At 38.0% G+C, this 288358-nt stretch overlaps 1 protein-coding gene across 1 annotated transcript; it reads right to left on the bottom strand.

Annotated features, from left to right (window-relative positions):
• Positions 1-86700: 86700 nt before the first annotated feature.
• On the bottom strand, positions 86701-90151 carry LOC149196917 (uncharacterized). The gene is made up of 2 exons (XM_089405679.1): positions 87310-90151; positions 86701-87201 (listed from the first exon to the last, which is right to left on the bottom strand). Exons 1-2 carry the CDS (start codon positions 90110-90112, stop codon positions 86741-86743), a joined length of 3264 nt encoding a protein of 1087 aa, XP_089261805.1. The 5' UTR covers positions 90113-90151; the 3' UTR covers positions 86701-86740.
• Positions 90152-288358: the final 198207 nt, after the last annotated feature.

Genomic DNA, 288358 nt, shown 5'->3' with positions numbered 1-288358 from the left:
ACTAAAACTGAGTTTAGCTCCCAGTTTCTTACAAAGAGTTCTCCATAAATGTCCCACAAACTTTGTATCTCTATTAGACACAATACTTACAGGTAACCCATGCAATCTTACAATTTCTGTAAAAAATAGATTAGCTATATGTGTTGCATCACTAGTTTTCTTACAAGCAATGAAATGTGCCATCTTGGAAAATCTATCTACTACAACATAAATGGAATCATTCCCTCTCTGTGTTTTTGGCAATTCCAAAACAAAATCCATGCTAACTACATACCAAGGTCAGTCTGGTATTGGTAATGGTTGATACAATCCTGTATTCTAACTCCTTCCTTTGGCATGCTGACATATCCTACATTTCTCAACAAATCTTTTAACATCAGTCTGCATTTTTGGCCAATAATAAAAAGCATTCACCTGAGAAAAGGTTTTATCTTGTCCAAAGTGAGCAGATAATCCTCCATTATGTTTCTTATTATGTTTTCCCTCATATAACAATCGGGAATACATAACTTGTTTCTTTTAAACAATAAGCCTCCTTGAATGAGATAATCTAACCACTAACTCCTGTTATGAACTATTGGATTTTGAACTGTTGCATAGATATCTTTGAAATCTACATCATCTTTGTACATTTCAATCATTTCCTCAAATCCTACAACACCCACCTTGAATTATTGCACAATAAAACTTACTCTGCTCAATGCATCAACAACATTATTAGACTTACCACTCTTGTGTTTTATCACAAAAGTAAAACTTTGCAAAAATTCTACCCACTTGGTATGTTTCTGGTTAAGCTTCGGCTGATTATTGATGAACTGTAAGGCATGATTATCTGAATATAATATGAATTCCTTGGGCAGAAAATAATGTCTCCATTTCTTCAAGGCTTTTACAATAGCATAAAACTCTTTGTCATAAGAAGAATATTTCCTTTTTGCTGCATTCAGTTTCTCACTGAAATACACTATCGATCTTTGTTCTTGGCTCAGAACTATGCCAACTGCAACTCCACTATCATCTGTTTCAACCTGAAATACTTTTTCAAAATTGGGCAAAGCTAAAATTGGTTCCTCCGTGATCTTCTTCTTCAGCAATTTAAAATTCCTATCTGCTACTTCCGTCCACTTAAACAACTGATTGATCTCCTTAATGGTTTCAAGAATAGGTGCCCAAATCTAACTAAAACCTCTTATAAACTTTCTGTAAAAACTTGCAAGTCCATGGAAACTTCTTACCTCAAATATATTTCTGGGAATAGGCCAATTCCAAATGGCTTGAACCTTTTCTGGATCCATTTTCAGTCCTTTAGAAACTACAAATCCCAAGTAAATCAACTCTTCCTTCATGAAACTGTACTTCTTTAGATTTATAAGTAGTTTCTCTTTCTGTAGATTTCTTAAAACTAATTTAAGATGCTCTAAATTTTCTTCCTTACTTTTACTAAAAACTAGAATATCTTCAAGGTATACAATAACAAACTTGCCTGCATACTCCTTTAAGACGTCATTCATTAATCTCATGAACGTGTTGGGTGCATTAGTGAGTCCAAGCAACATCACTAACCACTCATACAACCCACTATTTGTTTTAAAGGCAGTCTTCCATTCATTACCTTCTTGAATCCTTATTTGATGATACCCACTCTTCAAATCGATTTTAGTAAAGTATTTGAATCCACTTAAATAGTCCATTAAATCATCCATGTGTGGCAAAGGAAATCTATACCTGATAGTGATTTTATTTATAGCACTGGAATCTGTGCACATCCACCATTCTCCTCCTTTCTTCGGACTAAGTATTGTTGGTACAACACATGGACTAAGACTTTCTCTGATTAGCCCCTTATCCATCATCTCCTGCACTTGCTTTCTAACTTCTGCGTTTTCTTGAGGAGTTAGTCTATATGCAACTTTATTTTTTAAACTTGCCCCTAGTATTAGATCGATATGATGGCTAATACTCTTGATCGGTGGCAACGCATTTGGTAACACATCCACAATGATATCAGCAAAATCATCTAACAGAACTTTAACTTCTCCAGGAAAATCATCCAAATTTATGGAAGTTAAAATTATCGTTGTTCTGCCCATGATGCCAAAATGCAACTCCTCGCTTTTCACTACCTCCTGTAGCAACTCCTTCATGCTTATTAGCATAATACTACTTCCAAGTGTTCCTTTGTCAGCATCATTCTTCAATGGCAACAATGTATGCTTAGTTCCATATTTCTCCATGGTATAAGTGTTCCTCCTCCCATCATGAATCGCTTTCTGATCAAAATACCACGATCTTCCCAATAATATATGACATACATCCATGGGAATTACATCACATAAAATCACATCTTTATACGTACCAATTTGTATCTCAACATTACATTATTCTATCACAATGACTTGATGTCCCTTATGTAACCACAACACTCTGTAAGGAGTAGGATGTATTGTCTTTGCTAATCTAAGCTTAAACACCATCTCTGTAGAAACAAGATTGGTAGTGCTCCCACTGTCAATTATTACTTTACAGCACTTACCTTTTTATTTACAGGTAGTTTTGAATAAAATATTCCTCTGGGCTGGCTCTTCATTCTCCTTCTCTATCTTAAGAAAAGTCCTTCTTAATAATAGGGATTCTCCTTCTTCAAGGGGTTCTTCCTTCTCCATTTGTCGAGGTGGTTCTGGCTTTGCCTTAGCCACATTTGCATTCCTCTGACTTGCTGGTTTATTATGAGGATAGTCCCATGACATATGTTCCCATTCTCCACATGTGTAACACCGAACATCTCTTCCTTGACCTCTTCCTCTGGGTGCAAATCTTCCTCTGTTCCGCTCACCTCTCTATTGTGGTCTGCTACTTCAGCTTACTACTTCATGTTGATGTTGTTTTCCCCTTCATCTGGTAGTCCCTCTACCCCTGACTGTGCTTCTCCCTCTATTCTTCTGATTCTGTCTTCTCAATATCTTCTCCTCTGCCTTCAAACTTGCTTGATAGGCATCTTCAATAGTTTTCAGATTTAACAAGCTAATATCATCCTGTACATCATATCCTAAGCCATTTATGTATCTAGCTACTTTCTCCAGGTCATCTTTTACATGTCCTGCTCTAATACTTAATCTATAAAATTCTTCTATGTATTCCTTAACAGACATTCCCTTTTGCCTTAAATTTTGCATTTGTTTAAAAAGATTCAACTAATAATCTCTAGGCATGAATTTGGCTTTCATTTTACTTAGCATTTTGTCCCATTGCTTGATCTTAGGCTTTCCTTTCCTCGTCCTGGATGTTTGTAATTCATCCCACCAGATTGCTACATGACCCCTCAATCTAGTGACTGCAAACTTCACCATCTTCTTCTCATCGACCTCTTCATAATCAAAATACTTGTCTAAGGATCTGATCCAATCCATTAGCTCCTCTGCAATTAAACTTCCTTCATATGTAGGGATTTCCACTTTTGGCTTTCCTCCTACCTTGGCCAACATTTTGATGATTTTAGTAGCCTCATTTTCTTCTTCTTCTTCCTCCTCTACGGAAGATTCTTCTGCATCACTATCAATACCTTCATCAAGTGCTCTTCTCTGGGAAACCTCCATAGTATCCATCCTTGTCCGCAAAATTCGAATCTCCTCTAGCAAAACTGCATTTGCTTTAGGTCTCCCTTGACCAATTCCAGCTCCTCTCCATGGCGGCATTTTCAATTCAATTAACCTCAGCTTCTGCTCTGATACCACAAATTGACGCAGCAGAAACAATGGATTTATAAACCCAACCAAATCACCCCGATTAGCCCCTTTGTTTTTATTGAATCGAAACTATGTGTTATTGTCGCAGATCAAGGTCTGGCCGTTCGAACGGTCCAGATCAAATCACTTTATCGGCAATCAACAGTCACTAAGTCCTGATCCAGCGCTTTCCCTTTGTTAAAATCCCTGATGTGATTTATCACGCCGATCGCTATCGGTGACCACAACTTTCCCTGACTTAAGGTCCTTATCACTCCACTCCAATATGCTAGTGCAATATATTGTTAGTCGCACGTTGCAAGGGTTCAGATTTTAGGCCTTAAAACATGTCGATCCAATGGTGTGATGCGATAATGTGACTCGGACCTGATTAGACTCAAAATTCCTATGTATAATATTTCAGATCCGGTTTCCGGATTTGCTACATGTTTTTGCATTAAAATTTAATGTAAAAGGGATTTTCTGCTCGCGGCCTGAAACCACACAAACCAGCTTTATCGACCCAATATGGGTGATACGATACGGGGATTAAATCACTTCAAACAATGGCTTTTGTATGAAAACGTTAGAGTCTTGTTAACCCTGCGATTGATACCGTGAAACATAATGAACAATGAATTAACCAATTTGGCCGAATATAAAGAACAAAAACATAACACAAGGTTCCGGCAGGCTTTAATGAATTATACACACAACATGTTTTTATTCAAAATAAAGGAAGTTACAGAGTTTCAGCCTTGGGCCTGATTACAACAAAATAAAAGAACTCTGTTTCCTATGAAATCCGCACACAAATCTTGATTCTCGCTCTATAATCCTCTCCTCAATCGTCTCTTTCCTTGTTCATTACATTTTCCTTCCTTTTATACATTGATTAACACTCCAACCATATCTAACAACAAAATCTCTAGTTTTAATAGATCTAACAGCAAATCTCTAACTCATAGCTCTATGCTAACAAATCTATCTCTGAATATAAAATAAGACAGTTTCTAACTTATTACAATAATGAAATACAACTAATTTCTTGAGAGATCCAATCCTCTTAGTAAAATTGACTTTTTAACCACTTAGTCAATGAATTTCAACTCATTTAGCCACAACATGTGAACAAGCTTTCACATTGCTATCTAAGTCTAGATGCTCCTGCATCAGACTCTCAGGGAAGAAAAGAATTGTTCTTCAGACATTCAGGACTTACTCCATATTTCTGCAATTCTGCTGTAGTCAACCAACTGGAATCCTCCACTGGCTATCCTCTCCATTTCACTAGATATTGGAAATAAGTCTGCCCTCTGGTTCTCTTGGATACTCTTTGCTCCAAAATAGCGTCAACTTCTTTCTTGACTGCTTTTGGTACTTGTTCCTCCCAGCTCAAGGTTTCAACTTCATCTTCTGAAATTTCCTCCTTTAGCTTTGTATCCTCCTCTTCATATGAATACAAATCTGCAACATTGAAAATAGGAGATATTCCAATCCCTTCAAGCAATTCAATTTCATATGCATTAGCTGAAAACTTTCTTACAATTCTACATGGTCCTATCTTTTTCATTTTCAGTTTATTGTAAGATTTAGCAGGAAATCTTTCTTTCCTCAAATATGCCATTACTAAATCTCCCACTTGGAACTCCTTTTCTTTTCTTTTCATATCCACTCTCTGTTTGTATTTTTTACTGCTTTCCTCTAATTTGTCTTTGACATCTTCTTGTATTCTTTGCATCTGCTTCACGAACTCTTCAGTTGTTGCACTTCTTATCTCCTATTTACCCAAATATCTGAGCTCATACACACCTCTTGGATTCATTCCAAAAACAATATGAAATGGACTCATTCTAGTATTGTGGTTTGGAGTATCATTATAAGCAAATTCAGCTTGAGCTAGTGCTAAATCCCACTACTTAGAATTTTGGTACACCAGACTTCTCAATATGTTCCCCAAGCTCATGTTTACTACTTCTGTTTGTCCATTTGTTTGAGGATGATATGTTGAACTAAAAATGAGTTTAGCTCCCAGTTCCTTCCAAAGAGTTCTCCAGAAATGTCCCACAAACTTTCTATCTCAATCAAACACAATACTTACAGGTAACCCATGCAATATTACAATTTCTGAAAAAAAAAATAGATTAGCTATATGTGTTGCATCACTAGTTTTATTACAAGCAATGAAATGTGCCATCTTGGAAAATCTATCTACTACAACATAAATGGGATCATTCCCTCTCTGTGTTTTTGGCAATCCCAAAACAAAATCCATGCTAACTACATCCCAAGGTCAGTCTAGTATTGGTAATGGTTGATACAATCTTGTATTCTGAATCCTTCCTTTGGCATGCTGACATATCATGCATTTCTCAGCAAATATTTTAACATCAATCTGCATTTTTGGCCAATAATAAAAAGCATTCACCTGAGCAAAGGTTTGATCTCGTCCAAAGTGGCCAAATCCTCCACTATGTTTCTCCTTCATTATGTTTTCCCTCATAGAACAATTGAGAATACATAACTTGTTGCTTTTAAATAATAAGCCTCCTTGAATGAGATAAGCTAACCACAGAATCTTGTTATGAACTATTGGATTTTGAACTGTTGCATAGATATATTTGAAATCTACATCATCTTTTTACATTTCAATCATTTCCTCAATCCTAGAACACCCACCTTGGATTCTTGCACAATAAAACTTACTCTGCTCAATGCATCAAGAACTTTATTAGACTTACCACTCTTGTGTTTTATCACAAAAGTAAAACTTTGCAAAAATTCTACCCACTTGGTATGTTTCTGGTTCAGCTTCGGATGATTATTCATGAACTGTAAGGAATGATTATCTGAATATAATATGAATTCCTTGGGAAACAAATAATGTCTCCATTTCTTCAAGGCTTGTACAATAGCATAAAACTCTTTGTGATAAGAAGAATATTTCCTTTTCGCTTCATTCATTTTCTCACTGAAATATGCTATTGGTCTTTGTTCTTGGCTCATAACTGCGCCAACTACAACTCCACTAGCTTCTGTTTCAACCTGAAATACTTTTTCAAAATTGGGCAAAGCTAAAATTGGTTCCTTTGTGATCTTCTTCTTCAGCAATTTAAAATTCTTGTCTGTTGCTTCCATCCACTTAAATGACTAATTGATCTCCTTAATGGTTTCAAGAATAGGTGCACAAATCTGACTAAAACCTCTTATAAACTTTCTGTAAAAGCTTGCAAGTCCATGGAAACTTCTTACCTCAAATATATTTCTAGGAATAGGCCAATTCGAAATGGATTGAACCTTTTCTGGATCCATTTTCAGTCCTTCTTTGGAAACAACAAATCCCAAGTAAATCAACTCTTCCTTCATGAAACTGCACTTCTTTAGATTTATAAGTAGTTTCTCTTTCTGTAGAGTTCTTAAAACTAATTTAAGATGCTCTAAATGTTCTTCCTTACTTTTACTAAAAACTAGAATATCATCAAGCTACACAATAACAAACTTGCCCGCATACTCCTTTAAGACTTGATTCATTAATCTCATGAATGTGTTGGGTGCATTAGCGAGCCCAAAAGGCATCACTAACCACTCATACAACCCATTGTTTGTTTTAAAGGTAGTCTTTCATTCATCGCCTTCTCGAATACTTATTTGATGATACCCACTCTTCAAATCTATTTTAGTAAAGTATTTGGATCCACTTCAAGAGTCCATTAAATCATCCATGCGTGGCAAAGGAAATCTGTACCTGATAGGATTTTATTTATAGCTCTGGAATCTATGGACATCTGCCATTCTCCTCCTTTCGTCGGACTGAGTACTATTGGTACAACACATGGACTAAGACTTTCTTGTATTAGCCCCTTATCCATCAGTGCCTGCACTTGCTTTCCAACTTCTACGTTTTCTTGAGGAGTTAGTCTATATGCAGCTTTATTTGGTAAACTTGCCCCTGGTATTAGATCGATATGATGGCTAATACTCCTGATCAGTGGCAATGCATTTAGTAACTCATCCACAATGATATCAGTAAAATCGTCTAACAAAACTTTAACTTCTTCAAGAAAATCATCCAAATTTATGGAAGTTAAAATTACCTTTGGTCTACCCACAATGGAAAAAGGCAACTCCTCACTTTTCACTACCTCCTGTAGCAACTCCTTCTCGCTTATCAACATAATACTACTTCCAAGTGTTCCTTTGTCAACATCATTTTTCAATGGCAACAATGTATGCTTAGTTCCATCTTTCTCCATGGTATAAGTGTTCCTCCTCCCATCATGAATCGCTTTCTGATCAAACTGCCACAGTCTCCCCAATAATATATGACATACATCCATGGGCATTACATCACATAAAATCACATCTTGATACGTACCAATTTGTATCTCAACATTACATTGTTTTGTCACAATGACTTGACGTCCCTTATGTAACCTCGACACTCTGTAAGGAGTAGGATGTATTGTCTTTTCTAATATAAGCTTATACACCATCTCTGTAGAAACAATATTTTCAGCGCTCCCACTGCCAATTATTACTTTATAGCACTTACCTTTTGATTTACAGGTATTTTTGAAAAAATTCTTCCTCTGGGCTGGCTCTTCATTCTCCTTCTTTGTCTTAAGCAAAGTCCTTCTTAATAACAGGGATTCTCCTTCTTCAAGGGGTTCTTCCTTCTCCATTTCTCGAGGTGTTTCTGGCTTTGCCTCAACCACATTCACATTCCTCTCACCTGCTGGTTTATTATGAGGACAGTCCCGTGACATATGTCCCCATTCTCCACATGCGTAACACCGAACATCTCTTCCTCGGCCTCTTCCTCTAGGAACAAATCTTCCTGTGTTCCACTCACCTCTCTATGGTAGTCTGCTGCTTGAGCTTCCTACTTCATGTTGATGTTGTTTTCCCCTTGGTTCCCTCTACCCCTGACTATGCTTCTCCCTCTATTCTTATGATTTTGTTTTCTCAATATCTTCTCCTCTGCCTTCAAACTTGCTTGATATGCATCTTCAATAGTTTTCAGATTTAACAAGCTAATATCATCTTGTACATCATATATTAAGCCATTTATCTATCTAGCTACTTTCTCCAAGTCATATTCTACATGTCCTACTCTAATACTTAATCTATAAAATTCTTCTACGTATTCCTTAACAGACATTCCCTTTTGCCTTAAACTATGCATTTGTTTAAAAAAATTCAAGTGATAATATTTAGGCATGAATTTGGCTCTCATTTTACTTACCATTTTGTCCTATTGCTTTATCTTAGGCTTTCCTTTCCTCGTCCTGGATGTTTGTAATTCATCCCATCAGATTGCTGCATGACCCCTCAATCTGGTGACTGCAAACTTCACCATCTTCTTCTCATCGACCTCTTCATAATCAAAATACTTGTCTGAGGATCTGATCTAATCCATTAGCTCCTCTGCATTTAAACTTCCTTCATATGTAGGAATTTCCACTTTTGGCTTTCCTCCTACCTTGGCCAACATTTTGATGAGTTTATGAGCCTCATTTTCTTCTTCTTCTTCCTCCTCTATGGAAGATTCTTTTGTAGCACTATCATTACCTTCATCAGGTTCTCTTCTCTGGGCAACTTCCATAGTATCCATCCTCTTTTGCAAACTTCGGATCTCCTCTAGCAAAATTGTGTTTGCTTCAGGTCTCCCTCGACCAATTCTAGCTACTCTCCTTGGCGGCATTTTCGCTGAAATTAACCTTAGCTTATACTCTGATACCACAAATTGACGCAGGTTGAAACAATGGATTTATAAACCCAACCAAATCACCCCGCTTAGCCCCTTTTTTTATTGAATCGAAACTTTGTGTTATTGCTGCAGATCGGGGTCTAGCCATTCAAATGGTCAAGATCAAATCACTTTATCGATGATCGGCAGTCGCTAAGTCCTGATCCAGTGCTCTCCCTTTGTTAAAAGCCCCAGTGCAATTTATCGCGTTGATCGCTATCGGCGACCACAACTTTCCCCGACTTAAGTTCTTTATCGCTCCAATCCAATATGCTGATGCGATAGATCAGTAGCGGCACGTCGCAAGGGTTCAAATTTTAGGCCTCAACACATGTCGCTCCAATGATGTGATGCGATAATGTGACTCGGACCCAATTAGACTCAAAATTCCTGTGTATAATATTTTGGATCTGCTTTCCGGATCTGCTAAGTGTTTTTGTGTTAGAACTTATTGTAAATGGAACTTTTCGCTAGTGGCTCGAAACCACGCAAACCAGCTTTATCTACCCGATATGGGTGATCTGATACGGGGATTAAATCACTTCAAAGAATGGCTTTCGTATGAAAATGTCAGAGTCCTGGTAACCCTGCGATTGATACCGAGAAACATAACAAACAATGAATCAACCAATCCGGCTAAATATAAAGAACAAAAACATAACACAAGGTTCCCACGGGCTTTAATGAATTATACACACATCATCTTTTTATTCAAAATAAAGGAAGCTACAGAGTCTCGACCTTGGGCCTCATTACAACAAAAAAAAATACCTCTGTTTCCTAGGAAATCCGCACACAAATCTTGATTCTTGCTCTACAATCCTCTCCTCAATCCTCTCTCTCCTTGTTCATTACATTTTCCTTCCTTTTATACATTGATTAACACTCCAACCATATCTAACAACAAAATCTCTATTTTTAATAGATCTAACAGCAAATCTCTAACTCCTGGCTCTATGCTAACAAAACTATCTCTGAATATAAAATAAGACAGTTTCTAACTTATTACAATAATGAAATACAACTAATTTCTTGGGAGATCCAACCCTCTTAGTAAAGCTGACTTTTTAACCACTCAATCAATGAATTTAAACTCGTTTAGACACAACATGTGAACAAGCTTTCACATTGCTGGCTAAGTCCAGATGCTCCTGCATCAGACTCTTGGGGAAGAAAAGAATTGTTCTTCAGACTTTCAGGACTTACTCCATATTTCTGCAATTATGCTGTAGTCAACCAACTAGAATCCTCCACTGGTTGTCCTCTCCATTTGACTAGATATTGGAAATAAGTTTGTCCTCTAGTTCTCTTGGATACTCTTTGCTCCAAAACAACTTCAGCTTCTTTCTTGACTGCTTTTGGTACTTGTTTCTCCTAGTTCAAGGTTTGAACTTCATCTTCTGAAATTTCCTCCTTTAGCTTTGTCTCCTCCTCTTTGTATGAATACAAATCTGCAACATTGAAAATAGGCAATATTCCAATCCCTTCAAGCAATTCAATTTCATATGCATTAGCTGAAAACTTTCTTACAATTCTAGATGATCATATCTTTTTCATTTTCAGTTTATTGTAAGTTTTAGTAGGAAATCTTTCTTTCCTCAAATATGCCATTACTAAATCTACTACTTGGAACTCCTTTACTCTTCTTTTCATATCCACTCTCTATTTTTATTTGTTACTACTTTCTTGTAATCTATCTTTGACATTTTCTAGTATTCTTTGCATCTGCTTCTTGAACTCTTCAGCTGTTACACTTCTTATCTCCTGTTTACCCAAATCTCTGAGCTCATACGCACCTCTTGGATTCATTCCAAAAACAATCTGAAATGGACTCATTCTAGTACTCCGGTTTTGAGTATCATTATAAGCAAATTCAGCTTGAGCTAGTGCTAAATCCCACTGCTTAGGATTTTGGTACACCAGACTTCTTAATATGTTCCCCAAGCTCATGTTTACTACTTCTGTTTGTCCATCTGTTTTAGGATGATATGCTGAACTAAAACTGAGTTTAGCTCCCAGTTTCTTCCAAAGAGTTCTCCAGAAATGTCCCACAAACTTTGTATCTCGATCAGACACAATACTTACAGGTAACCCATGCAATATTACAATTTCTGAAAAAAACAGATTAGCTATATGTGTTGCATCACTAGTTTTCTTACAAGCAACAAAATGTGCCATCTTGGGAAATCTATCTACTACAACATAAATGGAATCATTCCCTCTCTGTGTTTTTGGCAATCCCAAAACAAAATCCATGCTAACTGCATCCCAAGGTTGGTCTGGTATTGGTAATGGTTGATACAATCCTGTATTCTGACTTCTTCCTTCAGCATGCTGACATATCCTGCATTTCTCAACAAATATTTTAACATCAGTCTGCATTTTTGGCCAATAATAAAAATCGTTCACCTGAGCAAAATTTTATCTTGTCCAAAGTGACTTGATAATCCTCCACTATGTTTCTCCTTTATTATGTTTTCCCTCATAGAACAATTTGGAATACATAACTTGTTTCTTTTAAATAATAAGCCTCCTTGAATGGGATAATCTAACCACTAACTCCTGTTATGAACTACTGGATTTTGAACTGTTGCATAGATATCTTTGAAATCTACATCATCTTTTTACATTTCAGTCATTCCCTCAAATCCTACAACACCCACCTTTAATTCTTGCAAAATAAATCTTACTCTACTCAATGCATCAACAACTTTATTAGACTTACCACTCTTTTGTTTTATCACAAAAGTAAAACTTTGCAAAAATTCTACCCACTTGGTATGTTTCTGGTTCAGCGTCGGCTAATTATTGATGAACTGTAAGGCATGATTATCTGAATATAATATGAATTCCTTGGGCAGCAAATAATGTTTCCATTTCTTCAAGGCTTGTACAATAGCATAAAACTCTTTTTCCTAAGAAGAATATTTCCTTTTCGCTTCATTCAGTTTCTCACTGAAATATGATATCGGTCTTTGTTCTTGGCTCAGAACTGTGCCAACTGCAACTCCACTAGCATTTGTTTCAACCTAGAATACTTTTTCAAAATCGGGCAAAGCTAAAATTGGTTCCTCCGTGATCTTCTTCTTCAGCAATTTAAAATTCCTTTTTGTTGCTTCCATCCACTTAAACGATTGATTGATCTCCTTAATGGTTTCAAGAATAGGTTCAAAAATCTGACTAAAACCTCTTATAAACTTTCTATAAAAACTTGCAAGTCCATGGAAACTTCTTACCTGAAATATATTTCTTGGAATAGGCCAATTCCAAATGGCTTGAACCTTTTCTGGATCCATTTTCAGTCCTTCTTTGGAAACTACAAATCCCAAGTAAATCAACTCTTCCTTCATGAAACTACACTTCTTCAGATTTATAATTAGTTTCTCTTTCTGTAGAGTTCTTAAAACTAATTTAATATGCTCTAAATGTTCTTCCTTACTTTTACTAAAAACTAGAATATCATCAAGGTACACAATAACAAACTTGCCTGCATACTCCTTTGAGACTTCATTCATTAATCTCATGAACGTGTTGGGTGCATTAGTGAGTCCAAGAGGCATCACTAACCACTCATACAACCCACTGTTTGTTTTAAAGGCAGTCTTCCATTCATCGCCTTCCCGAATCCTTATTTGATGATACCCACTGTTCAAATCTATTTTAGTAAAGTATTTGGATCCACTTATACAGTCCATTATATCATCCATACGTGGCAAAGGAAATATTTACCTGATAGTGATTTTATTTATAGCTCTGGAATCTGTGAACATCTGCCATTCTCCTCCTTTCTTCGAACTGAGTACTATTGGTACAACACATGGACTAAGACTTTCCCTGATTAGCCCCTTATCCATCAGCTCCTGCACTTGCTTTCCAACATCTGCATTTTCTTGAGGAGTTACTCTATATGAAGCTTTATTTGGTAAACTTGCCCCTGTTATTAGATCAATATGATGGCTAATACTCCTGATCAGTGGCAACGCATTTGGTAACTCATCCACAATGATATCAGCAAAATCATCTAACAGAACTTTAACTTCTTCAGGAAAATCATCCAAATTTATGGAAGTTAAAATTACCTTTGGTCTACCCACAATGGAAAAATGCAACTCCTCACTTTTCACTACCTCCTGTAGCAACTCCTTCTCGCTTATCAGCATAATACTACTTCCAAGTGTTCCTTTATCAGCATCATTCTTCAATGGCAACAATATATGCTTAGTTCCATATTTCTCCATGGTATAAGTGTTCCTCCTCCCATCATGAATTGCTTTCCGATAAAACTACCACGGTTTCCCCAATAATATATGACATACATCCATGGGCATTACATCACATAAAATCACATCTTTATACGCACCAATTTGTATCTCAACATTACATTGTTCTGTCACAATGACTTGATGTTAGCCACATTCGCATTCCTCTGACCTGCTAGTTTATTATGAGGATAGTCCCATGACATATGTCCCCATTCTCCACATGTGTAACACCGAACATCTCTTCCTCGACCTCTTCCTCTAGGCGCAAATCTTCCTCTGTTCCACTCACCTCTCTGTGGTGGTCTGCTGCTTGAGCTTCCTGCTTCATGCTGATGTTGTTGTCCCCTTGGTGTGGTAGTCCCTCTACCCCTGACTGTGCTTCTCCCTCTATTCTTCTGATTTTGTTTTCTCAATATCTTCTTCTCTGCCTTCAAACTTGCTTGATAGGCATCTTCAATAGTTTTTAGATTTAACAACCTAATATCATCTTGTACATCATATCTTAAGCCATTTATGTATCTAGCTACTTTCTCCAGGTCATCTTCTAAATGTCTTGCTCTAATACTTAATGATCCAGGATACTTTCGCTTATAGATGTATGGAAAGAATCACATGTAAAAATTGCATCTTAACACAAAATTATAATGTGCACACAACAAAAGAAGAAGAAACGCATAAAAAGCATGAAGGAAGACACAAAGACTTGATAACAGAGTTCGTCCAACTCGAACTACGTCTCTGGGCCCTGCTCTGTCAATGGGGAGGCCTTTATATTAAATGGCATAAAAAGAAGAGAATGCAATCATCTGATACATCAAAAGAGGGTTACACCTCCATTCTAAAAGATGGCTAAGAACATAAGAATTCAAATGGAGAAGTGGGCAGCACCAATGCGTCCGTGGCATTGAGAAGGGCTGAAAAAGATCTAAAACTTGTCCAAAACAGACAAAATGCACTATCGGCCACCTGACAGCTCTCCTACCTCGAACAACATGCTGAAATTCCTCTCCCCCTTTCTTTTTCCAAATCATCAGCCTTTATAGTGCCTTTGCTAGGAAAAATCCCTCTTAAATCGGGGTTGTTTGGCATAAAATTGAGGTCGTTTGAATGAAAGGGTCGGTGGGTGCAACGAAGCCTTCAAAATAGTATTTTTATCGTTGAAGTGACAATACACTAAAAACCTCGTAAAACACTAGAATTCGACCAAAAACTATTTACCCGGATTTCAAAAATTATCAAATCAGGCATATATACTTATCGGGTTCGAGCCCGATATCACAATCGCAAGTCACAGAGGTCCAAGGCCCTGTATATCAGGGAAATTTATCGACCGCCGATCGCCGATATTGGCGTCGGCCGATCGCACCCCTGATCACCGATGTCGATTACCCCGATATCGCCGACACCGCTTCCACTGACCTGATCGCCCTCCGATCGTTGATCTGATCTAATCGGAGATCGCTGATCGGGGGGTTCCGCTGCGCTCCTTAAGTCCACCCCTTTGGATGTGCCGATTGTGATTTTTCCTTTTAAAGCTTAAAAGTCCATTTTTAAAGGAAAATGCCTCATTTTCCTAGGGAACAAAGCAACCTTCTTTTCACGATAACTTCATCATCCGAACTCGGATTGAAGTGTCATTCACACCGTTGGAATCAGGATGATGAGATCTACGCTCTGGTCCTGGGTCAACTTCATTCTGAGCACTTTGATTTTTGAGGTTTTCCATGCCATAGTATCTAAATATCCACATGGATCAATCCTCCCCATTGAGGAGCTTTTGGACCGCCAAAAGCTTTCATTAGTCACTTGGCATGTGAGGGAATTGTTCCCTCACCTTTTCCTTCTCTAGCCATTTGGCCTTGCTGCGGTGCATTCCCTTAAAACCCACTCGAAGGTATTCCACATCTCCTCGCTATGAAGTCTTGGTCCTTTTGTCAAGGATGATGTCCTCAGGTAACTCATCGAGATATTCTAGTGCAAAATCATCGACTGTAGGAATTGTGCCCACCTCATCTACGTCCATGATAAAGGGTGGTTCATACAATTTTAGGTTATCTACATTCACTACTGAGTACATCTGCATATACACCGGCAAATCAAGATGAAAGGCATTGTTTCCAATCTTCTCTAATATTCTATATGAGTCATTAATCCATGTGAAATGTAGTATGATACTTGACAGGAACAAACTATATATATTTCAGGATTCCTGTACCAAGGTTAAATGTGTAGAATGTTGGATAGAAAGTCCAGCTACGAGACAACTGACAAGTCAAATAGGTTGTCAAATATTTTCTAGGATCATGATTGAAGACAAAGCATGCCTATCCTCCCTTGGCCTTCAACAAGGAACTCATAGTGCATAACCATTTTTTTAAAAGAAACCAACATGATGTGGAATAGAACTTAACAATCAACTGATAGTTTACCTGGAGTCAATTGTTAGGAGCTTGTTGTAACTAGTTTTTATTTTTCTTTGTGTAGTGAATGACTTGATTATAGTTAAAATATACAATGTAAAATATATATAATGTGAGCCATGGTAGGAAGTAAGTTAGCGATATTGTGGGTCAACGCATTGCTAGCTTGGGGATTTTGTATTGCTCGGATCAGTTTGGGGTTCAACTACTGAGCTCAAGATGTATTAAGGACTAATATTTTCTTAATAAAAAGAGAAAATTCCAGGTTCACCTTCTTTTATTTTTATATCTTGTCAATGGTTTTCATTGGTCTATATTTTAACTCATTTTTAAAGAGGGTATGAACTAGTTGGTTTGGGCCCAACCAATCCAACTCATTACTCCTCTATTAGATAGTACTATGTGGTTTTATTTTGAAATAGACCACCGTGGTATGCATATTAATTGGTCAAGCATTATATTCTATAATAAATTGTTCAATATTCTTTCAATTCTTTGTAAGTACTTTGTTCTTATGTGAAGATATGAACTGTATGTGGCTTGGGGATGTTTAAAGCCTAGATCTAAGAAGTAATTGTTTCATATATTCAAGATCCTCTTGTATTATTATTATTTGAGTCAAGTTATATGCAGATCGACTCCTGGAATCATTTATTCTTCTTTTTAAGATTTGATTATAGTGATATCATAGCTCATGTTTTCCTTCTGTACTTTGATAGGCCTAAGTCTAAGAGGATTTTCAAGAAAACTAGGATTTAACATTGATCTACGAAAGACTCTTTTCCTTGAAACCTTGTTCCATTATTATATATTTGGGGTTGTATGAGATCCACCTTAGTAGTAGTTACTCCTTCTTATGTATGATTAGGTGACTATAAAAACCTTCACTCAAAGTTATTTCTGTGGGTATTGATATCTTCAGTTTGAGGGATTTGAAAGATATCACTCTCTAATAATAATATTTAATAAGATCTCCCTATGAAATATTTGACTTGTTTTAAATCTAAACATTGAGGGCATCCTGATTATTTTCAAAGATATCATGATATAGGGTATGAATGAAGTAACAATAAAGTTAATAAACCATAATCCTTTCAAATCAAGTCATATTCAATGGTTATAGTGTATATTTAAATGCAAGCTTCATTTTAATTATTTTCATTTCTAGAGACTTGCTTACTATTACAATTTTGTTCTCTTGGTTTAATTAACAAATACATATTGAGGGCAAATGCTCATATAAACTAACCTTGCAGATTAATTGGTTTCCAATGATGTTTCTTTTGAATATAGTGTGACTAGTTAATGACTGCAATTGATTACATTTTGTGATTGATTTTTTTAGCTAGTACATGTGTGTAACATGTAAATTTGATGTTTCTATTAGCATCCATGGGAAGATTGTTGGAATTATGGTATGCATGGTCCATCTAGCTGATGTTGGCATTGGTTAATGAGGACAACTAGATCATGTTGGCATTGACGTTCACCACTTGTAGCCTAGATTAATTGTATATGCCATTCATTGTAGCATGGTTGCAGCTAGTTGTGTTGACATTGAGATGATTGTGTTGTTATTGATGTCAACCTTATGAGGTAATGCACTTATGTCAACCTCATGATGATGTATAATGATGGAGCAGTTGGTGTGTGTCAGTATGTGTTGGATGATATTGATCCTATGATGATGGCACACCCATGCTTGTTGATGATGCTGCTACATGTGGATGATAGATCTACATTGGTATGGTTGATGGTTGATGGAACACTATTTGAGTTGGAAACTAGCTCTTCATTAGGTCTTCATGTCTATGCTTATGAGGATGACTTGTTGTAGTGATGTGATAGCTTGATGAGGGTGCTACAAAGGTGTTTTCATATCTGTTCAGAGGTGTTGCATCTATGGAGATGACTGTTGGAGAGTGGAGGACTTGCTGGTACTCTTACCAATCTTGTTTTTTTGGCCTTCAAGTTCAATTTGACAGTGACACTTGGGAGACATGCTTGATCCACTTGCATATGTGCGAGAGGTTGTGTCAGAGGTTTGGAGGCTTTCATAGGAGTTGGAGAAGATGACCCAACAAATGACAGAGGTTTAGAGTTGAGAGGTTATGGTTTCCCCCTATGCTATGCCCCAATATCTCCCTTATAAGTTCATGAGAGTGTGAAAAGTCCTAGTCACATGGAGAGAGGCTTGTGAGAGTGACTACACTTTTTGGTCGATTTCATCCACTGTCAAGTGTGCGACCAAGGAATTTCACTGGATTTTCTTCACATTCCTCATGTTTTTCAAAAGTTAATTATTAAAGAAATTCTTAGAGGATTCCATAATTAGTGAAAAAGGTTGAAAATGGTTTGAAAAGGTCCTCTCATGATGTGAATGCATTTAGTGCATAAGTTGTGGTGTTAGTGGATTGATTTGGTCCAATTTATGCAGCTTTGATCCTAGCCCCAAGCTCAATTTCACCCTACATGTTTTATATTCTTTCCTTGTGAGATTTGTGGTTGTTGATTGTGAGTTGATGGTGTTAAATGTTGAGTGTATGAGTGGAAAGAAGGCTGAATAGTGAGATTATACTTTAGACCTATTAGAGAGCATAGATGCTTCAATGATTGAGTGTTAATGACTGAATAGTGAGTATATCTGAAGCATGTTGCATAAGAGATGAGAATTGAATCTATTGGAGTAGAGATTGATTGGAAAGTTTTGTATGTCGCTAGGTAAAGATTTTGTTGGTGATTCTCACACTTGTTTTCTATGGGAGTTCCTGATGCATTTGGCACATAACCATAATTTTTTTGTTTTTTAATTGTATTATGCAACATTATTTTGAATTGAGGATATGATTGTATTCAGATTTAGTGCGGCCACAATTTTTCCATTGGAGAGCCTATGTTGTGTGGAGTTTTTATTTGATTTGATGATGAGATATTTTCACTGAGAGCATGTATGTAGATATGAATTCTTGTTGAGTAGAGCACCTTGGATCCAATTTAAAAGAGATGAAAGGATGTTTGCATAGTGGTAGAGGAGCAGTGACTTCATGATAGAGGAGGAGTGATATCGAAGCTTCAACGAAAGGAACAATTTCTCATCCAATGGTATTTGGATAGTCAAATAAGAGTTGGGTGAGGATTTTTGATCATGGTGACTGATGAGCCCCAAATTTGGTAACATTTTGGGCTCATTTGGCCTAACTACCCTTGCTCAATTCTTAATTTTTCATAACTTATGCATCATTTTTTAGTATGTTTATGTCATTTGTACGAATAAGGGTAGTCACTATTCCTAGGTGGCTAACACGTGCTCATTTCAGGATTTTTTGCCACACGTTGGAGCAAAACCGAGCAGACAAGGGCTAGGAGATAGCCAAGTTTTGGTTGAGGATTCGTAGGGGGGTTGTCTATGGCATTAAATGGCCTCCCTCGGGATCTTCACCCCCAACTCCGAGCTCCAAAGTCCACCAAAATCGAATCAAGAAGGCAGCCAAATAGATTTTGTGGAAGCAGTTGTTCACTCCCAGTTTGGGCAGCCAAGTCCCATAGATTTAGGAGGCCAGCTAGGGCCTCATGGTGTATAAATGTGAAGGCTTCAGCCTTCAAAAGGGACTTTTGAAAAACTTTTGCATATTCTACACTACAAGATGCTAGCTCTGTTTTGTTCTTTTGTAGCCATTATTGGCATGACTCTTGACTTATGATTGTTTTTTGATAATGGGAAGCAGTCATATTTGATATCAGCTCTGAGTTTTTTAGAGGAGCCATAGCTCTCAGGGTTGGGCCCAACCTGAGAGCCTAGGGCCTCCTTCTTTGTATTGATATCTTTACTTTCAGCACTGTGATTTTCCTTGTATGCATTTGAAACGAAGTTTGTTGAGCTAGATTTCATTGTGTGGTTAAGTAGGTCATTGTTGTGGAATAGAGTTGCTTCAGATGTCTGAATAGATTAATAAGATAAGAATTGATAAAAGCTCCAAAAAAGGGTTGCATGCACTCTCAGTTTCACCTCTCCCTAGAGGCTGGAATTGCAGACAGTGCTGCCCAACAAAAACACTAATATGTTTGCCCATGCAATCTTTGGTGCAATATTCTCATTTGTAGGAGTTAGACATGTATTCAGATCTTTTGGAATGTTTCTTTGCTTAACTGTTGTACATGGTTCTCGTTAGGAATAAAGCCGATGTTCATGGGTTTCATTGACAGTTAGGATAGATTAGTTAATATTTTGATTGTGTGCAGGACGTGGTTGATTTGGTTAAGTATACACTGTGCGGTGCATCTCCATCACTCTCTCATCCATCTAAGCTTCGTCCAGGCCAACTACTCCCCCTCCAAGTTAGGTCCCTCATCCCACAACTACTTTTCTGCCCACGTAACCCTACCTTCTTGCTCTTCCATTGCCTCAGCCTTCTTTAAGACAAGTTAGCTTTCCACACCCTCTCATCACTTCATCCCTCAATCACTAAGTCATTTCAGACCCCTACCCTACCTCCCTATCCATTCATTCACCCTCTTTCACTCACCCATCATCCAAAATCCAATCTTAGAACATCCTGTAGAAATTTCTAAACATCCTGTAGAAATCCCTGAAACATCCTGTAGAACCCCTGCAGACTTCCTGTAGAAGCTCACAAATGAGGTTTCTTGGTAGCCAAACTTTGTGAAACTCTCTGGAAGGGTGTTATGGACTCCTTAGACCCCTGCTGAACCTTCCCAACCTTTTTCAAGCCTTTCTCCTCCTTGATCCACCCTTTCACAATAAAAAGCCAGTTAAAAGCACATGATAATTCAAAAACTTATTCAAAAATACAAAAAGATGTGTTCTTCAGATAGAGATAGCATAGGCATGTGCATTTTACCTTTGTAGAAGTAATGGCATCTTTTTCAATAGTTTGCATCCTCTCCTTTGCATCAGTAAGACTAGATGGTAGAATTAGGGTTTGCTATGGTTTTTGCTACTTTTTGGCTTTCAGTTCCTTTCTGCAAGTAGATCAGTTTCTTTTGAGTTAGCTTCCATCCATCGGTTAAAAAGCTTCTTCTGAGAGCCCATAGAAGTTCGCTTAAGCCCCTAGCAGACTTGTGCCAGCTGACCAAGTGACAGCGGCGGCAAGAGCTAGTACTTGTGCATACATCACCGTCGCTTCCAAGTTTGTTACGAACTACCGGGTTGATAATAGTAAAGAAGGGAGTCCCGGGAGTTGTAGCATTATTGCTGCAATACTGGAGCCCACCATCTTTTTGGCGCCGTTGCCAGGGAAGCGTCAGAGTATTGGTGATTGTTGCTTTTCTTCTATTTTCCTACTCTCGCCTTCTGCTAAATAGTTTATTTCATTTCCATTCTGCAATTTCATTTCCGCAAAAGTAAAGTAGACATTTCTTGCTTTCATAGATTAGACTTTCAATTCTGCAAGCGTAAAATAGAATTTCAATTTTGCAAGCGTAGATTAGCATTTCCTTCCTGCAATTTCATTTGAGCAACATAGCTTAGTCCTTTCCTGCTTTCATCTCATTTCAGCAAGATAGTTAGTTGCAGTTCAATCTATTTTAGTTTTGCAGGTACCAGAGAAAAAAACAAAAGCAATCAAAAGTATTTCCATTTCATGCCTCGTAGGAATAGAGATAAAACAGGCAAATTCTTACCCAACACCCCCACCACTTCACTGAGTCACCCTTCTCTCTTCTTTGGTGACAGTGATCCAGAAGAACCTATAGGCGAGCCTCCTGAGATATACGAAGATCCTATAACAGAAGAAGAGTTAGAGAACACTCCATCTGAAGCCATGGCTGAGAATAGAAGAGAAGATGAGAGAATAGAAGGTGCCTTTCCCATCCGAGAGACCAATGGAGACATGAAAATGAAAAACATAAGCCCCTCCGCTTTACCTCACTTCCATGGATTGACTACTGAAGACCTTGATACCTTCCTGTTTGAGTTTGTTGTCCTTTGTCAAACCTATGACTAAACCGAAGATGAGAAAAAACTGAAACTCTTTCCCTCTACCCTCAAGGATGCAGCATTACGCTGGTTCATGGACTTACCTAGGAACAGTATCACCACTTGGGCTCAGATGCAGCAAGCTTTCAATAACAAATACCAGGACTACTGTAGGTCCAAGGAATCCAAGGGAGAAATATTTCGGATGACCATGGGAAATGATGAGTCTTTAGAAGATTACGAGGAAAGGTTCCAACTTAGTTATAAACGGGTCAGGTGCACACTTGACCCTGAATCTCTCAAGTTGGTCCTGCTCCGAGGAGTCCCTGAAGACCTTCTAGACACCCTTCACATGCTAGTTGGAGGAGATATTTACCAACTACCTTATAAGGATATAAAGACTGTGTTTAGAAACCACTCTAGGGCAGCCCGGAAAAGAGGTAGGGGAAACCTCCTTTCAGCTAGTACTCCTTTCTCCAAACATGAGTTTGCAAATCAGTTAGAGGACCTCAAGAGTGAGGTGAGACAGACCATTGCCATGCAACTTGATACATTCCGAATCCAACAAAAGAAAGAGGAAGCTGAGAGGGCTTTGGCCATCTTCTGCCCTAGGTGTACAAGGAAGCACCCTAAGAATGAGTGCCCATTACATTCGGTAGAGTTATGTTTCGTTTGTGAGGAGGACCACCCCACAAACCAATGCCCAACCTTACCTAGGCTTAAAGCCATGTACCAAGGAACAGAGGCACCCACTGAACCTCTCTACTTCCTCAACCAAAGGAGGCCACATGGACCTAGACCTTACCAGCGGGGGATGCAAGGGACATCCCAAGCTTATTATAGCCCCAACCAATCTGCTCCTATGCCTTCCTGGGGTCCCCCTGCTCATCCTTCCTAGTCTGTGCCTCCTCCATGGTCTTACCCACCTCAATACCATACTCAGCCCACTACTCATTCATTTCACTCACATGTCCAACCACAGCCTCAGTGGAATGCACCTCAACTGGGGTGGAGGCCCCAGTACAACACTCCTCCTGCCATTTTGCCTCCACCACCAGCTCAGCCACAACCATTACCTCCTGCTCCTCGAAGACAACCCCAAATGCCTACTCAACCGAACCCGAATCCTAACAACCGATAGGCCCAACAGGTATATACTGGGGAAACAACATGCCCTACCTATGCTGTGGAGATCCAGGAGATCAACCTGCGATCCAGGAAGACTCTCCCAGATCGCCAACCTCCTCCCCCAGAGGACGAGGAAGACAAACAGGAAAGTGAACCAAAAGCCATTCCACCCTTTCCTGAGAGACTAACAGTAACCACACAACCCAACCCAGAAGATAATGAGCTTCTGGAAGAACTCAAGCAGTTGTGTGTGAAAATACCACTTCTCCAAGCCATCAAAGATGTACCGATATACAACAAACTGGTTAAGGAAAAGTGCTTCAGACACCCAGGTAGGCGAGAAAGATATGCCTCAACCATCAATGTCATCGGACAACTGTCTGATCTTATGTTGGGGCAAGTAATCTGTCCAAAGTATTTGGATCCTGGGAGTCCTGTAGTTGATTTCCACATCAATGGCACCATCATACCCCACACTTTGATTGATTTAGGGGCTGCCATTAATGTGATGACTAGGGATACCATGCTCAAGCTCAACCTTCAGGGTTCCTTAACGAAGACCTCGACAGTCCTGCATCTGGCAGATCGCTCCACCGTGACTCCCGAAGGGATTGTGGAGGATGTCTTGGTCTCCGTTGACTCTTGGGAGTATCCTGCGGACTTCCTGGTTCTTCAACCAAAGGCAAAGCTTACTGGATACCCCCTTATTTTGGGAAGGCCTTGGTTAGCCACTGCGGATGCTTAGATAAGCTGTCGAGCAAGAAACATGACCATCAAAAATGGTCCTATGTCCAAGCAACTAGTCCTATACCCTCCTGCCCAACCTCTCTTAGAGCATGACTTACCACTTTGGTTGGAAGAAGGAGAAGAGGATGAGGTGTACTCTGCACCCTTGTGCACCTTAGAAACCACCAGGGGAGGTCGCCAAACCGAGGACGATTTGATTGAGACCCTGATTCAAAATCCACCTCCCAGTGCATTGTCCTTAGAGAAACTGGTGGAGGATACCCAAGTCAGTGCCTTAGTGGACCTTTGTGTGACCGATCCAATCACTCCCAGAGTCAAGCATGTGGAGTTTGACCCCGAGAAAACGTTAAATATCAGCTCCTCCCTATCTCCTTCCCAGGAAAAGGAGCTGTGTAGTCTATTGGCCAGTCATCTAGATGCTTTTTCTTGGAGCTATAAGGAGATCAAAGGAGTCCATCCTTCAGTCTGTACCCATCACATCTATATCAAAGAAGATTGTAAACCGGTCAGGCAACCTCAGAGGAGAATGAACCCAGCCCTTAAGGACATTGTCAAAGAAGAATTGCAAAAACTGTTGGATGCAGGATTCATCTACCCCATCTCGGATAGCGAGTGGGTGTCCCCTCTGGTGTTGGTTCCCAAGAAAAATGGGAAGTGGAGAATCTGTGTGGACTACAGAGAACTAAACAAAGCCACCAAGAAAGACCACTTCCCTCTGCCCTTCATAGATCAAGTGTTGGATGGACTGGCAGGAAAGAAGTTTTTCTCTTTCCTAGATGGGTTTAGCGGGTATAATCAGATCCAAATCAGCCCAGAAAACCAAGATAAGACCACCTTCACTTGTCCTTGGGGTACCTTTGCTTACCGAGTTCTTCCCTTTGGGCTATGAAACGCTCCTGCCACCTTCCAGAGAGCCGTATTGAGCATCTCTTCTGAGTTGGTCCATGATTCGGTGGAGATCTATATGGATGACTTCACTCCTTATGGGTCCAACTTCCAGGAAGCATTGTCCAATCTGGGAAAAGTTCTAACCAAGTGCATTGAGATGAACCTGTCCCTCAGTCCTGAAAAATGTGAATTCCTAATGACTGAAGGGACCGTGCTAGGACATACCATTTCTCGCCAAGGGTTACAAGTGGATCCTAACAAAATTGCTCTCATCAAAAAGGTTCCACCTCCTCAGAAGGTAAGAGATGTTCGAAGCTTCTTAGGCTTAGCAGGGTATTATAGAAGATTCATTAAAGACTTCAGTAAGCTAGCCTCACCATTGTTTGGCCTCTTAGCAAAAGATGTTGAGTTTAAATGGACTGACGATTGTCAGAGGGCTCTGAATGAATTAAAGGATAAGTTGGTGTCTGCCCCAATCTTGAGAGGTCCAAATTGGGCCCTACCTTTCCACATCCACATTGATGCCTCGAACAAAGCCATAGGGGCAGCTTTAGGACAAGTAGAACAAAAACTTCCATACGCCATATACTTTGTCAGCAAAAACTTATCCAAGGCAGAACTGAATTATACTGTAACTGAGAAAGAATTCTTGGCCGTGGTCCATGCCCTGAACAAGTTCCGGCACTACATCACTGGCTATCAAACATTTGTACATACTGATCATGCTGCAATTAGATATTTAATGAATAAACCAGATGTGAATGCTCGTATTATTAGATGGTTACTTTTGTTGCAGCAGTTTGATCTGACTATCGTTTACAAACCAGGTAAAGAAAATGTTGTTGCTGACTTTTTGTCTAGATTGGATTTACCTGCAGGTGAAGATGGAACAGTGGATGACTAGATGCCAGATGAACATCTGTTTGCTATCTCAGTACTCTCTCCATGGTTTTCTGATATAGCAAACTATCTGGTCTCGGCATAGTTCCCTCTGCACCTATCCTCAAGAGAGAAGAGCAGAATCGTAAGGAAGAGTGCCTCATTCACTTGGATCGAGGGCAACCTGTTCAAGCTTGGCCCCGATCAGATCTTAAGGGGTTGTGTAAGGGAGGAGGAAGTCTTTGATATCCTCCTAACCTATCGTGACGGGCCTTGTGGAGGACATTTTGCAGCCAAGAGGACTACCTTTAAAATTCTACATGCAGGCTACTATTGGCCCACGTTTCATCAAGATGTCAAGAGATATATCAGCCAATGTGATCGATGCCAAAGGATGGGGAAGCCAACCCCAAGGGATGAAATGCCTCTCCAACCTCAAGTGACTCTTGAACCATTTGAGAAGTGGGGCATGGATTTTGTGGGTCCTATCAATCCTCCTTCAAAGCAAAGGTCTTACATCATTGTGTGCACATACTACCTGACAAAGTGGGCAGAGACTAAGGTGATCAAAGCAGCGACAAAAGAAAAGGTGGCTGAGTTTTTAAGAGAAAACATCTTCTATAAATTTGGCTACCCAAGAGAGTTAGTCACCGATCAAGGAAGCCAATTCACCTCCAACTTAATTGAAGATTTGCTTGCTCATCACAAGATCAAGCATAGGACTTCCACCCCCTATCATCCTCAAGAAAATGGGCAGGTGGAAGTCACCAATAGAGCATTAGAAGGGATTTTGACTAAGGTGGTGAGCAGCAGCAGAGAGGATTGGGCAGATTGCCTAGTTGAGGCCACTTGGGCTTACAACACCACTTGGAAGACCACCACCGGCTTCACACCTTATGAGCTGGTCTATGGGAAGAGAGCTTTGCTGTCAATTGAGTTCGAGTACTACACCTTGAGGATGGCAGCACAGCTGGACCTAGATCTCAGCCATGCCCAACAAGAAAGGTTATTGCAGCTGAATGGGCTGGATGAACACCGAATGCAGGCCCTTCGCCACTCAGAGGTGGCTCAACTCCAGAGGAAGATATGGCATGACCGGCACCTCAATGACAAGAAATTCCAGCCGGGAGATTGGGCGCTGATGTATGATTCCAGACATAAGGATTTTAAGGGGAAGCTGAGAACAAGATGGCTAGGACCATATGCAGTGTAGAAGTGTAATGACAGTGGGTCTGTTCCTATTCGGACCATTGATGAGGAAGCCATCCCCATGCTCGTCAATGGGCATCGACTAAAGATCTACAGGAAGCCTCTTTTGAGGCAAGAATTCATCAAAACTGTGGAAAAATCAGTGTTGGTCATAGAGAAGGGTTCTGCCTCTGTTCTGGGCATACCCTGAAAAAAAAAAAAAAAAAAGATCCTTGGGTGAAAACCTTTCTGAGGCTCCCAAGGCAGATGGTAGGGGTGACAACCTCATTGAGGCGCCCCTGCTGTCTCTCTGAAAAAATTGGAATAAAAACAAAAAGACCCTCGGGTGAAAACCTCTCTAAGGCACCCAAGGTAGATAGTAGGGGTGAAAACCTCATGGAGGCGCCCCTGCTATCTCCTAAAAAAAAAAAAGGGAGAGAACAAACCAAGAAAAGGAAAAAAGGAAGTGGAAACAGAAAAACAGGCTCAAGCTTTGAGAATTAATGCAGGTTGCAGATATTCCATGCAAAGAAGGAGGCCTCTCAACTAAAGGACAAGAGTCCCTACCATGCTACCAGGTGACCTCACTAGCACTCCCTCACTAAACACTCATCCCTTCCAAGGTTTGGGCACGATCTGGTCACAGTTTAGCCTTCTACAGGAAGCTACATGACTTTCTACAGGAAGTTCTGTATTTCTACAGGAAATTTCCTATAGAATCTTTGGACGGGCCGGGATCGATTGTGTAGAGGAATTTGAAGCCCGAAGTCCAATAAGGAGGCATGCAACCAATGTTTTTTTTCCAAGCACCCACTGCTGTCACCTCCTTTCACCACCATTGTTGCCATCTGATTGAAATCCCTGCACAGTCAAACCAGAACGTTGGATTTTCAGAAGCAATAATTTTCAAATGAAATAAAGCATGCAGAGGCCCAATGCGCTACCTATCAAGGCAATCCGAGGACCCTGCAACCGTGAACTTGATTCCACCGTTTCGGCATGCACCCTAGGAGGAGAAACGGCTACAGGATGTCCTACAGGAATCCTGTAGCAGTTGATGCGGCTAGAGCATACACCATGAAGGAACCTGCAACTCATAAAGTTGGCACATGCACCATCCACAGCTAGGCAACCGGTCTTGTAACCAGCAACAGTCAGCGAAAAGGAGCTCCCGTGCCTGTGCATGAAGCAGCAGAAAGCGGATCCATCACCCTCGTCCTGAAGCATGAAAATAACGTCACGGCCACACAGGTAAGTGCCTCACCTTGTTTCGTCAAATTACATGAACAATGCTCTAAAATGTGTGTAAATATGAAAATGAATGGGTTGAGCAAGTCGGGTAGCCATTCAAATGGCCACCACAACCAGCCCGATGGCCTCGTCCGATCCGAAAAGCTTTGGTTGTGTCAAACAAGACAGGAAATGGACACGTGGGAAGTGTCCAGTCGGAGAGAAGTGGCGATCTAGCAGAAATGGCGGCGGTAGATATGCAGGGAATGATTCGGCGGTCAGGCAGACTTACAGTGGAATGATAGCAGGTGACGTCGGCCAACGGGCCGGCGGGGACAACTCACCCCCGCTCCACGAATTCCTCAGGGATTCAAATCCACTAGCTGGATCGCGTATGGCACTCCACTCATTTATTCTCAACCGCTTTGCAGTCGAGTACGCATCCGAAATTTCCTGAAGGTTGTTACTCCGAGTCCTCGGCCTGTTCAAACGTCCTGTGGTTGCACAGAAGGCCCAGAACCACTGAAGCGCTCTCCAGAACCCGTGCACGACTTCTACAGGAAGCTGCGCTACAGGAAGCTCAACGCTACGGAGGGAATTAAACTATTCACGTCAAAGGTGGCAAGTCTGGAACGAGGTAAGCCTGAACACAGTCCTCCCATGCAATTGGTTCGAAAGGTGGTGAAGTTGACGTCTTAAAGGGGTAGAAAACCGTGAATTACAGTCTGTGCATGGATTTGCAAGCGTCGTCTTATTTCTGCATGAGAATTGTCGTCGTAGTGTGTATGCGGGGTTTTCTACAGGGTTTGGTTCATAATTGAGCCACTGTCAAGGCTCACTTGTAGACAGTCGTGAATTTACAAACTGTGTGCATGATAGAGGCGTAACTCTGCGCTCTGTCTAAGGAAATCCCAAAGATCCACCTTTTTATACGCACCAGCCAGCTCAGACCAACACAGCAAGCTTTTACCATGCCGGGTGGGTTCATTAGGAAAGAGCCTACAGACTCAAAGAAGCTATGGGAAACCCCTGAGGTGGTAGAACTGTTTTCTCGTGCATGGTGGATGTCATTCTGTGACAAACTTCAAGGTTACGATGACGAGGTTGCGGAAGAATTCCTGCGAGCTTTGCAGCCAAAGTCAAAAACGTTGGCCGTTTTCAATTTCAGAGGCTTGGCCCTCAGACTCACCCCACAATTCATCAGCAGGTTTACTGATCTCCCGATGGGGGTACCTTGGGATAAGGAGGAGAGAAAACTGGGCCAGAAGGCTAAGAAGGAGTTCTTTTTGCCGGAGGAGCAATTCTCAGAAGATAAGAATGGAGTTCGAAGAACCAGCCTACAGCCGTTCTGGAGTGAGGTTAGCCTCCAAATTATGAAATATATCACGTGCAAGGGGCGATTCAGCATCATGTATGGATACCATTTCCGGCTGCTCACAGAAATTCGGCACCAGATGGACCTACCCTCAGAAAACAAGTTGGGCATTCCTTACTTCCTCCTGCAGTCCATGACTGAATGTGCCACCAAATTAAGAGAGGGAATGCCAAACCAGATAGCCCATCATGGGCTCATTAAACTCCTCGTGGAAGATGCACTCCACACGTACACCGTCCCTATCTCCTGGGAAATCTTTCGAAACTTGACTAAGGATGATGACATCCGAGTGTTGGCTGAGGAGCTCACCTCCTCGAGCAGTGAGGAGAAGGAATCAATTCAAACAGAGAAGAAAGAAAAAGGCCAAGAAGCCATGGCCAAAGCACCAAAGAAAGAGCAAAAAGGGAAACAAGAGAAAAACCAGGCTGCCAAAACAGAGGGTGACATAACCACATTAACACCCAGGGAGAAAAGATTACAGAGCAGGGTGGAAAGGGCTGAAAAAGTCCATGTCAGTGAGGGCACCTCTAAGGCAGCCTCAGCAAAATTGAAGGAAAAAGCACCTCCAGCCAAGCAGGCTAAAACGGTGCCATCTGTTTCTACAGGAAGATTAAAAATAGCTTCTACAGGAAGCCAGAAATCAGCCGCTACAGGGCTTTCTACAGGAAGTCCTGAGAAAGGAAAACAACAGGAGAAAACAGCCGAAATTCTTGCTAGGGAGGCAGCCGCCGTACTGGCCACGCTAAGTACCTCTCCCAAGCCAAAGCGAAAATGAAAGAGGGAGACTCCTCTATATTTCAAAGCGAGGAGAAGTGTGAGAATCAAAACAGGCATGCCCCAACCTCCATCCAACGACCCAATTACCATTGAAGACACCCCTACCTCTCCAAGGGAGAGGTCCCCCTCAAAAATATCATTCACTTATGAGCGGGGGAGCCCGAAGACAACTGCCTGGAAGGAGAGAATGGAAGGGTTAGCTTCAAAAACCCCTCTACAGGATGCTGAGGCCGTTCTACAGGAGACATTGGCCAGGCTCAAGGAGACCGAAAGAATGGAGGGAGAGTCAGCCACATCACTGCCAAGGGAAGAAGAGGTAGAGCCACAGAGGGAAGAAGAGGTAGAGCACATTCCGGAACCTAGTCCCGAGCAGAGCTTGAGCTCTTATTATAACTTCTTGGAGGCTGGAAAAATTATTCCACAGAAATTCACAATGCCGCTCTTCTTCGCGTTGGAGGAAGAAAGAGTGAGAACCCACACGTGGATGAGGATAGCTAAATCTAAAGGAGTAGCAGATATAGGCCCCTTGGAGGAACAACTCAAGGAGTCAAGAAGAGATTTAGCTATGGAAAAACACGTGGGAAATTGCCAGCGGGTATTTGTACAAGAAGAGAATGAGAAACTCAAACTGCAGCTACAGGAACAAAGGAAAGAAAGGGGCACAGCATCAGAGGACACTACAGCAGAACCTCAAGGCAAAGAAGGCATGCCAGTTGGTCTTGGGGAACTAAACCAGCATCTGCAGGAAAGGGAATTGCAAGCACACATCGAGATACAAGCTCTCAAACAGCCGTTGCAACAAAAAGAGGCACAACTAGCCTGCATGTCCAGTTGGGCCATGGATGCTCTACAATGTAGACAGCCGGCCAAATCTTATGGCCTATACCTACGGGACCAGTGGCTGCAATTCCAAATTAATGCATTGGCACAGAGGGGTATCTCCCAAATCCAAGACCCCCAGCAATTCACAGATTTATGCAATAGCAGTTCAACAGAGGACAAGGCAAAGCTATCGGAGTTCTACCTCCATAATTTGGCCCTTCCTGATGTAACTTCATGGGATCCCAACACAGTCGTGGGAGATATGCAGCTGATGGCATTTACCTCATGGTTGAACCACGAATAAAAGAGAGCAGCAGAGGTCAAAGAGGTCATGAACCGAGAGTTACATGAACCACTGCTGATTAGAGCAGAGCCAGGGGACCCCACTGCATTGATATCAGCCCACCAACACCTAGAAACTGACTCTCAGGCTTTATTAAAATACATGGATCAACAGGCTCAGGCTATAGCACATTTCGAGGACATGGAACGGTTATTAGGGGACAATTATGTTCATGCTTGCACCTGAAGGTGGAACACATTGTCCCACAGCCTCAAGATCAGGGAGTATCACACTCCAACAAGAATGAGGGAGGCTCTAGTATGGGTGCCTCTCTACAAGAAGTCCATACAGAACCTCCAGGCCAGCTGGATTGGCCTCAAGCTAAGCCCACCTTTGCTTTTGGGATTGGTAGAAGGAAGCACAGAAAAAGAGGAGCATAAGCAATGGGAAGAGGTGGAAAGGAAGGCTGGGTTCCATGACAGTGAAGAGGATACTACTTCAGAAGCCTGGGATGTGAGAGTGGCGGTGAAAGCAATGAAGGACGAGGAGCTAGATTAGTTGCTCAGGGATGAGCAATCATTTTAGCAGGAGGGTGATGATGAGACCCAAATTTGGTAACATTTTGGGCTCATTTGGCCTAACTACCCTTGCTCAATTCTTCATTTTTCATAACTTATGCATCATATTTTAGTATGCTTATGTCATTTGTACAAATAAGGGTAGTCACTGTTCCTAGGTGGCTAACACGTGCTCATTTCAGGATTTTTTGCCACATGTTGGAGCAAAACCGAGCAGACAAGGGCTAGGAGACAGCCAAGTTTAGGTTGAGGATTCGTAGGGGGGTTGTCTATGGCATTAAATGGCCTCCCTTGGGATCTTCACCCCCAACTCCGAGCTCCAAAGGCCACCAAAATTGAATCAAGAATGCAGCCAAACAGATTTTGTGGAAGCAGCTGTTCACTCCCAGTTTGGGCAGTCAAGTCCCATAAATTTAGGAGGCCAGCTAGGGCCTCGTGGTGTATAAATGTGAAGGCTTCAGCCTTCGAAAGGGACTTTTGAAAAACTTTTGCATATTCTGCACTACAAGCTGCTAGCTCTGTTTTGTTCTTTTGTAGCCATTATTGGCATGACTCTTGACTTATGATTATTTTTTGATAATGGGAAGCAGTCAGATTTGATATCAGCTCTGAGTTTTTTAGAGGAGCCATAGCTCTCAGGGTTGGGCCCAACCTGAGAGCCTAGGGCCTCCTTCTTTGTATTGATATCTTTCCTTTCAGCACTGTGATTTTCCTTGTATGCATTTGAAACAAAGTTTGTTGAGCTAGATTTCGTTGTGTGGTTAAGTAGGTAATTGTTGTGGAATAGAGTTGCTTCAGATGTTTGAATAGATTAATAAGATAAGAATTGATAAAAGCTCTAGAAAAGGGTTGCATGCACTCTCAGTTTCACCTCTCCCTAGAGGCTGGAATTGCAGACAGTGCTGCCCAACAAAAACACTAATATGTTTGCCCATGCAATCCTTGGTGCAATATTTCCATTTGTAGGAGTTAGACATGTATTCAGATCTTTTGGAATTTTTCTTTGCTTAAGTGTTGTACATGGTTCTCGTTAGGAATAAAGCTGTTGTTCATGGGTTTCATTGACAGTTAGGATAGATTAGTTAATATTTTGATTGTGTGCAGGACGTGGCTGATTTTGTTAAGTATACATTGTGCGGTGCATCTCCATCACTCTCTTGTCCATCTAAGCTTCGTCCAGGCCAACTACTCCCCCTCCAAGTTAGGTCCCTCATCTCACAACTACTTTTCTGCCCACGTAACCCTACCTTCTTACTCTTCCATTGCCTCAGCCTTCTTTAAGACAAGTTAGCTTTCCACACCCTCTCATCACTTCATCCCTCAATCACTAAGTCATTTCAGACCCCTACCCTACCTCCCTATCCATTCATTCACCCTCTTTCACTCACCCATCATCCAAAATCCAATCTTAGAACATCCTGTAGAAATTTCTGAACATCCTGTAGAAATCCCTGAAACATCCTGTAGAACCCCTGCAGACTTCCTGTAGAAGCTCACAAATGAGGTTTCTTGGTAGAAAAACTTTGTGAAACTCTCTGGAAGGGTGTTAGGGACTCCTTAGACCCCTGCTGAACCTTCCCAACCTTTTCCAAGCCTTTCTCCTCCTTGATCCGCCCTTGCACAATAAACAGCCAGTGAAAAGCACATACATGATAATTCAAAAACTTATTCAAAAATACAAAAAGATGTGTTCTTCAGATAGAGATAGCATAGGCATGTGAATTTTACCTTTGTAGAAGTAATGGCATCTTTTTCAATTGTTTGCATCCTCTCCTTTGCATTAGTAAGACTAGCTAGTAGAATTAGGGTTTGCTAGGGTTTTTGCTACTTTTTGGCTTTCAATTCCTTTCTGCAAGTAGATCAGTTTCTTTTGAGTTAGATTCCATCCATCAGTTAAAAGGCTTCTTCTGAGAGCCCATAGAAGTTGGCTTAAGCCCCTAGCGGACTTGTGCCAGCTGACCAAGTGACAACTGCGGCAAGAGCTAGTACTTGTGCATACAGCACCATTGCTTCCAAGTTTGTTACGAACTACCGGGTTGATAATAGTAAAGAAGGGAGTCCCAGGAGTTGCAGCATTATTGCTGAAATACTGGAGCCCACCAGTGACCTTCAACAGATGGTAGTTTGTAGATCCGTAGAGAATAGAGTATTATGATCTAATCGATAGTATCAAGTCTCCTAGTCAATCGGTGTTGCCATTATGTATATGAGGTCGAGTCTCCATGCTAATGGGAGTCAGCTAACTATATAAAAGAACAAGGGTTGTTTTTCTCCCAAAAGGGTTTCCACCATAAATCTTGTGTCATATGTGTGATGATGTGATTGTGTACATTGTTTATTGTTTTTATTGTTGATTATGGTTTTTAGTTATTCTTATGTGATGCACATGTTTAATGAGTTGCTGCTAGCATATATGTGATTTTGTAAGTGAATTTAATAAAAGTAAAAATTCATATATAGATCAGACTACTAATTCATCCCACCCCCGCCCCCCAAAGTAGTGTTCAAAGGTTTCCAATAATTGGTGTCATAGCGGGGCTCTCGGTTGCAACTTGATCATTGGAGAGTAGATATGGGGTTTGTTGGCAAAATTTGATTTTTATTTTTTATTTTTCTTTCAGAATGGGCAAGAACAAAAGGAAAAAATTTCAAAAAAGGAATGGCCTTCAAAATAAGGAATCTCACCCACAAAAATATCATCTTCCTAGTGCAATAAGTTCAACAAAAAATGTGTAGAAATCAAAAGATCAAGAACCAATGGCATCGCAGTAAAATGAATCCAAATATATAACTATTAATGAATTCCTTTCGAGTCACAATTTTGAGGATTCATATTTTGATCACGCTGAATTGATTAGTGGAGATGAGAATTTTATTAAGGGTCTTAGAGTTGAGACTTCTATACTAACATCTACATGCAAGGTTCAAGAAAAATTATTGTAGATCTGTGATGATAAGGAGGCCAAGCTCAAGTAAGAGATTGAGAGCTTAAAAGTTAAATTATAAGAATTTGAAAAAGTTAAGGAAGGTATGAGGAAACAATATCAAGGGACGGTAGAAGAGTTTGAGAAATTAGAAGCTGAAGTGGTTTCCTTGAGAAAGAAACAAAAGATGGAGAAGAGTACCATTGCCTTCGATAATTTGTTTGAGATCAAAAGATCACCATTGGATAAATTTGGTCTTGGGTTTTAAAAGGGTGAGTATAGTTTGCATGCAGGTAAAAACACCGAAGAAGAACTCAAGAAACTTGTAGAAAAAAATACCAGCAACAAAAGTGAGATCCAAGGAATTAAGAAGCAGATTCAGCAGCTGGTTAGTAATCAAAAGAACTAGCAACATAAAAACAAGCAGAACTAGCAGTTGATCAAGTAGAAAAAAAAAAAGTAGAGAATAAAATATCAAGGATCTCTTACATTTAGAAAACCTTTTGCTCCTAGAGATGATTGTGACATATTTGTAAAGTTTCAAAGGAATCAATGTCCTTTTGTTCCTTTTGTGCATAATGTAGACTGTTACAATTGTCACAAGTTTGGGCATATTGCAGCTAATTGCTGGAACATAATGTATAGATCACATAAATAGATGTTCCAGCAATATCAAAAGCTAAGGAGAATGGCTAAAAGGTATAATTATTATTTTTATGGTTATTGTCATTCATGTCACCTATTTGTCCATAAGGAAATAGATTGCAGGTATAACCGTTAGAGGAGAGACACGTTTCAGTCAAGGTTTAGATCTAGCATGAGCAGAAGAAGAGTGGAGCCTCTTGGCCATGTGAAGTGCTATATTTGCCATAGATATGGCCATATGGAAAGAGATTGTTTTTCCCCATTGCTCAAGTCAAAAATATCAAAAGAAACAAAAACAAAGAGGATTGAGTACAAAACCAGTGAAGCAATAGAAGAAGCAAATGAAAGTGGATAAGAAGAAGTCCAAGACAATATGGATGAAGAAGGAGCTGCAACTCTTCAATTAGACAAGATCATTCCCTCTTAGAGTCCATGATCATTCATGTATATTTATAGAGGACTGCAAAATTCATGAGAGGTGCATCACCTTAGGGGGAGTGTATGATGAAGTTTGTAGTAGTATATGATGAGTTCTTTTCAGCCTCATGCACATTCAGGTCAACATGATCAACCAATTTTTTGGAGGCATATTGAGCTCAGGGGGAGCTATGCATGGTATGAGATTTACATTGATATTAGGATTTTCTTCATTACTTTTCACTCAGTCATTTGTGATAGATTTTTATGTGTTTTTATGAGTGAAAAAGAGCACATTTTTCAGCGATGTATATGTTTTTGGTTTCCACTAACAGTTGGTTGAAAATATGTGTAGCCATGCATAGTTGTGATCATTACTCTAATATATATTGTGATGACATGTGACATGGACCATCCATGTATGAGTTGTTATATGATGATTACTACAACTATGTAGTTTCTATTGTTTCATCATTGTGTATTGGTTGAGAGTCCAATCAATAGTTGTTGATTCATCATGGTAATACGCATCTTTTGGAGGAGTATCATGATTTTATTTTGCAGCCATGTGTATGGGATAATGATGATGTAATAATGATTATGTATAATGTTTCTGAGTCATTGGTCCATAGAATATGATTATAGGAGTGTTGAAAATGGCAACAAGAAATGATAAAAATAGAATCCAGAATATTCCAATTTTAATTTTTCCTTGAATTAACATTGTGAATTAAAATTCGAATTTAGTCTTTTTTTTTTTCCTGTGTGGTTCACGAGGCACTAGAGGTGGGCCGCTACGTCCACGTAGATAATCGGGGCAGCTCCACCCGAAGGGAACTGCCGGTCGGCCAGATCGGGCCTAACCCGGAGGGCGTCGAGGAGATTTGACCCCGTGACCTCCCAAACCGAGAGAGTACTATCAACGGGAACTCGACCATTTGAGCTATCCCTCGAGGCTTATTCGAATTTAGTCTTACTAGCTGCTTGAAAATAATTAATTAATCCATTATGGATTAATTAGTTCGAGAAATTTAAGTTAGAAGTCTTTATGAAGTCATGCAAGAGTTATCCCTTAAATTAAGGAGATTATCGCTTAATTAAGGAGATAAGATTGAGTTATATTTGAATGTAATTACTCAGTTTACTGAGTTAAGTCCAGTTAAATTAGTTCCAAATTGTTTGAGGAACTAATTGTGAATTATCAATTAGTTGATGCATGCATGCACTCAACAAGTGTACTCCAGATAACTGAAGATTCCCTCATCAAAAACTCATGCATGTCTATTCTGAGAAAGACCCAATTGAGCTAAATGTCAACGATAGTGTACTATTAGTTTCATTTTTTCTCCTATAAAGGAAACTCATGCATGCAGAAGGAACAAGGTTCCTTGAGGATTGCGTAGTTTTACAGGGTGTGAGATCAGTGTGACTGATTAGTGTTACACTTGGTAACGGGACGATCACCCAAGATAAAATGCACAAGGAAATAGGAGCTTGGAGGGTAGAGGAGAAGGTTTATGAGAAGCTTTGATTTCTTGTGAGCATCTAGGAGGATTGTACTAAGAGCTGGCTAGCTGTGAGAGCTAAGGCTTTGTGCAATTATGATATATTTCCACCTTGTATGATAATACATATAGTGGTGTTTTTAGCTAAGGCTTTCCCCTGAGTATTTTCTGTGGTTCATGTGCATTGATTCTTCTTCTTATGGTTATATGTGTTCAGCTCTGATTCAACTAGACCTTTAAGCTTCTGCAAAGCAAATTGATAGTAGAAGTAGATTATAGTATTTTGCTTTAGTTATATTGCATTATCAAGTTAACCTACATGCAGATTTTCTACATGGTAGTATAGAGATAGATCTATAGAGAAATTTCTACATGGTATCGGAGCCAGGTTTATCGGAGCAATGAATAGTATACGAAGAAGAGAATTTGAAGTTTGATGTTCAGGGTTGCAAGTGCAAATCGAATTCATATCATACTTCAGGTTGGTCAATGGCATTCTATGGCTTGAGACTCAAGTATTCCTTGGATAGCATCTCAAATTACATAGCATGGAGGTTTTATTAGAATACAATGGCTTGAAGGATTTCATTAATGAAGAAATCCCCAAGCCAAGTTCAACTAATGCACAAGAGTTGGTTGAGTGGAAGAAGTGTGTGGCGAGGATGAGATGGATCATCCTTGAGGGAGTTCGAGACCATATTGTCTTGAGTCTCCATGGGAAGGATACTCCATATTCAATGTGGAAGACATTGAAGGACCTCTACCAGAACAGTAGCAACCAGAGGAAATTGTCGCTCAAGGATAAGCTTCGAAGACTCAAGATGGAGAACGATGATACTATTTCCACATATCTGAACAAGCCCACCACTTGCAGAGATGAGCTTAGCAATGTGGGAATAACTAATTCTGATGATGATATGGTGAGCCTCGCTCTCCTCGGCCTTCTAAAGAGCTAGAATAGCTACCAGGACTCTGTGAATGGAAGGGAGAAACTGCTGGATTGGGAACGATTATGGTTGGATCTGATGCAGGAGGAGATCAGGAGGAGCACTCGAGATGGTTCTTCCTCCAAGGATGATGATGAAGAAAATCTAGCCTTAGCAAGTAAGGCAAGGAAAGGGAAGGAGAAGGATTCCCATTCCAAATCGAATTCTTCTCATGGAGGGAAGAAGGGTAACATGTCTAAAGTGAGATGCTTTAATTGTCACAAGATGGGACATTATGCGACTAATTTCCCATTGAAGAAGTCCAAGAAGAGATCCTCAGAAGGATCAGAAGGCGAGGCATTAGCCTCTCAGTTCGAGATGGACTTTACCCTCATCGCATGCATGGTATCATCGATGATGGGTTGTGTTTGGTATCTTTACAGTGGAGCCTCATTCCACATGACCCCTGATAAAAGTTTATTCAGTACCTTGGAGGAGAAAGACCTCAAGATGTGCATAGAGATGGGTGACGATGGAAAGTATAGTGTTTCAAGAGTGGGAATGGTTTCTTTTTAGAGGGAGCATGGACCTCCTATCATCTTGACAGTTGTAAAGTATGTGCCTTGATTGAAGAAGAACTTGGTATCCATCGCGATATTTGAAGACCGTGGATATGATATGTTCTTTAGTAAGGGAAAGGTTTCCTTAGACACATCACCACAAGACAGGTGAAACACATCGGTTCACGAGTTAAGAACCTGTATGCTCTTGAGGTTCAAGATGCATGAAAATCCTTGAGGAGCAAGGAAAATGTTAAAGACTTGGTGGTTGAGAAGGAGAGTAAATTACCTCTCAACATGCAGCCCCAAAAGAATTCTCAGACAATTGTGGAGGAGCCACAATTGGAGAAGTGGGTAGAGGGATCACATGCAGCCATACCTCCAGGTGTGAGGTGGGGCGATGTGAAGTGATAGTCCCAAGAAGGATGAAGTTGGGTAGGGTCCATTGAGAGGTTTTATCTCATGGATCATACCTTGCTATAGAAGCCCAAAGTACTTAGTAGTGGGAGGAATCAGTGAGATTGATGCAGTCAAAGATCAAAGTGATAGAGGCTAGAGCAGTCAGAAACTGAAGAAGCGCAGAGGAGGATTGACAACAGTCCAGAAAGGCGGAGTCAGCAAAAGCGCAAAGTTTTCAGTTGACAGAGGCAATAACAGTCAGAGACTTTGATGACAAATGAATCATACTGATTTAGGTTGGATGTGTGTGTTTTTTTTTTGTTTCTAGAGTTGATGGAGCTACAACACTAGACAGAAGTGTTGCATGCATAACATTCTAAAGGTTCACGATCCAGATCGAGTTGAATTCCTTTCTTGTTGAGAGGGAGTGCTGAAAATAGCAACAAGAAATGATAAAAATAGAATCCAGAATATTCCAATTTTAATTTGTCCTTGAATTAAAATTCGAATTTAGTCTTACTAGCTACTTGAAAATAATTAATTAATTCATTATGGATTAATTAGTTGGAGAAATTAAAGTTAGAAGTCTTTCTGAAGTCATGCAAGAGTTATCCCTTAAATTAAGGAGATTATCCCTTAGTTAAGGAGATAAGATTGAGTTATATCTGAGTTGTAATTAGTTAACTCAATTTACTGAGTTAAGTCTAGTTAAATTAGTTCCAAATTGTTTGAGGAACTAATTGTGAATCATCAGTCAGTTGATGCATGCATGCACTCAACAAGTGTACTCCAGATAATTGAAAATTCCCTCATCAGAAACTCATGCATGTCTATTATGAGAAAGACCCAGTTGAGCTAAATGTCAAGGACAATGTACTATCAGTTGCATGTTTTCTCCTATAAAGGAAATTCATGCATGCAGAAGGAATAAGGTTCCTTAACGATTGCACAGTTTTACAGGGTGTGAGATCAGTGTGAGTGATTAGTGTTACACTTGGTAACAGGAGGGTCACAGAGGAGAAATTGCGCAAGGAAATAGGAGCTTGGAGGGTAGAGGAGAAGGCTTGTGAGAAGCTTTGATTGCTTGTGAGCGTCCAGGAGGATTGTACAGAGTGCTGGCTAGCTGTGAGAGCTAAGGCTTTGTGTAATTCTAATATTTTTCTGCCTTGTATGATAATACAGATAGTGGTGTTTTAAGCTAAGGCTTTCCCCTCAGTATATTTTGTGTTTCATGTGCATTGATTCTTATTCTTATGGTTATGTGTTCAACTCTGATTCAGCTAGATATTTAAGCTTCTGCAAAGTAAATTGATAATAGAAGTAGATTATAGTATTTTGCTTTAGTTATATTGCATTATCAGGTTAACCTACATACAAATTTTCTACATGGTAGTAGAGAGATAGATCTGTAGAGACATTTCTACATGGTATCAGAGCCAGGTTTATCAGAGCAGTGAATAGTATATAGAGAAGAGAATTCAAAGTTTGAAGTTCAGGGTTGCAGGTGAAAATCGAATTCATATCATACTTTAGGTTGGTCAATGGCGTTCTATGGCTTGAGATTCGAGTATGCCTTGGATGGTAGCTCAAATTACATAGCATGGAAAGATAGCATGGAGGTTGTATTAGAAGACAATGGCTTGAACGATTTCAATGAATTCAAGAAATCCCAAAGCCAGGTTAAACTAATGAATAAGAGTTGGCTGAGTGCAAGAAGTGTGTGGCGAGGGAGAGATGTATCATCCTTGAGGGAATTCGAGACCATATTGTCTCAAGTCTCCATGGAAAGGATACTCCATATTCAATGTGGAAGACATTGAAGGACCCCTACCAGAACAGTAGCGACCAGAGGAAATTGGCGCTCAAGGATAAGCTTCGAAGAATGAAGATGGAGAACAACAATATTATTTCCACATATTTGAACAAGCTCACCACTTGCAGAGATGAGCTTAGCAGTGTGGGAATAACTACTACCAATGATGATATGGTGAGCCTCGCTCTCCTTGGCCTTCTAAAGAGCTGGAATAGCTACCAAGACTCTGTAAATGGAAGGGAGAAACTTCCAAATTGGGAATGACTGTGGTTAGATCTGATGCAGGAGGAGATTAGGAGGAGCACTCGAGATGGTTCTTCATCTAAGGATGATGATGAAGAAAATCTAGCCTTAGAAAGTAAGGCAAGGAAAGGGAAGGAGAAGGATTTTCATTCCAAATTGAATTCTTCTCATGGAGGGAAGAAGGGTGACATGTCTAAATTGAGATGCTTTAATTGTCACGAGATGGGACATTATGTGACTAATTTCCCATCGAAGAAGTCCAAGAAGAGATCCTCAGAAGGATCAGAAGGTGAGGCATTATCCTCTCAGTTTGAGATGGACTTTACCCTCATCGCATGCATGGTGTCATTGATGATGGGTTGTGTTTGGTATCTTGACAGTGGAGCCTCATTCCACATGACCGGTGATAAAAGTTTATTCAGTACCTTATAGGTGAAAGACCTCAAGATGCACATAGAGATGGGTGACGACGGAAAGTATAGTGTTTCAGGATTGGGCACGGTTGCGTTTCAAAGAGAGCATGGACCTCCTATCATCTTGACAGATGTGAAGTATGTGCCTGGACTAAAGAAGAACTTGGTATCGGTCACGATATTGGAAGACCGTGGATATGATGTGTTATTTAGTAAGGGAAAGGTTTTCCTTAGACACATCACCACGAGACAAGTGAAACACATCGGTTCACGAGTTAAGAACCTGTCTGCTCTTGAGGTTCAAGATGCATGAAAAGCCTTGAGGAGCAAGGAAAATGTTAGAGACTTGGTGGTTGAGAGGGAGAGTAAATTACCTCTCAACATGCAGCCCCAGAAGAAGTCTCAGACAATTGTGGAGGAGCCACGATTGGAGAAATGGGCAAATTGATCACATGTAGCCATACCTCCAGGTGTGAGGTGGGGTGATGTGAAGCGATAGTCCCAATAAGGATGAAATTGGGCAGGGTCCATTAAGAGGTTTTATCTCATGGATCGTACCTTGCTACGAGAGCCCAAAGTACATAGTAGCGGGAGGAATCAGTGGGATTGATCGAGTCAGAGATCAAAGTGACAGAGGCTAGAACAGTTAGATACTGAAGAAGAGAAAAGAAGGATTGACAATAGTGAAAAAAGGTAGAGTTAGCAGAAACACAAAGTTTTCAGTTGACAGAGGCAATAACAGTCAGAGACTTTGATGACAGATGCATCATAATAATTTAGGTTGGATTTTTTTTTTTGTTTCTAGAGTTGCTGGAGCTACAACACTAGAGAGAAGTGTTGCATGCATAACATTCGAAAGGTCCACGATCAGGATCGAGTTGAATTCCTTTCTTTTTGAGAGGGTGTGTTGAAAATAGCAATAAGAAATGATAAAAATAGATTCCAGAATATTCCAATTTTAATTTGTCCTTGAATTAAAATTGTGAATTAAAATTTGAATTTAGTCTTACCAGCTGCTTGAAAATAATTAATTAATTCATTATGGATTAATTAGTTGGATAAATTCAAGTTAGAAGTCTTTCTGAAGTCATGCAAGAGTTATCCCTTAAATTAAGGAGATTCCCTTAATTAAGGAGATAAGATTGAGTTATATTTGAGTTGTAATTATTTAACTTAGTTTACTGAGTTAAGTCCAATTAAATTAGTTCCAAACTGTTTGAGGAACTAATTGTGAGTTATTGGTCACTTGATGCATGCATGCACTCAACAAGTGTACTCCAGATAACTGAATATTCCCTCAACAGAAACTCATGCATGTCTATTCTGAGAAAGACCCAGTTGATCTAAATGTCAAGGACAGTGTACTATCAGTTGCATGTTTTCTCCTATAAAGGAAACTCATGCATGCATAAGGAATAAGGTTCCTTGAGGATTTCACAGTTTTACACCATGTGAGATCAGTGTGAGTGATCAGTGTTACACTTGGTAACAGGAGGATCACCTAGGAGAAACTGTGCAAGGAAATAGGAGCTTGGAGGGCAGAGGAGAAGGCTTGTGATAAGCTTTGATTGCCTGTGAGCATCTAAGAGGATTGTACTAAGAGCTGGCTAGCTGTGAAAGCTAAGGCTTTGTGTATTTTGATATATTTCCACTTTGTATGATAATACAGATAGTGGGGTTTTCAGCTGAGGCTTTCCCCTGAGTATTTTTTCTGTTTCATGTGCGTTGATTCTTCTTCTTATGGTTATATGTGTTCAGCTCTGATTCATCTAGATCTTTAAGCTTCCGCGAAGCAAATTGATAGTAGAAGTAGATTATAGTGTTTTGCTTTAGTTATATTGCATTATCGGGTTAACCTACTATTGTGGCCACAACTACCACCCTATTAAAACATGCTCTGATAGCAAATTTTGAATGGCCCCCCTATAAGTCTGATCTATCATCTCTCTGAATGATCCTTTTCACCCCAGTGATTTTAACTCTATGAAGAGTCGAATCTTCCATTCACAAATGGTGAAAGCCCCTTAAAAAATCCCTCACATATAACCTTGTTAAGCCCTTCATTCATATGCTCATCGGGGTTTGTCTAGCTTCCAAAACCCTTCATCACATCATTGTCCCGTTATAATCCCTTTACAAAGGAAACCCTTTGAAAAATACGTATATCCTCCCTCTTTCGCTTATCACATTCAATCTAGGCGCATAATGCATGCCATAAGGCCCCGGACCCAACGGCGTTATGAACCACAATATATATATTTTCAGGTCTGAAAGCCCGTCGCATATTGCAATTGACCTAAGTCCAAGGTTTATGTATATATGGCACGCCCCTGGCCTCCGGACCCGCCGGCACTATGAACCACATTGTATACATTGTCAGGTCCGGCCCCCAATCGCATATCACATATCGGTGGAGCCCAGGCCTTATACATAATACGCGCAGTGATATGGCAGACCCGCCGAGCTATCAAATATGATATATATATTTTCAAGCCGAAGCCCTATCGCATATCACGATCGACGGAGCCCCAGGCTTGTGCATATTATGATATGCGATAGGCCGGACCCGACGATATTTATAGACTCCAACATATAACATTTGAGGTTCGGCTTGAGCAATTAGGGTGGGATTTCCTATGTTTTCATGTGTTTTCCAAATTTTCCAAAATTACAAAGGGATCAGGTTTTTAGTGTAAAAGGCGGGCCTGTGGAGTCCCGATAGTGTAATTGCGCATCGAGGAAGTGGAAGGCATGGGTACTACGACCCACGAAGGGGCTGATACCCAATTGCGATTTAAAAGAAGCCCTCAAAAAATTGTGCCAAGCCTATGGGTTGAGCGGGAAATTGTATGTTGACTATGTATTAGGCATAAATCCTTTTCACACTTGTTCCGTAGTTTATAAAATGAATGAAGGCAGTGTTTACATTTGATTGAACATTTATGTTTTATTTTTCACAATCATCAAGCTAATGATAGCTATCCTTGCAAGTGAGAAGTAAAGGACACAGGAGGGGATTCGAAGAGCCATGTATGCAGAAGTGCTACATTTAAGGGTCTGGCCGCAAGCGTTCCAGGTCGGAACCCCACGCGTTGCCTGTACATTCCGTAAGAAGACCTGTCTCGGTTTTCATTACGGGAAGGCAACAGATAGTCACCCTCTTTACCAACATCTATTCACTTCTTCAGGAAAGGAATCGATCCGGCCGTTATGATTTCTATGTGCCAGCGGTTACGCTAACGATCCTATCTTTGTGTACCCGATTTTCATATCTGAAACAGTGGAAAGATGAAGAGGCAGGGTAGACCTAGAGTCAGGGGCATTTGCATAAGTATTACCTCCGAAGAGGAGAAAGGGCTTTTGATTTTCGAGAAGAACAGTTTCGCTTTATTGTGAATAAGGAGGACTATTTTGGGGGAAGAAGGAGCCTTTAGTTTCAGACTTATTTGATTGTTATTTTATATGTTTTAGATCAGAGTGTTGTTGCTGGCATGAATGTAAATTTGATTTGTATTTATGCATATTGATGACTTACAGTTCACTATTAGTCATGCTAAATTGAATGTGATTCAGTTTCATGGTTAACTTGTGAATGGTCTTCGATTTGAAACTAAGTTTAATTCCATAAAAGAATGTGGATTCCTATATGAGTGATTGGATTGCAACTTAGTTTTAATACATTCTTGTCTAGCTATGAATTCAGTGATTGATTCATTTGGACTTGAATCTATACATGATGTTTAATCTTCTTTATCATGCTCCTACCGAACATATATATGATGTTTAAACCTTCGTATTATGTTTCTGCAGGATAGACTAGGATAGCTAAGACTGGATTAGAGTAGTTAGAAGTAGTATAGATATGATTTAATACATAGAGGTTAGTTGTTTTATTTTGTTGATTTAATTGAAGTCTTCCTCCTGAAAGCAATGTTTCGACATGTTTAAACAGTTTATGGGGTCCCTTAAAACCTGTCGGAGCTAGCCATTCCAAACGAAAGTAGGTCTAATTGGGGCTTGTGATCGGGTTAGTTCCCCTTGTTGTCATAGCGCACATTAGCCATGTCAACAAATTGGCGCTAGAAGGAGGGCCTGAACCGTCACCCCCAGCTTTTCAAGATTTCATCTATAAGTGCCACACATGGATTCAAAAGGATTAATGTATGGATCATAAAGGTCAGAGAGATCCTACCACACATTTGAAAGAGCCTCATTTTGAAGAAACAGAGACCCCTCTAAGTCCTGTTTCCGGGTCACCCAAGGAAGAGAGACTGTGGGAGTATCCTGTCACTCAGGAACAACCAGTCAGAATGCTTACTCAGGCTTACGCTTGTTCCCTCTCTCAGCTTCCCATCTTTCACTCTTTACCTCCGAAAACTAAGAGAAAGCCAAGGATCTTTACCCTGAGCGAAGATACATCTGCAGCCACTTCTCTTGAAGATATTGTGCTAGAATCCTTGCAAAGTATCGACACCCCTTGGGAAGAAATTCCTGAGGATTCCCCTTCTAAAGGTAACTCCTCACTTGATTTTGAGAATCCTAATGGAGAAGCCTCCAACCAAAACTTCCCTGTCCATAATATGGCCAACGTTCCTCCTCCAGGTGGGAATCAGCCTCCACCTCCTCCTCCAGGTGGGAATCAACCCCCACCTCCTCCAGGAGCACTCCCTCCCTGGCTTGCACAGGATGCTGTAGTAGTACCTGGGCAGTAGCATCCCTTACCCAAAAATACAGAAAGAGTGTTACCCAATTTTGACCCTGAGCGGGGAGATACCGCTGATAACCATATTCGCTCTTTCTTCCTAGCCTTGCGCAGGTTGGGGGTCGTCAATGAAGATGTGGTGTGCCGCCTATTCTCTTTTACTTTGACTGGTGCAGCCTCCACATGGTATTTCAACTTGAGAATAGGGTCAATTACCTCTTGGGATGCTTTTCAGCAGGCCTTTTTAGACAAGTTTGGTGATGAAAAAACACCTGCGGCCTTAGTTTTAGAACTATCCCGTCTGAAAATGGAAACCAACGAGAAAGTCAAGGATTTCAACACCTTGTTCAATAGAATCCTAGTCACCACTAGACCTACTAAGGAAGTGCTCATGGAGTTCTATGTCTCTGCTCTCCCTGTCCCTACAGTGGGTTAAAAGGAGTAATGTGCAAACCTTACAAGGTGCTATCGATGAAGCGGTGAAAGTTGAAAATGAAATGATCAGCCTCACAACATGTCATTATACAACTGAAGTGAAGAAAGCCTCCCAATCATCCAAGAAGAGTAGTGGGAGTGGCAACAAAGTGGCTGAGACCAAAGAAAAGGATGCCACAGATGTGGAAGGTTTGCATCGAATCATTAAGAAACTAACAAACACAGTAATCAATATGAAAAGAAATGTTCGAGAGAGTACTAGTGGTAATGGAGGAGACTATAACAACAGAAATCCCTTCAAGCCTTTCTATCGTAAGAAAATAGAAGGTGGTCATGGTCAACTTGCATTGCCTGCTCCACCTAATGAAGGGGCTTTAAACACAGAAGAGTTGGCTCTTATTGGATCGCTCCTTAACAAAGAAGAACCTATACTGGAGCTCGAACCAGAACAAGGAGACGAGGAGGAATACCAAGTAGAAGAACCCTCAGATGAGGAAACCCAAATTAATGTGCTGTGGGATTTCCATAGTGATGAGAATGACGACGAGGGAGATAACACCGCAAAAATCAACGCTAATGAAATCCACACGCAAAGTAAAGGGCCGCTTCCAGGTGCAACAAAGCCCTTAGACCAAACAAAGCAAGATGTTCGCCCTATGAAAGCATCCGCTCCCAGAGTTCTTGTCGAGAAGAGTAGGCCTGGTGGTCAATCCAAGAATACCCCTGTTGCAAGTCACCCAAAGAAAGAAAATGCATCTCCCACTGCAACGAAGGCTACTCAAGATGGTAAACTCCCACCTAAGAATGGAAAAACAGGTATGTTTACTCTGCCCTATCCTATTTATAACATTGATTACAATATTGTGGATGATCTCAAGAAGTCTAGGGCTAATATCACATATTTTGACTTGTTAAAATTAACGCAGCAAAGAGATTTGCTGCTGAAAGCTATGAATGAGCGGAACTGCAAAACCCCCACCACCTCAAGCACCCAAACCAAGAAGCCAATGTCCAAACCTGTTAGTACCACTAGTGCAGCCCAAATACCATTAGCTATGGAGGCCGTTATCTAAAATGAATTGAAAAACCCAAGATGTCAGTGCAACCATGATAGGGAGGAAATCAAAATCTATGACTCCACCGTTCCTCATCACGTTTGAAATTTTCAACATGAATGTGCACAATTTCTTGGTAGACTCTGGCGCCTCATCCACTGTTATGCCTTATGTTGTTGCTAAGAGACTTCAGGCAATACCCAATAAAACTAAAACTCAAATTATGCAGTTGGACAGAATGAATGTGAGAGTTATTGGGGAGCTAAAACATGTGTTGATTCGGATGGGTGCCAAACCTCAATACACTCAAGTCATTGATATAGTGGTAGTGGATATACCTGAGGCTTATGGAATGCTACTTAGTAGGGACTAGTCATCAAATCTAAATGGATATTTCTCAACTGATTGGTCCCATCTTTTGTTGCCTCAGAGGGGAAAAAGTGATATGCTGAGAGTGGATCGGGAAAGATACATGAAGTACGTGGTAACAAAACCAAACCGCCCCAATGAACCTGTAATGTTCTATAACTCTATCTTTGGTAATTATAGTTTCGATGTTTATGCCACGGAAACCTGTTTTGGAGAATGCCATGCAGAAACAGTCAAGGAGGATTTAACAAACACACAGTTTGAAGAAAGAATTAAACACCCCCACAATCCAACTAATGAATTACCTTGTACTATAGTGGATGATAGGACTAATTGCATAGGAAGTAATTCTTTTAGCGTAACATTAGAGTTTATTTTTGGGACACTCCACTTCGATGACTCTAACTATCTTGAAAGTGCAGGTGCTGGGAGCATTTTCATTGACCCACCAAGGAACCAACGTCTAATGGCCATTCAGTTGGAATGAACGCGCACCAATGACACAGTAGAACATGAAGGCATGATGAAAGGCCTGAGAAGAGCCATTGAAAGGAATGTAAAAAATCTCAGAGTTTTTGATGACCCACAAATAATGGTGGACCAGGTAAAGAAAAAGATACACTGCAGTCTGCCACACCTGGTGAGGTACCAACATGAGGTATGGAGTTTAATTGACAATTTCGATTCTTTCAATGTCACATACATACCTCGAAAGTATAACCACGATGTTGATCTGATGGCTGCTATGGCTGCGAAACTTTTTCCTAATCTTAGATTAAACAAGAATAAATTTTATGTTGAATTGATTTTCAAATCATCCGTAACTGATAACATCCCAAATTGGCAGGTGTTCGAAGGTGATAATCAAATCCTTGAGTTCCTGCATTGCGAAAGAACACTCAGAAATGCAGCCATTAACAAAAAGGAGCATGACAAACTTATAAACGGAAGTGAAGACGAGGTGATATCTTTCATTGAGAAATTTATTTACTTTTCATCTCTCATGAGTGAGCCAACAGGTAAGCACACAAATTTACAACACTCATGGCTGAGCCCATTCCAAGTTGTGGAAAAAATTGGTCATGGAACTTACAGATTGAAAACCTTACAGGGAGAAACTGAAAAACTCCCTGTTAATGGCCAGCATCTGAAGAGATACTTCCAGTAACCACTGCATTGGTGGTTACCTCCTGAGTAGGTTAGAGTTCATTTCATTTTGCTGTTAGTTTAGTTGTATTTCTGTCCTTTCTTTTGTTTTCTACCAAGTCTATTTTTCTGCTGTTTTGAATTACATTCCTTTTCAGCCAGCTGATTGTAGTCCTCCAGTCTCGTTCTACCTTTCAGATTCGCCCTCATTCACTACTCTTGGCCTTTCCCTTCCTCATTAACTTGCTGATGATTATGTTGTTCCTGAATCCATCATTTCCCTGCAAATCAAACAAACTTTCTATCAGCCCATGAGCACTTGAGAATCAGCAGTGGAATGCAAACCGAAACCCCTCATTGGCATCTGTTGGGAACTGTGTGAGATCTGTTGATAACTTGGATATCTAGAGCATGTAGGGGCATCTTTATAAAACAAAAAATGTGTAACTACAGCTGGACTGGCATGGAGGAACGCTGCATTTAAATAAATCCCACTCAGACCTAGCCTATACTTGCTTGTAAGGTTTACAGTCATTCTCCATTGGTCCCATCCACCACACTAAATGGTCCAATACCTGTTACTCACAAGTAAACCTCCTTTCATGGGCTAAGCTCACTGTCTCATACCCTGTGGAAAATCTAATTGTGCTCTAGTCCTTGTGCCTGAAACTGGAAGGACTTATCTAAAAAGAAATGAAATGTCAAGTCCTTGTGCCAATCTGGAAGGACAAGTTGTTTGGGAAGCCAGTTAGAGTAAGGACTGTTGATGGGCTCAGAGTACCAGTTTACATAGCAAGCCCAACCTTGCTTAAGCAGTTTAAAAATATGGCATGATCCATGACTGCGCCCCATTCAATCAATAAAAATATAGCACTGAAATTCTCATATAAAGTGCAAGAAAAACATGTCTACATCAAGCTTGATGAGCAATAAAGAGCTGAGGTACACACCTAAACAGGTATGGACAGACCAGTGACAGCCCCAAAGGTATTTTTGAAAGTAGGAAACAGGTAAAGGAAGGTCAATAAACCCCATAATACTGTCATTGGAGAATGCCTGTCAAAATCATATCAGTAAGTAGAAGTTATTTGTCTCTATCCCTCCTGAAGCAGTTAATATTTAAGTGGAACCCATGCTTGTCCATCTATATAGTTTGCATTTCAAGTTTATCTTAACATCCTGATGTTTTATTGATCTGAAGGTTATTTGGAAACAGAGATAATTGGTTCACCCAGCGGTTCGCCATTTGTTGTGGCCACAACTACCACCCTATTAAAACATGCTCTGATAGAAAATTTTGAATGGGCCCCCTATAAGTCTGATCTATCATCTCTCTGAATGATCCTTTTCATCCCAGTGATTTTAACTCTATGAAGAGCCGAATCTTCCATTCACAAATGGTGAAAGCCCCTTAACAAATCCCTCACATATAACCTTGTTAAGCCCTTCATTCATATGCTCATCGGGGTTTGTCTAGCTTCCAAAACCCTTCATCGCATCATTGTCCCGTTATAATCCCTTTACAAAGGAAACCCTTCGCAAAATACGTATATCCTCCCTCTTTCGCTTATCGCATTCAATCTGGGTGCATAATGCATGCCATAAGGCCTCAGACCCAACAGTGTTATGAACCACAATATATATATATATATATATATATATATATATATATATATATATATATATATATATATATATATATATATATATATATATATATATATATATATTATATATATATGTATATATATATATATATATATATATATATATATATATATTTTCAGGTTCGAAAGCCTGTCACATATCGCAATCGGCCTAAGTCCAAGGTTTATGTATATATGGCACGCCCTGGCCTCCGGACCCGCCGGCACTATGAACTGCATTGTATACATTGTCGGGTTCGGCCCCCAATCGCATATCGCGTATCAGCGAAGCCCGGGCCTTATACATAATACGTGCAGTGATATGGCGGACCCGCCGAGCTATCAAATATGATATATATATATATATATATTTTCAGGTCCAAAGCCCTATCGCATATCGTGATCGGCGGAGCCCCAGGCTTGTGCATATTGTGATATGTGATAGGCCAGACCCGGCGATATTTATAGACTCCAACATATAACATTTGAGGTCCAGCTTGAGCGATCGGGGTGGGATTTCCTGTGTTTTCATGTGTTTTCCAAATTTTCCGAAATTACAAAGGGATCGGGTTTTCAGTGTAAAAGGTGGGCCTATGGAGTCCCGATAGTGTAATTGCGCATCAGGGAAGTGGAAGGCATGGGTACTGCGACCTGCGGAGGGGCCGATACCCGATTGCGATTTAAAAGAAGCCCTCAAAAAACTGTGCCAAGCCTATGGGTTGAGCGGGAAATTGTATGTTGACTATGTATCAAGCATAAATCCTTTTCACACTTGTTCCGTAGTTTATAAAATGAATGAAGGCAGCGTTTACGTTTGATTGAAAATTTATGTTTTATTGTTCACAATCATCAAGCTAATGATATCTATCCTTGCAGGTGAGAAGTAAAGGACGCAGGAGGGGATTCGAAGAGCCATGTATGCAAAAGTGTTGCGTTTAAGGGTCTGGCCGCAAGCGTTTCAGGTCGGAACCCCACACGTTGCCTGTACATTCCATAAGCAGAGCTGTCCCGGTCTTCATTATGGGAAGGCAACATACAGTCACCCTTTTTACCAACATCTATTCACTTCCTCAGGAAAGGAATCGATCTGGCTGTTATGCTTTCTACGTGTCAGTGGTCACACTGACGATCCTATCTCTGTGTACTCGATTTGCATATCTGAAACAATGGGAAGATGAAGAGGCAGGGTAGACCTAGAGTCAGGGGTGTTTGCATAAGTATTACCTCCGAAGAGGAGAAAGGGCTTTTGATTTTCGAGAAGAATAGTTTCGCTTTATTGTGAATAAGGAGGACTGTTTTGGGGGAAGAAGGAGCCTTTAGTTTCAAACTTATTTGATTGTTCTTTTATATGTTTTGGATCAGAGTGTTGTTGCTGGCATGAATGTAAATGTGATTTGAATTTATGCATATTGATGACCTACAGTTCACTATTAGTCCTGTTAAATTGAATGTGATTCAGTTTCATGGTTAACTTGTGAATGGTCTCTGATTTGAAACTAAGTTAAACATCAGTTGCAAGTTTAATTCCATAAAAGAATGTGGATTCCTATATGAGTGATTGGATTGCAATTTAGCTTTAATACAGCCTTGTCCAGCTGTGAATTCAGTGATTGATTCATTTGGACTTGAATCTATACATGATGGTTAATCTTCTTTATCACACTCCTATCGAACATATATATGATGTTTAAACCTCTGTATTATGTTTCTGCGGGATAGACTAGGATAGCTAAGACTAGATTACAGTAGTTAGAAGTAGTATAGATACAATTTAATACATAGAGGTTATATGTTTTATTTTGTTGATTTAATTGAAGTCTTCCTCCCGGAAGCAATCTTTCGACATGTTCAAACAGTTTACGGAGTCCCTTAAAACCCGTCGGAGCTAGCCATTCCAAACGAAATTAGGTCTAATTGGGGCATGCGATCGGGTTAGTTCCCCTTGTTGGCATAGCGCACATTAGCCATGTTAACACCTACATATAGATTTTCTACATGGTAGTAGAGAGATAGATCTGTAGAGAAATTTCTACAAGCAACTATGTATCTCATTGAAAATATATGTAAAATGCTCATGGAGCCATGTACTTGTATTGTAGTATCTTTTGGGTCATAATAACCATGAGTCACGAGGTCATGTAATAATCATATATGAGGTTTTATATCACTGCTACAAACATGTATTTATCATGTATATGTAGCTTGAGTCATGGTCATGTGGAGTCTCAGTCCATATGGTGCTTCTATTTGTCAAGGAAGCATTGTTTGTATCATAAGCGGTCATTGCAACCCAACAATTGGTATATATACAACTTGGAGATGGCATATGTTTAGGGGAGCATTATTTTCTCTTATTACTTCAACTGTATATTGTTGGCATTATGATATGCTTGGAGGTGTTCATGATGTGCCTCATGCTATGTTATAACAGTTGGGGTTTTTGACCTCGTGTGATGATATATTTTGGCAGTTGTTGCTATGTAGTTATGGGGGAGATTGTGTGTGATTTCCTCATGTGGATATTGGTACATATCATATGATGATGCTCATTTATGTTGATTATGGTTTCCTTATGTTTGCATGTTGTTTCTTGCTTCCAGTAGTTGTTGATTGGTATGCTGTTATGGATGATGATGGTATATTTGTTGCTTGCTACTTTTGATATGTGGAGAGATATACGATATTTCTTGCTGCTTGTATGGAGGAATGGATTATCTTTGATATGCGTTATATTTCAGCCATGTAGAGATGTATTACTCTAGTATTTTTTCTTCAGTTCTTGTTGCCTATTCATATGGAATTGGCCCCTTGCCATTGATGTCAAAGGGGGAGAAATAGAGGATGATGGTCTGGAGTTTGCATATGGTTTCCATCAATGCCAAAGGGGGATATTGTTGGAATCCATGGGGATATTGTTGGCATTATGGTGTGCATGGTTCAACTAGCTAATGTTAGCATTGGTTCATGTAGATTCCATTCATTGTAGCATGGTTGCAACTAGTTGTGTTGACATTGAGATGATTGTGTTGTTATTGATGTTAACCTTATGATGTCAACCTTATGAGATCATGCACTTATGTCAACCTCATGATGATATAGAATGATGGAGCAGTTGGTGTGTGTCGGTATGTGTTGGATGATATTGATCTTATGATGATGGCATACCTATGATGGTCAGATGATGGTTTATGATGTTGCTACAAGTGGATGATAGATCTGCATTGGTATGGTTGATGGTTGATGGCACACTAGTTGAGTTGGCACCTAACTCTTCATTAGGTCTTCATGTCTATGCTTATGAGGATGACTTTTTGTAGTGATGTGATGGCTTCATGAGGATACTACATAAGTGTTTGAAGATCTATTCGGAGGTGTTGAAAATATGGAGATGATTGTTGGAGACTAAAGGACTTGTTGGCACTCTTTCCAACCTTGTTTATTGGACTTCAAGGGAAATTTGGTAGTGACACTTGGGAGACATACTTAATCCACTTGCATATGTATCAGAGGATGTGTCAGAGGTTTGGAGGCTTTCATAGGAGATGGAGAAAATGACCCAACATATGGCATAGGTTTAGAGCTGAGAGGTTATGGTTTTCCCCTATGCTCTGCCCCAGTTGCTCCCTTACAGGCTCATGAGAGCAACTAAAAAGTCCTAGTCAGATGGAGAGAGGCTTGAGAGAGCAACTGCACTTTCTCGTTGATTTTAGCTAGTTTCAAGTGTGCGATTAAGGAATTTCATGGGATTTTATCTGCATTCCTCGTGCTATTTGAAAGTTAATTATCAAAGAAATTCCTAGAGGCTTACAAAATTAATGAAAAATTCCGCAAATGGTTTGAAAATTTCCTCCCATGATGTGAATGCATTTATTGCACAAGTTGTGGTGTTAGTGGATTGATTTGGTCCAACTTTTGCACCTTTGATCCTAGCCCCAAGCTCAATTTCAACCTACATGTTTTATATTCTTGTCTTGTGAGTTTTGTGGTTGTTGATTGTGAGTTGATGGTGTTATATGTTGAGTATATGAGTGGAAAGAAGGTTGAATAGTGATATTATTCTTTAGACCTATTGGAGAGCATAGATGCTTCAGTGAGTGAGTTTTAATGACTAAATAGTGAGCATATCCAAAGCATGTTGTAGAATAGATTAGAATTGAAGTTGTTGGAGAAGAGATTGATTAGAGAGTTTTGTATGTTGCTGGATAGCATTGTTGGTGATTGTCACATTTTTTTTCTGCAGGAGTTGTTGATGCATTTGGCATATAGCCATAGTGTCTGTTGTTTTTTATTGTATTATGAAACATTATTTTGTTGTGAGGATCTGATTGCATTCATATTTATTATGGCTACAATTTTTCTGTTGGAGAGCGTATGTTATGTGGAGTTTTTATTTTATTTGATGATGAGACATTGTTTTTGAGAGCATGTATGTAGAGCTGAATTATTGTTGAGCACAGCGTCTTCGATCTAATTTGAAAATAGATGAAGGGAGGTCCGCATAGTGGTAGAGAAGCAGTGACTTCATGAGAGAGGAGCAATGGTATTGAAGCTTTGACGAAATGAATAGTTTCTCATCCAACGATAGTTTGATAGGACAAATAGAGTTATGCAAGGATTGTTGATCATGACAACCTTCAGTGAATGGTAGTCCATAGATCCGTAGAGAACAGAATATTCCTGGTTGATTAGTAGTATCGAGGCTCCTAGCCGATTGGTGTTGGGATTCTATATATGAGGTTTAGTGTCCATGTTGATTGTAGTCAGCTAGCTATGTAAAAGACAATTGCTCGACATAATAGAAATTTAGAGCAAAGCAGCAGTAGCAAGGGTAGTTTTTCTCTCGGAAGGGTTTCCACTCGAAATCTGGTGTCATATGTGTGATGATCTGATTGTGTGCATTATTTATTGTTTATAATGTTTCTTATGGTTTCCAGTTATTCTTATGTGATGAACATGTTTAATGAGTTGCTGCTAACATATATGTGATTCAGTAAGTGAAGTTAATAAAAGGAAAAAAATGTATATAGATCACACTACTTATTCACCCCCTCCCTTAGTAGTGTTCAAGGGTTTCCAACAGTTTCAAGTGGAAAAATATAGAAGGGTTTGCTAAGAGTTGGTTTTTTGTTTTACCATTGTTCCTTCAAAATTTATTTCTTATTTCTAAGATTGGTTTTATTTTCTTCCTCTTGGAAATATTTCTCATAGGATCATTTTTAGATCTTTGATTTGGGATATCTCCTCACTTGAGAAAATATAACAAAATTTGAACTTTTTGTTATACTATTCTATGCACTTGATTAAGTACAACAAAAGTGCTACACATTACTTTTCAAAGCACAAAGAGTGAGGAGTTGAAGTAGTGTTGGAATTAAAAGCACAAGAGAGTGAGGAGTTGAAATAGTGCATAAATATTTTGAAGACCTGTGTGGTTTTCTCTAAGCACTCTTTCAAGATTGTTTTATTGAGGCTTGTTTTCTTTTCAAGTGTCTTGAACATTTATTCAACTTAAAGACTCAATTTTCTTGATCAGTTGATGTGTAGAGTAGCCAATACCTAAATTTATCAATGTATTTTATTTAATAAAATTTTCTTAGCATTAGTGCAGGAACTGAGAGTGGAGTTTTACATCTCGATCTCAGAACTTAGAAGATTGATAACATTGGTTTGGAGAGAGGAGTAACTTTTGTAGGGTTTCTGGAGTCTCTTGGAATTACCAATGTTGAGTCTTGAAGCTTACAAGCCTCAGATTGAAAAATAAGTGTTGAGTCATCTATATAGAGAATATTAACACACATTTAGCATCGTTTCCGAGGATGTGCTTAGAGAGATTATGGTAATTTCTGATTGAATTCTTTGTCAACAGTAGAGGTGAGTTCATTGTTATTCTTTTTTAGTAAGCGCGCTTCTATTGCTACTCTTTTTAGGAAGGTAAGATTTATTGATAGAAGGGTGAATTGTATTGTTGAAGGGATTGTTGTAGGTATACATTTTAAAATGACTACAACATTGATTTGATTGGAACTTTTATAGATCAGAAAGTAATTTTCACAGATCAGTTGATTTTCTGATTTTGGTTTTTTCTCTTTAAATATGGATGACTAAGAGGGGTAGGGGTCCTAAGGCTAGGAAAGGTAAAGGTAGGATTGATAATTTGGAAAGCTTAATTTCTTATAGTGGGCTTGCTGCAGGTAACATATCCAGGCATATATAAACAAATGAAGCTAGTACCCTACATCTGGTTTCTAGAAACAGTGATTCAAGAGTATCTCAACCAGCAGCATGGAAGAAGGTGACTTTTGTAGCTGGGAAATATGATTCAAAACATAATCAACCTTCACATATTGTAGAAAAGAAAATTCTCCGAGTAAGAAGATGGAAGAATACAAGGATGGCACTGATAAAGGGGTTGGAGAAAACAATGTGCAGAATAATCAGTAGGGAGAACTTACTTTTGTGTAGCCAATTATGGAACCTGATGCAATCATGCAAATGAAGAATATTCCACCATAGATACTCCGTCACTTTTATGGTAAGGTACATGAAGAACCTAATTCACTTATTTTTGAATTTGATATACTTTGTAGAAGTTATGACTATTGTTTGAATGCCCATAAGCTAAAGTTATTCCTCGCTACCCTTAAAGACTTCATCTTGCACTGGTTTATGGGGTTGGGGGGAAGAATGTACCCACCTGAGAACATATGAAAAGGATTTTTGTAGGTAAGTATCAAGAAAATTGTAAGACTCGTGAAATGTAGGATGAATTTTTTTCAATAACACAGTGAGAAGATGAAACTTTAGAAGATTATCTTGAAAGGTTCCTTTACATTCTCCAAAGATCCAATAATAAATTAGATAATAGTACTATCATAACCTTATTTCTGTGTGGGATTTTGGATGAATCAATGAACACTTTGAAATTATTAGGACAGGGAGATGTTTCTAAAATAATGTTTACGATTTCAACTATCAAGAATCAATGTCAAACAAAACATCCAAAATTAAACATGTATAGAAATGAAGTGTGGGATTTGGTAGATAACTTGTTTTATGATTTCAATATATAGTTTGTACCTAGGGAAGGTAACAGACTAGATGATTCATTGGCAGTTGCGGAGAGTACTTTTAAACCTCCTTTGAACCCAAGACTCAGATATGAAGTAGAAATAATAAGTAGACCTTCCATTCCCATTAATTTGAAGTATTTGCAGGCGTTCGAAGATGATGAACAAATCAAGAGATTTCTAGAAATGGTGGGTGAATTTTCAAATTTTGAAATTGATCAAGAGGATGAATCTGAAGAGCTACAAGAAGAACTATTAAACAGAAAATTTCCTTTGAAATATTCTATTCCAAATCAAAAAATTGTACAGTTGAAGAATAATGTGATTCCTAAGAGTTTGGTACCCTTGGAGAGATTATTTAATGCAAATGATGTTGTTGTCCATGAAAAGAAAATAGATTCAGAAGAAGACCTTGAAGATTGCAATCTTGGAACAAAGAAGTAACCTGAGATGGTGTGGTTGTCAAAGGATGTTCCAAAGGACTTTAACAAAGGTATGTAGAGATTTTCAATAAATATATTGATATATTTGCATGGTCTTATGAGTATTTGAAGACATGAGATACTAGCATCATTCAACATAAAATTCCTTTGAAGCCATGGATTAAACCATATAAGTAAAAATTAAGACAGATAAATCCTTTATTGCTGCCATCAATTGAGAAGGAAGTCAAGAAGTTGTTACAGGCTAAAATAATTGTTCCTCTGAGATATTCTGAGTGGGTGGCTAATTTAGTGCCTGTGAGCAAGAAGAATGGAGAGATTAGATTATGTATTGATTTTCAAAATTTAAACAGGGCATCATTGAAGGACAATTATCCACTTCCTAAAATGGATCATGTCTTACAGAAAGTAACGGGGTCTTCAAGATTTTCAATGATTGATGGATTCTCTAGTTATAATGAGATTTCTGTGCAGCCAGAAGATCAGAAGAAAACAATGTTTACTACTCCATGGGGCACTTTTATGTATGCTAAAATGCCTTTTGGATTAATGAATGATGGGGCTACTTTCTAGAGGGCTATGGATATAGCCTTTGTAGGTGAAAAGGAGAAATTTGTGGTAATTTATTTGGATGACATTGTGGTTTTCTCTAAGTTAGATGAGGAACACTTAAAGCATTTACAACAGGATTTTGAAAAATGCAGAAGGTATGGTTTATCCTTGAACCCAAAGAAATCTCATTTTGCTTTGAAAGAAGGTAAATTATTGGGCCATATTGTTTCTAAAGAAGGGGTTAGGATAGATCCAAAAAGGGTTGAAGCAATAAAAAATATACCCTTTCCAAGGAGTAAAAAGGAGATTCAAAGTTTTTTGGGAAGAATAAACTTTTTAAGAAGATTTATCCCGAATTATGCAAAAAATGTTAAGGAAATTACTAATATGTTGAAAAAGGATGCAGAAGTAAGGTGGACTACAACAACCAGGGAATCTTTTTCCCAGATCAAAGAAGCTTTTCAGGAGGCACCTGTGTTGGTAAGTCCTGACTATCAAAAGCCTTTTCAAATTATATTCTCTTTTTCTTCCCCTTTTACTCTGGCAACAATGCTTCTACAGAGAAATTAGGAGAACAGAGAGCAACCTGTAGCATTTTTTAGCAGAGTGTTAAGAGATGCAGAACAAAAATATAATATTCTGGAGAAGCAGGCTTAAGCTTTATTAAAAGAACTGAAATAATTTAGATTTTATATTCTGCAATCTCAAATTACTGCTTATGTTCCTAATTTTTTTGTTAAGGAGGTGTTGACTCAGAGTGACAGTGATGGAAAAAGAGGAAAATGGATTGCAAAAATCCAGGAATATGATATGGATATTAAACCAACGAAGCTGGTGAAAGGACAATGTCTAACAAAACTTTTAACAGAGGCTAATCATCAAGCCAAGGGAATAAATTTGTTGGTTGAAGATAGTGAATCCAAACCAAAAGTAGAACAAGGTACAAGCAAAGAACCTAGGTAACAAAATTAAGTTTAAATATCTTTGTTCTTAGTGGTATAAATATATTGTTCATTATCTTTGTTTCCTCAGATGTCCTTCTTCTTTAGACAGAACAAAATACAAATCTCTCCGAGTTAAGGCTCAAAAATATGTAATAATAGCTAGGAATTTATATTGGAGAGATCCAGCTGGTGTTTTGTTGCTCTACTTAACTGAAAAGAAGACTATAAAAATTGTAAATGAATACCATGGATGCCTCTGTGGACGTCACTATAGTTGGAAAGTCACAACCCATAAAATATTGAAGGTTGGTTTCTTTTGGCCCTCTCTATTTTCTAATATCTATAGATTTGTAAGAAGTTGTGAGAAATTTCAGATATTTTCTGATAAGAAAAAGTTAGCTCCATTACCCCTGATCCCTATATTTGTAGAAGGACCCTTTCGATAGTCGGGTTTGGACTTTTTAGGGGAGATAAATTCACCTTCTAGTCGATAGCATAGACTGATTTTAATAGGGATTGGCTATTTTACTAAATGGGTAGAAGTTGTTCCAATAAGGAGAGCTAATGATACAGTAGTTATAAAAATTTTAGAAGAAAATATTTTCAGCAGGTTTGGTTGTCCTAAGAAGCTGGTAACAGATAATGCACGGGTTTTTGTATCTGCAAAGTTGATTGATTTTTGCCAGAGATATAATGTGGTATTGGCTCATTCTACCACCTATCACCCACAAGGAAATGGGCTGGCAGAACCTTCCAACAAGGCCATGGTGAAGATCCTTAAAAAGACTATTGCAGAAAATAAAAAAAACTGGGATTCAAAATTGAAATTTGCCTTATGGGAAAATAGGGTTACTACTAGAAGGTGTACTGGGAAGTCACCTTTTGAGTTAGTATATGGAACAACTGCTTTATTTCCCAGCCAATTAGTAAAACCTGTTGTGGCACATATTTAAGATGTTCAGCAAGAACCAAATGCACTCACAAGGAGAATGAATCACTTGGTGTAATTGAATGAAAATAGAGAAAGGGTAATGTAAAAGAAGAGAAAGCAAGACAAATGTTTTATATTTTGATTGATCAACTTTAATCAAGTGTTGTGCAAGAATTAAAGAAACTAGGTGGGGCCCAAATCTAACATCACCACGTTGAATTTTAAAGGTCGGGAAAATTCAAATACGCGATGAAATAAAAGAGTAGGACCCTGAGGATGGAGCAAACTTGACAGCATTACATGCCCGACGGTTAGCTCTCCTCGTCCCCCTGTAAGACTTTTCAATGAAAATGTTGATCGGTAGATCTATGGCGAAGGATGGTTACAAGGGGAATCTATCAGGTTTCTCCCGTACTGGAGTCTTCCCCGTATGACATCACCAAGAGGAATGTGCTCCATCAGCAAGTGAGCGAGATGTGTCCATTAAGATTTTCCACTCCACTGTCATTATTCCAACTTTGCCACCTCATCCTCCACATCATCTACCCTGTCATCCATCACTTCACCAGCTCATTTTCCTTGATTTTCTCAAAATTAAAATTAATGTCATTTACCTACCCGTTACTCCGTTGCCCATAAAATCTTCTTTTTCATGCATTTCCCTCACTGTTATTTCCATTCCTACTGTAAAAAAATGAATTTTACCGGTTAAAATTTAGTTGTCAACACTAGCTATTGTTCTGTCATCTTCAGAGAGCCTCAGCATTTAGAATTTGGAGAAAATTTCGAAAAAATCTGCCATTACAGGTTTTACCTTTCATATTCCCTTGATGGAAACAAAAAGGGATGTTTTTAACCCAATTTAGTCACTTAATTATATAGAAATCTATCATCATTTTTTTCTCAAACAATTCGAATCCCTTGTGTATGATGGTGTTCTTAGGTCTGGTGTCCTAGCTGTCATAATTCCACAGACCTATAATTTTCCTGAATTTATATATTGGCTTATCTCTGCCCTTTACCCACAGAAATGTTTTGTCATGACTAAATTATGGGAAAATGTCTTTCAGGTGTCAACTTTGTTAATTCAGCAAGCCCTATGCTTCCCAGTTGAAAATTCTCACACTACATTCTCAGAAGAATCTTCGCTTTCCACATTTCAAGACTTGTATTCTTCTAACTATGCTCAGCTCGGTTTCTTTTTAATGCCTGCTGGAAAAAATTTGCCTATGGAACCTCCTCAATTTCCTCTAGATACTTTTGTTGAAGAAGTCAGACCTGTGCTGCAAATTCTGGAAAAAATCTTAGGAAAAGAAGACACCAACACTGTGGATAAGGCCATCTTAGGAATGTTCAGTCTAATGATGAACCCAGAAATAGTTTTTGATATACCTTCTTTCGAGGAAAAATGATAAATTCTCAATTATCAGATCTTCCTCTCACTCGTTGTTTTAGATTTCCATCTCTTGTCACATATCTCTTTTTATATATCCATGTGGAAAGGTTCATGCATTTAGGGATGAATATCGTGGACCCTAATAAAAACAAGCAATCAATAGTGTTTTGGACTGATGTGATAAGAGACATTGGTAATGGCTAGGGATTGATGTATTTTTCCTCTTCTTTCCTATTAGTTGTTTATTCAATTTTGAACAGTTCTTCTTCACCCTGTTTCTTGCCAAAGGCTCAGTCTATACTTCAACTCAGTAAAGATGTCAAAGTGGGTGCTTGGTTTCAATTTGAAGATTATTTAGAAATCAAATTATATGGAGCAGAAGTTTCCCCTTTTAGACTTCCATTTTTCGCACCTATGAGGTTTTTTTCACTGGAGTTCATCAGGCATAGCTTGAATGTAGATCAGATACACTTTGTGCCAACAAAGAAGGGGTATTTATTTAAATTTCCAAAGATAATGGGACCTTTCATTGTAAACAACAGACAAGCTATAGAAGAAGTACATAAAATACTTGAGGAGATGGATTTACAACTAGGTGAAAAATAGGCATATGACCCACATCACATTATTTCAAATAAAAGGGTGGAAAATTCTTATGATCCTTTTCTTCATGAAGCTAAACTAGAAATACATAAATTTTCTAATGGAGGCCAATCTAGCTTATCAAGAGATATGGCAATTAAGACTCCTCATCATAGTGAGAAAAAGTTTGAAAAGAGGCAGTGAGGATGTTATAGAATTAGAAGAAGAAACTAAGAGAATTTCAAAGAAGGCTAAGTTATCTGAAGGCGGTAGCTCATCATTATTTCATCTAGAATTAAGAAAAGTTGTCTGCACACCTTCTTCTACTGTTCTAGAATAAGCTAACAAAAGTTCAGTCTCCATGATCAAACAGATGTACTCCTAGATTGAAGAAAGAAACAAAAAATTCAAAGAAAATATGGATTCATAGGTGGAAGCACAATTTGTTTCCGACTATCAAACCAGATTGCTTTTAGCTATGGATTTGGAAAGAAACCAACTTAAGTTAGCTTTCTCTTACCCTTCTACTTTAAGTGTATCTTCTTCTTCTGGTTTCAATATTGTTAATTTGATAGTGGATGCTAGAGAAATTCCTTTGCCTGGTAAAATTAATCTACATAGTCAAACTGGGGAATTAATTTACAGTGAGTTGAAGAAAACATCCTTGGCTGTCAACAGAGCAGAAACTTTATTGGAAAAGGTGGTGACCCAATTAAAGTTGGAAAAGGATAATTCAAGAGCCTTAGTCACTCAAAATGAAGAATTGAAGAAGATGATCATTAAAATTGGGGTGAATCCAGAAGATAAAAGTGTTGTTCAGAAGTTGTTGCAGGGAGTAGAAACAGAGGTTCAGGTATTGAGAAAGAAATTGATGATGCCTGCAATAGAACACGTAATGGCACCAGAAGTAACACAGGTAGAAAAGGAGAAAGAAGCTTTGACTGAGGAGTTGATTAAAAGAAATGATGAAATTGCTAAGGTGAAATAAATACACATTGTTCTGCAACAAAAGATTGACTCACATGTTTGCACTAATGTAATACCAGCTGATTCGGAAGACCCAACTGATAAACTGACCAGGGTCATGACTGAAATGAATATTTCTGAGAATGAAATGAAAAAAGCATATAGACACTATGAAACTGCATTAAAAATCATTAAAGCTAATGAAAGGTAAATAGCCATGGCTAAGGAGACTGCAGAAAAATACATAGATGATTTTGAAGTTGCTTCTAAGGAGATTAAAGAATTGAAGGAGAAGGCAAAGGGAAACATTTCCCTTATTCAAGCTAGGGAGATTCTATGGAATGGCATCATTGATACTATTAGAGATATCTAGGAATCATTGTCCATAGTGGAAGAAGAAAAGATCATCATTAGGGATCTAGAAAATCTGATTGTTGCAAATAAACAAAAGTCACAACAAAGAGCTCATTTTGCAAAGAAAATGATAGATTTCCTTAATTCACGATCTTCTCAGTAGTTAAGGGAATTAGGAGTTCAAGATAGAACTAAATATGTATTAGAGATAAACAAAATGATTATGAAGAACCTCTATAGGAAAACAATAGAGACAAAGTTAACAGAGGTCAAGGCAACTGTAATGAAATTCAACACTGATTTTGATAAGATAACAAGAGCAGGTTTGCCTTCATATTGGGACTAGCAAGGTAATTTATTACCCTGGGAAACTTATGAGACTCTTCTGGTGGAGGCAAAAAGAAAAATTGGATCAACTCATGAAAGAACAACAATGCTAAAAGGAATAACTATTGTAAACTATTTGCACAGGGATTTTCAATTGTCGTGGTTGATGAGAATTACAAATTTCAGGATGGCACATTCAAAGCTTGACAAAACTCCCAGTCCTAATACAACCATATGGAGAAAGTGCAGGGAATGGATGTCACCATCAGCAACTACTATAGAAGTAGGACCTTCATCTGCAACCCAATCTCAAATCACCAAATAGAACAACACCACTTGTCATACAAGATCATGTCATACATTTTTCGATCATATTAATAATTTGTTTTTCCACTATTGTAATATTTTCGAAAGAACTATTTTAGAGTTCGAAAGAACTATTTTAGAGTTCAAAAGAACTATTTTAGAGTTCAAAAGAACTATTATATAATTTGAAAGAACTATTAGTTTTGAAGTAGTTAGGAAGTTATGAAATTTTGGGTAGTTGACAATTTTATAACTATCTTTTGAGATTTTGTATAAATCTTTTTCAGAAAGAGAAATGTGGGTTCTGAGTTCTGGACCTCAAAAGTAGAAAACACTTGTATATTTTCAACTTTATATTTTCATTTTTAGCGATTCCAGACACCTGTTGAGTACAAATGTATTTTCTCTTTGTTTCATTTAATGTTTTCTTCATGATAAAGAGTAATGAAGTGGCTGGTCTTTAATATTACAATTTTGAAAACCAATTCTATGTAATTTAAAGTTAAAATTCCTTAATAATGCACTCATCTTTCCTATTTTGTTAATTATATTTTCTTCCAGAATTGAAAACACAGATCCTGCATTAAGCAGCCTATGTTGGAGACTTTTAGTTATCTTTCTTCTTTCATTTAAGTTTTAACCAACATCAGAAGGCCACTTCAGACAAAGTATGTCTTTCCATTAAATATTAAGAAGCATTGCCTTTAAAATAATCTCTAAGGTTTGAACAATGGGACAACTAATCCATCTTTTCACCATTTTGAATAAATGTCTTGGGCACTGACCTCTCCTCAGTCGGAGGTTGTCTTCCAAGGTAAAACATCTCCAATCTAAGGGATTAGTTTCATCCTAACATGGGAAGGTTCCTCAACTTGACAAACTACTAATGGAACAATAGATTCATCAGTCCATAAGTATCCCACTAGTTTCATCAGTCCCAATATAAGCCACTCTTAGTCACATGAGGAGAGCCTTTATGCAAATATGGGAAGGTTCTTCAACTAGAAAAACTATTGATAGGATAGTAGATTCATCAGTCCATAACTTCCCAGTGGTTTCCTAAGGCAAGCTACACTTTATGGATTCTTCAGTCCTTAGGCAAACCATCACTCAGTCCCAAGACAAGCCACTCTTAGTCACATGAGGAGAGTCTTTATGAAAATATGGGAGGGTTTTTCAACTAGAAAAACTATTGATAGGATAGTAGATTCATCAGTCCATAACTTCCCAGTGGTTTCCTAAGGCAAGCCACACTTTATGGATTCTTCAATCCTTAGGCAAACCATCACTCAGTCACGGGAGGAGGAGAGCTCAATATGGGAAGGTTCTTCAGGTGGAAAAAGTATTATGGAAGCATATATATCATCCTTGTTGGAGACTTTCCACTATATTTCTTCTTTCATTTAATTTGTAACCAACATCAGAAGACCACTTCAGACAAAGTGTTTCTTTCCATTAAATATTAAGAAGCATTACCTTTAAAAATAATCTCTGTGGTTTGAACAACGGGACAACCAATCCATATTTTCATTATTTTGAATAAATGTCTTGGGAACTAACCTCTTCTCAATCAGAGGTTGTCTTCCAAGGTACAACATCTCCAATCTAAGGGATTAGTTTCATCCTAACATGGGAAGGCTCCTCAACTAGACAAACTACTAATAGAACAGTAGATTCATCAGTCCATAAGTATCCCACTAGTTTCGCTAGTTCCAAGACAAGCCACCCTTAGTCACATGAGGATAGCCTTTATGCAAATATGGGAAGTTTATTCAACTAGAAAACTATTGATAGGATAGTAGATTCATCAGTCCATAACTTCCTAGTGGTTTCCTAATGCAAGCCACACTTTATGGATTCTTTAGTCCTTAGGAAAACCATCACTCAGTCCCAAGACAAGCCACTCTTAGTCACATGAGGAGAGCCTTTATGCAAATATGGGAAGGTTCTTCAACTAGATAAACTATTGATAAGATAGTAGATTCATGAGTCCATAACTTCCCAGTGGTTTCCTAATGCAAGCCACACTTTATGGATTCTTTAGTCCTTTGGCAAACCATCACTCAGTCACAAGAGGAGGAGAGCTCAATATGGGAAGGTTCTTCATGTGGAAAAAGTATTATGGAAGCATATATATCATCCTTGTTACGTAGTTCTTTAGAGAAGTAAGCACTAGTGTTCCCAGCCCAGGGACACACTTAGTGTTTCCTTAGCCTCCAAGTACCTGAATATATCTTTCCCCTATCTAGTAGTTTCCTCAATCCACAAGCTTCCCAGTGGGTTCTTCAGTCCCTAGTCAAACCACTCTAGGTGACATCATTAGTTCATGGCAAGCCACTTCTCTCTATCCTTAGCCAACAAATGCTCTTGGGCTTCTTCAGCTGGTTTGTTACTGAGTGACTCCCTTTGTCCCAATTTTCTTTATTTTTTTTCCTTCCTCTTCATGAATAATTCTTGTTCCTTTCCCCTGGCTAACTCTAATCCTTCTTCATCCATATAATCCTCTTACATGAAAGCCCCTCATTCTTTTCCTTCTCCTTATCAATAAATCCCTTCACAACCTCCATTTCCATTGTCACAAATGTATGTTAGTTGTTGAATCGTTCACCCTGCACTCTTTGTCTTGTCTGTCAATCTCTAGCTAGTGGTTCTTTTGTGTTTGTGTGGTTTTGGGGATGTCCTTACAATAACTCCCTACATCAATCCTCAACCTATCATCCTCTGCTCGCTCTGCCCTTGCCAATGTAGCCCACTCTTGTATTTAATTTTGTCCTATTTTCCTTGTGGGTTCACCCAAGGAGGTATGGTGGTTGTCCTCTTCTCTTCCAACCTAATTAAAACATGTCATCCTATTAAAGGAAAATACTTCAGCCTGCATGTTGAAATTAAATATTCCAGCTTCCTCAAGCAATCTTCCTTCCCCAAGTTGTGGAATATGTGTCCCAATTTCTCAACCATTTTAATTTTAATAAAAATAATTAAAGTGTTTATGATAGGAGAATAAGCCATGGGTTGTCAAAAACCACACCCCTTTGGAGGAACACCATCCTTGGTGTTCTGAATCCTAAACACAAAAGAAAACATGCTTAATTACAATATAAATCACAATGAGATTTATATTTACAGCTCATTTATATTAAGCTTTCACATAGATAGTTTCTTGCCTAGCAACTCAATGGATATAGAATCCTTTAAATCAACCATCTTTCAATGTCTGTTTTTGCAATTTATAGTAGTTTTGTTGGACACTCTAATATCTTCAAGTTTTTATTGTTCATATTTTCAACGATATTTATTCACCCATGTTGGGTAGTTCCCATACATTCCTACATCATTCCATATAATCTTTCATGAGATTCATCACAAAGAAATTGAAATAATTTAAATCTTAGCTCTTTCCCTCCTTGTCTTTTAGGCCTAGCCCATTTGAATATCTTCTCATCCCCCAAGGTACTACATTCAACATCACTCCAATTTAACCACTTAGTGTGGTTTCCAACAATGAGTGTTTTCTTAGACCCAAGGCACAATACTTATTGTGGTTATCCCACTCCACATAGTATTTAGTCAACACCATCTTCACATCTAGTCCCGTGGATGGGTACTCAACCATTCACACACATGTTATTGTCAAATCCCACTTATCATTTGTTCTCAACATATTCTCATTGTTACACAAAATTATCTAGTGTAGGGATTCAGGTAGAGCACAAAGAGTCTTAATTCAACTTTTGGAGAGAGATGTATATGTCTATATATATATATGTGTGTGTATATATATATATATATATATATATATATATATATATATATATATAGATATATATATATATATATATAGATATATATATATATATATATAGATATATATATATATATATATATATATATATATCTATATATATATATATATATATATATATATATATCTATATATATATATATATATATATATATATATATATATATATATATATATATATATATATATATATATATATATATATGAGGTTTTTTAGTTATGTTTCCCTCTATTGGAATAAGAGTGAACTTTTCCAGAAACTTCTCGATGGTGCTTCCACCTATGTTCTTAGCCTTCCCCCTAGGTGACATCAGGTGTTATCAACCCACTAGCCCTAGGGTACCTTAACCTCTTAGAAGTACTCAACTGGCATAATCTCTAGTCGGTTTATTAGCCCCGAGTGCACAACTAGTGCTCTATGATTCTCAACCAACAAGCCTTCTAGGTTTCTCATCTTGACTGTCATCTGAGCATCTCTGCTCCACCAAACTCTCTTTTGACATGAGCACAACACTTAGTGAAGTACATGCCCAATCCTATGGTCAAGGACTTCAGTTAGTAGTTCATATACCTACTGCCACAACCATCAAAATTTCCTTGTCATTAATCACGATACAACATGGGCACATAAAATTCATAATCACATGATAATTAAAATCATAAATTAGCTCAGTCTTTCCCCTTCCCCATTGATTCCTCGCATAATTGGGAATATCATTAGACAACTTATTTATACTATCCCAATTTTAAACCGCCATTCTTCCTGACAAGAACCTGTCAGTGACAATGGGATATATATCTATATATATATATATATATATATATATATATATATATATATATATATTCACATATATCAGGTAAGATAAAGGTTTATAGAAGCTCCTTTGTGACATTTTCAGGGTTTCCATATCCCTGTCCATTATCCCATGGACTAAACCAACTCACTTGGCTACTCCAAGTTCCTTGAAACTCATTAGGTAGCCTTATCGGGTTACCCAAACATGCCAATTGCAATTCTTGTCACTTACATAGTCATACTTTTAAGGATAACTTGCTTATCCTACTACTATTATGGTTCTCTACTAAAATTGTGTCATACGAGGAAACATCAATGTTCCTTCACTGCATCCTAATACAAGAATGCATTTGCAAACACACACACACATAGATACCAGTGATACAATTTTAAAATTTAAAAAACTTCCTATATCATACAAGATATTTATAATATTGAGAACAACAATTCCATATATATATATATATATATATATGGAATTTTTGTTCTCAATATTATAATATCTTGTATGATATAGGAAGTTTTTTAAATTTTAAAATTGTTATATATATATATATATATATATATCCAATTAGAAATAGCTATACTATGCAATACAAGCAACACAAGGATTTCCCCAATCCCTCTTATGTTGAGAGCTTTCACATGCACATTCATCACAAGTGTGTAAGAACATACAACTTAGCCAATAGTGTTGGTATGCTATAACAATTATGCACCAAAATCATGGAAGAAGTTCTACAAAAATAAGGAAATAACAAGCATCCATGGTCACAACAATAGACTATCCACACCTTCAAAATCCTATTAGAAAACACATGCAATACCCTTTCATTTTTCAATAAAATTAATCATACCATAACATCCTTGTAGTAAGCATACAATCCAAAATCAAATGTTACAAGTAGTATACAATCATATTCCATTCTGTTGTTGCACCCAGAGCTAGAGCTCCACTCCATCTCCAATGATCCAAGCATTGGACCTACTACTCTGTTAATTATGTAAGAGGGCACCAACTTATTCTGAAAGGTCTAGCATTGAACATTTTCTCTGATATCACTTTGTAACATACCCCCTTACCAACCATAGCCCACATTAAGGCTAATAGGAGGGAGTTAATATGATGACTTGATCTCCAAATTCCTATTATGGAAATGGGGTCTAAATTTTTTGATCTTTTTTAAACTTCTCAAAGTACAAAATAAGCATCACCATCGTGTCTTTCTCATCAATACATTTTTGAAGATATAAATTTTACCCCAATCTGACTTATGGATTGAAATATATGGTTGATTAAACATTTACCTAGTGATCATTCACCATGTCACTTGGTTGTGCCACGTGGCACCCATGTGGACCCCATGTAGTGCCCATCTGGCAATCCATGACATGCCATGTATCACTCTCGGAAATTCCACATCATATGTCATCCTTGACTAGGTCATTCTTGAATGGGCCACATCACCCCCTTGTGGCCCCCATCAGACCCCCGCCCATGGGTTGCAATTTACCATTCCCCATTATAATGCATTTTCCGTCTAGACCCTATTAACAACCCAAGAATTATGGGACATTAAAATTCACATTACTTAATGGAGGGCTCTTCGTCTACCATAGACTATCAACACAGACTCTTCACCCCCCTTCACACTTAACCCCTACGCTCTAGGTCTGGTGCCCAATAATCTGGCATTGTGACATTCTCGTTTACTTCTGGTTACTCCCTCCATCTATTGGCATCCATCCATTTCCCTTCACAACACTTGGCACATATGTGCACTACCCGATGGCTGATGCTTGAGACAACAATTTTCCCGTAACCTGTTTTTACACTTTCCCTTCTAATAGCCTTTATTTGTTGGCCCACTTCACTATCACTTTTACGATGCCCTCCGACTTAACATCATGCTAACATCATAACCTCCACATGGCCTCCTATCGAAGTTCCATGCGTCACTCAATTTACTCCCACTTAGCCCTACCAAAAGGTCAATTTTGAGTGTCATCTGCCATGCCATGAAAGCACCATGTCAACCCCCTCTTTCCACATCACATGGCATGAATCCTTTGCCCCACTAGCATATCAGCCACTTGTAAATTTGAATTTCTCTATTTTAATAAAATTTGTTGTTGTTAGCATTCGCACAATTTATTGGCCCCGTGGCCTAAGCGATGCCTCGACCATCAATTGTCGAACCTACCATCCATCCTGGCCCCATCTCCCTAGGCCACATATGCACATTATTGAACCCTCCAGTGGCTTGGTGCCCCAAGGCCTTAGGATGATAACTCCTCCTATCACTTGAAAATTCCATGTCATGTTATATATATACACACACACACACACACACATGAGCGTGGCCATCAACAATTAGTCGGTTTTTTCTACCCTTCTTGAATTTACACCTACACATATAAATGTAGATACATCAGTATTGTTATGATTCCATGCATGAATCTATCGATCCCTCAACATAAAATCATGGTGTCTCTCCATTAGGGTGCTACAAGGCACAAGGCCTATCCCTCTTGATCTTAATACAAACTGAGTCCATCGCAACAGTGACCTCCTGAGTTTTCTGATACAAAAAACAAACTCTGATAACCAAGTTACTTCAATTCAAGCATTCAATTAAATTAATAGAGAGGGCCTCTCTCTCATTACTCATGCCATTTAGACCAAAATACATACATATAATGGTTCCCTATTTTATCAAGGAACCTCATGTTTTCATCTTAATGTAAACAATTTAAAATCTTAGTGGATGATATGTAGAAATTCAATACATGAAAGAATAATAAAACATTAACTTAATAGACATACAAGAATCATCCATTGCTCATCAATAGTAAAAAACTTGGCATTATTCATTTACAAAGGAATTTATGTTCCTCAGCTCAATAGAAGCATTAAACCAACACATTGAACCATCATTAAAAGAAGTCATCAAATCGACACAATAAGCATATGCATGACATTCAATGTGCAAGAGCTTGAGTAAACACTTATCTTATAAGAGAAGTCTTGAAACTGAGTTGGAGCTTCAACTCACCACCCAACCTCAAATGAGCTACAACCAATATTTATTGCAACTATCACCCCTGATTCAAATTCTAAATCTTAAGGAGGAGTTATTACCCATGTAAACTCAATGTTATCAGCCAAAACAATGTCCCTAAGGCTACACCACCTCCATCCACTAACTATTTAGGTAATCAAATACACGGGGAATTGTTTTCCTTCAAATGTTCTCCATAATCATGTCACAGAGCCTTAACTCATTTAAATACAACACAAGTATCCTTTGTAAGCACGGAGAATCACATCTCTAATCAAAGGGATAGTTTCATCATAACATGGGAAGGTCCCTTAGTTAAATAAACTACTCATAAAACAGTAGATTCATAAGTCCACATGTTTCCTAGTGATTTCTTCAGTCCCAAGACAAGCCACTCTTAGTCACATGAGGAGAGTCTTTATGCAAATATGGGAAGGTTCTTTAGCTGGAAAAACTATTGACAAGATAGTAGATTCATTAATCCACAACTTCCAAGTGGTTTCCTAAGGTAAGCCACACATAGTGGATTCTTCAATCCTTGGGAAAACCACCAATTAGTCACAAGAGGAGGAGAGCTTAATATGCGAAGGTTATTCAGCTAGATAAACTACCATGGAAGCACAAAGATCACCCTTGTTACATAGTTCTTCAGAGAAGAAAACACTAGTGTTCCTAGCTCAGGGCCACATCTGGTGTTTCCGCAACCTCCAAGTACCTGAGTATCTCTATCCCCTAGCTAGTAGGTTCCTCAATCCATAAGCTTACCAGTGGGTTCTTTAGTCCCAATGCAAACCACTATCAGTGGCTTTGCAAGTTCTTGGCAAGCCACTGCTCTTTATTTTCAACCATAAAACCCTCTTGGGCTTCTTCAACTGGTCTGCTACTGAGAAACTCGCTCTGCCCCAATTTTATTTCTTCATTATCCTTCCTCTTCATGAAAAATTCTCATTCTTTTACCTTGGTTGAATCTTGTACTTCTCTCTCCATGGAAGCCTCTCAAATGCATTCCCCCTATTATTTTCCTTATCCTTCTCAAGAAGTCCATTTGTGGCCTCCACTGCCACTATCACAACCATATGTCGATTGTTAAATCATGTGCCCTTCACTCTTCCTCTTGTTTTTGAGTTTATAGCTAGTGGTTCTTTTTTGTTTGCATGTTCATGGGGATGTTGTTACAACAATTCCCTATGCCACTCCTCAGCCTATTGACCTTGTCCCACTCTGCCCCTACTAGAACAACCCACTCTTGTATTTAATTTCGACCTCTTTACCTTGTGGGTTCACCCAAGGAGGTATGGTGTTTTTCCTCTTGTATTCTAGCCCAAATAAAACAAAATCAACCTATTAAAGGAAGATATTTCAACCTCCATGTTGAAATTGAATATCCCAGCTTCCTCTAGCAATCTCCCTTATAAGTAAGAAGGAAAACAACAAGTTAAACTAAAAATGTAAAGGAATTGGGTAAGAATTATTTTTAGTTGAATTTTATATCTCTTGCTTATTCAATTTAATACATGTATTGTGTGGATGCCCAAGAAGGGGTGCACTTAAGGAAAAAATTTGTGAGCACATAAATATTTAGTAAAATCATACAAATATGTGCATGCATTGAGTTTCCATGTTGAACAAAAATTAAATGAATGAACAATACACTCATGATATAAAATATGTTCGGTAATGCATTGAGAGATTACATGAAAATGTGGGAGGTATGAAGTAACTGTAGGGACTGCATTTTTTTCATGAGTTGATGAGTATTGGCACAATAGTTTCTAAGCTTAAGACAAGTGATTAAATCATATAATGTTAAGTTCGTCGATAAGGAACATGTGGTGGAAGGATTGTTTTTTCCTAGTCAATGTGAGAATTGTATGGAATTGTTGATATATGAAAGGAAGTTTTTCATTAATACCTAATGGGTTATGAAAATGGTAAGAAGCCTCCAGTTTGTCAATATTACTAGAATCTTTGTGATGCATATATGAATTACTATGATATGATTTGGTCATGACACTCGCATTATGAATCATGATGATACAAATGTTAGGTGCATTGAGTGCATGCTTGCTTGTATGGAAAAATCAATTGCATAATTGAATGCCATGAAAGGAAATAACCTAATAATATTAAGGAATTGTTGAGTAGTGAAATGAGGGGCATGAATAACTCATCCTGCAAAACAAAGTGGAAACTAATTACTCATGAATTTAGAGATATGTATCTTAATGGAGAAAGTGGTTATATAACTCTCAGTTTTGACCCTTTGGGTTGTTGGAATAAATGTTTGATTGCATTAACAAATGCTTAGAATGATTGTGATGAAAATATATAATGTAATTATAGTTCCATTTCAATCTATCTAAAATCAATTGAAAGTTATAGAATTATTATGTGCATAATAATTCTAAGATCACTTCAAGGGATGTTGTAAATTTTGCAATGAAATTCCTTTATGTATGAACACTTACCACTATTTGGCTAATTAAAAGTTCATATTGTAGGTATAGTGTTGGAATGGGGTGCGAGAAAGAAGCCACTATGACAAATAAAAATATCACCACCTACATTTAAGGAGCCCAACATCATAACTAAAAGTCTTGTGTTTGTGAGATCTAGTTTCTGAATGAAGCAAATTTGGGCAATTAAAATTTATAATTTGAAATTTTTGAGCATATCTCATGGGTATTGAATTTTGTGATATATGTAAAATAATGAAGCAAAGAGAATAGGAACAAGGCCATTGTGGTGACATCGCAACTTTGTGACAAACTTTGACTACCTCTCCTCATGGGAGCAAGTCATAAAGTGCACATTGATTATAAAACTCCATGAGAAATGTAGCGTAATTTATGTTAGAGCACACTAGAAGGGAACTTGACTATAATAATTTTAATAATATATTCAATCATCTCATATAGGAAATCCATAGGATATCCATATCACCCAAGGATGGGGGTTTCCTCGTCCTAGATGGGTGAGTAACTAGTGGGAGAATAAATTGGTCACATGCTTACTAGGATGTGAATATAAGAGGGCCTATCCAATGCAGAGAGTGAGATAAACTTGTTACTTGTGGAGGGAAAGGAGGCAAATAAAAACCATACCAAGTGTTGGTTTAAAACCTTATCTATTAGATATTCATCTTATTTTGGAGAAAATCAAATCTTCTTATAGAAGGATTACCGGCTAAATAAGAAAATTAATTGTAACACGTGAGAGATCTTGATATTTTATTGTAGGTACTAAATGGAACATTGTTGGAAGTATGCAGGTTGATATGCAAGATAAGAGAGGCATTGTGTAGCCTAAGACTATAAGTAATAGAACAATGGTTTTCACATATAAAACTTATGATTTTAGTGTGTAATACTGAATGTGGTATTATATTTTTTGTAAGAAATTTTGGTCTTATACAAGGAAATTATATAAGGTCCAAAGGTAGCCAAATTGAACATAACATACACAATGATAAAAGGAGAACAATTGAAGAGAACCAAATATTTGATTTAGTTAAGGAAAGGATGAAGACCATTGTTGCAATGAAAGACAACACCAAGGTTAGTGTTGCTACAACCAAAGAAGGTCCAATATTGATGAGAACACCAAGGATGGTGTTCCTTTGAGACATAGGGGATTATTACACCCCCTTTCCATTTCCCCAAAATTTGTGATATATTGAAATGATTGTAATGTTGGGTTACCAAAAAATATATTATGTACTTAACTTTATTATGTGATGTATTGTTCTATTTTATTAATAACAAATCTAGAGCTAAAGGAAGGGAGCATCCAACAAATCATGATGGCTTGGGGTGGGCGGGAACTTGACTAGGGAGAAAAATATCTAATGGGGGTGGGAGAAATCCTAGCCTTGCTTGAATAAATAATATTTTCCCTTGATGTGATGGTTGGTATTCCCAAGAAGCTTCTAGTTAAATATTGGGAAGATGGAGGGTCAAGGTGTGATTATAAAAATAGCGAGAAATAATCAAGGGGTTCATGGTTCTTATTTTTTCCTTAGCTTTTCTCTCATATTATCTCACTCATAAATTTTATTTGGAAAGAGAAATGGTGGCAGAACCCAAAGAGGTTTAGACCCTGTGACTGGTTAAGAGGTGTGAGTGACAGAGACTTAGGTTTTTCTATGTATGAAGGAGAGTGGCCATCACTTTTTGCATTAAATTTGTTCTATAAACTATGTGTTAAATCCCTGAGTTTATTTTTTCCCTCAAGGCATCAAGATTTGGCATTGGGGTGGCCAACTATGAGAAAAATTATAGCACAACTAACCCTAAGGTGAGGTGCAACATGGCTCACCCTACTTTTGTCCCAATCTTTTATGGTTATAATATATATGTTTATTTTTGTGTTATTGATATTTCTTACATGAATGATTTAGTGATATGAAAGAAACTTTTTCGTTTTTATATTATTTTATTCATGATTATAGTGTTGGTTGTGATAGTAAATTTCATAGCAGTGGGTTTAAATGAATCTGGATGCATGGGAAATACATGATAATTTTGGGTCATTGCATGTCTTCCCTGTTAATTGCATGATTTACTTGTTAACTACATGTTCTGTTTTCTTTAATTTCCTTTATAGGTTATAAGTGATTTCATGGAGTTTACTGGTGGAAACCCAAAATGTGATTTATAGGGTAAACAACTCATCTTGGAATTTTCACTATAACTTTTCTTCTGGGAAATTCCAATGGATGAAACTTGGATCATAGTGAGGGGATATCTTGTTGATTGACTAGTTCAATTTTCAGACCTTGGTTTGCCGTATTTTCAATGCATGATATGAGGAAGTGAGTTTCCTAAATGCTTCATCAAATAGGTCATCTTGGCATTTTTTTCATAAATTTTCTTTTGGGACATTCTAGAGACTAAAACTTGGATCATAGTTGAGGAGAAATACCACTAATCATCTGGTTCAATTTTCAAGTATTGATTCACCATATTTTCATAGTTAATTCTCTAGGAAAGTCAAACTTCATGAATGCTCCTAAAATAAGGCCAGTTTGACATTTTCTTGATAACTTTTCTTCTCGGTGGTTTCAAAGGCTAAAACTTGGATCATACTTAGGGTAAATCGTAAGGAAATTCTAATAGATGTTTTGTTGGATGTGGAGCTTGATTATCTTCCTGATTTAGAGGTCTTGTTTTAGCCGCATTTGGATCCCAATCCCCGGTAGGGGGGTGTTGGGGGGCTCTCCCCCCCACTATTGTTGCCTGGGGGGTCCAGGGGGGCGACTGCATGTTTGGAGCCCCCCTAGTGGGGGCTCATGGGAAGCACCCCCAAAGCTAAAAATAGATGAAAAATTGTCTTGCAAAATATTGTAATTTCGTAGTCAATCTAGGTCGTTCATTAGGGGGATGATTTTATGGTAGAAATTATGTTTCATTTAGGGTTTTTTCACCCTAGAAGGAAACCCCTTGGTTTATATGATGGAATTATATTGCGGATGTGTATTATTATTCTGAGTGAGACAAAGAGAGGACATTGTGTGAGAGGGAAGAGGAAATTACAGTAGATCTGTTTTAGGTTGTATCTCTTCATTTTGTTGGATAATATAAAAGGAAGGATTGGATATTTCTCAATGGATGTAGCCCAAATTGGGTGAACCATGTATATCTGTGTCTCTCTTGTTTTATGCACTTTTTTATTTTTTGTTTCCACAATATTTTGTGTATTTCATTGCTCCATTAATTAATTTCTAAAAATGGGTATCAAAGCCGAAGGTTTATTTGGATGACAAAATCGTAGGAGAGAAGGGTTGATGGTTCGAGTGGGAGCAATGGTGAAAGATGGTAGGTTTAGGGTCGAGAAATTTAATGGCCAAAACTACCATCTATGGAAGATTATCTTTATTAGAAAGATGTGTACCTACCATTGAGTGGAAAATCAAAGAAGCTGATGAGTATGGTAGAAGTAGAATGGGATATTCTCGACAAAAGGGTACTAGGAACAATACAGTTATGGTTGGCGGCGTCGGTGACATTCATTCAACATTTCGAAGGAAATGAAAACAAAAGGTTTAATGACGGAATTGGCCAAACTATATGAAAAAACCTCGGCCTCAAATAAGGTATTTCTTATGAAGCATATATTTAATATGAAGATGTCAGAAGGTGGATCTGTTGTTGATTATTTAAATGAATTTAACATGGTTACGAGTCAGTTAAGTTATCTAGTGGTAAATTTTGATGATGAAGTTAGGGATATTTTATTTTTGTGCTCATTTCCAAAAAGTTGGAATGGCCTGGTTATGACTATTAGTAACTTTGTCTCTGTATCTAGTACTTTAAAGTTTGATGATGTTGTTGGTGCCATCCTTAGCGAGGAAATGCGACAGAAAATCTCCTGTGAGACATCAGGTAATGCTTTGACTACAGAGACTAGGGGAAGAAAAATGGAAAGAGGAAGGAGTTCAGGAAATAGCAGTAAGTCAAGAAAAGGCAGATCCAAATCCAAATTAGAGATAGTGTGCTGTAAATGTGGGAAGAAAGGATGCCTAAAGAAAGACTATAAATCTCAGAAGGGAAAAGAAGGAGATGGACAACAAGAGAAAAATCATGAAGTGAATGTGACAGGTGATGTGTTGCAATATTCTTTGATTGTTTCATTAGAGAATATTTGATTCCTACCTATAGATTCAGGGGCCTCACTCCATGCCACACCTAATAGGAAACATTTTCATGACTCTGTTCAAGGAGATTTTGGACAAGTTCGTCTAGGTGATGATAAACACTGTAAAAATCGTTGGAATGAGTAAAGTTTTTATAAAAAAATAAAATGGAAACCAATGGCTATTGAAGAATATAAGGAATTTTCCATATCTAAAGAAAAATCTAATTTCAACAGGGCAGTTGGGAGGTGAAGGTTGTGTAATTACTTCACAGACAAAACCTGGAAGGTCACTAAAGGAGCCCTGGTAATAGCAAAAGGAGAAAAGGTTGGTACATTGTATTTATGCAATAGTATTTCTAATTTTGTTAATTCTTTAACCTCCACAGGAGCATATATGAGACACTAACATCATAGGCTCGGGCACATGAGTGAGAAGGGGATGCAAATTCTTCACTCAAGAAATTTGTTGCCAAGGAAGCATGTTGATTTCAATTTATGTGAAAATTGTGTTTATGGAAAATAGAAGAGAGTCATATTTATTAAAGTTGGGAAGGAAAATAAGAGAAACAAATTAGAACTTGTGCATATAGATGTATTGGAACCTGCTCAGATATCATCTCTCGGTGGCTCTCGCTATTTTGTTACTTTTATTGATGATGCAACTAGGAGAACCTAGATTTATTGTATTCGAAATAAATATGATGTATTTGATACTTTCAAGAAATGGAAATATTTAGTTGAGAATGAGTTAGGAAATAAGTTTAAGTTTCTTAGATTAGACAATGGAGGTGAATACTACAGCAAATAGTTTGATAACTATTGTTCGAAGCATGGAATTTGCATAGAGAAGACAGTTCCAGAAACACCACAGGAAAATGGTGTGTCATAAAGGATGAACAGGACAATCATGGAGTGTGCAAGGTGCATGATATTTCATGCAAGACTTCCCTTACAATTTTGGGCAGATGTTGTAGATATTGTTGTTTATCTAATAAACAGAGGGCCTTCAAGTTCCTTGGATGGTGGTATTCTAAAGGAGGCATGGATAGGTAAAAAGGTAAACTACTCATTTTTAAATATTTTCGGTTGTGAAGCCTTTGTCCACATCAATAAAGAAAATATAACAAAGCTTGAGGCAAAATCAAAGAAATCATACCTTTTATTGGATATGGTGTAGATGATTTTAGTTATGACTCTTATGATTATGAAAATCACAAAATCATTAGGAGCAGAGATGTCATATTCAATGAAAAGGTCTTGTATAAGGATTAAATGCAAAGAAAGAAATAGGAAAATGAAAACAAGGAATATGCAATGCTTGATGAGATCACACAAAAATTAAAGGTGCCTAAAAATCATAATGATCAACAACCACAACAATAACAGACACCTCAAACACCTGAAAGTGGTGTTAGAAGATATACCATGATATGTAGACCCACTGAACAATACTATCCTTCATTATATTGTGTACTGTTGACTGATTCTGGTGAACCAGAAAGATATGAAGAAGAAATGCAGGTAGAAACTAGGAAGAAGTGGGAGCAAGCCATGGAAGAAGATATGGACTCCTTGATTCATAACCAGACTTGGGACTTAGTCAAGTTTCCTTTGAGTAAAACAACATTGCAAAATAAATGGGCTTGCAAGTTGAAGGATGAAGATGGAGGTAAATAGAGGTATAAGGATAGACTTGTAGTGAAGGGGTTTGCGTAAAATAAATGTATAGAATTTGATGAGATTTTTTCTCCTGTTGTTAAAATGACTTCAATCAGAACTATTTTAAGTCTATTGGCAGCAGAAGATTTATATCTTGAGCAGTTAGATGAAAAGACAACCTTTATCTATGGGGATTTGGAGGAATAAATATACATGCATCAGCCACAAGGGTATGAGGTCAAATGGAAGGAGAAGTTAGTATGAAAATTGAAGAAGAGCTTGTATGGCTTAAAACAGGCTCCAAGGTAGTGGTATCTAAAATTTGAAAGGTTTATATTTGAACAAGGTTATACTATATTATATTTGTATTATATGTAGATGACATGCTTGGTGCAGGGTCTAACATGTAGGAAATAAATTTTCTCAAAGGAAAATTGGCAAATTCATTTGCAATGAAGGATTTGGGTGCTGCAAAACAAATCCTTGGTATGAGAATAACTAGAGATAGGAAAAATCGCAAATTAACATTGTCTCAGAGTGAGTACATAGAAAAGGTATTTGGAATATTTAATGTGCAGAATACAAAACTAGTTAGTACACATGTGGCTAGCCATTTCAAACTAAGGAGATGTGTTCCAAGACTAGGGAAGAGATGGATTATATGTGTCAAGCTCCATATGCATCAATAGTTGGAATATTAATGTATGAAATGGTTTGCATAAGGCCTGATATTGCACATGCAATGGGAGTTGTAAGAAGGTATATGAAAAATCCAGGAAAAGAGCATTAGCTGGTAGTAAAGTGGATTCTCAGGTATTGGAGAGGTACCACAAATCAGGCATTATGATTTGGTGGTTTAAACATTGCTCTACAAGGATATGTTGATGAAAATATGGTAGCTGATAGAGATAACAATAGGAGCACCATAAGGTATGTGTTTACTGTAGGTGGAATAACTATCAGTTGGGTTTGAAAATTGCAAAACATTGTTGCACATTCAACAACGGAAGCAAAGTACATTGTTGCTATAGAGGCTAGTAAATAAATTATTTGGTTACAAAGGTTTATGGATGAATTGGTAAAGAATATGGAGATGGGAAGGTTATACAGTGACAACCAGAGTGTCTTCATCTTGCAAAGAACTCAGGATTTCATTCCAAGACTAAACATATACAATTCAAGTACCATTTCATACGATCAGTGTTGGAAGATGGACAGTTGAAGTTGGAAATGATACACACTAGCCAGAATCCTTCAGATATGTTAACAAAAGTTGTAACTAGGGAGAAACTGAGATTCTACTCAGTTTCAATTGGTCTTCAAGTATGATGGTGAAGATGAGAAACAACCAGGTTGAAAGTGGAAGAATTGTCCAACAATTGAAGCATCGATGGAGTTGATATAATCAGTCTCCAAGTAGGAGATTGTTGGATGTGGAGCCTGATTATCTTCCTAATTCAGAGGTCATGTTTCAGCGACGTTTGGATCCCAATCCCTGACGGTGGGGTGTGGGGGCGTTTCCCCCCCCCCCCGCCCCACTATTGCTGCCTCGAGGGTCCATGGGGTGCGCCTACATATTTTGATCCCCCCCCCCTGGCGAGGGTTCAGGGGCAGCGCCCCTGAAGCTAAAAATAGATGAAAATTTTCCTTGTATAATATTGTAATTTCATAAGTCAATCTGGGTTGTTCATTAGGCAGATGATATGATGGTAGAAGTTATGTTTAATTTAGGGTTTTTTGTCCTAGAAGGAAACCCATTGGTTTATATGAAGGAATTGTATTGCAAATGTGTATTATTATTTTGATCGAGAAAGAGAGAGGATACTATGTGAGAGAAGAGGAAAATATAGTGTATCTTTTGTATATTGTATCTCTTCATTTTGCTGGATAATATAAAAGGAAGGACTGGTTGTTTCTCCTTTGACATAGCCCAAATTGGGTGAACTACCTATATCTATGTCTCTCTTGTTTTACGTGTTTCTGTATTTTGTGTTTCCACAATATTTTGTGTATTTCATTTCTCCGTTAATTAATTTCTAACATAATTCAGATCTTTTTTCTCTATATTTTCAAAGATATTCCTTGAGGAAGTTGGGTCTCTTGAATTCTCCTAAAATCAAACCTCAAAAATAGTCAATGTGTTATTATTGCCATAATTTTCTTTCTTGGATGTTCTAGACTATGAAACTTGGAGGATTTAGAGAAAATATCTCAAGGTATATGTGGTAGAAATTTTTGAATTTGGTCCTCTATAATTTACAAGATATACTATATGGAATATTTTGGTTTTAGAGAAATAAATAGTGCACATAAACTAATTAATGAAATGCCCCTTCAAAATGTGGTTTTTATCGATGGTGATTAGATAATGTGTGGGAATTGTTTGATAAAATTCTTAGAGAAAATGTGATACCCCATAGCCCTCATGTGGGATTAAGGGTTGGGTGTGTTACAAAGTGGTACTAGAGATAATTGTTAAGCCTGTGAAGAAGAAAACGTTTAAGGTACCACGTATGTTGCACTAAATTTTATTATGTTTATGAACCCAATTTTGTATTTAATCAATAGATATATTAACTTTGTTAGGAATTAAGTGTTGAGTGCTAGGTTTGCAGGAAAATAAATAAATTACATAGATATAAATACTAATAAAATTTTACATCAACAAGTATAAGCTAAATGGAAAATTCCATTGTATGAATAATAGCATGAAGAACTATGGTAACATAATTTTCATAAACTAAAATGTAGAAGAAATATGGGCATTTGATTCATGTGTATTACTCCTTATTCCATTTGTATTTCTAAGGAAATTAGATATGCTTTGTCTCAATCTCCTAGAAGCAACTACATATCCCCCCCAAATCATTTCTAAGGTTCTCCAATATCGTTACCACATCTTTCATAGTTGTTCATTCATTGGGTTAATGTTTTGAGAAAATCAAACTAACTCATAGCACATAAAGTAATTGTATACATTATTTTCTACAAATCCATCTCCATCCACCTCGCTAAAAATACTTAAGAGAAATACTTCCTTCACTATGTTTGGAAACACTAGCTTCACTCACTTGTGCAAGTTTACATCTCCAAAAAAACATGTCATCTCAAAAAAAATTGGTTGCTTCCTAATAAGCATTTCCACTAAAAAAAATGTCATAACTATATATATCTACTTTGGTAAACACTATCTCAATTAATCCATACACCATATTGAAGTCAACCTTCATTATATTTTACTTGACCACTGTGTACAAAAATTGTTGATGAGGAAAAACAAGTAAAATTAATGTTCTAAAATGTCATACTTGGGACAATTTATCCCATGGATTCTTTCAAACCAAATGTTGAAGTGAGTTAGTAGGGGTTGCATTCATTAATTTTTCGATACCAAAGTCCACTATATGGACCATCATGTCTTCATCCAAAAACACATTATCGGATTTCAAATAAAAAAGCACCACTTGAACAAAAGAAATGTGATGAAAGTACTCCATCACATGGGCCACATCTATGGCAATATCCAATTGTGTTTTCAATGCCAATTCACATACATCTTCACCATTATTGTCATCCCTACAAATGCTTCTCCAAGATTTTGTTAGACATATATTGGAACATTAATCCTTTAAAATGGAGGTTGGAACATGAAGTTATGATTCTCACCAGATTTCAATTTTGAACCTTTTGTAGAACATTACATTCTAATCTAGAACTCTTGAAAACCATGTCTTTTGAACTAGAAAACTTATGTAGCCACAACTGTGTCATCACTAAAATTCCTTTATAAATTAACCAAAAATCCTCATTACTAACAAGTTGGCTTTGGTAAATCTATTAATTACTATGTGAAGCTCATCATATGAGATCCTTTTCTACTCTAACCTTTAGACAATATGTTGCAAGGAATCAACATTTTGCATACACTTATTTCCTTTCCAAATGAATCCCAAAAGCAGACAACATAATATAACAACAATAACTACATTCATTAGCAATAATACTCTTTCACAAATGAAAAATGACCTCTTGTTGTTTGAGAGATAGGTAATTGGAATGCTTGTGGTTTGAAAAAGCTAGGGTTTCCAATGAAGGACATGACAATTGTTCTTTTTTGGATTAAAAAAAACCCTCCTTTTGGAATTTCCGCAATGAGATTGTTGAAAGATAATTTCAAATACTAAGTCATTTTCAAATGCTAGAGTAATTGGAATTTTCCATAATAGCAAGTTGGAAGAAAGATCTAAGTTCATAAGACTCTGTAAATTTGTAATTGAATTTGGAGTAGATCCTAATAAGGTATTTTGAGATAAATTCAATGAACATGCCACTTAGAAATTTGTGAAATGAAATCTATGTGATTTATGATTTTGAAATAATAACATATTTATACCATATTCAAGAAACCTCTATCCATTTGAAGCTAGAGAGGCCAACGTAGCATAAAACCTTAACTTTCATCACTCGCTACTTTATTAATAGGAGCATAGAGTAAAACATCTTCCATATCCCATTGTTTTGTCAATAGAATTAACTATCAAATTGAAGTATTCTCTAGAATATAAGAAGCCCTATTACAAGAAGCCAAATATCTACATGGTCAACAAGAGTCCTTTGAAGAAAAGAAGGGCTGAAAGGGTAGGGAAATCTCTCAGACATGTCTCCAACAATGTATGGGGATACAAAATTTATAGATGATATAATTATAATATAACTAAAAAAAGTTCTAAATTGTTAAAAATTATAATAAGTCATAGTTTTGTAACATAAATTTTAATGTATTTCAACTTGATTTTTAGATCAAAATTGTATACTTAAAGATCTGTGCATTGTATACAGTGCACCATCAAGTTCCATTAATGGATCACTAATCTCATTCATAAGAAAATTAAAAAATCATATTTAAGATTAGAATTTAACTTTTAAAATTTTATTGATAATATAAACAAATTATATATAACTGAAATTTAAATGGATCAAATTATATATTTAAAAGAATAGAACTATTATTGATGTTTCATCAATTTGATTTACATGAAAATTTAAAAAATCACGTCTAAATGGGAATTCAACATTTAAATTATTGTTAATGACATAAGAAAATTAGTTATGGTTGAATTGAATATATTAATCCATTAATTTGCACTCTAAAGATAGTACAATTAGCTTCATGTCACCTTTTGTGAGAGAGGTTCTTATTTTGTAGATATGAATATTGACATCATGGATAATAGTAATAAATCACATTAAGATATAATTTTTTCATTTGGTTAATAAAGTGTTATTAAAGCATTTAATTTTCACATTAATAATAATCATAAATAGATAGTAAATATGAACAAAAGTTTGGTCAAATAATTAAAAATAATATCAAAAGTGTAATTAAAATCCAATATAATTCATAAAATCAATTCACTGATCTAAAAAAGTGTGTTTATAAGTTATAGATGATTGTTATTTTTTAATTATATCTTTTCATTTATAGACAAATAAATAATGGAATTAATTTGAGACAATTAAAAACATTGTCATTATGAATGGCCAATAAAATAAACCAATGTATAGTTGCAATGTCACAAAAGCGTGTACTTTTTATTTTGATAATACTGACATATAAATATAAATACTAATAGAAGTTTACTTCAACGATTATAAATTTAAAAAAACAACAAGTGCCATTGTATGAACAATGGAAATATTGAAATCTTCTGGTATTGCAATTTTCACAAACTAAAATGAGGAAGAACTATGGGCATTTGATGCATGTGTATCACTCCTTGTTGCATTTGTATTGCTAAGCAAATTAGATATGCTTTGCCTTAATCTCCTAGAAGCAATTGCATTTGCCCCCAAATCATTTCTAAGGTTCTCCAATACCATTACCACATCTCTCATAGTTGGTCGTTCATTGGGTGAATCTTTCGAACAAACCAAACCAACCTGTATAAGAGAAGATATGCAATTGAATACATTGTTTTCTTCAAATTCATCTCCTTCCACCTCCCTAAGAAGGTTGTTGTCAATTACCTCCTTAACGCTGCTTGGAAAGGCTAGATTTACCCACTTGTGCAAGTTCAGGTCTCCAGAAAACATATCATTAGTTGGTCGTTTCCTCGTAAGCATTTCCAATAACAAAATGCCATAGCTGTAAATATCTCCTTTGGTAGACACTGGCTGACCAAATCCATACTCTGCATTTAAGATAACATTCATCAAATTTTACTCTATTGTTCCATACAAAAATGTTGGTGAGACATTTAGAAATGAAAAGCAAACATTTAACATTCTAAATGTCATACCTGGTGCAATATAGCCCACAGATCCTTTCAAAGAAAGTGTTGAAGTAAGTGACTCAGTAGAGGTTTCATCAATTAATCTTGCAATACCAAAATCTGTTACATGCCCTGACATGTCTTCATCAATAAGCACATTATTTGGTTTTAAATCACAATGCACTACCTGCACAAATGAATCATGATGAAGATATTCAATGGCATGGGCCACATCTATTGCAATGTCCAATCTTGTTTTTAGTCCCATTTCACATGCATCTTCACCATTGTTGTCATTTGTATTAGGATACAAATGCTTCTCCAGGCTTCCATTAGACATAAATTTGAACACTAATCCTTTGAAATCAATGTTGCAACATGAGGTTATGATTTTCACCAGATTTCGATGTCGAACCTTTTGCAAGACGCTACATTCCGCTTTAAAACTCTTTTCAGCCTTGTCCTTTAGCAAATGGAAAACTTTTACAGCAACAAGTGTGCCATCAATCAAAATTCCTTTATAAACTGAACCAAAATTCCCTGTTCCCAACAAGTTGGCCTCAGCAAATCCATTAGTTGCTATATGAAGCTCTTGATATGAGATCCTTTTGTGCTCCAACCTTTGCAAAATGGCTTGTGAGGAATCAAAGTTTTGCACAGGCATATTTCTGTTCCAAAAGAATCCCTTTCTTTTCCAAAGGAATCCCAAAAGTAAACAACATAATATAAAAGCAGCAACTCCACTCAATGGCAGTATCAATCTTTTCACAAGTGCAAAATGATGTCTTGGTGTTTGACATGCAGGCAGTTGAAATACTTGCGGTCCACAAAGGCCAGGATTTCCAATTAAGGACATGACAATTGTTCTATTTGCAAAAAACCCTCCTTCTGGAATTTCCCCAGTGAAATTGTTGAAAGACAAATTCAAGCTTTGAAGCATTTTCAAATTCTTGAGTGTGACCACTGGTATTATACCTGATAAGTTGTTCAAAGAGAGGTCTAGACTTGCAAGGCTTTGTAAATTTCCAAGTGACTCTGGAATAGACCCTTGGAAGGAATTGTGAGATAAGTTCAATAATTGTAGCTCATTGCAACTTCCAAGTGCAGGGGGGATTGCCCCAATCAATTGATTGACAGAGATGTCTATAGCTTGAGCCATTGCAATTTTACCAATCTCCATGGGCAAGGAACCTTCTAATAAATTCCATGACAAATTCAAATAGAATTGTAGATTAGAAAATTTCCCAATTTCATGTGGTATACTTCCAGAGAGGCTATTGTGAGATAGGTCAAGCAATTCCAAAATTATACAATCTCCTAAGCTGGAAGGTATGGTCCCTGATAAGTTATTGTGATGAAGATGGAGTCTTCTTAGTTGTTTAAGGAGTGAAAGGGAATTTGGAATCTTTCCAGAGAGACTATTTACACTAAGGTCCAAGAGACCAAGGTGTTGTAAGCCTTCAAAATCGTCAGGTATGTTTCCTTCTAAATTATTGTTACTTAAATACAATCTTTCTATTTTTACAAATTTTCCTAATGGTGGGACATTACCATTTAGAAAATTTTCACTTAAATTTAAAAGGGTTAGGCTACTAAGATTACCTATATGTGGAGGGATGTTTCCTTGTATTTTATTATTTGATAATGTTAACATAGATAAATTAGTAGAAAGTCCACCTATGACAAGTGGCAAAACACCACTTAATTTATTGTTGTGCAACCATACGGAGTTTAAGTGAGAACAATTAGTAAGAGCAGTAAGAAAAGGCATGTTTATAGCATTGCCACTATCTAGTTGATTGTTATTCAAAGCTAAGTCTTCTAGAAAAGATAACTTAGCCAACTCTATAGGCACGGTCCCACTCAGCTTGTTATGACTTAAACCGAGGAATACCAAGTTAGAGAAATTTCCAATAAACTTTGGGATCTCTCCACTAAGTTGATTTAACCCTAAATTGAGAACTTGCAAGTTTAACATATTTGAGAAAGATGCGGGAATGCTACCTGAAAAATCATTTGAGAAAAGAGAAAAATCTCGCAAACGGGTGAGGCGACCCAAGTAAGAGGGAATGTTCCCTGTCAGCTCGTTAACTCCCAAGAAAAGGGTTTGCAATTGCGGGAGGGAACCCAACTCCCTCGGGATATTTCCGGTCAGATAGTTGCCGGTGAGACCCAGAAAAGTCAAATTTTTGCAGCTGGAGAGTTGACTCGGAATAGGGCCGGTCAGACTATCGTATCGCAAACCTAATTCAAGCAGCGATGAAAGGTTTCCCAAGGAAGAGGGAATGGTACCTGTCAGCTCGTTCTCTCCCAAGTAAAGGCCTTGCAAAAGCGGAAGGGAACCCAACTCGCTCGGGATATTTCCGGTCAGGTAGTTGGAGGAGAGCGCCAGAAAAGTCAAATTTCTGCAACTGCAGAGTTGAGTTGGGATATTTCCCTCCAAGCCATTGTCGTCCAACCAGAGCTCCCTCAAACGAAAGAGGCGTCCCAATTGAGGCGGGATGTGACCAGTGAGCGCATTCTCTGAAAGATCGAGCGTGCGGAGAAACGACAAATTGCCGAGCGATGGAGAAATGGGACCGCGCAGATCCATGCCAGTGAGGTCGAGGGAGGCCACTCTGTTTGGATGGCGGCGGTTGCAGGTGACGCCGGTCCAGTTGCAGAAGGGGTTGGCGGGAGTCCAATCTGCGAGGGAATTGGTGGCAATGAGGTTCCTGAATTCCACCAGGGATTGGTGGTCATTGTGGAAAGAGTGGGATCCTTTCCCAGGGGTGAAGGAAAAGATGAGGAGAAGAAAGAGCAGATGAAAAGCAAAAGAAAGAGAGGGCATGGTGGCAAAATGGAACAGAGGAGAGGGGAGGGGAGAAATGTAGTGGGTTTATGTGTACGGGTGGAGAAGTGAGTGAGTATTTATAAGGAGAGAAACCGCGTGTTTGGGCGTCGTGAAGAAGACGTAGTACCGTGTGAACGTAGAAAGGGGGAAAACGTGAAGGACAAGGCATCAAAGAAGTCTTTCAAGAGTCTTCCACTGCTGAGAAAAGTTAAAACATATTCAACTTGATCGTAAAAAACAAACCTAAAAGCTTTGGGTAATTTGAAAACGGGTTAATATTAGTCCAAAACTAAAATCGATCACCTATAGAAGCACGAACTCTGATGTTCTCGTTAAAGTTTGGTGTGAATGGTTTCCCATTCAACTAGATTTTATAAAATGAAAAAAAAAAAACCTAAAATCGATTACCGATAGAAGCACGAACTCCGTAATCTCCCATGAGTAAAATATAAGTTGCTTTAATTTACTAATGATTTGATAAAACATTTTTAAATTTATTATTTAAGAAAGATGAGTATTGTAGAGTAGAGTTGGTTTTAGAGTTAGATGATTTAAAAGTTACACTATTAAAAGTTTTGTTTTTTACATTTTATTATTTTGTTTTTATTAAAAAAAAATCGCATATTCATAATTTAATATTATAAATTTAATTTTGTTATTTTTTAATAAGTTGCTTTAATTTACTAATGATTTGATAAAACATTTTTAAATTTATTATTTAAGAAAGATGAGTATTGTAGAGTAGAGTTGTTTTTAGAGTTAGATGATTTAAAAGTTACGTTATTAAAAGTTTTGTTTTTGAAATTGTATTATTTTGTTTTTATTAAAAAAAAATGGCTTATTCATAATTGTGAATTTAATTTTGTTATTTTTTATTATTATTTAAATTTATTTATTTATAAAGTGATTGATTGAGGTTTTATTACGGGTTGTTTAGTAACTTTTATTTTTTATTAATTTTTTTTGTTTTTATTTTATTTCATTTTTATTTAATTTTTCTTTTACCATTTTCATGAATTATAGTTTTTCCTCACAAATTTTAAAGAGGAAAAAATAATTAAAAAAAATCAATAATTTTTTTTTTTTAATTTTATTACTTTTTAATTTGACTTTATCTTTTCCCTTCACTTTTCTATAATTTTTTTTCCTCGAAGCATTGACAATTATACAATAAAACTTTCATTTCAATGAATATAATTAAATTACTAAAAATTAATTCTAAAAATAAGAAATTAATAAAGTTAAAAAATAATTTGAGTGTAATTTTCTCTGATTGTCTTATATATACACATCTCATTCTTAATTCTACTTAAAGCTTAAAGACCTTTTGTCATTATTGTCTGTACTTAAATATCAAAGATTTGGAAAATGACAATTTGTGAAGTTAAAATTGGCAATGTGATTCCTGTGATTATTGTGTTATTATTATTCAACATAGTTGTTATAGTTGTTATAACTGATACAGGTGAAAATTTTCATTTTTATTTAGAACTAAATATTTAATATATTCATATTTTTATTTATATCTCTATGTTGTATGTTTAAAAAAAATTAATATATTCATATTTTCATCTCTAATGATGAGGATTTAGTAGTGTCTTGGTGTGGTTATTTATATTTCAGCGGAAATGTCTCCCCATCTACAGTTGCAAAATTGTGAAGTAGTAAATTCCTGCAAAAATTGTCTCATAGGCACGTTGTGCATTACAAATCAATCTGATATCATTTTATACTGCACAAGTCAACCTCAACAAGCTCTCCTCTTAATATTATGCAAGCTACCCCTATGTATTGGGCATTAATATAAGTATTATTATTAATTTACATAATAATTATTTGTATAGTTATTTGTCTTCAAAGTAGTTTGTTTCATAGAAAAGTGTAGCTCTCATTTGAAAGATGGCAAATTTCATGGGACAACCATGGGTTGATTGCATATTTTTCAACTAGAAAATGTGTTTTAGTAGTTGGAAATTGTATGGTATAGCAGGGTTTTAATTGTAGAAATTCCAACCATCTATTTCTTCAAATATTTTTTATCTTTTGCATGTGCTTTTAGCTGGAAATCATATTGTTTATGTTGGAAATTGTATGGGGCAACATGTTGTAAATTGTGATGAGATTTTGTGAATTTCATTTGTTTTTTATCATTACTATAGTTGCACTATTTTCTTTTTCCATTGGGGTTAGTGTCTTATTTGGTGCATCAAATCACCCGCTAAGTATTGATTATCATAATGTTACTGTTGCAAAAAATGGACATTTCCAACTTATTTTTTACCAACTTTTCACTTTGGCAAATATAATTCGTTGAAAATTTAAAACGTTACAAAAATGGTGGTGCCATTTCTAGTTTATCCATCTATCCATCAACAAATTTTTATTGTTTTTACTTTAATTTGGCAATATTTAAAGTAAGTGGTAGGCACTAAAAATGTCACTTTGCATAATACAGATTGTGGTTATGTGTCTAGCCAAGTTGGTCGCGAAGTCCAATTTCACTCATTCACACCAATTGAGCTAGGTCCATCTCATTTCAATGCACAAATGCCACCATGAAAAAGTTCCTAATTGAAGAATCTTTTCATTGTAGCGTTTTTGCATCCAAATATGATGCACCATAAAAATAGTAATGGTAGCATTTTATCTAGAAGTGAGATTCAATTTCAGTCAGTAACGTCAAATGAGCTAGCAACCACTTCTTGTTGAAGAACCTTTCTGATACTTTCTAACTTATGCATGTTTACATTTTCTGCAGAGAATATCCTTTGGATAATACATTAGCTTTCAAGCACCAAGATAGCAATTACTTTGCACCCAACAAGTGATTGTATAAGTAACATGAGTAATTAATTGTTCTCAGATGTAGTATTAGGTTATTTTCTCATGCAAACAAGCATGATTATCTTATTGAGTATTGAAGCATTTTATGTTTTTCACTTGAACATATCGAACAATTTGATATTTCTTTCTTGAGAGTGTTGATATTAATAAAATAACTCCCATATGCATTGAGGATTCAAGCATCAAGATAACAGTTACTTTGCACCCAATAAGCGATTGTATAAGTAACATGAGTAATTAATTGTTCTTGGATGTAGTATTATGTTATTTTCTTATGCAAACAAGCATGATTATCTTATTGAGTATTGAAGCATTTTATATTTTTCACTTGAACATATTGAACAATTTTATATTTCTTTCTTGAAGGTGTTGATATTAGTAAAAGAGCTCTCATATGCATTGAGGATTCAACATTGAATTATATTATTTAAGTGCAGAAATTTTGGTGATAGAATTACAACTACTCAAGAAATTAAATCTAAATCAAGAGACACAATTCTACTCTACTTCTCTGCGAAAAGTAATTCATAATTTAGAACAACATGTGCAAACATGCATCATCAAATACACAGGTACACAGATGTTTCTAGGGGAAACCAATTGCTAAAAACCCCTTAAGCCCATTTTTCATTAATCAAGTGAATTGAGAAACAATTACGATTATGATCTCTTGCTCTGAGGACAAACTGCAAGAGTAAACGTATTCTCACTCTGCCTGCACTCACGTTGCCCACACTTGCATTGCCTGCACTCACGCTGCCCGCACTCTCTCTGCCTACAATCGCACTACCTGCACTCGCTCCTATTTCCTTGTGCAATTATTGAGGATTGATCACCTGACCAATACTCTAAACTGTACACTCAATCTAGTATATAATTAATTGTACACTAACTTGGAATCTACACCATAGCTGATCAATTCTAATTCCTTGCATGCATGATCTATTTTTTGGTTGATTGATCAGTTAACTGGATGATCTTTGAGTTAGACTATTGTCCCACTGCACAACTGATCTCCAATTGGCTCTAATAACTGTTAGAACTAGTTTAACTGAGTACAACTGAAAATAACTTGACTAGATTGTTATAATTTAGCAATCAACACATCCAAGCTAAATTCCAAGCCCACCAACTCAAATTTAGTGTTCTAACTGAGTAACAAGAGCCATGTCACCTCAGTGAACTTCCTCCAAGTTGTTTGCTAATGTGGAAATTCAATTTTTCTCAATTTGACTAAGGCTAAACTCAAATCGAACCTTTCTTTCTACACTTCTCAACACTCCCTCTTAGCAAGAAAGGAATTTTCCACCACCCCTATCCAACACCTGTGGAATGTACTATAGCACTACCTCTCACTTTTGTTGCTGCTACTGCAACAACTGAAACTAAGAAGCATCCAAAAATAACATTGAATCAACAGTGTCTCTGCAACTGTCTACTGGGAAGATTGTGTTGTTGTTGACTCTACTATTGAGCCTCCTGCTCTGTTGTCAAAATTTATCTGCACTCCTCAGTATCTGACCGACATTGATCCTCCTGCTACTGAATAATGTGGGCCCTTGTAGCAAGGTAATGATCCATGAGGAGAACACCTTAATGGACCTTGCCCAAATTTGTACAACTCTGGGACTAAGGATCTACATCGCCCCAACTCACTCTTGGAGATATAGTTGCATGGATGGTGAAATATGATCTACTGATATTGTTTCTATTGTTTCTCTATTTTTTATTCTGCATTGTTGTTACAACTACTAAAATAATGAGTCTGATCTCCCCATATCCTGAAGTCCTAGCTTCCATAGGGATTCTCACTCTAAAACTAGACTCCCTCTGAGTCTCGATTTCCCTGTGGGAAATATCTCTACTCCTCAATATGCCAATATCAATGGTTACATGTCCTTTTTGTGTCACTAAAGATTGGCTCAGTGATCTTCCACTAGCAACCTTTTAGCTCCATTAATAAGTCTGCACATAGGGTCTTCTAGATCTACCCTGAACTAGGGCTCCATAACTTTGCCTCCTAATAGCTCATTAGTTCTTCAATGATCACTGTACATGAGAACTTCAAGGAATAGTTCTAATGTGATTTCAGGGCTCTAATACCATGCAAAAATTTTAGTGATAGAATTGCAACTACTCAAGAAATTAAATCTAAATCAAGATACATAATTCTACTCTACTACTTTGCGGAAAGTAATTCACAATTTAGAACAACATGCATCATCAAATAAACAAGTACACAGATGTTTCTAGGGGAAATAAATTGCTAAAAAACCCTTAAGCCCAAGAACAATTACAATTGTGATCTCTCGCTAAGAGGGAAAACTCCAAGAGTAAACTTATTCTCACTCTATGTGCACTCGCGCTGCATGCACTCACTCTTCCTAGACTCACACTGCCCGCACTCGCTCCTATTTCCTTACGCAATTCCTGAGGATTGATCACCTGACCAATAATCTAAAATGTACACTCAATCTAGTATATAATTAATTGTACATTGCCTTGGAATCTACACCACAGCTGAGCAATTCGAATTCCTTACATGCATGAGCTATTTTTTGGTTGATTGATCAGTTAACTAGATGATCTCTGAGTTAGACTATTGTCCCACTACACAATTGATCTCTGTTAGAACTAGTTGAACTGAGTACAACTGAAAATAACTGGACTAGATTGCTATAATTTAGCAATCAACACATGCAAACTGAACTCCAAGCCCACTAACTCAAATTTAGTGTTCTAACTGAGTGACAAGAGCCATGTCACCTCAGTTAACTTCCTCCAAGTTGTCTTATGATGTGGAAATTCAAATTTTCTTAATTTGACTAAGGCTAAAGTCAAATTGAGCCTTTCTTGCTACACTTCTCAACACTCCCTCTTAGTAAGAAAGGGATTTTCCACCACCCCTTTCCATCACCTATGGAATGTACTGTAGCATCACCTCTCACTGTTGTTGTTACTAGTGCAACACCTACAACTAAGAAGCATCCAGAAAAACATTGAATCAACTGTGTCGCTGTAACTCTCTATTGGGAAAATTATGTTGTTGTTCACTCTGCTACTGAGCCTACTGCTCTGTTGTCAACACTTCTATGCACTCCTCGGTATATGAATGAAACTAATCCTCCTGCTACTGAATATTGTGAGCCTCTATAGCAATGTAATGATCCATGAGGAGAACACCTCAATGGACCCTACCCAAATTTTTGGAACTCTAAGACTAAGGATCTACATCACCATACCTCACTCTTGGAGGTATAGCCGCATGCATGGTGAAATATGATCTACTCATATTGTTGCTACTACTGATTTGTTGATGCTTTTGCACTGTTGCTGCAACTACTGTAATAATGTGTCTGATATCCCCATATCCTGAAGTACTAACTTCCATAGGGATGCTCCCTCTGAGTCTCGATCTCCCTGTGGGAAATATATATGCTCCTCAATCTACCAATATCAATTATCATAGGTACTTTTTGTGTCACTAAACATTGGCTCATTAATCTGCCCACTAGCCACCTTCTAGCTCCATTAAGAAGTCTACACATAGGGTCTTCTGGATCTACCGTGAACTAGGGCTCCATAACTCTGCCTCCTAACAACTCATTAATTATTCAATGATCAATATACATGAGGAATTCAAGGACTGGTTCTAATGTGATTTCAGGGCTCTAATACCATGTAGAAATTTTGGTGATAGAAATGCAACTGCTCAAGAAATTAAATCTAAATCAAGAGACACAATTCTACTCTACTGCTCTTGGGAAAGTAATTCACAATTTAGAACAACATGCACAAACAAACATCATCAAATACATAGGTACACAAATGTTTCTAAGGGAAAGAAATTGTTAAAAACCCCTTAAGCTCATTTTGCATTAATCAAGTGAATTGAGAAACAATTACAATTCAGATCTCTCGCTCTTAGGATAAACGACAAGAGTGAACTTGTTCTCACTCTGCGTGCACTCATTCTTCACGTATTCGCACTACCTGAAATCACGTTGTCTACACTTTCTCTACCTGCACTCGCACTACCCGCACTTGCTCCTATAACCGAGTGCAATTCTTGAGGATTGATCACCTGACCAATACTCTAAACTGTACACTCAATCTAGTATATAATTAATTGTACACTACCTTGGAATCTACACCATAACCGAGAAATTCGAATTCCTTGCATGCATGAGCTATTTTTTGGTTGATTGACCAGTTAACTGGATGATCCCTGAGTTAGACTATTATCCCACTTCACAATTGATCTCCAACTAGCTCTAATAACTGTTAGAACTAGTTTAACTGAGTACAACTAAAAATAACTGGACTAGATTGCTATAATTTAGCAATCAACACATGAAAACTGGACTCCAAGCCCACTAACTCAAATTTAGTGTTCTAACTGGAGTGAAAAGAGCCATGTCACCAAGGAAAATTTTAAGGATGGAAAATTTTCTTGAATTTTAAAAACATTGGTGAATCTCATTAATCTCTAATATGCAAACTATAAAAATTTTATTGATACATTTGTAAAATTATTCAAATTTATAATGATTTTTGTTGGGCATGGAATGCCCCCAAGGCATGTTTTGGGCCTTAAAGCCCAATTTTTGACCAAGTCTTTTGTAAAAGCTCTGCAAATTGCAGGTGCGGGGCGCGAAAGTATAATAGAGTCACAGGGTTGTCCGCCCTAGTTTTGTAATGTAATGTCAGCTGGATAGACCTACCCATGGTCCGTGGACCATGGGATTGTATAAATAGAGTGAGGCTCTAAGTGTAGAAGATAATAAAAAATAAAAGATGAAAAGTCTAAGTAATTGAGTCGAAGTGTAAAAGTGTGTCTGTGAGTTGTAGAGTAGGAGAAGGCTCTGCAGCTGAGTGTGCAGAGGCCTAGTAGTCCACAGCTGAGTGCGCGGACCCCTGCAGTTGAGTGCGCAGGGCAGGTCAAGTTTGTAACCGAAGGGAAAATCAATAAAGAGAAGTTTTACCATATTTCTGTGTATCTTTTCCTGCTTTATGTGTTATTGGGTATAATTTGTAAGTTTACTATTTATGTGTTGTGCGAACTTATATGAATGTGTTGTATAAATAAATATAATACAAGGCTTCTATTTATGCGAAGATAACTAACTGGTATAATAATATAAGCACGATCTCGGGTAATTGCGCAGAAGGTAGCACACAACCCTTGGGTAGGGTTGTGCGAAGGCAGTGTATCAGGTCGTGAGGAACAGGAAAGTGAGCGAAGCAAGCTGCATGCAGGAACAAACAACAAACCAGTCTAACTTCTCAGACATCTCCAAGGTGCGAAAACCTGGTTCTAGCACCCTCCCATACTACTTCGGGTGGGACCTCAGTCCGTGCTCTGCAGACTATTGCCAAAAGGGCCAGTAGTACAGGGATTTGTTTGGCTAATTAACTCCAAACCTGGGTCAGGCCCCTACAAGCCAAAAAATGGTTTTGTTTCTGGGACCAAGATCTGCATAAAGATGCCTGATGTCGTATCACTGGAATCCGACAAAGAAAGGAATTGGAGATTGGTTGGACTGAAAAACTCACGAGTTTGTGGTGGAGGAAAATAGGAACCAGTGACTATCAAAGGAAGAGTGGTTAGATTGCTACTTGTATACGAAGATCCATGAAATTTTCTTTGCATCCTTCCCCACTGAGTTGTATGAGTGGATCGGGAAGCTAGCAGATAGCCAAGGAAGGTGTAGACTCGACAAACCTATTGTGTGGACTCCAGAATTGGTGCACATACTGGAAGCATCAAAAGATAAGATCGTGCGCGCTATTTATCACTGGCTTGATAAAATTATAGGAGGATTCATCATTGATTTCGTAGATACTTCAGTCAACTATAGCGAGATAGAATGATGCTTCCTCAAAGGACCACAAGGTAAGTACGTTAAATATTTGAACACTTGGATTAAAATTCTACTGTGTGAAAAGTGGGTTATGCGAATAAATTGATGTTTGGGGCTATGCGAAGTGGGAGAATCTATAGAAACAAAGGTAGCACAGAACTAGAAACTAGCCCCTTGATTTCACCCTCACGAGGGAGCGAGGAAGAGCTCGCGAATGTCTCACCAAGAAGTGCGATCAATTTGATAAGGCAGAGAATTTCGCGCATACCACGCCCACCCACACCACCGCTAGTTTCACCATCTTCACCCCCATCTTCACCCCCATCTTCACGCCTATCTTCACCCATACCACCTCCGACACCATCGCAGTTCAATATGGCGAGCGCGATAAAGTTGCTAGTGTTCAAGGGAGTAGGGAATGAAGATACGGACCAATTTTGGTTCATACTAAAAGCTGTATGGGAAGCACAGGGAGTCACAGATGAAAATATAAAGAAAGCAACATTGTTCAGCACTCTACAGGATTGTGCACTGACTTGGTACATTAAGAATTCCAATGACAATCTGAATGAAGGGATCGTGGATATCCAAGCTGCGCTGAACAAAGAATTTAGCAAGCCAAATTCAGAGACGCAGACGATCATTGGGTTCAAGGAAATCACGATGCTTCCAGGAGAGACCCCTTGGGAGTTGGATCAGAGACTAAAATGTACAATTCGTGAAGCTAATATGACCTTGACAAATGGGCAACACCGCGCATGATTTGTAGCATCGCTAACACCACATCTAAGGAACGCGTTGTCACAACAGAGGCTAACCACTCAGGCCGAGGCCTTGGAGATCGCGATGAGGCTGCACGAGACCCCGATACAAGATCCTAACCTAGGAGTTCAGCAGATCCACGCACAGTTGAAAAAATTGTGCCTTGAGATGCAGAGTTTGAAACAAGATAGGACAACTCGCCCAGAAGTGCGCGAGGAGGTATGGTGCATAAAGTGCAAAGGTCAGGGACATGACAAGGACCACTGCCCAGTGTTTGCGAATTACCTTACAGGAGGAGGACCAATGCCATTGAGACCGGAGGCACAAGCAGGACCGAGCGCGGTGCTTGCACTATGGTGCGCAATTTGTCAGATAGGAGGAAAGCATGTTATAGATAACTGCCATCTACTACAGAAGTATATGCAGAATTCACAGCAGTTATTATGTAATTTCTGTATGTCAGTGGGACAGGACGAGCGTACCTGTAGAAGTTATGAGATGATGATGGATCAAACTCCTACCTACAGAGTTCATGCCGAAACCCAGTCCCTCGATGAAAATGCAGGAATGGCGCACACTGAATTTCAAGGGCGCGGACGAGGCCGAGGTGGAGGGGACGAGGAAGAGGTCGCGGACAATTGATATGTTACAATTACGGAGGGCCAGGGAATTATGCCCGTGATTGTAAAAATCCAACGTGACCATCATGCTTATATTGTATGTAGTTTGATCATGAGACAGAGGACTCTCCCACATTGATAGCAAGGTTGCACGATAAAGGAGCACTCTTACCTCCCCCGACTCAGAAATTGCAAATGATGAGGTATGAGCTGCACGAGGAAGTCCCTAATGTACATATCGTGCTCCGGATTGGTATTATGACAGGGGATGACAAAGGCGAGCAGCCTGAAGAGAGTACCTAGGTTTGCAAGGCTCCAACGAAGGAACCAGAATTTGATTTGGAGTGCGCTAAGGAGACCATCATGGAAGCTAAAAGGAGCTTCGTGGATGCCTCCACTTCAGGAAGTAAAGACAGACTAGAACCAGAAATGGACCCATCGATGCTCACTAAGTTCTTAGAGACATGCATGAAGCTGCTACGTGACATCAAGGCTATAAAAGGGCTGCAAGAACTCATAACTAGATGCGTTGGGACTGTGCCAAGAGAACCACTTGTAGTCCAGAAGCTCGGGAAGCAGACAACGTGAACAGGAAGGGAGAAGAGATTGAACGCACAGATCGAGGAATTTGAGATGGACCAAGTGATTCTAGATCTAGGATCGGACGTGAATGTCCTGCCAAAGTAGACATGGGAGCACATGGGAAGGCCTACCCTACAATGGTATCCAATCCAACTGTGGATGGCGAACTAGCAAAAGATCCTACCTGTGGGGAGACTGCAGGGAATCACAGTAGATATCAAAGGAGCAAGCGCACTAGCAGATTTCAAAGTGATAGAGACGGTTGATGATAGCAATCCCTACCCCGTGCTACTAGGAAGAGATTAGGCGATTGACATCAATGGAGTGATAAATCTGAAAAAGCGCAAGATTATTTTTTAGAAACAGTCACTCCGCGTAGTGGTACCCTTAGACCCTACAGAAGGATCGCGCTACACAGAGCCAGTTCGCGACTACGACAGCGACGACAATCTGGACTGCATCTACAAGATAACCATGCGTTCGCAAGACTAGGTAAATCCAACCGCGGATGGCTGAATCTCATGGGAGTGTGAAAGCTCCTATACCTCAGATTCTGACGAAGAGATAGAACGATAGCAAAACCGGTTACACGAGGTAACCACGATCAACTGTAACATGATGATGAGATCGTTGCGCTGTGTAACAACAGAGATAAGGGATCTTCCTATGTACATGGGTTAGGTGAAGTGGATGAGTTCCTAAACAAATATGAAAGAGAAGTGTCGGAACAACATCGCTTCGACGCTTTGGAATGGATACTACGCCTACACCCGCAAGATGGTGGGGTATGCACCAGAAAATTTTTGAGGACTGGCGCGACTGCCGAATGATGATGTGCATATGGTTTGGGAAGCCTTAGATGCGGTTAAAAGACAATTATGACAGATGAAACAGCCCATGCGCCCACCTTTCCAGGTAGATACAAGCATATGGTCTGAGACCTGTGGGAATGCACACAGTCCTCGCGGTAGGAGACATGATTAGTAAGCAGGTATGGGCAGGACAAGGGTGTGAACAACCCCTCCGGTTGAAACCACGGAGTACAGAAAGACCATCTGCGCAGAAGGATATCCACGTAGAAACCTTTAACAAAATACACAAAGAACTGAAAAAAGTCCATAATGTGAAGCAGACTGACTGGGATCTGCGCGTACCAACGGTTCTATGGCTTATAGGACGGCGTGCAAGACACTGACCACGCAAGCATATCTGAGGCTAGAATATGAAGCGAACGCTGTAATCCCCATGGAGCATGAAAGACCTAGTCCGCGCATAGCATCACTAGTAGATATGACAGTTTGCAAAGCCTTGAAAGAAGGGATCACACAGCCACAAGAAGCAGAATGCTTGGCACTTGAGGAAGAAATCCAATAGGGAAATTTTAGGCTCCAAGAATGTGAAAAAGAAAGGGTGCGATTAAGGAAGAAAAACACTCTGATAAAAGCGGAAGTTGAGAAGCTAGAGGACGAAATAAGGGACGATTTTCTCGATAAGAAGACCAGGGTGATAAAACAAGGTTCGTACAATCATGCTGACAAGTTTGAGGACTATCGCCATGAATTGATCAGTCTGGTGCCTTGGCTTGGACTACATATTACTGAGGGAATTAACCAGGGTGATGCACTGCAGATGATAAGGTGTGCGACACCACCAGTAACGGTAAAAGGTGGGTATTTCCCAGAAAGAATGATGGATGACAGGAGGAAACCGTACACAGGTGATGCGACCACTTGACTAGCCGAGGGAAGAACCTTCTTAGCGCTCCAGGTAGTTGAAAGGAAGCACGAGACTATAAACTATTCTTCCCAAAAACTTCACAATGTTGGAGCTGCGCACAGAAGCAAAAACTCACAAGGTCCACGACTGCGCACGGGGGTTAGCACTGCCTCACGGGTTGGCCAAAAAGTGTTAATTTTATGTATGTTCTATGCTACAGAAATTTATTTAAATTTTCACAGTTAGCAATCACATCAACATTAAGATAAACTGCAGATAGAACATAAATATAAATCGCAGAAGACAAGCCAAGACAATAGGACACAAGATGTGGCGCTAGCTAGGGACAAACCCCACAATGTGTGGGGAAACCCTTGATCAATTATTCTTTTATGTTCTTCAAATTTCAACAGAGAAAGAGAGAGAGAGAGATAGTACATTTACAATAGAAGTTAACACTTTGACTTATCTAGATCTAGCATAGATCATTTTGTATAATGATGAGATCAGTTGAAGACATTCTGCTTCAACTGATTCTCCAGGGTGACTCCTTCACCTATCATAGTGCTGCATCTAGTCCATTTGCTGCAACTTTATTGTGTAGCACCATCATGCTGCATCATGCATCATCATGCTGCCCATGAGCTACATCATACTGTTGATACATCATGATGCCCATGCTCCATGCATCATTATGCTGCCCATGTATACCAAGCTGCCCATATATATATATATATATATATATATATATATATATATATATATATATATATCATGTTGCTCATGATCTCATCTCTATGCTGCATTATGCTTGATCTACCTCATGATGCTGCCCATGCCATATATGTTGTCTACCATATTATACATAGTGAGTCTTCCATGCCATGTCAATGAATATGCTGACACAATTCCACTGAAGATTGTTACAGTTATACCATTGACTGCTATATCAACATTACTACCCATCAAGTCTTCAACGTCATGAGTCTTCATGCACTGACTGCGTTTCCCGTATAGACTGAGTTATATCATGACAGAGTGTTGTGCGTATGGTCATGATATTCTTCATAATGCATATATACAATGGATTAGGGTTCATGTAGCTGTGTGTTTTCTATCACACGTAGCTATGTATTTGCTCCATGACTGTGTGTGGAGTTCCTTTGACTGTGCAGAAAGATCTCTATGACAGTGCATATAGACTTCGAGTTCCTTCATATCACAGTGGCTCCTCTTCCAATCTTAGAACCATCCGAATATGAGTTCTATTTTTTTTATGGTTGCTTCAGTGATCCCTTGATTGTGGCATTTTCTTCTGTGGTTTCATGCCTAGACGGTGGCTTCATGCTTTGACTCAATTCATATATCACTATATTTAATACGTTTCCATGGCCTGCATATAGGGTGTCTCTATTTATTTCGGATAGGGTATCTCCATTTTCCTGTGGATTCATGACCCAACGTATTTTTTTTCAATGTTTATGACCTGTGTATAAATGTCATGATCAACATAACTGTGTGTAAGGTATTTTCATGACAGTGTGTAGATTTCTCTTCATAAACAGCGTATCTGCGTTTTCCATGCTGTTCATACATATAGCCGCATATGTATCCCTTGAAATTTGTGCGTATATATAGATTTCCATGCTATGCCATTTCAGCGTATATATATCTCCATGAATTAGGGTATTACATTGACTGCAACTGCAACTAGGGCATTCTTCATTAGTGTATCTCCTTCACCAAAAACCCAAGACGTGGAGAGGAGATCACATGAAGAATGTGTGTAGAAATGACTTCAAGTCCTTGCTAATTTATACTAAAATTTATAGGTTGAATAGACATGACGTTTGGGCTTCTTGAGCCTACGTAAGAGCCGGTTGGCTTGATAATAATTAGATAATCAAAATAAATTCATATCTCCATAAATACTTATCAGAATCGGATGATATTTAGATCAATCCTACACCTCTCTATGAGAGGTATCCAATAAAAATATCAGCTGCCATAAATAAGCTGACCCACATGGAGTTTGGCCCTAGTTGCCAATTTAACACTCCCTCTCAACTAGGGAGAACTCCATCTGCAGATCCATATGTTTGACTATACTGTCTCTGCCATCAGTGCCCTGCACTGCTCTGCTCAGCTCTGCTGGCTCTGCTGGTTCTGCTCTACTGTGCTCAGTTCTGCTCAGCTCTGCTCTGCTCTACTCACTTCTGCTTAGCTTTGTTGGCTCTGCTCAGCTCTACTGGCTCTGCTCAGCTCTGCTGGCTCTGCTCAGCTTAGCTCTGCTAAACCATGAAGAAGAAGAATTGATCGAGAATGTCTCATACCATTCTCCACTGACCCGAAGTTAGTCTCAGAGTGTGTACCACTGGTCCCAGACCAGTCTCAACCGACCTAAAGTCAGCACCATAGTGGGTACCACTCCTACCACTGGTCCCAGACTAGTATCGCAATCTCAGAGAGTGTACTACTGGTCCTAGACTAGTCTCAGTCGACCCGAAGTCAGTGTCATAGTATGTACCAGTCTCACTGGTCCCAGACCAGTCTTGCACTGACCCGAGGTCAGTCTCAGAGTATGTACCACTGGTCCCAGACCAGTCTCAACCAACCCGAAGTCAGCGTCATAGTAGGTACAACTCCTACCACTGGTCCTAGACCAGTATCATTGATCCCAGATCAATGAAGGTCATCCTAGCGTAGGGAGTACGGTAGATACAACGATGCGTCCATCAGTACAAATATGGTCCCTATCTTCATTTCCCTACTCATTGATCAGATGAGAGGTACTTCCCATGAGTCCTTGACTGCATGGGTAAGATGCCTCGACAGGAGAACTTAATCAATCCCATCCTCACAGGAGAACTAATCATCTTGCTACAATCGCCATGGAGAACACATCATCTAGGCCTCGCAGGAGAACTAATAATCCTGCTACATTTGTCATGGAGAACACATCATCCAGACCTCACAGGAGAATTAATCATCCTGCTACATAGGAGAGCAAATCATCCTGTTCCACAAGAGAGTGAATCATCTTGTCCCACAAGAGAGTGAATCATCTTGTTCCAGTATGCACCACCAGGGGATGGTGGGTCACCCTGTGGCTGTATGTTGTTCCAGTAAGAATCGCAAGCCCCCAAAGCTCCCAGATCTCAACATATGCAACATGCAGGACCCTTGTACAAGGGTCTCTTGACGACTCCAAGTCGTTCAGGAAAATCACAAATTTGATATTTCCCTCAAGGCTTTGTCAAAATATCAATGACCAATACATCAGTCTCAATGCGATGGAGCCACCTTGCTCATCGACTTACCATATCCTAGACAAGGCAGTATCTGATGTCTATTTGCTGGAGCAATCGTCGAATACGAGATTCCTCAATAATCGAATCCCACCTCTGGTTGTTACAAAGAATCACGGTGGTATTCATCATGTGTAAAAATAGCTCACTGAAGAGCTTCCCCAACCAGGCAGCTTCATACGAGATTATACTCATAGATATGTATCCGGTCTCTACGGTGCTTATAACAACCGACTTCTGCTTCCTGCTCATCCATGATATCGAAGTAGTATCCAAAGAGAAATAGCACTAAGAAGTTCTCCAGTGATCCTTCACACTACCTACCCAAACAACATTCGAATAATCATGCAGTTTCATATTTCCGACAGTGTATCTCAATCCATGAGAGATTGTGCCCTGAATACATCTCAGAAGATTCTTGGCACCAATCCAATGAGGCTCAACCAAATATGAGCTCCCCGTGCTAACTGCAAAACATATGTCCGGATGGAAGTTCACCAAGAACTTTCCCAAGTCTGGTCCGACATCACTACCGTATAACTTCCTCGAGGTAGTCACAGGCTTTCAGTTTATCATTTCACATCTGGAATCCAACTCCCTCTTACTTCTGCAAGTGAGAGGGTCTGCATAGGTTGTCCTCATAAGGTGTTGGTATGAGAGGTCTATCATCCACAACCTTCTTATGGTTTGGATCCGTTTCACTCCTAGTGAATCTCAGCTTTATCAGACAGCTATCAATCCTCTCATACTATGCCCAAGGTCTTTTGCTTCAAGCCATAGAGGGCTTTCTACCACCTGTATACATGAGATTCTCGATCATGAATCTCAAACTCCCCAGGTTGTTCCAAACCTGTGGACCTGTGGCATGAGGGGAATGGTCCCCTTATAATATTTTCTTTCGATACATCTCAGACATGTGCCTTCATGCTCCTTTTGAATTCAGGCATCCCTGTCACCATCTGACTCACAGACCTCTGGTGCTATGTGTCAATGGACATGGTCCCCAATGGACTTCCTGTAGCTTACTACAACCCTGAACTCAAAAACATCTTTGAAAATTCTATTTTCATACACGTATCTTTCCATCGACAAACGCCACCTTAAAACTTTCGACTTCCATTACTGGGGTTCCTTTCTTTCTTTGAAGAGTCGACCATTTCTCCTTGATGAATTGTATTACCTGATATCCCTGGAATAATCATCAAGTGATGTATCCCTCCCATTTGGACACTCCTTTGCATAATGGCCAAACTAGTTATCTATCTTTCCTTCCATCCTAAGATCTGGTCTTCCAATGAGGTGATCTTTAGATGGGCCATCAGAAACTTTCGCTACGTCATTCTGATTAAATACTCTACTTCGACTTCAACCTTGGTGAATTAGAAGAGGGATGAGGAACCCATTAATCCTTTTGTCCTATCCCACCTATCTTCGATGATTGCTCTTTCACTCTTGCTTGGGCATTGTCTTCACCTCAGCTCTAATACCATGTTAATTTTAGGTATGTTCTATGCTAGAGAAATTTATTTAAATTTTCACAGTTAGCAATCACATCATCATTAAGATAAACTGCAGATAGAACATAAATATAAATCGTAGAAGACAAGCCAAGACAAGAGGACACAAGATGTGGCGCTAGCCAGGGACAAACCCCACATTGTGTGGGGAAACCATTCATCAATTCTTCTTTTATGTTCTTCAAAGTTCAGTAGAGAAAGAGAGAGAGAGATAGTACATTTACAACAAAAGTCAACACTTTGACTTATCTATATCTAGCATAGATCATTTCGTATAACGATGAGATCAGTTGAAGACATTCTACTTCAACTGATTCTCCAAGGTGACTCCTTCACCCATCATCATGCTGCATATCGTTCATTTGCTGCACCTTACCGTGAAGCACCATCTTGCTGCATCATGCATCATCATGTTTCTCATGATCTCATACATCACACTACCCATACATCATATTGTCCATGATCTACATCATACTTCCCATACATCATGCTTCCCATGAGCTGCCCATGCTCCATGCATCATTATGTTGCCCATGTATACCAAGCTTCCCAGATATATATATATATATATATATATATATATATATATATATATATATATATATATATATATATATATATATATATATATATATATCTCATGTTGCTCATGATCTCATCTCTATGCTGCATTATGCTTGATCTACCTCATGATGCTGCCCATGCCATATATGTTGTCTGCCATATTATACATAGTGAGTCTTCCATGCCAAGTCATGCCATGCCATGTCAATGAATATGCTGACACAATTCCACTGAAGATTGTTACGGTTATACCATTGACTGCTATATCAACATCTCTGCCCATCAAATCTTCAACGTCATGAATCTTCATGTACTGACTGTGTTTCCCATATAGACTGTGTTATATCATGACAGAGTGATGTGCGTATGGTCATGACATTCTTCATAACGCATATATACAATGGATTAGGGTTCATGTAGCTGTGCATTTTCTATCACACGTAGCTATGCATTTGCTCCATGATTGCGTGTGGAGTTCCTTTGACTGTGCAGAAAGGTCTTTATGACAGTGCATATAGACTGTGGGTTCCTTCATATCACAGCGGCTCCTCTTCCAATCTCAGAACCATCCGAATATGAGTTCTGTGCTTTTATGGTTGCTTCAGCGATCCCTTGACTGCGGCATTTTCTTCTGCAGTTTCATGCCTGGATGGTGGCTTCATGCCTTGACTCAATTCGTAGATCACTGCATCTAATATGTTTCCATGGCCTGCGTATAGGGTGTCTCTATTTACTACAGATAGGGTATCTCCATTTGCCTGCGGATTCATGACCCAACGTATTTGTTTTCATTGTTTATGACCTGCGTATAAATGTCATGATCAACATAACTATGTGTAAGGTGTTTTCATGACAGCGTGTAGATGTCTCTTCATAAACAACATATCTATGTTTTCCATGTTGTTCATACATATAGCCACATATGTATCCCTTGAATGTTGTGTGTATATATAGATTTCCATGCTGTGCCATTTCAGCGTATATATATCTCCATGAATTAGGGTATTACATTGACTATGACTGCAGCTAGGGCATTCTTCATTAGTATATCTCCTTCACCAAAAACCCAAGACGTGGAGAGGAGATCACATGAAGAATGTGTGTACAAATGACTTCAAGTCCTTGCCAATTTATACTAAAACGTATAGGTTGAATAGACACGTTTGGGCTTCTTGAGCCTATGTAAGAGCTGGTCAGCTTGATAATAATTAGATAATCAAAATAAATTCATATCTCCATAAATACTTATCAGAATCGATTCATATCTCCATAAATACTTATCAGAATCGAATGATCTTTAGATCAATCCTACACCTCTCGACAAGAGAGATCCAATAAAAATATCAGGGGCCATAAACAAGCTAACCCACATGGAGTTTGGCCCTAGTTGCCAATTTAACAGAAAGTGACCGTTGAAGTCACTATTCACAATGGGATGCTCGACTTGAGGCCAAATGGAGCGGGTGGTAGGAATTTAAGATGCGATTTATGGGCAAGATTTGGAAAAATTTGCTGCCAAGGGAGCATTAATGAACTGGATTTGGGGGGAACAGTCAAATTCAAATTCAAAAAGCGCTATAAATTACAAAGGACTACCCAAAAAACAACACTTGGTCATTTGTGAATTGATCCATTGAGAAAAGCCTTGATTGTTGTGAGCCGAGCATTGATTAAACCCTTGAGTTCGCGAGTGCTAGATTTCTGGACAGACATGATGGCAACATTGGGAGACATTATGGAGATAACAAAAATGAGTGTCGAAGAGGCCGCGCAGGCCTTGATTGTGGGGGATGCTTCGAAAGGCGTCGAGATTGTGGAAAGAATCCTGAAATCACCAGGCACGCCAAGACCTAGGAAGGACAAACAAGTAATGGTCCCCGTATGTGTGTCTCCACGAAACCCCCTGAGCACCAAGCTAACAATGGAGGACAAGGGGAAGTCGTCACCATCGTAACCGATGAAGAAGAAGAAGAAGACATGGAGGAACTTATTATCGCAGAAGACAAGGAGGAAGGCATGGAGGTGGAAGCTGAGCCTGCGCACTCACCCCCCCCCCCCCCGCCCCAGCAAAGCTGCTTGTCTATGTCCCCCCGCGGAAAGGAAAGGCTAGAGTGCCCAAGGACTTTGACGAGACCAAGAGCTCGCTCTAGATCCTGCTCCTCCCAGACAACATTATTTTTGAGGGTACGCACCTAGGGCAGGTGTCGAGCTTAAAATTTGAATATTGGGACCTCACTGACCATGAGAAGTTCCCTCACCTTGCGACCTCAAACCTCATGAAGCCTAAGCACAAGACCATGGTGGGGGTTATAGAATTAGAGCCACGGAAGTGGTTGCGTGGAGTGGAAAAAGTCAGGCTACTTAACCTGCTTTGGGTGTTGCATTTCCACTATGCCCCAATAACCATTTTTGTCATCAGGCAGCTGCACTGCCTGGTCCATGATGGGTGTCTGTGGCTGGAGGAGCCCATCCCCCTCACGGCAGACTTGATTCACCAAATTTCCCAACTTCCATGCAAAGGAGAAGACCCCACGGTCATATCGGAAGGGAAGAGCAGTGACTTGGCCGTCGCGGACGCCATGAAGAAAAAGTACAAGCTGGAAAAGAAGAAGAGGGGCTACGCCATCTCTAGCATCAAGGACAAAGTAGTACGCATGGCGACCCAAATCTTGGCAGGAAAGGTTATGCGCAAGTGCAGTGCAGACGAGGTACCCGCGCCGGTGGTCATGCTGGCTTAGCAGTGCGCAGAGGGTGTCCAGTTTAACTAGTCTGGGTTCCTCTGCATGAAATTTTTAAAGAACTGTCACAAAGCTCAGGAACAGGGCAAAATGTTCTACTATGCATGGCTTTTGCTGTCCATAGTGCTCGTGGTAGGGGAATTATTGGAGGATAGTTAATTCCCCATAATTGATAGAGATCTGCCAGAGGCCGCGAAGTACGCTTCGCTCTAGGCCATAAACGATGCCACTAGGATCCGCGACAGTAAAATATTCTGGGTGTTCATGCAGATGAACCTCAGAATGGGGATCAACTTCAAGTCACGGTTGTTTCCCACTGTCTAAAACAGTCTTTAGAGTTACGGAATTCAAAGCGGACATGCATAACATTTACATAAAAGCGTGCAAGGACCCGACTAAACAATGGAGGAAGCTACCCTTTGTAGCCACAGATGATGTCATCTTTAACGTCTTGAAGACATGGCCACCGTAGTGGCGCACCCCAAACATCGTAGAGATAGAAAAGTCAGCGAAACAAAGGAAGAAAGATGAGGCCAAGCTGCCATCGCACAATTGACAAAGAAGAGAAGGGAGGAAGCAGTGGCAATAGAAGTCCAGGTGGCAGGGGACACTGCACAGAAAGCAATTGAGCAGGAAAAGGCCGTAGAAGCAGCAGCAACACTGGAGGCAACCACGAAGGTGGGCAAGGGCCAAATGACGCCTTCACATGGGTAGGAAGTAGAGGAAGGAGTGACAAAAGAAGGAGGCGCGGATCCACAAACTGCATCAACATAGTTGAAGTGCTAGCACCCAACCAAGCGGGCAGGGTCGTGTAAGAAGGTTAAGGCATCGAAGTTGTCTATTGACCTGATCACCCTAACCAAGGGTGATCTACAGGACATTGGTGAGATAGTGCGTGATGTCACCTCTGAGGCGCTCCAAGATTTCATGCAAGAGAACCAGATTGTGTTGGGGGCCCTCAAAGCGCAGTTGCTGGAATTACAAGCTCGCCCTCCTCAGGTTGGTACCCTTTGAACCAGCCTCATAGTCAGAACAACGACAACAGAGTAGATGTTGCACGCGTGGGTAACAAATACCATAGTGTTGCCGGAAGGGGCACTGGTCACCATAAATGAGGCCGACGGGCCTATGATTAGCACGTTGAAAGGTATCGGCATAAACATGGTTGCACTCCCATAGGAGACATTGTATGTTTTGTAGGATAGGGTAACTGCGGAACTGCGGGCTAGGAAGAATCGTGCACTGCAAGTCCTCAACAAGCAGAAGATCGATATGGAACAATTGAGCTTTCAGCGCAATGAATTGGTGTTGCAGAATCAACAGCTGGTACAGGTAATCGATGAAGCTTTCCAAAGCGTCCTAGAGCTGGCCATCTCAATGGACATACCAGCAGAGGCACGCACCCATAGGTTAGCAGCAGGGGTGCGTGAGGCGTGAGAGGAAATGAAAAACGTTCAGCTGGAGTTGTACCTTCAGATCACTGAGCTGAGGTTAAAGGCGTAGTTGTCCACCCCTCCAGAGGTTAGAGAATAACATGCTAGCGCTATCACAATGGGATTGGACAAGATTGGCGTGTAGTGCGCGACTGCACCAGCATGTTGGAAGAATCACTTGAGGTCCTCGCAAATCTACATGAGGACCCCAACATCTAGCGCTTAGAGACAGAGGTGCAAGAACTCCAACAATAGTATGAAAACGTCCGAGGAACAACGCAGACAGTGGTCCTCACTCAAAGGCTTGTGCGGATGCAACAGACTAAAGCGCTGAAGGTGCAGGTGGACACAACACAACACAAGGAAGCAGTCCTGAAGGTGTGCGTTCAACCTTGGATCGATGAGGCCTTCACCATCACAGAATAAGTTGAAGGCAAGCTCGCACACATGTAGGGAATGCATGTACTAATGTAGAGAATCACTTTTGACATAGAGGTCTTGGAACAACATATGCAACAAATCCAGCAAGTAGCACCTCAGTGCGTTGCTGACCGTGCAGCAATTCAGACACAGTTGGAGGGACTTCACGCAAAGATCTCCGCATTGATAGAGTGACTCGAGGGTGAGTCACGATGTTTGTGTTGGGGGCTTGTTGGGCATGGAATCCCCCCAAGGCATATTTGGGGCTTAAAGCCCAAGTTTTGACCAAGTCTTTTGTAAAAGCTCTGCGAATTGCGGGCTCAGTGCACGAAAGTATAATAGAGTCATAGGGTTGTCTGCCCTAGTTTTGTAATGTAATGTCAGCTAGATAGACCAACCCATGGTTCGCGGACCATGGGATTGTATAAATAGAGCGAGGCTCTAAGTGTAGAAAATAACAAAAAAGGAAAGATGAAAAGTCTAAGTAATTAAGTCGAAGTGTAAAAGTGTGTCTGTGAGTCGTAGAGTAGGAGAAGGCTCTGCAACTGAGTGCGCAGAAGCCTAGTATTCTGTAGCTAAGTGAGTGGACCCCTGCAGTTGAGTGTGCAGGGCAGGTCAAGTTTGTAACCGAAGGGAAAATCAATAAAGAGAAGTTTTACCATATTTATGTATATCTTTTCTAGCTTTATGTGTTATTGGATATAATTTGTAAGTTTATTGTTTATGTGTTGTGCGAACTTATATGAATGTGTTGTATAAATAAATATAATACAAGGCTTCTATTTACATGAAGATAACTAACTGGTATAAGAATATAAGCACGATCTCGGGTAATAGCTCAGAGCACAGCGCACAGCCCTTAGGTAGGGCTGCGCGAAGGTAGTGTATTAGGTCGCGAGGAACAGGAAATTGCGTGAAGCAACCTGCGCGTAGGAACAAACAACAGATGAGTCGAACTTCTCAGACATCTCTAGGGTGAGGAAACCTGGTACTAGCACCCTCCCATACTATGAGACCTCAGTTCGCGCTCCACGGACTATTGCCGAAAGGGCCAGTAGTGCCGGGATTTGTTTGGATAATTAACTCTAAACCTGGTTCAGGCCCCTACAAGTCGACAGTTTTATATATAACCTCTATATCATGTTGGCGACTTTTAAGGTAAAATAAATTTATATTTTAAAATTTGGGTGAATCTTCTTTATAAAATTGGAAATTGGCGAATCTTTCTCGTGGAAAAATCATGGAAAATTAGCCCACTGGGCGAACATTAGCCCTTAAAATTTTCCATGCATGTCACCTTAGTTAAATGCCTCCAAGTTGTCTGCTGATGTGGAAATTTGAATTTTCTCAATTTGACTATGGCTAAAGTCAAATTGTGTCTTTCTTGTTACACTTCTCAACATTAAGAACATCATATTATTTTCTAACTAATATGTGTTTGGCCTCTAGACAAGTAAAACATTTGGTTTGTGACTCTAACATATTATTTTTGGAAGAATATTATAAAAAACCTCTTTTTTGTACAAGAGAAACTACAAATAATAGTAACAATGAACTGAAGACTCTAGAAACAAGTTAACATGGAGTTAACTTTAAAGATAATGGAATATAAACTATTGATGAAATATTTATGTCTTTATTATTTTTTACTTTAATTTTGTATATTTAAACTAAGCATAGGTACCAACTACAATGTAGCATCACTTGAGCACATCTTTATTAAAATATTTAATTTACTAACATCAAGCAAGCATAAAAGAACAAAGATAATAAATAATTAATGCATCAAAGACTATTACATTCTTTTTCCTAATGTAATTATCTCGTTGTTACAAGATTAGGTATATGCAATTTTAGTTCTTTATTTTTTTTTACTTTAATTTAGCTCTATTTAAACTAAGCGGTAGGTACTAGCTACTATATAGCACTTGTTTACATTCCAATTAGTTTACTTTCCAAAGATTCTTATTAAAATCTAAATAATATAGAGTTATTTTAACTTTGAGTCTATTAAATATTGACAAAAATTAGATATAATTTTATAAATGAAATTTATCTTCGTATTTCATAAATTGTAAATTAAAAAAATATGTTAATTTATTTTTTATTTATGTTTTTATCAAAAAAAAATTGTAAGCTTAGTAGGACCTTTCATTCATTCATTTTCAAAGAAGGTTACAACCAAAAAAGACATTATGTGGCCTCAACCTACCCATTAGGAATCCAAGTTTGGTGGCCATTGGAACGCATTATAAGCCATCCAAAATCTAAGGTTCTTAAGCCTGTCAAAATTAGCCTTGTAGGCCTGAATGTCTAAAAACCAGTTCACCCTTAACATGCTAACATAAGTACTACTACTCGACATATACATACTCAAAATGTAACAAAAGGAAATAACTAAAACTATTCATCAGAGGACTCCACGGGAGCTAGGTCCTTTGCACTGGAACATGGTAATTTGGATTGAGGAAGGCACGAAATGTGCTTCTCAATACGACCCAGACAAACATTCTGCTGTTGAATTTGGAATTGAACAAGTTGGAATTCTTTATGAATTTCCTAAAATATAGGATCAACTTTGATAAAACTTATTGCATGCATGATATCTCTAGCTACTATGATTTTCATCATCCAATAGAGGTAAAATGTCTACTTGTACGAGGTGAGACGACCACGAGTATGACTAGGATCAGGTACCAGCAGGAAAAAATTGTCCTCCTCGATTTCCTTCTCAGCTTGTTAGTTAAGGTTTTCTTCCCAACTTGTTATCATATGTCTTACCTACTCAAGAGTACTTGTTGTATATGTATGGTCCACATCAGTGATGTTCTGGGCATCCAATTTTCTTCTACTTCTCATTGGTGGCCTTGACGAGGATGCTCCTCGACCTCCTTGAGACTCTCTCTTCCAACTGCGTCTCCAACCCCCATTTCTAGACTGTTTGATGCATGTATATGGTCTTGCCATCTTTGTCAACCTTTTTTGAGATATACTATATGTTAGCTACCTATACCAATAGGTTTCATATTTCATGATTGACAATGAAAAGTTCCAAATATGCTCTGCTTTGATCATGCAAATATCACATATTTCCAAGAGAAAACAATCTGTGTATATAGCTTGATGTTGTCTCATTTTGATGGATGGTCCAACAGCCTAATCTGGATCATGCCATGTTTTGAATTTCCAGTTGTAGAATAGAGAAAGAAGTCTGTCCAAACTGTTTAATCTTGGCAGACAAGTAGTTTAGGTAGAGAAGAAAGGCTCCCAACTGCTTAATCTGGGACCTTGGAAGAAATAAGGGCAGTCTTAGATAGATGATCAAAAGAAAAGCCAATGAAAAGAAAAGGCACATAAGGGTCTGCAAGTTCAAGTGCACCCTCCAAGAAGAAACAAAAAATGCTAGGCAAAGTAGCTGGGTAAGTAGATGGGGTTGCAGAAGTGATATTCATTTCAGATTGAATCTTGCTGGTCAAGATAAGAAAAGCAAAGCAAAGAAGCATGTCTAACTTCCCAAATTTTCCCCTCTTCCCATTCATTTACTAACATCCCAACATCAGTTGAGATACATGGAAGAATTGATGGTTTTATGGTGGTTCTTAGTCCTTTAAAAGCCACATTTATTGTCTAAAAAATCTTTTCATTTTGATCTACTCCCTAAACTAAGCTATTTTCAAATAAACTTAGTATTATCTCCCCCCCTCCACTCCTTTCATCCATATTTACCCTAACTCTATTATATAATTCCCCTATGTTACCCTTTTCCCTACTAGTATAACACCATGGTGTATAAACCCCAAACATAGTATAGATATCCCTCCCCTTGGCACTATAGCCAAATAAGTTGTTTAAGGAGACTTCAGTCCACCAGGGGCTGTGGTCAACCCTGCCTTGGGGCTGTTCTAACCTCTGGTTATGAGCAACAACATTTCCCCTAAGCCCTCACCTTCCCTCTGCTCAAAAAACACAGAAAACCCCTTTCCCCCTGCTAAACCCACTCCTAAAAACCTCTTTTCCCTTATAAAACCCTTGAAAAACCCAAAAACCCCCAAAAACACATGCAAGAACCCCTAACCCTAAGGTTCTCTGCTCGAAAATATTTAATTTAATATTTTAATGGGCCAGCGGCCCCCCCCAACCTGCACGATCCGTCAGAGGCCCCGTCAGTCGTCGATCTTCCACCACCCATGATCTAACGGTGGGCGGGTATTCTTGGGCCCGGATCTGCCGACCTTTAGCGTCTGGGGAAAGTGGTTTTCCGCCCCGTACAAGGGACGCGTGGCAGGCAGTGGGGTTGTTCGGAGCCCCCCTCCCCGATACCGCCTTTGCCCAAAGGTGGTGCGGGGAACCCGCTTACCACCGTTCCTTTACCGCCTTCCCTTACGTCATCACTACGTCAGCATGACGTAGCGCCCTCCTCCGCCCCCGCGCCATACAATCCTCCACGTAGCCCTGCCACCGCATCTACCCGCCACCGTGTCCTGCCACCCTGGCCTACACCTCAGCAGCCACGTCACCTCCATACTCGGGCCCCGCCATGACGTCATGCTGACGTCATTGGCGGAAAGGTGCCAATTACCCATATTTTCCAAATTTTGTCGTTAAAGTCATGTTTTAGGCAGTTTTTATGCCATTTTTGCGGAAAGGAAAAGCTAGCCGTTGCAGCTGCCAAAGCACCTCCAGACCTCCAAATTCAAAATCCAACCGCTCAAATTCATCCAGTCGACCTCCAGAGTTCAGCCCGCAGGCTTTTCAAGCGTTTCATCCAGGTATTCACCGTAATTCCTCTATTGGCCTATGCATACCATTTCTCGGTAAAATTGCCATTAAAATACCTGTTGAATTCCACATAAACTCTGCACCTACTACCTAAAGTGAGCCAAGTCATCCTGCTTACCCTCAGAACCAGAAATTCAGCACTCAAACAGGCAATTCGCGGGCCAAAACGGTGAAATTATCTTCAAGGTGCCCGGCATTGTTCCCTTTTGCCGGGTGTGGACCAGCAACATTTTTCCACCAAAGTAAATCTCACTCACCCTCTGCAGTTCACCCCTAGCAATTCACAATCTCTGTGAACCTACCAAGACTGCAGAAGCAAGCCTGTGTTTTCACTATAAAAAGCATTTCAGACTTAGTCCACAGTTGGCCTATCACCTAAGCTCTTAACAGCTTTGCAAACCAGTGCACCCATATTATTCCAAATCAAACCATACAATGGCTGCCCCTGTACCCACAGCTCTCAGTGTGGCTCCACTAAATCCACCCAATAAAGACCTGCAGTCTTTAGCTCTTGCTGACCAGGACTACCTTATCGAAGACTATGTGGGAAGCAGAGATTTTCTGCAAACCTTCAGACAGCTGAGAGAGGACTATCTGATGGGTCATGACACATATGGCATCTGGGAATCAAACCTGCCATACTATTGTCTCCCCTCTGTGAATGTATTTCCTGAAATCATTCGCCTATGTGCTGAGAACTATGACGTGCACCACAGGGCCATCAGCACCCCATCTGGGAGGGTCCTTTTCTACATTAATCCTGAGACCATCAACAAAATGCTGCATTTTGACCAGACAGAGCTGTTGTTCCCATTCTCTATGAACTATCTGCTGGACACTGGTACCAAAATGACCAGTGAGGAGATTCAAAGGGTCACCAGGACATTCATGAGACCTGAGTGCCAGCCTACAGGGCCACCTCCTTACTTGGATGTCCATTTCACTAAAGAAGGCAGATTACTCCTGGACATGATTGCTTATGTGCTGGGGTACATCACCAGTGAGCATGTGGACCAAACCATGCTAGTATTGCTGGCTGTTTACAGCCCAGGCCAACCCCCTGCCCGCAAATACAACTTTGCCAAGTTCATTGCTAATAAAATTCATGATCAGCTGAGCAAAGTAGGCAGGCAGGGTGTCTTCAGGTACTCAGTCTATATTTATCATCTCTTCATGTATTATCAGACTGAGGCTTTTCCATGCTATATCAAAAAACTAGATTATAGAGCGGAAAGAAGATCTATCATCTTCTGGACCTTTGTCTATCACAATGTCTCAAACTCGCCCTATTCCTATTGTGAGTTTGTTGACCAATTTGTGTATCTAGTCTCTTGCCTATTAATGAGGTCCCCCCCTCCCAGAATGTCAACAGAGATACAGAAGGCTCTGCAGCTCTCAAAGAAATGTAAAATAGGTGATTGGTACCTATATGAGGAACACACAGTCATCAGGTTCTATGGCTGTGAGCTCTGTCCTTTCAGACTCCCAAAGTATGTTCCCATGAGGTTATTTGCCTTGGAATATTATAGGCAATTGATTCAGTCTGACCTCACCCATTTCCACAGCTCCAGGAAGAAGGCTCACCTCAAGTTCAAACACCAGTTGGGCCCATTCATCATGAATAAAAAGGAAGGATGGGAGGATGTTGACCTCATCCTCAAAGACAAAAATAAACTGTCATACAGTTTCCGGTGGGTCCCTTATGACCCTGAGGGCGTCATCTCTGCAAGAAGAACCAAATACAGACTCCTAGGTTATAGGCATTGTCAATACTCACATATTGAGAAATATGCCAACCAGCAAGAATGGCTACAGGGTACTTTAGTTGAAAAGCTCACTGAAGATGAAATAATGCTTAAGAATATGATGGAGCTTGAAAAGACCTTTGACCTAGACTCTGTGCAGGAGGTACCCCTCAAACGGCCTCCCTCAGCAGGAGAAGGGACCTCGGCCACAAGGACTGCACCACAGGCCCCCTCTACATCAGCACCGGCGACAGACAAAGGCAAAGGCATAATGGGTGTAGAGGAAGAAGCAGTGAAAGAAAATCCTGCCCTTGTAACATAGCAACAAACAGGGCAACAAACAGGGCATCAAACAGAACAGAAGCAAGCGCAAACTGTCCTTCCTCAAACTGAGCTACCAGCAGCTCCAGCACTGCAAATTCCACCCCCACAAACTGAGCCAGTAACTGCTCCAATTTTACAGACCCCAGCACATGGGGAAAGGGGGACAAAAAGAGATAGAGAAGAGTCCACTCCTCTCAGTGGATCCTCCCACCAGCCAGAAGCCAAAAGGCAAAGAGCAGACTCCCCAGAGGTAGAAGACATTATTGAAGATGTCTTGGACAGTGCAAGAAAGGACAGGGAGGGCAGTCAGCATACAGGTACAAGCTCCTTTCAGCAGGAGCAAACTTTACAGCTCGGTTTGGAGGTGTCCTCTTCTTCCCAACAAAGCAAGAAGCCCAAGAGCACCAAGGCTTCTTTCAAACAAATAAAGGCTCAAAATGAGCTGCTAAGGGCTGAAGTCTACAAGCAATTCATAGATGCAACACCAGCCCAGCAAGAAAGGCTAATGTCGTTATATGACATTCAGCAGGAAAAATTGCTTCTCAGCCACTTTAAGCCCAAAGGGTCGCAGCCTAAGACAGCTGCAGATTTTGTAAAGACAAGGGTGGAGGTCCTAGCCAGAGATATACATCCCATGGACCAGATTGAACTCCATAAGCAAGTTGGGGAGATGGTCTATGCAACCTTGGTAGAGAAGGCCACCATGGCCCATGAGCTGAAAGAGTCCCTAAAAAACACCAACACCCAGTTGGATTTTGAGAGAATGTCCTCTTAGGCCAAAGACAATAGAATAAAGTCTCTTGAGGAGATCATCATTGATCTAGGACATGATCCGAGTGATCCAACGGGTGTGAAGGCCCTCATGAAGAAGAAAGATGATGACCTCAATGCATTGAAGAAAAGATTGAAGCTGCAGCCCACAGAGCACCCTCAAACAGCAGAACTTCAAAAGCAAAAACAGGCTGAGGACCAACTAGACCTCCTAATGCAGCAAGACCAGAGGATCAGGGAATTGGAGAAAGAGCTGGAAGGAGCACTACAAGATAAACAGGGAGAATCCACTTCCCAAGCTCCTCCAACTACTTCCACAACAGCAGCAACTTCAGGGGCAGCAGTGGCCCCCACAACAGAAGCAGTAGGAACAACAACAGCTCCAGAAGCCAGCAAAAGTGTAGAGGAATTGACCAAGGCTATCAAAGAAATGGAGCTCCAGGCCAATGAAATAAATAAGGCCAAGGAAAAATTGGCAGAACTGGATGCCAAGTATGACAAGTCGAAGGTTACTGTGGCTGAACAGGGCAGAGAGATAAAGGCCCTCAAGGACAAGATAAAGTCCTTAGAAAAAGAGCTGAATCTAGAAACAGCCATGGCAGACATAAAGAGGATTCTATGGGCCAAAATAGGCCAATCCATCACTCAACAATGGAGATCAATAAAAACAATGCATGAACAGATGGACTTGTTGAGCCAAGCACAAATAGAAATTAATAAGGCCAAAACACCGCTGCAAAACAGACCAGAGCAGGCCAACAGAATGATAGTCTTCCTGAACAGGCAGGAAAAGGAGGAACTGGCAGCCATAGGCATTCCCAACAGAACAGAGGCTGTCCTCACTGCCAAGAAGGTGCTAACTCTCAGGAGCTATGTGCAAACTGTGGAGAGGAAGTGCTATGAGATCACGACAGATGTGGAGGAATTCAAAGTTAAGTTGGCAGTGCTGCAAGCAAAGGGCCTGCCCAGCCTCCTAACTGGTGCAGGAAAACTAGTCTCCCGGGATCAATTTGCCAACAGAATGGCAACATACATTGAGAATCAGATTACTGCATCTGGCAGTACATCTGAACAAACAGGACCTCCCTCAGGACAGAGCTTGTATGACAAATTAGAAGGCCTGTTCTTTATTGAGAATGAAGTGAATCATCTTTTTGAGACTCCTCCTAATTTCTACAGATATACAGAGGCCGATGAGACCTTGATAAAGATTAGGAGGCATCAAATGCCCAAAGAGGATTGGTGGCAAGCAATGCTTCAAATTCTGCCACGGTAGCTTCAGTTGTTCAGTCACTGCCAGCTCCAGGTCACTACAAGACAACAGCATGGTAAAGTCAGCATTAAAAGCAGCTGAAATGTGACTCAGCACATAGACAACAGTGGCTAGCCCAAAAGGTGAAAGAAATGTGCAAATTTTGACAGCGTACCATCAGCCGACTCCAACTACGACCAAGACAACAGGTTCTGACCAATTTTTGACAGCTAAGGCAACAAAAGTTATTACAACATTAACTTTCTCAGCTACTGCACTCCAGCGGTTGGCATGCTATTAATGTAGCATTCACTCTCCATGCAGATATTTTCTTATGTAAACTTTGTATATATACTCCCCTTAGTAACGCATAAGGGGTTGGTAATTTTCTCTATGAGACAAATGTATTGTACACTTTCAGAATTATCTAATACAAAGGGCTGGATGAGCTCAGTGATTTCCTGAAATATTTGATGTCTGGATGATGCTCCATGTGCTGATGCAGAATTCTTGTGCTGTCTGATGAAATAACAAGTTTTCTCCCAACTCTACTCTTGTTTTACTTATGTTTGTCAAAATCGTACTCATCTTATACTAAGCTAGCGGTAAAAAGAAAGAATAGTGCAGGACTTGTTTCGCTACACCTTGTACTCAATTTTTACTACTGTAGATGTTTGTCTTCATGATTACTATGCACATGAATTCTTAATTGCTCATGTCTATATTGATTCTATAAGTATGAATACTACTTAGAAATTCTTAATTGCTTCTAGGACAATATTCCCCTTGTGTTCCTTCAGCAGTTCACTGCAAGATTCTTCACTACCTTGCATTAACTGGATACACTCCATTTAATCACTATTATAAACGTTGTTTCTCGGACACTAATTTGGCTCTGCAGCATCACTACAGCAAATCACTCAGCACCTCAAAATAGCTAAAGGACCACTGACTCCATAGCCCAATGGACTAGAACACTTTGGAGAATGCATAAGCACCTTGACTGAAATTATCATCCAACCAAAACCTTAAACAAACCTGAACTTATAGCTAGCCTAAAATCAGTACAAAACATAGATAAATATTAAAGAGAGAGCCCTCTCTGATCACAGTTTGGCTAGAAGCTGTAATCCAAAGATTGGTTAGTGGTTACCCCGGCCGTATTCCCTTAGAGTCAAAGGGAATAACCTGGGTGTTAACATAAATGGTGACTCCACTGGGGACCTCTTAGGATTTTCCAATTTCTATACATCTCTCAAAGCTACAAATCAAGCCTGAAATCAGGCAGGAGGCCTTCAAAACTGTTTCTGTGTCACATTGACAGTTTTAGGGAAGAGATTTTTCAGTGAATCTTCATCCCAGCTTTGAAATATATATATAGCCATTCCAAAATCTGTATCCAGTCCTTGCAGATATAAAAACTTCCTATAAAATCCTAAAAACAGTTAGAAGCTGGCTCCCAAGAAAAATCCACGGCATACTAGGGCAAATCCTAACCCTAAACCACCCATCATTGTTGATAATCCGAATACTATCCCTAGAAACATTAGGAGGCAGCAAAGGCAGGAGCAGCCTGCTGATTTAACCTCAGATTCAGATCATCCTAGCCTCATCTCTACTCCATGCAAGGTCCTTTTTTTATCTACCCCTAGTACCCCTAGTTCCCCTAGTTCACCATCCACATCTCAAAGTCCTCCTCTCACATCTTCATCCACTGCACATATCCCCTTGACCAACACTCTAGGTGCTACCACACCTGTTACCCCTGTAGTACACACCGTTCCTTTTATCCCAGTTGCCCCTGTAAATCCCCCAAACCTTGTGAATATGGCTAACAGATATGCACCCTTGCAAATACCAGCTAATGCTGCAGCTCTACCCCAAGACTACCAAACCAAAATCTCATATTTTGACTCCAACGGCCCTTTGACAGCTGTCCAGCATGCCAAAAGGATGCAAGACCATTTTGAGACCTATGAAATAGATGATGACAGTGTGAGAATGAGGATGTTTGTTCAAAGCCTAACTGGGGATGTAAGAACTTGGTTTAGATCCCTGAATGCAAATTCCATCACAACTCCTGATGAACTGTATCAAGCCTTTACTAGCAGATGGGAAAAGAAGAAGGATCCTCTGCACATACTTGGTGAATATGACACTATCAAAAGAGGTCCCCAAGAGACTGTTTTGGAGTATTGTGCAAGATTCAACAATGTATATAACGCAATCCCACAAAATTTAAAACCCCCTCCTGATTTAGCTTTGTACAAATTCCCTGATGGTTTTGACCCTGACATGGCCTATCAGTTAAAGGAAAGAGATCCTCAATCCCTTGCAGAGGCCCAAAGGGTTGCTGTCACAGTGGAAGCTAACCTGATTGCTAAAAGAAACAGAGCAAGGTTGGAAAAGAGAACAACCTTCAAAGAGGAACCCTCTGCTTTTGATCAAAAGCTGGATGCAATACTCACTGGAATGAAAAGATTGGGTGATAGAGTGGAATCGGTTGAGAGAAAATCATCATGGGAAGCACCACAAAACAACCCTCCTAGGAATCCGAAATTTAGGAGAACTCAAAACCCAGGCATTGGCAAGCCCAGTGCTGACCAAGACATAAGACCCCCTTTCCAAGAAAATTATGCAGAAACTTCCACATCAACTGAGCCCAATGAAGATCCTGAGATTAATTTAATGGGTCTAGATGGTGAAAGTCAAGTTTTCTTAACACAAGAAGATCACAAAGATGATGATATTCCACAATTCCAAACCAAATCAGGTGAGTCATTTGACTTCAAACAAGGCTATGACACAGCTGTTTATGAAGTTCATAAACAATACAAATTAAGGAGCAGAACTGTAAATATAACACAACCTGAGAAACCAAGAGACAGGCTGCAGCCTAAAGGGGCCATAGTCACTGAACCAGTCAACATAACTGATTCACCTGCAACAGAGGAAATTGTGGAAGAGATTACTGAACAAATGTCCTCAACACAACAGCCACTGGCTGTACCTTCTTTGCAGCCTAAACTAACTGATAATTCTCAAAAAATGAATGACAAACATAGGCCCCAAGATCAAGACAAATATCAAGAAGAAAATGCAGTGAACAAAGAAAAGCTTGCTGCCCACCACACTAAGGTTCAAACTGAAAAACCTTTTGACTTGGAGGCTGAAATTGGCAAACTGAAAGTGGCCATGCCTCTCTCAGAATTAGCGAAACATGACATCTACAAACAGCAGATCAAGAAATCCCTTCAACTCACTCATAGTAAAGATAATGTCAATGTGTTGGATGACACCCCAGAATTGTTGTTCGGTCCAGAGGTTGATGGAAAAATAGCTGTCACAGGGATATTACCTTTCTATGTTAGTTTACATGTGCATGACAAGATACTACACAATGCAATGTTTGATTCAGGTGCTTCTCATAACCTTATGCCTAAATCAGTGATGGAGAGGCTCAACCTAGACATTACAAGACCATATAAGGACCTATTCTCGTTTGACTCCAGCCAAGTCAAATGTTTAGGCTTGATAAAAGACTTGTGTGTATCCCTTCTCCAATACCCAAACAAAACAATCCTAATGGATGTTGTAGTTGCTGATATCCCACCCAAGTATGGGATGCTGTTATCAAGATCATGGGGGGCTAAAATCCAAGGTTCCTTATAGTTAGACATGTCATATGCCACAATCACAGTCTTTGGTCAACCCAAGAGACTATATAGAGAATCCCTCATAAAATATATGGTCAGCAGTGAAGAGAAACCTCAAAACTTTCCCATATATGCTGTCCATTCTGATATGGATTCATACATTCTCTTCAATAACAGTTCAGGTCTAACAAATAATGATGAAACCAAGACATCAAAACAAGAGCAGGGCTGTAGTGAACAAGATACTGCTGTCCTAGAAGTAAAGCTGATCCAAACAAGTGATGAGACTGTTCTAAAGGATGAACAAAATACAAAACCAGAACTTCAGCTCACAGTCCCTGACCACGGAGAAGTTGTTAAGTTCCCCCTAGACCAACAGATCCTATGGTTCATGGAGTTTGATGGGTCAGTCAACAAGTTAGGGGCAGGAGCTGGAGTCTGGATACATAATAAACAAAACAGTCATGCAGAGGGCAGAGCTTATAGATTGAACTTCAGATGCACTAACAACATGGCTGAATATCAGGCTCTTTTACTAGGTCTCAAGCTAGTAAAGTCCCTACAAGCTATAAAAGTTTCAATCCTAGGAGATTCAGACCTAGTTATCCAACAAGTCAAGGGTAATTTTGTCACCAATGACAAAAGACTGAGGTCCTATAGGTCTGCTGCTGCTGAATTATTAAATTCATTTACTGAATTTCAGATTACCAAAATTCCTAGGACTCAGAACCTTCATGATCATAGCTTGGCCACATTTGCAAGTACCTGCAAGCTACCTTTTGAGCCCCACCACTGCTTTACAGCTGAGATAAAACACAGACCGTCTGTCCCAAACAATGTTAAGGATTGGCAAGTGTTTGATGATGACATGCAAATAAAAAATTTCTTGACTTTGCAGCAAGAATTTTCAGGACTAAGTATTGACACTGATAGAGCAAGTCAATCACAAATACTTGATAGAGCAAGTCAATCACAAATACATGAAAGAGCAAGTCAATCACAAATACAGTATGAACAGAATAACAAAGCAATATCACCTAAAACAGCTAACCAAATGCTACATCCTACAATTTTTAACAAAGACAACATACTAGAAATTCAACAAATTGATTGTGAAGAGACAGCTGATGATGAAGCTGAAGTTATACAATTGAAGGACAATTTTCTTCCCACTGGCTTAGCCCCTCTAGAAGACATTTTTGATTCCAATGATGTTCCCAGCAAACCAAAAATGCAGCCCCTCAACACTGCCATAGAAGAGTGCAACATTGGGACTGCTGAACAACCCAAAATCATAAAGTTGTCTGCTACGTTACCCCCTGATCAAAAGCCTAAATACATTGACCTTTTCAAGGAGTTCCAGGATGTCTTTGCCTGGAGTTATGAGGATTTAAAATCCTATGACACCTCTGTAATTCAACACACCATCCCTCTCAAGCCAGATCGAAAACCCTTTAAACAAAAATTGAGGAGAATCAATCCTATGCTTCTCCCAGCAATGGAACAAGAGGTACAGAAAATGTTCAAGGCAGGCATCATAGCGCCTATCAGATTCTCTGAATGGATTTCAAACTTAGTCCCTACAAGAAAGAAAACTGGTGAAATAAGGCTGTGTGTGGATCTAAGAAATTTGAACCAAGTATCCCTCAAAGACAACTATCCCTTACCCAAGATGGATCACATTCTCCAAAGAGTAGTAGGGGCCTCAAGGATCTCATTACTTGATGGATTCTCAGGATTTAATCAAATCTTAGTACACCCTGATGATCAAGACAAAACTGCATTCACAACCCCATGGGGAACTTTCAAATATGTAAAAATGCCTTTTGGATTGAAAAATGTAGGGGCAACTTTTCAGAGAGCAATGGATATTTCTTTTGCCAAAGAGAGTCATGACTTCCTTGTCATTTACTTAGATGACCTTACACCTTTCTCAAAATCAGATCAAGAACATTTGAAACATTTAAGGCAGATTTTCCTAACATGTAGGAAACATGGAATCTCCTTGAACCCCAAGAAATCCTTATTTGGTTTGGAGGAAGGTAAGCTACTAGGACATATCATTTGAAAATATGGCATTAGAATTGATCCAGACAGGATACAAGCTATCCTACAAATGCCCCACCCAAGAAATATCAAAGAATTGCAAGGATTTTTGGGAAAAATCAATTTCTTGAGAAGGTTTATCCCAAACTTAACAGAACTAATCAGATTACTAAATAACATGCTAAAGAAAGATTCAAAAGTGAAATGGACAGTTGAAGCAAATCAAGCCTTTGAAGGTATAAAGTTGGCTCTTACCCAAACCCCGGTCTTGACCAATCCACAATTTGATAGGGAATTTATCATATTCTCCTTTGCCTCCCAACACACAATTGCCGTTGTTTTATTACAGAAAGATGACCAAGGAAATGAGAAACCCATTGCTTTCTTTAGTAAAGCTCTTAGAGATGCACCCCTGAAATACCAGATCATGGAAAAGCAAGCATATGCCTTGGTCAAAGCTATTAAAGACTTTAGGATTTACATCCTGTACTCCCATGTTATAGCCTATGTACCAAGCCCAATTGTGAAAGACATACTTACTCAAGAGAACTTGGAAGGCAGAAGAGGAAAATGGATTGCCAACATCTTGGAATTTGACATTGAGATAAAACCTACAAAACTAATAAAAGGGCAAGGTTTGGCCAAACTAATGACAGAAGCAAACTTCCAAGCCTTAGACATAAACCAGCTGGACAATGAACTGGAGCTGGCGACTCCAAAGATCAATGTAGCCTTTGAACAATCCCCTTGGTACTCTGATATATGTTATGTATTGAAAAACCTGTGTGCTCCCCCAGGATTGTCCAGAACTAAATGTAGGTTCTTAAAAATGAAAGCTTCTAAATTCTGTGTTATGGATGGAAATTTATTTTGGAAAAACCATGAAGGGATATTGCTGAATTGCTTACTTGAAAATGAAACTGACAATATCATAAAAGAATTTCATGCATGTGACTGTGGTGGACACTTGTACTGGAAGTCCACTATGGATAAAATACTAAGGGTTGGTTACTACTAGCCCACCATGTTCTCTGATGTCAAGAAATTCACAACCTCATGTCACAAATGTCAAATGTTTGAGGGAAAGAGGCAGTTGTTACCACTTCCCTTAAGGCCTATTGCAACAGAGAGGCCTTTCCAACAATGGGGCTTGGATTTCATTGGGGAAATTCATCCCTCATCTTCAGGCCAACATAGGTGGATCTTAACAGCCACAGACTACTTCACCAAGTGGATTGAAGCTGCTCCATGCAGACAAGCAAATGATTCAACAATCATTCAGTTTTTGGAGAATAACATATTAGCTAGATTTGGTTGTCCTGACAAAATAATAACAGACATTGCTGCTGCTTTCAGATCCAAGAAGATGGTGAATTTTTGCCATAAATTTCACATTACCTTGGGCCATTCTACTACATACTATCCCCAAGGAAATGGCCTTGCTGAGTCATCTAATAAAAGCCTAGTGAACATCATAAAGAAGGTGCTAGAAGAAAATAAGAAGAATTGGCATAAGAAGCTGGCCAATGCCTTATGGGCAGATAGACTAACAACCAAGAGATCAATTGGGACCAGCCCATATGAGTTAGTTTATGGATTAGAAGCCAAATTTCCTTCATCACTAGGGGTGCCTGTTATGAAACTTCTTCAAGAAAGTCAAGCAGAACCAAATGATATGCAAAGAAGGATCAATCAAATAATATGTTTACAGCAAACTAGAGATCAAGTGTACAGCAGAGTTCAAGTGTTACAAGAAAAGCTAAAGAAGGCCTTTGACAGAAGAACTAAGGCAGAAGACTTTAATGTTGGAGACAAAGTCCTCAAATGGGATTCAAGAAGGGAAGATAAGGGAAAACATGGAAAATTTGATTCCCTTTGGAGAGGACCATTTGTTGTCCAAGCGGTACAAGGAAACAACACTTATTTCCTTAAAAGTCTTAATGAAACTGATTTGGATGAAGGTCCTGTGAATGGCAGGATGCTGAAGCACTATTTTGACTATCACCCATAAGTGCAGCCTGAGTTTTCCCTTGTACATATCCAGATGTATATATTATTTTCTGTTAAGATGTAAAAATGCAATTTCTCAAGTTTGCTTAACTACCAGCAAAAGGTAAATAGGATCAGAGGTCTACCAAGAAGGGAAGTACACTATTTTGGCATTTCAAAGCAGCATACTTCAAGTTTGGTAAAAGCAGTCAAAGGCCAAGGCATTCTGACCTGCTGTTCTTGGTCTTTCAAATGAAAAACCATCCCCATGTGGAGCCACTGTTAGCTACCTATACCAATAGGTTTCATATTTCATGATTGACAATGAAAAGTTCCAAATATGCTCTGCTTTGATCATGCAAAGATCACATATTTCCAAGAGAAAACAATCTGTGTATATAGCTTGATGTTGTCTCATTTTGATGGATGGTCCAACAACCTAATCTGGATCATGCCATGCTTTGAATTTCAGTTGTAGAATAGAGAAAGAAGTATGTCCAAACTGTTTAATCTTGGCAGACAAGTAGTTTAGGTAGAGAAGAAAGGATCCCAACTACTTAATCTGGGACCTTGGAAGAAATAAGGGCAGTCTTAGATAGATGATCAAAAGAAAAGCCAATGAAAAGAAAAGGCACATAAGGGTCTGCAAGTTCAAGTGCACCCTCCAAGAAGAAACAAAAAATGCTAGGCAAAGTAGCTGGGTAAGTAGATGGGGTTGCAGAAGTGATATTCATTTCAGATTGAATCTTGCTGGTCAAGATAAGAAAAGCAAAGCAAAGAAGTATGTCTAACTTCCCAAATTTTCCCCTCTTCCCATTCATTTACTAACATCCCAACATCAGTTGAGATACATGGAAGAATTGATGGTTTTATGGTGGTTCTTAGTCCTTTAAAAGCCACATTTCTTGTCTAAAAACTCTTTTCATTTTGCTCTACTCCCTAAACTAAGCTATTTTCAAATAAACTTAGTATTATCTCCCCCCCCTCCACTCCTTTCATCCATATTTACCCTAACTCTATTATATAATTCCCCTATGTTACCCTTTTCCCTACTAGTATAACACCATGGTGTATAAACCCCAAACATAGTATAAATATCCCTCCCCTTGGCACTATAGCCAAATAAGTTGTTTAAGGAGACTTCAGTCCACCAGGGGCTGTGGTCAACCCTGTCTTGGGGCTGTTCTAACCTCTGGTTATGAGCAACAACCTTTCCCCTAAGCCCTCACCTTCCCTCTGCTCAAAAAACACAGAAAACCCCTTTCCCCCTGCTAAACCCACTCCTAAAAACCTCTTTTCCCTTATAAAACCCTTGAAAAACCCAAAAATCCCCAAAAACACATGCAAGAACTCCTAACCCTAAGGTTCTCCGCCCGAAAATATTTAATTTAATATCTTAATGGGCCAGCGGGCCCCCCCAACCTGCACGATCCGTCGAAGGCCCCGCCAGCCGTCGATCTTCCACCACCCATGATCTAACGGTGGGCGGGTATTCTTGGGCCCGGATCTGCCGACCTTTAGCGTCCGGGGAAAGTGGTTTTCCGCCCCGTACAAGGGACGCGTGGCAGGCAGTGGGGTTGTTCAGAGCCCCCCTCCACGATACCGCCTTTGCCCAAAGGTGGTGCGGGGAACCCGCTTACCACCGTTCCTTTACCGCCTTCCCTTACGTCATCACTACGTCAGCATGACGTAGCACCCTCCTCCGCCCCCGCGCCATACAATCCTCCACGTAGCCCTGCCACCGCATCTACCCGCCACCGTGTCCTGCCACCCTGGCCTACACCTCAGCAGCCACGTCACCTCCGTACCCGGGCCCCGCCATGACGTCATGCTGACGTCATCGGCGGAAAGGCACCAATTACCCATATTTTCCGAATTTTGTCGTTAAAGTCATGTTTTAGGCAGTTTTTATGCCATTTTCGCGGAAAGCAAATGCTAGCCGTTGCAGCTGCCAAAGCACCTCCAGACCTCCAAATTCAAAATCCAACCGCTCAAATTCATCCAGTCGACCTCCAGAGTTCAACCCGCAGGCTTTTCAAGCGTTTCATCCAGGTATTCACCGTAGTTCCTCTGTTGGCCTATGCATACCATTTCTCGGTAAAATTGCCATTAAAATACCTGTTGAATTCCACATAAACTCTGCACCTACTACCTAAAGTGAGCCAAGTCATCCTGCTTACCCTCAGAACTAGAAATTCGGCACTCAAACAGGCAATTCGCAGGCCAAAATGGTGAAATTATCTTCAAGGTGCCCGGAATTGTTCCCTTTTGCCGGGTGTGGACCAGCAACATTTTTCCACCAAAGTAAATCTCACTCACCCTCTGCAGTACACCCCTAGCAATTCACAATCTCTGTGAACCTACCAAGACTGCAGAAGCAAGCCTGTGTTGTCACTATAAAAAGCATTTCAGACTTAGTCCACAGTTGGCCTATCACCTAAGCTCTTAACAGCTTTGCAAACCAGTGCCCCCATATTATTCCAAATCAAACCACACAATGGCTGCCCCTGTACCCACAGCTCTCAGTGTGGCTCCACTAAATCCACCCAATAAAGACCTGCAGTCTTTAGCTCTTGCTGACCAGGACTACCTTATCGAAGACTATGTGGGAAGCAGAGATTTTCTGCAAACCTTAAGACAACTGAGAGAGGACTATCTTATGGGTCATGACACATATGGCATCTGGGAATCAAACCTGCCATACTATTGTCTCCCCTCTGTGAATGTATTTCCTGAAATCATTCGCCTATGTGCTGAGAAATATGACGTGCACCACAGGGCCATCAGCACCCCATCTGGGAGGGTCCTTTTCTACATTAATCGTAAGACCATCAACAAAATGCTGCATTTTGACCAGACAGAGCTGTTGTTCCCATTCTCTATGAACTATCTGCTGGACACTGGTACCAAAATGACCAGTGAGGAGATTCAAAGGGTCACCAGGACATTCATGAGACCTGAGTGCCAGCCTACAGGGCCACCTCCTTACTTGGATGTCCATTTCACTAAAGAAGGCAGATTACTCCTGGACATGATTGCTTATGTGCTGGGGTACAGCACCAGTGAGCATGTGGACCAAACCATGCTAGTATTGCTGGCTGTTTACAGCCCAGGCCAACCCCCTGCCCGCAAATACAACTTTGCCAAGTTCATTGCTAATAAAATTCATGATCAGCTGAGCAAAGTAGGCAGGCAGGGTGTCTTCAGGTACTCAGCCTATATTTATCATCTCTTCATGTATTATCAGACTGAGGCTTTTCCATGCTAGATCAAAAAGCTGGAGTATAGAGGGGAAAGAAGATCTATCATCTTCTGGACCTCTGTTTATCACAATGTCACAAACTCGCCCTATTCCTATTGTGAGTTTGTTGACCAATTTGTGTATCCAGTCTCTTGCCTATTAATGAGGTCCCCCCCTCCAAGAATGTCAACAGAGATACAGAAGGCTCTGCAGCTCTCAAAGAAATGTAAAATAGGTGATTGGTACCTATATGAGGAACACACAGTCATCAGGGTCTATGGCTGTGAGCTCTGTCCTTTCAGACTCCCAAAGTATGTGCCCATGAGGTTATTTGCCTTGGAATATTATAGGCAATTGATTCATTCTGACCTCACCCATTTCCACAGCTCCAGGAAGAAGGCTCACCTCAAGTTCAAACACCAGTTGGGCCCATTCATCATGAATAAAAAGGAAGGATGGGAGGATGCTGACCTCATCCTCAAGGACAAATATAAACTGTCATACAGTTTCCGGTGGGTCCCTTATGACCCTGAGGGCATCATCTCTGCAAGAAGAACCAAATAGAGACTCCTAGGTTATAGGCATTGTCAATACTCACATATTGAGAAATATGCCAACTAGCAAGAATGGCTATAGGGTAATTTAGTTGAAAAGCTCACTGAAGATGAAATAATGCTTAAGAATATGATGGAGCTTGAAAAGACCTTTGACCTAGACTCTGTGCAGCAGGTACCCCTCAAACGGCCTCCCTCAGCAGGAGAACGGACCTCGGCCACAAGGACTGCACCACAGGCCCCCTCTACATCAGCACCGGCGAAAGACAAAGGCAAAGGCATAATGGGTGCAGAGGGAGAAGCAGTGAAAGAAAAGCCTACCCTAGTAACAGAGCAGCAAACAGGGCAGCAAACAGAACAGCAGCAAGGGCAAACTGTCCTTCCTCAAACTGAGCTACCAGCAGCTCCAGCACTGCAAATTCCACCCCCACAAACTGAGCCAGTAACTGCTCCAGTTTTACAGACCCCAGCACATGGGGAAAGGGGGACAAAAAGAGATAAAGAAGAGTCCACTCCTCTCAGTGGATCCTCCCACCAGCCAGAAGCCAAAAGGCAAAGAGTAGACTCCCCAGAGGTAGAAGACATTACTAAAGATGTCTTGGACAGTGCAAGAAAGGACAAGGAGGGCAGTCAGCATACAGGTACAAGCTCCTTTCAACAGGAGCAAACTTTACAGCTCGGTTTGGAGGTGTCCTCTTCTTCCCAACAAAGCAAGAAGCCCAAGAGCACCAAGGCTTCTTTCAAACAAATAAAGGCTCAAAATGAGCTGCTAAGGGCTGAAGTCTACAAGCAATTCATAGATGCAACACCAGCCCAGCAAGAAAGGCTAATGTCGGTATATGACATTCAGTAGGAAAAATTGCTTCTCAGCCACTTTAAGCCCAAAGGGCCGCAGCCTAAGACAGCTGCAGATTTTGTAAAGACAAGGGTGGAGGTCCTAGCCAGAGATATACATCCCATGGACCAGATTGAACTCCATAAGCAAGTTGGGGAGATGGTCTATGCAACCTTGGTAGAGAAGGCCACCATGGCCCATGAGCTGAAAGAGTCCCTAAAAAACACCAACACCCAGTTGGATTTTGAGAGAATGTCCTCTCAGGCCAAAGAGAATAGAATAAAGTCTCTTGAGGAGATCATCATTGATCTAGGACATGATCCGAGTGATCCAATGGGTGTGAAGGCCATCATGAAGAAGAAAGATGATGACCTCAATGCATTGAAGAAAAGATTGAAGTTGCAGCCCACAGAGCACCCTCAAACAGCAGGACTTCAAAAGCAAAAACAGGCTGAGGACCAACTAGACCTCCTAATCCAGCGAGACCAGAGGATCAGGGAATTGGAGAACGAGCTAGAAGGAGCACTACAAGATAAACATGGAGAATCCACTTCCCAAGCTCCTCCAACTACTTCCACAACAGCAGCAACTTCAGGGGCAGCAGTGGCCCCCACAACAAAAGCAGCAGGAACAACAACAGCTCCAGAAGCCAGCAAAAGTGTAGAGGAATTGACCAAGGCTATCAAAGAAATGGAGCTCCAGGCCAATGAAATAAATAAGGCCAAGGAAAAATTGGCAGAACTGGATGCCAAGTATGACAAGTTGAAGGTTACTGTGGCTGAACAGGGCAGAGAGATAAAGGTCCTCAAGGACAAGATAAAGGCCTTAGAAAAAGAGCTGAATCTAAAAACAACCATGGCAGACATAAAGAGGATTCTATGGGCCAAAATAGGCCAATCCATCACTCAACAATGGAGATCAATAAAAACAATGCATGAACAGATGGACTTGTTGAGCCAAGCACAAATAGAAATTAATAAGGCCAAAACACCGCTGCAAAACAGACCAGAGCAGGCCAACAGAATGATAGACTTCCTGAACAGGCAGGAAAAGGAGGAACTGGCAGCCATAGGCATTCCCAACAGAACAGAGGCTGTCCTCACTGCCAAGAAGGTGCTAACTCTCAGGAGCTATGTGCAAACTGTGGAGAGGAAGTGCTATGAGATCATAGCAGATGTGGAGGAATTCAAAGTTAAGTTGGCAGTGCTGCAAGAAAAGGGCCTGCCCAGCCTCCTAACTGGTGCAGGAAAACTAGTCTCCCGGGATCAATTTTCCAACAGAATGGCAACATACATTGAGAATCAGATTACTGCATCTGGCAGTACATCTGAACAAACAGGACCTCCCTCAGGACAGAGCTTGTATGACAAATTAGAAGGCATGTTCTTTATTGAGAATGAAGTGAATCATATTTTTGAGACTCCTCCTAATTTCTACAGATATACAGAGGCCGATGAGACCTTGATAAAGATTAGGAGGCATCAAATGCCCAAAGAGGATTAGTGGCAAGCAATGGTTCAAATTCTGCCACAGTAGCTTCAGCTGTTCAGTCACTGCCAGCTCCAGGTCAGTACAAGACAACAGCATGATAAAGTCAGCATTAAAAGCAACTGAAATGTGACTCAGCACATAGACAACAACGGCTAGCCCAAAAGGTGAAAGAAATGTGCAAATTTTGACAGTGTACCATCAGCCGACTCCAACTGCCACCAAGACAACAGGCTCTGACCAATTTTTGACAGCTAAGGCAACAAAAGTTATTACAGCATTAACTTTCTCAGCTGCTACACTCCAGCGGTTGGCATGCTATTAATGTAGCATTCACTCTCCATGCAGATATTTTCTTATGTAAACTTTGTATATATACTCCCCTTAGTAACGCATAAGGGGTTGGTAATTTTCTCTATGAGACAAATGTATTGTACACTTTCAGAATTATCTAATACAAAGGGCTGGATGAGCTCAGTGATTTCCTGAAATATTTGATGTCTGGATGATGCTCCATGTGCTGATGCAGAATTCCTGTGCTGTCTGATGAAATAACAAGTTTTCTCCCAACTCTGTTCTTGTTTTACTTATGTTTATCAAAATCATACTCATCTTATACTAAGCTAGCAGTAAAAAGAAAGAATAGTGCAGGACTTGTTTCGCTACACCTTGTACTCAATTTTTACTACTGTAGATGTTTGTCTTCAGGATTACTATGCACATGAATTCTTAATTGCTCATGTCTATATTGATTCTATAAGTATGAATACTACCTAGAAATTCTTAATTGCTTCTAGGACAATATTCCCCTTGTGTTTCTTCAGCAGTTCACTGCAAGATTCTTCACTGCCTTGCATTAACTGGATACACTCCATTTAATCACTATTATAAACGTTGTTTCTCGGACACTAATCTGGCTCTGCAGCATCACTACAGCAAATCACTCAGCACCTCAAAATAGCTAAAGGACCACTGACTCCATAGCCCAATGGACTAGAACACTTTGGAGAATGCATAAGCACCTTGACTGAAATTATCATCCAACCAAAACCTTAAACAAACCTGAACTTATAGCTAGCCTAAAATCAGTACAAAACAGAGATAAATATTAAAGAGAGAGCCCTCTCTGATCACAGTTTGGCTAGAAGCTGTAATCCAAAGATTGGTTAGTGGTTACCCCGGTCGTATTCCCTTAGAGTCAAAGGGAACAACCTGGGTGTTAACACTATAATTGACTACCCAGACCACCGAATGCACGAATATCCTCAGCTCGTCGACTGGGTAGTCCCTCTAATTATAAACCCTAGGAATAATCACAAATAATAGGAGCAAGAAACAAGAAACATTAAACCCAAGCAAAGTGAAAGCAGAACGGGACGTGTCGATCATCCTCTAGTATTTCTTTCTTCTCATTACCCACAGTCTTTGCTCAGTCATATCACAGAGTAAACTAAAGCTAGAGAGGGTATGTCTCTGCCAGATGACATAACCACCCACCAATGGCCCAAACCCATTCACATGTATACAAACACCTATACATTTTAAAACCATCACTGATGACAAGTAGAGAGCAATCATAAACCAATTCAACCAAACATGATAACAACCATTCCACCCAGGCGGTATATTCTTTCCACACAGAGAAACCCAAATTAAACCATACATTCCCATATGTAGCAATAAGATACCATAGGAAACAAGTATCAACTTGGAAAAAACAATTTCAAAATCGAATTGAGCCACACAAATATGCTCTTTAGACGAGCAAACATTGTCAAGACCCACGGTATCCCATTCGCAAGGAGGGGAAAAAATCTTACAGACATTTAGTGAACCAATATGTCGCAAGCAAGGATGGGCGGAGAGAAATGATACATACCATGTTACCCTCGCCATCGAGCCAACCTAAGTGAAATCCCGCAACTACTACCTCCCTGCCCAGCTTTCTACCGAACGAGAACCATAGTGCTTCCTCATATCTCCTAGAACCTCTCTATACCACAACACAAATGCATGTAATGTGATACCCACTACCACCACCTGGAATGTTATAACGCAAAAACATTTATCACCTATCACACTACCTCCCACGCCTCCAATCGCCTCCACTTGATCACAATTGCCGTAGTCACCTCCACTTGATCAATAATTTATGGAAATTAATATTATAAGGAATATTGAAATATTGAGACTTAGTGTGAGTGTAAGCAAAGCATTCTAAGATAAATCATTTTTCATTAACATAGATGATTTTCATGAATATCATTACCTTCTTGTTCAAGATGATTCTTTAGGATGCCAAGGATCTCACCACAAGTGGTTAAATAGTCTTTTTACATTAGGAACTTTGAAATTGACAACAACATATTTTTTTATTGACAATGTTGGGTATTCATATAAAGTGTTAAAATGAGTCATTTTTGTTGAAGTGTGATAGGTAGTGTTGTGTCACCATTATGTAAGGTGTAACCATCTGTGTCATTACAATTCATAATCATTCACAAAGTTCTTCAAGTACCCTTCAAGGCATTTGTTTACCACTTTATCCATTTGTCATTGGATGGTATGAGATACTTATGGTTAATCGGGTTCCTACTTAGTAAAACCATTCCTTTCAAAAGTTGCTACTAAATTTTGAGCTGAGACAAGCATGTTAAGATAGGGTCGTAGAACTAGTAATTAGATTGGCTAGGCAACAAAGAATTCTTGAACAGAAGCAGAGGCGGTGGAGTGCAACAGTAGTAGCAACAATGGAATTTAAAGTGGACAGTGGAAGAAGCAAAAAAAATAGGTGTTTGTGGCAGTAAGGCAGAATTAGTTGGTTAGTTGATTGTAAGGGAGGCTGAGGACTCCTGTAGATTTGGTCTACAAGAATCTTCAAGTTTGGGGAGTTTCGTACTTCCTTCCAACATTGCTAGTAAATGTGTATGTGTCAGACCAGGAGGTTACTCCTCAAATCAAATCGTGTTATTCATTCAGGTTGTTCATTATTATATACAAGAGGGAGAGACTGTTTAGTTCATCTCTCGATGACTCTCCATCTTCTCTATTATTTATTTACATAAATTACAGTCGTTCACCGAATCCCTATGATTAGGTGTCAACATTCCCCCCCTTAATCTGAAGGGATGTTGGTGAGTCCAAGCATCATTCTAAATCTTTCAAGCTTTTCTCTTCCAAGCACTTTGGTGAAGATGTCTACAATTTGCTCATTAGTGGAACAATGGTGGAGATGGATTGTTTTGGCCTCAACATGATGTCGAATCAGATGATATTTAGTATTGATGTGCTTCATTCGATCATGGAACTTTGGGTTCTTGGCCAACTTTATTGCCGAGGTATTGTCAATCATGAGTGGAGTCGATTGTACTTGTTTTACCTGCAAATCTTCAAGAATTTTCCTGAGCCACATAATTTCTTTTGTTGCCTCAGTTGCTGCCACATATTCTGCCTCTGTTGTGGAATATGCTAGAACTGATTTTTTGCGTGATCTCCAGGAGACAACTCCTTATCCAAGACTCATAGCACAACCTAGAGTAGATACCCTAGTTTCTTTGTCTCCATCGAAGTCTGAATCAGAGTATCCAATCAAGCTGAAGTCGCCCACCTGTGTATACTTGATTCCAAAGTCTTGAGTTCCCTTCAAGTACTTTAGAACTATTTCTACAGCAAACCAATGTCCCTCACAAGGCTTTTGCATAAACCTGAAGAGGATTCCAACAACAAACGAAATGTCTAGTCTGGTAGTAGTTAGGTAGTTGAGACTTCCTACAAGCTGTCTATACTTTGTTGCATCCTAAAATTCTTTTCCTTCAATGGATGTGAGCTTTAAGTTTTGTTCCATTGGAGTAGTCAGAGGATTGCATTCAGTCATGCCAAACCTGTTCAACAGATCTCCAATGTACTTCTTTTGAGAAAGGAATATGGACTTTGGATGTTGTGTTACTCCAATACCAAGATAGTAATGAACATAGCCCAAATCAGTCATTTCAAAACCTTTCCTCAATTCCTTCTTTATGGATGCAATGTAGCTTTCATTGTTCCCTGTCATCGAAAGATCATCTGCATATACAACAAGATATACAATTGTTTTGCCAACCTTCTTGAAAAACAAAGTTGCATCATCAAGATCATAATGTTTGAAATTGAGTTTCAGAAGATGCTGAGTTAGTTTTTCATACTAGGCTCACGGTGCTTGTTTCAGGCCATACAAGGATTTCACAAGTTTGCATACTTTATGTTCATGTCCTTTTACAGCAAATCCTTCAAGATGGGACATAAAAACATTCTCTTTTAGATCTCCATTCAAGAAAGCAATTTTTACATCCATTTGATGGAATTTCCAACCATTCTGAGCTGCTAGGGCAAAGAGTGTCTGGATGGTAGCCCATTTTACTGTGGGGGAAAAAGTCTCCTCATAATTGACCCCTTCCTTCTATGCAAAACCTTTTGCCACAAGCCTGGCTTTGTGCTTGTCAAGTGAGCCATCAGCTTTATACTTGTTCTTGTAGACCCACTTGTAGCCAATTGGTTTGGTTCCCAATGGAGGATCAACTAGCTTCCAAGTGCCATTCTTTATTAGGGTATCATACTCCTTTTGCATCGCTTCATTTCATTCATCATGAGAAGAAGCTTCTTTGAATGAAGTTGGTTCAAAATCTGTAGACAAATTAAATTCACAATCATAAGAAACATCCATATCAATAGGTGAATCAAAGTCATCTACATCACCTACATTTTGTCAGTTTGAATTTCTAGTTCCTGTCTTTCCAACCTCATCGGGATGAACACTTTCAAGTGTCTTTGTCAGCCACATTGGGGGAGCTTTCTCAGATGGTCCAGGCTGCTCCGTTGATTGAGTTGGGACTAAATCAAGATTGAGTCTCCCAATTTCGTTAATCACATCACTCAAAGTATCATCCATTATTGGAGTTTCATGTGGGGGAGAGAGTGCTTCAGAAGAAGATTCCACAGGTTGATCTAGTATAGGAATCCCCCCTTCAAGATGTGGAATCTGATTATCAAATTCTTGAAATGATTTTGCATTTGCGAATCTATCCAAGCAATCAAGTTGCCGCTCAACAACATTGCCAGTTTTGGATGATTCAAGAAAGTTTACATCTCTAGATACAACAAACTTTTTATTGACTTCATCATTGAGACGGTATGCTTTGAAGGTGTTTGAATACCCCAGGAAGATACACTTACGACTTCTTGCACCAAGTTTCTTTCTATGTACCTTTGGTGTCAAGGCATAACATGTGGAACCAAAGACCGTGAGATGCTTTACAGAAGGAATATGCCCATACCATATTTCATAAGGAGTCTTGTTTCTAATAGCATTAGATGGACGTTTATTCCTTACATATACAACACATAGAACTACATCAGCCAAAAACATCAATTTTACATTTTTGAAAAACATTATGGAGCGCACCATATTTAATATCGTCCTATTCATTCTTTCAGCTAAACTGTTTTGTTGGGGATTATAAGGCACAGTTGTTTGATGTTTGATCCCATCTTGGCGAAGATAGTTTTAAAATTCATTTGAAGTGTATTCTTTTCCATTATCAGTTCAAATAGAGCCAATATGAGATTGTGCATCATTTTCAATCCATGTATGAAAGTTCTTGAATGTTTGAAAAGCATAAGATTTGTTCTTCAATAAATAAACCCAACACATTCTGGTGTAGTCATCAATAAATTTCATCATATATTTATTTCCATTTGCAGAAGGAACATGCATTGGACCACATAACTCTGAATGAATGAGTTCAAGTTTTCCATGTGCTATTGAATGTGAATCATGAAAAGACTGTTTGCTATGCTTTCCTAGAATGCAAGCATCACATTGCTTAAGTTTCCTAGGAATTGGTGGCAAACCAGTAATACCATTTTTCTTCAACAAGCGGAGGCTATCATAGTTCAAGTGTCCAAATCTAGCATGCCATAATAAACTTGATGGAAATGTACCTTTTTCATAATGAGAATTTTATGAGAAATTTTGTGCACGAGCAGAGGTACCATGTAGCTTGAGAAGCCTTTCTTCTTTTATACCCGTCATGACAAGTGAGTGGTTTGATGATTTTCTCACCTCAAGCTTTCCATCAAACATATGAATGGAGTGTCTTTGCTGGCGGATGTGGACCAAGGACAACAAGTTTCTCCTCAGCTATGGAAGATATAGAACATGATGCAGAAGAAAGTCTGGAAGACCAGGCAATTTAAGCCTGATTGTGCCAAGCCCTGATGGCTTGAGTTTTGATTTGTCTTTAAAGTATACTTCTCCATCAAAATTGTCAGTAAAGTCTTCATAAAAGTCTCTTCTAAAATTCATGTGGCAAGTTGCTCCTGAATCAAGCAACCAATCATTTTTCCAAGAAGCAAGTGAAGCATTAAATAAGATTTCATTTACTCCAATATTACAGTGTGCCACAACATAGTGAGCGGATTCAGGTGCTTTACCTTTGTCTTTGTCATTAGTTTTACCTTTGGGTTGGTTTCTTTCCTGCTCAATTCTGTCTCAAGGTAGCTTTCATGTGGATGTATCAAGTGATCCATCTCTTTTGCAGCGTATGCAGTGCAAATCTGACTTTTCTCCTTGAGAGTGTCTGCCCCCCCTGCCTCTGAAATTTCTTCCTCTTCCTCTTCGACCACCTCTTCCTCTAGAAGAATCTTGAGCAAGATTATTTTCTCTATGAGCAAGGCACACAGCCTCTTCAGAAGATTCAGGAGCTGTCTTCTTCCCAAAAGCTTTTTCTCTTTCAACAAATTTTTTCACAAGGAAATCAAAGGTAATATCTTTGAGGTTTCCATTTGCTTGCAATGACTCAAGATAATTTGAGTAAGTGGGATAAAGTGCCTTGAGAAAAGCTATCAGAGGAATATCCAGTTCAACATTAGTGACTTTGATATCATGCATTATATATTTTACTTCTGATGCAAGAGCAAGAGAATCATTATTTTGTAATTCAAGGGTGAAGAGTTTAATCATGAGTTGAACAACTATAAGTGAAGAGTGTGGGTCATAGAGTTCCTTCAGTTTTGATAAGCATTTGAAAGCATTTTAAAATGGTGAAATATGTCGACTCACCTTTTCACTTACTGATACTGCAATTAATGCATAGGCCTTGCTATTCTTATTTTCCCAAATGGTGAACTCCTTGTCTGAGGTAGGTTGTTCTGGCTCTTTGTCTCCATCTCTAACACACACTCCTTTCCACAACTCATTCAAAATGAGGCTGTGTTTTATCTTCCGAGACCACTCAGGATAGTTCTCCTTGCTATTGAGAACTACTCCCACAATAGATATGATTGAATGCATTGTAAAATCTGTGTACTGTGGGAAACAATACTTCTGCTGCAAAATTTTACTCCTAAAAAAATTTGATTCTAATATATGAAGACAGAGGTTTTTTTTTATGTGGGGGAGGGAGGCCCCATGGTTATGACTGTCGGAAGACTTTATACCACAACAAACAATGATATAAATACCACAACAAATTCAAATTTCAATACACATTAAAGCGGACAATGTTAAAGTATGGAATATATGTTGGAAGTCGGGTGTGGCAGCGTAAATATATGTAGACAAAGTATGTGGACAACATTATTGTGACAACGTTCTGTGTATGCAGCCTTTGGAAGCCGAGCAGTGAGGAGCAACGCTATGGGAGGAGGGGCGTGGAGTCGTATGGGAGCAAGGTATGCGTGACTGTGGGAGGAGGCTGAGCGCAGTCCAAAGGATAGCGTTACAACCTATGGTGTCTTTCTATAATGGCATGTTATAATTGTGATTGTTACAATCGAAACTGAAATGTTTTCACAGGATACCAGCATTACAACCTGAATAGTGTTACAACATATGAGCAGCGATGCGTGACCAGGATTGAATGGTATGGAGAGCGGATGGAACGCACAGCAAAAGGGTATATACCACTGCATAATTTAATCACACATAAAACTCTATTCGGTGCCCGAAAATAATAGGGTTCTAACATAATACCATTTGCGTAGGAAATCCAAGTCACCACAGCACCTCCAGGCAGCAACTACACCACAACACTTTCAGCTTCAATGCACCATTCGACTCCTTCAACAGTAATGTTACTGTTGAATATGACATGCAGTAACACACTTCAACGAATGTATTAAACAATGAATAAGATTTCGCAGGGATTTGACAGAGATGTCAGCTTGCAAAAGATGCAGAACATAGGTAGAATAGGGAGTTACAAAGCAGAGGGAAGCCAAAAATGGCGCTGGCTCTGATACCATGTCAGACCAGGAGGTAACTCCTCAAATCAAATCATGTTATTCATTCAAGTTGTTCATTATTATATACAAGAGGGAGAGATTATTCAGTTCATCTCCCGATGACTCTCCATCTTCTCTATTATTTATTTACATTAATTACAGTTGTTCACCCTATCCCTATGATTAGGTGTCAACAATATGTAACCAACATAATGAAAATCTTTGATTGTGACCAAATTTTTTTGTGTACTTCCTATATGATGTGATGATGATGTTTTATGTTTAATCAATGCTCTGACTAAATGTTTAAACTAACCAATTGTGAAAAATTAAGGAAATATTGATTCACCCCCATTTGTGTATTTCAAACAATTGGTATCAGAGCAGGTCATTCTTTGAAGCTTAACCACTTGAAGGAAGATCTATAGCATTTAGAACTGATTGGTGGAGATTATAGTTGAAGATAAGATGGTTTCTAATTCTGAAGAAGATGTTAATTCCCTCAAAGAAAAACTAAGAAAAGTTGAACAGGATAGGGATTGACCACAAGTATGTACAATAATATTTATAGGGAACATGAAGACCTAAGGCCAAGAAGACATAGTATTATGATAATTGGAGATATGCCATAGTTGTATCCAACCATATTGAAGATCAAATTAAAAAAATAAAAACTTCAGAAAATGATTGTGAACTTCATGAAACACAAAAGGAAGTAGATCATCTCAAAAGCATGCTTCAAAAGGGCAACAATAGGGAAAGCACCTTGACAAACCAAATCAAAGAAAAGGAAAAACATAATAAGTGGAACAATAAGGATAAATAACTTAGCAAGAAAATAATCTCCTTGAAGAGGAAACTTGAACAAGCCAAAAGGATTGAGGAAGTTGTAAGAAATCAAATGAAGTAAAAAGAATAAGATTACATACAACATGAACATGTAATTGCCACATTGAGAGCAGAAGTGGACAAGCTTGCAATCATGTTTTTCATGTATTTATCATTTTTCAAGTAGCAAGGTCCATCAAAAGCATGCAACATGGGTACTCTTTGGATGAAGAATTAAATTATGCATCCAACTAGTGCTCTTGCCCAAAATTTAAGTAAAACTGTAAAGAGATAAGTTGAAATAGGAGTTGAAAAAGTAGTTTGTTTTATTTTTCTTTATTTTTTAATATTTTTACTTTTTTACTCCAAAATTGGTGAATCATCCCCCATGGTTGACATCGTCATCTTGAATCCTATTGGTTGTTATAAAATTGATTTTTGTTGTAGATTTTTGTTTTAAGGCCCATTTTGACCTCAAAATTTCTTTAATGAAATATCTAAATATATGTGTCAATGTCATAACTTTTCACAAAGCAAAAAAGATAATTCATACTAAAGTAGAAAAGTCTAATTTGTTCTAGAGTCTCAAATGTGACAACGCATTGATAACTATTAAAATATAGAAAACATATCATTTCAATTTACATAACAAACTTTTGAAAATAGAAGTATAACTATAGCCTTGAGCCATAACCATATATAAATAAGCATGAAAATTTGTAACAATGACTTCAAGATTATTCGAAAACCGAATGGAATCTAATAAACAATACACATATATAATCATGCAACAATGTAAAAAACCAAAAAGTCATCCATGTCTCTTAAAAATGATTCAATGTCAACTAAAATAATCAGTCACATAATGTTACTATGTTAAACAAGACAAATAAAACTATAGAAGGAATGTTCTTCCATAATTTTCAATACAGGAATTGAGTACATAAAGCATTGTTTGAGTAACTAGGATTGTGTCCTCATTTAAAAATTACAATAATATTTTTAATATAGGTGTGCCTAGGTCCAACCTAGGGTCAAATTTCTATAACCCTAACTAATGTTTTAATAACATAATCTGAAGTAAGCCCATAGGTCTTCAACATGAATAGCATGGAAAAAATTTAGAAATATAATGTGAGCACTTGTGACTTGGAATGAGAGGAGAAATCGAGAAGAGACGTAGTCCATCTATTAATTAATTTCATGCTTGAATCCAAGCCTCTGTAGAAGCATACCTTTAAAAGGAACCAAAATAAATTTAATCCTTGGGAAAAATATCTATGAGATTTAGAACTAGAAAGAGAATTATGGCACATGTTGTAATAAAGTTGAATACCTTAAAGTGATCAAGTAAGGACACCATTTCTTGTACCAAGGAGACAATGTTTAACCTTAAATTATAAACCCTCAGAAAGGAGAAAAGAACTGAAGCGAAAGTAGTTAAAAGGATTGTACATAAGAACTAACTGAATTAGGGTTTGGGAAAAACCCACACTGAAGAGGAATGCAATAGCCATCTATGGAATAAACGGGAGAATGCTTTTAGCATAGACTGAAAATAAACTTGAGTTGTGACTACAAAGCCATACCAAGCAGAGTTGCATTACCTACAAAGTGAGCTAGCACTCATTACTAACTTATGGAAATGGTCACATGATGAAATTTAATCTCAAACAATTTAGAAGTATAAACCACACACAATCTTAGAAAATGTACTAGTGAGGAGCATGTGGATCATCTTAATGGAAATTTCATACCCCTCATATGTTGAAGGCTAGACTAAATAGAGCCACCAAGAAATTTAACAAAGAAACCTCCAAGAATTGTAGAAAAACCTTGTATGTGATAGGGTTTGAGTAGAGTTGTATAGATCTACCTCACTTCCAAACCATTAAAATAATTAAACAACATTGGATAGATTAGTTAGGGTAGTTATCCTAATTTCCACCCAAACAATCCTCATTGTCCATCTAACACGATTTGATCCACACCATTCAAAGCCACAACTGGGTAGGGTTCCATGAGAGTTGTGGAGACCCATCCACGAGTTAGTAATCATGAAATGTTGGTCTAGGAGGTGACCATCTTGGATGGTGTTTTATATAGTTTTTATAAATAAACAAAAATTATATCATGATGTCAACCAATACTTGGATAAATGTAAACTGACCACAAGTAAGCTAGAATCCATATATTGTTATATATATAGGTGTATGAAAAAGGTGTATGTGAAGTTGAGAGTTGTGGCCTAATACTTGGATCCATTGTGAATGTATAGGTCCAAAGGTCATGAGAATAGGGCATAAAGTTAATATATAGACTGAGATGTGCACTTTATAAGGTTTATGCAAAGCGTATAATATATACATATATCAATTGTGATGTATGTAGAATAGAATATATGTGTACAACTATACATGTAGCAAATATATATATAAATATGTATTTATATGTACATACTTATGAATATTTAATCCCAAGTGCATCCATATGTATAGAGTTAGGAATAAAAGGACCATAAAAATGTAGTGGAAAGGGAAATATAGAGAGAGAAAGTGTAAGTAGGAGAAAAATAAACTCTAACGTCGACATTTTCCATTTAATCCCAATGTAAGAAACAATGGTAAAAACTTGGTGATTACATATTCAATTTGTGAATGACTTACAGGATTGTATAGTGGAGACAATAGATAATGACCATCTTACACGTGTAATGTAAGCGAACAGACAAGTTAGGTGAGAAGTCATGAAGCAAAACGAATTGAAGATTACGAGATGCTTTACCCTATTGTGCCTTCGCTATATAAATACGTATAAAAAGGAGCGAGATGTTACACCATATGACTTCCAAACTTCTTTATCCTATACCTTCATATAAACTTATGAAAAAATCAACTCACAATATAATTGGGGACATTTTTTTTTAAATAACAAAAACTTCACCATTTTCATCAATAAAATTATCCTCTCGAATTTCATTAGAGCATATACTACTATGTTGTGATAAACCTTTAATACTAATTTTCATAGAGTCCATTCAAGCTTTTGCATGTGGATTAAGTGATTGCAATGTTATTATGAAAACCATTGTTCTGAATGGATAAAATAAGATGGACTCTATTTGAGCATTTAGATGATATTGGTGGTGGGTAATGAAAGAAAAATAATAAGAATTAATGAAGGTGAATTATGTAAAAAATAAATAATAAAATTTTTCATAATAACCAGAGTTAAAATAATAATTTTTAGCAATTTTGAACCATTGACCGGAGAATCCACAGTATGAACATTTTTATACCAACGTTTCAAATCCCAAATGGGATCCATCATCATTCTCAAACCCTGATGATGGATCCCATTTGGGATTTGAAATGTTGGTATAAAAATGTTCATACTGTGGATTCTCCGATCAATGGTTCAAAAGATACAAACCACAGATCTCTTAAATCCAAAATTTTTAGTAATGTTAATTGTGGGAATGCAATAGGTATAATTTTAATATTATCAGTTATTATTTGAATAATTAGAACTATCAATGTTATATATTGTTATATAAATGAAATAGACAGCTTTAAAAATATCTATGTTTCATTTAATTTATTAGTCATTTAATTTATGTAAAGTTAAGAATTTGTGATGCCAGGATAGAGTGGAGTTTTCAAACACACTACATGAGTTTTGAAATGGAAAAATAGTTTAGAAACCCTTGATTTCATCAGTTATATTTTGTATAAGATGAAGAATATTCTCTGATTATTAAATCTAGACTATCCAATTATTTTTATTTTTTAAAGAATGAAAGTTTGTATTAAAAAATAGACCACACTTATTGACATAATTATTGAAATTAAATATGTAATAAATAAATGGTAATAATTTTAATGACATTAACTAGAAATAAGTAAATTGTGATTTATCATGAGGTTTGCAACTTTAATGCAATCGAGGGTTTCATCTCTACGACTGTGTAGCATGGCTTGCAAGATCAAAGGTGGGTTATGCTTACTAAGGTAGAAGGTTCAAACATGAAATCAATGATAATGTTGGTTGACATACCATTGTCAAGGAGTACTTAGTACATTAGGATGAGGCGTCAATCATTGAGCACCAACGTGCCACCCCTTTGCATTCCAGGGTCATTTCCCCTAGTGCGAAGGAATTTGAAAGTGATGGCACAATTTTTTTCTCTAACATTTGAACATTCTAGGGTTATAAACATGGTGGTGACTCCCATTCTAGGCTCATGAATCTATCCTCTAGAGGAGGGCCTGCAAAATCCTGATCTACCTCTAGATCAAGTAAAATAGGGGAAATCATTTCTAAAGGATTTACCTCCGAAGGTATCCCAAGATGAAATTGTAGCTCTAGATCTCTTGTAATTTCCAGTCTTTATCAGGTCTTTATTTTTGTGGGACTCTTTGCATCAAGGTAAAATCAACAAATTTGGTGTCTATTCTCACTTCCCAACTTCAATAATGGACAAGAATCCCTATTAGTTTTATGCATCTTCTTCACAAAGGATGAAAACTTTAGGAGGTACATTTACTTGAATGGTTATGGTATTACCAAAGATGCTTCAATATCTCTCATTGCAAGCTTAAATGATAGTTCCACAGGCAGGGGGGAACCTTCTGCTTCTAATTCCATGTCCTTTAATGATGTCCTTAAGCTAGGGCCTAGTCCTCCAACACATAAAAATCTCTCAAGGCCTACTATCATTGCAGATTAGGCAAATGATATCTTAGCTATTAAAATAGATCGCCATATTTCCTATGATTCTAGCATGGATTCGAGGTGCATGCAACTATTTTCCAATTCAATAGATTTTGACCATAGCTCACTTGAGTACATCAAAACTGGACACCGAATGTAGATCTATTATTTTGCTAAAAATATTTCTTTGGGCTGAAATTTAAGAATTTACATTATTATGACATAGACTTTGATGAGGGTCCCTAGTTTTTGGGTCAAGCTAGGCTTTGCATGAAGGTACATTTTAATTGTTTTAACCCTCTTTCTATTCCATCTTTACCCATGCCTCTTTGGGTGCTCCCAAATATTCACCTTCATCTGCTTCATCCTAATATTTTAGTCGAAGTTGACAACTCTATTAGTAGTTTCAGTAAGGTAGACATAGACATGATGGAGAAGGGTATAGTTACATTCACACGCATATGTGTTGAAGTAAATCTCACCAAGGTGTTTTGGATAAAATCCTTCTTCACTAGAATGGCCTAACTTTTATGCATCCTTTGGATTACGAAAATGTGACCTTCCATTGTAGAATTTTTCAACAACCAAGTCATTTGCATAATGTTCTCCATTTTTCTTAAGGGTGCTCTCATCCTTTGTCTTCTAAGAATAAACCCTAAGGATGGAATGATCCAAAAGTTTCAAAGGAATCTAAGAAATCTTCAATGAACTAGTTAGATAACACACAACACCCAAACACCTCTCTCGATAAATTGTGTCCTTCAAATTCAACTCAGCCACATGTAGTGCATCACAATATTCAGATACTAGGGTTCACCCCTCTAATGGAACTATAGGAGACACATACATGGTTTTATATTTTTTAATAAGAATACACAAGAATTTTGATGAATCAGATTACTCAGATAGTAACGAGGAAGCATGTACAAATACAAAACCCTTAGAACTGGAGTTGGCTCAAGGAAACACAAATATTGTACCATATTCATCTATTTTTTACAATTCGTCAAGGTGGATAGATTTCCACAAGAAAAAAAAAGGGATCCTCAATGGGACCCATGATAATTAAGTTCTTCACATAGGATAGAAGAATTGTATGGGTTAGGTAGTACAATCATGGAGGTAGTACATGTAATGTTGTGTATTGTTCTTATTGGTGATGGAAAGATTGATGTAATTTAAATCAATTTACCAAAAAAGAAAATGACATTGTCTATTTTAGAATAGGCCTTTTATGATTTTAATTTAATTATTAGTAATTATTAGGTGGATGGTAGATATTAACTTCTGTGGAATAGGCCAGAATATTCACGGTAGCATTCATAGATCAAGGGTTAAGATTTATCTCCATGCTAGTTATCCTCTTTTAATTAATTTATCTCAAATTAATTAATTAAAAAAATTATATCAACACATGCCATTTTGGCCACGTGATATAGTTAAGCTATGGATGTGCTTCATGGTATTGTAACAAAAACTATTTAGAATTTATAAATTTCCATGGGAAAGTGGAGGTGAATCTCTATGGTTAAGAATATTGTTAAAAAAAAATTAAATGTATCTATGTTTAACTTATATATTAATTCCTTTTATTGTGCCTAAAGGCGCTCTAAAACCCAGTATGGTAGAGATATTGTAATATAATGTCATGTTTGACATTTTGAGTGGGTCAGCTTACACAAAAATAAAATAATAAAATAAGAAATAAGAAATTAAAAATAATGAGTATATTTATAATTATAACTATAATTAATTATAATTAATAATTAAACCAACCTAGATCCCTCTTAATTATGAATCTATAAAGGGTCGAGAGGGATCAAACCTCTTGAGGTGCAAACTTCTTTTCGAGTGAAATGAGATTTGATCCCTCTTGGTGCTTGGTAGATCCAGAGTTAATATGGATCTAGGCTAATAATTAATAACAATAATAATTTAAAAATAGTCTAGATTTATCTTAACTTTGAATTGACCTAGACTTGAGAGAGATCAAATCTCTTTTCACTCTAAAATCGGTTTTCATCTCAAAAGATTTAATCCCTTTAGGCGCTTGGTAAATTTAGAGTTAAGATGGATCTAGGCTATTTTAATTATAATTAATTATAATTACAATTATTAATTGTATGTTGCCTATTTATTTTATTTTGACATAGTCAAAATTTTAAACATTACAATCATATTGGCTATGGAGGGTCTCTTAGCACAATAAAATTATGTAGGTTTTAGCCTCATACATAAATTACCTGCATATGAATTCTAAAACACAGAAAATAAACAATGCGATAGCATAACACATAAAACACATATACACAGAGATTTTCCCCTGGATCCCAAAACTGGGACTACCAACTTGATTTTTCATTATGTTCCTTTCAATGTTATAATACATATTTATGCACGCCGAAGCATCTAATACCATGGATCGAAAACCATCGCGTCCAATACCATGGACCGAAAACCATCGCGTCCAAAAACATGTGCGAAAATCATGCACAAAACCATAGGTGGGTCGGCCCAACTTAACATAGGGTCCAAAACCGCCTGTGGGGTTACGGGTACACCTCAAACCCCCTATGACACCCCCCCCGGCTACACAATCGGTGCAACGAAGGGGGGCTCCGTCCCCCCTCTAACCCCCCAGTTAACTACGTGGGCTAGTTGTGGAAAGAATATAACACAACCCAACATTCTCCCACTTGTTGTTTTCTTTCCACAGGGGGCCACAAGAGAGCTTAGTCATTTTTCCAGCCTTGAAATGCCCATTGTCTCTGTACACCAAGAGAACTTCTCAGAGCTCACAAGTTTTGTCAATGCATCTGCACTATTCTTCAAAGTGTCCACCTTTACCAGCAACACCTTTTTTTCTTCTATCATATCCCTCACAAAGTGATACTAAACATCAATGTTCTTTGTCTTTGAATGATATGCGGGGATCTTTGCCAAGAAAATTTTACTTTGGCTGTCACAATCTATCCTTATAGCCCCCTGCACTAACCCCATACTTGAACACAATCTCTGAAACCAAACTGCTTCCTTGCTTGTATGAGTGGCTACCATGTATTCTGCCTCTGTAGTTGATAGTGCCACTACAGATTGTTTCTTACTCATCCAACTGACTGCACCTCCAAATAGGTTAAACACATACCCACTTGTAGATCTTCTCTGATCCAGATCTCCAGCCCAGTCTGCATCAACAAAGCCATGAATACCCAACACTCTGTCCAATCCTGGTCTTCCTTGGTAGCACAAACCATAATCAGTAGTGCCACGCAAATACTTGAAAATCCGCTTCACAGTTGTCCAGTGCTCCTTCCCTGGTTTTGATATAACCCTGCTCAATACTCCCACTGCATGTGCAATGTCTGGTCTAGTACAGACCGTTGCATACATCAGGCTATCGACTGCACTTGCATATGGAACACAGGACATGTCCTCTTCCTCTTCTTGTGCCTTGGGACACTGTTCAGCAGATAACCTCACACCTACAGGAATAGGAACCTTCACCGGTTTACTATCCTGCATATTAAACCTCTGCAGTATTGTCTCGACATACTTCCTCTAGTTTAACTAGAGCTTCCTCTTTGTATGATATCTTTTAATTTCCATGCCCAAAATATAGTTTGCAGCACCAAGATCTTTCATGTCGAATTTGGAGGACAATTGGGTCTTCAAATCTTGGATAATTTCTTTTTCATTTCCAACTAGCAATATATCATCCACATACAAGACCAAATAAATAACATGGTCACCAATTAATTTAAAATACACATAGTGATCTGCTTTGCTTTTGATGAAGCCAAGTCCCCGTATAAGTGTATCAAATTTCTGATACCACATCCTTAGTGACTGTTTTAACCCATACAGAGACTTCTTTAACTTACATACCAGTTCTTTCTTACCCTTCACCGCGAAGCCTTTAGGTTGCTTCATGTAGATCTCCTCTTCCATATCCCCGTGAAGAAATGTTGTCTTCACATCCATCTGTTCTACCTCAAAATCAAAAGTAGTAGCAACAGATAAAAGTAATCTATTAGAAGTTACCTTGGCAACAGGAGAAAAAATATCACCAAAATCAATTCCCGGCACCTGGGAATAACCTTTTGTTACCAACCAAGCTTTGTATTTCTCCACTTTTCCTTCTACATTTGTCTTCCTATCGAACACCCATTTGCTCCCAATGGGTTTCCTTCCAGCCGACAACTCCACCAGATCCCAAGCCTCATTTTTGTGCAAAGATGCCATTTCATCAACCATGGCCTCTTTCTAGAGTTTTCCATCCTCTGAATCCACTGCTTCCTTCACAGTTCTGGGATCAACATCAGTAACAGACAAAGCAAAATTTGAACAGAAAGCAGATGGACTATACCTTTCTAGCTCCCTTCCTTCTCGAACTGATCTTCTCACAGCCGGAGTTTATGGCTCTTCATCTTCTGATTCCTCCTTTGTTGTAGAGTCTTATTCTTCCTCCTTTAGATCAAACACTATCTTCTCAGGTTCCTTTCGTTGGACTTCATGTTTAATAACATCTTTCACCTCTCTAAACACCACATCTCGACTGTACACAACCTTCCTTGTTACTGGGTTCCAAAGCTTATAACCCTTTAAACCATCCTTATACCCAATAAAGATGCACTTTTCAGATTTACTGTCCAACTTGGTTCATTTCTCCTTTGGAAAATGTACATATGCATCACATCCAAATACCCTTAGATGTGAAAGACAAGGTTTCTTACCAGTCCATACCTCTTGTGGAGTCTTATCCTCCAACGCTGATGAAGGTGACCTATTGACCAGGTAACATGCAGTATCCACCGCCTCTACCCAGAATTCCTATCCTAACTCGGCACCACTGAGCATGCTTCTTGCCCTTTCCATCAACGTCTTGTTCATTCCTTTTGCAAATCCATTTTGCTGAGGTGTATATGGAGTAGTCTTCTGCCATGCTATACCACATTTCTTGCAGAATTCTTCAAATTCCTTACTGCAAAACTCTCCACCATTATCTGTCCTCAACACCTTTATCTTCTTCTCTGTCTGGTTTTCCACTAGAGCCTTAAATTTTTTAAACCTGTCAAAGACTACAGATTTCTTCTTAAGGAAATATATCCATGTATTCCTTGAGAATTCATCTATAAATGATACATAGTACACAGACTTACCCAGTGATGGAACCTTCAAAGGTCCAAACACATCACTATGCACAAGCTCTAATATTTGTTTCGCCCTCTTACTACCAGAGGGGAAACTCACACGATTCTGCTTCCCATATACACAATTTTCACAGAAATCAAAATCCAGAGAGCTATTACTCATACCTTCTACCATACCTTTACCATGAAGTATTCGAAGGCGCTTCTCTCCTATATGTCCAAGCCTTTGATGCCACAGCATGGTCTTCTCTCCAGAGACCATTAGATTTTCTGCTCCACTTTCAGACAGAACTATTGCACCCATCAACAATAGTGCTACCTTGCAGCTTGTACAGAGTTCCAATCCAAACTCCCCGCATCAATACCAGTGCTCTCCAAACCATCTTATAGGTATCCTTCTCGAACACTGTTTTTACACCTGCATCATCCAGCTTGCTTACAGAAATTAGATTTCTGGCCAATGCAGGAATATGCAAAACACCCAGAAGTGTTCTAACCCTTCCACCTTGCAAATTCAACTTTACTTTTCTGCGACCAATGATTCTAGCCTTCCTATCATCCCCTAAGAAGACATCACCACCATCGTATTTCTCATACTCACAAAACCACTCTCTATGGGGAGTGAAGTGAAAGGATGCACTTGAGTTAATCAACCATGCCTCATGATCTACATGTGTACTTGAAGAAGCCAAGTACACATCCCCACCTTCATCTGAGGTGGTTTTCACCTCTGTAGAAGGAGCATCATTAGATCCCTTTCCTTTATCAAGAGCTTTAGATTTACAGTCCCTTTTGTAGTGCCATTCCTTTGCGCATTTCCAGCACACCACCTTTACAAGTTTTCCTAGAGATTTAGATCTCCCTCTAGATTTAGATCTCCCACTTGATGACTTATTTTTCTTTCTGTTCTGGGACCGTCCTCATATAGACAAGGCATCACCATTCTAGCTCTCCATATTTTTCTGTCTCATCTCCTCCGTCAGCAAGGATGAGACTATTTCATCAAACTGTAAGGCAGTTGCATTGCTACCTATTGCAATAACCAGACTATCCCACGAATCTGGTAGAGAACACAAAAAACTGATTTACTTATCTTGATCTGAAATTTTAATATCAATAGATGCTAACTAATTTACCACAGCATTAAATGTGTTCAGATGCTCTGTCACCAAGTCTCCATCTTTCATCCTCATGTTATACAACTTTTTCCACAAGAATAGTTTATTCACCAGAGACTTAGATTGGTACAAAGTCCCTAACTTGTCCCACAAAGACTTCGCCGTAGCTTCCCCTGATACATTCAACAATACTGAATCCGAGACACACAATCGTATTGTGCTATTTGCCTTCCGATCCAACTTCTTCCATTCTTTATCAGACACTCCCATTGGTTTAGTACCCAGATCTACCGCGATCCACTGATCTTTATCCACCAACAAATCCTCCATCTTGAGTTTCCACAACTCAAAACTCTGACCATTAAATTTCTCTATCTCTATCTTTCCACTGCTCGCCATCTTCTTTCACCACCAGAATGGATCTCACAGATCTCCCACTGAAAATGGTCTACCATAGGGCCGAGAAAAACCCCTCAGCAACAAAGACATCCCCTTGAAGCCAAAATAGCTCTGATACCAAATGTAGGTTTTAACCTGTACAAAAATTACCTGCATACAAATTCTAAAACACAAAAAATAAACAATGCGACAGCATAACACATAAAACACATATACACAGAGATTTCCCCTGGATCCCAAAATCGGGACTACCAACTTGATTTTTCATTATGTTCCTTTCAATGTTATAATACATATTTATACATGCCGAAGCATCCAATACCATGGACCGAAAACCATCACGTCCAATACCATGGACCGAAAACCATTGCGTCCAAAAACATGTGCAAAAATCATGCACAAAACCATAGGTGGGTCTACCCAACCTAACATAGGGTCCAAAACCAAAATTTTCTGGGGCGCTACCCCGGACCCCATAAAGTGGGGTTACAAGTACACCTCAAACCCCCTGTGACACCCCCCCGCTACACAATCGGCGCAATGAAGGGGGGCTCTGCCCCCCCTCTAACCCCCCGGTTAACTACGTGGGCTAGTCGTGGAAAGAATATAACACAACCCAACAAATTATAATTTAATTAAATTTTATGATTTTTTAGATCTTGGAAATAAAATGTATCACATTGTAATTTTTTTATGCCTATAGGCATTTACTATCCATTTAATTTATATTGTTGAGATAGTAGTTAAGAAGATAAATAACGTAAAAAATATAAAGACCATGTTAAAAATATTATAAGAAGAGTTTTTGAATATCCAAAAAAAAAATGAAATTACAAATGAATAAAATAGCAAAGTATAACTTTGTTTTCACTGTTAACATACTTTTTTGTTATTCAAGGGAATCAAAAAAAGTACAGAGCAAAAACCTGGAAGAAACTTCTCAATAAAGCACTAAAGAGCTGCATAAAATGATGGGTATATTTTTCCCAAGGATACTATATGGATATATTATTTTTTGTTACAAATTTGTTTAGAATGTAATGAGTATTTTTTTTAATTAATGGATTGTAGTAGAAAAAAAAATAAAAATTGTTGATCAACTAGCTTCTATTAATTCGTCAAAACATTAGGACAGACTGGCATGAATATAAATGCTTTCCCGGAATCACTCTTACTAGAATTTTTGGCCTAGAGGGAAATACAAAAACTTCGAGAAAAATGCAAATTTTACATAGTATACAAAAAAAAAAAATGACCAAAGAGCTTGAAACACATAGAGAATGAAAATGAAACCATCACCACCAAGTATCATGAGGAAATGTAAATGCATGCTTGATAAGAATTACATCTGGGGGTCTAGGACCACCTTGAACACGGAACTCCAGTTGAGCAAGTTGAACCTCAATCTGATCAAGCTGGTCATTTGTTTTCCTTTAACTCCATCTAAGAAAGGTCAATTGATCAAGGATATCCCATTGATTATGATGTATATAATTCATAAAAGCTATCACTTTGTTACGGTCATCATGTCAATGTTGACCCAATTCCTCCAAGATTGTAGTAACATTACGTAGTTGCAAGTCCATAGAAACCAAAGAGGGTAATATATCCATGCAGCTAGGATATGGAATACGGTCTTGGGCCAGTTTTCCCCCAAAATCTGCCTCCACGTCCCCATCACCCAAACCCTATCGAATCCACCCACGATGCCAAAGCATCACTCCAATTGTGCTAAACTAGCAATACCAGCTTCAATATTTCACCCGTGTGGGAGCCTGATAGTATATTCAGCTTATAATTTCAACAATAAAAGTATCTTTAGGCATTGAACAATCTATCGCTAGGGTCACCTATATACCCCCCCGCCCCCCACCCGAAAAAATCCAAGAGACACCCCTTGTCTACATTGCCCCAAGTGGCAAGGGGACTGAGATCCAAAAAAAATAAACAGAGGACACAATGTCGAATTCAAACCCCCAACTACAAAACAACTAGAGACGAAAAAACACACAATAATTACCACTACAGACTAAAAAACCCTAGTATAGTTCCATAAGTCATAAGGATGAATGGATGTAGGTAAAACAATAAAACACCACACCCAAGATTCCTACAAATGCAGTGCTTTGATGTCAAAAGAACAAGATAAGAGGACATACCAAATGGGTGCCAAAACCCCAATCCCCCTTGATTTGAATGGTGAGCCAAAGCAAAGAAGCACCCTCCCACTCCATTCCTAACTAATAACAAGGTGGTTCATAAAAACCCCTCTCTCTAGGATCCCACAACTTGCGCGTTAATTCACCAATTGAGCCACGACGCAAATTCCACCATCCTCCTATAGTCTTAGACATAGATATCACCCATATGATGAGCATGCATAGATTGGAAGCCTATGCATACTCGTCATTTCCCTTACCACCTTTGCAATCACCATTACCCCAAAAATTTTATCCATTTAATATTTAAATGTTAATCATCATTACTAATATAAATTTTAAATAATTTTCAATCTTAATGAAATAAATAAAGTTGTACTTTCAAATTTTTTCAAAGACTTTTTATACTCTATGTATTGTTTATTGGCAAGCGACAACCAACTAGGGTCATCTTCCTTATTATAATATCATAGGCATGATATTACACATTCAATTTTTATTTTGACTCAGTATTACTTTGTTTTCGACCAAAAAAAATTGCAACTTATTGCAGCCTTTGCACAACACAATTCCATATGGATAATTACATCATATTTTTCTGCTATAATTTTTGGATTCAATTGCAATATTTAGGCCATGATTTTTATATACTTTTAGATTTTTCATTGTTAAGATTCATGGGAAACCACCAAAAATTAAAATCATTGAAAATAACTTATACTCAATGTAAATAACATATTTTCCATCAATTACCACCCACAATAACTTAAGAAAGTATTTTCATAAAAAATGGATAAAGACAAGATGTAAATAAATAGACTTATCACAAGTTGTTACTGTCCGCCATTATTTATGTTTTCTTCAACACTTTAATACGTATGATTAAAAATGTAAGCGTGCAGACATAATCATATAATTTTACTTAATATCAATAAGAAATCAGTAAAAAATTATAAATATTAAATTAAAATGGTTGTCAATTCAAACAACAATTAACTAAGTAAATAAAGAAACTTCATTTTTAATATCTATATTTTTAAAGTAATATATTCAAACTCTATAAGTATTAAATTAAAAGGGTTATAAATTCAAAGAACAAATAACTAAGTAAATGCAGAAACTCCATTTTTTATATTTATATTTTTCTAAGGAATATATTCAGCCACTTTTTCAAGGATTTATCAAACAAGAAGAACACATTCGATTTGATTATTACTTTATTTTTTACCAAACAATTTGGAAACTTCTCCATAGTTTAACATTATGGATTGAATTTTATTATTTTTAATTAATATTTAAAATTTTCTTCAAGTCTTATTTTGTAATGATTATTATCGCAGTCTTTACACAATACAATGTCATGTGTATAACTGTCTCATATTTTTCTGCCATAATTTTTGGATGTAGTTGCAATATTTATTCAATGATTTTTAGATATTTTAGATTTTTCATTGTTAGGGAAACCAAAAAAAATTAAAGTTCTTGAAAATAGCTCATACTCACTCAAATAACACATTTACCATCAATTACTATCCATCATAATTTAAGAAAATATTTGCATAAAAGATAGATAGGAACAAGATATAAATAAATACACTTACTAGGAGTTGATATTTCCCACCATTATTATAGGAGTAGTTTTAAAGTGCCACTTTTTAGAGTTTCTAGCATATTTCGGACCAGAATCTGCCAAAAACAATTGTGGTTAAACTAGTTTTTTTTTTACTACAAATATGGATTTAGTGCCATCAAAAACCCTTGTGGCACTTCAATTTCGATTGTGAAGAGTTTACATGTCAAACTTGTGATTTCAATTAATCCCTGTCGGATTCTAGACAAATTAGATAATAAAATAAACTAGAAATTTTTCCAAAAATTTGCACTTAAAGATTACTCGATTATTATACCCACTCCAAGCATGGTATTACACATTCGTCTTTTCCTTTGAGTGGGTACTACTTTGTTTTTTACCAAAACATGTTGCAACTTACTCATTGTTTAACATTATAGATTGAATTTTATTATTTTTTATTATTTATCTTCAATATGATTGGTTCAGGTCACATTCTGTAATGATTGTTATTACATCCTTCACTCAACACAATCCCATGTGGATAACTACCTCACTTTTTTCTGCCATAATGTTTTGATGTAGTTGCAATATTTATCTGATGAATTTATTACCTTTATATTTTTCATTGTTGAGCTCAATGTCACATGGTTCAGATTCGAATTCGGGTTCAACAATGATTAGGTTCGGTTCGAGTTCGAATTTTTCGATGGGGTTTGGATAAGGTTCACCATTAGGTTTGTTTATATACATTTTCTATATGTATAAATATATTATATTAAAAATTAAATATGGGATTAAATTATAAGAAATAAAACATCAATAAATAAAAACGCTATCATGAACATGGAAACTGCAAGAATAGATTAAAAACTTGAGTTGTGACATGAGGTTATGAGTTTTGATCTATGGACTTGCTTAATGGTCATGAGGCTCCATGAGGTTTGTCGAACCTCAAAATATTTTTAAGGTTTGTCAAAATTCAAACCTCAAGGTTGAAGTTCGACGAACCTTTTAACATAGGCAAGCTTGATAGGAAACTGCCAAAAATCAAAATCCTTGAAAATATCTCATACTCACATATATAACATATTGAGCATCAATTACTACCCACCATAATTTAAACAAGTACTTGCATAAAAAAAAGATGGAAACAAGATGAAAATAAATACACTTACTAGATCCGATTTTGAAAAATGTTGATTCATAATACACCTTTTTTTAGAGCATACTTTTGAGACTTTAAATTTTCTTCTATATTAAATATGCACATATTTTTTAAATGTTAGTGATTTTCATGTCAATTTGAAAAGTGATGCAACATCAACCCCATTTTTTGGGCTTTATTTTTTACACTTTCAATTTTTTGATATATTAAGTATGGATATTTTTTTTAAATTTTGGTGATTTTCATGTTGATTTTGAAAAGCATAAACAATCTTTTTTAAGGCACATCTTTGACACTTTGTATTTTCTTATATCCTAAGTATGCACATTTTTTTTAAATGTTGATTATTTATCCATTTTTCAAGTTGTCTTATTCGTCTTCTTGTTTTTCATCCTACGATGTTTAGTTTTTAAGGGTTTTTCAAACTTGTGTTTTTTGTTTTTCTTTGCAATGGTTTTTTATAATGAAATTTTTAATTTTTTTTTTTTTTGCAAAGTTAAAAAATAAATAAAAAAATAATATTTTGTGGTTAGAAATTTTATATTTTTATATCTCGCTAATTACTACTTCAATACACATAATATTTTTGTTACTAAAAAATAATAATTTTAAATACTCAACTAAAAATACAAATTTTGCTTATAGATATAATTAAAAAATACATATTTAGAGACCTTTTCACTAAAAATGACATGTTAAATAGAATATTTCTATAAAAATTTTGAATTAAAAAAGTTGGAAAATAGAAAATTTAATTAAAAAATTATGAATTTTATATCCAAAGATGATGAAATTTGAAGCTTTTTTTCCCAAAAAAAATGATTCAAATAAAACTTTAAATGAAAATAACAAAAAAAATGTTAAAAAAAAAACATTTATATATATATATATATATATGCTTAAAAAAAACAAATTACATTTAAAAAATAAATAAATAAAAACTTTAAAATAAATAAAAAATAACACATTAAAAAAATAAATTGAAAAAAAAACATTAAAAAAAAATAAAACAAATTCAAATGCTCCCAGTCGTCTAAGGGGCCACTGGGAGCAGCTTAGTCGAGGTTTTAATTTTTGTTTTTCTTTCTATTTTTCATTTTCATTTATTTATATATTTATTTATTATTTTGTTTTATTTTTAATTTTTTCGAGAGGGTCTGTGTCAATCCTTAACTAGCGATCAGACCCCATTATCTGTCAATTTGATAGTTGATTTTAAAGTTTTCGTAATAATGGATCAAGGTCACCGCCACAATGTGTCAATTTCATGGTTGACTTTTAAGTTTTCATTGTAATGGGTCGAGTTTGCCTACATTGCATGTCAATTTGATGATTGATTTTTTTTTTTTTTTTTTTTGCAATTTGTCAAGTTATCTTAGCCTAAGATTTTAAAATAGCTACAATGTTAGCATTTAAAAAAAATAGTCTTGCTATAATGACTCTTTCATTCAGGTGTTCATTTTTAATGTGTTTTTAGTCATATAATTTTTCAATTATGCCATTGTTGACATCTGTTGAAAATTTAAGGTTTTCTGTAGTCATGATATTTGGTTTTAATTCTATGGTTAAAAAATTGTCAAAATTTTAAAGTTTTTATGAGTCATGATATTTTATCTTTAGTGTTATGGTTGAAAACAATTATAAATATACTATACTTAACACCATAGATGAAAATTATTGGAATTTTAAGGCTTTTCAGAGACATGATATTTTATCTTTAATGTCATCCCTGAAAATCATTGGAATTTTAAGCTTTTCAAAGTCATGATATTTTATCTTTAACCTCATTGCTAAAAAATATTGAAAATTACCCCAAAAAAAATATGTTATTCTAGCATTGACACTTTTCATTTTTAGGGTGTTTTTTGCACAAAAAAAAGTTGGTTTTCATCATGTCCATGGGGTCTTGGATAGATGGTGATTGGGTGCTCTATTAAGGAATTCCTTGATGTGAAGTCACTGGTTCAACTCCCCATCTCGATCGGGTGATATATTGGACATGATGAAGATGTAGTGCCTCCCCCTCCTCCCCTCCACCGAAAAATGTTGATCTAGCATCAACTCTTTTCATTTTCATGCTATTTTTTCATGTTTTTTGGGTTTCTTAGATATGGTTCTCGTTTTTTCAGGCTGTTTTTTCATGTTTTTTTGTTTTCTTGGGTTTTTTTGCTATAGTTCATGTTTTGAGTTTAGAGTTCTCATTTAATCGGTAATTTTCTTAAATGTAAATGTGGATACTTAATTATATAATTTTACTTAATATCAATAAGAAATCAGTAAAAGATTATTAACCCACATAGATCCATCTTAACTCTAAATCTATCAAATGTCAAGATAGAGAAAATCTATTGATGTGCAAACCTTTCCTCAAGTTCAATCTTTAAACATTTTTTCTTAGTGCAAAATTTGAGGAAAGGTTTGCACCTCGAGAGATTTGATCCCTCTTGGTGTCTGGTAGATTCGGAGTTAAGATAGATCTCTCTCTCGCTATATATATATATATATATATATATATATATATATATATATATATATATATATATATAACGCATTTACAATTTTGAAAGATGAATAAATGTAAGTGGTTTACATTGTGATGAATCTTAATCTTTCCTCTTATTTTTTTTCTCATAGTGACACTTGCTACTTTTTCCATATTTTGAAACATTTTCCAATATAATAATCTAATGTTGGAGGATAGCAATAATTATACAACATAAAGCTTAATTTTTAAGACATAAAGGTCATTGGCAAAAACCTTTAAAGAAAGAAATTAAGGCACTTTCATAAAAACACTCTCAGGCAAGAGACGACAGTAAATAGATGTACTTTTGGTCTGAGAATTTTATTTTATTTACACAAACTATTTGTGAAAAAAATAAAAATAAAATTAAAGAAATTAAAGAAATATATAAAGAGAAAACAACTCCTCTTTTTTTTGTTTTTTTTTTTTAATTAAGAAATTATAATCATAAACGTTTTATAAAAATTATCCATAATTATTTTTAAAATCTTTGTTATATTAGTCTGGAGAACAACAATAATTGTACAAAAATAAAGCCTACTTTTTTAGTCATCATGACCAATACCAAAAACCTTTAATGAAGAAGTTAAAACACTTTCATAAAACACTCTCATGCAACAAGAAAATAATAGATGGAGGTATTTTTAGTATGAGTTTTTTTTTAAATGGTATTTTTGGTTTAAGAAATTTCTTTTACAAAAAAGATAATTAATTATCAAAAAAATACCCATAAATATAAAATGCATTTCAATAAACATGATTGACATGGAATCCATTAATATTTATATAATACATAATTATGTAAAAATAAAGAATAATTTTTCATATATTAGGACTATAAATACATGAATCAAAATCATTGAAATGGACCTTTAATTTTTTTTTTTTTAACTTTGCTTACAAGATACTCATACAAAAATAAAACCTAACTTTTTAAACATAAGTACCATTCAGATAAGCTTTATAGGAAGAAGTTAAGACACATAAAAACACTTTGATGCCTAGGACAAAAATGAAAAGAGGTATTGCTTTTTAAACATAAGTACCATTCAGATAAGCTTTATAGGAAGAAGTTAAGACACATAAAAACACTTTGACGCCGAGGACAAAAATGAAAAGAGGTATTTTTTGTCTGCGAATTTCTTATATTTACACAAACCATTCGCACGATCTTTAAAATATAATTAAAAAGAAAATTAAAATAAAGGGAAAATAACATTTTTTTTTCTAAATTAAGAAATTATAATAAAATAAGTTTTATCAAAATTCTCTTCCTTTTTTTTAACTTTTTCTATAAAACACTTTCATACAAAAATAAAGCTTATAGAAAAGTAAAACCTAATTTTTGGGTCATACAAATACATGAATCAAAATCATTGAAATGGGATAAAGAGAAAATAACTCTTTTTTCCTTAATTTTTAAATTAACAAATTATTATACAAAACGTTTCATCAAATCTTTCCGTAATTAAATAAATAAATAAATTATTTTAAAAAAAATCTTTGACTATAAGACATTTTTATGTTGGACGACAACAATAATTATACAAAAGTAAAGCCTAAAACATAAACAAAATCATTGAAATGGGTTTCGCTATTTTTTTTTTTGAAAACTTTGCCTATAAGACACTCAATACAAAAATAGAGGTATTTTTGGTCTCAGATTTTTCTTTTATTTACATATAGAATTCACAAAACACTTAAAATATAATTTAAAAAGAGAGAGAAAATAACTCTTGTTTTTATTTTTCTCTAATTTGAGAAATTATAATGAAAAACGTTTTATCAAAATTTTACCCTATTTTTCTTCTTTCTTTTTTTTTTTTTTTTTATCTTTGTCTATAAGACTCTTTGATACAAAATTAAAGCCTTATTTGGTTGTATGCAGGGGAAGGCTTACATTTACCAAAATTAGCCACCTATGAGATTAAAAACTCAATTCCCTAATGCCTAAATTATTATGTGAATCTTCTATGTCTATATATAGTTGTCACACCAAAGGATCCAAATCTCAAATTTGAGAGACACTCTTTTGCTAGAGGAAAACAATAATTATACAAAATTAAAGTCCAATTTTTCAGACATAAGGACTATAGATGCATAAATTAAAATCATTGAAATGGGATTCTCTAATTTTTTTTGAAAACATTGCCTATAAAACATTTTAATACAATAATAAATCCTAATTTTTCATAGATAAGGACTATAGATACATGAATCGAAAATAAAGACAAAATAACTTTTGTTATTTTTTTTTAATTAAGAAATTATAATGAAAATTGGTGGACAATAATAATTATACAAAACTAAAGCCTATTTTTTCAAACATGATGACTATAGATACATAAATCAAAATCATTGAAACTAAATTCCCTTCTTTTTTTAAAAAAACTTTTCCTATAAGACACTCTCATACAAAAATAAATCATAATTTGGTGCTTAGTCACCTACGATATTGAAAACTCAAGGTCATAATCCTTGAATAGCTTTGTGAGTCTTATATATATGTATATATATATATATATATATATATATATATATATATAAGGATTCATATGGATTGTGAAAGCTGTAAGTTAAAATGTTTACATAATGGTAATTTGACTAATTTTTTTGACAAGTTCGACATTGATGAGGCGACACTAGCCTAGATCCATCTTAACTATGGATCTATCAAGATCAGAGAGAGATCAAATCTCTTTTTACTCTAAAAGAAGTTTTCACTTCAAGATAATTGATCCCTCTTAGCACTTGGTAGATTTAGAGTTAAGATGAATCTAGACTGGCTTAATTATTAATAATATAACATTATAATTATTATTTTTATTTTATTTTGATTTTTTTGTTGAACACGTGACTTAACATCTATGAGTGCCTTAATAATGCACCCAATGCCTATCTATCAAAGACTCCATGGACAATAAATCAACTATTTTCTTTTAATTAAATAATTTAATTTAATTTAATTTAATTTTTATATTATTATTTAGTGTTTAGTTCATGTTTTATTATTTGATTTTATGGAATTATATTGAGCGAAAATGTTTTATTAATAATTATACTTATTAGTTTTTTATTTTAATTTAATTTAATTTATTAATTTTTAATTAAAATTTGTTTTTATGTAATTTGACCAAGCCAAAATGTTTAACGGGACAGGACAAGACTAAACATTACAACATCTCTTTCATACTGGGTTGGAAAAATGGTTGTCAATTCAAGCAACAAATAACTAAGTACATAAAGCAACTCCATTTTTTATATTTATATTTTTTAAGGAATATATTCAACGTATCTTTCACATAAATATCTCACAAGAATAACTACCCTATAAAATATAGGTGTAGTCTAACTTATAGACGAAATGACCTTTTTCACTACATGTTTTCTGGTTAATTTTAATCAAAATCCGGTAGATATTTTTAAAAACTTGAGTTTACTTTGTTTAATCTAATTCGAGTGCCCCTTTTGACTACATGTTTTCTGATTAATTTTAATCAAAATCCGGTAGATATTTTTAAAAACTTGAGTTTACGTTGTTTAATCTAATTCGAGTGCCCCTTTTCACTACTTGTTTTTTTAATTAATTTTAATCAAAATCCTGTAGATATATTTAAAAACTTGAATTTACTTTGTTTAATCTGCATAATTCGAGTGCTTGGCCCATTTCGAGTGCCCGGGTGAAAAGTTAGATTTATCTATAAGTTAGACTACCCCTAATATATATATATATATATATATATATATATATATATTATATATATATATATATATATATATATATATATATATACTTTACACAAAAAATACAAAACCTTCTAGACAGACATATAGTTGTGTAGGATTGGACTCTCCATTGCCACTATATAGAATTACAATTAAAAAATACTCCAATTTACCAATCAGTAAAACTTAAATTTACTAGATTCTACACCTTAACACTAACATGAATTTAATATTTTTACTTTAATTTAGCTATATTTAAACTTTGGCAAGTACTAGCTACTATGTAGCACTTGTTTATGTTTTTTTCAACACTTTAATAAGTAGGAGGAAAACTGTAAATGTGTTAACTTAGTTATTTAATTTTACTAAATATCAGTGATAAATTAAGATGGTTATCAATTCAAACAACAAATAATTAAATAAATAAAGTAATTCCATTTTTAATATTTATATTTTTTAAGGAATATATTCAATCTATCTTTCACATATTTATATGGCAAGAACAACTACCATTTAAAATACATATATCTATACTTGACACAGAAATTGTAAAACCTTCTCGACAATATTCTCAACAAAAGCATTATCATTACACTAAGACAGTATTATTGTTAGATCTAAGACTTCTGTGATCCATAATGTAGATATCAGTCTTTCGGATTAAACGTTTCAAGGATGAACCTCATTAGTTGGTTCGAAACGTAGGCCCAATCCTAACGATGTGATTAATCTGAAAGAGTGATATCTACATTATTATTGTTGTTTGGTAGGATTCGATTATCCACACTCACAATACAAAATTACAATTAACAAAATACCTCAATTTACCAATCAGTAAAGCCTAAATTGACTCAGATATAAATTTTAACATTAACTTGAGTTCTGTCAAAGGAACTTAGCATTGTATGGTTCACTATTCGTGTTTGGGTTTGAATCTCCAGAGACATGTTGGCCCCTCTGGTATTTATGAAATAATTCTACTAATGGTGGAATAATAGCATTTTAACATTAACTTGAGTTCTGTCAAAGGAACTTAGCATTGTATGGTTCACTATTTGTGTTTGGGTTTGAATCTCCAGAGACATGTTGGCCCCTCTGGTATTTATGAAATAATTCTACTAATGGTGGAATAGTAGCATGTTGGTCGGTGTAGCATTTATGAAATAATTCTATTCATGGATGAATAGTGATAACAATTTTAATTATGTTTAAACTAAGTGGAAAGCACTAGCTAGATAATATGAAATAGAAAAATTTTCAAAATAAAAAATGTTTTATTACAGTATTGATTGATTTTATATTAGTGGGTGCTCTAGGTGTGGCCCACGTGTCCCAACCATTTCGTCGAGATAGAGAATGCATTGTAGATGGGAGGGAGGTGGCACTACTCTGCAAGGGAAGAGAGGGACAATACTCTTCGCTCATGATTCAACTACCAGCTACTTCAATGCTTTTCTGCTAGAGACAAGGATATAAATTCGTAAGTTGGAGACTCAATCAAGGGTTGAGAGGCAATCTCATTCTGATTTAGAAATATTGGAGGACATATCGACATAGGTTCATGACCCTGGGCACACCAAGGGTAGGAAGAAACAATATCTAAATTATGTAGCTTTGCAATTGAAAATGAAGACTTTGTTGGGTCTAGTCCTAGAAAATAAGAAAGTGGAATGGTATAATGTCTTGACACCTTGGAAGACATCAAAAAGATGCTTAGAAATCAAATATTTTATCTAGAAAAGATCGATTCCGCATGACGCATGTGGATGGTCATATTGCTTGTGAATCTGATAGTGGAAATCTAATGGATCAAACGGGGTCAAGTGCAAGAGCTACTATGACAATCTCCACATCGGAAAATGATTAGAGATTTAGTTGGTCGACTTTCTGTTGATTCCTATGTTTTTCTGCGGCCCCGTCAATGGGGACATTTTATTCTTGTTGATCTTAGTTTATGTAAGCGCTAGTTCTGCTTGTTATGTGGTGGTTTCTCATGTAAACACTATATCGTTTATGATGTTATTAGTCTAGCTAGTATATTTTCCGGTTTTGGTGCTCGACATTGAATTAAGTGCCGACCATGGCATCTAGTTGCGTATAGATTCTTGGTTCTTGGTGTTGTATGAGAATATTTTATTAAATTAAAGCACCTTTTGTAATGAATGCTGTGCGATTAAACCATATAGCTTTCTAAACATCGTTGGAACCAATTTCACGCGTGTTTTTAATACTAAATTATTGTTTATTAGGAGGAAAGAAGTGGGAAAGTGGAGTATAATGGTAAACCAATCATATCAACTTTTATATTTATAATGATAATGTTTCGACGGAAACATCGGGAAGCAATTTTTTTTGCACACTCATTGACTCATTAGTAATCTGAAATTAAATTATAGTTTTGTGACTTCGAATTACTTGATATTAAATTATAATTTTTATTTCTCGTACACGAATCGCATTTTGCGGAGGATAAACGGAAGCCGTATTTTGTGGGCAATAAAATTTCAGAATAAAGACAACTTTTTATTACAAATGCTCTAAAAGGTCTTGACTCTATGTAGTGTTGCTAATTGGTGAAATCTTTCTTATTAAATAGTACCTCTTTATTATTCAACAATTTTTTTTTGTTTTTTCCACTACAATTGAAAAGTTTTCAAAATAAAGAAAGTTTATTAATCATTATTATATTTCTAAGATATCTCTAACAAATATGGATAAAGAATTGAAATAAATGGAAGCCGTATTTTGTGGGCAAGAAAATATCGAAATTAACGCAATTTTTTTATTACAAATGCTCTAAAAGGTCTTCACTGTATGTATGAAGTACTGTTGTTAATTGATTCAAATGAATACCAAGATGCTAGTAATAATTCCTTATCATTGATTTCGGGGGAATGTGTTTTCAAAATAAAGAAAGTTTTATTAATCATTATTATATTTCTAACATATCTTTAAAATAAATATAGATAAAGAATTTGAAATGTTAAGATGATTAAGTCATTCGAAGATGAAAGATATTAATTTTAAATGATAAATAAATAATTAATAACTATTTATTTTTATATATTTAATATTTTTTTAAGAAATTAATTATTTTTGCGGAGTCTAATTAATAAATGAAACAGGGTGGAATAGTGAGAATCATTTTAATTATATTTAAACTAAATAGCCAGTACTAAAAAAAAGTTTTATTATCGTATTGATTGATTTTATATTAAATTAAAGCAACTTTTATTATTGGAAAAATGAGTGTCGACGATTACAATAAAGTTTTTCTGTGCTTAGAAAGGAGGTGGGGAAATGAAGTTTAAAGGTAAACCATTCACATTAGACTTTATATTTATAATGATATATTTAAACGGAATAATCGCGAAGCAATATTTTGTTGCAAATATGGCAAATTCATTGACGTATGAGTCATGTGAAATTAAATTATAGCTTTTTTTTTGACATTTTTGAGACTACCGTTGCTTGATGTTAATATATGGCATTTCTATTCTCTAGACGAATCCCAATTTGTGGAAAATAAACAGAAGGCGTATTCTGTGGGCAAGAAAATATCGAAATTAATCCCATTTTTTATTACAAATTTCTTAGAGTAGTTGAGTTTTTTTACGAAGTTTCGATATATCTAATAGAATAAAGTAATAAAATAACACGTAAATAAATAAAAACTAAATAATAAATAAAATAAATAAATGTTAATTGGGTTTTTCTGCGTCATTACTTATTACTTGCAAATTTCATTTAATAATAAGTGCGGCGCGATTACAATAGTTGTTCACAGGTATTCTTAATGTAATATTAATATTAAATTATGGTTTGTTCTTAAGGAAGGTGGGAAAACCAAGTTACTTCATATTTATAATGAAATGTTTCAACGGAGTCCTGACGAAGCAATTTTCTTGCCAATATTGCCGACTCATTGACTGAGGAGTGATGTGAAATTAAATTATATGAAATTGTTGTAGAGGAATCCCACTTTGTAGGGAATAAATAAATTGAAGGCGTACAAGAAAATATCGAAATTAACGCAATTTTTTATTACAAATGCTTTGAAAGTTGTTGACTTATGTATGGAGTAATGTTCATTTTCACTCTGAAAATGTTCATTGGCAAAATGTTTTTTATTATATAATAATTATTTAACATTGAATTATAAAAACGTTTTTTTGGTTTTTTTTTACCTCTTCCGGTAGAATGGTAAAGTTTTCAAAATAAACAAAATTTTGCCAAGTTTTATCATTATCATTACTACATTATTAGCATATCTCTAAAAACAAATAGATACAAAGAATTGAATTATTATGATGATTAAGATGTTAGAAGATGGGAGGTTTTTGTTAGGAGGTATTTGTTATGATGATTAAGATACTACATTATTAGCATATCTCTAAAAACAAATACATACAAAGAATTGAATTATTATGATGATTAAGATGTTAGAAGATGGGAGGTTTTTGTTAGGAGGTATTTGTTATGATGATTAAGATGTTATATTTTTAACCATCTTTAAAATAAATACATATTTAAGAATTGAATTGTTAGAATGAATAAGAAGTTAAAAAATGAGAGGCTTTTATGGTAGAGGATAGATAAATAACTAAGAAGTATTTATTTAATAATTTTATTTATTTATTATATATTTAATATTCATTAAAAAATTTAAAGAGTTATTTATTAATAAATATATAGTAAAAAAAATATTGGATTAATAGAGAATTTCTTAATAAATATATGGTAAAAAGGAATATTGGATTAAGAAGGAATTGAAGATTATTATGAGATATTGTGACATTTTTTTGGTTGACTACTACAACAATATAATGAGAGAAAAAATTTGTTGAGATGGGAAAAATAGACTAGGGTACAAAAAGATCAACAAAGATGTTGCTCACTCACATGTATTCTATAATTTATGGCCATTTGAATTTCCCCATCTCGAATAATAAATTAGTTTCTCTACAGATTGTGAACACTTTCATGTTACTTCTAAACATTCAATGAAATTTCTCTCACACCTCAAGTTTGGATTAACATAAAAATTCTCCTCCCACCAAAAACTATTTAATACCCATGCAATAGTTAGATGACTCTCCTCCAATTAATTTAAGTTAACACCCTTAACTCTAGTATAGAAGTTTCAATCCAAGCACCTTGAAAGAGTATTCTATTACTCACAAAGTTGTGTAAAAGTACATAGAAGACCTTCATTATATAGCAATGGAGGAGACCCAGTGTTGGTTAAGGATAACTACGACAACTAGACAGATGCAAGTCCCTATGTGAGCTTACAACTCACCATACTTAGCTCATAGGGAAATGAGGCATTGAAAAAGTCAACTCTAGCACCCCCCCTAAGAGAAATATAGGGAGTAACTAAAGAAGAAAGAAAACAAAGAATGGCTCCCGACAACAATCCATGATTAGGTACCCATGTACAAACTCTCATAAGTGGAGAAAGAGAGAAAAATCGTAGGACAAAACTCCCCCCCAAAATAGAGAAAGATGGTAGTGCTCAAATTATCATTGAGCTAAAATTGTAGATCCCATAACGATCCACTAAATGGCAAGAACATAGGCTTGCACCAAACAAGAAGTCGTGAAACCTCAATGAGACCAGTTGATCTCTTAATTAGGAATGTTGCAGTGATCCAGATTTAAACAGGAACACAACAAATGACAGAGATAACCATAAAGATAAAGATGCAGTGGAAATAATACTTCACTTCGTTAATGTAAAATACTAAAATATGCTTACAAAAAGAAATGGAAATAAACCAGCTAGGGCGATGATATCTTATCTCTGAGAAGATATGTGGCGGCTACATGCCTCTGAACTGGCTTACAATGAGGCTCAAAGGCCTTTTTATTATTGAACAATAAGAGCAAACCCTAAACAACCAAAACCCTAACCCGAGAAGATGTAATACCAAGAGTTTATGGGCCCCGTTGGGGTGAGTTGGACAACCAACTTTCCGGGGTCGTGACATGGTCATATTATCTTTGTTTGATGTGCATGATAACCCGTTGGAAAGATATCTCCTAGGACTACGACAAAGAAGATGATTTGAGACAAGAAATCGCTGGAAGTAGATTTCCAAAAAAAATTCGTTTAGGGCCTGAAAACGGCTCCGGATGTTTAGGACCTGAAAAACTACTAAAAATAGTAAATTGTGCTACAATTAAGGAAACTGAAAAATTGAAAGAAGCAATGGTGGGGGTCCAAGTGGAATTGGCGAGTCGCCACCAATATCCACCTGGATCATTCCTCCCCCCTTAGGAAGCAATGGTTCCCATTGCGTTGAGTTCCTCCATGAGATGAGGAAACTTTTGTTGAACTTGGTCCCTGGTGAAGGAGTTGGCCTACTTTGACAACTCGATACAGTTGGATATTCTGCTGGCGAGTGTGCTTGATCTATGTGTCCATGATCTGATCAGTTGCAGCTTGTTCCATGCAATTTGGATTCAACTCTCTAGGTGTGAGCTATTCTGCAATGTCGGATGTCTCTAGTAATGGTGGAAAGTATGGCCGAAGGCGGTCCACATTGAACACTAGGTACAGGCCAAGGAATGGGGGAATGCTGAGCTCAAATGCATTGTCTCCCACAACCTTCGTAATGGTGTAAGGACCATATCGGAGTGGTCTAAGTTTCCGATAGGCTCCGGTAAGGCGTTCCTTTTGCAAATGCAACCAGACTTTGTCGCCCACCTGAAACTTGTGTGGCACCCGATGTTGATCATGTCACTGCTTGTACTTGGCATTTGATTTCTCCAGAATGTCATGGAACTACTGGCGAATATGTTGGATGTGCTCAATGAAGTTGTTTGCCTTATCTGTTTTAGATTGGACATGAGCCGAATCTGCGTGAGTAGCTGCAAATGGCATGGCCACATCAATGGGACATAGTGGCTAGAATCCCAAGCCCACCTGAAAAGGGTTGTGGCTAGTCAAGCTGTGGAGAGCCCGGTTGTAGCTGTGCTAAACATAGGGGAGGCTCTCGTCCCATGTGCATGGATGCTTTGAGTTGTACATGCGCAGAATGTGTACGATCATCCTGTTGACAACCTCTGTCTGGCCATCAGTTTGAGGATGGAAGGCTGTGGACTTAGTGAGTTTGGTGTCCAGCATCGACCAGAGACTGGACCAAAATGTACTAAGGAACCTATTGTCCCAATCTGAGATGATAGACTATGGGATCCCAAAGTGTACCCACACTTGTTCAAAGAAGAGTTTAGCAATGGCTTCAGCTATGATATTCTTCTTGCAGGTTGCCATAATGGCCATCTTCGAGAACCTATTGACGACCACAAAAACACAATCGTTTCCATGCTTAGTGGAAGGAAGGCTTGACATGTGATGCATGGAGATGGATTCGCAAGGTCGACTAGGGGTAGGCAGTGGGGTATAGAGGCCTTGCTCCTTGATGGTCAGTTTGGCAATGGCACAGGCAGTGCATGATCTGATGTACTTCCCGACATCCTATCGAAGATTCGGCCAATAGAAATACTTTTGTAGTACTGCCACCATTTTCTCGACCCCGAAATGCCCAGCAACCCAACTGTAGTGTGCTTCCCAAATCATCTTGGCATGCTCGCTTGAAGGAACACAAAAGTGACCTAGGTGGCATAACAGGGCATCCTGGAGGTGAAAATCTGGAACATGTTGACCCTCTAAGAGTGTCTGGTATGTGTGGCTGAATTCTAGGTCGCTTTTGTAGAGAAGTGGCCAATCAGAAGTCTCGTGCCCACAAGAGTTGAGCACAGTGGTTAACGCCACGATCGGTGGCCGACAGAGGCAACATGAAGGATTATTGGTGCTGCCCTTCTTATACTTGATATTCAAATGGAACTGTTGCAGGTATGTGGACCACTTCTGATGGCGATCATTATGCAATTTTCCTTGGGTCTGTATGAACTGCAGGGGTCGGTGGTTTGTGTGGATGACTGTTTCCTTCCCCAAAATGTAATGCTTCCATTGTCGGTAGGCCTGCACAATGGAATACATCTCTTTGTCATAAGTGGGATACTTCCAGACTATATCTGAAAGTGTCTCATTGTGATATGCCATTGGATGCTCGTGCTGAGTAAGGACTGCCCCAATAGCATAGTCAGAGGCATCTGTCTCTTCCTCAAATGGTTGTTGCAAGTCTAATAATGAGAGCACTGGTGCCGAGCAGAGGCGATCTTTCAACTTTGTGAATGCCTTCTGTTGAGATTCAGACCAAAAGAATTTTTCTTTCGCTCCTCCCTTGGTGACTTGACTCAAGGGCCAAGTGATATGAGAAAATCCCAACACGAACCTGTGGTAGAAGTTGGAAAGACCTAGAAAGCTGCAGAGCTGTGTTAGGGTGGTTGGAGATGGCCAATCCCAAATTACTTGGATCTTGGCTGGATCCACATGCACCCCCTGTTCATCAATAATGTATCCTAGATACTGAACCTGGGTCATGCCAAAAGTGCATTTCTCCAAATTGGCACATAACTTGTGTTGCCACAGTGTTTAGAGAACCTGTCGGATGTGGTGGAGGTGCTCTTCCCAACTCTAGCTGAAGATCAGGATGTCATCCAAGTATACCACTACAAATGAGTTAGTGAATGGTCGCAAGATGTCATCCATTAACCTCATGAAGGTTGCAGGAGAATACGTCAATCCAAAAGGCATAACCAACCATTCAAAAAGGACCTCCTTGGCTTTGAAGTCAATCTTCCACACATCAGAGGGTTCGATTGGTACTTGGTGATATTCTGACTTCAAATCAATCTTGCTGAAATATTCCCCCCCCTTCAGTTGGTCCAGGAGGTCATCAATCCACGGGATCGGGTTACTATTATGGACAATGATCTTGTTCAGCGCCCGATAGTCAATACAGAGTCTCCAAGTCCCATCCTTCTTCTGTACCAACACAATCGGGCTCCCACAGGGCGATGAACTCGGACGGATGTGACCTTTCTACAGCAGCTCCTGAATGTGCCTCTTGATTTCATCGTTCTCCAGAACAGAGCATGGATAGATTAGTCCATTGGGCAGCAGTGCACCTGGGTTCAGATCAATGGAGTGCTTGACCTGACAGTGTAGAGGAACCCCTATGGGGGAGGTAAAGATGTCCTCGTACTCCTCCACGGCCTTGTCCATATGTAGTTGTCGTGCGGAGGGTCCTTGTCTCGAGGTCATGGCTACTGTCTTCTTCTTTAATCAAGGGCATATCATTAGGAAAATAAATTTTTTGGTTTTGGAAATGAGCTTACTGCATTGTTTTGCAGTAACCAAAGAGATGGCAGTAGGTGGTGCTACCTCCTGTATCCTGTACAACTTATTTCCCAAAGTAACAATAATAGCACGGGGCCTTGATTCATACACAACATGTTGCTTCCACAAGTATGGTTGTCTTAATAATACATCACAAACTTCAAGGGGAGAAATGTCACACAATACCTCATTCGTGAAGGGCTTGATGTTGTATGGAAGGTGACACTGCTAGCTCACGCGAAGATCCCGTCCTTGGTGAAGCCACCTGATGGTGTACGGTTGTGGATGTGATGTGGTCGGTAAGCCCAACCGCTTCACTGCCTCTATCGAAATGAGGTTCTTTTGATTCCCGCTTTCGATAATGAACTGTAGTGGGGAGCCCTTTACCCACATCTAGGAGTGGAAGAGACGCTCCTCCTCCTTTGGATCTTCGAGTTCCTCCTTCTGGATCTTTGTGTTGGCAACGGTGGCATTGGGCTCCACATCGATAATCTGCTTCCCTTTGTCATTCCCCTTGTCGGGTTCTGACTCAGAGTTGGAACATGCATCTGATTCTGAAACCTTTAGTTCAGCCACCAGTGACTGCTTGGCCCAACACTCACATGTGTTCTGAGTGGAGCTCTTATGGAACTCACACCACTTTCCCGTGTCCTTTTTCAGCTTCGCAGCATTGTTCTTTGCTTGCAGCTTTCGCGGGTTGTCTTGGGCCACCTTGGCTTGGCTTTGTCCTTTGTTTTGCAGTTTGGGGGCATCTTTCCCTTGCTTCAGATTCGCAGATCCAAAGTCTCGCTTCTTCTATTTAAACTTTTTCTCGACCTTAACAGCATATCGGTATGCTGTGCCGAGCGAGGAGATGTTCAGGAATTCTATTTCTTCCTAGATGTACTTGTGTAGGAAGCTGCGATATTTGAGTATCAAATGCTGCTCCGAATCCTTAATACCCAACTTTGTGCAAATGGTATGGAAAATATTGGTAAACTCAGGCACGTCTTGGTCCCTTCCCTGCCGCAACGTGGTCCACTTTATGTATTGATCCTCATAGCTTCCGACAGTGTAGTACTGCTCCTTGATGGCATCCCGGAATGAATTCCAAGTGGGTGTGGGTGAAAATAGTGAGCCTATACTTTCATCCTTTTGCTTGTAGTAGGTTTCCCACCAGTCCTTAACGAGGGGATCTCCTTTGAGAAGAGCAAAAATAATCTTTTCCCGACTAGAAAAATCGTGAACAAAAAATAACCCTCTAGAAAATTTAACTGTTTATCAACGTCATGTGCATCTATCTGACCCTCGAATATGGGGATTTCAAAATTAACTTGTACCTTAAATGGTGTGGCATTTCCAAAGTAGCTGTTGGAACTCGATGCATCGCCCCTGGGTAGCCACTGAAGGATCTGGGCAAAGCTATCCATCATCGCGTTCCTTTGTCACTCGAGGGCTTCTTCGAGCAAGATTTTGATAGGATCTCCTACCCCCTTGTCTTTCTTTTCATCCGCCATGGGAGGCCGTCAGGATTTGTGAGGTTGGTCCTGCAAAGGTTCAACAAGTTCAAGCCCTAACTCCTTATATCCCGACCTCGTTGGGGACATGCAAAGAAAAACAGAGAAAAAAAGCAAATCGCTCTGATACCACTGATCCAGATTTAAATAAGAACGCAAAAAATTACAGAGATAGTCATAAACATAGAGATGCATAAGAAATAATACTTCACTTCATTAATGTAAAATACTGAAATATGCTTACAAATAGAAATGGAAATAAACCATCTAGGGTGATGGTAGCTTATCTCTGAGAAGAGATGCGGTAGCTACATGCCTCTAAACTACCTTACAATGAGGCTCAAGGGCCTTTTTATTATTGAACAATAAGAGAAAACCCTAAACAACCAAAACCCTAACCCAAGGAGATGTAACACCAAGAGTTTATGGGCCCCATTGGGGTGAGTTGGACAGCGAACTTCACGGGGTCGTGACATGGTCATATTATCTTCGTTTGACGCACATGATAACCCTTTGGAAAGATCTCTCCAAGGACTATGACAAAAAAGGCAAATTTAGACAAAAAATAGTTGCGGTAGATTTCCAAAAAAACGTCATTTAGGGCCTCAAAACGGCTCCGAAGTTTAGGACCCGAAAAACTGCTAAAAATAGTAAACTGTGCTACAATTAAGGAAAATGAAAAACTGAAAGAAGCAATGGTGGGGGTCCAAGTGGAATTTGTAGGTCGCCACCAATATCCACCTGGATCATGCAGAGGAACAAGGGCGAAAAACACTCTCAAATTCTCCCAAAAAGCTTCAGAAAAAATAGGCGTCGGTAAAGAACCAGAACAAGGGCTTCAATTAGAAGCAACGACATCAATCAACAAACAACCAATGAGGCATGTAAATATGAAAAATCAGCTCACACGTCATAGAAAAAACTCTTGAAGTTGTTTGAAAATTGTCACCATCACACTGATTAAAGAAACAATATATGTCGCCATCTAATTGCCCCCCTAAAACACAACTACAGAAGGAGCAAGAACCAATAGTCTCCATTGTCAGCAAATTTTCCCTCGTGAAACACAACTGAGGGAACAATTAAATCAACAATGAGCCACTGATGCAACGTGACAATATGAATTTTGCAAGCATTGGTTGAATTGACGCCATGGCCATCCATCGATCAATCCACAAACAATCTTGATGGTTGACACTCGTCCACGATTCATTCTCTTACGTATTTTTTGTAACGATCTGAATGCAGGACTAGTAATTGACCAAGAATGTGGATGCTTGGGTAATTTCTTCTGATGAGGATGTGTAGATAGTTCATTTTTTCTTTTCAGGCTCAAAGTTGGGTGCCACAACATTGTCATCTAGAATGACATTAGCAACCATGTCATCAATATGTTTATCACAATTAACAGGAGCATTTTCTTCAAGCACCTCACAATTGGATGTAGGTGATTAGGCAGTAGTAGGATCATATCCAAGACATACTCTTGATGTATGCACTATAGGGTTAATAGGAGCAACAATTCCATGTCCATTCTTCCCAAGTCCTCCTCCAGTATATCCTATTTTGCTCAGCAATCAGGATCTAATACTAGTAGTATGCTTTTCAAAACTAGGTGTGATAAAGGCATGTGATGTGTCATGATCATTAGCTTCAGTCTTCTAACAATCAACATCATCAAGTGTGGAAGAAGAAGAGCTTGGCTCATCAACTGTCTCCGTCTCAAATTTTTGAAGACGACTAACTTTCAATTCAAGTTCCTGCTTAGATTCTTGCAGCTTTTGAATGACCTCATCCTTCTCAATCATTTGTTGTGATAATGCATCATAATCTTGCTTTAAAAGTTGATATTGTTCCAGTATTGTTTCTTTTAAACAATTAATCTCCATAACATGCTGATTATTTTTCTCTTCTAGCTACTTCTGCAAATTTTCTATTCTTGAGTCACAAAAAGATTCAACTTCCTCCTCTAAGTCATCAAGGAGGTCAATATTTGATCCGGATTTAAACAGGAATGCAAAAAATTACATATATTACCATAAATACAGAGTTGCAGTAGAAATAATACTTCATTTCATTAATGTAAAATATTGCAATATGCTTACAAACAATAATGGAAATAAACTAGCTAGGGCGATGGTAACTTATCTCTGAGAAGAGATGTGGCGGCTACATGCCTTTGAATTGTATTACAATGAGGCTCGAAGGCCTATTTATTGTTGAGAAACAATGGAAAACCCTAAACATCCAAAAACCTAACCCTAGGAGATGAAGCACCAAACTATGGGCCCCGTTTTGGGTAAATTGGTACATCAACTTCCCGGGGTCATAACTTTGGCATACGATCTCTGTTTGATGCACACAATACCTCGTTAGGAATATCTATCCGAGGACTAAAACTTTGGGATGAGAAACATCAATCAATGGGTGCATGTTGCTCCTAGTGTTCCAAAAAAGCGTCGTTTAGGGCCTCAAAACGATTATGCTAGTTTAGGATCCGAAAAACTGATAAAAAAAGTAAATTTTGCTACAATTTAGGAAACTAAAAAACTGAAAGAAACAATGGTGGGGTCCAAGTGGAATTGGCAGGTGGCTACCAATATCCACCTGGATCATTCCTCGCCCCTTAGGAAGCAATGGTCCCCATTGCGTTGAGTTCCTCCATGAGATGAGGAAACTTCTGCTGAACTTGGTCCCTGGTGAGCCACTTGCCCTGGTGAAGGAGTTGGCCTGCTTTGAAAACTCGATACAGTTGGATCCTCTACTGGCGAGTGTCCTTAATTTGCATGTCCATGATCTGATCAGTTGCATCTTGTTCCATGCAATCTGGATTTAACTATGTTGGTGTGAGTTGTTTTGCAATGTCGGATGTGTCTAGTAATGGTGGAAAGTATGGCCGAAGGCAGTCCACATTGAACACGGGGTGCAGACCAAGGAATGGGGGAATGTTGAGCTCAAATGAATTGTCTCCCATAGCCTTGGTAATGGTGTAAGGACCATATCGGAGTGGTCTAAGTTTCTGATAGGCTCCAGTAAGGCGTTCATTTTGCAAATGCAACCAGACTTTATCGCCCACCTGAAACTTGTGTGGCACCCGATGTTGATCATGTCGCTGCTTGTACTTGGCATTTGATTTCTCCATAATGTCGTGGACCTATTGGTGGATATGTTGGATGTGCTCAATGAAGTTGTTTGCCTTATCTGTTTCGGACTAGACATGAGCCGAATCTACCCGAGTAGTTGCAAATGGCATGGCTACATCAATGGGACAAAGTGTCTGGAATCCCAAGCCCACCTAAAAAGGGTTGTAGCCAGTCGAACTGTGGAGAGCCCTATTATAGATGTGCTAAACATAGGGAAGGCTCTCATCCCATGTGCGTGGATGCTTTGAGTTGTAGATGCGCAGAATGTGTACAATCATCCTGTTGACAATCTCTGTTTGGCCATTAGTTTGGGGATGGAAGGTTGTGGACTTAGTGAGTTTGATGTCCGGCATCGACCAAAGGCTAGACCAAAATGTACTAAGGAACTTTCTATCCCGATCTGAGATGATAGACTGTGGGATCCCAAAGCATACCCATTCGTTCAAAGAAGAGTTTAGCAATGGCTTCTACTGTGATATTCTTCTTGCAGGCCGCCATAATGGCCATCTTCAAGAACCTGTCGACGACCACAATAACACAATCATTTCCATGCTTAGTAGAAGGGAGGCCTAACATGTAATCCATGGAGATGGATTCCCAAGGTTGAATATGGGTAGGCAGCGGGGTACAAAGGCCTTGCTTCTTGATGGTTAGTTTCGCAATGGCGCAGGAAGTGCAGGATCTAATGTACTTCCCGACATCTTGTCGAATATTCGGCTAATAGAAATACTTCTGCAGTACTGCCACCATTTTCTCGACCCCAAAATGCCCAATAGCCTAACTGTAGTGTGCTTCCCAAATCATCTTGGCACGCTCGCTTGAAGGAACACAAAGGTGACCCAGGTGGCATAATAGGGCATCCTAGAGGTGAAAATCTAGAACATGTTGACCCTCCAAGAGTGTCTGGTATGTGTGGTCGAATTCTGGGTCACTTTTGTAGAGAAGTGGCCAATCAGAAGTCTTGTGCCCACAAGATTTGAGAATGGTGGTTAACGCCATGATCAGTGGTCAACTGAGGAAATCTGCAACATTATTGGTGCTACCCTTCTTATACTTGATATTCAAATGGAATTGTTGCAAGAATGTGGACCACTTCTGATGGCGATCATTCTACAACTTCCCTTGGGTCTGTATGAATTGCAGGGGCCAGTGGTCTGTGTGGATGATCGTTTCCTTCCCCAAAATGTAATGCTTCCATTGTCAGCAGGCCTACACAATGGAATACATCTCTTTGTCATAAGTGGGATACTTCCGGACTGTGTCTGAAAGTGTCTCACCGTGATATGCCACTAGATGCCTGTGTTGAGTAAGGACTACCCCAATAGCATAGTCAGAGGCATCTGTCTCGATCTCAAGTGGTTGTTGCAAGTCTGGTAATGCAAGGAATGGTGCCAAGCAGAGGCGATGTTTCAACTCTGTGAATTCCTTCTGTTGAGGTTCAGACCAAAAGAATTTTACTTTCGCTCCTCCCTTGGTGACTTGACTCAAGGGCCATGTGATATGAGAAAATCCCAACACGAACCTGCAGTAGAAGTTGGCAAGGCCCAGAAAGCTGCGGAGCTGTGTTAGAGTGGTTGGAGATGGCCAATCTCAAATGACTTGGATCTTGGCTAGATCCACATGCACCTGCCGTTCATTAATAATGTATCCCAGATATTGAACTTGGGTCATGCCAAAAGTGAATTTCTCCAAAATCGCACACAACTTGTGTTGCCGAAGTGTTTGGAGAACCTGTCGGATGAGGTGGAGGTGCTCTTCCCGAATCTGGCTAAATATCAGGATGTCATCCAAGTATACCACTACAAATGAGTTGGTGAATGGCCACAAGATGTCATCCATTAGCCTCATGAAGGTTGTAGAAGCATTCGTCAACCCAAAAGGCATAACCAACCATTCAAAAAGGACCTCCTTGTCTTTGAAGGTAGTCTTTCACACATCTGCGGGTTCGATTGGTACCTGGTGATATCTTGAATTCAAATCGATCTTGCTGAAATATTTTTCCACCTTTAGTTGGTCCAGAAGGTCATCAATCTGTGAGATCGGGTACCTATTCTAGACAGTGATCTTGCTTAGCGCCCGATAGTCAATACAGAGCCCAAGTCCCATCCTTCTTCTATACCAACACGATCGGGCTCCCACAGGGTGATGAACTCGATCGGATGTGACCTTTCTGTAATAGCTCCTGAATCTGACTCTTGATTTCATCGTTCTCCAGAACGAGCACTGATAGATTGGTCCATTGGGCAGCGACACAACTGGGGTCAGATCGATAGAGTGCTTGACCTGACAATGTAGAGGAACCCCTGCGGGGGAGGTGAAGATGTCCTCATACTCCTCCACGACCTTGTCCATCTGTAGTTGTCGTGCGAACGGGCCCTGTCTGGAGGTTGTGGCCACTGTCTTCTTCTTTCCTTGAGGGTGTATCATCATGAAAACAAATTTCCTGGTTTTGGAAATGAGCTTACTGCATTGTTTTGCAGTAACCAAAGAGATGGCGGTAGATGGTGCTACCTCTGGCATCATGTACAACTTATTTCCCAAAGTAACAATAATAGCACGAGGCCTTGATTCATACACATCATGTCTCTTCCAAAAGTATGGTTTTCCTAATAATACATCACAAAAATCAAGGGGAGCAACGTCACACAATACCTCATCCGTGAAGGGCTTGATGTTGTATGGAAGGCAACACTGCTGGCTCATGCGAAGATCCCATCCGTGGTGAAGCCACCCGATGGTGTACCGCTGTGGATGTGTTGTGGTCAGTAAACCCAGCCGCTTCATGACCTCTACCGAAATGAGGTTCTTTTGGCTCCCGCTGTTGACAATGAACAGTAGTGGGGAGCCCTTTACCCACATTTGGGAGTCGAAGAGGCACTCCTCCTCCTCTGGATCTTTGTGGTGGCAATGGTGGATTTGGGCTCCGCATCGATAATTTGCTTCCCTTTGTCATTCCCCTTTTCGGGTTCTGACTCAGAGTCAGAACATGCATCTGATTCTGAATCCTTTAGCTCGCCCACCAGTGACTGCTTGGCCCGACACTCACTTGTGTTGTGAGTGGAGCTCTTATGGAACTCACACCACTTTCTCGTGTCCTTCTTCGACTTCGTGGTGTTGTTCTTTTCTTGCAGCTTTGGCAGGTTGTCCTGAGCCACCCCGCCTTGGCTTTCTTCTTTGTTCAGCAGTTTGGGGCTGCCTTTCCCTTACTTTGGATTCGCAGATCCAAAGTCTCGCTTCTTTTGATTAAATTTTTTTCTTGATCATGACGACATATCAATATGCTGTGCTAAGCGAGGAGATGTTTAGGAATTCCATTTCGTCCTAGATGTACCTGTGCAGGTAGCCGCAGTACTTGAGAACCAGATGATTCTTAGAATCCTTGATACCCAACTTCATGTGAAGGGTATGAAAAACAATGGTAAACTCTGGCATGTCTTGGTCTCTTCCCTGTCACAGCATTGTCCAATTTATGTATTTATCCTCATAGCTCCTAACAGGGTAGTACTGCTCCTTGATGGCATTCCAGAATGAGTTCCAAGTGGGTGTGGCTAAAAACAGTGAATTTGTACTTTCGTCCTTCTGCTCACAGTAGGTTTCCCACGAGCTCTTGATGTGGGGGGCTGCTTTGAGAAGTGCAAAAGTGATCTTTTATCGCCTGGAAAACTCATGAACGGAAAAAATATCCTTCTAGTATATTTAACCATTTATCTATAGCGTCTGCATCTATCTCACCCTCAAATATGGGAATGTCAAAGTTCACTTGTACCTTAAAGGGTGTGGCACTTCCAATGTATCTACTGGAAGTATATGTTTCACCCCTGGGTAGTCGCTGAAGGATGAGGGAAAAGTTGTCCATCATCGCGTTCCATTGTCGCTCAAGGGCTTCTTCGAGCAAGACTTTGATAGGATCTCTTGCCCCCTCATCTTTCTTTTCATCCGCCATTGGAGGTCGTCGGGATTTGCGAGGTTGGTCTTGCAAAGGTTCAACGAGTTCAAGCCCTAACTCCTTATATCCTGATCTCGTTGGGGACATGCAAAGAAAAACAGAGAAAGAGCATACCCCTCTGATACCACTGATCCAGATTTAAATTGGAACGCAACAAATTATAGATATAACCATAAATACAGAGATGCAGCAGAAATAATACTTCATTTCATTAATGTAAAATATTGAAATATGCTTACAAACAGTGATGGAAATAAACTAGATAGGGCGATGGTAGCTTATCTCTTAAAAGAGATGTGGCGGCTACATGCCTCTGAACTGTCTGACAATGAGGCTGGAAGGCCTATTTATTGTTGAAAAACAATGGAAAGCCCTAAACATCCAAAAACCTAACCCTAGGAGATGAAGCGCCAAAATATCGGCCCCGTTTTGGGTAAATTGGTACGTGAACTTCCCGAGGTCGTAACTTTGGCATACGATCTCCATTTGACACGTACAATACCTCATTAGAAAGATCTATCCGAGGAATACAACTTTGGGATGAGAAACATTGGCCCATGGACACATGTTTCTTCCCGTTTTCCCAAAAAAACGATGTTTAGGGCCTCAAAACGGCTCCGGAAGTTCAGGACCTGAAAAACTGCTAAAAATAGTAAATTGTGCTACAATTAAGGAAACTGAAAAACTGAAAGAAACAATGGTGGGGTTCCAAGTGGAATTGGCGGGTGGCCACCATTATCCACCTAGATCAATCTTCTCTTGAAAGTCATGTGAAAATATTTGGAAATATTTTTCCTTGGTTGAATCTAGATGTTCAACCTTGATTTTTTCATCGATTGAAGTTTGCAACCTATTCTTAAGAGTTGCATTATCTACTTGCAAAAGGAATTCCACTGGTTTCAACTAAAGGACCTCTTTATGAGGTTCATCTGCTGCCTTCTTCTCACGAAGCTCCTGCAATCTTTTACCCATCTTGATAACACCAAATTGACAAAAAAATTCCACTAGAGACAAAAGAAAAAATTGCTATGAAACAAGATTGATGATGACAACAAAAGATGCTTTACACTTCCAATCAGGAAACAAATAAGACCAATCTGCATAAAAATTGCAGCACTAGGCAACAACTAGTATTCCAAAGCCACCAATGAAACAAACCTATATTATTTTACAACACTCATCTTTTAATATGCAGAATATTGATAACATGGTTTACAAGGAAAACATAAACCTTTCTCTACCTACATCCATCTCTCGTTCATCAAGTGATAAAAAAATATTGTGATTTAAAAATGTAAAATTTATATTATGCTTTGGGATCCTTTTGTTAAGACATTTTCGCATGGTTCATTATGATCTTATGTTAACAAGATTGTGTTTGTAGAATATATATGTACCAAAAATATATTTCAAAGTAGTTTCAATTTTTGAGGTGCCTCTAGACACTTGAAATGATTGAAAATGATTTGAAAATCTTTTTTAAAAACAAAATTATATTTGATCCTCGATTTATTAGTGAAAGGATCCATTTGTGTACTACACTCCTAGGGTAAATAATTTATGATCATTAAATTAATTTAAAGAAACTTCTATTAAATTAAAGCTCCAGTCATGCATTGACATATCATGGGTCCATAAACTATTGTCGTTTACCATATTATTATAATTTCTTAATTTGCAAACTATGTTATTAAGTGATAATTGCAGTAACATAAGAAATCACAAGTATAATGAGCTAAATGTATTTTTTATGAGTTAATGACTTATCTTCCCATCACTTTGAACATATTACCATTTTCATAGTTTCTTAACTTCATTTTTTCAATTATATGGAAATCCTAAGTTTTGGGAATGAGGAACTATTAATTTATTTAAAAAATCAATCCACCTTATTTTTAATATTAAGTTCTTGGAATGTTTAAAATATAAGGCTATTTTCCATTCATCATATTAGGATTGTATCATGTATCATTTTGTATTAGAATTGGAATAAAATTGAGTAAATATTAAATATCTAATAACCCATCATTTAAAATCAAATGCAACATTCCTAAGTTATTAGCGTGATTGAAACTTGATGTACTTTCGTGTAGTTTAGAATCTAAAACCATGATTAGATATTTAGACTAGAGACATTATTTGCCCAAGTTGAACAAGGATAGGCTCCCTCTTATTTCTTTAGTATGAATAGTGGTCATCACAAGTTATTAAGAGGTTCAACTGTAGATTCTTAGCTTAACCATTCAATCATAAATAATATAAATATTGTTGATTTGAGGCTTCTGCGATCTATAATTTGTGTATTGTTGTCTTCCGAAGTCATCACATTTAGGTTTCGTGGTATTCAATGTTTCGAACCAACCTCCGTGGTTCATCATCGGGAATTAGATCCATGAGTGAATAAGTCAGAACTCAATAGGTTTTAATAGGTACAACTAGGGTTGGGATGGGAGTGTATGTTGGCCGATCGTATGGGTAATGAAATTTTTATTTATTTTTCTTATTTTTTATGATTAGTTAGTTTATTTAAAATTTATGATTATAAATTATTTGTGTTTATTTGATTTATTTGGTAAGTTTTATTTAGATTAGGTTATGATTATAGTTTATTAAATTTTTTGATTTCAAAGATATGTGTTTATTTGATCTATTAGTTAATTAATATAAATACACTATTATGCCATCTATATATATATATATATATATATATATATTTATTAGTTTATTAAAATTTTATGATTATTAATGATTTGTGTTTATTTAATTTATTTGGTAAGTAAGATTTATTAAGATAATTAAAGTTATTAAATTTAAATTTATGAAATTATGAAAATTATTTAATTATTGATGATTTTATGCAACAGGTTTAATGATTTTAGGGTTTGTGTTATAATGTAAAGTCATGGAGGTAAAGTCAAGGGATAAGGGGGTGAATTTATTTAATTGTTAATGATTTTATGAAACTAGTTTGATGATTTTTGGGTTTGTGTTATAATGTAAGGTCCTGGAGGTAAAGTGAGGGGATAAGGGGGTGAAAAATCAGGAGGAGGTAGGATCAGAAGATAGAGTAGGGATCCAATTGTCACTAATTTTCCAACCCTCATCGCGGTTAAGGTTGTTAGGGTGTTTACCTATTTCAATAGCTTCTCTAAATTTCCTATGGTGATAATGGTCAATTTTGGCCACTACACAAGAGTTTTCAATACAAATATGGTGATTTGTTTTACTGGAGTGCTCGGCCAAAGCTGAGGTTTTGGAGCGATTGTGTTTGATGTCAGTTGCATGTTCTTGAATTCTGGTTAAGATCGATCAACCGGTCTCCCCAATGTAGGTTTTGGCACAAGAATAGGGAACCAAATAAACCCCTTTGTGGCATTTAGGATCAATGGTGTCTTTTACTGATTTTAGGCATCTGCTAATGGTGCTCATAGGTTTGAAGGTATTTCTTATATTTTTCTTTCTTAAAATGTGTGAAATTTTATCAATAGTGCCTAGTATGTAGGGTAATTTGACCTTGCCATCATACTCATCCATAGGTTGTTTATTTTTAGGATTCTTAGCCCTCTTGAAAGCTTTGATTCCTTGGTGTTTACTGTAACCATTCTTTTCGAAAATACCTATGAGATGGTTCTTCTCTTGCTCAAAATGACCATGATCTGAAATGCGAACAACTATTGTAGCCAGGGTGTTGAGAACCCCTAGTTTCTGAGTAGGATGGTGGTGTGAGTTTCCATGAAGGTAATGTTCTGTGTGCGTTTTCTTATGATATACTTGGTGAGATATTGAGCCATCCTGGTTTCTTTTGATTAGGACGTCAAGAAAGGGAAGGTTGCCATTCTCTTCCACTTCCATAATGAATTGGATAGAATCAAATTGGTTGCTAAGGTGTTTTAGGAAGATGTCTAATTTATCTTTCCCATGAGGCCAAATAATATAGGTGTCATTTAGGAAGATGTCTAATTTATCTTTTCCATGAGGTCAAATAATATAGGTGTCATTTACGAAGATGTCTAATTTATCATTTCCATGAGGCAAAATAATATAGGTGTCATTGAGGAAGATGTCTAATTTATCTTTTCCATAAGGCCAAATAATATAAGTGTGATTTAGAAAGATGTCTACTTTATCTTTTCCATGAGGCCAAATAATATAGGTGTCATTTAGGAAGATGTCTAATTTATCTTTTCCATGAGGCCAAATAATATAGGTGCCATTTAGGAAGACGTCTAACTTATCTTTTCCATGAGGACAAATAATATAGGTGTCATTTAGGAAGATGTCTAATTTATCTTTTCCACGGGGCCAAATAATATAGGTGTCATTTAGGAAGATGTCTAATTTATCTTTTCCATGGGGCCAAATAATATAGGTGTCATTTAGGAAGATGTCTAATTTATCTTTTCCATGGGGCCAAATAATATACGTGTCATTTTGGAAGATGTCTAATTTATCTTTTCCATGAGGACAAATAATATAGGTGTCATTTAGGAAGATGTATAATTTATGTCTAATTTATCTTTTCCATGAGGCCAAATAATATAGGTGTCATTTAGGAAGATGTCTAATTTATCTTTTCCATGAGGCCAAATAATATAGGTGTCATTTAGGAAGATGTCTAATTTATCTTTTCCATGGGGACAAATAATATAGATGTCATTTAGGAAGATGTCTAACTTATCATTTCCATGGGGCCAAATAATATAGGTGTCATTTAGGAAGATGTCTAATTTATCTTTTCCATGGGGCCAAATAATATAGGTGTCATTTAGGAAGATGTCTAATTTATCTTTTCCATGAGGCCAAATAATAAAGGTGTCATTTAGGAAGATGTCTAATTTATCTTTTCTATGGGGACAAATAATATAGGTGTCATTTAGGAAGATGTCTAATTTATCATTTCCATGGGGCCAAATAATATAGGTGTCATTTAGGAAGATGTCTAATTTATCTTTTCCATGGGGCCAAATAATATAGGTGTCATTTAGGAATATGTCTAATTTATCTTTTCCATGGAGCCAAATAATATAGGTGTCGTTTAGGAAGATGTCTAATTTGGCCAAATAATATAGGTGTCATTTAGTAAGATGTCTAATTTATCTTTTCCATGGGGCCAAATAATATAGGTGTCATTTAGGAAGATGTCTAATTTATCTTTTCCATGAGGCCAAATAATATAGGTGTCATTTAGGAAGATGTCTAATTTATGTCTAATTTATCTTTTCCATGAGGCCAAATAATATAGGTGTCATTTAGGAAGATGTCTAATTTATCTTTTCCATGAGGCCAAATAATATAGGTGTCATTTAGGAAGATGTCTAATTTATCTTTTCCATGGGGACAAATAATATAGGTGTCATTTAGGAAGATTTCTAACTTATCATTTCCATGGGGCCAAATAATATAGGTGTCATTTAGGAAGATGTCTAATTTATCTTTTCCATGGGGCCAAATAATATAGGTGTCATTTAGGAAGATGTCTAATTTATCTTTTCCATGGTGCCAAATAATATAGGTGTCATTTAGGAAGATGTCTAATTTGGCCAAATAATATAGGTGTCATTTAGGAAGATGTCTAATTTATCTTTTCCATGGGGCCAAATAATATAGGTGTCATTTAGGAAGATGTCTAATTTATCTTTTCCATGGGGCCAAATAATATAGGTGTCATTTAGGAAGATGTTTAATTTATCTTTTCCATGAGGCCAAATAATATGGGTGTCATTTAGGAAGATGTCTAATTTATTTTTTCCATGGGGCCAAATAATATAGGTGTCATTTACGAAGATGTCTAATTTATCTTTTCCATGGGGCCAAATAATATAGGTGTCATTTAGGAAGATGTCTAATTTATCTTTTCCATGGGGCCAAATAATATAAGTGTCATTTAGGAAGATGTCTAATTTATCTTTTCCATGAGGCCAAATAATATAGGTGCCATTTAGGAAGATGTCTAATTTATCTTTTCCACGAGGACAAATAATATAGGTGTCATTTAGGAAGATGTCTAATTTATCTTTTCCACGGGGCCAAATAATATAGGTGTCATTTAGGAAGATGTCTAATTTATCTTTTCCATGGGGTCAAATAATATAGGTGTCATTTAGGAAGATGTCTAATTTATCTTTTCCATGGGGCCAAATAATATACGTGTCATTTTGGAAGATGTCTAATTTACCTTTTCCATGAGGAGAAATAATATAGGTGTCATTTAGGAAGATCTCTAATTTATGTCTAATTTATCTTTTCCATGAGGCCAAATAATATAGGTGTCATTTAGGAAGATGTCTAATTTATCTTTTCCATGAGGCCAAATAATATAGGTGTCATTTAGGAAGATGTCTAATTTATCTTTTCCATGGGGACAAATAATATAGGTGTCATTTAGGAAGATGTCTAACTTATCATTTCCATCGGGCCAAATAATATAGGTGTCATTTAGGAAGATGTCTAACTTATCATTTCCATGGGGCCAAATAATATAGGTGTCATTTAGGAAGATGTCTAATTTATCTTTTCCATGGGGCCAAATAATATAGGTGTCATTTAGGAAGATGTCTAATTTATCCTTTCCATGGGGCCAAATAATATAGGTGTCATTTAGGAAGATGTCTAATTTATCTTTTCTATGGTGACAAATAATATAGGTGTCATTTAGGAAGATGTCTAATTTATCATTTCCATGGGGCCAAATAATATAGGCGTCATTTAGGAAGATGTCTAATTTATCTTTTCCATGGGGCCAAATAATATAGGTGTCATTTAGGAAGATGTCTAATTTATCTTTTCCATGGGGCCAAATAATATAGGTGTCATTTAGGAAGATGTCTAATTTGGCCAAATAATATAGGTGTCATTTAGGAAGATGTCTAATTTATCTTTTCCATGGGGCCAAATAATATAGGTGTCATTTAGGAAGATGTCTAATTTATCTTTTCCATGAGGACAAATAATATAGGTGTCATTTAGGAAGATGTCTAATTTATGTCTAATTTATCTTTTCCATGAGGCCAAATAATATAGGTGTCATTTAGGAAGATGTCTAATTTATCTTTTCCATGAGGCCAAATAATATAGGTGTCATTTAGGAAGATGTCTAATTTATCTTTTCCATGGGGACAAATAATATAGGTGTCATTTAGGAAGATGTCTAACTTATCATTTCCATGGGGCCAAATAATATAGGTGTCATTTAGGAAGATGTCTAATTTATCTTTTCCATGGGGCCAAATAATATAGGTGTCATTTAGGAAGATGTCTAATTTATCTTTTCCATGAGGCCAAATAATATAGGTGTCATTTAGGAAGATGTCTAATTTATCTTTTCTACGGGGACAAATAATATAGGTGTCATTTAGGAAGATGTCTAATTTATCATTTCCATGGGGCCAAATAATATAGGTGTCATTTAGGAAGATGTCTAATTTATCTTTTCCATGGGGCCAAATAATATAGGTGTCATTTAGGAAGATCTCTAATTTATCTTTTCCATGGTGCCAAATAATATAGGTGTCATTTAGGAAGATGTCTAATTTGGCCAAATAATATAGTTGTCATTTAGGAAGATGTCTAATTTATCTTTTCCATGGGGCCAAATAATATAGGTGTCATTTAGGAAGATGTCTAATTTATCTTTTCCATGGGGCCAAATAATATAGGTGTCATTTAGGAAGATGTCTAATTTATCTTTTCCATGAGGCCAAATAATATGGGTGTCATTTAGGAAGATGTCTAATTTATCTTTTCCATGGGGCCAAATAATATAGGTGTCATTTAGGAAGATGTCTAATTTATCTTTTCCATGGGGCCAAATAATATAGGTGTCATTTAGGAAGATGTCTAATTTATCTCTTCCATGGGGCCAAATAATATAGGTGTCATTTAGGAAGATGTCTAATCTATCTTTTCCATGGGGCCAAACAATATAGGTGTCATTTAGGAAGATGTCTATTCTATCTTTTCCATGAGGCCAAATAATATAGGTCTCATTTAGGGAGATGACTAATCTATCTTTTCCATGAGGCCAAATAATATAGGCGTCATTTAGGAAGATGTCTAATTTATCTTTTCCATGAGGCCAAATACTATAGGCATCATTTAGGAAGATGTCTAATTTATCTTTTCCATGAGGCCAAATAATATAGGTGTCATTTACGAAGATGTCTAATTTATCTTTTCCATGAGGCCAAATAATATAGGTGTCATTTACGAAGATGTCTAATTTATCTTTTCCATGAGGCCAAATAATATAGGTGTCATTTACAAAGATGTCTAATTTATCTTTTCAATGAGGCCAAATAATATAGGTGTCATTTACGAAGATGTATAATTTATCTTTTCTATGAGGCCAAATAATATAGGTGTCATTTACGAAGATTTCTAAATTATCTTTTCCAAGAGGCCAAATAATATAGGTGTCATTTACGAAGATGTCTAATTTATATTTTCCATGAGGCCAAATAATATAGGTGTCATTTACGAAGATGTCTAATTTATCTTTTCCATGAGGGCAAATAATATAGGTGTCATTTACGAAGATGTCTAATTTATCTTTTGCATGAGGCCAAGTAATATAGGTGTCACTTACGAAGATGTCTAATTTATCTTTTCCATGAGGCCAAGTAATATAGGTGTGACTTACGAAGATGTGTAATTTATCTTTTCCATGAGGCCAAGTAATATAGGTGTCACTTACGAAGATGTGTAATTTATCTTTTCCATGAGGCCAAGTAATATAGGTGTGACTTACGAAGATGTGTAATTTATCTTTTCCATCAGGCCAAGTAATATAGGTGTGACTTACGAAGATGTGCAATTTATCTTTTCCATGAGGCCAAATAATATAGGTGTCACTTATGAAGATGTCTAGTTTATCTTTTCCATGAGGCCAAATAATACATGTGTCACTTACGAAGATGTCCAGTTTATCTTTTCCACGAGGCCAAATAATATGTGTGTCACTTACGAAGATGTCTAGTTTATCTTTTCCATTAGGCCAAATAGTATATGTGTCACTTACGAAGATGTCCAGTTTATCCTTTCCATGAGGCCAAATAATATATGTGTCACTTACGAAGATGTCCAGTTTATCCTTTCCATTAGGCCAAATAATATAGGTGTCACTTACGAAGATGTCGAGTTTATCTTTTCCATGAGGCCAAATAATATAGGTGTCACTTACGAAGATGTCCAGTTTATCTTTTCCATGAGGCCAAATAATATAGGTGTCACTTACGAAGATGTCCAGTTTATCTTTTCCATGAGGCCAAATAATATAGGTGTCACTTACGAAGATGTCCATTTTATCTTTTCCATGAGGCCAAATAATAAAGGTGTCACCTACGAAGATGTACAGTTTATATTTTCCATGAGGCCAAATAATATAGGTGTCACTTACGAAGATGTCCAGTTTATCTTTTCCATGAGGCCAAATAATATAGGTGTCACTTACGAAGATGTCCAATTTACCTTTTCCATGAGGCCAAATAATATAGGTGTCACTTACGAAGATGTCCAGTTTATCTTTTCCATGAGGCCAAATAATATAGGTGTCACTTACGAAGATGTCCAATTTATCTTTTCCATGAGGCCAAATAATATAGGTGCCACTTACAAAGATGCACAATTTATCTTTTCCATGAGGCGAAATAATATAGGTGCCATTTACGAAGATGTCTAATTTACCTTTTCCATGAGGCCAAATAATATAGGTGCCATTTACGAAGATGTCTAATTTAGTCATTTAGGAAGATGTCTAATTTACCTTTTCCATGAGGCCAAATAATATAGGTGTCATTTAGGAAGATGTCTAATTTACCTTTTCCATGTGGCCAAATAATACAGTTTTCATTTAGGAAGATGTCTAATTTATCTTTTCCATGAGGCCAAATAATATAGGTGTCATTTAGGAAGATGTCTAATTTATCTTTTCCATGAGGCCAAATAATATAGGAGTCATTTAGGAAGATGTCTAATTTATCTTTTCCATGAGGCCAAATAATATAGGTTTCATTTTTGAAGATGTTTAAATGATACCTATATGAGGAAACTTGTGGTGTAGCGATGGGATCACCTCCGTTTCCTATCATTGCCAATCTGTTTATGGAAGATTTCAAAACCAAAGCCATTGAATCTTCCCCATTAAAACCTAAGCTTTGGAAAAGATATGTTGATGACCAAAACGATATCTTAGTAAGTTTTGATGTGAAATCTCTTTACACTAATATACCCATAGGTGAAGCCATGAAGGTAATCCACAAAATTATTGATCCCGACCCTAATAAATTAGTAGAAGATTGCTTTAGATCAACCTTTTTCAGTTATAAAGATGATATATATGAGCAAATTTGTGGTGTAGCGATGGGATCACCTCTGTCTCCTATCATTGCCAATCTGTTTATGCAAGATTTCGAAACCAAAGCCATTGAATCTTCCCCATTAAAACCTAAGCTTTGGAAAAGATATGTTGATGACCAAAACGACATCTTAATAAATTTTGACGTGAAATATCTTTACAATAATATACCCATAGGTGAAGCCATGAAGGTAATCCATAAAATTATTGATCTCGACACTGCTAAATTATTAGAAGTTTGCTTGAGATCAACCTTTTTCAGTTCTGAAGATGATATATATGAGCAAACTTGCGGTGTAGCGATGGGATCACCTCTGTCTCCTATCATTGCCATTCTGTTTATGGAAGATTTCGAAACCAAAGCCATTGAATCTTCCCCATTAAAACCTAAGCTTTGGAAAAGATATGTTGATGACCAAAATGACATCTTAGTAAGTTTTGACGTGAAATCTCTTTACACTAATATATGCATAGGTGAAGCCATGAAGGTAATCCATAAAATTATTGATCCCGACACTGCTAAATTAGTAGAAGTTTGCTTGAGATCAACCTTTCTCAGTTATAAAGATGATATATATGAGCAAACTTGCGGTGTAGCGATGGGATCACCTCTGTCTCCTATCATTGCTAATCTATTTATGGAAGATTTCGAAACCAAAGCCGTTAAATCTTCCCCATTAAAACGTAAGCTTTGGAAAAGATATGTTGATGACCAAAACGACATCCTAGTAACTTTTGACGTGAAATCTCCTTACACTAATATACCCATAGGTGAAGCCATTAAGGTAATCCATAAAATTATTGATCCCGACCTGCTAAATTAGTAGAATTTTGCTTGAGATCAACCTTTTTCAATTATAAAGATGATATATATGAGCAAACTTGTGGTGTGGTGATGGGATCGCCTCTGTCTCCTATCATTGCCAATCTATTTATGGAAGATTTAGAAACCAAAGCCATTGAATCTTCCCCATTAAAACCTAAGCTTTGGAAAGGATATGTTGATGACCAAAATGACATCTTAGCAAGTTTTGGCGTGAAATCTCTTTACAATAATATACCCATAGGTGAAGCCATGAAGGTAATCCATAAAATTATTGATCCCGACGCTGCTAAATTAGTAGAAGTTTGCATGAGATCAACCTTTTTCAGTTATAAAGATGATATATATGAGCAAACTTGCAGTGTAGCAATGGGATCACCTCTGTCTCCTATGATTGCCCATCTGTTTATGGAAGATTTCGAAACAAAAGCCATTGAATCTTCCCCATTAAAGCCTAAGCTTTGGAAAAGATATGTTGATGACCAAAACGACATCTTAGTAAGTTTTGACGTGAAATATCTTTACACTAATATACCCATAGGTGAATTCATGAAGGTAATCCATAAAATTATTGATCCCAACACTGCTAAATTAGTGGAAGTTTGCTTGAGATCAACCTTTTTCAGTTATAAAGATGATATATATGAGAAAAATTGTGGTGTAGCAATGGGATCACTTCTATCTCATATCATTGCCAATCTGTTTATGGAAGATTTCGAAACCAAAGCCATTGAATCTTCCCCATTAAAACCTAAGCTTTGGAAAAGATATGTTGATGACAAAAATGACATCTTAGTAAGTTTTGACGTGAAATCTCTTTACACTAATATACCCATAGGTGAAGCCATGAAGGTAATCGATAAAATTATTGATCCTGAGACTGCTAAATTAGTAGAAGTTTGCTTGAGATCAACCTTTTTCAGTTATAAAGATGATATATATGAGAAAACTTGCGTTGTAGAGATGGGCTCACCTCTGTCTCCTATCATTGCTAATCTGTTTATGGAAGATTTCGAAACCAAAGCCACTGAATCTTCCCCATTAAAACCTAAGCTTTGGAAAAGATATGTTGATGACCAAAACGACATATTCGTAAGTTTTGACGTGAAATCTCTTTACACTAATATACCCGTAGGTGAAGGCATGAAGGTAATCCATAAAATTATTGATCCCAATACTGCTAAATTAGTAGAAGTTTGCTTGAGATCAACCTTTTTTAGTTATAAAGATGATATATATGAGAAAACCTGTGGTGTAGCGATGGGATCACCTCTTTCTCCTATCATTGTCAATCTGTTTATGAAATATTTCAAAACCAAAGCCATTGAATCTTCCCCATTAAAACCTAAGCTTGGGAAAATATATGTTGATGAACAAAACAACATCTTAGTAAGTTTTGACGTGAAATCTGTTTAAACTAATATACCCATAGGTGAAGCCATGAAGGTAATCCATAAAATTATTGATCCCGACACTACTAAATTAGTAGAAGTTTGCTTGAGATCACCCTTTTTTAGTTATAAAAATGATATATATGAGCAAACTTGCAGTGTAGCGATGGGATCACCTCTATCTTGTAGAAATTTTGAATAATATAACACTTATTCACAGAGATTATCCTGATTATACACTATTTGTGGAATGCATGCATAATACATAACCTCCTCTATATTGATCATCAATTTGCGGAATCAAAAACAATCGCATGCGCACATTGAAACATCAATCACACATATCAACACAGTATGTAACCGGGGAAAGCATACAGCTGAAAACCCCCAATTATCTGTATATTATAATGATAGAGAACATGTAACAATACATAGTACAATACTCCTCACAAGTACTCAGTACTATCTCCACCTGCTACACACAAACTAGCTCAGATCTGAATCAATCACAAGTTCAAATCTCCTCTGCTGCTTGCCTGCCTCCACTGCGCAATCCTGCATGAGAATAGATGATAATGGCTTATCCAAAAACGTATTTCCCTTGGCTGAACCACTTAATCCTCATTGGCAATACTCAATCCATTGATTGTGCAAATCTCATGCACAGCTATAGTCACAACTGATAGTAGTCTCCACCTCTAACACCTATCTCCACTGAACTTCCCACGCACTGAGTTAACTGATGTATTATTTAGTTGCTTTATGAGTTAATAATTAGTGAATTAATTAATAATTAATTCACACCACTCATCACTAGTGTATTTTTTAGTTAGACTAAATACAACTAGTTCAACTAAGTCAAACTGAACACAACTCCATCAACTCCTCAATCAACTCCACCAAACTCAATCACTTGAGTTCTAACTGAAGTCCATCATGCAATAGCTCAACTGACCGAACTGAAGTGCTCCAAGAGGATAAGATAATGTTTATATTCCAAATATTATTAAGAGCTAATAATATTTGACTGTTCTATTTTTAGACTGGCAGTCTAAAAATAGACTCCGCCCATATGTCTAAAAATAGAAGTCCATCTATTTTTACCAACATGACCAATCATCCATAAACAGCATCCTGTAACTCATAGACCATGATCCATATGTCTAAAAACAGACATAGTCTAAAAATAGACTTTGCACAAAAATAGCCTGCGGGACCACTTAGTGAAGGCGACTTCTTTTCACTAAGCTCCATCATCTTGTTACATTTTCAACACTCCCTCTCAACAAGATATGGATTATCTGCAACCCCTATCCTGCAACTCTGGAATGTTCTGCATGCAACACATTTGCCCGGTCCACTTGCTCCAACAACACTTGGAACAAAAACACTCCCAACTGACCACTCTGTTGGGCTAGGAACATACTCTGATGTTGAAGCTCTACCTACTGCTGACAAGTGCTCCCTCTCTGACATCTGCGCTACTGCAACATCTCCATGCATCTTGCACCATTGCACACTTCTCTGTGCCACCTAGCACTGTGCAAAACACTTGTGCCTCTCGCATTGCTGCAGCCTGCTAGCTATGCGCTATCTTGGGATTCCCTACACTGTCACTCTCTCTGCCGCTCCATCCGCATCTGTCTCTACCCAATCAGTCAGTTCCTGCTACTCCACATCGGGGCTCCCATAGCAAGGTCTCATCCAAGAGGTTGGGTACCTCAAGGATCCTGCCCCTCCTCCTTGGGACGATCAATCCATATCACCCCACCTCCTACCTGGAGGTATGGCTGCATGTGATCCCTCAGCCCATTTGGCTCGAAGTTTCCCCCTACTAGAGGTCTCTGCATGAGTAGATGTCTCTACTCGATCTCCTCTCAGCTTCCCATGTTGTGGCTCCTCCACAACCTCCTGAAGCTGCTGCACCAATCGTGGCTCCTCCACAATCGTCTGAGACTTCTTCTGGCTCTGCATGTTGAGAGGTAATATACGCTCCCTCTCAACCACCAAGTCTCCATCAGTTGCCTCGCTACTCAAGGCTTTTCATGCATCTTGAACCTCAAGAGCATACAGGTTCTTGACCCGTGAACCAATCTGCTTCACCTGTCTAGTGATGATGTGTCCAAGGAAAACATTTCCCTTACTGAAGACTACATCATAGCCTTTGTCTTCCAGCATCGCGATCGACACCAAGTTTCTCTTCAGTCCTGGTACATACTTGACATCGGTCAAGGTAAGGCGAGCTCCATGCTCCCTCTGGAAAATAACCATGCCTACACTTGAGACACTATACTTTTCATCATTACCCATCGCTATGAGTATCTAGAGATCTTTCTCCTCCAAGGTACTGAACAAACTCTTGTCACTGGTCATGTGGAAAGAAGCTCCAATGTCAAGAAGCCAACCACTTCCCACCATGGATGAAACCATGCACGCAAAGAGTGTGAAATCCAACTCAAACTATGAAGCAAGTGCCTCACCTTCAGATCCTTCCCCGGATCCCTTCTTGGATTTCCTCCGTGGACAATTTGTAGCATAATGGCCCACCTCATGACAACGAAAGCATCGCACTTTCAATTTGTCAACCTTCTTCCCATCATTGGAAGAACTGGATTCGGAAAGAGAACCCTTCTCCTTCCCCTTCTTTGCTTTGGCAGCCAAAGCGCAATTTTCTTCATCAGGTGCCTTTGATGAAGATCCGTCCCTGGTATTTCGCCTGATCTCCTCTTGCACAAGATCCGACCAAAGTCTCTCCCATCCTGGAAATTTCTCCCGACCATTGACAGAGTCCTGATAGGAATGCCAACTCTTCGGAAGACCAAGTAGAGCCAAGCTCACCAAGTCCTCATCATCGATAGTCACCCCCACACTTCCCAGCTCATCCCGACATTGAGTGAACTTCGTGAGATACTTGGGCATACTGTCTCCATTCTCACACTTAATGTTTCTGAGTTTATCCTTGAGCGCCAACTTCCTCTGGTCACTCTTGCTTTGGAATAAATCTATCAACGCTTTCCACATCAAGTATGGAGAAGCCTTTCCATGCAAGCTAGATACAATGTGATCCTTCACGCCCTTCAACAGAATCCTTCGACACTTTGCTGTCTTCTTTTGCCAAGCCTCAACGTGAGCAGCATCAGTAGGCTTTGGGACCTCAGCATCTATGAACTCCTTCAACCCATTGTCATCTAACACCGCCTCCATCCTGTCTTTCCATGCAATATAATTTGAGCTGCCTTCAAGGGCATACTCCAATCGCAATCCGTTGAAAGACATTTCAACTTTGACACCAAGAAAACACTGCTGCAAATTCGAATTCCACTAGCCCAAAACTCAACCGCTTCTGATCTAAAATTCGTGAGAACAAAGTATTTCTCGTATAGAGATTGACTGCATGGGATTTTACCGGATATCTCACCTTCCAAAAGAAGGATGAATCCAGAGGCTACCTGGCCCGTACAGACTCTGCTTGAAGAAATAAAATGTAATCACTTTCTGAATAATAGATATGATGATCAACTCTGCTCTGATACCATGTAGAAATTTTGAATAATATAACACTTATTCATAGAGATTATCCTGATTATACACTATTTGCAAAATGCATGCTTAATACACAACCTCCTCTACGTTGATCATCAATTTGCGGAATAAAAAACAATCGCATGCGCACATTGAAACATCAATCACACATATCAACACAGTATGTAACCGGGGAAAGCATACAGCTGAAAACCCCCAACTATCTGTATATTATAATGATAGAGAAAATGTAACAATACATAGTACAATACTCCTCACAAGTACTCAGTACTATCTCCACCTGCTACACACAAACTAGCTCAGATTTGAATCAATCACAGGTTCAAATCTCCTCTGCTGCTTGCTTGCCTCCACTACACAATCCTGCATGAGAATAGATGAGAATGGCTGATCCAAAAACGTATTTCCCTTGGCTGAACCACGCAATCCTCATTGGCAATACTCAATCCATTGATTGTGCAAATCTCATGCACAGCTATAGTCACAACTGATAGTAGTCTCCACCTCTAACACCTGTCTCCACTGAACTGTCCATGCACTGAGTTAACTGATGTATTATTTAGTTGCTTTATGAGTTAATAATTAGTGAATTAATTAATAATTAATTCACACCACTCATCACTAGTGTATTTTTTAGTTAGACTAAATACAACTAGTTCAACTAAGTCAAACTGAACACAACTCCATCAACTCCTCAATCAACTCCACCAAACTCAATCACTTGAGTTCTAACTGATGTCCATCGTGCAATAGCTCAACTGACCCATAAGAAAAGAGTATTTTCTTCTGGCAGTTGCATGTGCCACATCCATAGCTCGAACTGAAGTGCTCCAAGAGGATAAGATAATGTTTATAGTCCAAATATTATTAAGAGCTAATAATATTCGATTGTTCTATTTTTAGACTGGCAGTCTAAAAATAGAAGTCCATATATTTTTACCAACATGACCAATCATCCATAAACAACATCCTACAACTAATAGACCATGATCCATATGTCTAAAAATAGACATAGTCTAAAAATAGACTTTGCGCCAAAAATAGCCTGCGGGCCCATTTAGTGAAGGAGACTTCTTTTCACTAAACTCCATCATCTTGTTGCATGTTCAACATATCTCCTATCATTGCCAATATGTTTATGGAAGATTTTGAAACCAAAGCCATTGAATCTTCCCCATTAAAGCCTAAGCTTTTGAAAAGGTATGTTGATGACCAAAACGACATCTTAGTAAGTTTTGACGTGAAATCTCTTTACACTAATATACCCATAGGTGAAGCCATGAAGGTAATCCATAAAATTATTGATCTTCACACTGCTAAATTAGTAGAAGTTTGCTTGAGATCAACATTTTTCAGTTATAATGATGACATATATGAGCAAACTTGTGGCGTAGCGATGGGATCACCTTTGTCTCCTATCATTGCCAATCTGTTTATGGAAGATTTCGAAACGAAAGCCATTGAATCTTCCCCATTAAAGCCTAAGCTTTGGAAAAGATATCTTGATGACCAAAACGACATCTTAGTAAGTTTTGACGTGAAATATCTTTACACTAATATACCCATAGGTGAAGCCATGAAGGTAATTGATTAAATTATTGATCTCGACGCTGCTAAATTAGTAGATGTTTGCTTGAGATCAACCTTTTTAATTTATAAAGATGATATATATGAGTAGACTTGCTGTGTAGCGATGGGATCACCTCTATCTCCTATCATTGCCAATCTGTTTATGGAAAGTTTCGATACCAAAGCCATTCAATCTTCCCCATCAAAACCTAAGCTTTGGAAAATATATGTTGATGACCAAAACGACATCTTAGTAAGTTTTGACGTGAAATCTCTTTACACTAATATACCCATAGGTGAAGCCATTAATGTAATCCATAAAATTATTGATCTTGACACTGCTAAATTAGTAGAAGTTTGCTTGAGATCAACCTTCTTTGCTATAAAGATGATATATATGAGAAAACTTGCGGTGTAGCGATGGGATCACCTCTGTCTCCTATCATTGCCAATCTGTTTATGGAAGATTTCGAAACCAAAGCCATTGAATCTTCCCCATTAAAACCTAAGCTTTGGAAAAGATATGTTGATGGCCAAAACGACATATTAGTAAGTTTTGACGTGAAATATCTTTACACTAATATACCCATAGGTGAAGCCATGAAGGTAATCCATAAAATTATTGATCCCGACACTTCTAAATTAGTAGAAGTTTGCTTGAGATCAAGCTTTTTCGGTTATAAATATGATATATATGGGCAAACTTGCGGTGTAGCAATGGGATCACCTATGTCTGCTATCATTGCCAATTTGTTTATGGAAGATTTCGAAACCAAAGCCATTGAATCTTCCCCATTAAAACCTAAGCTTTGGAAAAGATATGTTGATGACCAAAACGACATCTGAGTAAGTTTTGACGTGAAATCTCTTTACACTAATATACCCATAGGTCAAGCCATGAAGGTAATCCATAAAATTATTGATCCCGACACTTCTAAATTAGTAGAAGTTTGCTTGAGATCAACCTTTTTCATTTATAAAGATGACGTATATGAGAAAAATTGTGGTGTAGCGATGGGATCACCTCTGTCTCCTATCATTGCCAATATATTTATGGAAGATTTCAGAACCAAAGCCATTGAATCTTCCACATTAAAACCTAAGCTTTGGAAAAGATATGTTGATGGCCAAAACGACATCTTAGTAAGTTTTAGCGTGAAATCTCTTTACACTAATATACCCATAGGTGAAGCCATGAAGGTAATCCATAAAATTATTGATCCCGACACTGCTAAATTAGTAGAAGTTTGCTTGAAATCAACCTTTTTCAGTTATAGAGATGATATATATGAGCAAACTTGCGATGCAACGATGGGATTACCTCTGTCTCCTATCATTGCCCATCTGTTTATGGAAGATTTTGAAACCAAAGCCATTGAATCTTCCCCATTAAAACCTAAGCTTTGGAAAAGATATGTTGATGACCAAAACGACACCTTAGTAAGTTTTGACATGAAATCTCTTTACACTAATATACCCATAGGCGAATCCATGAAGGTAATCCATAAAATTATTCATCCCGACACTGCTAAATTAGTAGAAGTTTGCTTGAGATCAACCTTTTTTAGTTATAAAGTTGATATATATGATAAAACTTGTGGTGTAGCGATGGGATCACCTCTGTCTCCTATCATTACCAATCTGTTTATTGAAGATCTCGAAACCAAAGCCATTGAATCTTCCCCATTAAAACCTAAGCTTTGGAAAAGATATGTTGATGACCAGAATGACATCTTAGTAAGTTTTGACGTGAAATCTCTTTACACTAATATACCCATGGGTGAAGCCATGGAGGTAATCCATAAAATTATTGATCCTGACACTGCTAAATTAGTAGAAGTTTGCTTGAGATCAACCTTTTTCAGTTATAAAGATGATATATATGAGAAAACCTGCGTTGTAGAGATGGGATCACCTATATCTCCTATCATTGCCATTCTGTTTATGGAAGATTTCAAAACCAAAGCCATTTAATCTTCCCCATTAAAACCTAACCTTTGGAAAAGATATGTTGATGACAAAAATGACATCTTAGTAAGTTTTGACGTGAAATCTCTTTACACTAATATACCCATAGGTGAAGCCATGAAGGTAATCCATAAAATTATTGAACCCAATACTACTAAATTAGTAGAAGTTTGCTTGAGATCAACCTTTTTCAGTTATAAAGATGATATATATGAGAAAACCTACGGTGTAGCAATGGGATCACCTCTGTCTCCTATCATTGCCAATCTGTTTATGGAAGATTTCGAAACCAAAGCCATTGAATCTTCCCCATTAAAACCTAAGCTTTGGAAAATATATGTTGATGACCAAAACGACATCTTAGTAAGTTTTGACGTGAAATCTCTTTACACTAATATACCCATAGGTGAAGTCATGAAGCTAATCCATAAAATTATTGATCCCAACATTGCTATATTAGTAGAAGTTTGCTTGAGATCAACCTTTTTTAGTTATAAAGACTATATATATGAGCAAACTTGTGGTGTAGCGATGGGATTACCTCTGTCTCCTATCATTGCCAATATGTTTATGGAAGATTTCGAAACCAAAGCCATTGAATCTTTCCCACTAAAACCTAAGCTTTTGAAAAGGTATGTTGATGACCAAAACGACATCTTAGTATGTTTTGACGTGAAATATCTTTACACTAATATAACCATAGGTGAAGCCATGAAAGTAATCCATAAAATTATTGATCTCAACACTGCTAAATGAGTAGATGTTTTCTTGAGATCAACCTTTTTCAGTTATAATGATGGTATATATGAGCAAACTTGCGGTGTAGCAATGGGATCACCTCTGTTTCCTATCATTGCCAATCTGTTTATGGAAGATTTCGAAACCAAAGCCATTGAGTCTTCCCCATTAAAACCTAAGCTTTGGAAAAGATATGTTGATGACCAAAATGACATCTTAGTAAGTTTTGACGTGAAATATCTTTACACTAATATACCCATAGGTGAAGCCATGAAGGTATTCCACAAAATTATTGATCCCGACACTGATAAATTAGTAGAAGTTTGGTTTAGATCAACCTTTTTCAGTTATAAAGATGATATATATGAGCAAATTTGTGGTGTAGCGACGGGATCACCTCTGTCTCCTATCATTGCCAATCTGTTTATGCAAGATTTCGAAACCAAAGCCATTGAATCTTCCCCATTAAAACCTAAGCTTTGGAAAAGATATGTTGATGACCAAAACGACATCTTAGTAAGTTTGGACATGAAATCTCTTTACACTAATATACCCATAGGTGAAGCCGTGAAGGTAATCCATAAAATTATTGATCCCGACACTACTAAATTAGTAGAAGTTTGCTTGAGATCAACCTTTTTCGTTTATAAAGATGATATATATGAGAAAACTTGCGGTGTAGCGATGGGATCACCTCTGTCTCCTATCATTGCTAATTTGTTTATGGAAGATTTCGAAACCAAAGCCATTGAATCTTCCCAATTAAAACCTAAGCTTTGGAAAAGATATGTTGATGACCAAAACGACATCTTAGTAAGTTTTGACGTGAAATCTCTTTACACTAATATACCCATAGGTGAAGCCATGAAGGTAATCCATAAAATTATTGATCCCAACACTGCTAAATTAGTAGAAGTTTTCTTGAGATCAACCTTTTTCAGTTATAAAGATGATATATATGAGCAAACTTGTGGTGTAGTGATGGGATCACCTCTGTCTCCTATCATTGCCAATATGTTTATGGAACATTTCGAAACCAGAGCCATTGAATCTTCCCCATTAAAACCTAAGCTTTGGAAAAGATATGTTGATGACACCTATATTATTTGGCCTAATGGAAAAGATAAATTAGACATCTTCCAAAAACACCTTAACAACTAATCTAATTCTATCCAATTCACTATGGAAGTGGAAGAGAATGGCAGCCTTCCCTTTCTTGACATTCTAATCAAAAGAAACTAGGATGGCTCAATATCTCACCAATTATATCGTAGGAAAACGCACACATAACATTACCTTAATGCAAACTCACACCACCATCCTGCTCAGGATCTAGGGGTTCTCAACACCCTCGCTACAAGAGCTGTTCGCATTTCAGATTATGATCATTTTGAGCAAGAGAAGAACCATCTCATAGTTATTTTCGAAAAGAATGGTTATAGTAAATACCAAGGAATCAAATCTTTCAAGAGGGTTGAGAATCCTAAAAATAAACAACCTATGGATGAGTATGCTGGCAAGGTCAACTTACCCTACATACTAGGCACTACTGATAAAATTTCACACATTTTAAGAAAGAACAATATTAGAACTACCTTCAAACCTATGAGCACCATTAGCAGATGCCTAAAATCAGTAAAAGATCCCATTTATCCTAAATGCCACAAAGGGGTTTATTTGGTTCCCTGTTCTTGTGGCAAAACCTACAATGGGGAGACTGGTCGATCGATCTTAACCAAAATTCAAGAACATGCAGCTGACATCAAACGCAATCGCTCCAAAACCTCAGCTTTGGCCGAGCACTCCAGTAAAACCAATCACCATATTTGTATTGAAAACTCTTGTGTAGTGGCCAAAATTGACCATTATCACCATAGGAAACTCAGAGAAGCTATTGAAATAGGTAAACACCCTAACAACCTTAACCATAATGAGGGTTGGAAAATTAGTGACAATTGGATCCCTACTCTATCTTCTGATCCTAGCTCCTCCTGATTTTTCACTCCCTTATCCCCTCACTTTACCTCTAGGAACTTACATTATAACACAAACCAAAAAATCATCAAACTAGTTTCATAAAGTCATTAACAATTAAATAAATTCACCCCCTTATCCCTTGACTTTACCTCCATGACTTTACATTATAACACAAACCCTAAAATCATTAAACCTGTTGCATAAAATCATCTATAATTAAATAATTTTCATAATCACTATTTCAACATATTTCATAAATTTAAATTTAATAACTTTAATTATCTTAATAAAACAAACTTACCAAATAAATTAAATAAACACAAATCATTAATAATCATAAATTTTAGCAAACTAATATATATATATATATATATATATATATATATATAAATCAATAAATATATCTATTGCATAATAGTGTATTTATATTAATTAACTAATAAATTAAATAAACACATATATTTAAAATAAAAAAATTTAATAAACTATAAGCATAACCTAATCTAAATAAAACTTACTTACCAAATAAATCAAATAAACACAAATCATTAATAATCATAAATTTTAAATAAACTAACTAATCATAAAAAAAAAAAAAATCATTACCCATACTGCCGGCCAACATACACTCCCCTCCCAACCCTAGTTGTACCTATTAAAACCTATTGAGTTCTGACTTATTCACTTATGGATCTAATTCCTGATGATGAACCATGGAGGTTGGTTTGAAACGTCGAATACAACAAAACCTAAATGTGATGACTCTGGAAGACAACAATACAAAAAATATAAATACTTTGAAATATTACATCCTTATGAAGTTAAAAGTTCATAATTGAAACTATGATGAAATGATTAATAAGAGGAAGTTGAAATGTTAAAATGTTGTAAACATTACATAATAAAATAGCATAAATGGATTTCATCACAAGCACCAAAATAATTCAATAGTCATTGACCCTATGGTTTAAATCATGACATTGAAAATATGTGTTTGGAAAGTCAATACACATTGCAAGATATTTAAACACTCCAACTCAACTTATATTAAGGTATATTGACATGTATACAAATCCTTTTATGGCTATGAAGTTGAAAAATAAAGATTATAAGAGCTAAATCTTGTAACCAATGTCGAGTCACATTCTAGTAAATTATAAAATTAATTAAATGGATTGAGGAATAAGTTGAAAAATAAAGATTATAAGAGCTAAATCTTGTAACCAATGTCGAGTCACATTCTAGTAAATTATAAAATTAATTAAATGGATTGAGGAATTCTACTTGCATAAAATCTAAACATAGTTAGACTATGTATTTAGTGAAAATTTATTAACTTAATACATTATTCCACCAAGCTTCACACTAAAGTTTCTTTCACTCTTTTTATTAGGCAAGGTTACCACTATAACACCAAGAGTAAATCCAATAGCCCATAAGCCAAATTAAGAATTTATGACTCAGCGAGAGTTGAGACTCCACGAGGGTGGGGGAGTCTACTCCTTGAGCCTTATCACAATGGGCCAAATATTTCCCCATGGGCTTTGAAACTAGTTGGAGGGGATAATCTCCCATTATCCTCACCACCCGATCATCCCATGAGAAAAACTACAAGTAACTCTTAAACTCACCCCTTAACAGAAGCTTCACACTAATTCCTTGACTCTTTTTATTACACAAGTATCTCTTAAACTCACCCCTTAATTCTATTCTAAAAAACAAATAAAAAGATCATGAAACAACGAGCGAGTACCACTTTTATCTGCAAGTATTTAAAATTTACCAACCATATGGCTTCAAAACATCCTTGTCATGTACCTTAATGTTGGCGTCATCACAAACTCAACTTGCAATGTAATCAGGCAAATGCAATTTTTGTGAGTTATACGAACTTTACCATATTTATCAACAAAAATTTCCACTTGAATTTGAGTAGATCATATATTAATACCTTATGATTTTAATACTAATTTTAATAGAGTATAACTTATGATTTTTAGGCAGATAGGCCTTCCTTTTGAATTAGGTCACCTCACATTTTCGTCTACCTTTTTGTTGTGCTCTTGACATCTGTCTACTGCTAAAATTAGTTTAAGTTATGTAGGTTTGCCGAATTTAATTGCATTTTATTGTGAGACACGATGTTGGGAAATCAAATTTGCCTTCGCATTTGTGAGGCTGGCGTTGGGAGGATGTATCAGTTGTGATATTTTGTGAGAAAACAGAAATACAGTTGTGATATTTGGCAAGAGAACAAGTCACAGGGGTTGTATTCAGTAGTGTCCATAATGACTGTAGCATTACCTTTATTAGTCTTGAGAATTTTCATGTCAGGAATCTTTCTAAGTTTCTTAAGGATTTCTTCTTCATCTTTGGTAATATTTATTTTTGGTACATTTTCCCTTCTTATTAGCATAGTACATTCTTATTTGATTACCTAAGTAGTATCTGTAGGTATATTTTTGATAGCTAGTTCCATATTGCAGATCAACTCTTAAAAAAGAAGTTAGATATTGTACTCCAATACACTGCAGGTGGTATCATATAAATTCTTCCTTGATAGATTGACAATATTTGACTTTGATCCATTGTCATTTTTCCTCCTGTTTTGTTTTAGTTTGAATCTCTCAAGCTTCCTATTTTTATTTTTATTTTTTGCATCCTCGAGTGCCTTATCACATCCTTGATCCATCGCCGCATCCACTCCATTCTACCGATCTACACATATTTCATTTGCTAATTTCAAGTGAAGATTACAAATTTTATACGACGGTTGAAGGTTGAGCCAACTTCTTCTTATTTATTAACATATTAAGGACAATATCAGTGCTAAGAACCTTGTTATGTTTCTTTGGATTAAATATGTGTTTCCTTCCATCTTGCATGCGACCCCTTATGCAACGTTTTGGGGATTTGATGAAACCCCTATCCATAAATATAGATACAAGTTTCCACAGTGAGAGTTCACTGGTAACATGTCACAGCTAGGGTTTTATGTCTCAATAATTTATTTTTTAAAGAAAAAACCTAGCCCATCCTTAATTGATATTGATATTCCATTTTGTTTTATGCAGGTTTCGTTCTTGAGATACCTAAAATCCTTCTTGTCTTTGGGTCGACCTAAGGCACAACTCTTTTCTTTTGGGTGTCGTGGAACCGTGTTGGCCTCAGAGTAGAGAATACCACAAATTTGGGTGTTTCTACCCTAAAGAGTCGTAACATCTTCCTACAATCATATTGGTATTGGCTAGGAGTTACTTCTCTATTGGGATTTTCAACCATTTTCAATTTTGTTTTTACATTATTTCATCTTTTTTTAACCAAAGTTTGGCCATGTTACAATTCTGTTGAATCTAATTCTGTGAAAAGAGTTACAGTTTTTTTGTACATCATAAACCTTTTTTTGGATGTAAATCTCATTTTCTACTCAAACCATCTAGATCTAATTATATTGACTGGGTTGGTTACTGTTGACTATTGTTAGCAAACTTTTCTTTGTTAGAGGATCCTCTGCAAACTAGCAGTTGCTCGGGAATAGTCATCTACATGATGAGAATTAGTTACCTAGAATCCCTTGAGATAGATATGTTTTTCACTTAACCATGTATTTTTCCTACCTCAATAGGATACCCAAGGGAATTCATTGACAAAGCACAAAAGAGAGAAGCTAATGGGAAACCTATCAAACAGTACATTGAAGAATTATTTTGGGGGAAAATCACCCATCAACACAAATTATGGCTACAGATTTCCCGAAAGAAGGCCTTATCATTTTCATAAACTTATTTCAACGCCTAACCATCCAAAAATGTCCAAAATAAGTCTGGTAAGATATGACCAAAGGCTTTATCGAGTCTATATTGGGAAATAGACCTCCTGGATCAGTACCTTGGTCAATAGGAAGTCTTCTACACAACAATCAAATCATCAAGGGATAAATCTCCCTTCCAATGATTAGAGAGACCTTTTGGAGGTATTATGCCTCATCAATATACCTATGATTTAAGGTTCATAATTTTAGTTACAGTGTGTTTCAAGAAATAATTATTGGGGTTTTTTCTAGAAACATATGATAATTCTCTGTATGCTTCACTATCAAAAGTGAAAATTTGTCCCAAGACCATTTTTACCAATACAAGGATGACCATGCAAATGAACTTGGTATCTCAAATGGCTAAGCCTACACTATATCATTTACCAATATGTCCTACAAGGGAACTCTTTCCATTAGAAAATGGAGATAGTTAGCATGCCACATAACAATTTCTTATGTGACAATACTGCAAATGAATATGGTCTAGGTAGTCACATGAACTCAAATATTCTTCATGACACGAATTGTCATCCTAGGAGAGGATTTTATAACCCAAATGCAATTACCAGGTTCTCATCGTAATAGTAAAAATACGTTTCTTTTATTCTTCACCCATATAACTTTGGCACAATGTGACATATCCTACTACTTTTCGTGAGTTAATGGCCTCTATCCCTCGTAAAAATTTGTTGTGGCAATTTTGGAAATGAAATTGGTCATAACATGATGGTCATTGAAATTTCTTAACAACATGAAATAGTGATTCTGAATGACGAGTTGAAATAGTGAAAACACAATTTCCATTTTCTCAGCAGGGAAGCAAAGAATCCGTTCTTTTTACTCTTCATCCAAATCACTCAGAATAATATTATATCAGAAATGTACCCTACTTCCTCCCTCTACCTAGAAAATCTCTCTCACCATGAATGCATATACCTTTTTGTGGACCTCAATCCAACTGCACCCAAGCTTTTTCTCTACCCCATTGCCTTTCATCATTTTCTTGACCCTTTCAATATCACCCCACCTACCAACTACACCATACATTTCACACCCTACATGTTAGATAACAATACATAAGGCGCAAAATTTTTAGAGCCCAATTCAAATAATCCTCATGCCACAAATTCTTAAATTCCTATGTTGTTATGAATTCTACAAGCACCAAGAAAAGACCCCCACAAATTGGCACCAGGTTTCATTGGAATTTTGTTAATAAAGTCATGTGCCTCTTCCAAGTACCCAGCTCGACCAACAAGGTCAACCATGCAACTACAGTGCTCCATTATAGGCGTTATGTGGTAATGATTACTCACACAATTAAAGTAATGTTTTCCCTTATCCACGAGGCCTGCATGGTAGCATGCAAACAAAACACCAACTAAGGTGACAGCATTAGGTTTTGCACCTATTTGGTAGGGTCCCCCTAGATCAAATGTTTGTCATTTTTTTGTAAAAAGCTTGCATTTTTAGGAGTGGAGCGCACTTCGCGCAATGTTTTAGGAGTCATAGGGGCTTTAGGGCAGGTCAAGGCCCCTTATTTTGTAAAAGGATGGGAACAATATGTATGTTTTGAGCTTCACCCATGGTTTGTGGACCATGGTATTGTAAGAGAAAAATATATACAAAGGGTTGTCTTAGTAATTCAAAAGGATGGATATGTTTTGATGTTTATACGTGATGTTTATATGTCTGTAATTGTCATATCTTTCTGTGTTAGAGTGAAGGGGAAGGATCTTGTAGCTATGTGCATGGAGAGCTTGGTAAGTCTGCAGCTATGTGTGTAGGCCCTTGCAGCTGTGTGCACAGGGTAAGAAGGATTGTAATTTTGAAGATATGAAGATAATAAAGAAGATTTTGAAGGCAGACCTATGTACTTACATTTTGTACTTTACTTTTGTGCTGCGTGGTAAAAGATAAGATCAGAATTAAGATATGAATGTTGTTATAATAATTACAGTTAAGGTCCATTGATTTATGCACAATAGCTTGAGTTTTAGATCTGTGGAGTAGTCTTTTTGTATGAATAGATCATATTCATTATAATATTAAGTAATATCATGTGGCATAGTAATAGATCTATAGGTGAGTCAAACTAAGTCAAGATCCACACTCCATAATCCTTTTGGATGCGGAAAACTAGTTCGAGCATCCCCCAATATCTCCTCAGGTGAGACTGTGGTCTACACGAGCAAATCGTTTCCGAAAGGGCTGGTGATAAAGGGTTTTTTTGGTGCCCCTCAGGCCAAGAAATGGTTTCATTGCTAAGACCGGGATCTATCTAAGGGATATGTGATGTGGCATCTGACCAGAAAAGAGATTCAAGATTGAGTCAATCTGAAGGTTTTCGAATTTGTAGCACAAGAGAAGAGAAATTTGGTCCTCTCAACACAAAGGTGGTTGAAGAAGTATATCTTTACATATCAGAACGAGATATTTTTTGCATCGTTCGCTAACCAGTTGCACAAGTGGCTTTCAAAACTAGCTGAAAGTAAGATCTGTTGGAAGCGCGATGAGCCTACTGTTGGACCCCAAAGCTGATTAAGTGACTCAAGGAGACTGAAAATAGTATCACAAGATTTCTTTATTACTGGATCGATAGTGTTCTCAGAGGCTTTATTAATAAATTCATGATTGACAAATTGGTATCCTACAGTGAAGTTGATTGCCAGTTTTTCAAGGGTCCGCAAGGTAAGTACTCAAATTCGTTAAAGCTCTGGATTAAGATGTTGCTATGTGAGAAGGGCGTAATGCACATGCAAGTAGATTGATTTTTAAAGGAAGCAAGACTGGATCTATGTGGAGAGGAAAGAGATTCAGAATAGACAATGATAATTTCGTTGAAGATATTTACAATTCGTTATTGGGTGAATCAAAAAGTGAAGAAGAAAGGAGCAACCCTAGCATGCTTAGAGGTGCGTCACAGTCAGATAATCAAGGCACTTCTGGTATTCCCCATCTGACCACTCCACCTCTACCTCCACCTCATACACCTAGACTTCCACCTCCACTTGCACCTCCACTTCCCCCATTTAATATGGCTAACACAGTAAAGATGCTTGTTTTTAAGGGTCAAGGATCAGAGGATCCCGAGAAATTTTGGTTTGTCGCAGAAGCTATATGGAAAGCGCAAAAAATAAATGATGAAGATATGAAGAAAGCTCAGCTTGTCACAATGTTGTTGGATAGAGTATTGTCATGGTATATTAAGTACAGTACAAAAGACCCATCCACTTCACTGGCTGATACAAAGAAAGCATTGCACGCAGAGTTCAAGAAACCAAATTCGTAGTCACAGTGCATTATGGAGATAAAAGAGATTAAGAAAGAAGTCAATGAGACTGCCTAGGAATTAGATCAGAGATTAAAATGTTTGTTGGGACAAGTCAACTTTTAGATATCCAATGAGCAACACAAAGAGTGGTATATAGATGCGTTATTACCGCACCTCAGATTACCGCTATCGAAGCAAAAGATCGCATCACATGCTGAGGCATTAGAAATTGCGATGACGCTAGAAGTATCATCGATATAGAATACTCACGTAGGATTTCAGCAGATACAAACCCAGTTAGCGAGCTTACATATGGAGATACAATATTTGAAGAAGGGAAAATAAATGCGTTTAGAAGTTTTGCGCATAAAGTGTAGAGTGGAAGGTTACTATAAGGACCAGTGTCCTATCTATCATGATTGTTGGGCTGCTAGAGGTCCTAATCCTACGAATCTGGAACCTAGTGCTGGACCAAGTACTAGATCAAGTGTCTAGTGTAGTATTTTCCGAATTGCATGCCAGTAACCGACTGAACACTGTTATTTGTACAGAAGTATGTGCAGTCGTCAAAGCAGTTATTTTGTAACTTCTACCAGTTAGTAAGACATGACGGAATTATCGTAGCTATGATTTGATGATAGAGAAAATTGTAGCGTATCGAATGCAGAGTGAAGGTCACATGCAAGAAGATCATGGTTCGCCTACAGCTCGTGGAGGATTTCAGGGTCGAGGATGCAGTCAAGGAGGGGGCATTGGATGAGGTCATGGTAAGATTATATGTTATAGCTGCGATGAAGCTGGAGATTTTGCGCGGGATTTTCAAAACGCTACTACCCCTTCCTATAAGTATTGTAGACAATTCGACCATGTAATAGAGGATTGTCCTATTTTGATGGCTAAAATGCAGGAAAAGAAGAATCAACATCTTGTGCAGAACTTGCAAATGATGAGGGTTGAACCCACGAGGATGATCCAAGTGTTAACATAGTGACACGAAGTGGCGCAGCTACAGGAGGAGATAAAATAGAGGGAAAAGAATCCTATGGCAGATACATGGGTCAGGAAGGCTGGAGAAAATAGTATTGGGTTCAATATGCAGAGGGAGAAAGAAACCTTCATGGAAGTGAAGAAGAGTTTCATGGACCTAGGAGCTTCAACATCGAAGACGCGGATGCAACTAGTACCACGAAAGAATAATCCTGAAGTGGTTACTGTGATGGAGAACCCTGATCCGACCATTCTGAAGTCCTTTCTGCAGACATGTATGAAGTTTCTAAGGGATAAAAAAGTAGTGGAATGATTGAAAGAACTAATCGAAAACTATGTTGGTAAAGAGAATCCACAACTTGAACAATGCACAGTAAACAAAGTATACATAAATAAGAAAATAACCGATTGAGAGATGTGATTAACTGCACAGATTGGTGAATTCGAAATGGATCAAGTAATTCTTGACTTGGGATTAGATGTGAATGTATTACCAAAGCATACCTGGGAGCGAATGGGGAAACCAAAGCTACAATGGTCACCAATTCACTTGCACCTTGCCAATCAGCAGAAAATCATCCTAATGGGTTGATTGCATGGAATTGTTGTGGAAATTGAAGGAGTAAGCGTGGTGGCAGACTTTGAAGTCATTGAGATTGTGGATGACAACAATCTATATCTAGCTTTACTTAGAATCGATTGGGATTTTGATATGGACACTATAATCAATATGAAAAGAAGAAGTATGGTATTCAAGAAGAATGGTACCAGGGTCATTGTTCGTTTGGACTCCTATAAAGGAGCACAATATACAGAACTTATCCGTGATTAATATGGAAATGAAGATATTGACAATATCTACAAGTTAACTGCATAGGACGAGGATTGGATCAACCCCACAGCAGATGGGAGGATAAGTTGGGAAAAGGATAGTTTGTGTGTCTCAGACTCTAATGAGGAATTGGAGAACTGGGAGAACCTGTTGCATGAAGTTTCTACTCTGCATTGTAATAGACCTACAAAATATCTTCACTGCATCTCAATAAAGGTATGTATTTTACCTTACTATGATGGGATAGGTGGTGTCATCTTATTTATTGATGAGGTTGAAAGGGATGTACCAGAAGAACAATGATTCCAGGCCTTGGATATTTCTTTGAGGTCTACATCTGTGCAAGGGTGGGGCATGCATAAAGACAATATAGGAGATTAGAAGGAGTATCGTCGATTAATGAGGCTCAGGTTCGATTATACAAACACAAGGCTTGCAGAGAAGTATAATGGTAACGATGATCAACGAGAACATTTGTCTTGTTGGACTACAACATGGGGCGAAGAACCTCAATCAGAATGGGTACACATATTTTTCCACAATTTGGATGTGATACAGATGAATTAGTATCTTGAAATGGAGTTGCGCCATGGCACCGCCAACTAATATGATCTAAAGGAAAGCTTCATATTGACCTTTCGCTTTGAAGATGGTTTTCATTGTATCAATGATGCCCTTTAGGAAATCAAAGCAAGAATTTTCTGGACACCAAATGAGCCAAAGACTTGGGTACAACATGATTGGAACGTGTAATTGCAGCAAACAATTGAATGTTATAATATGACCGAGGAAGAGGGTAAGGAAGATATGTGCCACATTAACATCCTTGAATAAGAAGGACAACGTGAGGTTGTGGGACTGAAAGTTGAGATACCTGGCATAACACAGCCTATTAAGACGAAGCAAGTCAATAGAGGCTCAGAGGTGGAGCCCAAATTTGCGCGCATTGGAGATTATTGGGATGAGGATACAATAGTTAAGGTCGTTTAATTATAGCATGAGTACTACGAGTTGTTTCCGAAAAAGTTCATTGAGTTAAAAGGCATTGTAGGTGATCTGAGTGTATTTAGGATCACTTTGAAGCTAGATGCAAGACACGTAAAATAGCGAGCATATATGTTAAACCCAAAATACAAAGAGAGGGTGAAGGAGGAGCTTGAGAAGATGGTCGCAGCTGGAATAATTGAACATGTGGAAGAATATGAATGGGTGAGCCTGATGGTAGTGCAGGAGAAAAATACTAAGGGAGACATAAGGATTTGTGTCGATTTAAGAAATTTGAACGATGCATGCGTACATGACCCATTCCCAACATTGTTCACTGATGAAGTTTTGGATAATGTGGGAGGATAGGAGGCCTACTCCTTTACAGATGGTTTTTCAAGGTACCATCAAATTAAGATCACGCCGGAAGATAGGAGTAAGACCACTTTTGCTACTGAATGGGGATCGTTTCAGTATACAGTCATGTCATTTGGGTTGAAGAATGCACCTGCGATATTCTCCAGAGTTGTCATTGCAGCGTTTAAGGAATACATCCACAAATTTATGGAGGTTTACATTGATGACTGGATAGTCTTTGGACTGTTAAAGAAGCATGTTTCAAGCCTGTACTTGATGTTGGATACCTGCAAGAAATATAAAATCTCACTAAACATAAAAAGTGTATTTTTTGTGTACCATATGGAATATTACTGGGATATGTTGTTTGCAAGAATGGGCTGATGGTGGACCCTGCAAAAATTGTTTTTATTATCAATCTAGATCCGCTGAAGAACGTGAAGCAGCTACGTGCAAATCTAGGGCATACTGGTTATTATCAGAAGTTCATAAAGGCCTACACGCAGATCACTATGTTGATGGAAAAATTACTGAAGAAAGATGTCACCTTTTGTTGGGACGATGAATGTCAAAAGAGCCTCGACATCTTAAAGGAAAAAATGGTCACTGCATTGATCCTGGTGTTTCCAGATTGGAAGAAGGAGTTTCACGTTCATGCAGATGCGTCGTGCATAAATTTGGGTGTTGTCTTAATGCAATCACTAGAAGGGGATGTTTATCACCCCATCACATTTGTGAGTGAAAAATTATCTAAGGCAGAAAGGAATTATTCCACAACGGAATGAGAGGGCTTGGCTATGGTGTACGCGCTATAGAAATTCAGACGTTACTTATTAGGCGCACACTTCAAGATGTTTACATACCATTATGTGCTGAGGTACTTGGTGAACAAGCCTATGTTGGGGGGGAAGATATTCAGGTGGCTATTGGTATCCCAAGATCATGATTTTGAAGCAATATGCAAGCCAGGATTATTGAACGATGGGCCAGATCATCTGTCCATAATTGAGACTAGCGAGGAACCAACGAACATTGAAGAAGGATTTCCTGATGCACAACTCGTTGCAGTAAGGGTTGCTGATGCTCTTTTCACTGATATCATTTACTCTTTTTCTACCGAAGTAGCCCCTGTGGAGTATACGTCTCAATAGAAGAAAGAACTCGTAGTCAGAGTTGCAGATTTTTATCTGATTGTTGGACATTGTTATAAAATAGGCCCTGACGAGATATTGCTCAGATATGTACCTGAGCACGAAAGACACATTATTTTGGTAGAATCACATGGTAGTGTTGCAAGAGGAAAATATGCAGGACAATCCATTTCAGAGAAGATTTTAAGAGCGAGACTATGGTGGCCCACGATGCACAAGGATTCCAAAGAATATTTTAGTGTTTGCGATGTTTACCAGAGGACCGGAAGACCATTGAGAAGGGAAAAATTTCCATTGAATCCACAAGTCACCTTGCAGGATTTTGATAAGTGGGAGATTGACTTTGTTGGGCCGATCAATCCACTGGGAAAGAAGACTGGTGCGTGATACATTATTACCGCGATAGATTATCTAACCAGGTGGGCTGAAGCACAACTAGTAAAGGGTTGTAGCGCAGACACTACTGCACAATTCATCTTTGAATATATCTTGTCGAGATTTGGGTGTCTAAATATCTTGATGAGCGATTGAGGATCACACTCCCTACATATCATTATTGAAGCATTTACGGAGGAATTCTAGGTAAATAATCAAAAGAGCACACCTTATCATCCTCAGGCGAATGACACAGTTGAGGCTTTCAACAAAATTTTGGAGAATGCTATGAATAAAGTATGCAATGTCAATAGAAACGATTGGGATGTGCGCATACCAGCAATTTTATGGGCATATAAGACTACCTGCAAGAAGTTTACAAGACAAACTCCATTTAGATTGGTTTATGGAAAGGAAGTCATAATGCCTATGGAATACATAGTACCAAGTCTTAGAATCTTCGTAATTATGGACATGGTGGACAATGACATTATGGAGGAGAGGTTGGAACAACTGCTCACACTCGAGGAAGAACACTTTATTGTAGAATTTCACCAACAAGTTCAGAAAACTAGGGAAAAGGCTTGGCACGACCGACATATAAGAAGAAAACTTTCAAAAAGGAGACTTAGTTTTTTTGTATGATAGTAAGTTCGCAAGGTTATTGTGAAAATTCAAAATGCGTTGGTTAGGACCATACATTGTTAGGGATATCTCATATTGTGGTGCAGTTTAGCTTGTGAAGCTGAATGGAGAATTCTTTCCTAGGCAAGTAAATGGTAGTAGGTTGAAAATCAACAAGGATGATTATGTCCCTGGGACTACCAAATGCCTATATGAAGGAATAAAATTCTTAGTGCTTTAGGCAGTTGGAAGAAAGCACGAGACTTTAAAATACTTTTCCAAAGAAGGACTTCATCGAGGAGGAAGTGTTGCACCATATTAAGGAGGATGGCACAGATGGAGGAAGTTGCAACGAAGAAGGAGTAACCGTGCTGCAGGGAAGGGTCTAATGAATTTCATCCATAATATGACTATTGGGGTTGCTACAATTGATTTGACATGGAAATTGTCGTTAAAAGGAGTAGGGTGAACGCATTTAATGGTCATATCTCAGTAAATCTGCCACCAAATTCGCATTTATGAGGTGGATCTGAACGAGATCATGGATTTTGAAATAAAAATGGTTATAAATATGGCAACCCGCTCCACATTCAAACACTTTTCTCACTGAGATTTTGACTGGGGATTTTTCTCTCAAGTGTGAGCCGAGTGTTTTGTCGCATGTCTGGTAAGAATTGGGAGGATATTGAACAATAATTTATTAGATGATGGCTAGGATTCATCATGAATTCTACATCACGAGCGCATATCACCAGGTTGAGGTCCCCAAGGAAGAAAACTATTGGCGCAAGCGCACAGAAGAAGAAGAGGCCACAGGAGCCTCCAATTAGGAAATTGCCTAGAAAAATCACTAAGGAGTAGAGAACTAAGGAGAGGCTAGACAAGTAGAAGCAACTCATGGAGCCCCAACATTCAGATAAGGAAGAAGTGGCCAGCAGAGTAGAAGATATCAATGTACAATATGTCGATCCGATCTCCAGGTTGCCACACTATATGCCGCCATGAAAGCCAGCCTCAATGGTTACCAGGGACCCAAATGCTCTCAAATTCAAAGTATTTACACAATTGTTACCAAATGAGGTGCCGATTGAGGGAGAGTTGTTGGAAAAGGTGCCACAACTGCGCATGGAGGACTGGGATCTTAACGATCAGAGAAAGTATCCCTAGTTCGAACCTAGCAAGTACCTGAAATTAATTTACTATGAATAATTTGGACTCACAAGGGTCGATAGTAGGAATTAAATGAGCTGGGCTATTGAATATGCTATATATTCCGCACTTCGGACACAACAATATCAACACAATCTATGTGCACTAGCTATTGGCGTTGGTGCATGATGGATGTCTGTGGTTGGGGATGAAAATCCCCATTGATGATATGTTGATTAGAAGAATAATTGTGCTTCCCTACCAAGGAGAAAACCCCACTGACGCATTTGTCGGAAAATATTAGGAGAAAAATTTGGCTGAGAAGATGAAGAAGGATTATGATATGATGAGGAAATATTGGGTATTTTTCATTAGCTCCATTATTGATTAGGTTCTGCACTTTTCCATGCACATTTTGGCCAAGAAAATAACGAGGAAGTGTTGGGCAGATGAGGTACTTGCATCGGTTGTATCATTGGCTGTGCAGTGCAGCAAGGGCATCTAGTTTAACTGGGCAGGATATTTTTTCCAAGATTTTTTGGATGACTATTGGGAGGCACAAGAAGAGGGAACATAATTCCACTACACGTGGTTATTTCTCTTGATAGCGTTGACAACATGGAGAATGCTAGAGGAGTCACAGTTCCCCACTGTGGACCCTGACGTCTGTGAGGCTACGAGGTATGCCTCGTTGTGGGCTTCCAAGGAGTCAACCCATGTTATAGAGAACAAATTGTTCTGGGTCTTGTTTGAAATGTATTTATGCATCGTGATCGGCGAGAGGCCGAGGTCATCACCAGTTTTATTTGAACAATACAGAGAGATTGCAGACTTCAAGGCGGACTTTCACCATGTACACACCCATGCCAAGAAGGACTTAGAGGAGGTATGGTATGAGCTACCATACTTGGTCACTAATGATGATATCGCTCAAGCGATGAGAAACTAGCCAATTGATTGGCTAACTCCACCCACAGAAGGATAAGAGATAGCACAAGCAGGCACCAGTCGAATAGTGAAAGATATTTGAGGTGCACGGATAAAGAAGTAGCCAACCAAGAAGGGAAAAAAGAAGGTGACTAAGAAAGTCACAATCGAGCTAGACTCGGACACTGCGTTGGAGACAAAGTGCGAAAATGAGCAGGAGGAACATGCCAGTGAAGGTGGTGATCAGGGTGGTGAAGAACCTTTTGTTGACACTGAGGAGGTAGATTCCCCATTCATAGTTAAAAGGTGGAAACCAAGTGCTGGAGGCACACAGAAGAAGCACAAGTCGGACAAATCTACTGGCGCAGAACCGATGGTCCTCACTAAGGGGGACATTGACGAGATTGGAGACACAGTTTGAGTTGTGATGGAGGACATATGGGGGAACATTGAAGACCAATATAAATCAGTTTTGATAGAGGTCCAACAGGGCCTCACGGGGCTGAAGGTTCAAGCGAGTGCGACACCATCAAGCACAATTGCAAGAATCACACAGACAATAATCACATATGAGCTCTGGGTTATTCAACTACCAGGAGATGCTCTACATTTTGAGACTGTCGAAGATCAGGAGCGCACACAACATTGGAAAAATATGAGTATCAATCTTGTGGTGCTCCCCATTCAGACCTTTCATGCGTTACATGAAGGAGTCACCAATGAACTAAAGGTGCAGGGACAACGCGCTCTGTTGGTAATTAAAGAAGTTAAAAAAAAAATTCGACAGATGTTTAAGGACAAGAATCGGGCCATCAAGGATTGTGATGAGGTAGTTGCGCACAGGCAGCAACTAGAAGAGGCCATCACCAAAGCTTGCAGTGAGCTACTAGAGCTCCAGATCTAGATAGAGGTAGCACCCGAAGAGAAGATTCAGAAGCATGCGACAGTAGTAAATTATCAAAGGTGGAAGTTGAAAAAGTAAAATTCGAGTTTTATATGTAGATCACGGAGTTGCAAATGATGTTGCAGCCAACAACTCCACCAGAGGTTCACGAGCAGTGCAAAGTGGATTTCAAGGCTGCTATGTACAATATAGTCACTACAATCAAGGACTATAGCCAGATATTCAAAGACACTATGGAGATATGGGCCTTGCTATAGGAGGACCCACATGTACAGAAGATAGAGGAAGAGATCCGCAACAAGCAGCAACAATTTGATGAAATCAAAGCGATGGAGTGGACCCTAGGACCTGCGCAACAGTTTTCCCATCTCCAGGAGGGAAAGTTTTTGCAGGGACAGATCGATGAGCTACGGTGAAAGGGGCAGATCATTTCAGTGTAGATGCAACCATGGGACGATGAAGCCTTTCATCTCTCACAAACAATGGAGAGCAAGTTGAAGATCATAAGGCAGATGCAAAGAACCATCGTTCTAGTGACAGCATGGCCGATGATAGAGAAGTTGGTAGAGGAAGTATGACAAGATGCCATGCAGTGCGCAAAGACACTTCAACCTTTGAAGGATGCATACAGTGGTCTCAAAGCGAAGATTCAGGACATACCAACTGAGTGACTCAGGACGAGTCACATCTTTGTGTTGGGGGCCTGTTGGGTAGGGTCACCCTAGGTCAAAGTTTTGTAAAGAGCCCGCATTTTGAGGAGAGGAAAATGCTTCATGCAGTGTTTTAGGAGTCATAGGGGCTTTAGGGTTGGTCAAATCCCCTTATTTTGTAAAAGGATGGGATCAATTTGTATGTTTTGAGCTCCGCCCATGGTTTGCAGACCATGGTATTGTAAGAGAAAAAGATATATAAATGGTTGTCTTAGTAATTCAAAAGGGTGGATATATTTTGATGTTTTTAAGTTTGTAATTGTCATATCCTTCTGTATTAGAGCAAAGGGGAAGGCTTCTGCATCTGTGTGCACAGAGACCTTCGTAAGTTTGCGATTGTGTGCACAGGCCCTTGCAGATGTGTGCACAGGGTAAGAAGGATTATAATTGTGAAGATCTGAAGATAATAAAGAAGATTTTGAAGGAAGACCCGTGTACTTACATTTTTCACTTTACTTTATCAAATTATTGTTTACTTTTGTGCTGCGTAGTAAAAGATAAGATCAGAATTAAGATATGAATGATGCTACAATTAATTACAGTTAAGGTCCATTGATTTATGCACAATAGATAGAGTTTTAGATCTGTGAAGTAGTCTTTTTGTATGAATAGATCAGATTCGGTATAATATTAAGTAAGATTGTGTGGTGCAGTAATAGATCTGTAGGTGAGTTAGACTAAGTCAAGATCCACACTCCATAATCCTTCTGGATGCGGAAACCTGGTTTGAGCATCCTCCAATATCGCCTCAGGTGAGAGTGTTGTTTGCGCGAGCAGATCATTTCCTAAAGGGATGGAGATAAAGGGTTTTTTTGGTTGGAGCAACTAACTTTGAACTTGGGTCTAAGCCCTTCAAGCCAACACCACCAAAATACAAAATTTGTTTGAAGAGTTTCAGAGCCTCTGTGCCATAACCATCATAGAATAGTTTTTTATCCTCGTTGTCCATGAGACCAAACCTTTGTGATGAATATTGTCAAACACATTGTGAGCACTCTCTAAACTCCCACATGTCCCATACATGTCCACAAGGGAACTTCCAAAAAATAAATTAGACTGAAATTTTCATCTAACTATTCTCTATCATTTTGTGTGGAATCAATGTAATCAGGTTGAACGATGAGGCTATATTTCATAAGAATTCATATCAATGCATGCTTATGCAACCTAGCTATCATGACATCAAAACAAAATTGCAATGGTAGATATAATTTGGTTGGCGAGATGCATGTAGTCACAATTCACATCCTTGATCTTTTAATATTTTATGCATACTGAAATTTCAACTTTTATAAATAAATTTATATACTGAAATTTCACATTTTATAAATAAATTTATTTCCACTATTTAATGTCCAATTATTAAAATTTATAATTTCATGAAAAAATAGAAAATGGTATAATAATAAACTATTTGATAGAATTTATGGGGAAAAAATCTATGTTATTTATTCAATAAATTAATTAATTAAGATATGAAGTATAAATTAATTAAGATATTAAGTATAATCTAAATAAGTTTAATGGTTAAAAAGGTTACAAGATCAAATTTAAAGGTGATAGAAAGATGTGGAGTATGTACACCTCAACTTTAAGTGTTCTAAAACCCTCAACTTAGATCTAATTTCCTCAACTTATTCTATTTACCTTTCCATCTTTCTTATTTTACAACATTACCATTGTCTATATAAACATCACCATTGCTGTTTAAGTTTTTTTTATTATAAATTTGTTTTACAATAACCACTCCTCTCCTACAATCAACCCCATCCTACATATACACTCTTGTAAATAAATTTTACTTAATTAGATTAATGCATATTTTCTTTGTATGCTCCAATTATGATATAGATTGAAGCATCTTTGGATGAGCTTGCACATATATGTTTTCTAGAAAAACTAAGCCATCCACGAACAATAGAGAATGTAGAAAGAAGAGAAAGAGCCTTGGCAACATTGTGTGAATTACTAAGAAAAGGCCTAGAACGTGAAGCTTCATGTGCGGCTAGAGATTGGTCAGATTGAGACACAATCGTTCTGATTTTAAAAAACAATAACTATTCAGAAGGTTAACAACAACAGTTTATCATAAATTGTAATTTATTATACGTAGCTCTGTTAGATCATATTCATTGGGTTTCACAAGCAAGCACCTTGCACTGTTATGTTTTTTGTTTTGGTTGTTTCTAAAGAATAAACAGAGAGAGTTCCACAATGAACCATACAATGTGCTCATAGCAGATTCAAAGGTTGATGGGTGAGGATTTCCAATTGAAGGGTATTCTGTTGTTGGGATTTCTATATTAATATTGCCCCTCTTTTGTCTTTGTTCTGATTTTGATTGAATTTCCTAAGCACAGGGTTGAAAACTGATAGTGGTGGGTGGTATATGAAGGGTGACATAATATTTATGCCTCAATTTCACTAAAAGCAAATTGTTTCCATTTGTGATGGACCTGACCAAATAGCATTATGTTCTTTCCTAGATGTACATAAGGCGAATTATTTCTTTCTTGATTATGAAAACCAAAACACAAGTTTTTCAATTTAACAATCTTATCAGCCTCTCTTTGCACCTTTTGGGGCAATTGCTAGTAATCCTAATTTTATGAGAGTAAATAATAGCACCATTTTTGTTGTTGGAAGTGGATTAATTGGTTGAAATGTTATTATGGACACCATGGTTCCAAAGGGATAAAATAAAATGCATTGTCTTTAAGCGGTTAAATGATTAGTAGTGTGGAACGAAAGCAGAATAATTAGAAATAGTGTAAGTTAATTATGTGAAAAATAAATAATAATAATTTTAATAATAAAAAGAAATATAAAATAATAATCTTTAATAATTTTAGTCATAGGAAATTAGAAGGTAATAATTTTAATAATATCAATTGTGAATAATTAGAACTACAATTAGTAATAGAAAAAGGGAATAATTAAAATTAGTAAAATTAATTATGTAGAAAATAATAATAATAACTTTAATAGTTAAAAAATTAAATAAAGTAAGAAATATACGAATCATGCTAAAAATAGTATAGGAAGAGGTTTTTGGATGTCCAAAAAATGGGTTACTAATGAATAAAGTCACAAAGTATATTTTTTTAAGGCACTTAACTTATAGACGAAATGACCTTTTTGGATGAAATCTCACAATACAATATTTAATGAGATTGTGACTACTTCTTGTTTAAAATGCACTTTTCAATACATAAATGGATTTAACACCCTAAAAAACATTTGAATCACTCTATTTTAACAAATTAAACAACTTAAAGGGGTGGCAAGAGCGAGAGGGGTCATTTTATGCCCCGAAGAACAAACAATGATTCAATATGCATGGAAATTTGGCATAACAACCTATAACCAAGCAAAATATCTAGCATTATGGCAGGGCCTGGAAATCATAATGAAAATAAAATCTCCAAATCAACAGTATTTGGGGACTCAATTATAGTGATCAGAAAGTTATTGAAAGCCAAAGGAACGACAAGCACAAACTCTCCCCTATTTTGTAGAGGATTTTTTGAAAACAAAATAATTTGATCAAATCAAAAATTTCCATGTGTTACGAAACCTAAACAAAAGGATAGATTCATTGACCAATCACGCTAAAACAAGGGAAGTTAGAAATGGATCATGGGTTGACCCATATTTACCTATTCAATGATTATTGAATTTAAATACCAAAGCACTAACTCTCGAGTTAATGGAATACACAATTGAATGTCTGAACAAATCTCTATGGAGAAGGTCACCTGAGCATTCCTTATGTCACGCACATGGCATACATTCTGTCACATGATTTATATAATCAAGACTTAGTGGAATATATTAATTCTTTGGCCACACAATGTCACAAATCAAAACTTATGTCCAAATCTAGTAAACATTTGTTGTACCCTAGTGGAAAATTGCAATAACATGTAGCACATGATAATCCATTCACTCAAGTGATGGGAACCACGACCTTGGTTGAGCATTCAATCCATTGCGGGATAATGTTAACTCTTCTCAATATCCATAGCATGTGAATGACACTTCCAAGAGTGTGACGAGATTTAGGTATGGATTTGGTAGCCCCGTTATTCAATGATAAAAGGAGGTGATCTAGAGGAAAGTTTGCTTATAAATGGAATTGTATGGTTCTTTGCTTATACATTGTGCTATTGTGATTTTTTTATAGAAGTGGTTAGAGGAGGTCGTTATCCTGTAAAGCCTAGAGTGTAGAGCACCTCATTATTGTAATGGATAAAACAGGTGATCAGAAACAGAAGGACGAGCAAGCCAAATGTAATAGGTTGTTGGTGAGGTTACTAGAATTATTCAAAGGGTTGTGTGCCCTTGAGTTGAAGAATCCAAGAGAAGACCAAGAGCAGAAAAATTTCAAACTACTTATAAACACCAAGCTCGAATTGATATAGGGGAAGCTCAAGTAGTTTCAGGCTGACATCTAGAAGGACCTGGTCGCTCTAGACATTAGGGTAGAAACTCTAGAGGAAAGACTCAACAACAGTGACTTGGTAACTTTAGCAGAAAAACTTAGTTATTATTCCTTATTTAATGTCAGATAGGCAGGGACTAGTAATGAGCCTCAAAAGAAAAATGACTAGCATGACAGAGATGCAGGGATAGTAGGAACGATGGGATAGAGACAAAGCATCATGTGGCACAAGGATATGGGTGAACCTGGATCTTTTTTGCTTATGTTGAAATTATTTGATGTTACATACAAGTTTATATTGTTATTAGGAATATTCTATCATGATTATAGCCATCACCTATTTAGAACAATAGGAAAATGTTTCCATAATACTAGGCTTTCAATTTTGTGGATCTTTGAATCTTTGATAGTAATGTTTTGTTGGAACATGAAGACAATTCTAAGGGATGTGGTCGAGAATCTAGTCATTTTATGTAACAGCCCTGGTCAAAATTCCATGTAATAAAGTTAATAAAGAAAAAATAATAACCAAGGTCATGGAACACGTATTCCAAGTTGAATGTTGGGCAAAACATCCTAGTGTGAGTGTTCATTTGGTTTATTATGGCTAAGAAAATTGGAAAAGGCAATGGCAAAGGAAATGGAAAAGGCTTTGGAAATGCATAAGGCATTAATTGGCATTTTATTTATGAAAATAATGGAAATTCGGTGAAAATTAAAGTGAAAGGTCACAGGTTGCATGTGAGGAGGAAAATGAAGGAAAATAATGGAAAATGTAGAAAATAAAGGCCTCGTTAATAAAAAGGATTTTGAGGATCAGTTTGTAGCTTTTTGTCAATTTAGTTTTGGAGCACTCTCTCTCACTCACTCTTGGACACTTATAGAATTATTGGAGCACTCTAAAATTAGATCAAGGAAAGAAAAGGAAGTTCAACAAAGACAAGGGAAGAAAATATCAAGCAAGGAAGAGAAGAATCAAGAAACTATAGTGGGATTACTTATAGGTGTGACTATGTTCTTCAGCCATGCCTTGCCATTTCCAAATAGCCACGGTGTGGTGGGTTCTCTTGTATTTGGTTGAGTTGGATTTTGGATGGACTCAAAGCTAAGTGGGGTGGTCTTATGATTATTCATAAGGCCTAGGAATCCCGGGATGGGATAAAAGGTAAATCCTGGATGTGAACTCCTTGATTGATCATATGAATCCCTCGACTGGTGAATGGAACGATACATAGTAAAGCTCAGTGATATTCACAAGGCCTAGGAATCCCGGGATGGGATACATGGTAAAGCTTGGATGTGAACTCCTTGATTGATCCTATGAATCCCTCGACCGGTGAATGGAACGATACACAGTAACGCTTAGTGGTGAATACTCTTGATTGGTCCTAGGAATCCCTTAACTAATAATCGTGGGATACATGGTAAAGCCTAGAGGGTGGTGACCTCACAGGCCGAGGATTCCCTTGACCGATAATGGTGGGATACATGGTAAATTCGAGAGGTTGAGACAAACAAATTCCTCACAGTTTAGGTGGAGAGATATGGAGACATCCATGATTGTTTAGGGCATAGTGATCTGGTGGGGATTGCAGTAAATCCTAGTTCTATTGATGACATTTGAGGTGGTTTGGCATCGGGAGGCCCTAGTTGGTTTTGTTGTGAGTCCCACATTCATGCTTAGAATATGGCATGGGGGTGATTGGCTAGAAGAAAGTTTTGGTTGACCCCAATCTATGGTCGCGTGGTTTGTGGAAGTCCCAGACCTAGTTGTCTTATGCATTCATTAATAAGATCTCCTTCTCCTTGGTAATTCATGTGTAAGTTTACTAGTTCATATGTGATTTTTATGGTTGTTGTATCATTGTTATTTTTGTTGGCTATATGTTGGGTATGATTATGTTTTATGACAAACTTGATATATGGATCTCATCATGTTTTGATTAGAAAATTAATGTATAATGAATATATGACCTAATAGATGATAATGCAACTATTGTGATAAGGAAACTATGCTTCTTTATGAATCTCAGATAAGTATGAGACCCCTATGCTCAAATTTGTTGTTATGACCTATAGATTACATATTTGTGACATGTTTGACAAACTATGTATCATCGATAGTAGGGGTTAGATCAAGTAATTGTACCAATGATTGCATTAGTAGCCTTATTCCTTTTTTATTTATCATTTCTAAAGGTTTATGAAGTTCTAGGTAGTGGCCTAAGTACTGGCCCTGAAAAAGTGGCACAAAATCTAGGGTCGTTGGCTCATAACTGCCTGAAAAATGCCACAATCGTTGTCATGTCTTGTTGTGGCAGCGATTGTAAGGCCTCAGTCACATGCATAGTTTTTCATGGGAGAGGATGAGGGTCTAAATTGGTAAAATGTCAAGTTGTCTTAGGGGTTAAGCACCTAGAAGGGTTGGTTACCTCTTGAAGGGTCTATAGCTCCTGAGGAAGGTTAGATTGGTTTGGTTTTGTCGGTTCCACTTCCTTAACTATACATGGGGAGTTGAATCACATCACAGTAGGCTCTTGTCAGGTTTTTACCTCAATGGACCAGTTAACTTGGGTGAATGTGGGAGGAGGGTGTTATCGAGTGGTATCAGAGCATGGTTCACCCATTGGACTGGATAGGCGGTGTGTGTTGGACATGCATACATATTGATCCAGGTGGATATTGGTGGCCACTCGCCTATTCCACTTGGATCCCACCATCATTTCTTTTCAGTTTCCTTAATTGTAGCGCAACTTACTATTTTTCACAATTTTTCAGGTCCTAAACTTCCGAAGCCGTTTTGAGGGACTAAAAGACGCTTTTAGGGAAAACAAAGTCTAGAAAAATCCCGAAGTTGCTTATTGATTTTTTTTCCTCCTCTTCAAGATCTTCGAAATGAGGTGTTATGATAGCCAAACAGAGATTGTATGCCAAAGTTATGACCCAGGGAAGTTGATGTACCATTTTACTTAAACAAGGCCCACAATTTTGGTGTTTCATCTCATAGGGTTAGGTTTTTGGATGTTTAGGGTTTTCCATTATTTCTCAATAATAAATAGGCCTTTCAGCCTCATTGTAACACCATTTAGAGGCATGTAGCTACTACATATCTTCTCACAGATAAGCTACCATCGCCCGAGCTAGTTTATTTCCATTTTTGTATGTAAGCATATTTTAGTTTTTTAATATTAATGAAATGAAGTTCTATTTATGTTGCATCTTTGTGTTTATTTTTCTATCTGTATTTTTTTGCATTCCTTCATAAGTCTAGATTAGTGGTATCAAAGCGATCTCCTCTTTCTCTGCTTTTCTTTTCATGTCCCCAATGAGGTTAGGGTATAAGGAGTTAGGTCTCAAACTAGTTGAACCTTTGCAAGACCAACCTCACAAACCTCGACTTCCTACCATGGTGGAAGAAAAAAAATACAATGGGGTAGGAGATCCTTTTAAAATATTGCTTAAGGAAGCCTTAGGGCAACAAAGGAACGCGATGATGGATAAATTTTCTTAGATCCTTTGGTGGCTACCCAGAGGTGACACATCTTCATCCAGCAGCCACTCTGGAGGTGCGACTCCTTTTAAGGTACAAGTTAACTTTGACAGTCCCATATTTGAAGGACATATATATGCAGACATCATAGATAGATGGTTACATCTATTGGAAGGGTATTTTTCATTTCATGACTTTTCCAATTGGGAAAGGATTACTTTTTCACTCCTCAAAGTCACCCCACATGTCAAGGACTGGTGGGAAACCTACTGTGAACAAAAGGATGAGAGGGAATCCTCATTTTTTTCAGCTGCACCCACATGGAATTATTTTTGAGATGCCATCAAGAAAGAATATTAGCCTGTCGGGAGTTATGAAGATAAATACATAAAGTGGACCATGCTGCGGAAGGGACCAAGATGTGTCAGAGTCCATAAATGTTTTCCATACCCTTCGTATGAAGCTGGGTATGAAGGATACTTAGTGGCATTTGGCAATCAAGCACTACGGACGTCTACACAAGTACATCCAAGACGAGATGGATTTCCTAGGCATTTGCTCGCTTGGAGTTGCCTATCGATATGCTGTCAAGATCGAGCAGAAATTGAAATAGAAGAAGAGAGACTTTGGATCTATGAATCTGAAGCAAGGGAAACGTGCCCCCAAACCATAGAACAAAGGACAAAGCCAAGGAGGGGAAACCTAGGAAAACCCACCAAAGCTGGAAGCAAATAACAACACCACGAAGATAAAGAAGGACACAGGTAAATGGTTTGAGTTCCATAAGATCCCCACTCACAACACAAGTGAGTGTCAAGCCAAGAAGTCACTTGTGGCTGAGTTGAAGGCTTCTGAATTAGATGCATGTTCTGACTCCGAGTCAGAAACTGACAATGTAAATCACAAAAGGAAGCATATTATCCATGTGGAGCCTAGTGTCATCGTGTCCACCACCAAGATCTACAAGGATGAGCCCGAAGATCCAGAGGAGGGGGAGTGACTCTTCCATTGACAGATGTGGGTGAAGGGTTCTCCGTTGTAGTTCATTATCGACAGCAGGAGCCAAAAGAACCTCATTTCAGCAGAGGTCATGAAGCGGTTGGACCTATTGACCACACCACACCACACCTGCAGTCATACACCATCGGTGGCTTCACTAAGGGCGAGATCTCCACGTAAGCCAGCAGTGTCACCTTCCATATAGCATCAATCCCTTCACAGATGAGGCATTGTGTGATGTTGCTACCCTTTAAGTTTGTGATGTTTTATTAGGCCAAACATGCTTATGGATGCGGAATGTTGTGTATGAGTCTAGGCCTCCCACTGTTATTATTACTTTGGGAAATAAGTTGTTCAAGATACCTGAGGTAGCACAACCTACCATCGTTTCTTTTATCACTATGAAGCAATGTAGTAATATCATTTCCCAAATCATAAAAAAAAAATTCCTTACGATTCGCCCTCAAGGCAAGAAGAATTTTGTGGCCACAACCTCCAGACAGGGCTCCTACGCATGGTAGCAATAAATGGACAAGGTTGTAGAGGATTAGAGGGACATTTTTACCTCACACAAAGGGGTGCCTCTACACTGTCAAGTCAACCACTCCATCGATCTGACCCTGGTCGTGCCACTACCCAATGGATCGATCTATCGATGCTCTGTTATGGACAATGATGAAATCAAGAGGCAGATTCACGAGTTGTTGCAGAAAGGGCACATCACGCCAAGTTCATCACCTTGTGGGAGCTTGATCATTTTGGTATAGAAGAGCTATGAGAGTTGGAGACTCTGTATTAACTATCAGATGTTGAACAAGATCATTGTTCGAAATAGGTATCTAATCATATAGATTGATGACCTTCTAGACCAGATCAAGGGGGCCAAATATTTCAGCAAGATTGACTTGAAGTTCGATTATCACCAAGTACCAATCAAACCCTTTGATGTGTGGAATATTCCCTTCAAATCCAAGGAGGGCCTTTTCAAATGGTTGGTCATGCCTTTTAGGTTGAAGAATGCCCCCACAACCTTCATGAGGCTGATGGAAGACATCTTGTAACCCTTCACCAAATCATTCGTGGTGGTGTATTTGGATGACATTATGATCTTCAGCCAAAGTTGGGAATAACACCTCCACCATATTTGACAAGTCCTCCAAACCCTGTGGCAACACAAATTGTGTGCCAATTTGGAGAAATGCACTTTTGGTATGACCCATGTTCAATATCTGGGGTACATCATTGATGAGCAGGTTGTGCATGTCGACCCAGCCAAGATACAATTCATTAGGGATTGTCCAACCCCAACCACTCTAACAGAGCTCTGCATCTTTTTGGGTCTTGCCAACTTCTACCGCAGGTTCGTGTTCGAGTTCTCTCATATAGCTTGGCCTTTCAATCAAGTCACCAAGGGAGGAGCGAAAGAAAGATTCTTTTGGTCTGAATCCCAATAGAAGGTGTTTTTCAAGTTGAAGCATTACCTCTACTCGGCACTTATGCTCACATTACTAGACCTGTAGCAACCATTTGAGATTGATAAGACAAATTCCTTCGACTATGCTATTGGTGCAGTTCTTACTCAGCAAGGACATCCAATGGCATATCACAATGGGACACTTTCAGACACAATTCAAAAGTATCCCACCTATGAAAAAGAGATGTATTCCATTGTGTGGGCCTGCTGACAATGGAAGAATTACATTATGGGGAAGGAAACAGTCATCCACATAGACCACTGACCCCTGAAGTTCATACAGACACAAGGGAAGTTGCAGAATGATCACCATCATAAATGGTCCACATACCTGCAATAATTCCATTTGAACATTAAGTATAAGAAGGGCAGCACAAAAAATGTGCCAGATTGTCTCAGCTGACCACCAGTCATGGCGTTGACCACTGTGCTCGACTCTTGTGGGCATGAGATTGTGGGGTGGCCGCATCTTTACAAGAGAAATCCAGAATTTGGCAACACATACCAGACACTCCTGGAAGGCAAGAAAGTTCCAAATTTTCACCTCCAACATGCATTATTATGCCACTTGGGACACCTCTGTGTTCCTTCAAGCGAGCGTTCCACGATGATTTGGGAGGCACACTATAGTCGGGTCACTGGACATTTCATGGTAGAGAAAACAATGGCAGTGTTGCAGAAGTATTTTTATTGGCCGAACCTTCGACATGATGTTGGGAAGTACATCAGATCCTGCACTACCTGTGTCATTTCCAAACCAACCATAAATAAGAAAGGCCTATATACTCCTCTACCTACTCCTAGTTGGCCTTGGAAATCCATCTCCATGGATTGGGCCTTCCTTCTACTAAGCATGGAAATGACTGTGTTTTCATGGTCGTCGACAAATTCTCTAAGATGACCATTATGGCGACCTACAAGAAGAGTATCATAGCAGAAGTCACTGCTAAGCTCTTCTTTAAACAAGTGTGGGTACATTTTGGAATCCCACAATCCATTATCTCAGATCGGGACAATAGGTTCCTAAGTACATTTTGTTCAAGTCTCTGGACGATGTTGGATACCAAGCTCACTAAGTCCATGACTTTACACCCCCAAACTGATGGCCAGACAAAGGTCATCAATAGGATGATCATACACATTCTGGGTATGTACAACTCAAATCATCCACACACATGGGTTGAAAGCCTCCCCTATGTCCACCACAGCTACAAAAGATCTCTCCATAGCTCAACTAGCCATGGCCCCTTTCAGGTGGGTTTGGGATTCCAACCACTATGTCCCATTGATGTGGCCATACCATTGTAAGCTACTTAAGCATATTTGGCTCATGTCCAGTCTGAAGCTAACAGGGCTAACAACTTCTTTGAGTGCATTCAACACATCCGCCAACAAGTCCATGAAATATTCGACAGAGCCAATGCTAAGTACAAGTAGTGTCATGATCAACATCGAGTGCCACATAAGTTCCAGGTGGGCGACAAAGTTTGGCTACATTTGAAGAAGGAGTGTCTCGTTGGGCCCCACCGTAAGCTTTTCCCACTCTGATATGGGCCTTACACCATCACTAAGGTTGTATGGGACAATTCTTTCGAGCTCATTGCACCATTCCTTAGCCTGCACCTAGTGTTCAATTTAGACCACCTTCAACCATACTTTCCTCCATTATTAGACACATCAAACATTGCAGAACAACTCACACCAACAAAGTTAAACCCAAATTACATGGAACTGGCCATAACTGATCAAATCATGGACACACAGATCAAAAATTTCCAGCAAAAGATCCAACTATATTAGGTTGTCAAAACTGGCCAACTCTTGCACCAAGGAAAGTGGCTCACGAGGGACCAAGATCAGCAGAAGTTTCCCCACCTCGTGGAGGCACTCAACTTATCTTCCTAAGGTTTTACTCAAATTTCGAGCAGGAGTACTTGTTGGATGCAAAATTTAATTCTTCATTCAAGGGGTACCCATGGTGCATACTTTTGATGGACTCTGCTACACGAAAAATGAGAAATACATGAAAAAACGTGATTGCAATCATGTTTTTCATGTATTTCTCATTTTTCCTATAGGAGGGTGAATCAAAAGTATTCAACATGGATACTCCTTTGATGAGGAATCAAATTTTGCATCCAATGAGTGTTTCCAATCTAAATTTGAGTAAAACCGTAGGGAGGTAAGTCGAAAACATGAGTTGAAAAAATAGTGTTTTCTTTTTTCCCTCTAAAATTTGATAATGTAATCTAATCTAATTTTATTATTTCCACTATTATTTTATAATTTTCTTAGGAGGCCCATTTTAGACCTCAAAAGTCCCCTAATGCTTGTAGGAAGAAGATCAAAGATGACTAGAACGATGGTAGACTACAATTCACGAGACTCTCACTATGGATAAGATGAGCAACGTGGTGTTGGGCACTCTTTTGAATTAGAAAACACATTGAGAAGTTTGAAGGCAAAAATAAGAATTTGCAAGGGATATAATGACAGAATCATGCAGGCACAGGAGAAACCAACATAAGTGATTGCAATAATCCTTCATAGTTTTTTGGATTTTCAAGGACATGGACCACTTCAGATCACCCAGGGCCGGGAAGATAGGTCTAATGGGGCATATGGAAGTAGATCTCATAGTGAGCACAGGTTGGACATGGAGGACATGATCAAAGATGGTAGGCTCTTGGATAATCTAGATATGAGAGGCGATGGACACAGGTTCTATTCTAGTTCTTGTTCTGATAGGCACTATGATCGTCATCGTTATCATCCTTACAGGAGGAGTGGCAGAAGATATTTTCCAGAATTCAAGAAAGAAAAGTCACCTACCTTTGATGGAGATTTGAAGAACTCAGAGGATGCAGAAGCATTGCTACTTGGGATAACGAAATTCTTTAAGCTGCATGAGTAAATAGAGGATATGAAGGCCATAATAGCTATCTTCAGCCTCAAAGGGAAAGAAGACATCTGGTGGGAGGATGTGAAGCGGGTTAGAGACATCATGAAAGAAGAGTTGAGTTGGCATGATTTCAAGAGACTTTTTAGGAAGAAATATTTGTCAGAGAGTTACTACGACACCAAAGCCAAGGAATTATATGAGCTAAATATGGGGTCGATAACAGATGAGGAGTATAAAACCAAGTTTCTGGAGTTATTGAGGTATGTACTGTATCTTAAATATGATAAGGCCAAAGTTTAGAGATTTTTCAATGGATTTCCATTAGAATTTAGAGATCATATTGAGTATGATGAGCTTCGGTTGCTTGAGGAAGTTATTTGGAATTTGAACCATTGTTATGAGAAGTCAAAGTGTAAGACAAAATCACGATAGGCTTGGAAAAGGGAAAGAAAAAGCTAAAGGTAAATGGAAGCTGAAAAGAACAAAGCCTCACGATGCAAGTGAGAAATAAAATGTTTCACCTAATAATAAGTTCAACGTAGTTATATAGGGACGTGGGTCACAGTATGGAGGGAAGAAAAATAGAGGTGATGGTATGGGACCATTGCAGTGTTGGATATGTGGCAAGGAGCATCTCAAGAGAGATTGTCTTCGGTATTATGGTGGTAGGCCTCAGATCTACAGTGAACAAGAGGTGTAGACTGTTGGGGATGTTTGGCAAAGTATTCCTCGTATCTATGCAACATTAGATAATAAGCAGGTGTATCACTAGGATAAGTGTTGAGCCTCCAAAATTTCTTCACAATGTCATACACTTTCACCTTCATTCCCACTTTATTGCCTCATTTCATCACCTTGTCATTACATTAGCCTCCATTTTCATTACCATATGGGTTCATATTTTTATTTTCCAAAGTTATTAGTTTCAAGTATTTAAAGTGAATTTATGATTAAAAGTTAGAAAAATAACATGTATTTACTTATACCTAAAGGTGGAATGATTTTGGTGACATGTGTAGGTGATTTGGAAGCTTCCAAGACACTCTTATGTGGCCTCCAAGGTTTAGTTTCGAATTCTCTTCAAAGATTGGAAGGAGAGTTGGAATAGGAATCAAACATATTTCATGGATATGTGTCTAATTGGTTGAGACTTTTATGGATTTAAGGAGAGAATGGTGGATCACCATTAATGAGGTAGTTGTTTAATTTTTGTATAAATAAGAGAACATTCTCCTTTCATAGGGAGGAGAAGAGGAAGAATTTGTAATGTGAAACTTGTAATATTGGAGAGGTTTGGAATCATGGAAGCAGATGTAACATGAGGATGTAATAAGACAAGTTAATAGTAAACTTGTAGCATAGATTTTGAATTGATAATTCTAGATCCTTTTATTTATGTAATTTGTGAATTTATCATGTTTCTTTCATTTTCAATAGAGTGTGATTTTCCATTTTGAAAGTTTGTTTTACCATAGCATTTTAATTCATGCAAATGTGTGCTTTCAATTCTCACAAATGATTTTTACTTCCGGAAGTATGTAGTGTGATTTATTGCTTTCTAGAATAGATTTATTTTTATGTCAATTGTCATTTTTCATTTAATAGATTCAGATTTCTCTTTCGAAATTGGAAACCAATCTCTAGAACATATGGTGCAGGTGTGCCTCACAAGTCGACGGACCCGTAGGTTGATAATTTATGTTAAGGAATTTAAGCAATTAAATTACCTCTACATTTTGGCACCGTTGTTGGGGAGGCATACATAGGGATTAGTTTTCAATCTAGAATGTCATTTCATTTTTTTCCAAATTCAATTTCATTTCTCATTTTTACCTGCAATTTCATTTTTCATGCAATTTTAGTTTTCATTTTTACATAGTTAAAATGTAATTTCATTTTCTAATTTTTCATTTTTCTTTTTTTATTTATTTTATTTTTTATTTTATATATATATAGAAAGCATTTTGCCGCATAAGAATTTTAATTAGTTTTTGTATTAGATTTTGAAAATATATATATCTAATTTAAAAAAAATAAAATTAAAGATTAGAGTTTGACCAAATAAAAATCAACATTGACATTTTTTTTTAGTTTTTGAAATTTTTATTTTTTAGTGGTGCTGTATGAGCCACCCAATTTTTCTAATAAATTACAAATAAAAAGAGATGCTAGGTATTGTTCTGGCAGTTTTAGCAAAAATACATCGCCATCTCATGTAATGAACAGATAAACTTCAATCACGCTGCAGAAACTTTGTGATTTTGCTTGATTTTCTGTGAATGGTTTAGATGTGATTCTGCTTGATTTTCTGTGAATTGTTTATATTGATCTAGAAACTAGCTGATATCTGGTCGAGATCTCACCGCTTGATTAATCTGGCCGAGATCTCTATCTCTGGTACCACCAATTTTTGCCTCTTTTCGATGACTTTGATGACATCCATATGCATATGCGTTGTCTTGTCCTACAACTCCATTGGTCGCCCAATGTTTGGTGCTAACTTTGGATCTTCTCCATATACGTGCATTGATGTTGTTCATAGTGCTGGAAGATATGCTGATTGTGCTTCTTGATCTCGAAAAGCATAATCTCGGTCATGAAGTTTTAACGAAGAAAAGCCATCTTGTGGCTATGGAGGTTGTCTTGGTGGTTGAAGGGAAAATACCCCTAGGGTCCTTTGGGCTAAGACTCTACCAGACTGAAAATTGCTTATTCAAAGAAACACACACACACAGCCATCTTTTTTACTTTTAAGCAAATTCTAATGTTTAGGGTACATACCTAAGGTCCTACGTTCGAGAAGACCGTTAGGGTGCAAACCCTTCTTGGAGTTCCCTTCTTCTTTCTTTGACCTGCAAGACAAACAAATCAAAGAACACAACAGTACATGTATAGAAGTTTATGTATAAATCATCTTTATGCTATAAAGTTAGTTATAAAAAATCTTTAAGTAACCACTTTCATAAGAATTCAACACAAGAATCTCATAAGCATAAAGATAGATTATTCGGGAACAAAGACGTGTTTCTTTATATATAAAGGCAAATAAAGTACATATATCGGAAAGATATCACCTGAACACCTTCAGCAGGCTCCAAGCAAGCTTCCTCCCGGATTCGTTCCAGCCTCCAGCCTCCAACAAGAGCTCCTTCCAAGTCTTACTCAATGATGATGTCAAGGATGAATGATCACCAATACACATGGAAACAAGGGTTTCCTATGCAAAATGGGGGAAGTGCAGAATGCACCAAGGACTTCAGACCTGGTCTAAGGGAAAAATCTCAGCATAATAATCTTGCTCTCCTTTCTCTCCCCTTGGCCTTCCCTTTGATGTCTTTTTATACCCTCTCCAAAGTAGTTTTTTAGTTAGGAGTTGGTTGGGAACAGTTGGGCCACGGGCACTAACAGGTGATCCAGCAGGTAAACCCGCGATCACCGCCCGAAAAAGAGGAAATTATATTTTTTTAAGTGTTTTAATAGATACACGCGGGTTAGGTATGACAGAACCGCGTGTACACGCGTTTAACACAGGGCAAAGTCGCGTATAGGGAATAAAACACTGTTTTTTAAATTTTTGGACCAGGTCTGGAAGGAGGGGTTGCCCTAGGCCATAAGTGCAGCATCACAAACCATAAGAGTGAGATTTGGAGCTATAACAGATGCCCCCTAATGTATGACGTCAGAAGGGGAACATGATGGCCGAAATATATTAAGTAAGTACAAGGAAAGGAACTCTGCCGAAAAACCGAGGAGGACTTCACCAGAATTCAGCCTGCCAAGCCACCGAAAGGAGATCAGAAAAAAAAACACTGTCTGAGGCGGGCATACCCATGCTCAGGAAAAGTAAAGCATGTCCGCATATCAAGTAGGAGTGGATCCACTAAGTATACAAGTATAAATGACTGTAAAATACATAATGGATCATCTGATCATAATGAGTAAGTACATGTCTGAATATCACATATAAAACTGTCAATGATGCTGAAAGATGCAACGGATCACTGAAATCAAAGACTGATCCCATAAGGTACCAACTGAACATGATGGAATAGGATGGTACTACACTGCAAACTCAGGTGCCAGCATATAGAATGTCGCCATGACTGACTGCAACATATAAGGTGGAGTGGTATCAACTAGCAGCAACAGGAGCAACTGTCAAGTGAACCAATGAATGCTGATACAACCTGAGGTCTTCACCGACCGCCGTGGTACATTTCTACAGCATGGGAATAAATGATCTGAAGTCGACCATGTGAGAAATCGTTTGATTACCGGTCATTGATGTATACCGTTAACAAACGCGAGACTACTCACCGATAATGATAATGAGCGTCAAGGTACCCAGTACAATCTAACAAGTGTGAATAGATGAGTTGAAGTCGAACACCTGTAAGAATCTATCAATCAGGAGACAATGATGGTTTCCCACTGTCGATAGTGAGGAATCTGCCACTAATGACTGCAAACCCCAAAGTACTGCCAAATGGACTCTAGATCTTTGCCCCAGAGCAATGAGTCAGAGTCGATAGGGAAAGATCCGCTAGAAGGAAGGCATTAAGGCATCCTCCATCAATCTAGCGCGAGTGTAACCCGTAGGCCAATAATGTGGAAGGAATCGGACGAAAAAGATGTAGTAACCCAACCGAAGTACGTTTCCGGCGTACACAAGATGTGGCTAGCGCACGGCAGAAACCCTCTGAACCAACCAATAATGAAAGCTGACACAGAGGCGAGGTATCCACCAATAGGGTCAAATGGAAACCAAGGTACTGCACGAATCCCAATGTGTGATAATGTATGCTGATGTCGAACACAAGGGAAACCACTCAGTCAAAGACCCATGATACTGATCGATGCTGAGCACAAGGTGACCTATCAATAATGAAAATAGGGCCAGGGTGCGGTCTCTAGGTCTGCCCTCAGAGCAATGTGTCGTCGTCGATAAGGACAAGACCCGCCAGCAAGAAGTCAATGGGGACCTTCTCAAACCGGCACGAGTGAAGGACCAATATAACTGATGTGATGATAGACATGACACTGACAACCAGGGATGGCCGACTGAAAAATGAGTCAAGAGACACCGCAGAAAGGCCGACTCAGGCTAACTTCCCTTGAACAAAAGCACGACTCAATGTGACCATGTGGCAGCATATAATGAATCTGTATAAGTTCGTCATGCAGGAGGCACGAACGAACCCTCCATATGATTGGAAGAGATAACCAATCGGGGGAGAACTGACTCGATAACAAGGTTATGGCTTACCTAAGTCAAACTAAATCCCACCCATGCGGAGGAGACTTTGTTTTGAGTGCTTTGTTCAAGGGCGACACGACTGACTCTAGCTGCCAACAATAAATGAAAATAATGTCCTTGTTCCCGCTCTTTTTGGAATATTTAATTTTTTTGTCTTTTTCTGATAAGCCGGAAAAAGAATAAAAGAATGCTATGGTACAGTGGAAAGAACGAGTGTCGGTGAAACAGATGATCTAGTTCCTGGGAAAGGAACATTCCTATGCTCAATGCAGGGAGGTGAAAAACTGGTCAGTGACACGCAGAGGTATGTTCCTTCCACGGATCTGGGTATGTCAAGCTGCAGAGGTCAAGGGGATGAAAGGTTGATTTTTTCAGACGTCATGGTCAAAAGTGGGCTTAAACACGAGTCCAAGTGAAGCCGGCTATAGGCCAAAAGGTGCAAATGGTCAACATGCAATGCATAAGTACAACTCAACACACATAGGAGCCTCTAGGGTATAAGGCCAGAACGAAACGAAGAAGCAAAGAAGAATGAGTCTTCAACGCATAAGTCATGGCGGGACTACAGAGGACTCCCGAGCCTACTCAAAACGAAGCAGCATGGGCAACAAATGTCAGTGAGGTGCTAACTAGGATGCCCATGTAAAAGGATGGCTCTACCATCATGTCATGATTTAAAGAATCGGCGAGTGAAAATGGCTTGCGAACCATAACATGATGGGGTCGACCCTACGGCAGATGTATCGGTCAAATGGAGGCTAGTATGCATAATGCAACGGAAAAATGGTGTCCCTAACCTATATGCCAGTGAGAACACGATACCTGCCATGACGGGTCAGCAGTCATGGAACCGTCTCGAACCGTCGAAAAATGTCCAAAATGTCCTGAAAAACAACTCAATCTCGACATTCCAAGCTCCCAAGTTAAAAGTGACATGAAACCAAACAAAATAAAATTTTGAAAAAATTTTGCATTTTCAAGTCCAAGTGCAGAATGCACCAAGGACTTCAGACCTGGTCTAAGGGAAAAATCTCAGCATAATAATCTTGCTCTCCTTTCTCTCCCCTTGGCCTTCCCTTTGATGTCTTTTTATACCCTCTCCAAAGTAGTTTTTTAGTTAGGAGTTGGTTGGGAACAGTTGGGCCACGGGCACTAACAGGTGATCCAGCAGGTAAACCCGCGATCACCGCCCGAAAAAGAGGAAATTATATTTTTTTAAGTGTTTTAATAGATACACGCGGGTTAGGTATGACAGAACCGCGTGTACACGCGTTTAACACAGGGAAAAGTCGCGTATAGGGAATAAAACACTGTTTTTTAAATTTTTGGACCAGGTCTGGAAGGAGGGGTTGCCCTAGGCCATAAGTGCAGCATCACAAACCATAAGAGTGAGATTTGGAGCTATAACACTTGGACCTTATGGCGACAGGTTTAGTGGCTATGGAAATGGGATGATTGGTAGTTATGGAGGTAAAGGTGATGGTTATGGTTCTTATGGCGATAGTGGTTAGGGCGACAACTTTGACTCGTCATGTGTTGGTGGTGCTTACAGAAGTGGTGGTGCATTGGTGGGATCTATTTGGAATGTTGCACAGTGTTTGAAGTCGATACAACAAAGATATTAATGGCTCGAACCATCGACCACATTAGAAGATGTCTTTCTCCAAACATTCGTAGAGCTACTAGTGGCGTTGGCATTGGGCGTTGGAAATTTATACAGTCGAGGGTGTGGAATGAACATCGTTTCTCTAAGTACCTCGTTGAGTTGCGGAGGGTGCTACGAGATTTGATGCAAGACGAAGGCAGATCCATAGTGGTGCTGCCCAGGCACTTCTGTCATTAACATGACCACCAATTTCTGCCCACCAAACTACGCTGAAGCCAATGACAAATGGTGGGTGGAGCAACCCACCTTTGAGCCACTTCGACATGGCCATGACAGCTTTTGAGCAGATAGCCCAGGTCAAAGCGGATATCGTACCTGTACGCTATAGAAGGGTGTACTGTGAAGAGTGGAGGAATCTGATTCACAATGAATGGACAACGATGATGATGACGAAGACTACAATATTCGTGAGTATGTTGTTGTGTGATTCTTGCCCGAGCATGATCTAATGACTACCGTAACTACTGACTTGAATAAATGGAAACCAGATCTTGATTTTGATGCTTATTTCAATGCCATCCAAATTTGGTTCGTGAACCAAAATGGACGGTGTCTCAACTTAAATATGGTGATTATCGACCAAGATCTTGAGTTTTATTTTTAGCAGTTTAAAGAACGCGTTATTACCAGCTAACAGACGCCTTTGTATTTTCAAAAAAATGGACATTCAAGAACAATTGTTGGATTTCAGTGGAGACGCAAGTCCAGAAGTGCTAAAGATGAATAAGCCATTCTTCTTGCTTTGGATCCTGCTCAGTGCACAGAAGAATTGGCTAGGGCACTCAGAGGAAATTTTGGATGGAAAAATCTTGTTAAACGAGGGGTGCATACCCTAAGAAAACTAGAGTATCAGTTGTGTTATGTTGATCTTGGTATTGCTTATGGGAAGGAGCTAGAACAATTAAATATTTTGGATGGAGAAGCATTCAAATATTAAAGTATGGTGGAGCATAAATTATGTACAGATTGAGAGGAGCCTGACAATGCTGGTCTTCCATGGGATGGATGAAGATGGAACTGAGATATCTACACAGAGATAAAGTGGATTTGTTGGGTGTGGAGCCTGATTATCTTCTGTATTCAAAGGTATAGCCACATTGGACCCCAGTTCTTAATGGGGCGGAAAAGCCACCCAGAAAATATACGTTGTAAGGGGGGTTCCAGGGGGGCTGATGTGACCTTTGGGAGCCCCCCCAAAGCTAAACATAGATGTAAAATTGCCTTGTAAAATGTTGTGATTTCATAGTCAATGTGGGCCATTCATTAGGCGGAGATCTGACGGTAGAAGTTATGTTTAATTTAGGATTTTTTCCCTAGAAGGCAACCCCTCACTATATATGAGGGAATTGTATTGCGCCTATGTAGATTTGTATTCTGAGTGAGAAGAGAGAGGATATTGAGCAAGAGAGAAGAGGGAATTACAACGGATCTGCTATAGGTTGTATCTCTTCAGTTTGTCGAATAATATAAAAGGAAGGACTGGTTGTTTCTCCGTGGATGTAGCCCAAATTGGGTGAACCACGTATATTCGTGTCTCTCTTGTTTTATGCATTTTCTGTGTTTATATTTATGCAATATTTTATGTTTTCCATTGCTTTGTAATATATAATTTTCTAACAGGAGTAAAGCGAAAATACATAAGAAAAGCTTCAGAGGTAATTCAATACCGTTTGAAGTTTAATAGCGTCTGTGAAAAAGAATGAACGGAGGGTTTGCAATGGCGCAGGCCATGAAATCTCGATTGTTTCTGGTTGTTCTCAGGACAAGGCTCGCACCTTCTGTCAATGTCAGTTCTGCCTCCTCCAAACGTTCTTTTTTTCTTCAGCAGGGCATGATGATGCGTATGAAACAGAAAAGTGGAAAAATATTACCATTGCAGGAATCATTACATGCAATTCCCTTGCCATCTATTTTCTATCTAGTGAACACGAGCATCATGAAGAACCCCCTCCTTATAGCAACTTGTGAAATGTTTACGACGCAACTTTCCTGGCTCAGGGTGTGGTGCTCGAAGCACACAAATGCAGTGGGAACACGGGCATCAAGGAGAATCTGTCTCAATGTCAATGATCTGGTTAGACTTCGTGCTAATACTCAGCTTCGAAGGAAATTTATGATTCGATCTAGTGCTTGAAGGAGAACGAGAATCGAATGCAAGCACATGTTTTTTCTGGAATTAGGAGCAGAAAACATTGTAAGGTAACCAACATCATATCCTTCACCGAGAGAAGAAAAGTCTGTCATGATTATCAAAGAGATAAAATCCAATAAATATAGAAGCTATTAATGATTTAGTATCTTTCTTGGAAAGACGATCTTGTTGATTTTTGTGAAAGTTGGTAATGATATTATTGTAATTGGAAAAGTGGTGAACCTTGTACAAATATGTTCGATGCGTTGCTTGCAAATCACATAAAGCATATTAATGATCTCAAGTCAGCAATTGACATCTCAGAGGAAGTAATTGGGCAATTTGAACAATTCTAGGTATGTTTCAAAGGCAATCCAGTTAATGGAAGAAATATAATCTTGCAAGCCATTTTCCCACAAAGACATGACTTATTCACAACAAATCTTGCAGTTGCATTGACTTTGATTGACTTTGATTATAAGTGTGCAACAAAACGATGTTTTTGAAACAAAAATTCGCAGAAAGTCTCACTCATTGTTAGTGGTTGATCTAGTATAAAAGGACCTAATAGAGAAGCTATACATAAAGCAATGGAAGAAAAAACAAATCTCTCTTCCATTGATCAGCCAAAGAAAGTTTACAAGTAAATAAGCAGATCATAAATTCTTTGCCATTTTTTTTAATAAAAAAAAAATGTCCAATACAAACTACTCTCTATCATTAGTCATTTTCCAGTAAATAATCAATAAAACAAGTAGGGTAATTGCTAGTTTTTTCTGGAAGAGATACTACTTAATTTGAATATTGGACTGATTATTTGTTCATAACAAAAATACATAGCTGTGTGTACTTAAATGTCCGTTCAGGATTTTAGCTACAGAAACTGTGCACATTTTGCAGTTGAAAAACAATTATGCAACTTTGTATTTAACTCAATGAACTATTTGTCAACAATGCATTCTAATCAGAAACTCATGATGAACATGCCATCTGTCTACTTCATCTTTCACATCAACATCATGTTGCCTTGTCATATTTACACATGACTATTTTCATTGTTTCACAAAAAATTCAAGTAAGTGTAACGTTTTCATACGACATTGGTTTTCGACGATTCAAACGTCGATGGAAAGAACCCGATGAGATATACACAATGAGAAAGCTTTCACCAGAATTTTAAGCAGTAAAAGAATGAAGAAATTTCCAACAAGACATGACAAGCAAACGAAGGCACTAGTTTCGAAACAGGTAAAAACTCATTTAATTTTCTTTCGTGAATTTGTTTTATTAGTACCATTTCTCAAATTTTTATGTAAATTTCATTAATAGAGAGATTGATCACCTATCTCTTTTTATAATATTACATTTTATTGTAGAAAAAGTACTAAGCTTTTTTGCAGTTCCAGGAAGATAAACAGATGACCATAAGAAAACAATGTCTCTTAAAGACCACATTTATTTCGAAAGAACATGATCAGAGTAACATCAAATATTAAGTCATGAGCACATGATTTTGGATAAAGAATGTCAAATCATATCCATCACACCATTTTAAATCCTCTCAAATACCAGTTTTACCATCGCATTCCTACTCATTCAGTTAATAAAATCTTCATCTCATTTTCCTTCATAGTCATTATACTTTCCTGCCTCATTTTCATTAACCTGTAACCCAGAAATGAGACCATTCAGCTCCCCTACAAAGCTAATTCATTCCATTTCCCTTTCATTTTGTCAAATAAACCTTGATCCACTGCAAAACTTTTCATCCATAGTCCTTCAAAATTATTGTTTTATGCTAGCGTTAGATGATGGCGGATTCATTAAGGCCTCCCTTCTAACAAGTGTTGGCCTATCAACGTCATCACATTATCTAGGTTCAAGGCTAGAGACCTTATTAGTACCTTGAGGCTTGTATGCCTTAATGACAAGTTCTCTCACCGACAATCATGGTAATAAATCAATGTCCCTTGATCGTTGGATCTTGTAAGTGGCTTGACATCATCTCATCTATTCACACTTCACAAGATGTACTTAGGTACCTTGGCACTCATTGACATTAATGGTGAGTTTGCCTCACATTGGTTAACGACATTCATTAATGGCTAGTAATCCATTGACTTCTCTTCATGCTCGACAACAACACATTTATTCGCATGACTAGATTTGTACCATCCATTTTGTAGCAGGTGAAGACGATATCACTTCAGAATTTTGTAGCGGATACAACAGATTTAGTAGTAGAAATAAAGATTCCACTTTCACGACTTCATCCACCAATTATGCAACCAAGAAGCAAAAGAAATTCTACATTTTCTTCCATGATCCAACAGCCACAACTTTTCTACATATGCACAATTTGTCCACTTCTTAGGTAAGTGAAGGTATATTCTTTCCTAGAATTTTATCATATAATTCGTTTAATACTTAAATTATATTTTTTGGAAAATGCTTCATCATATTCCCTTTCTCATTTCATAAAAACTAAAAATACCTTTATCTAGGGTGAGGGGATACCAATTTATGTTCATACCCCATATCGCATTCATATTTCATCACCTTTTATATCACATGTCATCCTAACCAACATACTTTTCCAAACAACTACTATTGCATTATGATTCAAAAAGTTATATGTTTTGCAAATGATGATCGAAGAATGAGCACATTAGATGGTTGATTAAATGATTTCAAAAGTCTTTTTTATGCAACATGAAAATGAGAAAAGTATTGTTACACAAGAACCAATACTAATAAAATTTGGTTGCCACACAAGAACCAACCAAAGTAATATGTTGCAATCAAATGTTTTTCAAAAGAACACTTTGCAAAAGGAACAAAGTTATCAAAAGATTATGCAAAGTAGAAAGAAGAATCAACATCAGCCAAAGTTCATATAGAAGCAAGACAATTCAAAAGATCAAATCATGATCAATGCAATAGATTGCATGAGGACATGCAATAACTTCAGTTGGGGGGTATGTTGAGCCTCCAAAATGTCTTCACAATGTCATACACTTTCACCTTCATTCCCACTTTATTGCCTCATTTCATCACCTTGTCATTACATTAGCCTCCATTTTCATTACCATATGGGTTCATATTTGTATTTTCCAAAGTTATTAGTTTCAAGTATTTAAAGTGAATTTATGATTAAAAGTTAGAAAAATAACATGTATTTACTTATACCTAAAGGTGGAATGAGTTTGGTGACATGTGTAGGTGATTTGGAAGCTTCCAAGACACTCTTATGTGGCCTCCAAGGTTCAATTTCGAATTCTCTTCAAAGATTGGAAGGAGAGTTGGAACGGGAGTCAAACATATCTCATGGAGAAAAATCATGGATATGTCTCTAATTGGTTGAGACGTTTATGGATTTAAGGAGAGAATGGTGGATCACCATTAATGAGGTAGTTATTTAATTTTTGAATAAATAAGAGAACATTCTCCTTTCATATGGAGGAGAAGAGGAAGACTTTGTAATGTGAAACTTGTAATATTAGAGAGGTTTGGAATCATGGAAGCAGATGTAACATGAGGATGTAATAAGACAAGTTAATAGTACGTTTGTAGCATAGATTTTGAATTGATAACTGTAGATCTTTTTTATGTAATTTGTGAATTTATCATGTTCCTCTCATTTTCAATAGAGTGTGCTTTTCCATTTTGAAAGTTTGTCTTACCATAGAATTTTAATTCATGCAAATGTGTGCTTTCAATTCTCGCAAATGATTTTTACTTGCAGAAGTATGTGGTGTGATTTATTTATTCCTAGAATAGATTTATTTTTATGTTAATTGTCATTTTTCATTTAATAGAGTTAGATTTCTCTTTCGAAATTGGAAACTGATCCCTAGCACATATGGTGCATGTGTGCCTCACAAGTCCACGAATCCCTGGGTTGATAATTTATGTTAAGGAATTTAAGCAATTAAATTACCTCTACAATAAGTGTGGTTTGCATAAATAAGTGCATGCAGAATCTTGGTTAATGAAGTTGCCTACAAGTATAAAGAAAAGAGTGCATCACTGGGTAAGAGCTTGTGCATTCGAGTTGAATGTTATGCCTACCTCAACAAATTTGAATGTATTTCCATTGGGATCATATAGTATGCTTTTGGGTATGGATTGGTTGTATCTTCACAGGACCAAGGTGGATTGTTATGAAAAAGCTATTGAATTCTTGGATGAAAATGGGGAAAACGGTATCTTGCAGTGTAAGAAGAAGGCAACATCAGTTAGAATGGTGATAGCTATGCAGAAAAAGAACAATCATAGAAAAGGGTGTGTGTTATTTGCAGTGCATATTTCTAATGATAAAGGTAAGGATGTTGAGGATGTATAAGTTATTAAGTGGAACTTGATCTTGTAGTAGTTTCAAGACGTATTTCCCGCAGAGATTTTAGAGTTCCTGCCTCAGATAAAAGTGGATTTCTCTATTGAGTTAGTACCATGGCCAACACTAGCCTCAAAGGCACCTTACAAGATGAGCACGCCAAAGTTAGTAGAATTGAATTTGTAGTTGAAGGAAATGCTTGACAAGGGATACATTAGGAAAAGTGTATCACCTTGGGGTGTGCAGGTGTTGTTTGTGAAGAAGAAGGATGGTAATCTTAGGCTATGCATTGATTACATGTAGTTGAACAAGGTGACCATCAAGAATAGGTATCTTTTGTCGAGGATCGATGATTTGTTTGATCAGTTGAAGGGAGCAACAATGTTCTCAAATATTGATTTGAGATCAGGATATCATTAGGTACGCATTAAAGAAGATGACATTTAAAATATATCTTTCTGGACTAGGTATGGGAATTATGAGTTTGTTGTAATTACAATTGGTTTGACTAATGCTCTTGCTACTTTTATGTGCTTGATGAATAGTGTATTGCATCCTTATTTGGAAAAGTTTGTTATTGTGTTCATTGTTGACATCTTGATATATTCTAAAAATGAGGAAGAGCACGTCGAGAATGTAGCAACAGTTTTGAGAGTGTTTAGAGAGCATCTATTGTATGCTGAGCTTAATAAATGCAGTTTCTTTCAAAAAGAGGTACATTAGTTGGGACATATTATTTCCAAGGAAGGCATACCAGTGGATCCAAAAAAGATAATGGTTATCATGTAATGGGCAGCTCCTAGGAATGTGAATGAGGTAAGATCATTTATGGGGCTAGTAGGTTATTATTGGAGGTTCATCTATTACGCCACTGTAGAGGCAAGGTAAGAAATTTGAGTGGACAAAAGAATGTGCAGCAAGTTTTTAGCAATTGAATCAGTTGTTGACGAAAAAGATTGCAAATCTAGACAAAGCATTTGTCGTGTGTACAGATTCCTGCAAGAGAGGAGTTGCTGGAGTCCTTATGAAAGAAGGTCAAGTAGTGTGCTATGAGTCACATAAACTACATGAGCATGAGAAGAATTATCCAACACATGATTTTGAGTTGGCAACGATCATCCATGCATTGAAAATGTGGAGACACTATCTTCTTGGCATGAGTTTTGTATTGATGATTGATCACATTGGATTGAGGTATCTATTTGAACAACTAAATCTAAATTCTAGACAAGCTATATGGTTAGCCATGATTAGTGAGTTTGACTTTGAGATCAGGTACATCAAAGGTATGGAGAATAGGGTTGTAGATGCTCTTAGCAAGAGGATAGAGATGAATCACATAGATACTATGAGTTCTTATGGGATAGACTTGCAAGATTAGATCTTACAGGCAGGACAACATGATGACAGGTATATGGAGCTTATGCACAAGTTACAATAGGGTATAGGTGGTTAGGATGTGGACTATCATCTTACAAAATATGGTTTGGTCAGATTTAGGGATAGGATATATGTGTCAAATGACAATGAGCTCAAGAAGACTATCTTGCAAGAGTTTCATGAGAAAATGTATTTAGGTCGCCCAAGATACCAGAAGACATTGACAATAGTGAAGAAGTTTTATCATTGGCCAAACCTGAAGAAGCAAGTGGTATATTTTGTGGCTAGATGTTTGGAATTTTAGTAGGTGAAGGTGGAATGTAAGCATCTAGGTTGAATACTACAACTGATTTTGATTCCGGAGTGGAAGTTGGAGGCCAATTCCATGGATTTTGTTATCTCAAAATCAGGCCTTGGAAGGTTGCAGACCAGGAAGACTTCAAGTAACTGTTTCAAACCAATCTTTTAGCTAAGGCTTAGCCTCCTTAACCTGAGAGGGCTCTCTCAAAGGATTGAAGGTTTTTTGATTATGATTAAGATGGCTAACTCTTTGTGAAACAAATAGCAATGAAGCTGGTGGAATCAAAATTAACAAGCATCCATTGGGCTTATGGAGTCATATGTCATTTAGCATTAACAGTAGAATTGGCTTTGCAATAAAATCAAGGCGTTCAGATTTCAATATAGGTAGAGTACACCAAACACAAAAAGGACAATCTACGAGTATATGAAGGAAATTAGAACACTGTAAGTGATTTCTAAGTAATCAAATACTCATAATACTGTAGACAACATGAAAAGACAACAAAAGGAACTCATACATTGAAGTCTCTATGATTCTTGAGCAGCAGAAGCCAGTACTGTATTACCAAAAGAAACAGAGTCTTTACATAAGCTAAATAACATAGATTTTTACTTAAATTTCCAACCCTGGTTACATTTCCCTTCTTCCTATATATAGAGTTCTTCTACCTAACTGAGATTCCTCCTCAACATGAGAGGAACTCGAAATTTACTTCTAATGACACCTATTCAACTTTTAACTGCCTATTAAATGTAACAAACTGCAACTAGACTTTCTAGAGATCTAAATCAAATACGAGTCTAACTCCATATTATGCTAATACTAGCCTTAATTACAATCATTCTCGTTCTTTGACATCTGGTCCCTTTTTAGTTTGGCTGTGGTGGATGTTCAAAGCTCCATGCTGGTCTTCATTGTCACATCTTCTCCATTGCCCTTGAAACATAGGAAACTATCCTTGTTTATCGGCCTTTGGTTTGCCTAAAAAATGTTCGAATCCAAAGAACCATGCCCTTTATCTTTGGTTATCCAAAATATAACAGATTGCCACGTCTTTGATGTGTTGTCAACCTCGTTCATGTGTGAAGGCAAAAGCTCTTCCAAGCTGTCTTACATATCTTGGACTATAGTAACTGTGCTCACTTTATGACAAAAAGTTTAGAGTTGGGTTCGAATACATGTTTCCTCCACCTGTCTTGACCTTGTTGAAAGTTGATAGCTTCAGATGATCCCTTAAAGATATTCCCTTTTCAAAATTTCCGCTTGTATTTCAAAACCGGTTGACTGAGATTAGATTGTGTAGCTTCAGCAGTTTCGTAGCACGCTACGAAACTGTTGAGCGTTAGTCATCATCTTCAGCAGTTTCGTAGCGCGCTACGAAACTGTTGCGTTGTTCCAAAAAGCACAGTTTCAACCAAAATTTTGCTATTTTGAGCCTTTTTCTATTAAAACATTCTTTCAACTGCTCCAAGGCCTTTCAAAACTGAATGGAAATGTATGATTTTTTCAAGAAAGATTATACCAAGCAAAACCATCAAAATTTGAGACATAGCCTTACTTGAAGTGAGATTTCTTTAAGGAGATTATTTCAGCTGACTTAGTTGTATCTTTAAGTCTTCAATTTGTTTCTTCATGACCTTAATCCTAGATCTGAGGTTTGTATTGACCTTTCTGATAAATTGAGCTTCCTTTATAGCAGGAACAATCCAGCTATAGAATTGAACATTAAAATTAACCACCTCGGGAATTTGAAATGTTTGGTCCTCCCACCGAGCTTGCATTTGGTTAAAATAGGCCTCCTTAACTGCAAATTTCCTGGCAGCTTTCTTCAATCTAGCAATTTCAAAGTTGGCCGATTCCAATCTCCTTTTCAAGTCTTCCACACTATCTTCTTCTTGAATGGAAACTGCTTTGCCTTTATCCTTTATTTCATGAGGTCGTGTCACCTCCTCTGTTTCATCTACTCTTGGTAGTACCTCCTGTACTTGTTTAAATTTCCTCGTTATGGGTCTCCTTGGTTTGAATACAAATTGATCAGTCTGATCATCAAACTTTAGTTTCTTTGAGGCTTTGACTCTCTTAGCCTTGTCTTTTCCTGACTCTATCAACTCTACTTGAACTAGTGGAGACTCTTCAATGTCAATGGCTTGCAATAAGTCATTTAAGTCTCCCTTTGAAACAGGGCTTTCTTCAATAATCACTGACTTACCTTTTTCTTTAGCCACCTGGCTCCTAGTCCTTCTTCTTTGAACTCCTTCACCTGTGCTTGATTCATGTGCACTTTATTTGGCCTGAGTTTTCTCTTTAAGAGACTGCTGGGGTGTATCCTAGATAGTCAGTGGCTTGGTGGATTCTCTTACTTGTTTCCTTGCCTTCAACTTTGAAAACCTCTTGGATCTTGTTTCTGCCTGATGACCAGTTGTTGTTGGAAGATCTTTTGCAGCTTGAGGGCTAAGATCGGTCTCGTTCTTGAAACCAGACATGAAAATGAATTTGTTCCAGTCCCTACCTACCCTCTGAAGTTCATGCAAAACAATCAACTTAACCAAGCCATGGTGGAACAATGAAGTCTCACAGGCTTCTTTTCTTAGCTGCACCTTGTCACACATTTTGCTTAAGCTGCGGAATAAGTAAAAAGGTAGATCAATAGATGTCTTTCCTGTGAAATGCAACAGAAGTTTAAAATGATATGAATACACCTTATTATATCTCCCTTCACAGGTAAGGTACTTCTGTATACAGGTAAGCAAATGGGCATATGATTCTTTGACATAACTTCTAGGAACAGACTTGTTTAAATCTGAGTTAATGAACTCCTGCTTTAGAAATTCTTTGCATGGAATCATATCAAATTTGAAATTCTTGAACCAAATTTCTTGCCCTCCTGGAATCTCCGTAACTATGGATATTATGTCTGGTGAGACCTGCAATTCCAGCATACCAACCTTTGATTTTAGTCCTGTGAAATTCAGGGCAAATTCCTTGGTAACTTGTGCATGACCTCCCTGGATTTTCTTGCAAAACTTCCAACATCCAGCTTGTTTAAATGCATGCTCGACTTCTCTGTTCTTCAAGGTTATGTCTAAACCTTCAGGTTCATTTCTTAAGGACCTACCTGATCTGTGGTCTTTTCTTTCTGCCGATCCCTCCATGAAGATTCAGTGTAGTGGAGGTTGGAAATGCTAGTGCTGCTCAAACTCCAATTTTTGCCTCGCTTGAATGGCTGCCTCGCTTGAACTATGGATTCAAATTGAAAACTTGCAGTTTTGTCCCTCATGCAATGAATACAATCATCATTAAGACTGTGAATACCTGGCCTCTCTTGGAACTTGCAATCCGTGTGTACCAACATACCTAGTGACTGTAATAATAGAGATAAGCAGTTGGACATGATATGTGGAGTGCATAAGCTGACAATGAATGATGCAACCATAACTGAACTTGACAGATTTGACAGTTAGGAAAGATTCGCTGTGGATTGCATGAATCTCTGATTGCGCAACGCAGTCAATGTAAATTTTGAATTATGCGCTACGAAATCACCTAAGACATGTCGCGCTGCGAAATCACCTAAAACATGTTATGCTGCGAAACTGCTAAAAAGGATTTATGCGCTGCGAAAACACTTCAAAATGACTACATGCGCTACGAAATCACCTAAAGGGGTTTTGTGGCACATAGTAACTTTTGAACAAAACTGATCCATGGTTATGAGACCGGTAATGAATGAGAATGACCGGTGATGAATGAGAATGCATAGTGGACTCAAGACTCCTAAGACTCAGACTCTAAGGCAAACAAAAATCAAACTTAGACTAGCACCGACCTTTACCATCATACTAATGTGAGAAATTTTAGCATTAGAATTCTTAAGTGATAACAGTGGCTCCACTTGGGATAGTGTGCTCCTGTAGTACACTAAGAACTCGCAGGTCCAGTGCTTTATCCATTTTATGATAAACATAGATTTGCTTGACGAGCATCTCTTTCTAGCTTCTTGGGCCTTCACCTCGGGCTTAAGCTTTCTATTCAGCTTGTCATTATTTGCAACAAAAGAAAAACTGATAAAACGGGTATATACAATGTTGTGAGAAACTGGCAGAATTTTGATCAATAATAATGCTTTAGGAACCTGCCATTGACAGGTCCTCCAGCATATGGTTTTCCATCAATCTCTTGCAGAATGTAAGTGTTGTTTCCATGAAAAGAAGAAATTTGATATGGCCCTTTCCACAAATTTTCAAATTTACCATGCTTACCTTTTTCTTCAATTCTAGCTTCCCATTTCAACACTCTATCATGGATCTGAAAAGTAACTTCTTTGATCTTCTTATCAAATGTTCTCTTGATTCTGTTCTGACTTTGTTGATGACTATCAAACACCTCATTTCTTTTCTCCTGCAAGGCTATCAGCTGATTGATTCTTCTTTGTACAGCATTTGGTTCCTCCTCTAATCCTTGAATCAGCTTCATCACAGGCACTCCAAGGGATGTTGGAAATATGGCTTCAGCACCGTATACTAACTCATATGGCGATGTTCCAATGGATCTCTTTGTACAAATCCGGTCAGCCCACAAAGCATACTTTAATTTCAAATGCCAAGCTTTCTTATTTTCCTGCAGCAGCTTCTTGATGATTCTTACAAGGCTCTTGTTTGATGATTCAGCAAGGCCATTTCCTTGCGGATAATAAGCAGTAGAGTGTCCAAGAGAAATGTGATACTGATGGAAAAAATTAATCATCTTCTTGGACTTAAAAGCTTGAGCATTGTCAGTTATAATCTTCATTGGGCAACCAAATCTTGATAATATATTATTTTCTAAGAAAGAGATAATCACTGAATCATTTGCTTGCCTTGTTGGGATTGCTTCTATCCATTTGGTAAAGTAATCAGTGGCTGTGAGAATCTAGCGATGCTGACCTGATGAAGGAGGATGGATTTCCCCTATAAAATCTAATCCCCATTGCTGGAAAGGCGCTTCAACATATATAGGAACCAAAGGCAATGGCACAAGCTTCCTCTTTCCTTCAAACACTTGACATTCATGACATGTAGCTATCTTTTTATAGATATCTCTGAACATAGTTGGCCAAAAATATCCAGCCCTCAAGATCTTGTTTGCAGTAGCTTTCCAATAGTGATGTCCTCCACAATCTCCCTTATGGAATTCATCAATTACTTTATCAGCTTCTTCTTCAATGAGACAATTTAACAATATCCCTCCTGCATCTTTCCAAAACAAATTTTGGTCATACACAAAATATCTTAAAGATTTCAGCTTGACAAACCAGGCTTTGGATTTTGAAAGATTAGCAGGAGCTTTATTATGCTGCAAAACAAATGCTACATCCTTGTACCATTCTGAAAACAAGAATTTTTCATTTATTTGGACCAATTCCTCTTCATTTTCAGAAATTTCTGAGATCTCTGTACTCAAGTTAATATCAAGACAGTCCAAATTTGATTGTGTCAGCAGCTTGGCTAAGCCTTGACCCTTTACCAACTTTGTGGGTTTAATCTCAATGTCATACTCTAACAATTTTGCTATCCACTTGCCCCTTTTTCCATCTGGATCAGCCTGTGTTAGAATATCCTTTATAACAACATTTGGAACATAGGCAACAATGTGAGAATGCAAAACATAGATTCTGAAATCCTTTATTTCTTTCACCAATGCATAGGCTTGTTTCTCTAGGATATTATACTTCAGTTCAGCATTTGCTAATGTCTTGCTAAAGAAAGAAATAGGTTGTTCAGTACCTTGACTTCCCTTTTGCAGCAAAACTCCAGCAATTGTATCCTCAGAAGCAAATGTAAAAATAAGGAATTCCTTGGTAAAATCTGGGCTGATAAGTACTGGTGCTTGTGTGAGTGCCTTCTTGATCTCCTCAAATGATTTCTTTGCTTCAGCTGTCCACTTGAAATCCACTCCCTTTTTTAACATCTTTGTTATACTCTTGACAACTTCAGCAAAGTTAGGAATGAATCGTCTAACAAAGTTAACTTTTCCAAGGAAGGATTGAATCTCTTTCCTACTTCTTGGCAGATCTAACTTTTGAATTGCACTAACTCTATTAGGATCAATCCTAATTCCTTCTTCAAAAATAATATGACCAAGAAGTTTGCCAGAGGTTAAAGCAAAAATACTTTTGGTTGGATTAAGAGAAATACCAAACCTTCTACATTTCAGCAGAACTCTTTCAAGGTGCTTCAAATGATCTTCTTCTCTCTTTGAAAAAACTGTGATGTCATCAAGATAAACCACCACTGATTTGTCCTTTTCTTCAGCAAAAGCAATATCCATTGCTCTCTGGAAAGTGGCTCCTGCATTCATGAGACCAAAAGGCATCTTGGCGTACATGAATGTTCCCCATGGCGTTGTGAAGGCTGTTTTCTCTTGATCATCTGGATGAACAAGGATCTGATTGTACCCTGAGAAACCATCAAGCATAGACATCCTTTGTGAACTAACAATGTTTTGTAGAATCAGATCCATCTTTGGAAGAGGATAATTATCTTTCAATGAAGCTTTATTCAAATTTCTGAAGTCTATACAAATCTTGATCTCTCCATTCTTTTTCCTAACTGGGACCAAATTAGCAAGCCAATTTGAGAATCTGATTGGAACAATAATCTTAGCATCAAAAAGTTTTTTTACTTCCTTTTCAATCAATGGCATAAGAAGAGGATTAATTCTTCTTAACTTCTGCTTGAAAGGCTTTTCATTCTCCTTAATAGGAATGGTATGCTGTATAATTGAAGAATCATATTGTTTCAAGTCAGCATAGCTCCATGCAAAAACATCAATGAACCTTTTCATCATCTCAACATATTTAGTCTTCATATCAGCTGAAAGAAATTTTGAAATCTTGACCATCTTAGGCACCATTGAATCTCCTAAATTGCAGCTTTCCACCTCTTCTTCATCAACTTGTAATTTTGGTGCTTTGAATACATCGTTTTGATCAAACAATTTCTCAAGGGGAATGAGACCCTTTGGAATCAAGTTGTTTTTTAATTGTAAGACTTTAGGCTTTTCCTTTGATTCCACAAACATATTTTGCTGATCCATTTGAGTGCTCTGAAATTCTTCCTTTAACTCAATGAAATTCCTCACCTGTTGATCATCCTCAAAGACCTGCCAATTAATGATGTTATCTGGTATAACTGGTCTGTGACGAACTTCCACCTCATATTTTTCAGAAGAGTGTATAGGAATAATAAAAAGGCTGGCTGAAACAACAAGAGAGTCTGCAATAGAGTTTTGGTCTCTGGTTTTGATACTAAAAGTATGAGCCTGAAACTTTTCCAACATATCCAACACTAAGTTTCTATATGCCCTCATCCTTACATCCTTGGTTTGGTAAGCACCTTCCACTTGTTTTATTACCAATTCAGAATCTCCACAAACAGCAATATTTCTAGCTTTCAATTTTAACAAAGCTTCTAATCCCAAAATCAGAGATTCATACTCGGCCATATTGTTAGTGCAATCAAAATTCAACTTGTAGGAGAGAAACTTACTTTCTTTATCAGGACTTGTGATCCAAATCCCAGCTCCTGCCCCCTCTCTTCCTGCTGATCCATCAAAATATAATGACCACCAACCTGTTGTCTCATGTTCATCTTTTTGCTGATCTCCTTGGCACTGATTTTCTGAAAGCTTATCCTCTGATTCCTCTTCAGCTGACTCATTGAAAAGAATGGCTGATCCGAGACCAGTGTCACATGAATAAATGGGAAAGTTTTGAGGCTTATCTTTGCTGCTTACCATATAAGCCATTCTGGTCTCCCGATACAACCTCCTTTGTTCACCAAAAATAGGGATAGTAGCATAGGTAAGGTCCATCTGCATCGTGCCCTTGATTTTTGCTGCCCACGATCTTGAAAGAAGCATTCCAAACTTAGGTGGAATGTCAGCCACAACAATGTCCATGACAATTGTTTTTGCTGGAATTTGTGTGAGACCCACAACAACATCTTTAATCAAACCAATGCACTGAACTCTTTTTGAATCAAAGGAAAATAAATCCTTATATGGTCTAGTTACCTCTAATCCCAGTCTTTCCATGATCACCTTGGGCATAAGATTATGAGATGCCCCTGAATCTAACATAGCATTATGTAAAGTCATGTCATGAATGCTAATGCTTATGTAGAAAGGAGGAAACTCTTCATTCTGTTCATCTTCAAGTCTTGGACCCAAGTAAATAACATGATTATCTTCTTGTACATTTAAGATATCAGCTACTCCTGGTTGTGAATTGAGCATTTCAACAATCTTACTTCTGTATCTATCTACCTTGAGGATTTCACTAAAGGGGACTGATATCTTGATTTTTGCAATCTCATTCTCAAGGTTAAAAACAGAAACAGTCTTCTCAACTTCTTTAGTAGGTGATGGAGCTTGAATATCCTTTTTGCTAGGTGGAGAATCATCTTTACCTTCAACAACCTTTGAGTTATCCTTCTTATCTTCAACAGACTTTGAGGCATCCTTCTTGGGCTGTGCTTTGCTTGCTGTAATGGGCACGTTTCTATTCCTGAGATTGTACTGCTTTTGCATCTCAAAGATAGCATGTTGATAGCCCTTTAAATAGTCTGAAGGTTCTTCTCCTGGTTTGGTCATACTAGACTGATCATGTTCTTCTTTAGTCAAGAAAATCCCTAACACTTCTTCATCAAGACAATGGATGGACTCCTCAGGAATTTCAGGTTCATCTTCTTCATCCACCAAATTTTGCTGGAAAGGAGGTCTTACTGGAGGATCTGGCTGTTGATTTCTGTTCTCTCTTGGCCTTTGTTGATTTTGAGGTCTTCTGAACTGAGGATTCCTAAATTGAGGTTCCTGCTATGCTGGGGGAGCAGAGGTATTCCCAAGAGCCAACCGATCCATTAATTTTTCCATGGTCTTCATCATTGTTTCAAACTTATCTTCTGGAGCTGAAGTGGAAGGTTTCTCTTCTTCTTTCAGTTTAGCCTTTGCCATCTTTGATTTCTTAGCAGCAATCATGTTCACCTCCACTTTAATTGCATCGTTTTGCATGTCAGCAAGAGTAGCAGAATCCCTTTCTCTGAGTAACAGAGAGAAGTCAGAATCAAATGCTTCGGCATATCTCAGTTGTGCCAAGGCCCTAGGAGGTTTCAAATGAGCTGGAATAGAATTGTATATTTTATTAAACCTCTTGGAGAAGTTTTGGACAGTTTCATCAGGAGATCTTCTAAGATTGTTGTATTCAGTAAGAGCTTGGACAAGGTTAGTTCTATTTCCCCATTTCCTTAGAAAACTATCTTCAAACTCTGCCCAACTGTGAATGCTTCCAGCTGTAAGAGCCTTAAACCATTTTCTAACCTCTCCAATGAAGGTTTGTGCAAACAATCTTAGCTTCACATCCTCATCATCAACTTCCTCTCTATCCACAAAATCATTGAATCTGTCTACATGTTCTTCTGCTGTGATATTTTCATCCCCACCCCATGTTGGAATTCTAGCAGCATATTTGCTAGGAAGGTCATGTAAAACAACAGGGAGGGCTAGTGGAGCATACCTAGCAGGTACGGCCATAATGAATGGAGGAGCAGTGATGATAGGTACTGTAGGGACAGTGGAACCAGAACTGATATGAGGTGGATTTCCTAGTGTCTGAGAACTACTAGGACTAGCAGAGGTAGAGGATAAAGTGCTGGTACGAAAAGGACTATTTGGACTTTGCAAACCACTGACAAATGTACTCCAATTTGGAAGGGGTAGACCAGTTTTAGATTTGAGTAAGACTTCAAAAGGATCAAGCTCTTTGAGTTTGTTTAAATCTTCCTCTTCTAACAATAATTCTGAAGTAACAACCTCCCAAAATTCCTCCTTATCTTTTTGTGACACTAAGGATGAAGTATCAATACCTCTTTTTTGTAAATCTAAAATAATTCCAATAAGTTCTTCTTCGTTTTCAGACCTCAACAACACCTCATGAATCTTATCATCAACAATTTTGTCCTCAGGACTTCTTGAAAATTCAGAGAGCAAAGATTTTGAAAAATATGGAGTACCTGGTGTTTCAGTAAATCTTTGTCTGCTCCTTGAAATGGTGTTTGGATTGTCCACAGGAGTAGGTGGATCTGGGTCAGGATTGCTCCGTGTATATCTCCCTCTCGAAGCCACCTTTTAAACTTTGAAAATTGTATGGAGTCACCAAGGTAGATTGCAGCCTCGAAAAATCTTCTGAGCTCCTGCTACCTTCAGAAGTTCAGTCTTTTGATTCGGGAATGAATAATCTTCAGGCTCCCGGCAGACGCACCAAAATGTTATCTCAAAATCAGGCCCTGGAAGGCTGCAGACCAGGAAGACTTCAAGTAACTGTTTCAAACCAATCTTTTAGCTAAGGCTTAGCCTCCTTAGCCTGAGAGGGCTCTCTTAAAGGATTGAAGGTTTTTTAATTATGATTAAGATGGCTAACTCTTTTTGAAACAAATAGGAATGAAGCTGGTGGAATCAAAATTAACAAGCATCCATTGGGCTTATGGAGTCCTATGTCATTTAGCATTAACAGTAGAATTGGCTTTGCAATAAAATCAAGGTGTTCAGATTTCAATATAGGTAGAGTACACCAAACACTAAAAGGATAGTCTACGAGTATATGAAGGAAATTAGAACACTGCAAGTGATTTCTAAGTAATCAAATACTCATAATACTGTAGAAAACATGAAAATACAACAAAAGGAACTCATACATTGAAGTCTCTATGATTCTTGAGCAGCAGAAGCCAGTACTGTATTACCAAAAGAAACAGAGTCTTTACATAAGCTAAATAACAGAGCTTTTTACATAAATTTCCAACCCTGCTTACAATTCCCTTCTTCCTATATATATAGTTCTTCTACCTGACTGAGATTCCTCCTCGACATGAGGGGAATTCAAAATCTACTTCTAATGACACCTATTCAACTTTTAACTGCCTATTAAATGTAACAAACTACAACTAGACTTTCTAGAGATCTAAATCAAATACGAGTCTAACTCCATATTATGCTAATAATAGCCTTAATTACAATCATTCTCGTTCTTTGACATCTGGTCCCTTTTTAGTTTGGCTGTGGTGGATGTTCAAAGCTCCATGCTGGTCTTCAATGTCACATCTTCTCCATTGCCCCTGAAACATAGGAAACTACCCCTGTTTATCGGCCTTTGGTTTGCCTCAAAAATGTTCGAATCCAAAGAACCATGCCCTTTATCTTTGGTTATCCAAAATATAACAGATTGCCACGTCTTTGATGTGCTATCAACCTCGTTCATGTGTGAAGACAAAAGCTCTTCCAAGCTGTCTTACATATCTTGGACTGTAGTAACTATGCTCACTTTATGACAAAAAGTTTAGAGTTCGGTTCGAATATATGTTTCCTCCACCTGTCTTGACCTTGTTGAAAGTTGATAGCTACAGATGATCCCTTAAAGATATTCCCTTTTCAAAATTTCCGCTTGTATTTCAAAACTGGTTGACTGAGATTAGATTGTGTAGCTTCAGCAGTTTCGTAGCACGCTACGAAACTACTGCGTTGTTCCAAAAAGCACAGTTTCAACCAAAATGTTGCTATTTTGAGCCTTTTGCTATTTAAACATTCTTTCAATTGCTCCAAGGCCTTTCAAAACTGAATGGAAATGTATGATTTTTTCAAGAAAGATTATACCAAGCAAAACCATCAAACTTTGAGACATAGCCTTACTTGAAGTGAGATTTCTTTAAGGAGATTCTTTCAGCTGACTTAGCTGTATCTTTAAGTCTTCAATTTGTTTCTTCATGACCTTAATCCCAGATCTGAGGTTTGTATTGACCTTTCTGATAAATTGAGCTTCCTTTATAGCAGGAACAGTCCAGCTATGGAATTGAACATTAAAATCAACCACCTCAGGAATTTGAAATGTTTGGTCCTCCCATCGAGCTTGCAGTTGGTTAAAATAGGCCTCCTTAACTGCAAATATCCTGGCAGCTTTCTTCAATCTAGCAATTTCAAAGTTGGCCAATTCCAATCTCCTCTTCAAGTCTTCCACACTATCTTCTTCTTGAATGGCAACTACTTTGCCTTTATCCTTTCTTTCATGAGGCCGTGTCACCTCCTCTATTTCATCTACTCTTGGCAGTACCTCATGTACTTGTTTAAATTTCCTCGTTATGGGTCTCCTTGGTTTGAATACAAATTGCTCAGTCTGATCATCAAACTTTAGTTTCTTTGAGGCTTTGACTCTCTTAGCCTTGTCTTTTCCTAACTCTATCAACTCTGCTTGAACTAGTGGAGACTCTTCAATGTCAATGGCTTGCAATAAGTCATTTAAGTCTCCCTTTGAAACAAGGCTTTCTTCAATAATCATTGACTTACCTTTTTCTTTAGCCACCTGGCTCCTAGTCCTTCTTCTTTGAACTCCTTCACCTGTGCTTGATTCATGTGCACTTTCTTTGGCCTGAGTTTCCTCTTTAAGAGACTGTTGGGGTGTACCCTAGATAGTTAGTGGCTTGGTGGATTCTCTTACTTGTTTCCTTGCCTTCAACTTTGAAAACCTCTTGGATCTTGTTTCTGCCTGATGACCAGTTGTTGTTGGAAGATCTTTTGCAGCTTGAGGGGTGAGACCGGTCTCGTTCTTGAAACCAGACATGAAAATGAATGTGTTCCAGTCCCTACCTACCCTCTGAAGTTCATGCAAAACAATCAACTTAACCAAGCCATGGTGGAACAATGAAGTCTCACAGGCTTCTTTTCTTAGTTGCACCTTGTCACACATTTTGCTTAAGCTGCGGAAAAAGTAAAAAGGTAGATCAATAGATGTCTTTCTTGTGAAATGCAACAGAAGTTTAAAATGATATGAATACACCTTATTATATCTCCCTTCACAGGTAAGGTACTTCTGTATACAGGTAAGCAAATGGGCATATGATTCTTTGACATAACTTCTAGGAACAGACTTGTTTAAATCCGAGTTAATGAACTTCTGCTTTAGAAATTCTTTGCATGGAGTCATATCAAGTTTGAAATTCTTGAACCAACTTTCTTGCCCTCTTGGAATCTCCATAACTGTGGATATTATGTCTGGTGAGACCTGCAATTCCAGCATACCAACCTTTGAGTTTAGTCCTGTGAAATTCAAGGCAAATTCCTTGGTAACTTGTGCATGACCTCCCTGGAGTTTCTTGCAAAAATTCCAACATCCAGCTTGTTTAAATGCATGCTCGACTTCTCTGTTCTTCAAGGTTATGTCTAAACCTTCAGGTTCGTTTCTTAAGCACCTGCCTGATCTGTGGTCTTTTCTTTCTACCGATCCCTCCATGAAGATTCAGTGTAATGGAGGTTGGAAATGCTAGTGCTGCTCAAACTCCAATTTCTGCCTCGCTTGAATGGCTACCTCGCTTGATATCTGCCTCACTTGAACTATGGATTCAAACTGAAAACTTGCAGTTTTGTCCCTCATGCAACGAATACAATCATCATTAAGACTGTGAATACCCGGCCTCTCTTGGAATTTGCAATCCATGTGTACCAACGTACCTAGTGACTGTAATAATAGAGATAAGCGGTTGGACATGATATGTGGAGTGCATAAGCTGACAATGAATGATGCAACCATCACTGAACTTGACAGATTTGACAGTTAGGAAAGATTCGTTGCGGATTGCACGAATCTCCGATTGCGCAGTGCAGTCAATGTAAATTTTGAATTATGCGCTACGAAATCACCTAAGACATGTCGTTCTGCGAAATCACCTAAAACATGTTACGCTGCGAAACTACTAAAAAGGATTTATGCGCTGCGAAAACACTTCAAAATGACTACATGCGTTACGAAATCACCTAAAGGGGTTTTGTGGCACATAGTAACTTTTGAACAAAACTGACCCATGGTTATGAGACCGGTAATGAATGAGAATGACCGGTGATGAATGAGAATGCATAGTGGACTCAAGGCTCCTAAGACTCAGACTCTAAGGCAAACAAAAATCAAACTTAGACTAGCATCGACCTTTACCATCATACTAATGTGAGAAATTTTAGCATTAGAATTCTTAAGTGATAACAGATTTCATCACAAGTTTTCTAAGGACATATAAACAACATGATTTCATCATGGTTGTGGTAGACATGTTGAAAAAGGTAGCGCACTTTGTTCGAGTAAAATATACGTATTCCGCTAGTGATATGGCACAAGTATTTGTCAAATATGTAGTGAGGCTGCATGGTGTTCCAAGGAATAGTTTTTCAGACATGGATACAAAGTTCACTTCCAAATTTTGGAAGGAGTTGTTTGTAGTTTTGGGGACAGAGTTTGCCTTCAACACATCTTATCATCCACAGATAGGTGGATAGATAGAGAGGGTCAATAGGACATTGGAGGACATGTTGAGGATGTATATGGAGCATCAACAAAGGAGTTGGGAGGAGTACCTTTCGTTGGTTGAGTTCACTTACAATAATGGTTATCAAGAGTCATTGAGGATGAGTTCGTTCGAGGCACTGAATGGGTAGAGTTGTTATACTTCCATAAGTTGGAGTGATCCAATGAATAGGGTGTTGAAGGGATCAGACATGTTGGAAGAGATGGAACAAGAATGTAGGTAATCAAGAAGAATCTAAAGGCAACATAGGACAGGTAGAAATGTTATGCAGATATGAACAAGATGTTTAAGCAGTTTCATGTTGGGGAACAAGTTTATCTGCCCATCAAGCCCAAGAAAATCTCCTTGAGGATTATATTGTGCACCAAGCTGGCACGTCAGTATTGTGGACCTTTCAAGATTATTGAAAGTATTGGACCAGTAGCCTATTGACTTTCACTGCCTCCAACAATGAAAGTCTATGATTTTTTCCATGTGTCATTGCTTGGGAAGTATGTTAAAGATGTTGATTATGTGATTGACTGGTTTGCATTGCAGGTGGAGACAGATGGAGAATTCTAGCTAGAACCTCAGTATATATTAGAGAGAAAGATTCTCATGCTACAGAACTGAGCAATCGAACAGGTTAAATTGCAGTGGAAGCACTTTTGGCCCGATGAAGCTACATGGGAGATAGTGGATCAGATGCGGTCTATGTATTCTTCTATATTCATTGGTTGATTGAATGCTTTTGGAATATGTTTTGGTATATGTAGCTATGTATATGGATGTAAATACAAGCATTGTCTATGTTACAAAGCTCCAATAAGCAGTATGGATGTCATGTCATTATGGTTTTCATGTTATTATGTTGTCATGTTGGTTTGCTTCTCAGTAGGTTGATCATTGTAAATACTGCAACGAGCTAAATTATAAAGCTCCATGGGTAGTATGTTTTTCTTATAGTAGTCATGTTGGTTGAAGGTTTCACTGAACACCGGGGGTGTTGTTCCCCCAAGTGGGAAGGTTTTGTAAAAGCCCTGGTCAAAATTCCATGTAATAAAGTTAATAAAGGATAAATAATGGCCAAGGTCACGGGACACATATTCCAAGCTGAATGTTGGGCAAACCATCCTAGTGTGGGTGTTCGTTTGGTTTATTATGGATAAGGAAATTGAGAAAGGCAATGGAAAAGGCTTTGGAAAGGCATGAGGCATTAATTGTCATTTTATCTATGAAAATAATGGAAATTAGGAGAAAATGAAGGTGAAATGTCACGGGTTGCATGTGAGGAAGAAAATGAAGGAAAATAATGGACTCATTAATAAAAAGTCTTATGAGGATTAGTTTGTATCTTTTTGTCAATTCAATTTTGGAGCTTTCTCTCTCTCCCTCTCACTCTTGGACACTTGGAGCATTATTGGAGCACTCTAGCATTGGATCAAGGTAAGCAAAGGAAGGAAAAAGAAGGAAAGGGCAGCAAAAATCAAGCAAGGAAGAGAAGGATCAAACAACAAGTCGAAGTTTAAGGTGATTGGCAAGGCAAAGTCGAGAAAGTTCATCTTGTTGATCACAATTTCTCAGATGGATACTTGTTTCCAGCTCTACGGCCTGAAATGTACCTTGATTATGTTCCCTTGATGTCTGGTGAGATTGTACCTCAGATTAAGTCCTCTTATGAGCCGCTCCAGAAATCCACTATCCCGATACTTAGAGATTGACTTGTTTTTGGTACAACTGGAGAATTTGCTCGATGTACCAAGTTTATCATCAATCGCGTACATCATGGTTCATTGTGGCTTGATAAGGAATATCCTATTCATGTGCACGATATTCATAAGCTGACAGGACTTTCTATGGCAGGTAAAGACGTTACAGTCGCGTTCCAGGGCCCTATATTTATTACTTAGGGGCGGAGCCACTCACTATTCCGATGGTGAGGGGTCACTCACTATTCATATGGTGAGGGTTCTTCCAAGCACGGTAAGAAGAAGGGTGATTCTAATTTGTATCACAAATACGGCACGCGCCGAGGTGGTCGTGGTGCTGTCATTGAGCATATCAACAATGATCAGGTCCGTTTTGCTTGTCATCTCATCGCGGGGAAGGTGACCAGGAATTAGACTAAGGGAGAGTGCACGCTGGACACCATTTGCGTTGCAGAATTCTGTGCACAGGGAGCTGTTCTTAACTGGTGTAAGTATCTCCTTGCCCCCCGGAGGGACAAGCGGCTTCGCAACCTTGATGAATTCCTTGCTTTCCTAACGTCAAGCAAGCCCCTACCGGTCCTTGCTTTCCTAACGTCAAGCAAGCAATAAATTCCTTGCTCTCCTAACGTCAAGCAAGCAATAAATTCCTTGCTCTCCTAACGTCAAGCAAGCCCCTACCGGTCCTTGCCCGGTGCGGGACAAGTAAGAAATTCCTCTCCCGTTGGTCGAGCGTGCTCCGCATCCTCTCCTCTCCCTCTCCCTTATGGTCGAGTACCTAAAGGTCCTATGGTCGAGCCCCCTAAAGGGTGCGTTAGCACACTCGACTGTACTACAACAAGATTACTTATAGGTGTGACAGTGTTCTTCAACCTTGCCTTTCCATTTTCAGATAGCCATGGTGTGGTGGGTTCTCTTGTATTTGGTTGAGATGGATTTCCAAATGGACTCAAAGCTTAGTGGGGTGGTCTCAGGATTATTCACAAGGCTTAGGAATCCTAGGATGAGATACACAGTAAAGTCTGGATGTGAAAACCTCAATTGAGCCTAGGAATCCCTTCACTGGTGAATGAAGGGATACATGGTAAAGCTCAGTGTTGAATACCTTTTATTGGGCCTAGGAATCCCTTGACTAGTAATGGTGCGATACATGGTAAAGCTCAAAGAGCGGTGAACTCGTAGTCCTAGGAATCCGTTGACCAGTAATGGTAGGATACATGGTAAAGATGAGAGGTTGAGATAGAAAAACTCCTCACGGTTTAGGTGGAGATATCCAGAGGCATCCATGCTTGTTTAGGGCCTAGTGATCTTGTGGGGATTGTGGTAAAGCCTGGTTCTATTAATGCGGGTTGAGGTGGCTTGGCCTCGGGAAGCCCTATTTGGTTTTATTGTGAGTCCCACATTCATGCTTGGAATATGGCATGAGGGTGATTAACTGAAAGAAAGATTTGGTTCAGCCCAATCTATGGTTGGGTGGTTCGTGGAAGTCCCAGACTTGGTTGTATTATGCATTCATTAATAAGAGATCCTTCTCCTTGGTAATTCATGTGTAAATTTATTGGTTCATTTGTGATTTTCATGGTTATTGTATCCTTGTTATTTATGTTGGTTATGAGTATGTTTTATGATAGACTTGATGTATGGCTCTCATCATGCTTTGATTAGAAAATGAATGTATAATGAATATGTGACCTAATAGATGATAATTCAATCATTGTGATAAGGAAATAATGCTTCTTTATGAATCTCAGATAAGTATGAGACCCCTATGCTCAGATTTGTTGTTATGACCTGTAGATTACATATTTGTGACATATTTGATGAAATGAGTGTCATGGCTAGTATGGGGTAAGATTAAGTACTTGTACCAATTATTGCATTAGTAGCCTTATTCCTTTGTTATTTATCATTTCTGAATGTTTCATGAAGTTATGGGTAGTGGCCTAAGTCCTGGCCCTAAAAAAGTGGCACAGAATCTGGGGTCGTTGGCTTATAACTACCTAAAAAAGGCCACAGTCATTAGCATGCCTTGTTGTGGGAGCGACTTGAAGGCCTCAGTCTGATGCACGGATTTTCATGGGAGTGGCTGAGGGTCCATATCAGTAAAATGTCATTTTTTCTCAGGGTTTAAGCACCTGGAAGGGTTGGTTGCCTCCTAAAGGATCTATAGCTCCTGAGGAAGGTCAGATTGGTTTGGTTTTGTTGGTTCCATTTCCTTAGCTGTACATGGGGAGTTGAATCACATCATAGTAACTTCTCATCACATGTTTACCCCACTAGATTGATTAACTGTGGTGAATGTGGGAGCAGGGTGTTACATTTTATATAATATAAATGCTAACTATTCCTTTGAAAAAAAACAAATTAAAGTATTTAAACTTATGATAGTTAAAAAATATGTATCATATTTTGGACAAATTTACCTAAAAAAAATGTTCAAAAAAGGGTCATTTATTCTATTAGTTAGAATATGTGATTTGTTAATCTTATTATTAGTTTTTGTGAATGCAGGATGCAAACAAATTTTCTGTTGACCACTATTAATTTAGCATTGACCAATGCAACTTATAGTGTTTATGTGTTTTTCAATATTATTCAAAAAAAAAAATTCAAACAATTGATTGGATCGTAACTTGAAGGTATTATTGCCGCATTTGCATAATATAATGTCATGTGGGTAATAGAAAGGTCTGCTTGTAAGTCAACTTGTTAAAACATGTCAAACATTTATATTCACGTAGGTTGGAAACAAAGTGATTAAATATCTTGAGAGATCTATTAACCGTTGAAATAACTATTTGCAATGCCTTTATATTGTATGTCGTTGGGGATGTCCATGTGCATTCTATACACTTATTTATTTATATAGTTGTGATTCATATGTATTTTGGGGTCATTTTTTTAACCCAATTAATACATGGTTCAATAATTAAGTATATATAACATATTATCATTACAGGGTAAAAAGAAAACATTGAGTGAGAGTTTTGTATTATGTGTAAATATTTACAATGATTGTTATATGTATTTTGAGCATTTAGATTGTGTTTATGCATTAATACATGGTTCAATAATTAAGTATATATAACATGTTATGATTAAAAGGTAAAAAGAAAACATTAGGTGAGAGTTTTGTATTATGTGTAAATATTTACAATGAGTGTTATATGTGTTTTGAGCATTTAGATTGCATTTATGCATTCTGAAGTTAGAGAATTTTTTTAATTAACTTAATATGTAGATTTGTAATTGATTTATGTTTACATTTTGCTATATTTTACTTAGTTTGGTTTAACTAATGCATTAAAAAATGTTACTATCCTCATATAATACCTTAATTAGAATATATTTGAGCACATCAACAAATGTAGTTCTATTACATAGTCATAAAATTTCCTATATTATTGGGTTGTATTGTACAATATAATTATTACCACTCCCATCACTTCATATTAATTTTCCTACCTCTAGATACTAGGGTTATGCACCATCAACGATGAGAAAAGGTCGGTTGATGCATCTTAAACTCATTTAATCATAACATTGAGCCTACCTTCACTCAGAGTTTTTGATTCCTTATTTACTCATAATTTTAACTTTGTTTTCTGGATATGGGAAACAAAAATCATAGTACTTTAAGTGATTTGTAATTAGTAGATCTAGGACCCATTTTCATCTCACTAACACAGTTCTCTAGTTAAAAATTGTATTATCTTTGGAAATCACAAAAAGTTGAGATTGTGCTTTTTGTTCTGTATTAAAATTTAGTTTCAAAACTTGGTTTGTTTGCCAATGGATGAGCCCAAATATATCTCTATAATTATGTTATGCTAAGTAAAAAATTGCACATTAAAGATAACATCTTGCAATTGAATGTCCATCCCAACACACTAGTTTTGTTAGGCTAGCAATACAACATAATCTATTTAATTGAAATATTCATGCCCAACTTATTTACCAACAAGAAATCTACCCACTCATTCTAAATTCAAGTAAACAACAAGATGTAAGGACTTCTTATTGGAAGCATAGAAAACATGAAGTGATTAATTGGTGTATTCATACATCTATATGAATAGATGGTTGTGGTTGTACCTTGATGCAATAGCTTAAATAATCAACGGAGTGTTTTTAGGAGGTGGTTTGCACAACACTCAAGGTGATGTTGCAAGCTAAAGGTTAGAGTTGAAAATTCGATTAGCTATAGACCCCACCAATTACTTAGGAAACATAGATTAATGTGTGGGTGCTCTCTCTATATATAGATATATAAAATTACAACAAACTTTTGTTTAGTGTTATGCAGATATCAACAACTATAAGATTATACTAATCAAAAGGAGATAAAAAATCCAATACATAGTGCTCTCACATGTGTGAGATAAAAAAAGCCTAAAAAATCTCTCACATATGTGAAGTAAAAAATCCAATAAAAGACACTACATAGTGCTCTCACATATGTAGTTAAAGTAGAACACCATTCAACATTTAATTAAACTCAAAAATTTGAGTTTATGCTCATTATAGTATATGGTTTATATGACAAGAATCATGAGAAAATATAGAATTTGTGCAAATTGCTATAACTAGGAAAAAAAAAGAATGAGATAATTGGGTTTATTGCCATTGTTGTGATCAAATTAGTTAAATTAACAAACATGAAAAATGCTACTAATAAATATATAAAGGTAAATAGAATTGTGAAATGTGGTTTTCATAATAAATCACAATACACTAAACCAAATAAAAATTGCAATGAGCATAAGTGTTGTGAACACTTCATTAACCCCAAAACTAACCATACATATAGAATATCACCAAGCTAATGCAATTACACAACCACAAAAATAATTATACATATTAAACATAGAGACTACCCTAGATATGCTCCATGTTGAACCTTAGAAGGTGAAGCCCCCCATCCTATCATCTCCACACGGACCTTTGTTTAATGTAAGTATTATGGATGTTTAGGTACATGTTAGAGGGCAACAAATGTCAGAAGGGATGCTCAATTGAGCTTCTGATAATAATGCATCCATGGTAAATGATAGTAAAATGACGAAGCCATACCATTTTTTATTTAGTTTTCAATTTATGCTTGTATGATACATCTATATGTTGGGGTTATACACGGTCATCTTGTAAATGCATTAATGTATTTAAAATGTTTTTGTACATCATGTAAATATAAACTATTAGGTTTTAATTAAGGTCTCTACCAATTAATGAAATATCATTAAACTTAATTTATATTGTAGAGTTGTCTAGTTTAACATATCGTAATTATTGTTTATAAATAGTTTCTTTTTTTCGTTCTTTCAGTAATAATATAGAGATAAATTGTAGATTAAATATTTTCTTATTATAAGAGATTTTAATTTTTGCATTGCTTATGATTTTCTTCTATAGTTTTTAAAGTTTAGTGTCCATTTATATATTTAATGTTCAATTAATTATGTGAAATATGTTTCTTAAGGAATGAATTACCCTTATTTTTTGTCATTCAAGAATAATCAACATTTACCATTGATATTTGGAAATCCCTTGCGACTTGTACTTATCCATCTATCTTCCCATCTCTACTCATGAGTCTCCATGCCAAGAATTCCTTTCCTTCATCCATCAACATGTTGCATTGTGGATGTAACTACATCTTGAGATATTGTAAAACATTATTGTAGTGTATTGCTAAGCATACCTAGGATTCAATTATTAACCAATAATCAGACGTCTCATACATGTATCACGACCCATAACATTATCCTTTAAAATATATATGTAAAATAAAAACATTTCCAAACTCACCACTGTCTCCTATGGGCTTGTCAATTAGCAACACTACTCATACATAGAGTAAAGACTTTTTAGAGCATTTGTAATAAAATATTTCGATATTTTCTTGCCCACAAAATACGGCTTCCATTTATCCTCCGCAAAATGCGATTCGTCTACGGCAAACAAATTATAATTTAATCTCAAGTAATCGAAGTCACAAAACTCTCATTTAATTTCAGATTATACTCATCGGTCATAATTGCTTCCCGATGTTTTCCGTTGAAACATTATCATTATAAATATAAAGGTTGATAGGATTGGTTTACCATTATACTCGACCTTCCCACCTCTTTCCTCCTAACAAACAATAATTTAATATTAAAAAAACGCGTGAAATCGGTTCCAATGACGTTTAGATACAAAAACTATATTGTTTAATCGCACAAAAAAACGCGTGAAATCGGTTCCAACGATGTTTAGATACAAAAACTATATTGTTTAATCGCACAACCTTCATTACTGATTTTAATATGAAAGTTGCTTTAATTTAAAAAGTTGATCAATAATATAACAAATAAATAAATAATGGAGGAGAAAATTTCCTTTATTCGGAAAACCTTTCCATTTCACTGCATTTTATTATTCGATAATAATGATTTATAATCATTATTATTTTATAAGAAAGATGAGTCTAGGTAGCTTGTGGTTGCCCATAAATTACAGATAAAGTCAATTACTTTATTTATCTTTATTTTTTCTTAAATTAAAGTTCTGTATTTTTTTTTTTTAAGTAAAAGTAATCTATTAATATGTACAGAAAGATACAAAGAGGACAAGGCCTCGACCAAGGTATCGTAGAGTATCAACAAAATCTGGACTGCCCCAACATTGGGGAAACCAGTCCAGTGAGAGCAGAAACCTCAAAAATGGTATCACTTCTCAAGTCCAAACCCCACAAAAAAACAGTAAGATGGTTCCTTGACGATTAGTCCAGATAGGAAACCAGAACCCAAGCAACACTAGCAAAAAACAAAAAGACCAGATAATGAACACCTGGGCAGCCACAGCCGGCCTCGAACTATCATCAGGCAGCCCCTGCCTATTCTCCGTCCCTTGGTTTCCGCCCCTTGGTTTCCGCCAATGCGATATTGCGATGCGATCTGATCGCAATCACATATCGCTATAAGTAAAGGCCTTGCCCTTTGGTCTCCCCATTCTGCGATCCACCGTCGGGTCCGCATCATCGCATCACACATATGAAGGTGTAAAGGCTCCGCCCCTTGGTTTCCGCCAATGCGATATTGCGATGCGATCTGATCGCAATCGCATATCGCTATATGTAAAGGCCTTGCCCTTTGGTCTCCCCATGCTGCGATCCGCCGTCGGGTCCGCGTCATCACATCGCACATATGAAGGTGTGAAGGCTCCGCCCCTTGGTTTCCGTCGATGCGATATTGCGATGCGATCTGATCGCAATCGCATATCGCTATATGTTAAGGCCTTGCCCTTTGGTCTCCCCATTCTGCGATCCGCCGATATTGCGATGCAATCTGATCGCAATCGCATATTGCTGTTAATTACCACTTGCATCCGGGGGTTGAGCTTCCTTGTGCACCAGGTCAGTGCAAATTTGCAGTTGATTGTGATCATCGATGATGTTGAGAGGGCCGTAATGTAGGATTTGGTCCTGATCAACTCCAATGTTTGCTAGGAGATCAACAATTTTGTTACTGTCCCTTTTAACATGCATAAAAGTTATTGCTCTCCTATTTCTTATCCATGTCTCTAAAGTTTCAAGCCTTGCCAATAATCTCCAGCTGTGGGCAACTCGCGAAGCCGCATTTCCTTGTTGGATTAGTGTGGCCATGTTGAGAAGGATTTGAGTGTCTCCTTCTATAAGTATGGGATAAAAATTGTGTTGATCAGCTAGCTGCATACCTTGCCATAGTCCTTCCAGTTCCGCCGAGTTGTTCGTGTCCCATCCTATGGATCCAAAGTACAGTAGTAGGGGTTGGCCCTCATGATTCCTGAATATGCCTCCGAATCCTGCTTTGCCTGGGTTGCCCTTGGAAGCACCATCAAAATTAAGCTTGATCACTTTCTTTGGGGGGTGAATCCAATGCGAGGGCGACCTGGTTGCATTATGAGGTCTATTGGAGTTCAATTGAGCTTGTGGGAGCTGTATATTCCAATTATCCCATATGCTTAGTTCTTGTGGCTGTGTCGGAAAGTCCTCAGTCGTCCATTGATGTAAAGCCAGAGTTTCTTTGATATTCTGACATAGGTTATTCCATATGATTTCTATGGAGGTTTTTTGATTTTTGAAAATTCATTTATTTCTTTCCTTCCAGATTGTCCAAAGTAGGAGACCTAGAAAGATGGTCCACAACTTGTTGAGAATTTTGCTATTGTATGGCTTTGGAGTCCAATTGCTAATGGTGCTTCTGATATCCCCAAGAAGTCTGCAGGGTCTCTGGCATCTGAAAGTGAGCTTTTCCCAGAGCTCGTTGGCCATGTGGCAGGAATCCATGAGGTGTTGAATTGTTTCTTCATTGTTCTGACAATCTCATTTGATTAAGTTGTCCCATGTGAGAATTCTCCCATGATACAGCAACCAGATGAAGGTGGAGACTTTGGGCCAGATCCCAGTTGTCCATATACGATTCCAGGTAGGATCAATTGGATCCTGAGAGTGAGACATTATCTGGTAAGCTTCTTTGGTGGTGTATGTTCCTCTCGGTGTGTAACCCCATCTTAGAACATCGCTACCTGTATTAACTTTAATTTTCCTGTTGGTAAGCTCTTTGTGTATCTCCATGCTGTAAGCTTCCGCTTCTTGTTGTACTATTTGCTCCACCGGTTTCCATTGCCTGAATCCCTGTGTATTGCTAGGATTCCAGTAATGTGCTACAGTGTTCTCCTGATTAGTGTCATTTCTATTATGATTTGTGCCTGGTATGAGTACTGCAATTTTGGGTCGTTGTTGCCAGGAATCCGTCCAAAAACGTGTTGTTCTCCCATCCCTTATCTCCCAGAAGCTATGCTGATGGATGATGTCTTTGTGTTGCTTGGCCGCATTCCAAATTAAAGATCCTTTGGGCATGGTAGTTATCCTTATTAGTTCTTGTTGCGGTCGGTTGTTGGCATACTTTGTTGTCCATAATTGCGCCCATGGCTTCTGTGGACCAGAGACCCATTGCCACCATATTCTGGCTCCCATCAAGATGTTGCTGTGTTGTGGATCGCGCAAGCCAAGACCCCCCTGCTTTTTAGGCTTGCAAACCTTTTCCCATTTGACCAAGGCCCATTTTCTGTTTTGTCCTGTAGAACCCCATAAGAAGTTGCGTTGCAGATTCCTAATTCTCTTTAGTACCCATTTCGGAGCAGCAAGTACAGAGAACAAATAGAGGGGCATGGATTGTAGAACTGCTTTAATCAAGACTAATCTGCTTGCCATGTTGAGAGTCCTATGAGTCCAAGACTGGAGCCAACTGTCCATTTTCTCCAAGAGTTGATGCCAGGAAACATGCTTTAAGGTGGAATCTATGAGTGGTGCTCCTAAATACTGAGAAGGAAGCTTGGCTTGAGGGAAGCCTATGATTCGAGCAATGATTCTTTGGGTGGTAATAGGGGTGTTGAAGAAAAAAATTTGAGATTTGGTGGTATTGATGGTTGTGCCGGAAGCAGCTGAGAATGTGTCTAGAAGTACTTTGAAGGTTCTGGCTTCATTAACAGAGGGGTGACCAAAGAGCATATTGTCATCAACGAATTGCTGATGTGTAATAGCGGTGGAGCCATGGACAGAGAGACCTCTAAGATCATGAGAATGAGCAGAGTGCTTTATGAGACGGCCAAGACCCTCAGCCATAATGATGAAAAGAAATGGGGACAGAGGGTCCCCTTGACGAATTCCCCTTGACGGGTGATACGGTTTAGAGGGGATACCATTAACAAGGACAGAGCATAGCGGAGAGGAAACAAGGGTCATTATCCACCTTACCCAGGTCGGGCTGAATCCGAAGGCTGTTAGCATGCTCTTTATGTAAGTCCAGCTGAGCTTATCAAAGGCTTTGGAAAGGTCGATTTTCAGCAGCATTCCGGCCTATTTGCTTTTTTTGAGAGAGTGGATGGTTTCATGAGTGAGAATAATGCCATCTAGAATTTGGCGACCTTCAACATACCCAGATTTCTCTGGGGAGATGAGAAGAGGGAGGAGCGATTTGAGGTGATTGGCTATGACTTTCAAGATAATCTTATAGATAACATTACAAAGGGCAATAGGCCTGAACTTCTCTGGAGTGCTTGGTTGAGCAACTTTAGGAATAAGGGCGATGAAGGTTGCATTGAGCAAAGGGAGTAATCAGTGCATGACTCTAGATTCTTCTACCACATTCCAGACATCTACTTTGCTTAAATCCCAAAAGTGGTGGTAAAAGTTGGACGTGAAGTCGTCAGGACCTAGCGCTTTCCCAGCCTTCAGTTGTTTTTAAGCTTCTTCAACTTCCAAGATGGTGACTGGTCTTAACAGAAGTTGATTATGCGCCTCCATGATGAGTTTAGGAATATGCATGAGTATTTCATTGATTGCTTGCTTTATATCTATGTGCTGCTCTTGATGAACAGTTTTGAAGTGATTTGTGAGCTCTTCCTCTATATCTTCCTGTTTCTCCATTTTGTCGCCCTGTGAATTTTGAATGTGAGAGATTGTGTTATTCATTCTTCTTTGTATGGTTGTACGGTGAAAAAACTTGGTATTTCGTTCCCCTTCTTTCAACCATCTGATTCTGGACTTTTGTCTCCAAAGCATTGCCTCTTGTCTGCCTCTTTCATCTAGTTGTGTTATCAGTATTTGTTCTTGTCTGGCATACTCCTCTGTTCTACCCTCTAGGATGATCTTTTGCTGTAGCTCTGCCATGCTCTGCTCAAGCACTTTCTTCTCCTGAATAATGTTGCCAAAGATTGTATAGTTCCAGATTTTGATTTGTTTTTTAATATGCTTCAATCTTTGTTGGAATTGGTACATGAGAGAGCCTCCATTGGGTATGAAACTTTCCCACTCTATTTCGACTACTGTATTAAACTCAGGGTGGGTGAGCCAAAAAGCTTCAAACTTGAAGGGTTTTCTATTTGAGTTTCTTGGATTTTTCCATTGCAGAGAGATGGGCCATTGATCCAATCCAGCTAGGGGTAGGATTAAAGCACATATGTTGCCACCAAGATGGACGAAGTTGTCTGAGATTAGAAATCTGTCCAACCTGGATGCGATTTGCTGAGTACCAGATCTCTTGTTGTTCCAGGTAAAGATGTCGTTGTCAAAAGGTAAATCTGTTAGTCTATTTTGTTGAATATAGACTTTGAAGTCATTGCTTTCTTTTTCCAGTTTTCTTCTACCCCCCAGTTTTTCCTCCAGCTGTGTGATCATATTGAAGTCGCCACCTGTTAACTAGAGTGGATGAGTTCTTGTAGCATTAAGAATTTCCAATGTTTCTAAAAGCTTAAGTTTTTGTGTACTTTCCTATGGAAAGTAAACATTGGTTAAATGCCCATGTATGTTGGTGTCAATCAGGTGGAACATTGCATGTATGAAGTGATGCGAGGCATAGAAGCTTGTTAAGGAGACTTGCTGAGTGTTCCAAGCCATGGCTAACCCTCCCGAGGCACCTGTTGCATCAACTGTAACTGTTTGACATCCTACCCAGGCTTTGGATAGTATGGATTCTAAAGTACTGGAGCTACATTTTGTTTCTTGCATAAATATAATGTATGGTTGTTCTTTCTAAATCATGTTCTTCATCATTCTGTACTTCCCGGGACCGTTAAGTCCTCTTACATTCCATGAGATTAGCTTCATGGTTGACTGGTAGGTAGGGACTGATAATATTTGGTCAACTTAGAGCATCTACCCGATTCCACGAGCATTTCCCCAATTAAAATGGTGCATTGTAAGTCTGTCTTCCTGCCTCTTTTCTTCCCCTCTTTGATGATATGTTTTCCATCCCATCGGCCTCCTTGTTGTATGCCCAAAGTGTTATGCTGATGCATTCGTGTGATCACTACTTCCAGATTCTCCAATTGTCTTTTTGTTATTGTGTCGAACTCCTTCCTTTTGCAAGCTTGCTCAAGACTGAAAATGTCTATTTCCCTGAGATCAAAGCTTTTTGGTTCTTCTTCCATTGAGCTTTATTGATTGCCTTCTTCCTGTTGAGTGAGAGACTGAGTAGGTTCTACCTGAGTATCATCAATTTCCATTATCTTTTCGGACCATGGTACTTTGTGCTAAACAGGGTTGGTGTTGTTTTGCAGATTTGAAGCAGGCTTTTCAGAGGAGATGATATTCGAAGGATGACTGGTTTTGGAGTGGGTAGGAATGGTGGATGTATGATTGTGTGGATTTGTGCTTGTCTTTGCTGGCTTGGGTGTATCTGAATCAGGCTGTTCCAGATTTGTCAAGATATCAAAGTTGTTGCTTGAGGACGGCAAATCAGAGGCTGGTACAACAGTTTTGGGTGCTAAGGGGGGTTTTTTAGTATGCCTTTTCCGACCAGCTACCTTGGTGAATCCATCGGAATCAGATTTGTTTCCAGTTTCTATGTTTCTAGGCGGCATGTTTAAGGGACAATCACGAAAGAGGTGACCGTGAGCATGGCATCTCCTACAACAGAAGGGTACATGTTCATAATCAAGGGGCTAAATCCATTCAAAGTCATCATGCAGTAGACTTACCGTGTCCGGTAGCGCATGGCCCAACTTCATGTAGACGCAGATCCGTGCATATGAAGTGTATCTTCGAAGCTTAGTTTCCTCCGCAGCCTTAATGAACTCGCCTAAGCCATTGCCGATGGCTTTTAGAGAATCCTCTTCCCAGTATTCTAGTGGAAGCGAGTACATGCGGATCCAGACTGGCACCCAACTGAAGTCTTCTTTGTCAGGGTTAAATCTTTCTACCCAGTCTCGTAGATAAAGGCCTGCTGCGTTGAAGAAGTAGGGTCCTCCATCCAGTACCCTGTTTCTATCTTCAAGGCAGTTGAAAGTGGTTGTGAAGAAGCCTTTAGGGCCCAGCTGTAGAGTTACATGACCTTTGGGCTTCCACTTCGAAATTATCCAGCCTTGCAGGGCTTTTTCAGTCGGCCAGAAACCTATAAATTTGCCGATCAGTGCGTGATCTTTCATATATTGTATTTGCGCATTGATTCTATGGCTAGGCAGCTCAATCTTGGGCCTTTCTATAGCAATGGATTTGCATGTTGGCGATGAGGCTTTCTTCATTTGACCTGATGTTGCTTGTCTGTCCTCTGTCTCTTGTACCAGATTTTCTTGTTCATTCTTCTATGTCTGTTGCGTAGGCCATGCCTCAGACTTCTCTGGATTCTCTATTCCACCCTCTGTTGGGTTTTCCATAGTGTTATTTTTGGGGGGAGGCACTGATGCCTCCCCCATTGGACTGTTCATTATTCCTTGCACTCAGAACTACAGTGCTAGTCCTGACAATGTTTTTGTCTGAGCCTGGAAGACTACAGGTTCAAGCTGTGCGCCGTCGGTGGTTATGACAGGAACCCTAGTTCCTTAGTGCGCCATTGTAGCACCTCCCAACATCCACATCCACCTAGGAACACATAATTAATTACACATCTTTTCCATAAATTAAAGCTCTGTATTATTATATATTGTTTTTGTAGATTGTTTTATGAGGATTTGGACTCCTTCAACACACAACTCAAAACAAAAATAAGGTTAGATATCGCATATAGCACAAAGAACCAAGAACCTATATGTAGCTAGGCACCATGGTTGGCACTTAATTTCGAGCACCAAAACCGGAAAAAATACTATCCAAACTAATAGGATCATAAACAACGTAGCATTTACATGAGCGACCGCCACACAATAGCCAAAACTAGCGCTTGCATAAACATAAACTAAGAACAACAAGAAGAGAAAGACCCCATTGACTTGGCTGAAGAAAAACATAGGAACCAACAGACTACACCGTCGACCAACTGAATCTCGAATCATTTTCCAAAGAGGATTGTCATAGGAGCCCTTGCACTTGACCCCGTTGGATCCATTAGATCTCCATTATCAGATTCACAAGAAATATGACCATCCACATGTGTCATGCGGGAATCGATCCTTTCTAGATAAAATATCTTATTTCTAGGCATCTTTTTGATGTCTTCCAAGGTGGAAAAAACATTACACCACTCATCTTGCTTATCTTTCAAGACTAGACCCAACAGAGTCTTCAATTGCCAGTGCAAAGCTATAGAACTTAGGTATTGTTTCTTCATGCCCTTGGTGTGCCCAAGGCCATGAACCCTTGTCAACATGTCCTCCAGGATTTCTAAATCAGAATGGGATTGTCTCTCAACCCTTGCTTGAGTCTCCAACTTATGATATTTTTCCTTATCTCTAGCAGAAAAGCATTGAAGTAGGTGGTAGTTGAATTGTGAGTGAAGAGTCTCGCCCCTCTCTTCCCTTGCGGAGCAGTGCCACTTCCCTCCCATTTACAATGCATTGTCTATCTCGATGGAATGGTTGAGACACGTGGGCCACACCTGGAGCACCCACTATGGATTCCCCAACCTGCAAAGAAGCAAGATAACAAATTGGACGCACCCACCACAGGAATAAGACTCAGACCAACTAATAATAGTGAGGACGTCAATAGTCAACATTGTTTTAAGTTGTTGATGTCCTCTCTAGCTCACCAAGAAACTAGGTATCAGACGACCATGACTAGAATCATTCACCAAGGAAAGTCCTCTGCATCCTTTAATTCCCATGAAGACTAGCGAGTTCACATCCCATAGCCTCAATTCTAGCCTCACGCCAGGACCCAAAGCACTCAACTATCGCAACCAGAGCAGTGTACATGTGACAAGAGCTTGAGAACTAGCCCTCACCTCCACTCAAACTGCCACAAACATATTCCAAAGCCTTCATGAGCCAAGTAATAAATAACAATTTCCAATTGGAGATTTGCATGCAAATGCATGCAAGGGAAGCCCACACACCAGCTTGCTTAAATGCACATCATGTTTGGGGGTTGGTGGGACCAAGGGTTTTTTTTTAGGCATTTAGGAATATTTTGGGGCATTTGTAGTCATTCAAGACAATTGTCTGTCCAAATTTGATCATTGATGTGCATGGATTTTGTTTGAAGTTGACAGGAATGGCTTAGTTGAGGAGGTCAAACTGTAGTATTAGAATAAGTCTTGGACTTAGTTGGTAGACTATTAGAAGTTTCCCTTCCATCACTACACATGTAGGAATGTCAGACATTTGTTGGCACAATGTGATAACAATTCGTGGTGAATGAAGCCAAACAAGAAAGTTTGGGTCAAGAAATCACCAAATCAATTTGTGCACTTATTGGAAGGACAACACTCTTAGCATACATGACCTATTCAACATAACACTTCTGCCTTGGAGCATGTGCTAGAGATTAAGTGCACCTCTTCTCCTAATAAGAATGATGTTCCACCACTTTTCATGTTTGATCATAATCCTAACTCTACGACCCATCCTCATGCAATTTCGAACAAAAATATAAGCATGTTGATTATATAAATCTCAATGGATGGTCTATCTACCCCTCTACCGAGAGAGGATGTTCCCTTCCACCCTTTGGACTCAGACCATACAAAAGCTTTGATTGTTCCCCATTCAGATTCACCCTCCAACTCTTTGACCTTCTCATCTTTCGAAGTGCATGAATTTCATGTTTGTCTAGACTCGCCAAAACTAAGGTCCATGGTTGGAAATAGTATGAACTTGGGTCTAAGACTCAACTTTCTCTGGAAATTCCCTCTAGAGTTGGTCTAGCAGTAGAACCTTCATTAGTTGGACATGCAGAATAGAAGTCCAATCTTTCTATTGCCCAACAAAAGGAAAACGAGGATATCTACTTAGGAAAGAAAAATACTATCATTAGGGTCCATGGAGCAAGAAAATCCCAGCAAGGGGCTCTTAGAAGGATTTTTTGTCACTCAACCTACTAGGGTTTTGGGGGCACCCCAAAAAAAGATCCCTCAAGCATATTTTGCATACACAAAATCCAGATATCTTAATTATGCAAGAGACCATGATTCTAGGATTGAAAACTTGAGAGATCTTAAGCCCGTGGTTGAAGGATTGGAGCTTCTAATCCATTGATGTGGACAAGCTTTTTGGGGGTCTAATATCAAGCTAGATATCAAATTTTAAGGTTAATTCAAGAAAGTTATACCACAATGCTATCGCGATAGAATTGGAGGTTTTGGATGTAGGTGCAATGTAAAGTATTCTAAATATCTATGGCCCATACAATGATAGAAACGTATATTTGTAATCATTAAGGGATTCTATTTTTTTATCAAGAACCTCTTTTATCATTAGTAGGGAATTAAACCTAACAACATATGTTCAAGAAATATGGGGTTCGAAGTCGCATGATGACCTTTTGGGAAATTATTTCTTACATATTTTCAAATCTTTCAATCTTTTCAATGTTGTTCCCTCCAAAATGTCTCTGACAAGGAGGAATATGTGCATTGAAGACAATGTCATTTCAAAATGACTTGATCATTTCCTATTATCGGAGTCATTCTTCCTGAAAAAATTACTTCTCAAATCATGGTCAAGCGTGGAGGGCTCTCAGACCATTGTCTGATTATCTTATGATTGGAACAACAAGAACACCTGTTGCCTCCCCCTTTCAAATTTAATGCTTCTGGGAAGAAGGAAGGTGAGTTCCCAAAATTGGTCGATGATTCTTAGGTTCACGTAACTGAGGATGTGGATATCCCATGCATGATCTAGTTTTTTTTTTCATCAAAAATTTTGGGAGATCCATTTGAAGGGATCACATCTCACTGGTCAAAATAATAGAGCTTAACCCTAAAGGTGTTAGGGAGAACTGACCCTGTGACAATGGGAACTCAGCCAATTAAGCTTATCCTCGGGACTGTGCATGATCTAGTTTATTAATAGCTTATAGAAATGAAAACAAAAAATAAAATCATGGTTTAAGTATTTTAAAGAGAAACATGTTACATCTTTGAAGAATGTGAAAAATTGAATTGATGATATATATGCATCCAACGTTTCAAGTAAATTTACAATAGTTGAACTAGCGGAACTCAAGACATTAGAGATGGTCAAGAGGAAATTGTTAGCTCAACAGGAGATACTTTGGCAGTAGAAGAGAAGAGAAATAATGATTAAGGAGGGAGACTCAAATACAAATTATTTTCATCAATAAGCTAATTGTGAAGAAATATTAAATATATATGGGAGATAGATTATTGAAATGAAATGATGGTTAAATCTTTCTTTAAGAAAGCTATTGCATGTGCTTCTTTCTTCAAGTCTCTTTTTTAAGAACCAAGGGGCTTCCCAATTCTTGAGCCTTTCAAAATAATTAAGAGTGTTTCCCCACTCAATTACATAAGAGATGAACAAAATTGTTACTGAAGAAGTATCTGAATATGAGATATTGGGAGCATTATCCCAAATGAAAAAAAAGAAAATCTCCAGGACCAGATGGCTACACAATATATTTTCTCCTTGATATCTATGATTTGATCAAAATTGATATGTTACGAATATATTTTATATGAAAATAACATAAATATAAATAAATAAATAATAAATCATAGTTATAGTTAATTAATAATTAGTTAATGAAAAGGCATGTCTCTAAGGACATAACCTTTCATGAAAGAGCACCTTCCTGGGTATATAAGCGGGCCCTCATTGTAACATTCAATCAACTCTTGTACATTCATCTTATTAATAAAAATATTATTTATAATACATTGTGTATTTACATGTAAAGAACAAAGAAGCTACAAATTTTGTCGCTACAGTGGTATCAGAGCCATTCAACCCCTTATATGTTATTTGTTGCACATTCTATCATTAAATCTTAGACCCTGAAAATCATGGAATTAAGTGAATATCATAAATCTAAACTATTAAATGAAATTGGAGAAGCATTACAAAAACTAAAAGAAATAAAAAGATCATTTGCAGAATCAACAAAACATCTTGAACCATATGCAACATGTCTAACATAAGAAAACATTGACATGAAAGAGACTAACGATAAAGAATGTTCTGACCAAGAAAATGATGTTGAATAGGTTGAACTAGGATCTCCTCAGGGTGAGATGAATGAGAATGATAATGAAAGTGGGTATATGATAGTTAAGGATGAAAGAAGTGAGGAGGAAACCTATGAACATAATGAATAAATGAAAGCAAAAATGGTAACCAAGACCCAACGACCAACAAAAATTTCGAAGAAAAAAAATAGTGAAGACGACATTTCATATGAGTTTGACGATGCAAAAAGAAACTTACTCAAGGAGGTGAAGGTCAATTTAGTCGTTGTATCCAAGAATGCTTCTGGTTCTAAAAATCCCAATGGCTTGTTCATTGGAATTTCTATATTTGTTGATGGCTTCAACATACCTTTGAATCAAGAGTGTAATTATATGATGGAATATGGAGGACAGTTTGAAAATTACTTTTCTAGAGTGTTATATGTTGTTTTGTCTCATCTGATCAATCATCCTCCTAATGGGATCATTCACATCCTATTCCCCCTTTATATCATCATTTCACAAATCCCTATGCATGACTCTCTCTTTCCCCATAGTTTCTACCCTAAATTACATCATCTTAGCCACTTTTAGGACCAACGCACCCTGGCCTCTTGCTAGACAGCGCTCACCTACAAGTTGCTCCACTGTGGCCTGCGTTGATCACCTAAAGTTTTCCTTCTTTGCACCTGCGCTGGTTCTAGAAATCCGGGAAAAATAAAGGGAATCATGAAGCCCCTATTTCTAGAACCTTCTAGGATCTATTGTAACCATTTACCTAAGATTAAACTCTTGAATCCTATCCTATGCTACCTTGGAGTTTCCATCCCTTATCCTTAAATCTCATCCTACAATCAAGAGTGGATCTAAATCCCAAGATTGGTAAAAGGATAACAACCCCCAACTTACCCATCTCCTCCATATATTTACAACCTTCCATATGCAAGGGTGAACATTTGTAAATAATGGAGAATAAGAAATGAAGAGACACTAGGAGGTGAAGCCCAAGAGTCTCTCCCTATTTGTATATAACCATGAGCAACCTTCATGAATAAATGCAATTTATTTTGAGGAGTTACCTCATGGCCTGACATGGTATCAGAGCCAGTGTTGGGCGTGGGATCCCCCAAGGCAATTTTTTGGGCTTAAAGCCCAAGTTTTGACTAAGTCTGATGTAAAGACTCTGCGATTTATGGGCGCGGAGCACGAATATTGTAAATGAGTCAGAGGGTTGTCCGCCCTCATTTTTGTTATGTAATGTTGGCTTGAGAGATGCAAGGCTCTAAGTTGTAAAAGACATCTAATCTAATAGAATAGAATGGAATCTAAGAATTGTTGATGGAATAGAAGCATTGAGTCTAAGAGTAAAGTCGAGTCTTTGGGTCGTAGAGTAGGAGAACTTTCTACAGCTGAGTGTGTAGAGGCCTAGTAGTCTGTAGATGAGTGTGCAGACCCCTGCAGCTGAGTGTGCAGGGTGAGTCGAGTCTATAACTGTTGGAGAAATAATAAAGAGAAGTTTCTTATCATTCTGTGTATCTTTTTCCTGTTTTATGCATTGAAGTACATTGGGTATGAATTGCAAGTTTACTGTTTATTTGCTGCGCAAACTAGTATGAATGTGTTGAATAAGTGAATATAAGATAAGTATGTGTTTACACGAAGTCAATTAACACTTATAATAAGATAAGTAAGATTCGTGGTGTAACTTGGGGAAATAGCGCAGATCGATGCCTTAGCAGTGTGAAAGCACCTCACTCCCTGGTTAGGGCTGTGCAAAGGTGATTATAACAAACCGCAAAGGTATCGCAGGTCAGGAGAGTGCATGAAGTGACTTGCATGAAGCTAATTCATAGTTGGACCAGAGCGACGCCTCAGACATCTCAAAGGTGTGGAAACTTGGTTCCAACACCCCCCCATACTACTTCTAGTGAGACCTCAGTCCACGCTTCGTGGGCTGTTGCCGAAATGGATAGTGGTACAAGGATTTGTTGGGCTAATTAAATTCGAACCTAGGTCAAGCCCCATCAAGCCAAAAAATGGTTCCGTTGTCGAGACCGGAATCTACATAGAGATGTGTGATGTCGCATCACTAGAATCTAACTAAGAAAGAAATTGAAGGCTGATTGGATAGGAGAATTCACGAGTTCACTGTGCAAGAGAACAGAAATCCGCGACTGACAAAAGAAGAGTGGTTAGACTACTACTTCTACATAGAGATCCACAAAATTTTCTTTGCATCTTTCCCTACTGAGCTGTACGAGTGGATCGTAAAGCTAGAAGATAGCCAAGGAAGGTGGAAGCTCAAAATTCCTATTGTGTTGACCCCTGAATTGGTGCACAGATTCGAACCATCGAAGGATAATATTACACATGACGTTGATCACTGTCTCGATCAGATTATAGGAGGATTCATTACTAAGTTCACGGTAGAGACTTCGGCCAGCTATAGAGAGGTCGAGCAACGCTTTCTAAAAGGACCGCAAGGTAAGTACGCTAAGTCTCTAAACAATTGGATTAAAATGATATTGTGTGAAAAGTGGGTTATGTAGTTACATTGATGTTCAGGGCTATGCGAAGTGGGAAAATTTACTGAAACGAAGGGAGTGCAGGACTAGAGACTAGCCCCTTGATTTCACCTTCGCGAAAGGACAAGGAAGAGCTCGCGAAGGTCTCTCCGCAAAGTGTGATCCATTTGATAAGGCAGAGGATTCTGTGCATACCACCTCCACCCACACCACCGCCCGTTTCACCAACATCACCTCCATCTTTGCCCATACCACCTCCGCCACCATCGCATTTTAATATGGCAAGCTTGGTAAAGTTTCCTGTGTTCAAGGGAGTGGGAAATGAAGATCCAGACCAGTTTTGGTTCATTGTAAAAGCTGTATGGGAAGCACAAGGAGTTAGAGATGATAATATCAAGAAAGCGACGTTGGTTACCACTCTGCAGGATTGCGCGCTAACCTAGTACATTAAGCACTCAAGTGATAA

The sequence above is a fragment of the Pinus tabuliformis genome, chromosome 2_2 (genome assembly GCF_031772625.1).
Source record: "Pinus tabuliformis cultivar Carrire ecotype Pingquan chromosome 2_2, CPIR1, whole genome shotgun sequence".
In the NCBI taxonomy this organism is placed as follows: Eukaryota; Viridiplantae; Streptophyta; class Pinopsida; order Pinales; family Pinaceae; genus Pinus; species Pinus tabuliformis.
Note: the sequence above shows the minus strand (reverse complement) of the source record. Positions and strands in the feature narration are given on the sequence as shown.

Coding starts and splice junctions, on each gene's coding strand:
- LOC149196917 (XM_089405679.1), bottom strand. CDS start 90,112: ATGCCCTCTCTTTCTTTTGCTTTTCATCTGCTCTTTCTTCTCCTCATC. Junction 87,202..87,309: donor TGTGGGCTATATTGCACCAG/GTATGACATTTA, acceptor TCTTAAATGCAG/AGTATGGATTTGGTCAGCCA.